This window comes from Cheilinus undulatus, linkage group 7, assembly GCF_018320785.1.
Source record: "Cheilinus undulatus linkage group 7, ASM1832078v1, whole genome shotgun sequence".
Classification (NCBI taxonomy): Eukaryota; Metazoa; Chordata; class Actinopteri; order Labriformes; family Labridae; genus Cheilinus; species Cheilinus undulatus.
In genome coordinates, this window is record NC_054871.1 from 5,822,102 (window position 1) to 6,110,459 (window position 288,358).

A 288,358-nucleotide genomic window follows, 5' to 3' on the forward strand; every position below is an offset into this window, starting at 1 on the left:
GTATGAGCCACAATCTAAACGGTGAAAAGTGGGTGAAAGTGGCAATGAAAATAAGTTAAAGCTGGCAAAAAATGTGACAAACCTGAAAAAAACTGGGCAAAAATGGGTGTATCGGGGTAAAATAGGCAGAAAATGGCAAAAACTGTGTAAAAAAGTGACAAAAATGTGAAGAAAAAGTGGCAGATATGGGTGACGTGACAAAACTTGAAATGACTTTACCTTTGACAATAATGGTTAAAAAAAAAAAAAGAAAAGTGGCAAAAGAGTGTAAAGCGACTAAAACTGGCAACAAACAACAGAAAAAGTGATGGAAAATAAGCAAAAAATAACTAAAACTGGCAAAAAAAGAAAGAAAGAAAAAACAGCAAAAAGGTGGTGGAACGACAGTGAAAAATAACTAAAATTGGACAAAAGCAGCAAATACATGTGGGAAAATGTATGAAAAGTGACTAAAATTGGCAAAAAGCGGCAAAATGGTGGAGGGAAATGAACGAAAAGTGACTAAAATTGGCAAAAAGCAGCAAAACGGTGGGGGAAAATGAGTGAAAAGTGGCTAAAATTGGCAAAAAGTAGCAAAAGGTGGGGGGAAATAAGTGAAAAGTAACTAAAATTGGCAAAAAGGTGGCGGTAAATGAGTGAAAAGTAACTAAAATTGGCAAAAAGGTGGCGGAAGGTGACGAACAACTAAAATTGGCAAAAACCAGCAAAGGGTGGGGGAACATGAGTAAAAAGTAACCAAAATTGGCAAAAAGGTAGGTGAAAATGAATGAAAAGTGACTAAAATTGGCAAAAAAAAAAAAAAAAATGTGGGGAAAATGAGTGAAAAATAACTTGAATCCGGGGAAAAAAACAGCAAAAAGTGGGGGGAAATGGGTGAAAAATAACTAAAATTGGCAAAAAGCAGCAAAAAGATAGGTGAAAATGAATGAAAAGTGACCAAAATTGGCAAAAAAACAGCAAAAAGGTGAGAGAAATGAGTGAAAAATAACTAAAATTATGAAAAAAAGGACAATTAAAAATGAGTGAAAAATAACTAAAATTATGAAAAAAAGGACAATTAAAAATGAGTGAAAAATAACTAAAATTATGAAAAAAAGGACAATTAAAAATGAGTGAAAAATAACTAAAATAGGCAAAAAGCAGCAAAACGGTGGGGGAAAATGAGTGAAAAATAACTAAAGTTGCAAAAAGCAGCAAAACGGTGGGGGGGTAAGTATAAAATAACTAAAATTGGCAAAAAGCAGACAAAAGGTGTGTAAAAATGAGCGAAAAATAACTAAAATGGGCAAAAAGCAGCAAAAAGGTGGGGAAAAATGAGTGAAAAATAAGTAAAATTGGCAAAAGGTGGGAGAAAATTGGAAAAAAGTGACATGCAATGGCAGGATGCACCTTAAATGGACAAAAAAAAAGCAATTTTTGAAAAGTAGGTTAAAAGGCAAAAACTGGTGAAAAAAGGCAAAAATGGGCAAAAAGGGTAATAGAGGGCATAAAATTGCAAATGAGGCCAATTAGAAATTTACAGACAAAAAATAAAGGTTGGCAATTAAGTTTGACAAGTTAAGCCTACTGTATAAGTGTGGGGAAAAAATTGCAATGGATAATTCTGAGGTCAAAGTTTCCCTTTTTTTATGGTTTTCTGGGGAATAATATTTCAAATTTAGACATAAAAGAGCCACAAATCCTCACAAAAGAGCCACATGTGGCTCTAGAGCCACGCATTGTGTATGACTGTTTTAGAGTGAACTGCATGTGCAGAGCTTGCCAATTCTTTTTGGAGTGTCCCAGCGCATACAGCTTTTTATTTATTAATTTATTTAGCTTATTTGTTTAAAAAAAGACAAACAAACGAACAAAAGAATACCAACCTAGCATAGGGAGCATGGCACAAAGCAGATCGTGGCTCGTTTTGTGCATAATGTTCTATTGTGTTGATTGAAAACGGGAGTCTGAGACAAACCTCCTTTTTGACAGCTAAGTGTTTGTTGTTTATTACTTAATCCCAGGGGTGGAGCTACACTCTCCACACAAAGAGGGCGGAGCATTCTCAGGGGGCCCTGAAGCCGGTTACCTGCACATTCACCACGCTATGAAATAATCATGGAACATTACGAGACGGAGATATTTTAAAGTTAAATGCAAAGCCAGAACTACACTCCAGACATGGCTGCTGCACTGTGTCACTCCGCCCAGTGGTTTACTCAAGAAATAGTTCCGAGTATTTGCTTCACGTGTTGAAATGTTACATAAGTATACGTTATTATTTCATAGCGTGGTGAATGTGCAGGTCACAGCTTGTCCCCGAAAGCGTATTGGGGTTGTTGGATTGTGTATTTGATGAGTTTGATGAGGGAAAGCCGGAATACCGTCTGCTTACATTGAGTTGGCACAGCAGGTCCGAACTCGGCAGCGGCGATCTAAAAATAGCTTGCACCGACAACTAAAAGTAACGAACCTATTACTAAGACTATAGGAATTATGACAATGGACAAATTTGCCAAAATGCTGAAGTATCCCTTTAAGCATTAGAGTGTGAAGCAGCAAAAAAAAAAAAAAAAAAAAAAATCTCTCCCCTGCCACTCTAAATACTCCATTCCTCCACCCTGAGTGCTAACCCCACCCAGGTGTGCTGCAGCCACACAAGTAGAGGGAGGAGGGAGACCAGGGAGAGCAGGGAGAGGAGAAATGCAACATTTTGCAAATTTAACATGAAAATTAATTGACAAATGGGATAATTGAAAACTCTTATCATTTTTGAGTAAAAAATGCATACACATTGTGAAAATGTAATGGCATTTCTAATAATAATAATTATATGAGTTATGAGAGCTATTTAGCGGATCATTTTCTGAAAATTAAAAAGAAAACATCTTTTTGTTTTTCAGTTGAATTATGTCACTGTCACTCCCATCTCATCTGGAAAACCCCATCCTTCTCCCCTCCCTCCTCTCAGTACCAAACTGCTCACTTTCTGTGCATTTTTTGAATTACGGGGGGGCGGGGGTTAGCTCTGGGCCAGGGGTTCATTCAAAGTTTTACTGAGAGCTGTATTGTAGGCTGTTTTGGTTTTATTTTCAAGTACTTCCACTTACTAAGCATATATTTTGGTTACTGCTTGGTTTTAGAGATGTTACAAACATTTTTTATATATTGTGCTACTGGTGTTTTTTTCTGTGCTCCATGATTATCAGTTAACGTACAACCCATAGACTGTAGAAAGAATTGGACAAACCCCGTGTGACATCAGTCGTCTGCTTATAACAGGCGGACTCAAACGGCTTTTGAGATCTGTTTTTCACCTCTTTCTTGTAATAATAACAGACATTCACGTGCTTTATTTCAGAAAGATGTTGTTTCTATTTCACATGTAATATCATATTGGAATCGCTTTGTGAATGACATTGACTGGAATAAGGTTTGGACAATTCCACATAAGTACCTCATCACTAACAAGGTGAAGGAAGTATCCTTCAGAATTATTCATAAATACTATCCTGCTAATCACTATATGGTAAAATTCAAAAGAGACATAAATACGGACTGCTCTTTCTGTGAGGACCACCCAGAGACTGTGTTGCATCTTTTTTTGGCATTGTCCACACACCAAAAAACTATGGAAGGACTTCAGCAGATTTATCATTGATTATGTTTTCAAGGGCTTTGCTTTTTCATGGGAAAACGTTGTATTCTGTTTTAACAAAAGGTCAAAGAAAGAAAAAAAAAACATTTTTTTCTTATAAACTTGTTATTTTGGCCAAATTTTTAATTCACAAATGCAAATACAGTAACAAGAAACCCAACTTTATCTTTATACTCAAAGATATTGGACAATACACACAATTTATTAGGGCTGTCAACAGATTAAAATTTTTAATCGCGATTAATCTCACAAATTCCATAGTTAACGTGATTAATTGCATATTAATCACACTTTTTTGTCTATTCTAAATGTACTTTACAGTACTATTTCTCAAGATTTAAATACCCTTATCAACACAAGTGGACAAAAATGCTTTCTTTATGCAAATATATGTTTATGTCAACAACCCAAAACAACAACAGATAAAGTCCAGAAAACTCTCTAGTCTGATATAACAAATGTATTTGACCACCTGTCATATTTGTCTCAAAGACCATCCAGCATCATGAAGTGCTTTAATGCAGACTCTTTCATTTTCAGTCATCTCTCCACGTTTTACCATTTTGAACAGGAATGAGGAATTTCAACTTGAATTCACACAAACTTGAGCTGGCTCACTGGGCTTCTCTGAGAAGTCAGAAATGAATCAAGCATAACATTCAACCACTAAAACTCATTTTTCTGTTCAGGAATGCAAGTAAATAACTGTAATTTGACAAAAATAATCAAGAAATTTTTGCTTTACTGTTTTTCAGTTACTTGGCTAGGGTTAGGGTGGTCTAAAAAATTTGTTAAGCACTGTATATATGTTAAATTACAAATATTTATATTAAATATAAATATATATATTTTTTAACATATTTAAACATTTTTAAAAACATATTAAAACAGGCAACTCTTCACTTTTCTTTTTTTTTTTTTTTTGTTTAAAGATGAAGTTTTGAATACGACTTCAGACATAAAACTGCCACTGTGTGAAGTCTTAACCAATCAATTCAGGCAATTTTACTCTCCCCAGACTCTGGTATAGGTGCCAGTCAGTATGGTTGTATCAAAGACTAAAACTAAGGATATTTTGTCTCTATATTTACTTTATTTTAGTTAGTTTTGTAAGCGCACCATACAGTTTTAGTTAGTTTTTGTTTTTTCAATAAAGCTTGGTTTTGATTTAGTTTCAGTTAACTAAAATGATTTTTGAATTCAAGTTTTAGTTATTTAGTTAGTTATTTAGTTGTAGTTCTATTTTGTGTATCAAGAAGGACCAAAATGTATTCTTAGTCTAAATGTTTTGTTGTTAACATTTTGTGTATGTTTTTGAGTATGAACTTTAAATAGAGAAAGAATACAGGTCAACAATAGTCGGAATATACTGTTTAGATGCAGTTTTGAGCTTATTAGTGACAATTAATGGGTTGTAAAATACAGTAGAGACGACATATTCCTAAGTATTTCTTATGTTGTATTTTTGAAGGCAAGAGACACATGTTAATGCCAAAAATATGTTGTTGGAGTGATTGTGAACAGAAAATGACATGAATTTTGTATTAAGAAATGGAAAGTATTTTGTCCTCATTTTCCTGTCCTTTAACAGGACACACACATCAACAGTATATCTGCTACAGGTCTTAGCTGTTAGGCCTGTAACATATGTGCAAAACCCATCAATCCACTGGGACACCTTCCTAAGAAAACCAAAATGTGTTCAGTATGTCTGGGCAATTATCTCCCTTGTAAATTGTACCTTTGAATTTGAGTTATTTTTCTATGTACTTGCTATCCACTGAGGCTTCATTGTGTTAGCATTAGCCTGTCTCAGCTAATTAATGTCCAAACTGCATGCATACCTATTAGTTTATTTATAATAGCCATATTCAGAAAATGAATAACTTAAGTAACTAAATACCCAATACCCAAAAAATCAGTGAAATGATGTCTGAATATGTCATAAAATAAAGAATGTGTACTGGTTGCAAAACTGAACCAAGACAGAAATCTAGCTCAGCCAGAGTTTGTTTTTGTCCTTAGATTTCATGTAATTTCAAATTAACCAAAGAGTAAAAGTATATTTCCAGCAGTATCATATTTAATGACACACTTTATTAATTGTACCTTTATTAACATTAATTGAAACATATAGAAGACTGACCACCATCATAGTTGTTGGACTGTTTATAAGCTGGCTTACATCCATAGTATTTTAGGTGTTGTAATCAAAAGTCTTGTCATACGCCATTGGAATATAAAGAAAAGTCAAGAATCAATATGAGCAAAAGACTCTTTTATTTTGATATATTCAGAAACTGTTACAAAACCAGTAGCACTTATCAGCAAGAACCCAATGATTATGACTGAGTAAAAAACTAGTGTCAGTATTTGTAACCCCAGTTTGCATTCCCCGCCCCTCACAAAATAGGCATTTATTAATTGTCAAATAAAACCATTATAACACCAATGCAAAGCTTTAAAGGAATTACTCAAAAAGATAGGAAATATTTGTGTCAGTTATATGCATGCAGAAATATGGCAGTCATTGCTAAGCCTTTATGATAGAAAACGATATATATTTAATCAGAATTCATTTGGTTTTTATTCCAAATACGTTAAGCGTTATGTAACTGATAATCCAAATTATTATTAAAATATTGTGCCAGAATTGTGCAGATCTTTACATTTTTAAGAGAATAGCAACACCAAAGCTTTAACCAATGCAGAAAGCTAAATTATCATTTCAGACTTTTCAGCAACAGTGTTGTTGTCTTGTTAGTTGAAATACTCTTTATTACTGGAGGTGGAGCCGTAGGAAGAGAAGGTGTAGCGAGTAGTTGTTGAGATAGGTGAGCCTAAGTCAAGACTACTTCTTCGGGAGCCCCTTCGAGAGCCACTCCTGGAGCCATGGGCTGATCCAGGGGCAGAGGACACGTTGTAAGGACTGCTGATTCCACTGGAAGATATAGACGATGCAGGAAGCATTCGAACTCCAGTGCTTTCCTCTGACATGCAATTATCCAGAGCCTCCTTGTATGAGATCTTAAGTTTGGTCTTGGGACATGTCAGGTTCTTGGTGTGCCTCTTGAAGTCTTGAAGCTTCTGAGCTGATTTCTCATTCAGCCAGCCCATTTGCAAAGCGTCTTGCACAGATCTTCTACAGCCAACTTCTGGGTCATGAAACCCTCCGGTTACATACTGGAACTCCAGGAACCTGTGCCCTGCCTCATAAGGAAGCCATGTCTCCTTCATTGCCTCAGCAGCTGACATCTTCCTCCTGGTTTTCAAATCCTCAAAACCAACGTAAGCTTTCTGGGCAGGCTTGAGCTTGGTGGCCATGTCATCATCTATAATGCCCAGACGTGAAGCCTCAATTATACCAAGCCTTCGACCATTTGCAGGATTGATGATTCCTCCGGTGCATGCCTGGGCCTCTAGCAGTCTCTGGGCTGTGATAGTATCCACCAAACCACGATTTAGGGCCTCTGTTATGGATATCTTCTCCAAAGTTTCAGTGTCAAAAACTGCACCTACAGGTTCCTGTTCACCTATAGTTACAACAGGGGAGGCCAGAGAGATCGAGACACTGGCTATATTTCTGGGAGAATCAGTTATATCATGAGGGATGCTGCTTGATGAGGAGCTTCGTTCTGTGACAGTAGTAGTTCTTGTTGTGGTCATCTTGGTAAGGGTTGGTGATAGGGGTCTGGTTTGGACTGATGAGGAAGAGGAGGAAGAAGATGTCAATGTTGGTTGTGCTGAGGTTCCTGATCTCAGGGTTGACGATGTCACTGACGACGTGGTTGGGGAAGCCGATGTTCTAGAAGAAGTAGATGATGATATGGTCAATGAGGATGAACCTGGGGAAGCTGATGTTCGGGAAGAAGAAGATGACAAAGATGTCACTGAGGATGTACCTGAGGTTGCTGATGATCTTGAAGTTGATGATGATAATCCACCACCTCTGGTCCTGTTTGTTATGATGTCAGCAAACTGAGTGAGGTTGATGGTACGTGATTTGTACTTGTCTAGATCTGACTGACTTATAACTCCCTTCTCAAGCAACTCAGTTATATCATACTGTCTTCCTGTCTTCTTGTCAACTATCTGAAACGTTGTGGAACCATCTGAAGCAGTGATGGTGATCTCCTCCCACTCACACTCCTGCTGAGACAGCTCCAAGAATGTGTCGTGATCAATCAATCCTTTGTCATATGCTTCACGTACTGTCATCTCCCTGTTGGTCTCTGGGTCAACAATGATCACTCTCCGCTTTCGCAGAGTTGACTCTTGCTTTGACTTGTCCATGATGGGCAGAAGGATGAGGCCAGTCTTTCTATCTGTGGTACAGCGCTGCTTAAGCTCCTTGTAGGTCAGGTTTTCCTCTGTATTAGGGTCAAAGAAACCTTTGGTATCAGCATTTGGATTACTCAGGATCCTGTTCATTTTCTCATCCAAGTAACCCTTCTTGTAGGCTACGTTTACATCTATACGATGGCTGTGTTCAGGGTCAATGATACCACCGCTGGCTATCTGTGCCTCTAGCAGACGGATGCCATGACCTTTCTCCACTAGACCTCTTTCAATGGCCTGAAAGAGTGAGATGACTTTGTCTGTGCCAGGAAGATTGTAACCAGTCACGGCCCTCTCTGCTGATAGAAGCTTATCCTTATACTCTGGTCCAAATAGTCTCCTATTGTAGGCATCATTAACACTCAGGTACTGGTTGTTGACAGGATCAACTATAAACCCAGAGGCAGCCTGGGCCTCAAGCAGTTCCAAAGTGGTCCCAGGACGCAACAATCCATCTTTCATGGCCTGATAGATGGGCACCACCTTATCCTGGGCCTCATCATAAATTCCTGCAATGCAGGTAGAACCTCTTAGGTAGGGGCGCAGGCGGTCTTCAATGTCCTTGCTTGTCAATCTGCCCTCCCTCAATTGGTCCATATCGGAATATTTCAGCAGATTTGCATCCACTAGATCCATAACAGACACTTGGTCCCGAAGACCCTGGACTGTTACTGGCTTTTTAGGTTCAGGGAGTAGCAGAAACCCTGTTCTTGGATCTACTTTGCATTTTTTCTTCAGAGAAATATAGGAAGTTCCTTGTTGGGTATCTGGGTCAAGGTAGCACTCAGGCTTCTTGTTTAAGGCCTGGCAGAGGTCTTCATCCAAAATGTTGCGCTTTATAGCCGTATCTCTGGGGAGGAACACACTAAGATTTGGATCTAGAATGCCACCTGTTGACTCCTGAGCCTGCAACAGACGTAGACCAGTCTTCTTGTCAATCAGTCCCTTCTTCATTGCTTCATACAATGATAGTGGCTTAGCTGTGCGGGGATCTCTGAAGCCCACAGCTGCAGCTTCTGCTGATAAGAGTCTATCTCGATCCTTATTGTCAACCACTCCCATGGTACTTGCCTCCTCTACTGTAAGCTTTTCATTGGTTTTTGGGTCAATAATGTGGCCTGTGGCTGCCTGGGCCTCTAGAAGCAAATCTGCACATTCTGCAGACATGACCTTCTGTTTCTTGGCTTCTGTTAAAGACATTTTCCCTAATGGTCCAGCTGCCACCCCAGCAATTGATCCAGTCCCTTTTAGATACACCTTTTTATCCAAAGCCACTTCTGGAACAGATTTCTTCCCCTTCTCTAAATCTTTCAGCGTTTGCTTGTCAAGCACATCACAATCAGCCAGCTCCTTGGCTGTGACAGGTTTGCGAACACCATCAAAGACAAGTTTAGAGGAATCTACCCTCTCAGTGACAGAAAGAAGCAGGAGGCCAGTGTTCAGCTCCGCCTTGCATTTCCTCTTCAGTGCCATGTATGTCTCACCCTCTTCAGTCTCTGGGTCAATATAAAGCTTTGGCTTCTGATTCAGAGCACGAAGTGTGTTATCATCAATGAGGTTACGCTCAACAGCCGTGTCTTTGGGGAGGAACACACTGTATGCTGGATCTAGGATGCCTCCTGTGGCCTCTTGGGCTTGAAGGAGGCGCAGTGCTGTGTTCTTGTCAGTTAATCCTTTCTTCATGGCCTCAAATACTGAAAGTGGTTTGTTTGAGGAGGGACTTCTGTATCCCACAGCTGCTTCTTCTGCTGCTCTCAACCTGTCCCTGTCCTTTATGTCAACCACACCTTGACTGCATGCCTCTTCAACAGTTAGCTTCTGATTAGTCCTGGGATTGATTATGTAGCCTGTGGCAGCCTGGGCCTCTAGAAGCAAATCTGCACATTCTGCAGAGATGAGCTTCTGTTTCTTGGCTTCTGTTAAAGACATTTTCTCTAAAGGTCCAACTGCCACCCCAGCAATTGATCCATTTCCCTTTAGATACACCTTTTTATCTGAAGCCACTTCTGGAACAGATTTCTTTCCCTCCTCTAGATCTTTCAGCGTTTGCTTGTCAAGCACATCACAATCAGCCAGCTCCTTGGCTGTGACAGGTTTGCGAACACCATCAAAGACAAGTTTAGAGGAATCTACCTTCTCAGTGACAGGAAGGAGCAGGAGGCCTGTGTTCAGCTCCGCCTTGCATTTCCTCTTCAGTGCCATGTATGTCTCACCCTCTTCAGTCTCTGGGTCAATATAAAGCTTTGGCTTCTGATTCAGAGCACGAAGTGTGTTATCATCAATGAGGTTACGCTCAACAGCCGTGTCTTTGGGGAGGAACACACTGTATGCTGGATCTAGGATGCCTCCTGTGGCCTCTTGGGCTTGAAGGAGGCGCAGTGCTGTGTTCTTGTCAGTTAATCCTTTCTTCATGGCCTCAAATACTGAAAGTGGTTTGTTTGAGGAGGGACCTCTGTATCCCACAGCTGCTTCTTCTGCTGCTCTCAGCCTGTCCCTGTCCTCTTCGTCAACCACACCTTGATCGCATGCCTCATCAACAGTTAGCTTCTGATTAGTAATGGGATTGATTATGTGGCCTGTGGCAGCCTGGGCCTCTAGAAGCAAATCTGCACATTCTGCAGAGATGAGCTTCTGTTTCTTGGCTTCTGTTAAAGACATTTTCTCTAAAGGTCCAACAGCCACCCCAGCAATTGATCCATTTCCCTTTAGATACACCTTTTTATCTGAAGCCACCTCTGGGACAGATTTCTTTCCCTCCTCTAGATCTTTCAGCATTTGTTTGTCAAGCACATCACAATTAGCCAGCTGCTTGGCTGTGACAGGTTTGCGAACACCATCAAAGACAAGTTCTACCTTCTCATTGACAGGAAGGAGCAGGAGGCTAGTGTTCAGCTCCACCTTGCATTTCCTCTTCAGTGCCATGTATGTCTCACCCTCTTCAGTCTCTGGGTCAATATAAAGCTTTGGCTTCTGATTCAGAGCACGAAGTGTGTTATCATCAATGAGGTTACGCTCAACAGCCGTGTCTTCGGGGAGGAACACACTGTATGCTGGATCTAGGATGCCTCCTGTGGCCTCTTGGGCTTGAAGGAGGCGCAGTGCTGTGTTCTTGTCAGTTAATCCTTTCTTCATGGCCTCAAATACTGAAAGTGGTTTGTTTGAGGAGGGACTGCTGAACCCCACAGCTGCTTCTTCTGCTGCTCTCAGCCTGTCCCTGTCCTTTATGTCAACCACACCTTGATAGCATGCCTCATCAACAGTTAGCTTCTGATTAGTTCTGGGATTGATTATGTGGCCTGTGGCAGCCTGGGCCTCTAGAAGCAAATCTGCACATTCTGCAGAGATGAGCTTTTGTTTCTTGGCTTCTGTTAAAGACATTTTCTCTAAAGGTCCAACTGCCACCCCAGCAATTGGTCCAGTCCCCTTAAGATACACCTTTTTATCCAAAGCCACTTCTGGAACAGTTTTCTTTCCCTCCTCTAGATCTTTCAGCGTTTGCTTGTCAAGCACATCACAATCAGCCAGCTCCTTGGCTGTGACCGGTTTGCGAACACCATCAAAGACAAGTTTAGAGGAATCTACCTTCTCAGTGACAGGAAGAAGCAGGAGGCCAGTATTTAGCTCCACCTTGCATTTCCTCTTCAGTGCCATGTATGTCTCACCCTCTTCAGTCTCTGGGTCCATATAAAGTTTAGGCCTCTGATTTAAAGCACGTAGTGTGTTATCATCAATGAGGTTACGCTCAACAGCCGTGTCTTTGGGGAGGAACACACTGTATGCTGGATCTAGGATGCCTCCTGTGGCCTCTTGGGCTTGAAGGAGGCGCAGTGCTGTGTTCTTGTCAGTTAATCCTTTCTTCATGGCCTCAAATACTGAAAGTGGTTTGTTTGAGGAGGGACTCCTGAACCCCACAGCTGCTGCTTCTGCTGCTCTCAGCCTGTCCCTGTCCTTTTCGTCAACCACACCTTGATCACACGCTTCTTCAACTGTAAACTTCTGATTAGTTCTGGGATCGACTATGTGGCCTGTGGCAGCCTGAGCATCCAGTAACAGGTCGATGCTGTCAGGTGGCAGAAGTTTCTGTTTCTTGGCTTCTGCAAACGTCATTTTGAACTGCAGTCTGTTTGCAGAGCCTGGACCTTTCTGACCTTCAACCAAAACCCCAGCTATTGGGCCTGTACCTTTCAGGTTAATCTTTTTGTCAGCAGACACCTCAGGGACAGTCTTGTGCCCCTTTGCAAGCTGGCTAAATGTTGGTTTGTCCAAAACATCACAGTCAAGCAGCTGGTCTGCTGTGACTTTTTTGCGGACTCCATCAAAAATCACACTGGAGGCATCCAAGGGTGGAGGCTCTTTAGATTTCTTCAGCTCAGCTTCCAAGTTTAGTCTAAGAGTGGTCATGTCTTTCAGTTCCTTCTGGATGGAAGACAGCTTAATTTTATACGTATCTTCGAGCTCCCTGAGCTCTCTCATCAGCCTTTCTATCTCGCTTTTCAGTGAATTCTTGTCCCTCTCCAGACGGTCCTTGTCTGTCTCATACTGCTTGACCAGCTCCTGCTTACTTTCATACTGGTCCTTCCAGTGGCCCAAATCTCTCTTTAACCTGTCACTATCGTCTTGTAGACGCTGCTTATTGCGAAGCTCAGACTCAAGGGATAGTTTGAGGCGACTGAGTTCATCTTCTAGCCTTTGGAGGCTGTCTCTGTCCTTATCGGATACTTTCAGTTTTCGCAGTAGTTCATCTCTCTCAAACACTATGTCATTATACTTGGACTCGAGTGACTGCATCGTGATTGTTATCTACAGAGAATAGGGAAAAGAGAGAGAAGAGATATAAAGTTAGTATACACAAAACATGAGAAATTAACTGCATAACAAAAACATACATTTCTTTTGTATTGTACACCATGCCATCATTAAAATCACTGAAAGATAAACAGTGTTTAACCTGTAACAGTTTATGAATTTCAGAAATAATTAGTGTAAACTGAATATCGAGGAGGACAGCACAGGTGCTTGATCTTTTCAATTTAACTGGCTTCAAGATTACCAGAGAACATCTCTGCTTCATTAGATGCAACAGTGATGTATCAAACTGAATATTTCTGTTGCTGCCTTTGAATCCTGAAATTTGTTAAATTATAAAATTAAATTATAGGGGTGCGACAAGACACTTATTTCACGAGACAAAACAAGATTCGGGCCCACAAGACAAAGACAAGACAAGATTTTACACTTTTCTTTTAATTTTGGAAAAAAAATACATGGGTGGAATATATGTCATTATAGAACTGAAAGTCATAATCGCAAAGCATTCAGGTCTATTCAAAAATGTTAATGTTTAAACTCCTCTTGTACTAAAAAGGCTTTCAATGCTTGCAGACAGTTTGTCTGGTCTAACTTTGACTCAAACGGTACATTTTAATACTCTTCACATCAAACCTTTCATTTTAATATTCTACCACATCTTTATTTTACTACACTATGCACTCACTGCTACAATTACAATTATTGTATTCAATATTATATCTGTAATTATACATAATAAAAGCATTTAGATTTTTTTGAAAGAGCTGCATCAGTAAAATCAAACTATTTCTCATCCTCTTTAAGTAAATCCATATTTAAACTCACAAGAAATCTTTCTGTCAATAACATGTTTGCTGTAATTTGGAGAAATAGATTATTTTATGGTTTTGTAATCTTTTTTTGTTATAAGAACTTTGGTAGAGTTGGACACGATACACAGAGAAGCGTGTGTGATGACGTGTGTGTGTTGGTGAGCGAGTGTGTCTCTGCTCTGCCGGCTGTCAGACAACCAACAGGGCGCGTTTAACTAGAGCTAGAACTTTGCTTTTTGGCGCTAACAGTGGACTCTATGGCGTTCAAACAAAGTTTGTTTTGCTAAGTTTGTCCATTGTGCTACTCATATAAAGCTTTTGATTGAAAGCAGCTGATGTGTGACTGACAGACGTTGAGATGGGAAGGAGACATGACGAAGCAGGGACTTAGTCAAAGTTATAATGTCACAGATACCAGCACTACGAGCGTGTCTGCGCAGCATTGCATCATTTCACACAGTTATGATGATCTTATTATGCATAGGCAGATCATGTGTGGCCCTGAGTAGCGCACATGGGGGGGTGGGGGGTTGTAGAGGTGATCTTAATGTGTAATGGAACAGCTTTGTTACTTCATTAGCTCTCTCACCTACAATTATAAAGTGTCCAGGGCATCTTTGTAATCTTTTATAATTTACCGTTTGGTATTGTTTTCAGTAAGGAGCGCTGCTGCTCCGAGTGTCTGCGCAATATTGATCTTCCACACCGAGAAATCTTGTGCCATTTTGATCTCACGAGATCTCGTGGCATGAGATCTTGTCACACCTCTACTAAATTATGAAAAAGTAGACTAAATAAGAGATAGCAAAGAGTTTATGCAAAAGATACAGTAATAACCAAGTCTCTGTGCATTGCTCCAGCATATCAACATACAGCACTAACTCATCTTTGCCTTCAGTAAACATTAAATCAAGGCAGTGTCTAGCAAGACTGGAAGGTAAAAGCTAACAGTGGAGTATTACAGTGGAGACTGCAGTGCTTCATTCAAATATTTCTTTGTGTATTGCACATTGTGTATTCTAGAAGGAATTATTTTTAAAATACTTGAACTAAACTTTCCCAGTCCTGCAGACAAACTTAATTGACACTTCATGGTCTATGGTGAATACCAGAGATGGGCAAAAGCCATTTTTTGCAAGTTCAATTTATTGCTTCAAGGGGCACCTCATCACCTCATTGATCATAATTGGCCAGTATTGATTAAAAATGCATGATCAGAACAATTGGGGAAAATGCTTGGCGTTACTGATCTGGTACACTCTGGCATTCACAGCCTCTGCTGCAGTTTTTCAGTCCTCAGTGTGAAGCAGTGTGTTCAAATCCCCAAAACGTAGTTTTCAGTCTGATTTACAAAATATTAATTCTAGCAGATTAAAGCCTGGATCAGGATTATCATATTGTATAATTCAGTTGCTTGTTGCATTGCTTCTTGGCAGGTTTTTGTTCTGCTGGGTTGAACAAAGGAAGCAAACGCGTGTTGTGGACAAAAAAGGATGACCTCTGTGCTGTTTTTACCGGGTTAGTCTTCAGCTTGTAGGTCTTGGAATACTGTAAGGCTAAGCAGACTGATCACTGAAATGCATAATACATGATCGGTTTTTCTATTAGCAGTCGACAGATCTCACACACAGTTGATTTGCAAACTTGATGTTTTTTTTTATTAATGTTGGGTCTTTGGAAATGATGTAACAAGGGAATGGCCTAGACCTGCCCTCTTTGTAAAGTGTCTTCAAATATCATTTGTTATGGATTGGTGCGATGGATGGATGGGAGGGAGTGTCATTGAGCTTATTTTGATAATGTGCCAGAAAGAAAAAAAAAAAAGATTGGGCATAAGTCTCAAACCTGAAGTCTAAGCCAAGTCCGAATTCTTTCAGGGGTAAATCCAAATCAGAATTAACATTGGTGTGCAACTAAAGTGCAAATTCAATTTGAGTCCCCATCTCTGGTAACCACAACTAGTAAATTATTGAAACAACTATTTCACTATAAATTTGTTCAGACTAAACAAGTTTTGACCAACATTCTGCAAATTTGCAAAACAGCATAACTGACATTGCCAAGTCATGGGTGTCAATCTTGACAAATTTGTCTTAATCTGCCTCCGATACATATAAATTTGTTGCATTTGATATGCTGTATCCACAAGGTTGCAAAATGTTTCTAGCAGAACAATAAGATGCAGCCAAAACATAAGGAACAATAATTAACTGTACATGACCAGAAGACAGGCAGTAATTACATCCTGGTATCACTGATCATTCATGGTTAAAGAAACAATGGCAAAAAAGCTTGCAGCGAAAACAGAGCAGGCAGCAAGCAGAGAGGTATTTTGCATGCAGGTCTATTCAAACACATACTGACGTATGTGTTCAAATCAGAGTAACCCAGTGGAGGGCATCTATTGGGGATCTAGGGGTTTTCCTGCATGCAAGCATGTTTTTGCCTAGAGACAGTAATAGCTACTTGATTGATCCACATTAGGACTCTGATTTGGAAAGATGAGACCACTCCATGACTAAGTGCCAAACTCCCATGTACCTCGGACGCCTGCTTCTGTATTTTCTCAGTCTCCAGCATGAGTTTCTCCCTCTCAGAGGAGAGCTCTGAGACCAGGTTGCGGTAATCTACATTACTGCGCTCACTGGTCTGAAGCTGCAGCTGCAGGGCGGTAATCTGAGAGGAGAGCTTGTCATCGTGGCCTTTTTTGGATTTCAGGAGTTCCTCTTTATCATGTTTGGCTACCCTCAACTCCTCCTCCAGCCTCAGCCTCTCTTTTGTTTGGCTCTCTATCATCTTCTTCAGCTTCTGAAGCTCTGCAGAGCTCTCACTCATCGCTTTACTCTTCTCCTCTATGGTTTTGTACAGACTTCCATTCTTGAGGTTTGCCTCTTTGACTCTGGCCTGCTCCTGGAGGAGTTGTTGCTGCAGAGCCTTGAGCTCGGCCTCAAGCTGTGACATGCGCTCTGCAGAGGTTTTGTTTTGTCTCAAGCTTTCCTCCAGCTCCCCTTGCAACCTAAGGCGCTGTTCTTCACCTCTTTTCTCTGACATGCTGGCATTTTCTTGGCCTTGGCGAAGTGTTGTAATGGTGCGGCTGTACTCTGTAATTGCTGTGGTGGTCTTCTCCAGCTCTGTTTCTACCTGCTTTCTTCTAGCTATCTCCTCTTGGTTAGCCTGCCTCAGGTTCTCCACTTGGCTCTCAAGCCCATCTCTCACAGCCTGAAGGTCTTTCATGCGGCCCTGTAGTCTGCTCATGTTGTGTTCTACTCTGCTTCTCTCTCTGCTCTCCCTCTCTAGCTCCAAACGCAACTTCTCAAGCTCATCCTTGCACTCTCGAAGCTGGGCCGCAGTCATCGATGAAGCACTCAGCTTTGATTGCATCTGGGACAAAGTCTGCTCCAGTACACCCTGCCCTTCCTCTATAGTCTTCCTCCTGCGGGTCTCCTCCTCTAAATTATGTGTAATGTAGGTCAGCTCTTCAGTCTTTTCCTGCAGGCGCTTCATGACTTCAGCCAGCTCCTCTTCATACTGACTGCTCTGCTCATCCCTCTGCCTCATCAGACCGTCCACCTTATTCTCTAGTTCTCTCCTCCTGCGCCCTTCCTCTGTGATAATTGCACGCTGACTTTGAGCTTCCTCTTCAGCCCTCTTTCTTTGTTCCTCAGCCTGGTTCAGAGATAACCTGATCCTCCTGAGATCCTCCTCCAGTTCCCTCCTCTCCACCTCAATCCTGTCATACTGTAGTCGAAGCTCAGATGTATCCTCATCCCTCTGGGCTGCCAGTCTCTGTACGTCTGTGCGGCTAACTTGGATCTGGGATTCGAAGTTGAGTTTTAGATTATTGATCTCCGTACTGCATTGGCTCCTTACCTTTGAAATCTCCCTCTGAAGCTCCTTCACCCTCGCTGCCTCATCAGCCAGCTGCCGCCGCAGCTGCTCAATCTCCTGCTCCTTATTCACAACACTCTTCTCTAACTCCACCTTGGACCAGCTAACCGTCTCCAGCTCTTTCTGCCTCCTACCCAGCACTGATTCATACTCCTCTTGCTGTTGAGTGTAGCGCTCCTCTGCCAGCCTCTTCTTCCTCTTTTCCTCCTCAAGTAAGTATGTAAGACGGGCCACCTGGTCTCTGAGGTCAGCCATCTGGCTCTGGGTGCTGTTCAGGCTGTCCTTGGTGGCATTAACCTCAAATGCTGTGCTTGCCTTCACCGCCTCCATAGACAACAGCTGGTCTTTGGACGCAGAGAGCTCCAGCCGAGAGCTAGCAAGAGCATCCTCCAAGGATTTGTACTTGAAAGTTTGATCTTGCATGCTTTCTCTTAGCAGGCGAAGTTCTTCTTCTAACAGATCGATCCTGGTGTTACGAATCTGAAAGCAAGACAAAGAACATAAATACCAGTGTAGCATACACAGCTTTGGGGTTGAATGCTTCAAATGGCTCATCTTAAAACTGATTGAGCCATAACAGTTCCTCAATAATTGTCCTATTTCAGACACTCCTGTAAGATTATTTTTTGGGCTTTATTTTGATAGGGTAGCTGAAGAGAGTGGGGGAAGGCATGCACTAAATAATGCAGGCCAGGAATTTATCCCGCAACCAGTGCATTTTGGACTATAGACTCTGTGTACGGGCACCTGGTCTACCTACTTGGCTAGCCGGTGCCATCAATCTTTAAATCTGGCTGACAATCTATACTTTTATTCTAGAGCTATAAAGGATCCACATTCATCATGGTCTGACATATCCCAAGATTCAGTTCTTGCCAATTCAAATGACATATTGAACTAGATGGCAAACCTCAAGCTGGCAAATCATGCACTTTTAAAATAAAGTTATGGGTGTCAACTCAAGTGATATGCTGAGAGCAACTGCTATATTCACAAGGCATCTTAAGCTTGAGCGAAGCTTAAACCATTATCTTGTATGCATCATGCCACTGTTACATGACTAGGATGTCACCTACATCAGTGGTTCTCAACCTTTTTAGACTCCAACCCCCAAAATAAAGGTGCCAGAGACCGGGGCTCACCACTGTATCTGAAAGTGGTGGAACACAGCAATGCACAATCAAGAATAGTCATGTGCAGACACAGCTGCCCATAAGGGGGGAATAAGGGGAGAGCTTTCTGGGCCCCAGCCAAACTGGGGGCCCATGGAGGTGAGGAAAATCATGGTCCACTGTAACATTAAGTTTTGGTATCCATATTTTGTATTTAACCTGAAAATAACCACTTTTATCCAAGAGACATATATATCTTTTTATTCATTTCTTAACTATAAATGCCTTTTTTAAAAAACAGAATTAAAGTGGGTTAAACACTGCTACAATGGGTTAATAATGGCAAAATATGATGGGGACGGTGATGAAATTAGATTTAAAAAGTAGCAGAAATCGGTTAGAAGTACTTAAATTTTCATAGAAGTGCCAAAAATAAAGTGGCAAAAATTTGCAGAAATAGTGGTAGAAGGGGATTGAAAAGTGACTAAACTGGCTTTAATTTGGCAAAACAGGAAGAAATTTGGTGAAATGGGAGGAAGAATTGTTATAAAGTGGCAAAAAAGGCTAACTGATAAGAGAATAATAGGCAGAAATTGGCAAAAAATGGGTTAAACTGGCCAAAATTGGCATATCAACTAGTTTGTGGTTAAAATGGATGTTAAAAGTGGTACAAAGTGGGAATAATTGGCTAACAGAGGCAACATTAGGTTCAAAGTGGCAAGAATTGGTTAAAAAGTGGCAAAACAGGCAGTGGTGGAAAGGGTTTAGAAGTGACCATAACAGCTTTTGAGTGGCAAAAAAATTTGTTTGAATTGGCCATATTGGTGGGCAAAGTGATGAAAACAGGTTAAATTTGGACAAAATTGGTGTAAATTGTCAAAATTGCAATTTAAAAAAATTCCTAATTCTTTTTAGGGAATCTGGAGACCCCCTCTCAGCATCTTGCAACCCCACCAACGTTGAGAACCACTGACCTACATGATAGGTATATAGGCCTCTTGCTGAAAAGCTCTCAGTCACACGTGTACACAAGCATTATCTTACTTTCAGTGATTTAAAAACTTAACATACGAAAACTGTACCGTTTGATGGTCATTGAGAGCCCAATGCTAACGGCTAATGAGTGATGCATAAAAAATTCTGACTTTTCTGAACAAGTATTGGCATAATAATAAACATATTATTTTAAAAACCCCCAAAGATATTCACAAGCAATTGCTGACTCAAACTCCAGTCCAAATTTAACCCCTCTACTTATTTCTAGTTTCAGCCAAAGCCACAGAGCTTTTCTTTTACACTCATTTGTCACCTAGGAAAAAAACTACATAGCGCCATTCAGTCTATGGACTTGTTTTCAACCAAATGGGAGCGTGGTCACTGTGGAGAGGAGGTACTGATGGTAGAATGCGTTTATCAATCATATGAATCATTAAATTAAAGTACCCATACTTTTTCTTATTAGATTAGTATTTAATTAGCTCTAGGTACACATGTTCAGTTGGACACACTGTAAGTACAACTTAAAACATAGAATGCAACAGAAGATATCTGAGAGACTTAAAATGCAACAGTGGTACCTTAAGCTCCTCCATGTTTTTGAGCAGCTCTCCCAGGAATCTGTAGTAATCCCCAGACTGAGTGAGCAGCTCCATGTAACGAGTCTGCAGTTGTGTAGCCTGAAAGAAAGACATTATACTCGTCAAACTTGACTGATTCAAAGAAATATCATTGACCAATCCACTCCCTTAAATTACAGGAAAAGGCTGGAAGGTTTGTCGATTTTAGTCGGTCTCTAAATGCTTAAATAGTATTTGTCCTTAAACAGAGCCAAATGTTTTTCATTTTGTGTCATCACCTCTTGATTAAGATCCATAGATGGTGACTTCAGCATCGTCCTCTTGATAGGGATGTTGAGCAAAGTCTCCAAACCAGAGGTGTAAGAGTTAAGGTCGGTTTCATAGTCCTGTAAACAAACAAAACCATGAAATCTCTAGATAAACTATTTTAGTCTGATGTCTGCAATGTGGGGCTGCTAACCTTGATGGACATCACACAGGCATCATTGTCCTTTAGCACACTGTCGACCGTCTCTCTCCTGGATTTGATTTCTGTGTTCAGTGTCTTCAAAGGACAATAACAAAAAAAGTAATGCATCAGACTACTTAACAAACAAGGTCACAGACTGACAAATACTTATTGAAACATATGATGAGAGGGCTGAGGATGAGACCTTCTGGCTGTTGATGTGGTCTTTTAGAGTATCGATGCTGGTAATTTTGGTGGCCTGCAGGGCGTCTTGTTTTTGCTTTGTGGCACCAATCCAGTCGCTGAGGGAGGAGCTGGTTTCTTTGTAGTGCTGCAGCTGAGGCTGATAGCACTGCAGATCATTGACCCTGAGCAAGAGGAAGAAATATTTTATCATGTAGCAACAATTATCGCATTTCATTTAAGACTAGAGATGCACTGATTGTGAAAATTAGGGCTGTTACAGGTACGATGTGTGATATAACAATTTAGCCAAGTGTCAACAGCCATGTTATACCTGGAACACACATTACGTAGACCCTCTACTTTGACTTGGTATTACATTTATTAGCCTTTAGAATTACTTTACCTGAGGGAGAGAGGAACATACCTGGTGTCGATCTGTGCCAGGATTCGTCTCCAGCGGTCTGACAGCAGGTTCACCTGCTCAGTGTATTTGGACAGCATCATGTCACACCTGTGGAATGGCGCTCCCACCTGTCCATTCCAGTAACCTGCCTTGGACAACTCTGCCTCCATGGAGGTCAGAATGTCTCTCTTCTGATCCAGCTCTGATTTCATGGTCTGTGAGTCAGTAAAACACCAGATGGATGAGCCAGCTCTGACAAGTTATCAGGATATTTTTAGAGAGAAGACAGATAATCATGGCATACATCTAAAAAAGGGAGTTTCTCTAACCTTTGAAGGGAAGTTTTCTTTCTTATAAAAAACAGATAACAGACTAATATGCAAAGCATTAACATCCCTTGTATTCCAATAGTATTCTACTCCTGCTATCCTGCTGGCTATGATGCTGTTTGGTGCAGAAAAAGTGCTGAAAAACTTTCACCATCTCTTGATTCTTTTTACTTGTGTAATAAATTTTATCAGTGAACTGAGAGTCTATTATCCTGCTAATAAAGTGCAGGGATTTTGGCAGTAAATGTATTGTATTACAACGGTAAAATGTGATGTACTTCATAAAATACCTTCAGGGCCAATATATACTCCTCCACTTCACTAGGACTCAGTGAGGTGGTTTCTTTCTCGGTCAGCCTCGCCTCATAAACTTTCACAATGTCTTCAGCTCGCGCCACACTCTCCAGCATGTCCCTTAGAGCCCGAAGCCTGATGTAGAGGAAGAAATTATTAAGAAGCAAAGGAAGCCATTGCAGAAGAAATAGGCAGGTACATATATTTTCTAGAACATCTCAGTTTGTTAGAAAAATATTATTTATATTCAGTGGTTTAGTAATCATTCTTTAATATAAATATAGAAACACTTTGATGAGGGAAAAGTTTACCTATATGTCTTGTTTCTGCATTAATATTGATATCACAGGCTGGACTGGCATCATTTTTAGGAGTATTTAAAGTAAAAATGACCTGAAAATTTAGTTTCATTTTGTTGCACACTCCTACTGGTGCAGTGTAATATTCAGGACACATTCTAGTCTTAGACCATTCTGAAGTTTTTTTTCACCAAAAAGAGACTTAGTGTTACAGATACACAATTTCTCACAACAAGGGAGAAAAGCTGTTAAAAGTTGTTTAGAATGCTCTGCTACTGGCTCGCAGTGAGACAGAGGGGCACAACTGCTTTTCACCCTCATTATGAGGAATTTATCAATGAAACCACAACATTGGTTTACTGTTTAGTAAATACACCATATGGAGTGGAGTTTTGTTGAACAATTCAACACATGTTATAAATAGTGGAGATGTATGGAGTCAAGCAACAGTGGTCCCATGATTTACCGTAATAACTGGTATTTAAGTTATCCTGGTAAATACGTTTTTTTAATCTACTGAAGTGGATATAAGGTTTAGCTCATCCTCCCGCATGATGGTTTAAATCTAATTTGGTAAAGTCAACAACATGCAGTTTCTGTGCAGCTCTCTTTAAGTAGCGTCTGTTTACGGGATATGAAATCTGTGCGTCTACATGGTGTGATGTAGTGGTTAAGCTCTCAGCCTGCATTGATGAGACGGACTCAAAGCCCGTGAGTCCCTCTGCCCTCCTTCTCCTGTCACCTGTTGTCCTTACTGAGGAGTGTCCTCAGTCAAACCAGCGCTCCACATGGTTTATTTACTCAGCAGTTTACCCCCAATTTTCTTTGAATGCATAGTTAGGAAATTATGAGGAGGGATAGTAGTTAAAAAGTGGCTGCCAGTGTTCTTTGTCCATTCATCCATTTTCTATACAGCTTATCCCTTTGGGGGTCACGGGGGCTGGACGTATCCCAGCTGTCATTGGGCGAGAGGCACCAGTTGCCAGTCAATCACAGGGCTGAAACAGAAAAACGGACAACCAGACACTCTCACTTTCATAGGTGTGAACGCTCACATTCACACCTGCGACCAATTTAGAGTCACCAATTAACTTAACGAGCATGTCTTTGGTGGTGGGAGAGAACCCACGCATGCATGGCTTTGCATGCAAACAAAGACCCTTCTTGCTGTGAGGCAGCAGCGCTAACCCCTGCGCCGCTGTGCAGTGTTCTTTGTGTTGTTATGTATTCCAGGGCATTCTTAGCAAGTCGAAGGAGTTGCTTTGATACACTAGAATGGGAACATAGGTGGAGAGAAAGGGTGGTATATGGGGCTCATGCCCCAAATGTTTTCTTAAAAGCCCCGAATCTTTCAGGTTGGTTAAAAGTATGCTGCTTATGGATGTTATGATAGAAATAAACAATAAACAACTGGGACTTGTTTATTACAACATGGATATTTAATTCTTAAACCCAAACTAAATTAAAAATAAGTTAAGCTCTCTTTTACCAATCAGAACTTATGAATTCAGTGAGAACTTTTAACATTTTTCTACAAAACTATAATCAGAATTTTACGAATAAATCATTAAGTGTAACTCCATATCTTGTTTTTTAAAGTCTTTGCTTGAAAATACATAGTTCCAATTTTAAACTTTTACACCAAATTCCTACCAGTCCTATGCTTAGAAAAATAAACATCAGACATTTTTAGGAGGTAGAAGTGAAAATCAATTAACTTCAGCATGGTGTTTGAGGATTTTAGAATTATATAGATTTTTTTATTTTAGGTTTAGCATCATTTCTACCAGAAGGGTAAATTTGTTTAAGATTTTGTTGAGAAAGTGCTTAATAAGCAAAATTTTTTGGAATAAGCAGCTGTTGGGCTTAGCCCCGGATATCAACACGTCTGGCTCTGCCCCTAAACGGGAATGAATTTTCATTCATGTAAGGCCTTGCGCAGTGTGCGACAGTGGCAGCTGCACCCACTTGCAGTAACGACATACCATGTCTTAGCACTTTGTACTGGTTGTATAAAATCTTCCTTTGTAGATAATAAAATAGGTATCAGAAGTACAGGTCAAACACCAGAGTTCAAAATATTGATATTGTTTGGAAAGTGGCAGAAAAATTTGCTTGATCCCATTTAACACTGAGTTCTGACAGCATGCCAATGTCAGATGTCACATCACATCGCATGGCATTGCACGCTTGCTGTCCACACTGCATACCACATTAAAAATGTGATTCTCTGCCCTGTTAATTTCTGTTTCCCTTGTTAAAATATAACGACTGAATGCAGACAAATGGAAGTGTGGCGCAGATGAGTGTTTGACAGATGGGAGCTGTGTGTTGACACAAGTCAGAGCACAACTTTCAATCATGGATGAGGATATTGTTAATTCACAGTCATCTCCACTTTGTAAAGAAGTACTGAGTGAGTTAAATAAAAGCATTGCATTGCTTGTCAAGAGACTACAATAGGAATCAATGTTATTAGGCTGATTTCGTCACTGGTGGTTGCTCGCATCACGAACAGTTATGGCACACCTACAGGCTCAAACAGGGTCAGGTTCTTTTTCTTTTAAAAACAACAGCTGTATCAGGAGGAAAAAGGAAAGACACTTGTGCTGGGTACCACAATGCTTTGCTATGAGCATACTGTAAGGCCCTAATCTTACTCTGAAAGACTTTCTAAGTAATCAAAGTGTAAAAATCAGCACATTTGTGTGTTTTATGAGTGCTCACCGCTGTAGGTAAGCTGATGAGCTGCCCTCCAGACTGCCCAGTCTTTGATTGATGACTCCAAGCTCGCTGTGGAGAAACTGGGCTTTATCTGCATCATTCATACCCTCCAGCTCTTTCGTGATACGTTCCTTCAGACGCAAGTACTCCTCACGCATCGAGTCAACATCACGCTGCACCGTCTGCAGGAAAACAAGCACACACAGATAGTTAGGGTAAATAATACTGGGAAATAAGAAATATGAGGGAATGTTTTCAATGCCACACAGTATTTTTGTCTACCTCTAACTGAGAGATCTTGAGGCCACAGTCATAGACCCCATCTTCCCCCAGACAAATGTGAACATGCTGACTCAACAGGTCCTCAGCACCATCCAGCCTCAGTCTGAGCGCGTGCAGCTCTGATAAGCTGTAGGACGAGGACACCACCACCTTCTTCTTTGGCGGCTCTGTCGTTATCACGTGCACCTCCTTTCTAATCACTTGCTCTTTTCTCTTCGCTGCCTCTGCTTTCTTCTTCGCCTGCCTTTCTAACTCCAGTCTCTGTCGTTCTTCCTCCAATCTCCGGGCTTCCTCGAGCCTCCTGGCTTCCTCGAGCCTCCTGGCTTCCTCGAGTCTCCTGGCTTCCTCTTCGGCTTGTTGCTGTTGAAGCAAAAGCCATTCCTGTTGCTTTTGTAGCTCAATGGCGTTTAATTCTTGCCGTTCTTGAATAACTGTGTTGAAAAGGTACATTTTGTCAAAGCTGGTCATAGAAAAATGTTACAATGAGAAATTAGTAACCCACTTCTCTGATCAGATGTGTAGGCTCTCCTTATCAAGGTTAATGGAGTTTGTTTCATAATGCACTCTAATAGACCACCAGCAGTTTTCAAGCCCTTGAGACAGCCATAGAAACACCATGGGGTCGGCCGTACTACTTGTCCTGATAAGGCCATTCTAACTTACCACATCCACCCCAGAGGTGTGGACTTTGTTAATTTTTCAACCGATTATTTCCCCATGCCCCTGGTAATATGCAAAGACATCCATAGCATGGCTGGGGTTGTGTCAACTCTCCTTCTGCCCAAACTTTTGGCCAAAACATGCTTAAAATATCTGCACACGGTACTGAGTTTCATCAGCTTTAATGCAGATTGATTATTAAACGGAGTCCTGCACTGTTGATATGCAGGGGTGCATGTACAAAATGACTCATTGAAGTTCAATAATCCCCTATTAATGTGATTTTTGTTATGGTTTGATTTTGGGATTTGCAATGTTTGAAGGTAAGTGTATTCATCGGCAGTTTAACCATCAGGTAATGTTAGGCAATCGCCTGGGGTCTCGTTTATCAAGGGGCCTCTGGGTATAGGCAAAATTAGTGTGTAACAAATGTAAGATACATCAGACATTGTTACAATGACTTAATGAGTATTTAGAATGTATACAAAAGTTCCCTATGGTGCATAAAATGCAATAAAATAAAATTTGATGGGTCTCTTACTTAAACTTACCTTCAGCATACCCTCCTTTCTGTTTGGGAGGAAAAACATGCTTCTAGTAATCTGTCTTTAAACAAGAGTAACTATGGGTTGAAAAGTAAATGGAAATAACTAAATAGAGATTATTAAAGTTATTTGACAGTGATAAACCATGCAGTGTAAGTTTAACTCTTTAAAGATGTGTTTTAGATGTTGCCTGTTGTACAGCAATCACTGTTTGAATGTTTCAGTTGGATTGTTGTTTATGCACCAAATTGTGTTATTTGCCTCAAAGTGAAAGGCAATAACACAACGTTGTTTAAAAAGCATAGTTTAAGGTGTAAAATAACAACACTGTGAGTGTTAAAACTTAACACTATATAATAGCACTTTCCAAAGCATAAATTAAACTCATAACCAGCAAGAATGATATTGAAAAAGTGTTAAATTTAACTCTATGAGAGTTGAATTAACACTGATGATTTTGCTGTACAATCAGGCCAAACCCTGGCCGTGTTTATGTAGTCTGGTCAGACCTTTACAGTTGCTTAGACCAGGGGTTCTCAACCTTTTCAGCCTGCGACCCCCAGAATAAAGGTACCATGACCAGGGACCCCCACTGTATCTGAGGCTGGTTGAACACAGCCATATACATTCAAAAACAGTCATGTTCAGACAAGGCCGCCCATAAAGAGGGATAAAGGGGAAGGCTTCTGATACCTAGCCAAACTGGGGGCCCATGGAGGTCAGGAAAATCATGATTTATTGTGAAGTTAAGCTGTGAAAACCATATTTCATATTTGACCTAAATAATGACCACTCTTAACAAGGAAAAACAAATATCTCTATCTATTCATGTGTAGTAAATAGCCTTCTTAAAATGAAAAGAACTTCTGTTAAAAAACCTACTTAAAATGGGTGAAAAATTGCTTAATTTAGTTAATAATGGCAAAAATGGTAGAAGAGCAAAATTTGATTTTTAAGAACATAGATGTGTTAAAAGTGGAAAAAAATAACCTGAAACGCATTAAATCACCATTAACAGGCACAAAAAGTGGTAGAAGGGGATTTAAAAAAAAGAGGCTGAAATGGCTTTAAAGTGCAAAAATTGGGGAAAATTTGGTGGACTGGGATGAGAAATTGATATAAACCAGGGAAATTGGGATAACTATGGTTAATTTGGCAAAAAAGGGTGTGAAAAGTGGTTAATAGTGACAATAGTGAGGCAACAATAGGCAGAAAATGGCATGAATTGGTTTAGAAGTGTCAAAAACAGGCGTAAAAAAGTGGTGGAAAGGGTATAAAAATGACACAAATGGGTTTTAAGTGGCAAAAATGTGGTAAAATTGGCAAAAATTTGTGTTACGAGTGATCAAAAGTGATTAAATTTTGTAAAATTGGTGTAAAGTGGTAACAGTGTAACTTAAAAAAAAAATCCCTTTTTTAAGGCGTCTGGTGACCCCATCTCAGTGTCTCGCGACTCCAAATGGGGTCCCGACCCCAAGGTTGGGAACCACTGGCCTAGACTATATGCTCAAAAATGATGTAGCAGAAGAAATTAATATGCTGACCAAGTTAGTTTTAGTGTTAGATTACTTTTACCACTAGGCAAGAATATGCAATTACTTAGGTTTTGGGCCTAAAGGCATATGCCAAATCAGTGTGCATCAAATATGACATACATCAGACATTGTTACAATGATTTAAATGAATTTAAAATGTAAAAAAAGGTTCCTAGAGAGCATAAATTGTAATAAAATACAGTTTGGTAAGTCTCCAAATGACTTTAAATAACCCTGAGTATACCTTTCTCCCTGTTTAGGAGGAAAAACTTTCTTTCTTTTTTTGTTTTTTTTTAAGGAACTACAGGTGAATTCAAAGTGAAATTATAACTGAAATTATGGATTGAAAATAAAATACCTAAAGAGAGTGATAAAGGATTTTTTTTGATATGACAACTGTCAAGTCATTCTAAAAGTGGAGTGAGATATTTAAACCCCACCAGTGGCCTTGTTTACACCACTGAGTGAGCAAGAAGATGAACAGAATCCCTCTAGTACAGGGGTCATCAATTACATTTGTACAAGGGCCAGTTTTTTTTTTTCTGAACAGGCACTTTGGGGGCTGAACTCGCAAATAAACTAAAGACATTTTCAATTAACATATTTTTGTATGTATATTCTTATTTTCTTTCAAATGCACACATTTTTTGGCTCCAACACTGAGATCAGTTCCTATATTACAGCCAGCCACAAGGGGGCGACTGAGATATTTTAGCCAAATATAAATGTGGCTGTCATTTTGTCTGTCATTTGGTGTGATGCTAATGTACTGTGTAGTGATAAGTGAAAAACCTAAGCAGGAAAACTGTCCTCCAAAACACTTTAAGCTGAAAGTTCCCACAGAAAACTGTATTTTTTTTTACAAGAATGAACTAATACATGTTTACCAAGCATTATATTTGCTGATAATGGCTTACAGTTAGATTTCTAAAAATTGGATGAAACATAAAGTCATTCCTGATTAAATTGTTTCAATCTCAGTTGTTTTTGGAGTTGTCTACTAGTGGTAGGGAGTTAATTAAAAAAATCCAATGGAAAAAAAAAAACATTCCCAAAATACCGCACCACTTTTCCTTCAGAACTTTTCCTCTGAACATATTTTGAATTTGATCATGTTCTAGAAGCTGGATGAGAAGATATGGGGGTCCTGATGTGGCCCCCGGCCGACAGTTGATGATCCTATGCTTATTTAGTTTAACTATGGAGCAACTAAAAAGACAAAATATACCCAATTTTGAACTTTGAATTAGTGATACTGGACTTTAATCAGATCACAATTAGCTCTTTAATACTAACAGTCCTAAGAGTAACACAAGTAAACATCCATCAATGAGCCAACCTATAAAATAATTGTTATTTTGAGTCTTGATTATGACTGCAGGATTTCTGTAATACTGACTGTATGTGGGCAGCTGGACCACCAGCTGCTCGTAGTGGTTCTGGGCTCCGTTGACCTGGCTCTCGATGCTTCTTTTGTCCTCTTCTGCAAACATCTCCGAGCCCACACAGCTGACTTTGAACTCTGCAAAGTGAGTCTCCAGACTGTTGATGATCTGTCGGTACTCCTCAGGACGCATCTTAGCCAGCTGAGCACACAAACACTCAGTTATCATGGCTGTCTGAACTCTCTTCTCAACTAAACACAAAACTTTAATTAGTTTCAAATAGCAGAGTTTATTCTTGACTAACCATGGAGATGGTAAGTGAGTTGATGTGTTTGATATCATGGAGACAGTACTGCCAGGCGGCCAGACTCTTCACGTTGATGTAAAGCTGATTCCAGATTGACAGGATGGCCTCGTAGTACTGCTCGTTCCTGTGAACCACAGCAATATTTCAGACTTAATGCACAAAAACAAGGTGTGTTATATCTTCCTGTCCTACAAACATTTATCGTCTTACTTGTTGGCCAGACTGATGCTGATTGGGTTAGGAGGCGGTACGATCAGGCACACAGAGGGCACCATCATGTCCAGTCCTCCGGGACCTGTGACGTTCCACTTGCTGCGCTGACTGTTGTCCTTCAGGATTGCCTCATCATTCTTACAGATCACTTTCTGTTAAACCAGATATCAAAACATTCTATCCTTTAATAACTGAGTCCAATCAAATCTCACTGCAAATGATAAGTTGCTAGAGGGCAAAATGTGTAGCCAACTTCAGTTGCTTATTAAAGGGGACATATTTTACCCTTTTAAGCCAAGTTTATATTGTTCTCAGAGGTCCCCAAAACATGCCTGTGAAGTTTGTTGCTGACAAAACACTCCAGTATTGGATTTTTGTGTGTCTAAAAACCCCTCTGTTTCAGTCCTGCTCAGAACGAGCTGTTTCTGTGACTGTGGCTTTAAATGTTACTAAGCTGTCTGACTCCGCCCCTGACTCCACCCCTCTCAGGAAATGGATGTGACTTAATGGATGTGGCTATCCTGATCTTCCTCTCATATCAGGAGAGGAGGACAGAATTTTCTTCAAAGTGGTGAGGGCCAACCGAAGCTGGGTGTGGGGCTAACTCCCCACATGACATCATGAGGGGAAAATCTGGGTACGGCTTGTTTCAGCACACATTTTTTGAAAGGTGGAAAAAGAGAGGGGGGAGGGAATGGATTTTCCTAATTCTTGGGGGGATTGTGGACAGGCCAGGGGCACATATTTTTGCTAGAAAAGCCTGAAAAATGTATTTTGCATAATATGCGACCTTTAAAGGCTTTTGATACAGATTCTCCAATCTATTTTGTAGAGAATCTACTTGATGTTTTGGCTTCTAATTTGTTAAACAAATATTTGACTAACAAGACAAAAAGTTATCACTAATAATGTAAAGTCACCCTCATGGTAATCTAAACAAGGGTACCCCAGGGATCCATCTTGGGGCCATTTCTGTTTTCATTGTATTTTAATGGCTTAACCGAGCCATTAGTCGTCAGCTAAGAGAGTCAGTGTGAGAGAAGTCACCTGGTCTTGTTTGAAGTCACACAGAGCCTTAACGATGACCGGGCTGCTGCTCTTTTCCTCTGGGTTTCTGGGTTTCAGCCTCACAATGCTCTTAGACCGGTTGACCAGATGTTGAACCAGCCTCTTGTTGTCCTGAATCTTCTCCTTCTCCCTCTGGATGAATCAACAAAATTCAAAATAACATCCCATTTACATACTTTTGTGGCCTTAAAAAGAGAAAAAAAATGATTTTAAAGTCTTAAATAAAAATACAAAAAATAGGGATGCCTTTATCATGCTTTTCTATGCATACATGTTTTGATATATGGATCACTTTCAGATCTGTCTGTGCTTTCTGCTTTACCTCCAGTCCTCTGAGGAGCTCCAGCAGTCCCTCCAATGGTGTGTTCTTGTCACAGACGAACTTTTTACGGACCGTCTCGTGTTCGTTCTGCAGGGCGTTGTACGTTTCATTGGCCTCCTTAAAGAACTGTTAAAAACACATAATTTCACGTTAGTTTCAGATACATGAAAAATAGGTGGGCGTTTGGGTATTTCCCTGCTTTTTTTTGTATTTTTGGTTGGTAAAGAATAAAAAGGAATACTCTGTAATATGATACAAAACAAAACAGGGTCTCTAAACCCTTAGTTCCCCACCTGGGGTCCAAGGACCCGCTTAGGGGGGCACGAGGGCCTGTCTGTTCTGAGGTTGTTAAAATACACTAGCACATCTTCATACTACAGCTACTACTTTAAGATGAAAAAGTTAAGTATTAGTGCTTCAATAGTGAAGCCAAAGTAAAAGATTAAAATGCAAACCAAGCTGATTTTAGCATTAGCGGATGGCGTAGTTCCTTTCCCAATGCCTCTCTTCTCTCAGTTCCCTTCTTCCTCATATGGTAACTTAATCCTTTGCCAGCCTTACACCAGAGGACTTTAAAAAGACTCTAAAAAGACTGTTGAGTTTTTAATCTCAGACTAACATTTGCAAAGACTGGTGGTTGCTAATTACAGGACTAGAAAACAATTCTTTCTGAGATTATGTCCCATCATTCATCTGGTGAAAATTCATGACAATTTTTGGGCAGAGAACAAGATGTAGAAGGAGATGGAGATCGCATTGGGTTAATATCTCTTAAAATCCAGTGTTTTGAAATCATTTACATTGAGTATAAACTAAAGGAAAGTTAAACACTGAAGCAACTTTGCATGTCACAGCAACAAATGTGGAACTATCCTGGAAACCCTTCAGAATAAAAGTACCGTATGAAAACGCAAGTTGTCTCACCACAGAAACAAACTGATTGGGCTTTTACTTTGAATATCTCAATGGTGGTTTACCGTACCTGTCATGCCAGCCTGGAATTAATTGACAGACCAGGCACACAAACACAAGGGTGCAGAGATCCGACTGTAGCTCTGAGCAGAAACATTTTTTATCTCTTGAGTTCTGAGTGGACATTCAGCGGCTCTAGATTGATCTACGCTTACGTTCATATTTTGAAGAATGAAGTGAATCAATGTGCTTACACACAACACTGGCTACTATTGGTCGTGGATGACAGTCGTGTCACTGAAAAATAAAATTTGCATACAACCAGACCTAAGACAACATCAAACACGTTTGATATTATCGTAACGCCAAGACTGAGGAAAGATCACCTTAAAGTGGCTAAAATCGAGTCTTATGGCCACCTTACACCTAACAACTGAGACAAAGGGAACGAGCTGTGACTTTAGCAAGACTCCCATGATTTTACTCCGACTTTGGAATCTGTCTGCAACTTTGAAATCGGAGGAAAAGTCGTTAGGTGTAAGGCTGGTCTTAGTTCAAAAATCCAAGATGGCATTGATAATAACTTCACACTAGACCCTTTAAATGAGAGTCAACCCAAAGAAAGTTTGCATCACAGATACTACGTCTACATTTTGTGGTTGCGACATTTACACCCTGTAAATACAGTCTTACCTAAGGTGTCCATATAAAAAGAATACTGTCTCCTGTTACCTGACTGTAAGCTGAGTTCTCCTTCAGATGGGTATCAATGCACTTTGTAATCTGAAGGAGCCAGCTCCACTGAGTCTGCAGAGTGTCCTGATAAGCCTGAATGAAAACAAACAATGACAAATGAAGCTCCTGGCTGCAGCCTAAAAAATGCTTCTGCTGGTACTTTCACATGATGATCGGTTAGCTCCTCACCTCGATCTTGTCTGCAGCAGGATGGTTGTTCTTCAGGAGGTTGTCCACTTTGCCTTTCAGTTTGTTCAGGTCCTTTTCTTTGTCCTCCAGGGAGCTCATCAGTTGCTGTTGAACAAGAAAAGGTTCAGAAAATCTCAGGGAAGAAACACTGTGGCTTCGCTCTCAGTGGATGGCTGACTACAGCTGCCAAAAATGGATCTATCACAGATGATTACTCCCTTATGAGATGCAGATTAACTTCATAAAGAGGCATTAGTGTCATTTAAACCTGCAGCATTGCCAAGAATGTTAATCAGCTAGAATCAAGATGCAAACGCTGTAATTAAACATGGATGTCTGCAGCATAGAGGTGTTAAAATAAACCTCTGTCTCTTGATCCTCTGTGAACTTCTGACCCTTTACTCACCGAGTAGCTCTCCTGTTTCTTGGGGATGTACTGGTTGATGTTTTTGTCTCCCCAGTCAAACACCAGCTCCTGCTCCTCTTTGTCGTTCACCCACATGATCTCTCTAGACATCTCCTGAATGACCTGCTGAAGCTCCTGGAGCTGCTCAGTCCGACCAAATGACATTTTCTACAATAGAAGGAAAGTGCCAGTTCAAACATGTATGACAAATTAAAGATCATTGAGTTTTGAGTATTTCTTATATTTTTACCTGCAGACTGTCCCATTCTTGGTCCAGAGCATGAAGACTGGCTTTGTCCCCTTTCTTTAACTGTGGGTAGAAACCAAAAAGATAAAAAGTAGGATGTTTTCTTAAGAACATGAGAAATAAAAAGTAATTTGGAACAAAAACAGATACATTGACCCTAACTAGCACTGTGGACATTATTGCATTAATCTTGATTGATTAAGATCAATATTTAATACATGTCTATTTTCTTAGCATAATTAAATGCATGCTTTATTGCCCTGCAGTGTCTTCCTGCAGCCACAGTGAGGTAGAATACGTCGAGCACCACCTCTTAATGTCTCATTTAACCTATAGAACAAGTCAAAAGTCATCTGTAAAGCATCTACCTTTATACAGTTCCCTTAATCCCTTTTTAAGCCATGACAAGATACTTTTTCTGTGGCTTAATCACGATGGAGTCTAACTGCAAAGACTTTGTCTGTTTATTTCATTAAAATTTGCAAAATAAATGTTTTTTTTTTTAATCTCCTATGATGTCTCTCCTGATTGAAGTAAAGTTCTCAGTTTTTGATGGCTTGTTCACATCCTTTCTTCATGTGGGTGAAAGTGCAATTTACTTGAAGGTATTATCATAACACAGAAAGTGAGTTAAATTGCATCGACCATCATTTTAGCTCTAAATTAATTACCAAAATATGCATGTGCTGATTTTTTCTTTATCTGACAACACTTTTTTCTAGCAGGACATTTCAAAATCTTCAATTTAATAAAATAAATCAATGTATTTGTACAAATTGTGCTGTGAGCCTACCAGTTCGTCTCTGGCTCGCATCACCTCTGGGCTCCTTTGAATGGAGCTGTGAAACCTCTGGTGGCTGCTCAGCTGCTGGTCAATGGTTGCAGCATCTTCCCCCCAGGGAGCCGTTTCAATCAGACGCTGAAGCATCAGACAAACAGAAAGTTGTTTTTTTAGTTCTGAATGAAAGGCACACAGCAGAAAATCATCCTGATTATGCTTTTTCGGATAATAAAATGTTTGAAACAAAACAGACTGGTAGATTTATTTCTTTTTCTGATAATTGCTGAGTGTCCCCCAGCAGGTGGAGGCAGAGAAACAAGCTGGATCAGGGAACTTTTTTGTGAGCCTCTTCCCTGAAAGCATGTCTGGAATCTAGCAGAAGAAAATTGGACTGAGCATTAAAAACCAACAAAAGTTTCTTTTAATGTCTGCTCCCTGCAGCACTTTTTCCAAAAAAACTTCACTGTGTCTCCTTGTGTGTTCTTCTTTTGTTTCCTCATGAATTCATTGTTGTTAATGTCAGAGATAATTGCTGCGATTGTGGCCACTTCCATGCCGTGTCTCTGACAGCCCACAGCAGAGGAATGCTTTCATGTCTGAACTAAACTTCGTGTTCACAGTGCTCTGGTCTAATGAGATCTGTCACTCACTTCACTTAAACTCTTTGAACACTTTGTCTTAAAGGCATAGGCCACTAATTTTTCAGCTTTGACCATTAATATGTTTTGAATGGTTTTATTCATTCGCCAGGCTGCAATGTTCCAGCTCTGTTTTATTTCTTTGCAGGATGTCTGTTTTTGAACATTTTTGGAGTTTGATGCAGAATTTAATAAAAAAAATGATTTGATATCTTAATAGATAATTAAGATATAAAGAGATATTTGGGAGTCTGTTTAAATGCCTTTTTACTGATATTTTAAATAAGTTCATAAATAACAAAAAAAGTAGGCAGATGATACAACAGTCATAAATCACTGCAGTTCTAGCCTCTGACAGAACATTAGTCACCACTCAATCATATCTCTCCCTCTTCCCGCTCAGGTGATCAGCTGACTATGGGCGTTCACTCTCTGAAGTACAAGACTTTTCTGTCAAAACCTTGTTTGACCAATCATCATGCACCTGTTATATTTTAAATCTGTCATTCTCTCTTTCACAGTCAGCCTGTTGTTTCCAACCCTCCCCCACCCCAGCCACCTCCATTCAGTTTATTAGCAATCTAGTCAGGATGTTCACAGGTCTTTTGCTCATCTCTTTCTGCATTTTCCAGTCTTGGGCTGATACAAACAATGAGTTCAATCATCAATTCATCAGATGGTTATTTTCTCAATTCATCAATGAATCAAATGATTTTTTCTGTTGGGGGTAAATCCCTTATTTAAAAATTGAACCTATTAATAATACATTTTATTCATAAGCACCTTTCTCAACACTCAAGGTCACTTTGCAGATAAAAACAAGTACAATAAAACAAAAGATAAAAGCTAACACAACATAAAATGGGACAAAGAATAGGCTATCCTGAACAGGTGGGTTTTGAGTCTAGATTTGAAGAGAGGGAGAGAGTCAATGTTCTGGATATCTGGTAGGAGTGAGTTCCAGAGTTGGGTAGCAGAGGGGCATGGATATTCAAGCTGTCAAAATAATGTTAGTTTAAATGTCTGTATTCTTTAAACTAAAAGAAAACTACATTTTTATGAGTTCTATTAAATTAAATAACTTGAACATGCCACAGAATAAACACAAAAAACTAATGATTAAAAAAAAAAAGAAAATTACATTTTTATTTTTTTTACTTTGCCCCCCTCCTAGGGCTGAGCAATTAATCACAAAATAGATTAAATTGCAATATGGCATGCTGCAATTTTTATATCGCAGACAGTGCAATATTACTTTAACCTTAAATGTGTCAAACCACCAGTTTAATATTTTCTTTTTTTTTTTTGCTCTACACATTATGTCTCCATTATGTGACACTCAAGTATCTTTTTTTCTTGCTTACTTTTTCTTTTCTTTTTAAAAAAAAATCCTACTTTTCAATCATGTACAGTGCTTAACAAATTTATTAGACCACCCTAACCCTAACCAAAGTAACGTTTATGCCACATACCACAATAACCAAAATCATTTTTTTATGTTCCTGCAATGGTTAATACACCAATATTTAGAAGCTCTTTAACCCACATGATATTTTTAACGCTAAAATATAACAATTATTGTTATCCATGAATTTTCAAATTTACTGATTCACAAAAAACCTGAAAAAATAGTAAAGCACATTATTATTTCTTGATTAATATGTCAAATTATAGTTATTTACTTGCATTCCTGAACAGAAAAATGAGTTTTAGTGGTTGAATGTTATGCTTGATTCATTTCTGACTTCTCAGAGAAGCCCAGTGAGCTGGCTCAAATTTGGGTGAATTCAGTTTGAAATCTCTCATTCCTGTTCAAAATGGTAAAACGTGGAGAGCTGACTGAAAATGAAAGAGTCCGCATTAAAGCACTTCATGATGCTGGATGGTCTTTGAGACAAATATGACAGGTGGTCTAATAAATTGTTAAGCACTGTATGTTAAGCACTGTAAGTTTTTCTTAATCAATTGAGAATAATTTAAAGGGGATAGGAGGATGATCCCCTCCAATACAGCAATTGATATAAAACTGTCTATGTTAGAAAAATTGCAAATAAATCTTTTTTCTTAATAATTTATCCTTAGTTTAACTTTTCTATTATTGTGCTTGTTATAATACAGAATGATTTCTTGCCTATGCAAGATGACATGAGGAACCTAATAAAATCGCATATTAAACTGGAATCGCAATATTGGGGAAAAAATTGCAATTAGATATTTTTGCAAATCGTTCAGCCCTACTCCCTCCTTACAAACATACACTTTAAGATTACACTAATGACAACAGCCTGGGGATAAGATTTGAAAGAAAGAGAAGTCCACTGATCCTGCGTCTCTCATCAGCACCACCACTGTCTAGACTCCACATGGGGGGGATCCTATTCCTGCCGTTTGCCTCACTACCCTTTCAAGTGCATGAAGTCATCACGATGGAGTCTAACTGCAAAGACTTTGTCTGTTTATTTCATTAAAATTTGCAAAATAAATGTTTTTTTTTAATCTCCTATGATGTCTCTCCTGATTGAAGTAAAGTTCTCAGTTTTTGATGGCTTGTTCACATCCTTTCTTCATGTGGGTGAAAGTGCAATTTACTTGAAGGTATTATCATAACACAGAAAGTGAGTTAAATTGCATCGACCATCATTTTAGCTCTAAATTAATTACCAAAATATGCATGTGCTGATTTTTTCTTTATCTGACAACACTTTTTTCTAGCAGGACATTTCAAATCTGAAATCTTTCTTTTTCAATCTGCAACAGAAGAACACAGAATCCCTATTGAGATAAAAGGTGGGCAACTATACTGAATTTGTGCTTTGAAATTCATAAACGTTCACTTGCAATTATTTTATACTGTGCAGACATTCTTTGGCATGAGTGCACAAGTGCAACCCAATAAATACATCAATAGAAATTAAGATATACTTTTTGAAGAGGAAACACTGCAGAACTGCAGACTCTGTCAATGCATAGGTGCATGTTTCTGTTCTTTTATGTAAAGTTGTGTGTGCCAGTGTGTCCTCACACCTTTTGCTGTCCAATCCAGCCCATGGCGTCCTGGAAGCTTCTCGGTGGCTCCTCCCAGCCTCCAGAGCTCCCTCTGTCGCTCCTCCTCCTCTTAATGGTGCCTGAGATTGCCATGTGGACTCCCTTAAACTGGTCTTTACATATCTCTAGGCTAAACATTTGAGAAAGGCAGAGGAACTTTTTCAAGATCATTTCTGGGTTAATTGCAGTTTTAATCTGATATTTTAAGGTAAGATATTTCTGAAGTGTTCTTAAGTTTTGTGTGATTCTTTTATTTCATTCTATACTCCTGAAATAAAGAACAAAACTGATCAGCCATATTTCCAACAACAAAAAGTGTGTTCCTTACGTTCTGACCACGTTGTCATTAGATTGTCCCATCTGTTTCAGGTCCATCGCACAGCCTTTCAGCTGCTCGATAGTCTCTTTAGCCATCACCATGTTGCGCTCTGCCTCAGCCGGGTTATTACCCTGCAGAGCACAAAGACAGCATTCACAGAAGTTTGAGACATGAGTAATTCAAAACATCTTTATATCATAATGTGGAAAGTTGCAATGTGCAAAATTGTGAATAGTTGAATTGGAAATGAAACAAATTGTCTTGCAAAATGTCTATCTTCCCAAATTCATCTTATCTATAGTAACCTGACACACAGATTCTCCAAGCATGTCTTTTGGCTGTGAAGAAAGCAGGAGTATTTGGAAAGAACATGGGAGGAACATGCAAACTCTAAACAGAAAGACCCTGCCTGACCAGGATTCCACCAGGAACCTTCTTTGATGAGGAACCAACGTTGACCCCTATTCTGCCGTTCAGCCCCCAATTGTTTTTGTGTTGTTTTTAATCATTAGTATGCACCTATATTCCTTTATTTTCAGACTACATACAAGTACAAGTACTTATATTTGGGTACTCCCAAATACTCCCAACATTGAGAAATGCCTTCAGAGTTCTTAAAATTATTTGGAAAGTTCATTTTGTTGTTTTAATGTGAGTCAGACATCTGTTTGAAGGTTGAGGTTTGAGCTTTTAATCAAAGTTAATTTTCTGTCATGACAAAATAGATGAAGTTGTCTTGAATCTTGAATTTATTTTCATCAGACATTCCTCACTTCTCTTCCAGACACTTCAGCAGTGCACAGTTTTCAGTCAGCTTTTTTGTGACTGCAGACATTGCTCCAACTTCACCTTCCTATTTGAATAATAAGAGGCTGATATGCTGCAAAATAACAACATCAATATGAGTGTGAGTACTTGAGCTTCATCTGCACCAATACATGGTACTGATATCCATGCATTCCTATTTTTTCCTGTCAAAAATGCTCAAATTTGGAATTACAGTGAATGTGCTACAAACATAAGACTTGCCAGTATAACCGGAAACTTGGCACATATTCTCAAGAAATGTAAACCCAACTAGTCAGATAGTGGAGCTGTAAATGGGCAAAGAAGAAAATGCTTTTTGTAATTTTGTAAGGCCATACTCTTCACGTTGTAAGTCAGACTGGCTCGAAATTTGTCACAAGTCAGGATCAATGTGCTACACAGAACAGAAAGCCTCCTGAATCATTATCACCCATTAGAATGCATTCTTACCATTTTGAAGATCATTTTTCTTAAATTGCATCTTACAGAGTAGATCTGATTTCAACCAATTTTATATAGGGGTTTTATAGTTGGGCTTCATGCCTTTTATATCAAGATAGGACAGTGGATAAAGGCAGAAAAAAGGACAAGAGTGCAGTGAGTGACATGCAGTGAGGGAGCCGTAGGTCTGCATCTATGCCCTATTTCAACCATCCTTGCTGTGGATACTCACTGGTCAAAGCTCATTGGAAGTAGGGCTGGGGATTAACCAAAAATTAGATTAAAACGCAATATGGCCTGCTGCAACTTTCAAGTTGCAGAAGGTGTAATATTTCTTTGACCTGAAATTTGTGTCAGAATAGCAGTTTTAAACTTTATTTTGCAGCAGAGATGCTATGCATGACATACCATTCAAGTGCCAATTATTTGAGAATAGTCTATAAAATCCTACTTTCATTTTTGGACTTTTTTCTTAATAAATATGAGAATGAAAAAAAACCTTTAATGCAAAAATTCATATCTAATTTGCAATATGAGTCAAAATAATCAGAATTAGACATTTTAAGAGAATTTTTCAGCCCTTGTTTAGGAATAAAAGATTTAAGGAATAATCTCATATCAAATCGCAATATTGGAAAAAAACAAATGCAGTTAGATTATTTTCCAAAATTGTTCAGCCCTACTTAGAAGCTGCATAGAAAGAGTGGTGTCTTTTTGATTCTCAAGATACTGGCCAGAATAAATATTGAGTAGGGCTGTGATTACTGTTAAAATGGTCCTAACTTGTTCCCAATTCATCCTATCATCATTAACCTTAGTGCAAATCTTCATACTTTCACTGAAAACCAAATGACTTCAAACCAAGGGTGGCATGGCAGTACAGGGGTAAGTGCTGTAACATCACAGCAAGAGGGTTCATGGTTTAAATCCTGGTTAGGTTGTATGCGTGGGTTCTCTCCGAGTACTATGGCTTCCTCCCACAGACTAAAAACATGCTTTTTAGGTTAACAGGTGACTCTAAATTGCCCCATAAGTATGAGTAAGCCTTGTTGTCTGTCTCCATAAGACAGCCCAAGATTGACTGGCGGTCAGTCCAAGGGATAGGCTCCAGCCTCCTGTGACCCTGAATGGGATAAGTGGAGTAGAAATGGATGGATGGACTTTAATCCTAACCCACAAGGGGCAACAATAATAACAAAAAGATTTTCCTCAACATTGCATGGACTGAATTAACCCAAAGTTCTGTGACTGAGCCTCCTGAAACTTACTCCTGCATTCTTTAAAGTAGGCTGTTTGAATCTGATGAAGCCTGACTCTAGAGTGCTTCAGGCTTTGTGATAATGATATTATTGTTTGATTGTTCTAAGTCTGTCTTAAAGCAGCATAGATCTTCTGAAAGTGATGTTTTCTAAACAAACCCCATTAGTCGCTGTTTCTTGTAACTTGTAGCGACAAACTGCCGCTTAAAGGAAAAGCCTTGAAATCAATGTTTTAATGACTTCAGGAGGAAATTAGTAGAAATTATATTTGGAATTCCAAACATGTCATTCAACTGGAGGCAAACAGGCATGAAGAGAGGTTACTTGTAAACAAACTCATAAATCACACGGAGGCATCATTCCTGTGTAAAACTGAATGTTTGGCACTTTTGCTGAACTTCACAGAAAAACAAGTACTGCAGTTTAAGTTGCACAACACAAAGCTGCTGGGGCGTGCATGTGTGCCGTAACCTAAATGTTTGCAGAACTCACTCTGACAACATGAAGCCATTGGTGGATTCATCTCCAGTTGAAATATAGCTCAGGAGGATTTGACTCCAAAACAGATCCAATATGGAGATAAACAGAATGCTTTCAGCCTGGTTCTAATTACATTTTCTTACCACTGCATTAAAAAAACATTAAGTTACTCATTTCTAACCCAGACTTCTCTTTCTTGCCTCCTTCTTTTAACAGATGCAAAGTTGAGTTTTTGCTTCGCAGACTGAGCGCTGACACAGACTGGTTTTTATTTGCACACCTGGAGGAAAAGAGTCAATAAGAAGGACAAGAAAACACATCATGACTCACAGACTGGAGGGCGTATTCGGCTTGCCTCAGATAATCCTGGCACTGGTTCTGCAGGATCATAGCTCTCTGGTGGATGGCACCGAGGCTGGAGGCACTGCAGGGGGCAGCAGAGTAAACTCATCAGCATCTTTATTATTAGGACAAACTAGTAAATTGCATAATTTTGAAAAGACACCTATCAGAAAAGCACTGGTTTGCATCTGGGTTTTCCATTCTGTTTACTACTTTTTCACTTAAAAAAAAACTACATGTCTACTTGCTGAATGCTCAAAAAACACAGACAGTATATAGACTGTTGCACCAATAATATGTCTTTGCGATTATTTTGATTAAGTTTGTCTCCTAGACAAAAGAGATACCCAGACATGTTTTTTTCTGCGGAAAATACTGAAAGTGATCATACTGAGCTGGTTTAGGCATGGGTCAGTCTACTTAACTTTGTAGTGTACTGAGGCTGCCTACAGGTGGCAGCATAGCCCGATAGAAGCAGCACAAGAGTCCTCCTTATTCAGTGAACAACATGCTTTTACTTCCTTCCTTCAACAGAGCAGTGCAAAAAGGAGCAATGCAACAAGTGTCCTATAGTAAGGACTACTGAATTATACAATACTAACAAAAAATTCAAAACATTTCTAACTTAAGATTCCCTTTATACTTAACAGAGAAGGTTGGATCTACCTGCCGACGATAACTGGGGAAAAATAAGCTAATATTTCCTTTGCAATTTTTTAAATTTAATTTGACAAACATTTAAGCTAGTATTTACCAACTTCAGTCCATCAAAATGATAAATACAAAGAAAAACATAATGTTAGGATTTAAATTTTAACCCTACTCTTATTAAATGTACAGTAAATGTTGGTACAAACAAAGGAGTTTTTGAAAGGAATCTTTTAGAATTTTTTTTAAAAGAAAAATGTAAAATTCAGATTTAAACACCAGAATAAGGTTGGAACTGTGCATGGCAACGAAGGATAGTCAGTCATATCATACATTTAAAATGCATGGATCTATTTTTGTACGTACATAGAGCATAAAAGAGCCTTATGGGTAATGAAAATCAGCTATGAGTTAAACCTAATGCACATCCAGTGTCAAATATGCACTTTAAATGCATCAAATATCTACCAGTAGACTGGTACTAGACAACACTGGGTTTCATCATATGTACACGCAAACAAAATGCATCCACTGTTACGTCATTCCCAGAGGTCCAATGATTCATGTCAAAAATTAATCTTTATATACCGTTGTTTCACATTTTCTGCAGCTTCCTGCTGCTGATATTATTCTGCATTTGTTTTAAAGGTTAGTGATGACATTAGAGTGTCTTTATACAATGCACTGTTGATAAATACTCTTATCAACAATAGCTAAATAAAAGGGTTAACCCAAGAATAACATAATACATTGTCTTTCACACAGATCATAAATAGTTTATCTTTGCCTAATAGTCATTTTACCAACCCAACATTAAACTAACTGGCTTTATCCTGCTGGTTTCAACACAAATTTTGACAGTAAATGACTGTTTTTAACTAACATGAACTATCACATGTGCTGAGGATTTTGAGTGGAAGAGGAGGAAGAGGAGGGTTACTGTCCTGCAGCAATGGCAACAGATCAGGCCACAGTTTTGCCAAGCTGACAGTTAAAAGTGCTTCATTCAGTTTAATTCAATACACAATGCTTTACGCTTGATGCTAATTGGGTGGCTATTTGATTAGCCAATATGACACTTGACTCCACCCACAGTGCTTCTCTCAGCCAATGTTTAGAAAACAAATAAAGTGATGATAATAAAGCTCTCATCAATCCAGGCATCTCTATTTCATAGACATAAAATTGTTAGGCTTCTGAAACGCACATATTTCTGTAAAGCTAAGCTTTAAGAATGATTAAAAATAAAGATTATGACTTTGCATTAATTTTTCTGTGGTCAAATTCATGTCAGAATTTTTAAATGCCCCTATTTTTTTCAAAATAAAAGCATCTCTGCATCCAAACAAGGAGTCAATTATTCTTGCTCTAAAACAGTAAAAAAAAAAGAAATTATACAAACAATTTATGATGTAAAATGTTGGAAATTCAAAATGCAACAAAAGGGAGATCAATCACAATCAACAACAGAAATTCTGAGATTACTCATAAATATAAATTTTTAACTGTTTGACAGCTTGACTTAAAATAAAAATGAACGTATTCTCACCCCTGCTCTTCCTCGGTGTACTGCCATGAGTAAACTTTCGCAGGTCCTTGGCTACTCGTAATCTTGTATCCGGTATTTGTAATGCTGCAGGAGGTAACACAAAGGTCCAACATTAGAGACAGACAGAGAGCATTTTCCTTTACTGAACATGCTAACGCTGCTAAACTTTCTGATGAATGAAACAACACAATGCTAACTTTTTGTTCTGTGAATGCTGACATCCTCAAAACTAATGTTAATTTTCATATTTGACAGAAACAGGGTCACAGCTATCTAGTCCAATTTCATCTTTACACAAACTTTTTTCTTGAATGGGAACCATTCATGAAAAAATCTCTTATCAGTCAAACTGAATATACGGAAGAGGATTAGGACCACTGAAAAAAATATTTTTGGGGCACACATTTTTTCACTCACAAGTCCGACTTCAATCTCAGAATTCTTACATTTTTTAAAAATCTTTAAAACACGTTAATATTTCAGAATAAAGAAAGATAAAGAATTCACTTGATGAAGGTCCGTTGATCCAGCCTGAAACTTGTAACAGTCAGAATTCCATTGTGGTACCTAATTATGCCACATGGTGGAGCCCTCGCTATGTTTATGTTCTATGAACCAGAAAGTAGCTAGTGTGTGACTCTCTCTGCCATTCTTGCATGTGTGCACAACAGTGAAGAGGACTCCCAAAAACTACGTGATGAGTTGGTTACGGTTATGTCTATATTTTACTTCTCATGTATGAGTAGTCCATATATAGCGCCGTGGAGACCTGGCATTGTATGGTCTGTTTTCAGTTGTAGAATAAAGCATCGTGTGGAAATCCCCATACTGTCCTCTTGCTTGTCTGAGCTAACCTGCTATCCTGGAGCTTCTCCTAATGCTGCTAGCCTCTCCACCTGAAACCACCAACCAACCATTACAAACTCCACAGACTTACTTATACATGTGGCTTATATTTACAAATAATATATCAGCAGAAAAAATCAGCCATTTTTTAAAATATCTGCTGACACTGAGAGTGGCATTTATGTTAACATCTGCTAACACTGATATAATGCTAATAATATTGTGCATCCCATCTAATGTAAATGTTGTAAATGGGTTTATAATATTCGGTCTACAAAATTACAACCCTTTAGTGCATTTTAGGGCAAAAATAGCCTCTCTCTGGGGTAAATATTGAAGTTCTGATCAGGACTCAAGTTGATTAAACCCCAAAAGTTGCCAACAAAGATTTACCGTAAATGCATGTTTATTATGAGCATTTCTGGAGGCGCACATTCTCGTCCTCGTTGGCCCTAATGTAAGGAAAGTTGGAAGGATGTAAGAGGGTCAATCATTTCAAACAACAGGCCTTGCTACAAAGTTTTGGAGCACTTTTCACTGCTGACCTGAGCAGATGAGGAGGATGACTGTTGCTTAAGTCAGTGTTAGCGAATGTGACTCCCAGTAGATCCATAGATTTCTGTACAAGACAACAATCAGTACTTTGGTTTAATTTGATGGTCTGAGTGTATGGTCCCATTAGGGCTGCACAATTTGGGAAAATAATCTAATTGCAAGTCCCCCCCCCCCAGTATTGTGATTTGATGCGATTATTCCGCATTTAATGTATTTTCCAACAAACATAAGCAAAAAATTATTCTATATTATAACCCACACAACAGTAGATGAAACGAAGGCTGAACAATTAAAAAACAAAACAATTCAGATGATTTTGGCTCATATTGCAAAGTGGATATGAATTGTTGTGTTGAAGGGAATTAATTTTTTTTGCCTCCTTGTATTTGATAAGTAAAAAGTACAAAAATGAAAGTAAGATTTTTTTGTAGACTATTCTAAAAAATGTAGTTGAATGAGTGGATGATATGTAATGTGTAACATCTCTGCTACAAAAAAATGTTTAAAACTGGTATTTTGACACAAATTTCAGGTCAAAGAAATATTGCACCTTCTGCGATGTGAAAATTTAATCAAATTTTCGATTAATTCCCCAGCCCTAGTTCCCTTTTGTTAGAACTGATGTTGGTCCTTGCAGCAGTGATATGCTAAAATGATGCCACAGAGTTTTTATTGTATGTATCTGGTGTTTTGGTGTATGGTGCATGTAGAAAATAGAAAGCTGTATTGCTTTGTCAGTTTGTGGGAGGCATGCCCCAGGTGAGCTGCAGAGTGCAGCACTGTGTACAAAATCCACGTATTGATGTTTGGCCTGCAAATATACTTTAGTTTATGTAAATGTGATGCACACCAAGTGATTTACCATGACAACAGTGAGCTAAAATGTCCAAATGACAACATTATACAAATATTAGCCAAGGGGCTAACTTCTGTGCTAAATTCAAATGCTACTCTTTTTAGTGTGCTACATGTAAATTGCCAATAAGAACCAACTGCATAACTGACTGGTACTTACTCTGTCCCTACACGGGAACAGATCTGTATTTGTTTTGCTTAAATTATAACCTGCATATTAAGCCAGATGCCTGAGTGTGCTCTATGTGAACTATTAATACAAGCCGAATGCATGACTAACCATTACTTACTCTGTATACACAAAATACACAAAGCTGATTTGCTGCAAGTTTATATTCCTACTTGCAAGAACTGATGTATGTTGTTGCACCACTGATATGATAAAATGATGATAGTCACAGAACCCACAAGACTCCATAACAGTATTGATGAGCTAAAACATCACTGATTTGGAGGTTTGAAAACTGCAAACCTGGGTCCTTACCAGAACCAGGTTTTAGTCTCCATTTCTATTTGCAGCTGTGCTAAAAAGGCTGAAATACTGGTATATCTGTCTACTTATGACCTTTCATACTACAGTTAAGCTGCTTCAGACAAAAATGACTAACGCTGCTACTGCTTAATACCAGAATTCAACAGTTCAGAATTCTGAGGAAATATTTGGACGAAGACTCATCTCAATCTCATATAAACAACAGTTCTTTGTCAAATATTTTGAAACAACACTTTACAATAAAGTACACAAAAACTGGCACAGTTTCCCAGTAAAGAATGAGTAAATAACAGCAAGATAACAGCAACTACTCAGTGCAACGCTCCACTTTACAACAGAAAACACAAAAAAGGTAACTAACGAACAGAATGTCTTTATGATATGATTCAGTATGGAGTAGCTAGCATGATAATCACCTGAAAGCTATCGGTTAATTTCTAAAGCATGATGGGGAATTACATCTACCTACTAAAAACAGCAAATTAGCAGTTAGGTCTTCATTCATTCGCCGTAACTAAACATTATGAGTGATTTATTTAACAGTCATTGCCTGAGAAGTTATCATTACATACCCAGCACATTTAAGAGGATTTAATCAACATCAACACATCAACTCACAGTTAAATGTCTGTTAATTCATTGTTGGTTTACTGGTTAACTTGCAATTCCTCCCTCATTCTTCACTGATGCATAATGCCAAGCAGTAAGTCACTCTTTTTTAAATCTTGTCACTAAGGCATATGTTGTGTACCTTAAAGTGTTACCTATTTCACAGTCATGTCGCTCAGATGCCCTCTCTGCCCTGCTCTAAAATCCCCACAGTGACATGTTTTCCCTGAGGCTGACGATGTGAAAGGTCTAAAAATGACACACATGTTTCAGCACTGACTGAGTGTTAAAGTGTTGCAGCTGAGGGAACTTCACAGTTCAATGTGAACAATAAATCAAACTCAGCTCTTGTCTCCAGGGAGGAAAGCTGCTGTGCAGACAAGAAGCTGAGTTATATCTTACAGGATCAGTACAGCAACTTTAATTCCACATTCATTACAGTGCAGCCCTCCTCTATAATTACTTTGCATTCTCAATTATGTAACCTAACAATGAGATAAAATGTTAACTCCTTTAACAAACAAATCATGAATGCACACTAGGTCACGTCTGTGTTAACTGTAACTGCATGGAGACAGCGCTCCGGGGAACAGTGGGGGTTTTGTGAAATGTGAGAGCTTTGGAGTTTGCAGAAGTAAAAGTATCACTCTGTAATTATGCTTCCTGAAAATATGATCATTCATGTGTGTTAGCAAGTTGGCTGTTTAAGCTGCAAATGTCAGAGCATTTTGGCTCCAGGAGAACTACTGAGGGTGTGCAGAGGAGAAACAAATACTGGGATATAAGCAGCTGTCAGAATTAATATTTAATATGCAGCTTTCTAAACCGACTACAGTGAGGGGGAGACTGGTAACAGGTGACATCTAGGCTGGCAGATATATAGTTTTTAAGATGTGTAAATATATTTTCAAATGAGACAATATTGTTTGATCTAGTTTGAGCTGATAAGAAAACAGATGGCAGGGCTAACACTCCAATAATATAATAATAATACACAATAATACATACAAAATAATCTATTTGCAATTTTTAGTCTATATAGGAAATATATAGCATTCTTTTTTTCCCCCTTTACCAAGACAAGTTGATATTTTTAGGAAATTTGGTGATTTATTGTTTTGTTGACTCTCCAAAATTACATAAAAACTACAAAGTCACAAATATGTTGGCAATATTTTGAAAAGTGGATGGACCCTCACTCCTCACCAGTTCCTACCGCTTTATCTAAAGATTCTAGCTGAACTAAACAAGTTCCTGTAGTTTTTGACACCACTTATCATTAAAATGTGTAGACTTATCATTCTGAAAACACTTTAACACTACTCTATACTATGTTATACTGAATATGTGATGTTGTATAAATAGATCTCAACAGATCCTACCAACATTTTTAGCAGCTCTGGATCCAGAAGTAAATTTGCTATAATTCAACTCCTCCATCAGTGTTTTGAAAAATCCTATCAAAACTTTGTCAACATGAACCAAGCTAATCAGCGACCTACCTACTCATGATTACAGTACATTTGATTCAGCGCAAAAACGGCATTTAAAAAAATGGAGAAAAAGCAAAGCTACAAAGCTTTGTACATTTTTTTACAAGGATAAAGGAACTGCATAATCCATTGCACTCCCTCTTTAAGACAATTTTCTTACCTTTCAAACTACACATGTACCTTAATTCTACACGTATCTTTGATGTAATGTTTATGATTAAATGATTATGCTATATATTGTCGTTTGTATACATAATGCTTCAACCCCACCAATGATAGACGTTGCCTGGACACTCTAGGATTGTGGGTACTGTAGTATTTTTAGTAAAGATCACAAATATATATTTTTTTAAAACAGAGGACATTAACTTATGAATGAATATCGTTTCACACTCAGGTAGTGTGTGATAAGTCTATTTTTGATAATATGCTAATAATTAAAACAGTAATTGAAAAAATGAATCAGATGTTTGCTTGCAGAACCACACTGTTTTTGTTTTGTTTTTATTCCTAAAGTATTTTTGGACTTTTTGCCTTTATTTGATAGTACAGCTGAAAAGAGAAAGGAAATATGAGACAAAAGAATGGGGTAAGACATGCACCAAAAATGCGCCAAGACCAGGAACTGATCCCGCAACTTGTGTGATGAGGACTAGCCTGGGCACCTGCGTTGCTAACTTAGCTAAACTGGCACTCTGTAACCACGCTATTGAGCTCTATCGTTGGTGTGCAGTTTTATGAATGCTAGACATCCATGGATGTACACCAGATTGTCCAGAATTGTTAAGTCAACTGCACCAAAATACTTTCCGTCCATCAGACCGAGTAGCAAAGCTTACACGCAAACCAATAAGCAGCATCAAATATAACTGTTCAATGATTTCACTGTAGCTAAATGAAATCCAATACCATGCAACTATAACAATAACTAGAACTAACATTATAAGAACATAGTAATTATAATAAAAATGTTTTTTTTAATTCTATCCACTCATTAATGGTTGCACTAGCGTGTTGCTAGCCAATGAAACCCGGACTGCAAACAGCTTACATGAATAATGATATCGTGTAACATGGAGCTGAGATGCTTATAAGTGAGCTAACCATTAGCTTAGTTAGATGTAGGATGTTACAATATTTACTATGGCTATGAATGCTAACCCGCCAACGCTTGGTGATTAATCTGGAAACCTTAGCACGTTAAAACATAATAAAATCAAATTAATTAATCATACACCCAAGTTTGGCCACAACTTCCTCAAATGTGAATGTTTAGGTGCCTGGTGGTGAAGAGGTGAAAGTGGTTATGAGTGAGGAGACACACCCAGGTTTGCTAATGGCACATTTTTATTTAAAAAGCTGAAGAATGGAAGTTTTGATAAAACCAAGGTTGTGTGTTAGCAAAAATGCAAACATAAACACAATCAATGTAAGTTGCAAAAACAAGAAAAAAAACTAAGATGTTAAATAAAGCTAAAAACTCCAATTTGTTAGATATTTTTCATTCAAACTCCATACCTGCTTCTTTTATCTCAAACCAGAATGCAAGTAGATGGTAGTATTTCAAATGTACGAATAATCATGAGTAATTGCATGTGATTAACATGATTAATTCTTAAAATCAATTAGTATTTACCTTATAAACACGGGGTTCGTGCTTCCCAATTATCTTCTGACTCAGTTAGAAGTTTTAACTTTAACTTTGACTTTGCGCAAAAAATATATTGACATATAATTATCTCCAAGCAAGATTTTATCCAATATCCATTACGTCAATTATGTTGTTTTGGTGGAGGATGCCACAATAACTAGAGAAAAAGAGGCTGGAGTGGAAGTCAAAGGATAATTGCAATGCGTCCAGTGGGCAGAGCTAGATAAAGTTAATGCTGTCTGATAGCAGTATTTTTAGTACAACCATGATATTTAAAAGTAGCTTTATGGATATGCTGGAAAGGTTTTTGATCAGTTTTGATCTTTTTGGTGTACAAAGTGTAAATATATTGCACTGCCATTCGGCTAAAAAGAATATAACTTTGGTCCATGTCGCCCAACCCTAGGTGGCACTGAGGAGCTCATGTTGAATTTTGGTAAAGTTATTGAATTAATACCTCATTCCTGCAGGCATTCCTCCGCCGACCATCATTCCTCCACCGCCGCTCATCATTCCTCCACCGCCGCTCATCATTCCTCCACCGCCGCTCATCATTCCTCCACCGCCGCCCATCATTCCTCCACCGCCGCTCATCATTCCTCCACCGCCGCCCATCATTCCTCCACCGCCGCTCATCATCGACGTGCTGACCATACCGCCCCCCGGAACTCCTCCACCCAGGGAGGACTTTGAGAAGGTGTAGGTGTTGTATCCCTCCATGTAAGGGTCGTATCCATTACCGCCTCCGTGCACCACATCACTCCGCGCGTATTGTTGTGCCATCCCGCCGGTTAAGTCGCCTCTTGAGCCGCTCCTACGACTCATGTGAAGATTCTTCTGAGAGCCGTACAGACTCATAGTAACGCGTTAACGGCAGCCGCAGCGGCACCCTGGGAAACGACCGGAGGTGCAGTTACGTGCAACTCTTGTCTGTCTCCACCGGTCAGCCCCGGAGCCTCCGACCCTCCGCTGCAGACTGCAACCAAACTAGAGGGGAGGATCGCTTTTGGAGCATGGAGACCACACCCCGCTGCCCCTCCCTGAACCTGCTCTGCCAAAAAGTTTGTCTTCTCAGTGACACTCCCTCCAAACTTAGCTGGAGGCAGGGTGTGTGTGGGAGGGAGGACCAAAGGCGGTGTGTGTGTGTGTGTGTATGTGGGTGGGTGGGGGGGTGGGGGTGGGGGTGTGGGGTGTGTGTGTGTGTGGGGGTTGGAAGTTGTACTATCTCAAGGGGGGCCGTTTTCATAGTGATCGCTTTTTTCATGAATTACTTAGCCTGTGACAGATCCTTCCAGAAAACTATGGTAATTTATGCCACGTGACACTAAGGGTGGGCGATATGGAAAATAAATAAGATTTTTTTTTTTTAATGGCCACATCAACATACTGATAATTTCACGATTCTTTCTTCCAATTTTCAAGACAAAGCTGTAAGTAAATGACTTCAAAAAATAATAATAATTCCCCACATATATTTTCTTTAATGCACAGATATTGTCATTCTTTTGTTTCTTTTTTGAGGAAGAAACACAAAAATAATAGTCGGAATAAGAAGACAAAATTAATTTGCTGGATTTTTTTTTTTTACACACAGATATTGTGTTTTCTATGGAAGCCCATTTCTGCCGCCGGTCTGGTATTAGTTAAGTGGTATTAATTGTGTAGGTATTTGTACAATTCAAAAGTATAGAAAACCACAAGTCAGCATACATGGAGGTTAGATGTGGAGTTCCTCAAAGGTCAATATTGGGACCAAAATTGTTCCAACTTTACATAAATAACATTTGCAGGGTATCAAAAATAGAAATAGAATAGAAATTATCATTAAACCTAAATAAAAAGTTTATGGTGTTTGGAAATCTGATCATTTTGAACGATTTGCTCAATTTGTTGAATGTTTTTAGAAGTTTTTGATGTGCATGGGCCCCCAGAACATTCATGGTCTTGGTCATCTTCTCTGCCTTCACAAAATCCTTAGTGTTGGGGTGCAGGTGGCATAGTGGTTTAAGGCGCGCCCCATTTAAAGGCAGCCCAGGTTCAAATCCAGTCTATATCTCTCCTCGCTCTCTTTTCCCTGATTCCAACTCTATCCACTGTCTTCCTCTATCAATAAAGGCACAAAAAGCCCAAAAATAAACCTTCAGAAAAAAAATCCATAGTGCCATTCAAACACATGTGCATGTGACATGTAGTGTTCCCCATACATTGAGATAATATAGGAAAAGATTGGGCTTCTGTTTTGTTCAGTTTTAACAACATTTCAAGCTAAAGCATTGTTCTCTTTTAAATTAATCATTTTTTGATGCCTTAGTAAAAACATGTGCACTTCAGTCACAAGCTAGCAGTGAACTTAAAATGTAATTTATTGGAAACTTGCAGCAAAATACCCAAACTTTTAAATATAACCCTCAGTGTGACTGCGAACCACCGGGTTTTATCATCACAATCACAGTCTCATTATTTAATAGCCATACCTCGTATGTATTCAATCTCTGCTATGATGCCTGTAGGCCGTGGATAAATGGCTTCATTGGATAGACTAAAAGTCCCTGAAGACGAACTGCTGCTTCAACAGGTGATGATGGAGCCACCTGACCAGGTGATGCATCCAGTGGAGAAACCAATCACAGGCAGCAGCACCTTGTCAAATTTTAACCGTGACCCAGCATGCCCTTTCCATTCAACACCGCTTACACATCGAAAAAAGTAAAACCCAAGCACTTCTTAACCCTCTCTACTTAACACTCGCCGCCAGCTAAAGGGTGTGACCTGCAGGAAAAACGGGTTTGACTGCTGCACTTAGATGACAAGAACGGGGACATTTACCATCACAGGCTGAGGACTGTTCAAATAGGATCAATGAAATAAATAAACGTATCAGAGCTGTTACGGCTGATTGCAGATTAATGGTTTATCCAGACACGCTCATGTTTTTGCACTCCCAGTTTATTATTTTCTGTATGTTTGAATTAAAAGTGCAGTAGAGTAGGCTTAGATGCTCTGTGCAGTTACTGAATTATTTTACAGTCACTTCTGCAGAGATAGCATGATGTTTCTAGCAATATCATCTATTCCCAAAAGCGAAGCATCACAGGTCACATGCCAGCTAAGATTTACTAGAATTCATGCACTGGGTAAAAATGTAAAAGGCTTTACATATTTATCTCACTAATAGTACATTGAAATAATCTGCTATAAGGTAGTTAAAGGTCTGTGGCCTGCTGCATGAGCTATGCATGTTATGTCTCTATAGTTATGGTGCCAAGTCAACACTAAAACCGATAATGAAGTTGGTTAAGTTGTCACTCGAGTCATTGTTTGTTGTCGTAAGTTTGAACTTACCCAGCAAAGTTTAATGTCCAGACCAACCAAAATGATTTCTGGATGTGATGCACAAATTGAAAAGCATTTTCAATGCAGTTTTATGTTATAGTGCTGCCTCTTGTGCTGCAATGTCTGTGAAAAAAATTTAAAAATAACCTCTGCTTACTGCTGTTAATCCTTACACTGCAATGAGAGCAAATAAAAGTATATCAAAGCATTGACAAAAAATATATATAAATTAGAGAAAAACTCTTTGATGGCAAATTTAAAACAAATATCTACAAAGTAATTTCAATTAAACAAAAATGCAATGTTAAGTAAGTGATTGCATAGATATTCACCCCTTCAAATCAGTATTTAGTAGAGTCACCTTGGCTGCAATCACAGCACTGGTTTTCTTTATTTTCTTTCACTTTTCTCAATCAACAGGACCCGTTGGCTTGTTTAAAAAAGTGTGCATTTATAATATATGCATCTATGTTTGCAATGTTATGCTCTAGCTTTTACTAACACAGGCAACTCTATGTGGCTCGCTGCCATGAAAGGCTTGTCAGTACAAAAAACACATTTCCATTCATCCACATTCCACATAAAAGTGGTAGACATCCATTTCTTACAAGAAGAAAACTGAAATTTACAGGGTGGAAAATTCTGTAAATTTATGGATGCAGTAAGTGTCCAATATGCAATGCAAGACAATGTCTGACTTGTGCATGCTGCAAAAAAAAATTTCAAAGCATCTCTACTTTGATGCTTTTTGATGACACAATTGTTAAAAAACACCAAGCATTTTTCAATAGTGCTGAAGTATTAGATATGTGAAAACTGATGTACAGTCATAGCTGCCACTAGATGAGCCAGAGAGCATGCAGCGGTGGGTGCTTAAGGAGAGACGGCAAGTGAAATAAGATGCCTTTATTCCCCTACAGAAAGATATCAGTATGCACTATGTTTCTGTAAATCTGCATGAGTTGACATTTTGCCTTTCCTGCTTTAAAGATGTCTTTGCTTTATAAAAGTGCATGCTGGAAATCTTGTTGTCTCTCTACCAAAGTGCACAGCTGCAGCTCTGACAGATTTTCATTGTCTTGATTTCAGTTAACCTTTTTTTACCTTTTTTCCCACCAGGATCTTCTCTTACAGAAGAAGAGCCAAGATTGTAAGCTAGACTGAAAAAAAAGGGTGCACAGAAATGTTGTATTGGCAGTTTTTGAGTCAAGACTGATCATGCCTTGCACTTTACAAGCTTGACTTGGCTCTGCAGAGTTAACCATCGAGCCAGGATTTCACTCTGACTTTTTGACTTTGTCATATGCCCCATTAGCACATATAAAATAACAGAAATATCAACGTAAAACATATCCATGCAAGATTTAACCCTACTGTACAGGGACAAAGACTTTCTGTGTCATCTAATAAAACTCAGCAGCTTCTGAGGAATGTAACGTGTGATTGTGAGCCTGTGAGATTGTGAGTTATGTTTACGAGGATATAGGACTGAGAGGACAAGACAAGAGAAGCAGGAGAGAGAGTATGAATCAGTGTTTGTTTGCTATGTGTGATTTATTACCGTACCAACAGCTGGTTTCATTTAGTGTGAGTGTAATTGCAGACTTAGTGTGGATGAGTGGGTGCAGGAGAATTTTCAACCATATTTTGGGATATGACAGTGGATCCAGCAGCTCTCCTGCATGGATTTAGCTGTTTTATTATTGCTGACTTAGTACAGGAGCTTTTAATGCACACTCAGAGTGATTCATAACTGCTCTAACATTTTTCTCAGGATAAAAACGTCCCACCTTACAATCATGTTATTCCCTGTGGCAAATGACATTCAAGAACACGCCTTTGCCTGTGCATAAACTCACTGGATAACACACCTTTGGCCAAAACAGCATTCCAGCGCTGCTCTTCTCTTTCTAAAAGCTACACTTTGTGTCCTAGTTTGGAGCTCTGACAGCTCCAGTGTCACAAAATGATGAAGGGCTTAGCTTGAACTCTGCTTAAGCATGTTTCAAAGTAAAATAAACATACTTTAGAATTTAAAAAAAGGATTTTTCTTGTCTTTTGCATGTCTAGTGCACACAGTGTTGTCATTTCCTTCATGCACATTTATGTCTTTTTTTGTCTTCTATCTGAATGAGTTGAATAATTTTAGGGTGTGTAAATGTGGGGTGTAGTCCCAGTGTTCCCACCCTTTCTCTTCTCCTTTCATTCCTGATAACCTGAAACAGGATGAGACTTGCACATTTTAATGGGTTTTGAAGTTTCTCTGACATATTTAAAGAGTGTGACAGCTTGAATGTGCACAGGCTTTCTCGTTTTACATGGCACAACAGGGAAAAGCACCGAGGACACCTGCCAAAAATCTACCAATTGTGTGACTCTGAAGCATCAATCAGACACTCCCTGACCTGGGAAAGTCATTCAAATCCTGCAGTATAAAAACCTGCAAATCAATTGCTGTCAACCCAAATTTTTTAATGCTAGTTTTTTTTCTTAAACTCTGCAACCCAAGAATATAATTAAGAAAAATGACAGTTTATTTAAATCTACTTTTAACTCAAAAAGTCTGTGATAGTCCTGCAAATGATCAAAACTCTGACTAAAAAAGTGGAAGAACTCCTTACCTAGCCTTGAGGAATACAGTGTCCTTGTAAGTAACTTTGAACGCCAAAGACGTTAGATTGTCTTCATTAAACAGCAATATATATACAGTGTGAGGAGTTGGCAGGAGGGGATTTTTATGGAGATCATTTGAGGTAAGCTTCAAGGTTGTGTGCAAATCACATTAGCAGATTTTCAACTCCTAAAGTTTCTGTAAGGACAATGGCAGTTGTTTCAGGGCAAATGGGCACGACAATATGCCTGGTTTAAAGTGCCATAAAAATCTTGAAGACAAGTCTGGTTTTAACCCTTTAAAACCTATCATTGTGCAAGTCCACCAGTGAGCATTTCCCAAATTTCCAAGTCTTTCCTTGTCTCTGTCCCAACTTTAAATCTGGACAGAGACAAGGAAATTAGGTGCATTGATTCACAGATGAAGACCTTGTTTTTTCGTGGTGGATGATAAGAAGCAGGTCCATTTCAAATACAAATGTCCTTGGGACTTTATGAACTGGCTAGGACATATTCTTACATTTTTACATACTGTGGTGCAATTTTTGGGAGTATTTTTATTTGCTTTACATCAATATAACCCCTACATCCCAAGTTTTAAAAATATGTATTAACTTATGTCTTCACTACTACAATAAATTGCTTAAAAGTGCAATAAACCTAAAAGAAAAATGAAAATAGTTTTTTTTTTCACATATATTTCAAAATACAGAAACTGCACAGCTGTATCCCTCAAATTTGTAAATTTGAAAAAGTTGCACAATATCTTTTGGAACCACTGTAAATTTATTTGGAGTCTGCATATAACTTGCTTTCTGAGATATAGTCAGTTTTGTAACCTTGAAAAAAAAAATGAGCCAGATGAGTAGTTAGACTCTTCATCTGATGCTGTAAGTAGTTCAAAAGCTTCGCACCTGCTGTAAAATCGTTCGGCGTGACCAGATTTTTGCGGCTCCATAACTACATATGTGTGGAAGTGTGTCAGAGGTGTGTGTGATGGATGTCTGGTGTGTGTGGGTTGTGTGTCTGAGTGTTTTTGTAAAAATGTAGGGGGGAAACGAGAGCGAGAGTGAGTATGTGTGCAGGCTAAGTTCTTCGGTGTATTATGCGAGAAAAAAAAACTACAACTCCTGGGAAAATACGCCACTTCTCATTGTGGGGGTGGGGGGGCTATTGGGCAGGGACACGTAAAAATCATGTGACAGGTCATGCCCACAATGTGATGACGTTTATTTCAACGTAAGAAGTGTAGGAAGTGCTGCAAGTACCCGTGGTCTCGTTTATAAAGATTTTTGTTATGTGCGCTTTATTGTGTATTTTTACAAACCCATCACTGCAACAAAAAAGCCCTCTGAAACATGGTGAATGTGTGAAATGTTAGTGTAACTCCCTAGATTTTATATGCAAAAAGAATGATCGATCTATCTTATCTGGTTTCAAATCTACCACCAATCAAAAATTAATGTGCTCATTATAGTGCCAGCGTTATGATGGGTTCTATAGGGTTATAGGCTCCCCAGATGGAAAAAGGTTTATACCATCTGTCTTCCACATGTGAGGTTTGTAATCCTGCTAACTTCCTGTACAGTGGTTGAGCTCTAAGAATAATGTGATAGTCGTGAAGTACAGACTCACAGCTTGCTAGTTGCTCTTTCCAGTTTCCACTCGTTGACTGTTGTCTGTAATTACAGACTCTGGTTAACCAATCCTCAACTCAACAATGTTTAATTACTTAACAGTTTAACACAATTTCTTTAAATGCAGGATTATAACAATGACAGTGATAGCCTTTAGCATTTACACTGTCAATTGTTTCCTTAATGTTTTGTAATGAGGCCTTTTCACTTTTTAGTTAATCTGCAGTTGGGGTGGGATCATCCCCATATCCCTCCCTAGCCCTCTATTCTTTAGATTCTCTGCATGTAAGCATTGTATATCAGGTGCATGAGACATGCTGCCTGCCTGATCTGGCAGTCCACAAGCTCTGACTTGGTAGAGGAGATGCAGCTAAGCAAAGCTAAGGCCAATGCTGCTAATAAGTGGGCTTTGCTGACATGGATCCACAAGCTGTGAAAGCAAAGCTTAACAAAATGAATGATATTAAGAAATACAACTTGTGCTTGTGTTGTAGCCGTTATAACAACTCAGCTTCATGTTTACACCCACAACGCCCTGCAGCCAACTCCACCTTGGCTCTGCCTCACAGGTGAGCCGAAGGAACCTCCTGGGCCTACACCCATGAACACACCCATCATCTGCTGGAATGAAGGGAGGAGTACTCCTTTAATAATCCTACGATCAAGTGAAACCCCCTTCTTTCCAGCTCACTTGCACTGACACAGCTATCTCCTGTAACCGTGCCGTGCTGACTCAGACCACATATGCATGTACAGACATCTCATCTGTCTTCACTCTCTAAGAGGAGGAGCCTTTTAATAGTTTTGTTTTGTGTTTTTACTTGTCTGAGGGGCTGTCTCATCTTGTCAGATCTTTGGCAGGTTGAATGCAGGTGTGTTTGTGTGTAAAAGGAAAGTTTCAGTCATTAATTGAAAGGATTTAACACGAGTAATGATGATGATGACTGTTAATCAGGGAGTGGCTGCTTATTCTTGTATTGTTCTCAGGATTCAACTCATACTTGAAACCAAGCATGAAGGAAATCACCTTACGATGATACTTCCTGGTTGATGTCCATCTTTTTAGCAGTGTTAGAAAGTCTGAAGTGTGACTCCTGCCCTGAGTTAGACTGTAATCAAGACAGATAGACATGGTTGTCGTAGTTCACACGCTTAGGCTAAAAATCTGTCAAGCTTATTACTACAAACTTGATGTATGAGTTTACACCATAGAGGAAAAGCAGAGTCGGTTGTGCACTTATGCAAGGGTGCGGCCTCTGCAGCGTCTCCACCATTCGTAATCCCCTCAAGGCAGATGGCACGTAGATGTAACATCCATGCCTGCACCTGTAAGAGCAGGTTGTGCAGAGAGGACAAATGTCAAAGTAATTATGCACATGAATAATGGAATAAGAAATATCAATCAACAGGCTTATTTACTTTGAAGCATTATCAAATTGGTTTTAAGATGTTCAAATTAGCAACCAAAGAAGAAAGTAAGAGTTATCTGTTTAAAAAAAGAATAAATGAATAAAAATATGAATGAAAAAAATATGAATGAATAAAAATATGATCCCTTTAAGGATCTCCATTCTTCTATCATTAAATCTGTAAATATAATTGCCCATGATACGCCCTTTTAATAAGTTTTATGGAAATTGGCGAGCAGTTTCTCCTACTCTTTACTCCTGTTAACAGAAAGACAATCAAACTGCACCCAAAAGCATCACCTCACCAGCCAAGTTAAAAAGAGTTCGGCATTTAGAGGCGTAATTCTGCAGGATGGGGCAAAGTACACAAGATTGTTAAATACAAACACTGTGATGCTAAGCGTCTTATCCATGTGTACACATGTTGGTATCTGTTTTCTTCAAGTTTCCTTTTGGTTTCACATGGGGATAAAACCTGAAACATCGGCCAAAAAGAAAGATGCACTTTCAACAATGATCTAAAATGTTCAGGAGCTGTTGGAGCTCTTTTTTGGAGTGGCCCACAGGATCCATAGCTTGCTCCCTCCTGGTTTTCTTGCCTTGTTCTTGGACATCCAGGAATAGCTGGTTGGCAGACCTCAGCACTCTGGCGGGAGGGTGATAAGGAGGTGCCAAACTGTGAAGTGTTTTAAAGGCTTACAGGAAGATCTTAAATTCAGTCCAACAGGAAGCCAATAAAGGGAGAGCAACATGGGGGTTAATATGGCCCCTCTGAGAGGAGCTAGGCAGTCATATGTTGAACCAGCTGTCGACACTGGATGAATCAAAATGTCATCAAAGGCTACCTTCACATTGCAGGCCTTAATGCACAGCTCTGATCTTTTCTCAGATCTGATTTTTTTTTTGTTTGTTGGCTGTTCACACTGCAGTCAACTTCCAATATATGAGATACGTATCTGATTTAGAATCACATATGAAAGCGGCTTATCCTTGCAGAGCAGATGGATACGCCTGTTTCTCACTGGCAAATCCATCTTGCAAAGCTCCCGTCTGAACCGTTTGGGCCCGGTTAGAAAGTGACGGGACCGTAGCGTTGAGAGGCAGTACTTTCAGGCGCTGCGGAGATGTGACATAAGCAAGCAGCAACAAGAGGCCGGTGCTGCTAAGTGTTAAGAGCAATTATGCACAGTGCCGTGGCACACACGCTCATGCAAATAAACCATGTGAAGATCTCTGTCAGGATGGAGGGACCTGGAACACTGAGCCATGGTTCTCTCACAAAAAGTAGTACGACTGTGTCTTAAAACACAGATATATCATCAAACTGACGTAGACTACTTCCTCCACATGATCATGTTAAACCTTGTATTAACTCCCTGATAGCTTTAGATGTTACTTAACAATATGTTGTTTTAAAACTTAATATAAGTGCTGATGATTTCTGAACTTGCCCACGTCGTTTGGGTTTGTTTTGTATACACCAACATTATTTGCACACACTTTAAATGTTCTGACTGTGGTGGAGGTTAGGGTGGAGCCGGTGCGAAGAAACCAAACCAGCAGACACACACTAGCACTCATACGCTCAATGCAGCAGTAGAGGGGAGGGGTCAGGACTTGGTTCATGCTGGTTTGACTGTAATTTTTAAGACTGTAAACTGAATCATAGAGAAGGAGAGAAAGGAAAGGTGAATCCTTGCTGTTGTGTCTGCACCTGTGCAGGTGTGTGTGTGAGAACAAGACAGAGTGAGCGAGTGAGTACATAAGGGAGGATAAGAGAATCACATGACTCATTGATTGCCTGAGGGAGTTTGCATAAACGCTGAAAGAGATGACTGTGCAGGCAAGAACTGAGAGGAACACTGTGCTCTGTTTCAACATGGCTGCCTGCATCTCTCTGCCTTTTATTATGGCTATTAGTTATTTGCCAGAGTTGCACAGAAGCAGTCAGTATATTTACATGCACAGTTAGGTTAAGCTACAGTAATAGACTGATTATGAGATCTAATCAGCCTTCACTTTTGGTATACATATGATACATTTTATCCCTCTAGCTCAGAGGTTCCTGAACCGTTCCATGACTAGGACCCCCATACAGCATTAACCCCTGGTGAAGACCCTACCCTAACAAAATTTGCTAAAACCTTAACCTTTACAAAAAGCTTTTCTGCTGTTATCTGGACCAGGGTCAAAACCATTTTCTGGTTCTTTCTGGTCTAAGTCAAAAGCCTTTTCTGGTGCTTTCTGGTCTGGGGTCAAAAGCCTTTTCTGATGCTTTCTGGTCTAGGGTCAAAAACTGTCTCTGGTGTTTTCTAGTCTGGGGGCAAAAGCCTTTTCTGGTGCTTTCTAGTCTGGGGTCAAAAACCTTTTCTGGTGCTCTCTGGTCCAGGGTCAAAAGCCTTTTCTAGTGCTTTCTGGACTAGGGTCAAAAACTGTCTCTGGTGCTTTCCGGTCTTGGGTGAAAACCTTTTCTAGTGCTTTCTGGTCTGGGGTCAAAAACCTTTTCTTGCTTCTGATTAGTTATTTTGGCCTATGTTTTAAAAAGATTAGCATGAGAAGAAAAAAAACTTAGTATTAAAAAAGGAATACACATTGTTTTAATTTTTTATTGAATTTCCACCCAACACGTTCACCTCCAAGTTTCCATGAACTCCCCCAGGGTGTCACACTGAAAACACTGAAGAACTGAATTCAAATTTTAGCCACCCAAACAAAATGATTCAACTTCTTATGTGAGTGTATGAGTGTATGGATGTCTATAGTTAGAGGACGTGTCACACATTAGACTGCAGTGTTGTCTGTGCCATTGTAGAGGAGAGCAGTCAGGCTGTTGTAGCTCACCGATCGTGTGACAGAGGTGTACCTGTGCAGCACGGTGACATGGATATGCCTCCTGGGGTTATAGAGACAGAGCCAGGTAGGTGAGGAGGGGGTGAATGGGAGGGAGGGGCTGTTACAGAGCTGTCACATGACACCTGAACCAATGTGGGTCAATGGTCTCATGGAGACAAACGATGCTGCTCCACCTCCTACTATACAGAGGATGTCTTTCAGTTTGGGCCCGTCAGTGGAGGAGGAAGACATAAAGGAGTAAAGTGGTTTTCTGTGACAAGGCAAGCACCTTTATATAGCAACTTTAAAACACTTGGAAATTTAAATTGACAGAAAACATCCAAATAAGGTTATGTAATCAATGCATAGCCAGTTTATACAAATTAGATGTGTTCAAGCAAATATGTGAATATATACATATGCAAATATGTGGGGTCATATGTGTAATATCATTTAACTACTTTAAGAGGATTACAGGACATTGGTGATGTTTGTGCATTTTTTATGTGATTCGTCCTGCTACTTTAATATTATTTTACATTATTTGATCAGAAACCTTACCTTTGAAAGTCCTCTGAAGAATTTTAAAGCTATAGTCTGCCTTCCACACAGAGAGAGAGAAAGGGGAACAGGAACCGCCTTCTTTCTACACTTTACCTTTTACAAGGTAACAAATACTAGTGATTTATTTATTTAATAATGTCAAAGTTTAAGTGACAGCTAATTACTTCCTAATGTAATGAACAACATAAATCTTTGGAGCGGCAACATCACTGATAAATCACTGCAATGATGATTTAGTAAATAAGTCATTTCCCATAGCTAATTAAATGTTTGCATGGAGGGAAATTTGTGTTTAATTTAGCCTTAATTAATGTGATTATATTCAAGTAGCTCAGCTGCTATTGGTAAACTAGGCAAATGTACATCTGCATTGTTGATGTTGGGTGGTTGGTTGGTGGGTCTGTGCCCAAGCTAGCTCTGGTATGTCTTCTAACATGGGTGTGGTTGGCAGACATTAACAGATGACACAGAGGCAAACACAGCCTCCTCCACCCTCCTCCTGGATCTTAAATCTTAATAAGTCTCTGAAGAAGAGGAGGAGGAGGAGGATGAGCAGGGTGGGGTGAGGACGAAGGTGTGACATGATCACAAGTTGTCACTTCCCTGTTACACCGTCAGCCGCACCCTGAATACCAGCTCAATGCCAGCCTGAGACATCAGGAGTAAACTGTGAGGCTGCTATCAGGTTTATACACACAAGAGAGCTTTTCATTGTCTGAGAGGCCGTTTCTCTCTCTGAGCCAAACAGACACACTGATGCATGCTTTTATTACTAACAGGCTAGCCAACTATCACACTCTCCCCTCTGGTCTTCCTAAGAATACAATAAATCAGCTACAGAATTACATGTAAAGTAGCCAAAAACACCTATCCAGGAATAACAGAATTAACTGAAATGCTGTGTTTGAACCATTTGGAGCACAAGTACAAACAAGGTGTGTTTAGAAAGGTAACACTCTGAGGTTTCTTCCCAAACTGTCAGACTCACTGTAGCTGCTACTGGTATTGAGTGATACAACAAAAAAAAAAAGATTTTCCCCCAGTCTGAATTTGTATGGTGAAAGAGAAGCCTGTAAATGCATGTAGCTGTGAGATAGCTAGAAAAATTACACCCTAATCCTAACCCTGCACTAAAGCATAAAGCGTTTGCTAGTTTAGGTTCAAAGCTGACAACAATAGAATAGAAAATGAGGATCTTACTCCTGTTTTTACGAGGAAAAGTCCCGGCTTTTGCAGAGGTGCACCCTCATAGATCTTTAGCTTGCGGATGCTCCAAAGGTTCTCAGTAGGGTTGAGGTCAGGAGGAGAGGATGGGGGCCTCACCATGAATTTCTCTCCTTTTATGCCCATAGCAGCCAATGACACAGAGGGATTCTTTGCAGCATGAGATGGAGCATTGTCATGAATGAAGATAATTTTGCTACAGAAGGCACTGCTCTTCTTTTTGTACCATGGAAGAAAGTGGTCAGTCAGAAACTCTGTATACTTTGCCGAGGTCATTTTCACACCTTCAGGGGTCCTAAAGAGGCCTACCAGCTCTCTCCTCATGATTCCAGCCCAAAACATGACTCCGCCCCCTCCTTGCTGATGTTGCAGCCTTGTTGAGCCCTGAGACACATAACCATCCATGAGTTTAACTGAAAAATAAAAAAAAATTGAATGTTTATGACACTATAATCCAATTTGAATAATAATTTGGAACATGGTGCACATTTGGATTTTAATTTCTTTTCTTCTTTTATATTGCGCTACATGGCCTTGCACCAGGCTACCTCTCAGTGGTGGCCTTCCCACCCAGCAAAAAATAGTTGAAAAGAAAAAAACGTCTCCACCTACATCTAAACAACATCTAGATTTAGACAACATTTAGATTTAGCCCAGAAAAAAATGTCTAAATGATGTGGGGTGTTTAGTGGGTTGCACCAGGCAGGTCCCTTGGGTTCTCTGGTTTCTCTTAGGTTGTGTTCACAAAACAGAACAGGGACATTTGTTGCTGCTTTTAGATGTTACACTTCAAGACACTGGACAGCCTACAGAGGATCTAACATGAGCTTAAAATATATTTAGCAGAGTTTATAATGTATGTCACTCCACTTGCCTATTGAATTTCTGTTACATTTTATATTCATGGCTCAAGGGCACCCTCCCTCAGGTGCAGAACATACAGTCAATAGGCCACTGTAATGCTATAGCAGGTTGTGAGACGTGCCTGAGGTGGGTTGCAGAGTGCATACATGACTTTACCTTTAGGCAATGATAAGTAGATCCCCACAGACAAGTTAAAGCAAAGACCTGGTGGATTACTGTGTGGTAAGTTGGAATGCAATACACAAAAATGTATGAATTGTGGCAGAATTATTATAACTGTCATGATTCCATTCTACTTCTAAAGTCACATTTTAAAATGTTTACGCTGTTTTTGTATTTATTGTAGAAGGATTACGTGTCTTATTATTTCTAGGAGTTTTGTTTACATGTTTATTTTAATGAATATGGCCACTAGGTGGTGATAACATGTGGGTTCACTGGTCAGGTGGTAGGGTCAGGTGTTATAAGGTCACAGGTAAACAGGAAGTCAGGTTGCACAGGTGCTAGAAACATGATTCCTCCATACACGCATCAAATCAAGCCACAGCGCTGAAGAGTTTGGATTTATATCATTTCATGTCATCATTAAGGTCAAATTTACAACAGGGGCATCAGCCACAGGTAATTCATTTAGGACATTTCTTTTATTTGGAGAATGCAGGTGGCTAAAAATATGTTTGGCCCTTTGGACATTGAATTTATTAATCTCCTGTTATTCTGTCTTCTCCCCTACTCCCCCTCATGAAAATGACAGAGTAGTGGGAGTTAGAGCAGGAGTATGATCTGGCAGGGATGAGGACCTCCAATCTCTGTCTCTCCATCTTCTCTTGTTTTCTGTAAGGGTCGATAGCAGCCTAGGTACTACCAACATAGTCACCACCATGTACTTGCATGTATGCGGTGATTGTTGAAACTCATAAACCCATATTTAATTACAGCAGCTTATAAACAACGTATCAGATGTTGAAACTGAGACATTTTATCATTTCATGAAAATATTACCTCATTTGGAATTTGATGGCAGCAACACATCTCAAAAAAGTCGGGACAGGGCCATGTTTACTCCAGTGTTAATTTTGTCAACTAAAACTATGACAAACTATTTGTCGACAGACTTTTCTTCCATGAAAAAAACTAGACTAAAACTAACAAAAATAGATCTGTGATGACTAAAACTGACAAAAACTAAGTAGAGTGTTTGTCAAGATGACTAAAACTAGACTAAAATGTGATGTAGTTTTCATCAGACATTCAAAATCCATGATATCTCTCCACTGTGGGTAAATCTGTTAAAATGCAGTGTAGCTGTATCTTTTCTGCCTCTCAGCTGTAAAAGCAGGGGCCCCAGGTTTAGCAGGGTGCAGAGAACACACTACCATGATTTGGTACCAGATTTAGGTAAGAGAATAACTGCTTGGACTAAAAGTAAAGACTAAAATGTGAGGATTGTTTATGGACTAAAACTAGACTAAAATGTTTTGAGTTACCATCGACTAAAACTAGACTAAAACTAAAAAGGATAGAAATGACTAAACTGTGATTAAAACTGAAATGCATTTCATTTAAAGACTAAAACTAAGACTAAAATTAAAAATAGCTGCCAAAAGTAACACTGGTTTACAATTGTGTAGCATCCTCTCTTCTTTTAACAACAGTCTGCAAATGTCTGGGAAGTGAAGAGACCAGTTGCCAGATTTTCCGTTATCTGATGCTCTAAATCATGAAAGTTCTGGACTGCAGGCAGGCCGGTTCAGCATCTGGACTCTTCTATTCTGAAGCCATGCTGTTGTGATGGATGTGGTGCAATAGTAAAGGCCTTCCCTTCCCCATATATGTTGCTCTGAAACCTCTGTCTACTTTTCAGCATTGATGGTGCCTTTCCAGATGTGGATCAGAGACACAGGCTTTTGAACTGTGCACTGACAACAAGCTGGACTGTCCCTCTCCTCTTTAGCCTGAGGACATGAAATCTGTGGTTTCCAAAGAGTTTTCCATTTCACCTTGGTCCATTTTAAGTGAGCTTTGGCCCAGAGAGGACCGGATCGTGTTCACATATGGCTTCTTCTTTGCATGATACAGCCTTAAATTACATTTCTGGATGGCGTGGTGAAATGTGTTGACGGACAAGGATTTCTGGAAGTGTTCTTGAGAGCATGCAGTAATTTCCAGTACAGAATCATGCCTGTTTTTAATGCAGTGACCTACACATTGACCTTTGACCTTTTCCCTTGCTCAGAGATTTCTCCAGATTCTCAGAATCTTTTGATTATATTGTGGACTGCAGATGGTGGGATATTCATAGTCTAATGTTGAGGAATTTTTTTTTTTCTGAAATTGTTCTTGACATTTTTTGATGCCCATCTTTACTTCTGAGAGACTCTGCGTCTCTAAAACGCTTCTTTAATAACCAGGCATGTTACTGATGTGTTGCCAGTGAACCTAGTTAGTTGCAAAATTCTCCTCCAGCTGTTTTTTCATTAGTGCCACTTGTCCAGTCTTCTGTTGCCCCGTTCCTAAATGACTGCATTCTGTTTTTATTTACATTTTACACAGCGCCCCAACTTTTTTGGAACTGGGGTTGTAGTATGTGCACTGTCACTGCCGGGAGAGTTCATGTATGAAGCCTGGGTCTGTTGAACATTACAATGCTGTTGCAGCTAAGAGTCATGTAATAGGTTACATAACTTATCAGCAGCACATGGGGGCATAATTGAGATTAGGGGTTCTTCACTGAGCGCTTATGCTGTCGTTAAAACAATTATCTTGCGCTTGCTAAATCATTTCAGAAAAAAAACATGCTTACATAACTCGTTTCCTTATTAATTCACATCTTTCTACCTTTGTTTCATTTCTTGTCTCCTTTCCTCAGCTACGTCCCACTCTCTTTCAGAGCACTTAGGGCTGCATTTAAATGAGTCTGAAAGGTGCCTTATGAAGTAAAGTTTGATGGATTGAAGACTAAATCTACACACACAGACACCTACACAGAGCCTGTCACATTATCTCAGTTGCAGGCCTCTGAGGGAAAATGTACCACTCACTTGAGTCTCAAGGTCACCCACTCTGAGATCAGCTGCACCCACACCAACACCTCCAGCATGCGTGTCCGTTTATCTAAATCTCACCTCTTTGCTTCGCTGCCCTCTGATCGTGCAGCATGTGTTCACTGTTGTTTATTTCCTCCATTATCATCATCCTGATAACCTCTTTAAATTTGACTAACTGCTGCAAGGACGCCTAATGTGATCGTTTGGCTCCCCCTCGCGGCTGACAGGCTGTAAATCATCCCAAATCCCTCACATCCTTCTTTTGTCTCCTCAGACCAGCAGTGTCTACTACTGCCTATTTATATGACGGGTTTGGAAAAAAAACTGTATGACGCAAAACAGCCCCAGTGGGACGTTCCGCGAGCGCACCAAACAACCTTTAATAAACCTGCAGCAGCATCCTCACCTCATCATTTCAGTCTAAATCAAATGAAATCAATGGAAAGGTGATTGATAACAAGCTTTACGTTCATTGGAGAGGGCAGATACTGCACAAAGGGGATCATTGTTGCCTGCAGATGCCCGTCAGTAGTGCAGTCGTCCTTTGAAGGATCTCCAATCGCAGCGCATAGCGCGACCAAGAGAGGGCGGGGCTTGCACCCCCCCCCCCCCATCTCTGCTCCAAACCTCGCTTTGGCACCGTGTCCCATTGACTAGACGGCGACAAACCAAGCACCATCACGCCTGTGAAGCAAACACGTCCAAAGTGGAGCGGGGACGACCGGGAGCGCTGGTTTTCGGGATTTAAGAAGCTGAGTGATGCACACCTCTAGGGGGTCACAGTCTGGACAGGTATGAGACCTGTGGCGCTCATGGATGAAGGACCAGCAGATGTTTAGAGGATCCGTGCGTGGATGCAGCTCCATATTCCACTCTTTCTCCACCAGCAGGCCTGGCCCAGTTCAGCTTCACATGGATGGATCCTTCTGTAGCAGCTGTACTCATGGAATACAAAGCTCGTGTTGGTGAGCATGTCTGCCTGTCCGAGTCCAGGGAGCCTCTCCTCCTGACACAGCCTCTCCATACGGACATCCCCTGGTCGCTCCGAGCCCCCTCGCTATGAGGACGGCTGCTCGGTGATTCGGTGCCTCTGCACGCCTGCACGGACTGGAGAGCGCGTATTTTTGGATCGGGCTTTGTTGGCTACACAGGATTTATCTGCGCCGTGGGCTTTCTTTGTGTCAAAGGGCTTAACGCAGACAGAGCGGGGGCTTTGCTTCACCCTCTGTAGCGCCCAGCTGCTCTCTTTGTGGCCGGGCCGTGATGGCAGGCGGCCGGCCGGAGGCGCAGGACCACCCGCCTGAGAACGGCTTCACCCCGCTGGAGCACCCGGTGCCCCGGCTGCTGCCGCACATCGACGGCTCGGTTCTGCCGTCTCTGGGGGGCTTTGGGAAGCACCAGAAGCAGCTCGTGGTCCTGACCTGGATACCGGCATTGTTTATCGGCTTTAGCCAGTTTTCGGATTATTTCCTCCTGGCTCAGCCAAATGGCACGTGCGTTCAGCCGCTGGTCAACCAGAGTAACTGGACCAACTCGTCACTGCCGGTCACCGTCAGCTCACAGATCACTGACAATGTCAGCACCGGGGAGGGATACGGCGACGGCAGCGGTCTGCTGTGCGCGTGTAAGGAGTGGAGGCTCGAGCTGCAGACGGGACTTAGTCAGAATGTGGTTACCAAGGTAACGAGTGATAGACCTACAGTGTTATCTTTGTGATAGAGGAGAAATGTGTCTGTCCATCACCATCATCATCATCCTCAGCATCTTCATCCTCACTGCCAGCATCAGCTCAGAGCAGAGCCGCATGCAGCAGCACAGCTGATTGACAAGTTACCCACTGACCTCAATATGAGAGGATGTGCGTGCGCGAGAGCGAGAGAAAACAGCAGTGGATGACTAAACTCTGCTGCTGTAGGATGCATAGTGTGTGGTTGTGTGCATGATTGTGAGTGTGTATGTGTTACTAAAATGACTATTTTTAGACATTTACGCATCACAATGGCAGATTAACGTCAGTCACATGTACAAGAGTCAGACTGGAGCTTAAATAAGACCACTGTGATCAGCTTTAACATTTTAAATCAAACTAAACACTGAACTTGTGTAAGGCTAGACAACGTGGGCGGTTTAAACATCAGGCACTGGTGGGCTACCGCCTACAGGCAGAGCCAAATGTGTCAAATATGATATGCATCAGACATGATTTCAGTGAATAATATGTCTATTTTAAATCTAAATAAGGTGCAGAGAAAGCTGAAAATAGCGCCATAATAGAGTTTAACTGTCAAAAAACTCCTGGGTAGGACCTCTGGACCCCCTACTGAGTTTAAAACCATCAAAAATCTCCACCATGTCTTCATATCAAGAGTGTTGTAGCAGGATTAATCCATATAGCATTATCAAATCAGACAAAAATGGCATCAAATAATAAAAAAAAACAATTTGGGTCAAAAGAGCTGATAAAGCACCTCAAGTGTACATAAATCATAGAGATGCAGTGATTTTTTTCTTTGGTGCTATACTGAAACAATTCCAATATTGTCTCCCATGTTTGATCATGAAAACAGATCAGTTTGTTTCAGTCTTCTACACCCGGGGTTCTCGTTTGGGTCGCGAGACACTAAGAAGGGGTCTCCAGATGCCTTAAAAAGCCAAGAACATTTTTGAATTACACTGTTGCCACTTTACACCAATTTTGCCAACAAATTTCTGCAACTTAGATCCCTTTTTTGATAGTTTTAAATCCTTTTCACCACTTTTTTTCTGCCTGTTTTTACCACTTCCAAACTAAATCTTGCAGCTCTGCCTATTGTTGGCTCTGTGGACACATTATTGCCACTGTTAACCCCTTTGACCACTTTTTAAGTCACATTTCACAATTTGATATGCCAATTTTTGCCAGTTTCTGACTATTTCTGCCTCAGGTAACCCTTTTATTGCCAGTTTATATCAATTTCATCTCATTTCACCAAATTTCCACCCATTTTTACCACTTTAACGCCATTTCAGCCACTTTTGAATCCCATTTTACCACCTTATATTCCCATTTTTGCCACTTCAATCAATTTTTGCCATTTTTTGATTATTTTTTGCCACTTTTATCTAATTCTTGGAATTTCTAACCCATTCCTGCTACTTTTAAAATCTAATTTCACCACCTTTCTCACCATTTTTGGCCATTATTAACCCATTTTGAATATATATATAATTTTTTTTTTTTTTTTTTAGATTTTTTGGGGGAATTTTTGTGCCTTATTTGATAGAGGAGGACAGTGGATAGAGCTGGAAACAGGGACGAGAGTGGGGTGAGAGACATGCAGTGAAGGGCCTCAGGCCTGATTCGAACCTGGGCTGTCCACGTACATGGGGTGGATCTTTAACCACTAGGCCACCTGCGCCCCAATTTTAACTATTTTTAACATATTTTAATTCTGCTTTTAACAAAAGGATTAATGTTTTAAGAGGGCTACTTGCTACACAAATGAATTAAAATTTGTTTATTTGATAAGAGTGGTTATTATTCAGGTTGAATATAAAATACCACAGTTTAACTTTACAATGGACCATGATTTTGCCGGCCCAGAGTTTGGCTGGGCCCCAGAAAGCTCTCCCATTTTTCCCCCCTAATGGGCGACCTTGTCTGCACATGACTATTCTTGATTGTGCATCGCTGTGTTCAACCACCTTCAGGTACAGTGGGGGTCCCTGGTCTTTGGCACTTTTATTTTGGGGGTCGTGGGCTGAAAAGGTTGAGAACCACTGTCCTACACGATGATAAATCTCTCTAAATCAGATGTTAGGTGTGCTAAAAGCCTCCTGCCTCCAGGAGCCTGTGTTTTACACATAATCAACAGTCCTTTACTCTGTAGGAGGAGTTTTTGACTTATGAAAAGGGTCTCTCTAATCATTTATTTTCAGTCAAACTGAATATAGTTTATGATTATTGTTATTTCAACATGTATAGCCAACATTTACCAATTTGCCTTTTAAGTTTCTATAGATAATATTGTCATTCTTGTAGCATTTAACAGTAGAGCTACATCCATTTCTGATAGAGGTTATAGTACATTTAGTACAACATTTATCCATGGGACCCATAAGTGAGTTGTGGAGCAGTTTTCAGTGGGTCACAGCTGGTGTCTGAACAAAATAAAAGGTGGCAAAAGTCCTGAAGTCCCTATTGGACATGCATCAATACCTTTTAGTTTACCCTGTTTTACTGCTAAATTTGGTTAATTTAAATTTGTGGGTCTCCTCTTCTTGCAATAAACTGCTGCTTTTCCTGAGTTTTCCAGAAAATTGGCAAAATTTACACATTATCATGGGGACAAAGGTATAAAATTTGTCAGTTTTGTCCCTTTCCTTTTTTTGTATATCAGGTGTTTTGGACCAATCATGCACCAAACTAACCTTGCAAAGCAGATGGATTCTCCCGTTTCCATGTTTCTCACTGGCGAACCCATCTTGGAAAGCTCCTGTCTGAACTGTTTGGGCCCGGTTAGAAAGTGACAGAACCAATCAGCATTGAGGGGCAGTTTTTTCAGGCACGGCGGAGTCGTGATGTAAGCAAGCAGCAACAAGAGGCCGGTGCAATTATGGCGAAAGACATTAGTGTGGATGCTGTTAAAGCACCAGTTTTATCTGAACTTAATGCCATTTCTCCGTTAAAAGAAGAACAAAGAACAGCAGTGAGTTGTTTTCTTTTCATAAACGACAAAAGTCGTGTACTGACATGTCTACAGTCACCATTGTTTGCGTTATTCCTCAGTAGCTGTGCACTCGCACCTTGGTTGTGGCTATGTCACGTGATTTGTTGCTCTGATTGGCCCGTAAAGATGTGATGTTCATCGAATCACACTCTTGAGTTTTTTCAAACCCCCTGCCCTTTCCCAGACACTTAGTATTGAAGGTTTTTCCAGATGGATGTTTCTGGCATGTCAGGTTAGCTCCAAACATATTTAATTAACTAAACATGGGTTGTTGAAAGTTTTGGGGAAGTTTGGTTCACGATCTGTTGTAAGACAGATTGAGGGGTCCTGAGGCTGAACCACTGCTCTACATGACTGAAGCCGCCCATGTAGGCAATGATTAGTCAACAGTCTCTGAGACAGAGAACCACACAGCGGCATCTTTACACCTTCTTCCTTTCCTGATATCTGAACTCAGTGATGCTGCTTGTGTTAATGATATCAAGTCCTGATCCCAAAACTAAACAGGTTGTATGCATGAGCATGTATTAACCCAGATATCATCTTAAGTTAGATAACCTGAAATGACTGGTGAGACCAGGTGAAGGGGAGGGGATTAGTTTTAGAAACCATTTACTGCAATTACCACACTCATAGCAATCATGTTTTTCCAAATCCTCGCCAAAAAGCTGTAATTACACTTATTATAAGCCCAATTAACCCAACAAGTCAAGATTAACATCTTATCTCAGGATATAAAAAATCCTCAATTGCTTGTAATGAGGGATAGTGACAGGCAGTACAGCTTGTCAGGTGTCTTTAATTATACCTAAGGTCTCATTATGCATGTAGATTGATGCATTACAGGGTTGTTAAAGTTGATAGTTTTACAATGCAAAGTGATGGGGATGTCTCTGCATCAGTGCAGTGGCAGAGCATTATGGATTATTGTGTACTGACGGTTGGCCATTTCTAGATCTTTATGATTTATTTCCTTGGTTTGCATTTTGCTGACATTGATTTCTAAAGCACTTTATAATAAACAAAAAGGAGTGCATATTTATCAAACTTTTTGTCCTTTATGAAAACAGTGTGTAGTAACAGAGGAAACTGGGAATGACAAGAACTATGATTTTGAACTGAATTGTTGACATGATATTTGTAATTGAATTGTGAGACTAGTAAAGACGCTTATCCCTAGAGCACTGCCTTCCAAATTTACTCTTTTTTTGGCCTTTCTTTTTTAAAGACTATTTTTGGGGTTTTTGCCTTTATTTTGACATAACAGTTGAAGGGAGACAGGAATTTAGGGGGGAGAGTGGGGGAAGACATGCACCAGTTATGCAACAGGATTGTGGTTTAAACCTGCAACCAGTGCATTGAAGACTGGCCTCTACAGGGTACTTACAGGGTACAAGCTTCCTTAGACAGGAAATTTAAGTTATGATAAAGTATCCAAACAGGCTGGGTGAACAGCATTTCTGTACCTTATTTATAATTTCCTCTAAGTGCTGTTGTGACACATTTTTATTCACTCTGTTAAGATCCATGGCTCTACCTGTATGGGTTCTATGCACGCCAGGGGGTGGCGTATTTCCGGTGGAAAATAAGGCCGCTTCACAACTTCTGCCCAACGATATGTGCTAAACCAAAACTGAATCTAAACCGGCCTGTACTGCCTTAATTTGTCCGTTTCATTATTTTTTTTTTTTGTTTCGATTGTTGTTTGTGTTTACTCTACCATCATCGCTTGGCATCCGAACATGCTAAAATGATGTTTCAAAAACAGGTTAAAAGCACTTCTGGACATCATTGCTGCGTGCTGCAATGTACATCTTCAGCTAAATTTAACTCGTCATTGACAGTCAGCTCAGGCAACTCATGCAAACAGCAAGTAAACTGCAACGAATTTGCCATCAAACACCATTGTCTTCTCCCGACTGGAAGTGTGAGAGCGGTCTAATGTCAAATGTGGAAGCAGTTCATGCATAGAGCCCATTGTAAGGCTCTGAAAAAAACACTTCCTGTTTCATGGCGAAACAACAAAAAAAGGCCAAGGCTGCAAATGCAATACTTATGTTTGTAGGAAATGTGTTTTATGTTTTCAGTAACCTCGATTACATTTGTAGGAAATGTATTGCATTTGTGGGATTATTCTGTTGAAAGCTGCACATTCTGCGTCAGTTTTTACATTTGCACAACTGTCATGGCTGCACATCCATGATGCAACCCGTTCCAACACATTAAAGCGAGCTCTGTCAAATCTAGTGTGAGTACAGCGATCTTCTTTCCAAGTTGAAAAGTCCAGTTTGAGGTGATTTGAGCTTTGTGACATGGCAAGTTACCCTGGTGGAAGTAGCCATCAGAGGATGGGTGCACAGTGGTCATAAGGGGATCAACTTGGTCAGAAATAATACTCAGGAAGGACTTGGTGGTGAAACTACCCTTTTTAATCCATAGAGTAAACCAACTTCTAAATCCTCTTAGATGCACATCATTTAATAGTATGCTGCATGTTTTGGTCCTTGGATGTCAAAGGCATGACCTGCTTTACTCTGCCTCTAATTAAATAACCCTCAAGGTTGACTTAATTGTTTGGCTGGCTAAAATATCATCATCAGATAATTATGAGGAGAGTAGGTCATACATTGCAGTTCTCTGAGATATCCAACTGTGCAAACAAAGCTGATGACGCTACTCTCTGTCAGCTTGCTTCCCTCTTCATGGTTTCATAACTATCTTTACTAGCTGATGCCAAGCAGCAGAGGCTAAGTGTCAAGTGCAGAACAAAAAGTTACATTTTAGGTGTATCAGATATACTAGAGCACAAAAACACAGTGCATAAATTAAGAGTACACCTACTTCTGAAGACACCACTACACCACCGACCAAAGGGCCCTAAGTCTGCCAAGAAAATTCCCCCAGCATGATTACACTATTAAGAGAAGCCTGAACTGTTAATACAAGGCAGGATGGATTCGTATTGTCATGTTGTATACATCAAATTCTGACCCTATCATTTGAATCCTGCAACATAAATCGAGACTCATAACCAGGCGTTATTTTTACCACCTTTTCTTGAACAATTTTGGTGAGCCTGTATGAATCCTAGCCTCAGTTGGCTGTTCTTAGCTGAACACCTGGTGCAGTCTTCTACTGCTGCAGCCCATCTGCTCCAAGGTGTGACATGCGTGTTCAGAGATGCTCCTCATTTGCAATGAGTGGTTATTTGTTGCCTTTCTATCATCTTGAACCAGTCTGATTCTCCATTTCGACCTGGAGAACTGCAGCTCGTTGGATAGTTTCTCTTTTCTAATTTTTCCTTGTAAGCTCTTGAAATGATTGTGCATGATTGTGCATGAAAATCTGCACCAGCAATCATTGCTACAATCAATTTAATCACATTTCCTCTTCACTCTGATGCTCAGTTTGAACTTGTGTTGACCACATCTACAGGCCTAAATGCATCGGTTGCTACCATGTGATTAGATATGTGCGTTGAGTAGCCAGTCAGTGTGTTTTACTTTGATTATTTGAGTTGTGTTCCACTAAATCACAGCCATAATTAGACTTTTATGCGCCTTTTGACTGAGTAACAATGGTGCTTAAAATTGACCTTCTTTCACTCCGCTTTGTGCTTGAATCCATAACAGTGCTGTGGCAGAATTAGAGCCCCAAAGACTGCTGCAAATTAATCGAAACATTCACTTTTAAATATAAAAGACTACTAACATTTATGTGGTTAGAAATGTAATGAAATGTCAAAATTGCATGGTCATATCACATAAAGCTCCTCTTTAACTGCTGTCCTGGTGCAGTGTGTGTGAATGGTATCTCAGGCCTAATAGCCCATACATGATAAACGCTCACTGACTGAGCTCTCCGGCCATTTAACAACCAAAACCATCATTCATAAGCAATAATCAGCTCCTCTATTGTCTCCTCTTCACAGTCTGGGGCTCAGCAGAGAGTTCAGTAAATCACAGTTAAATGAAACACTACTTTAAATCTCACCCTGAGCCGGTCTGCTGGGCTCTTCTCTTCAGGGTTGAGCCTGAGTGCAGACCAAACACCCACATATGTCCTTGGCTTACTTTCAGACGCTGAGAGCTGCAGCGGTGTGTTCACTGACCCATGTGCTCAGAGGAAAGCTATTGATTTGTGTTATTGCAGACATGCTGCCACTTTCACACACATGCTGCTCTTTTCTCTCACGTACTGTACTTTCACCCGACATGATGCACATTTGAATATTTCAGAAGTGTTGGTAGCATGTTTGCACACTCATCAACCCTCATGAATTATCAAACCGTGAGTCAGAGAGTGGAAGAGTTTGATGGACTGGTTTCTGTACAGCTGATGTGGTTGATGTTTATTTCCCGTTCATCTCTCTGTGGGAGGTTTTCTCTGAATAAATATTGACTGGTTTCCCTCTGTCTTGTTTTAGTGGAACCTGGTGTGTGACTCTGCCTGGAAGGTGCACATTGCAAAGTTTTCCCTGCTGGTGGGCTCCATATTTGGCTACCTAGTAATGGGTGTCATGGCCGACTGGTAAGATGCCTCTTTTTTTGTATGTTTTAATCTTTTACTCTGTCATTTACAACCCCAATTTCAAAAAAGTTGGGCCACTGTAAAATGTACATAGATACAGAATGCAATGATTTGCAAAGCTCTTATGTCATCATAATAGAACATAATTAACATATCAGATGTTGGAACTGAGACATTTTACCATTTCATGAAAACTATAAGCATGTTTTCAATCTGACAGCAGCAACACATCTCAAAAAAGTTGGGAGAGGGCAACAGAAAGCCAGAAAATTAAGTGGTACTAATAAACAGCCGGAGGAGCATTTTGCAATATTTTAGGATAATTTGCAACAGGGTAGTAACATGACTGGGCATAAAAGGAGCATTTTTGAGAGTCTCTCAGAAGTAAGGATGGACAGAGCTTCGCCAATCTGGAAAAAAACGTCTAAAAAGAAGGGGAACAATTTCAGAAAAATGTTCCTCAACATTAAACTGCAACGACTTTGGATATCCCAACATCTAAAGTGCATAATACCATCAAAAGATCTAGAGAATCAGGAGAAATCTATGTGACAAGGCTGAAGGCAGCACTGCATTAAAAACAGGCATGATTCTGTATTGGAAATCACTACACTGGCTCAAGAACACTTCCAGAAATCACTGCCAGTTAACACTGTTCACCATGCCATCCACAACGCAATTTAAGATGTATCATGCAAAGAAGAAGCCATGTGTGAACATGATCCAGAAATGCTGACACCTTCTCAGCGCCAAAGCTATTTTAAAATGGTCTGAGCCAACATGGAAAACTGTTCTGGGGTCAGATAAACTGCATTGCTTGGCAGTTGAAGAGTCTGGGTGCTGAACTGGACCGCCTGCAGTCCAGACCTTGCACCAGTAGAAAACATGTGGGGCATCATAAAACAAAATATCTGGCAAAGAAGACCCAGGACATTTGAGCAGCTAGAATCATACATCAGACAAGAATGGGACAACATTCCTCTCCCAAAACTTCAGCAGCTGGTCTTCTCACATCCCAGACATTTACTGACTGTTGTTACAAGAAGAGGGGATACTACACAATGGTAAACATGGCCATGCCCCTACTTTTTCAGATGTGTTGCTGCCATCAAATTCAAAATGGACACAATGAAGTACACATTGTGGGGATTGGGGTTGTAATAAAGGCCCTCCTCAGATCTATTTTAATAATACAAACATTTGGATCAGCAATGTTAATGCTAATATCCTGGCTAGCATTCATCTCCAAGACCAGACTCTGATCAGCTTTGAAGCTCACCTTTAAAGTTTCATGAGTCACTGCGGGGGTCGTATACTTCCTTTTTTCATGTTCTTTCCTTTCCAGTATCCAAACTATTGTTCAGGTCTGGGCATGGCTGTGAGAAGCCAAAAAAGGATCCCTCTTAATGGGCAGCCTTAAGGCAATGAATACATAATTGTTTTCTCTGTTACATATAATGCTAACAAAGCAGAAAGTTCATGCTACATCTCCAAGGTTTGGTGTAGGGGAGTCAAATAATTACATTTGTAATCAAAATTAATCACTGGAATTTTATAATCAATCATAATTATCCAGCAAAAGCTAACTGGTTGAGGTCCCAGATGCAGAATGTAAACACTGTATCAGGTTGCAGAAGCAATAAAATGTAACAAGTGTAGGGAGTGAGCTGGGCTCCAGGGAACAGGGCAGAGCAGATCAGAGGAGTTTGCATCAGGGAAAGGCTGGCTAACCTGAGTCCAATGATCCAAGGATGAGAAATCATCCAAGTCCATGAGACCCAGGGATGAGTGCAGATCTAGGAGCATCAAAAGAAGATTCAAGTGTGGACTGGAGACTGGATTTCAGCAAATTTCAATGAGTTAAAATCTGGAAGAGTGGTGGAATTAAATCCCAGTGTTTGTAGTAGAGTTAATTGAAGATGGTTTGCAGCTGCAGCCAAATTCCTGCTCACCTCATCCCACTCCTGCAATCAGGCACAAAACTTGGGGCAATGACGTCATCGCCATCTCACATTTAAAACGTTAAGCAACAACGGTTCATAGATTTCCGTGACAAAGGCTGAGGATTGAAATTAACGGTAGAATTTCACTGAAAACTGATGCTTGACAGAACGTATTTTCACCAAAAAATTAAAAAATACCAGTAGATAAAAGTTTTGTGACTGTAGTGGCAAAATAGGATACATTTTTGTGTTTATTATCACTTATTTTTGAATAAAGATGATGGTCCCGTGTCTTGTAATCATCACAGGGAAAAAGTTTCTCCGTTATGAATCCTTAACATTTTCTTACAGATTAAATACTGTGGTTGAAACCAAACAAACTAAAAAGCATAAAAAATGTTTTAATATGTGTTTCTGTGCTCCTCTCGTTCATCCGTCATGTTTGAGAGCAGCGACCGCGATGCATGACGGTAAATATTGCTGGAGCAGTGATCATTGGTTGTTCACTAGTTTTCATAATGCACTGTGGGATAGGATGAATGCCCTATATAATAGGGAGTTATTTTGGACACATCCAACTAAGGAGCCTGCTGCTAGGATGAAGCAGGGAGCAAATCTCATTTTTATGCCTAAAAAAACCCTGCTTTTATTTTGAAAGAAAATAAGAAACTCCTGATAGATTATAGCATACGCTACAGGTAGAAAATAAAATGAAATAGTTGAAGCAAAAATCAGATCAATGTACAGATGACTCTTGACTTGACTTGTCCACTGAGCTGTCTGACTTTTTAAAGTGAAACGAGACATTGAGGAACAGTGGTGGACTTATGCTGCGTTCCATTTGTCATCGTATCTCGTATTCCGACTTGTTTTTCCGACTTGCAACCAGAAGTGGCAAATGGAACGTCTCTGCAAGTCGTATTTACAACTTGTGAACTTGGTCTTGCACAGAGCACCCCGACCTCGACGTCACAACATGGTGGTACAAAGTATTAAGTGTAGTAAAAACTTTGATTTTGACCTGTTTTCAGAACCGTTTGCTGTTTCTCAGTGAATTTTTAGAAATTGTAAACACAGCTACCCTGTGGTTGTATGTTGTGTGCAGCAACAGTCTTTTCATACATGAAATACTGCGCAATGTGTTGTTTTAAAGGTTTATCAGCCAGCAACTGATCAATGATGTTAAAAACAATGACAGGCTAACGGAAAAACAAAATCTGTCATTTTCCCAACTTTTTTTTATTGATTTATGTGAAGCACATACACGCATACTTACAAAGTCAATTTACACTTATGGATATAATATTTATCAAACAATACCAGTAAATTCAAAATATAAAGCTTTTGACAATTTTCATTTCCACTGTCACAATAAAAAATTGCATCCTTTTCTTTTAACCGAACTTTGGAGCCGGTTTGTACATTATTGAGTTGCTCTACAGCCAACCAAAATAAGCGACTATGGAGACTCATTATTTCCCAACTCATCGTGGTTATAACAAATGGAACGCAAACAACTGGGAAATCGGTTCATGCAGATGAATGTGACGTCATTCCTAGTTCCAACTTCCGACCTCCGAGGTAAATGGAATGCAGGATTATTCTACATCACTGTAGGAGCAGCTAGAAAATAAGGTGACTGATATCCAACCACAGCAGCGTAACTACGGTTCACCTGAAGGGACAAAAAAGCACATGACTGTTGCAATTTTAAAGATTTATCATGCTAATGCTGGGATTTCATTCTCATTGTGACTCCAGTCTTAACGCCGACAGCCCTATCTTTGACATCTAGAATTATTACTTTTCTCTGGGGGCAGTCAGGTGTTTTTATGGGCTTTCAAAGTTTGTAAAGTTACATATAAGCAAGCTTTAAAGTTTACAACCTTCCTAATCCTTTAATGAGACTCTAATTTTGGACGTTGGTATATAGAGTTGTAGGCAAATATCAGCATGCTTATAACAACTCTTACGAGTTTCAGCAAGTTTATCATAGTACTGTTAGTTATGCAGATATTTGGTCTCGAACCAAATTATTTTACAAATTGATACCTCTGGAATAAAAGGCAGGCAACCATCAGTTTCTTAATTTCTTCCTGTGGCAGACATGGGTTTTTGTAGCACTTCCACTTCATCCAATAGTTTAGTTTTAATCAAAAAAGTCTAGTTAAAAGTCAAGCTGCTTCCTCTGAGGACTGTAAATAGCTGAACCTCACTTATAGCGACAAGCCAGCTGATAATTGCTGACATTTAAATTGCAGAGACCGATGCTCCATTTGCTACAGCTCCTTAAATGTGTCATACAAGCCAGCCCCCACAAGTTTCATTCAATAAAATGTTACCTAAGAGTAAACAGAGCACTTCCCCACTGATCCTACGTGCTGTTGTCAGAGAGCAGAAATGAAAAAGACTGAAAGTTTAGCAGCGTCAGCTGTCGTGTTGGATGAAGCAAAACTTTTAGGAACTATTAATAGCAGCACTGTCAGAGAAATGTCAGTAGAGCAGAGTTATTCCCTGACAGAGATGAAGATTTGAGATGAGAGAAAAACTTTATTTTTGAAGTAAATCGGTCTGACTAATGCAGGTGGAGGTCAGGGGCATGTGAAAGTCACAGAGATGAAAAATAAGAAAGCTAATCTTCACTGCCTTTACTCGACAAATGGTTTAACTTTTAAACAGAATATTGAAGTGGTTGACATTTTCAACTGTCTTATTGATCAGTGGACTTATTTTTGCAGCTCAGGGGAGCAGGTAGACTATCAAGACACGTTTAGAGCACTGTAGAAAAAGATTTGAATATGAAAAATGAGTGCATTCTTTGTTATTGTACATGCATGAGGCCCTGTATCCCAATTATTTTGTCACACCCAAAGACTTGCTTGTCAACAGGGACAATTAGCTCCATGGATGTGGGTCATATAGAACCATCTATTGTGTAAAGCATGCTGTTGACCGTTGCATTCACTGTAGTCACGTCTGCAGCCCCTGAGCCACCTGAGCAGCGTGGGAAAAACATCCATGCATTGTGTTTGGGATCAGTAACTATGGCAACAATGTAAAGACATGCATGGGCCATACAGGCCTCAGCTCTGGCCTGACCCATTGACCTGCAGACCCCCTCCTTAGACCAGGAAGTCCTCAGTGTCAGAGGGGCACAAAGACTGAGATGTCCTGTGTCACCAGCCTGCCTGCCCCGCTCCTCACTTTGTGACACTTTCTCTCTCTCTGTCTCGAAGGTTTGGCCGGCACCCGGTGTTGATTCTGTCGGTTCTTTTCATGCTGGTGTTTGGTCTGAGTGTTGCCTTCTCTGTAAACGTCACCATGTTCAGCACCTTGCGCTTCTTTGAGGGTTTCTGCTTGGCGGGCCTCGCTCTCTCCCTCTACGTGCTCAGTAAGTACATGCTTCCACCTCCTCCTGCATGCATGCTTTTTTATTTCTGCTTCCTCACTGCTGTGGTCCCTCATTCCTGCTTTGTTTCCTCCCTTTTGTTGTGATTATTTAAACCATTCATTAATGCTGGGGTAATTTGGATCCGTGGAGAACTAGGAGCCAGTGATTGTCCCAGTTTCAAGATTAAAACTGTCCTGATTTACCACACAATTACATCAAGACTTAGATTATTACACTCTCTAGAGCACTAACATCAGTTCTATCCTTCAGCTTATTACCTTACTCCTTATAAACAGACAATATTAGACATGCCTGTTCATGTGTCAGTGACTCAAAGGCATGCATGAGTTCATTGGAGTGCTAACAGTCAGCTGTCATATGAAAAATTGAGCTTATCTTATCAAAGAAATCCAGGAGCTGAAGCCTGTCCTACAGTGAGGCTACCATTGCAGTTTGTGATGATGATGATGTTATAAATTGCCTTGTTAAGATGTGCTAAGTACTAAAATAATTATCCCCCATCCTAATCAAAATGCCTTTGGTGTGTGCATAATCCCATCAATGTGTGCATGAATGTGTAAGTGTGCTGCTTTTTGGGGGTTTGAAAATATGGTCACGCTATTGACCTACTTTTGAGTTTTCTCACAAAACTTGAGAGAAATATTCTGCCTTGATCCATCTGTAAGCAAGAATCTTCCCTGCAAAATGACCAGAAATCCTAACATCTTCAATGTTATCCCATTTTTACATTAATGACTGCATTCTTTCTCATGAACGGATTTTTTGACTCCTTCTTCTTAAGAGGACATGGTGTTTTTAGCTGGTTATGCAATAGACTTAAATCAATAATTACGTCTCTGTGTGACCTAAAAAAAAGCAACCACTAGGCCTATAGTGTTGTGGTTATGTCTCTGTACTGCGTGTATGAAGGCTGTGGGATTCTGGCTGGACGGTCTGGGTTTGGGCCCAGCCAGTGGCTCCTCTCCTGCATGTCACTCCCTGCTTTCTCTCTCCCTGAGCACCAACTTTGTCCACTGTCCTTGTGAGATAGGAGTATAAGAACTAAAAAAAATCCAAAAAAGAAAAAGAAAAGCAAAGAGATTATCAGTGAGAAGATTTATTATTTCTGTATAGTTGGGGTAAAATGAGGAGATTAACAGCAAACTGTGGAAACACTGGTTCAGGATTTTTTCAAAGCAAAGTTTTGGAAAATGTGATGTTTGCACTTATTTATTCCATATATATCTATATATTAGGGCTGTAAAAAATTACATTTTTTTAATCAATTGATATAAGAATTTCTAGCAGTCGTGGTGTAACCAAAGTGTACTGAAAGGAAAAATAAATAAAGCAATAAATTGCATCCATCCATTTCCTACACTGCTTATCCTGTTTGGGGTGACGGGGGGCTGGAGCCTATCCCAGCTGTCACTGGCTGCTATTCAATCACAGGGCTGACATACTCTGTATGTCACCAGGTCACTTAATGAGCATGCCCAGATAGCAAAATCTGACAGGACCAGACACGGGCCGGACCGGAAATACTCCAATTTCCAGTCCAAACTGGGAAACAGGTCCACCCCAGTGTCCTTTTGCACTATGGGCCTTATCTGGTGTGTAGTCATATGATGGCTCTGGGCCAGAACAGGTCCAGATAAATGGAAACCAGGTTAAATTTTGGCCCAAATCTGGTGCAAACTGGCCCAATCTGTGCCAGCTTTGAGCCAGATCTGGGCCATGTGTCTTTGCTATAGCCTTGATAGGAAAGACATTTGGCCTGATCAAGTGCAACTTTTGAGCCAGATCTGGGCCACATGTGTTTGTGTGTTATCTAAAACTACATAAACATCAGCACTGGACCAGATGTGGTCCTGATTTGTCCCATAGCTGTTTTCAGATAGACATAGCAGGCATGAACTATAGAGCCCACGTGGCACGGATCAGTGCACACCCCTTTGTAAATTGCTTGGTAACTTCTGAACCGTAAGTCGTAGACACTAACTTGTTTTTTTTCCAGTGAAAGCTCTGTGTTGTGCCTTTCTAAATATGTCCATCATGCATTTGTAGCTCTCAGAGAACATTTTCTAGGGAGCCTGAAACTTGGCTGACTTTCCGGGGTCCCAGAGGACTGAGGTTGTCGTATACAACAAGAAGCGTCACTGTTTATAAAAACGTTGATAACTTTTGAACCATAAGTCCTAGACACTTACTCTGTAAATATTGCACTGAGCAATTATTAAACCATAAGTATTGTTATTTAAGTGTAACAACCTGGGGCTTGACAGGGTGTGGACAGCTAGAGTTTGACACATGACGACACACGTGTGTCGCTCAGCAGCCAAGGTCAAGCTCGATGGCATTATTTTTTCTGGCCTTTTCACCCCTGGTGATATGCTCAGACACCGCCAGCGATTTTTGGGCCCTTGGAACATCCACAGCACAACCACGTGCTTTGGTGGTACCCAAGTCCTTGCTGACTCACCACACCTGCCCTAGGACATCCAGAGCACAGCCAGGGTTGTGTCAATCATCCTTCCTGCCCAGTGGTGCCCTCAGGCTGCTTACTCACCACATCTACGCCTTATATCATTCTGAATTTTGTCCCAAAAATGCCTTAAGGTTCTGCACAGTATTGTGTTTAGATTTTTTGAGGTCTTACATTACATCAGGGTAGAGTCAGGATGAAAACTCTGCTTTTGCTTCAGATAATTTTCAGGGTTTTTTGCAAATATCAAAAGAGCAGATAGTGATTGCTAACATTCATGCAGTATCTTGCTTGACAAAGTTGGCTTTCTTCAGGTGTCTTTATTGTAGCGTGTTTGGTTGGTGACATTAGACACTGGGCTATTTTCATTTTAAACTTTTTACCCTGAGGGTTTGTGGGAAGATGACAGATCTTTAGAGACAGAATGAAAAGTATGTCTGTTTTTCCCCCTTCCCATGTGAAAGTGTTCCTCTATGTCTCTTCTGTAAGCCTCTATAACAGCCTACAGCCAAGGTGTTCCTAATAATGCTGCCAAACAGGCTGAGAAGAATTCCCTCTCCCTCCTCTGCATTCCCCTCTGTCCCCTCTCCCCGCTGCTGTCGCCCTCTTTCTCACCCTCTGCAGGCCTCCTCTCTTTCAGCGGATTAGTCATAACATTATGCGTGTCAGAGGGCAGACTTTGAGCTTCGGTGGTGGGGCGGCTTTTTGTCCCCCTCAGCAGGGGTTCCAGATAAATCTCAGCTGAACCGCTTCTCAAAACAAACAAACAAAATGGACGCCTCCGAGCCGTCTGCCGGGAGGCTATTTAATCTGTGATGTATACGATGGCAAACGCAGCACAAACAGAGCTGTGATATGTGGCTGTTTAACTCATGGGGGGCTGTAAATGTGAGATATGGTTAGGATTCATAGCCGTGTTATATCATGGGTGTGAGATAAGACAGCTGAATCACAGGACGGAAAGAAATATTATAATAGCCTCTTGAATAGTGAGTTAAGGCTGTTTAATATGTGGCATATGCCCCAGTTTCAAACCACAACACCTTTTTTAAACAGTGTAATCAGAAGCCAGTGATATATATTCAATCAATCAGAACAGGAGTGTCAAACTCAATCCGGCCCATGGTACAATTACACCCGGCCAACCTGATCATATCATATTTTTATTAAAACTGGCCCACTGGTTTAAGGTCTGCAGATTTCCTTCAGTTTAAAAATGTAAACTGTGAGGATTTAAAATATCCTTGTTAAGTCATTAGAAAAAGTAAAAAGTTAAAATAAGTAGATAAAAAGTCAGGATTGTGGTAAAATATATTTATGTTTTCATTTCATATTCTTAATTTTGCATCTCACAGATATGAAGTTATGTTTTTGACTTTTTATTTCATATGGTAACCTTTTCAATTCACAATTTTTACTTTTTATCTTGTTTTTTGACCCTTTAGATTCTCAATTTTAAAATTTTAAGTAATATTTTGACCTTTTAAACTCGCGATTATGAACTTTTTCTCACGTTTTGAACTTTTTAGCTCTTAACTTTGACTTTTATCTCATAGTTTGACCTTTGAGCGCATTAATTTTAAATTTTGTCATATTTTGACCTTTAAAACTCAAAATTTAAATGTTTTTCTATGCTTTGAAATTTTAAACTGATGATTTTGAATTTATCTCATATTTTGACTCTTAGGAATAATGGTTTCAACTTTCTATCTCATATATTTGCCTTTTTAAAACATTATTTTGACTTTAAATGCCATGTTTTGAAACTTTTGAGCTATAAGTTTGAATTTTTATCTCAGATTTTGAGCCTCATTTGACCTTTTCCAATGTCAAAATCCTTTATCATCAGTGCTAAGGCTTTTTCCCCCATAATCCATTGCTGGTGAAAATGAGGTTGACAGTTTATGGTTAAATGTTGACCCTGCTTGGCCCTTAGGTTGGACCCAAATTCAGAATTGGGCCCCTGCTGTGATTGAGTTTGACATCCCTGAATTATAACATTCAGTTGCTTACCACAATCTCCAAAGACTGATGACCCCCATTTTGATGGACAACAGTGAATCTTGAATGCACATCTTTATTTGTTGCCCTAAATTCTGCCAACATTCAACATCTTTAGACTGAATCATGATTGAATTTAGCCTTCAGATACCATGTATTTGCACTGAATAAAAATGAATGTCAATAGCTTGTCCTTTTCTTCATTAGTTGATTACAGCTGTATTTCTCTCATTTTGGCTGTAGTGACCAAAAAGCAGACCACAAACTGCATCAATAAATGCTAAAAATGGCAACAGGAACACAAATACTTCCTAGAATTAGCAGCATTGGATCTAGTGTAACTAAAGGACAGCTGTCCTGATAAGAGCACAGTCATATCTATTGCCTGGCCAGTAATGTTGTGTTATTAAACCACTAAAAGACACTAAAAAATCTCTTTAATGGTCAATTTAGCACCACAGTTTGTACCTTTAACTCATGTTTTATTTTAATCCAATCCCTCCTCCCTCTCTTTCTCCACCTTTCAGAAATAAGCTGTTCTCAGATTTTCTCCTCTTGATGTCATGTAGGGAGTTAGCCCCGCCCCCAGGTTCAATTGACTCAAGTTAAAATATTTAATTGACATGTTTCTCATCTGTTTTCCCTTATGTCTTTTACATATTTTAATTTTAAACCATCATGGCTACCAAAGTAAGCTAATTTGAAGTAGTAGTAAAGTAAAGTAAAGTACACTCCCGCATAGTTCCGTATGTCATCCTTGCAATGATGAAGTTCATTCAGGACGTCTCTAGTTCAGCGGGCAACTTCACTCATGGTGTAAAAGTTTCTAATGCCCAAAGGCATTCTGGGAAAACTATGCAGATTAGGGGATGATAGTCAAATAATTTGAAAAACCTTTTACTTTTCAATCTTGCAGTGTACTTTTAGTTGCTCTGACTTTATGAGCCACAGCTGCCTCCTGCAGCTGCATGATGAAATAACTCATATTAACGAATCCCTGCCAGTGTTAATTCTGGCAGCTGATTTAAATTTATTCTTAGCCTTTGGATTTGCACTTTTTTTTAACTTTTACTTTTAGACAAAACATTTATTCTTTTGGACCTAATTTAATGAGCCATATATAAAATAAATATAAATGTAAAACACTCATATTTATGCACTAAGAACACTTCAATTAACTGAAGAAAATACTGACATACCTTGAATGCTCTTTACTCAATCTTTCTATGTGCTTTTACTGATCATGTACATGGTGGATAACAATCCTGCTCTATCATGTTTGCAACATTTTCCCCTGAATCCAAAATAAATTTTTGAATATATATATTTTTCCTCTGCTACATTGGCACCAGAGGTCAGCTGTTAGTTAACTTGTGCTTCATCTGGCAGCATCAAACTCTACACTGTGAGCCTAAATACAAAGCCTGACATGCACCTCCTCAAAACTGTGGCTACACAAGCACTGTGATTGGTCAGCTGGGTAGCATCAGGTGACTGCTAGTCTCTGAGATTGTCTACAGTATAGTGTGTTTACTTTGAGTTATTGAGGTAGAGATGTTCCAATACCATTTTGCCTTCCCAGTACCTGAGTGTTGGGTACTGGCTAATATCGAGTACTGATCCGATACTGGTGTAAATTTTCTGGATGTACTGTGCTGTGGAAGACTAGCAAATTATTTAAGCCCTACATTTGACCCAGAACATGAATCAACTGATAGATTCATAAGGTTCTGATTCTTCTTTGCTGCATTGAAAATGGTAGCTTGCTGTGTTTTCTGGTTTAAAATACTAACATTTAGCATGGCTAAATGAAGCAAAATATAACGTTAATAAAAAAACGGTATAGGATCAGTGCAAACATGTAATTGCTGTATCCAATGCCTGCATTTTAAGTAGTACTGGACATATTTCCGATATCGGAATCAGAACAACTTTACTTTAAAGTGAGATAAACGGCTGCAGATGATGAGCTACTTGAGCATTGCAGTAAAGAGTCTTTCGCACATTTGGTGCCTTTGTCTTGAACATTTTTTAAACAGTATTCAGTGAGATTTCTGTAGTCAAGTCTGTGGCAAACTCAAACTTAACCCTCGCTCCCTTGTAATTTTTAGCTCTATCTGTCCTTATTGTGGACATACAGAAAACTGTTAATAAAATAATCTTTTTTCAATTCTTTTTTTAACTTTCACTGACTCAGATCTCTTCAACAACTTCAACCCTGACCACTAAAAAAATAATAATTGTAAAATTCAATGTTACACCCTTTTTATGCCAGTAACTGTACACTATGCCTATGACTTGGATCCAGTGAGATAGCATCCATGCTAAACAGATGAGTCTATCGGAGTGTAAAACATGGCAGTTTTACCATCCTTTTCTTGAGCCTCCTCCTCTACCAAATCATATGCGAGTGAATGCATTTGTTCATGTTAGATTTGTTTTCTGTACAGGCATAAAAAAATCAGAGGATATATGTAGAATATGAATCACTAACACGAGCATTTCACCTCTAACCAAAATGTGACCACGGTTACACTCATTACGCGCATTACGCGCATATATAAATTTACTGCATATTTGAGATATGATATATTCTTACCTATTGATTGAAAGGGCCTGTGCATCCTCATGCATGTCCATCCACTTGCTATGAAGTGAGGGCAAAGTTGAAATTGTCCAAATATCCCCCTTTCTTAGTCCCAGACTGCAGAACTCGGAAGTAGCATTTTCGACTGTGAACACTCCACTTATGGCATGTCCGGTTGTAAACACAGATGCAGATTCTCACCCGAACAAACACGTAGGAGCACACAAACTTTTCCTCACACATGTACCCCACTCTCAGACATCCACATCTAGTGGCAGGAATTGGTTCATTTAATTCTGATGATGTTTAGTGGATGACATAGCGCTTCAAATACTCTGAGTCCATGGAAGAAATCCTGCATGTGCATTGCTGAAGGGGTTAAAATGGTGCGCTGGATCACTGTGGAATGGTGAAATTTAGATCCCTGGTGATTGAGTGACTGCATAGAAAAGGTTGTTGTATGTTGTTTTGGTGCCATAGACACACAATGTCAAAAAACACGTTTTTAATGGAAGTCTATTGTCCAGATTTCGGACAAACAAGGATGGATGGGGCTATTAGGCATCAATAGAGTTCTATGGGCAACACTTTTTTTTTTTTAATATGAAGAAAAATAATAAATTTGGCCAAATTTGATGCCTCAATCTATAAAAATGTGACTATCAACTCAAAATAATGATAATAAAAATGATGAATGTCCTCAAAATGGACATAGAAGGATTCAAGGGTTAAGAGATTTTATCCTTTTTTCTTAAAACTACTCTAGACTCAAACTTTGTATTAGTTGTTTCCTCTGTAAGAAAGTCTCTAACTGAATAGGTATGAGTAAGAAATAAAATCTGGAAGCTTAGCTGTGCTGATGTTGACGTCAGTCGAGTGTTTTTAGTTCCTTCGTAGCCTGACATTAGCTCTTTACTTCTATGGAATGTGAAAATTATGAAGCACTTTTCATTTGTGCAAATGTCATAAATGTGCCTGCCACAAAGCTTATTATCAACATTAATCCAAAAACCCCCAAGGCTTTTTGTCGATGGAGCCTGCACAGTGCTGACTCCCAGGTTGGCCTACAAAAATATGTTGTCACTGCAGTGCCTCATCAGATCTGCTTGCCGACTTCCTGAAATTTCTTAGAAATTGTCAGGAGTGCTACACAGTGAGGGAAAGTCTCCTGCTGTGAGGGGAAAGTGTGAACAGGCCTGTCAGGAGGATCTCAGGGGCGGCCTGTGCTGAAATCTTCAGCAGTGCATGTGTGAAAACGGCTCCACACTTTGTTCATTTGAGTCACACACAAACCGTCTCGCTCACTCGCACTTATTTTCTGTTATGACGGGCTGTTTGCCAAACTAAAATACCTGTAATGGGAGCCCATTTTTATACATTTAAGTTGTTTGTGTGCTCGGCGTCGACTGGGACGGGCTGTGCAGCTCTGTCGTGTGTTTTTTTGTGTGTTTTTGCTGGTGTGAGAGAACAGATTGTATGCCTGCACTTTGAAGTGCAACAAAAAAGGTGTTGGTGTGAGTCTGTGTGAGGTGCAGATGAATACAGTAGGAGGAACAGGCGGCTCGCTGCCACAGAATGACTCGCTTTGAAGTAAACTCACATTATAACAGCAGATAATAGACGCTGCCTTCTCATTCACTGTAATAAAACACGTGAAGAAGAAGAGAACACAGTGTATTGTGAGGAGAAGCTTTAATAAGCTTCAAAAGCTCGAAGCATGAGCTGTATAGAAATGCAGCAGAGTTTGCACAGATCGGACTCCGAATATGAAAATTCTCATTACTGTATCTGCTTTTGCTCGTTTGTTTGTGGAGAGGTGCATCAGTCACCCTGCAGGACGGAGAGAGAGCAGTCCATCAGTAATTTGGCAGAGACACACAGCATCCTTGGGGCGCCTCTGTAGAGCAATACATCAAATATGAAATGAAAAAATGCCTAAGAGAGGAAGAGTGGACCTGCTGATTTAATATAAAGGTGTTCACTTGCTTTTTTTGTGGATACTGATCCTTTTTTTTTTTTTTTTAACAAAATCCCCCAATATTAACAGTAACCTTGAGTAGGAATATGACTGAAAGGCTATGTACACCCACAGCAAAATCATCAGTGTCAATTCACCTCCCATGGTGTTAAATTTAACACCTTTTCCCAGTTTATATAATTCTTATAGGTTCCAAGTTAAATTTGCACTCTGGAGAGAGTTCATTTTTAAATCCCTTGTGGTGTTATTTTAGAACTCTCATAGGGTTAGGTTTTTTTTTTTTTTACATAAGTGTACTTTTAACTCAATATGTGTTATTTCCTTTGATTGTGGGTAAAAATTAGAAGTAGTTGCAATTTTAACTATTGACACATGCACTCAAAGACTGCCACCTTTTGTTGACCAACGATTACAAAGCCACATTTATGAAAATCAGTGCACTTCTCTTTACTGCAGACCCTTTGCCACAGGTGAGAAGTGGCTGACTCAGAGGATAACTTCACTCATGGTGCAGAAGTGTCTAACATTAAAAAACAACAATAATGCAGTGATCACTGTACAATAGGCAACAGCTTCACACATCTAAACACAAATAAATACATCAAGAACCCATCGAAAACACTCCGCCAAAGGGCATGATGGGAAAATTCCGCTCCAATTTGAAATGGCAGTGGGCAGAGTTTAGACCAGTTGACTCTATGGAATTGGACCAACACTGATAATTAACACTATTAAATAACTCCAGCACTGAAGGCCATTTCACTCCAAATGGAGTTAAAATTACTCTGAAATGATGAGCACTGAGAATCTGACGCTCCCGCTTTTGCTGTGCAGGCTGGTAATAATCTTCTTGATCACAATGAGTCTGCTTATCAGTTTCCGGTACCGGACTAAGGTATTTAACCCCAACAGGAAGTGTGTCCTTTTATAAATCCTTACGAAGGAAGAATACTAAGAATGTATTAGTTGAAGTGATCCTCTTTCAGAGAGATGATTCATGTTGCAATAATTAATAATATGAAGTTTGATAACTGGTAGGCATAAGAAGAATGCAACTTTTTATTTTGACAGATACGTCATGCACGTCTTGTAAAGATTAACAAACCCGCAATCCTTTAATGACATGTAAAACAATCCACATGGTGCTATTTTTCATTTACTTTGGTGAAATACAAGCATAACTGCACTCTTCTACTTCAATGAATGCATGCACACCCCTGCAGCCAAAGGGCACACTTCCTTGGCATAACACCCGATTATGTCTCATCTCTGTCCACATCGATGTAGGAATGTAAAGTTTTTTTACATCACCTAACAAACAAAATTTTACACTTCTGTACTGGACAGAAATCCCTTGTAAATATTTGTATCTTCATGAGAATCCTCTGGGTAAAATAAGGGTTGGATACACATGTGGACAAAATTGTTTGAAACATTAACTTAATATTGTGATGCACAAAATTTAGAGGCAATCATTGCAATCAAGTCATTTCTGTAACTCTCACTTTTGCACCTGTTCCAGGTATTTTGACCCACTCCTCATGAAAAAACAAGCTCCAGCTGCCTCAGGTTTGAAGGCTGCCTTCCCCAGACTGCATGTTTGGGGTCAGCTCCTTCCACAGGTGTAAATAGGATTTACATTAGGGCCATGTCAGAATAGTCCAGTGTTTTGTTCTTAGCCATTCTTGGCTGTTTTTAGTTGTGTTTTAGGTCATTATCCTGTTGGAGGACCCATGACCTGCGGCTGAGACCAAGTTTCTAACACTGGGTGTCACATTTGGCTCCAGAATGCCTTGATGGTCTTGAGATTTCATTCAACCCTGTGCCAAATGCAGCAAAGAACCCCAGAACACAACGGAGCCTCCTTCTTGTTTCATAGTAGCTACAGTATTCTTTTCTTTGGATGCTTCATTTTTACATCTGTGAACATAGAGCTGATGTGACTTTCCAAAAAGCTCCAGTTATGTCTCATCTGTCCAATGGACATTTGTGGCTTGTCAAAATGCATTTTTGCTAATTCCAGGTTGCCTTTTATATGATTAGCTTTCAACAGTGGAGTCTTCCTCGCTTGTCTTCCATTAAGTGTACTTTTGCTCAAACAGTGATGGATGGTACCTTCTTTCACTGATATACCTTGACCTTGGAGTTCACCTCTAATCTCTTTGGAAGTTGATCTGGACTCTTCGGTTACCATTTGTCTTATCTGTATCTTCAATTTGTCATCAATTTTCCTCTTGCAGCCACCTTCAGGGAGGATGGCTAGAGTCCCGTGGACCTAAAACCTCTAAATATTATGTCTAACTGTAGTCACTGAAACGTCAAGGTGTTGGAGATGCTCTTATAGCCTTTACCTTTAACATGGTCATCTTTAATGTCCTTCCTAATCTCCTGGGACAACTGTCTCCTTAGCTTTCTGTGGTCCATGTTCAGTGTGGTACACATCATGATACCAAACAGCACAGTTCAACCTTTAAACAGGCAGACTGACTGATTACAGGTTTGAAGACACCTGTGATGATCATAACAGGACAAGGGCCAGCTTTAGTCATGACAGAGACTCTCGGGGCTGATCTTTCTAACAAACAAAACTCAAATAAATATTTCTGCCTAGTTAACATATTATTGTATTGGTTATTGTATTTTCTTTCAAATCCCAGAGAATGGGGCCCTCCCCAATTGTTATAAAGCACCAATATTAACTCATCTTTGACTCTTTTTAACCTCTTTTCACTACTTCATCTGACTATTTCTGAAACATTTTTTGCCACTCCTAACACATTTTGAGAATTTTTGCCACTTTTTGCCCATGCGTGCCACTTTTTAACCCCTTTTCACTACTTTGCCAGGATATTTTTGCTTTGTTTTGCCATCTTTAACCCATTTTTGATACTTTTTGTCCCTTTCTTGCCATTCTTTTACTGCTTTTTACCCCTTTCCCTTCATGTTTTATCCCCTTTGTGCCACCAATTTTGCCACTTTTAACCCATTTTGGATACTTTTTTGCCCTTTTTCCTCTTTTACCATTTTAACCTATTTTTTATTTATTTATTTATTTTTAATTATTTTATTTTTTTTTTATTTCCAATTTTCCTTCCAATTTTTGTCCCCTTGTGCCACTTTTTAACTCCTTAGAAAGTGGTACACTTCATCTGGCAGCATTTCCACCAGCCTTAACCCATTTTTACAAGTATATTTTTAAAATATTTACTTATAATGGCTGACAATGTTTTATTTTATTTTCATTTTTTTAAAAGAAAAAGAGATCAAATGTCAAGTCATTTTAAAACTTTTTAGATATTAATTGTTTTTGGTGGATTGAACAGCTGCTGAGACTTAAAGCCAAAAGACACTCTTAAAACCACAACATCTTCTTTTCCTCTATTTCTGAATTTAATGATCATCTGGGGACTGGTGAGGAAGCTTTGGGGGGCCTGATGTGGCCCTCAGGCTGCTAGTTGATGATCAGTGGTCAAAATATTTTCATCATTAACAGGGGCGCCATCATTTTAGTCCAGTCCTGTTACTTTGATTTTAATAATTCCATTGAACCACAATTCAAAAGCAATGCCTGATTTTCTTTAATTCATTTTCAGTAATTTTTTAATTCATTAGTACTTTTGTCAATTTCAAGTTGCCTCAGTGATTATTGCCGGTTTAACTTTCGTTAATGGAAGGGTACCAACTCTGTTGTCCCTGGGTGTAAATTGGAATTTCTTTTGCAACTTTTCAAAACTTGATTTAAAATTGTCTGAAAGGTTGAATGGGAACTGTAGAAAGGAGTGTATCATAGACTCAAAAAGAATTTATATGAGAAGAGATGCATGGGATTCAGGTATTCTGGCATGGTCGCAAAGACCTTATAAACACACTTTGATTTGTTTTGGCATCAAACCTTCATCAGAAGTCAAACAAACAGGAGCTAGGAAGATCTGTGGTCTCTTGAGTGAGATAGGTGTTATATAAGTGAATGTATTCAAAGGAACTTCAGTTCACAAAGTTCACAGATTGTGCTGTTCTGAGTCTCCCATCAAGGCACCAACCTTTTAGCTTGCAAGATCAGATAAAACCCAGCGTCCTTGGGGGATTGTACGGCTGTAAGATCGGGTTTTAGATCTGAGAAATAAATGACATCACACCTACAGGACGAGAAACAAAAGCAGACAGGAGATCCTGTAGTGGACGAGGCAACAGTTTAGCAGTCATTTTATTTGGGAACAAAAATCCACTTTTACTAATCAGCTGTCTTTGTTAAACCTTGCACTTATCATTTGGCATGCTGAGACAGCTTTCTTGTTAAAATGAGAGTTTTTTTTTGGTCTGTACTTCAGCTGGTTTCTGGGGTTTAATTGCCCTCAGAGAGAAAAATGTTATTTTACTAACTGGTTTAAAAACATCATAATTTCCTGTGTTATTATCGTGCTGTGCTGCTCTAAAACTAAGGAACTGTGCAATAAAAAGAGAGAGATTTTCACACCTGATATGCTTTTATGGAAGCCCCTTAATACTGTGGTCAATGTGGCGCTTCAACTCCAATATGCAAACAGCCAACATTATGATAGTATGTCCTGAAAGTGTCCTCTAATGTGCTGCGGTCTTTAAACAGATCATTACTGTAGAGTCTGTCTGACTTCTGAAGCTGCAGCAGGGAGCAGATCAGACAGAAAGGCAGAAAAATATGCATGCATCCTGCATATATAATGTATTATGGATGATTGCACGATTAGTATTTATGTATTTGTGCTGCGGCTGCACTGTAGCATCATCCCTATCCTCCACAAAACGCTCTTTCTGCTTGCCTGTTTCTTTCCCTCTGTGCACACTCTGTCACTTTAAATGCTGTGCTGAATCTCTGTTTCTAAATCCAGAAGCTCTCTGGCCCTTTCCATTTTCCCCTCTATGCTTCCCTCGACTCTCCTCTGCCCCATTCATCCCATCCTCCTCCCCCCTCTTCATCCCTCTCTCTTCCATTTTATTACTGCCCTCACTTTCTCATTTTCTTGAGGCTCATTTAAAATCTCATCGTTTGGTTATCTCCCTGCAGCATGCAGCACATAATAAACTCCAGCAGAGATGTCAGCAGAGGCTTTAGTTCGCTTTGCTAATTTTAACGTCTTGATATGTGTGTGTTGTGCACATATTTGGTTGTTACACCAATTCTGCACAGGCTTATTAGTTTGTAATGTAGCACCTCGCTCAGGGCCATCCTCTGGGAGCCGTAAGGAGATAGTGTCGGCTTCCTTGCAGCTTATTCCTTGTTTTCTTTACATTTCAGAAACGTACACAGAGTGTAATGCCATCTGCATCATCCGGAAAGATCTGAAAAGGTTGTCGCATCAATGCAATCGCTGTTCAGGCATGAAGATCTTAAATACAAACCTCTCTGTTAGCTGCAAAATCCTGTCTTTGACAGCATATGTAGTCAGCTCAGATTTACTGCAGTTAAAGTTAATGAAGTCCAATGACAGCCCAAAGTCACAGCAAGAGAAGAAGCTTCAAACATCCAGTGAAACTTTTAAATCACTGCTGCGGCATGATTCACGTATTTTTCATTGATCCACAGGCTCAGTATGTTCCCAACAATCCCCGCTTCAACAGCAGTTTACAAACCATGCTGCCTGTTCTAGGGAGCATACTAGAGACGTGATTTTAGTCTTAGTGTTTGGAAATATTATTGATTTGGACTCATGCAGTGATAGCCTGATAGGCTGAGAAAAGCTTGATAAATGCTGCAGTGAAAAGCGTGCTGTTTCAGGTATCTTTGGCTCATTGAAATATGATCAGGAAGTCAGATTTATCCCTGAGTCTGTGGCTGCTGATACCAAATGTCTGCAGGAATGGATATGTTATATTCAGAAAAATAGCTCTTGTTTTACTTTCTGATGATCATTAGATAAAGAAGACAAGTATGGACCTCATGTTATCCCTCATGCCATGCTTTGCTGGAAGGTGCTGCATTCGGCGTCTGGTGTCAGGTTGGTTTAAAATGAATGCAAGCTGAGTGGAAAGATACAGTAAAAGAAGCCTTCAAGGTCTAGTCCACACGTAGGTGGCTATTTTTGAAAACTGTGCATTTTGACCCTTTGCACACAAGCAAACGGCATTTAAGGTCACTGGAAACGCAACCTCCGAAGCTCCTCAGAGTGAAGATTTTAGCTACAGTTTTAGCGTTTATGTGTAGACAAAACAGAGTTTTGGGCCTGTAATGTCACACTGTTTTCAATGAGGGGCTGAGCAAGACATTCTAGACATTTCACATACAAGTACTCATCTCTCAAATATATATCAAGAGGATGCATGTGTATGAATTTTGTCTTTTACAGTTACTCATAGTTTGCATTATTGTAGCCTCTGCTTACATGCCATTGGTGAACATAGCTAAACCTGTGCTGGTGTTAATGTTACTAACTGGACTTTTGACATGCTTAAACATACACACACAGTTGCTCTCTCACCATGTTGATGAACAGAGATGCCTGAGTGGACTACATAAACCCCGTCATCAATGCTGACAGTTTTCTATGAGACCCAGTTCTGGCTGGTGGGACAACGTTGAAAATAAAATAGTCATTGTAGTGGAACCATGAGGAAATCTCACTATGTCAGGGACATTGCTGCTGTCTGAGTGAGCTGCTTCACCCACACAGCGAAGGACAGAAAAGTGCTGACATGGCATGATCTTTACAGCATGCGTTTTCAGTAGGGATGCACAAATGCATGGGTTTAATGTGCAGTCAGGTCAGGTAAGGGAGCATATGTCGCTTCAGCACTTCACCGCATCAACCTTGTTCTGTTCTGCTCTGGCCTCCTGATGGCCATCCTGCAGGCCTGCTCCAGGGCCCATGCACCATCGCTCCAGCTGACACCTCTACAATGCACGCAGATGCCCCCAGTGTCCAGACCAGTGAATTAGGTCCTGGGAACCCAGTATCCATTTAGCTGATCTGGCCTTGGACAGCACGTCAGGTCCTCGTAAAAGTACAGATGGCATTCCTGTATTGAGCAGTTGACCCGTCCCTTCCCTGCTCTCCTGAGCATGTCAGCATTAAAGATACGGTATTGCAAACAACACCCAAAAATGCATTGAGGAGAAGTCGTCACAACGGTGCCTTTGGACAAACACTGGTCATTAGCAAATAATGTTGACATGAACCGATGGCTGATTCTGAAAAGAGATTTATTGATGTGCAGAAGATGCAGCTCTGATTTGAACTGTGGTCAAAGATGTGAAAAATGTTGCCGTTGTGGAAGAGTCACACCAAAAGAACGCTGCATGCATGGACGGGATTTTTTTCTAAAATGGAGGAGGAACATCTCTGTTTCCCAAAAGACATATGTACTAGAGGTAACTATGCTCAGGCATGGAGCAATGTGAGAGCAGGCCTGCGTGGGCAGAACACCTAAGGGCACCGTCACATTAGGTCCAGTTGCCTCTTACCACACTGAAGCACTACGGTTGAAGGTCATCATTAGGATGATATCAGTATCGCTTAAAAACTTAAATATCCATATCAACAGATAAGAAAAATATAAAAGTCTTCCATCAGGTATAGGTCCTAGGCAGCTACACACTCAAAGAGATCCATAGTAAGCCCTCAGCTCCTTGACTCAGCCTCTCTTTGCACAGAAACAGTGTTTTATGCAATGAAGAATAGTGTGTGTACCAGTGTCGGCATTGGCTGAAATGAGTTTGGAAATATCTGCAAAAATCCAATATCCTGCATCCTTATGAAGCATGCTTGCTCTCTCTCCCAGGTATCTAACTGAGCCTGCACTCACACTGTTCCAGACAATTGGAGCAACAGGGAAGTTTGCAAATCGAGACATACATACAGATAGACAGACAGTAGTAAGATGAGGAACTTGAAAATAATTGCATATTAAATCGGGATTGCAATATTGGGAAAAAAATTGTAATTTGATTATTTTTGCAAATCATTCAGCCCTAGTGTTCATGCAAGCAATCACCCTGTGCAGAAGCCTATCTCTCCCATCTATACTAGGGTGAAGGAGGTGCACCATGCCATGTCTCTACCTGGTCAAACAAACTGGACTTCAAGGCTTGAGCATGCACATGCATGGCATAGATTGCCTTGTGAGTGCACCCTAAGATTCAACTTCCACTGAACTTGACGTAAAGCAAAAACAAGTTTAAAAATCTAAAATCTGGCTATAATGATGAATCAGGCCAATATCGTCATAACTGTCACATTCATAAACAGCTCTGACTTCAATTCTAACAACTTTCTCACATCAAATCTTGTCATTCAGTTTAGGTTTCCCCTCAGGGGACTTGAAGACTTGCACATATTTGACTTGAGTTTACCACAGCAGACAGACTAGAGAACAGATCCGAGTTAGAACCAACAACAGCAGGGGAGCAAATTATGCTGCAGGAGTTATTTTAAAAAGTTTATACTAATGTTTTTTTGTATTCTGCTTCCCCTCAAAATGATGCCAACACTTGAATCCATTGTTCATGAAGTGAATCCCAGCAGAGGAGAGTTTGTGTAGTGAGCTGAAAATGTTCAAGGCCTTCAGGGAGAGAGCAGTCGGTACTCAAAAGATCAATTTTCAGAGAATGAGGCTTTTATAGACCCAGAGGAATCAGGCTGCAGTTGTTTTACACCAAGGAGACAAGGTTAATACAGGTGCCTTTTTCACTCCATCACTGCTCCATGGAGACCTCATGATAATGAAGAAAAACATCCAGTATATGTGAAGTGTCTGTGTGTTTGAGGGTGTGTTTTTATGACTACTGCTGACTCAGCAGGAGGAAAAGTACTGCCCCGTCACGCTGTGCCCTTGTCAGCACGCTGGATCTGTTTCCTCCCCTGCATCTCTATGAGGTCATCCACTTAGAGCTGTCCAAACCTCAAAGGAACTCAATTTATGATGATGTGAAGCAGACAAAAGAAGAAACTCCTCACATAGGAGAAGCTGGGGGAGATGTTGACTGGCAGTTTTACTCTTGTTAGCACAGGGGTTCTAGTGATGGCCGTGTCTGTCTGTAAGACTGTTGGTCAGTCCTAGACTTTGGTCTGGAGGGACATATGTAACAAGTGTAATTAAGTCCAGACCATAGAGTAACATGGTGCAGTGTTTCACTCTTTTTTAGATATTTTAATGGTCATTTAACCCTAAAAAGCCCGTTGCAAGCTCAGTGTCTCAAAGTCTTAATATTAGGTTGAGATTTTTTTGTTTTCAGTGAATTAGCTGAAGCATTTACAGCTTGCACAAATATTTTTTAGAACCGTTACTGATTTTGAAAATGCAGAAAACGACCAACCCCCCACACCACACTTTCAAATTCCACTGTCTGCACAGTGATCAGCATGCAAAATGCACTATGTCTGTTGGGCTTCATCCTCTGTCAGCTTGCTTCCTGATTGGCTATTGTTCTGTTAAATGTGTTAATCCACAGTTCCTCTGAGTGTTTCCTCCACACAGCAGGATTTCGGATCCTGAAAATGTTTAATATTTCCTGTTTCAATGAGTTCTGATCATCTTCTGAGACAATCAGGAGGGTAAAATTACTCTTATCACACCTCACACTACGGGAAAAACTGCCTAGATAATCTTAAACGCTAGAACCACTAAAGGGTAAAATTTACCGGAGGCTGTTCTTTAATTGTAACTATGTATTGATGAATTTTGAAGTCTGTCTGTTATTGACTTTTCCTCAGTGTTTGTTTTGTTTGGTGTCATTAAAAATGTTTTCATAACTCCAAATTTTATAGACGGCTATTTATGCCTATGAATGCCATGTGGGTAAAACTTACCTTATGAGAAACCATTCATTTACCCTGTGTTTTATTTCTTTTTCTACTATTTATAATTTTTAAATTTGTAAATTACATTTTTATTACCTCCGCCAAGGAGGTTATGTAATCGGGTGGGTTTGTTTGTTTGTTTTTTTGTTTTGATTTTGGGAGTGATCCGGATCACTGTTTGGATCCAAGAATTTTTTACAGGATTCTGTACTATTGGGAGATAGGGCTAATGGTGGAAGTCTGCACTGTTACCACTTTACACCAGGAGATGGCAGACATGAGTAACGTAAATCCCAGCAGCTTTTTTTGGTTTGTTTCTATTCAAACTTTCGGAGTTTATAGAGTTTGAAAGATGCATGCCCGGTCAAGGAGACGAGTTGGAGCGCAACAGAGAGAAAGACAGCGAATTGTCGCAAGAATATTCACAATGCTGGGAGGAACAGAGGAATATTCACCCTCTGCCATGACTTCCAGTCATCCAGTGAGACTGTCAGTGCATCTGTTGGCACCTGCAAGCCTTGGCTTTCGCCATGACAGTCCGACCATAGCGACGCCAATGCTTTGCCTCACTGTGTTTCCACCCCACCGGGGAGGGAGTAATCGGCGAATGCTGTGGTGGGGGCACATGGGGACGGATCCAGGAATTTCTTAAAGGATTCTTCAGTATTGGGAGATAGGGCTAATGGCGGAGGTCTGCACTTTCTAGCTGCGCTTTTCTAGCTTTTTTTTTTTATCAAATAGGGGGTGCTATTATGACAAAAATGGCATAAAAATGAATTCAAAAATCAATGAAAACATGATAGATCTGATTAGGAGTGAAGATGATTTAAAAGATAAGCTTTGAAAGTGGCAGAAATATTATATATATGATTTTTTAGCACTTTTTCTGAAGGGACCCATTTTGGTTCCGAGGGTCCTAAGTGTGAGTTTTTCTGGGGGGACCCTGAAGGGTTAACAGACCTCACATCACAGGAAAATCTGTCAAGATAACCGCTAGAACAGTGTTTCCAAACCATTTTTCCTTGGAGCCCCCCCTTCATGTATCAAAGAAAAGCGGAGCCCCCACAGGACCCAAGAGGGAAGAAAAAGTGACACACTTCCACCAAAAGTCAAGATAGATTTAAATTGTTTCACTGTTTAAAGTCTAAAAAAAAAAAAAGCCTATGCATGATTTTCTTATCAGAGGACCTTCATATAAACTACTTAATAACTGCTTTATCGTGATTTTAGTCAATATTTGCAAATCTAATTCTGGCATTCTGAGAGCAGACAAAGCCTTGCGCCCTCCTTAAGATCTTTGGCGCTCCCCTGGGGGGTCCTGGACCCCAGGTTGGGAACCAATGCTCTAGAACCATCAGATAATCAGGCTATTACTATGGTCAGAATCAGGTGCAGAATCAGCATGATTAGTGTGTATGCGGCTTAAGTCTTAATTGGCACCAGCTTTTGTAAAACTACAGCGATGAAGCTCAACACGTCAACATGTTTGAGCCATTGTTCGATGGGTCATGTGATTGGGCAACAGGTATGACTAAGAAGCCAAGGCTTCACTGTCTAGACTGTTTTTGTGGTTGTTGACAGAATTTTTCAGACATTATCAGTGGAACAAGCAGGAACAAGACACTATCTCAAACAAGGACTGAGTGAAAATCAGCCTGTTTTGATTGGATTAAACTGAACCTCTGTCCTCCTATTCCTGCGATGGATGCCTTTTTGCCTTAACATCAAGTGTAGATGTACTGAATAACAGGTATTTTACTGTTCTAATTCAGGGACGTTCAAGTGTCACAGCAGCCCAAAGGTCAAGGAGAAGTTAGGTTTGAGTAAATGTGATCAGACTAAGTAGCTGTCATGGCGGTAGCAGATGATGGTGAAGGATAAATCAATAAATCGTCCTAGCCCCTCATTTCTGCCTCTTCCTCACCAGCAGCAGCCTCCTCATCCATCCACATCACCAACACTCTCAGGCTGGTTCTCACTCTGAACTCACGCTGCTGTTAGGGAGCCAATTGTCTCTCCACTTTGCTCTCACGCCTCAGGCAAGGTTAGCGAGGGAGCAGCAGACAACAGAGAGAGAGAGTAGTGGTGCTGTCAGCCGTTTGTCATCAAAGATTACTTTGGTCATTAGATCAGCTGCTTTTTGTTGCCTTCTCTTTTGTTTCCTCACTCCCTTTTCTTCCATTCTTGGTTTTGTTTTCCTTCAGACTCTGCAACTGTTGGCTCTAAAGACAGCGGAGAAGCTGCTCTGTGAAAGGGAGGGAGGGGGGAAAAAGAGGGTGGGGGATGGTGGCGTTACAAAGGGTGAGGGAGCCACTTCAGCCCTGATGAGCGAGAGGAAAGAGTGGGCATGAAGGGGTGAAGGAGGAGGAGGAGGGGGACCAGCCCATGGGGGGTGGGGGGTAAATCAGCACAAGGAGGGCCATTCTCCCACTCAGCTGGAACAAAAGGCCCTTACCAGTGTGAGTGTTAATGTCCCAGTGGAGTCAGTGGGATCAGAAACCTCCCAGGAGGGTTGGGAGTGGTTTTTGTTAGTGTGGCAGGTTTAGAGATGCATTACCACTGCCAAGGTACAGTTGATGTCTCTCCACTGTACATGTGACTGTGTCTAATCCATGCGATCGACTGCTGAGGATGGTGGTAAGACACGGCTGCTGCGTTTGTCACATCAGGCACACAGGAGAGCAGCAGTGGTGGTGTAGTGACTAAATACAGTAAAAATACCCTGTTTAAGAACTTTATCTTTAAATACGTACTGGAAAATTCTGGATGCTTACTTGGCAAGTTGCACCAATCCCTTTATTTTTGACCTCCAGAATCCCATTTAGCTGTGTCTATTTTGCATTTAAGAGATGCAACAATATTAAAATTTCATATCATGATAATTAAGACCTCAGATGTCACGGTTTCAGGTTTTGGTATAAGTTGCTGAAAATGCTGAAAAAGTACTGATTGATAGTGATTGCATCTAAACAAATGAGCAGCACAGAGCATCAAAGGCTACACTCTGTCTATAAAAACATGAAAATATTAAAAGTTAACCTAACAACCTTATCAAATGGTAGTAGTGTAAAGATAAATCAATCTGGATCGGTTAACCGATCTTTATGTCACAGATCCGAGATTATAATTTTTTAAAATTTTAGTTTAGTTTAGTATTCTTTAGTTTGATTTGGTTTTGATCCTTATGGTCCACTTAAGAGCGTACAAAAAGTCATACTAAAATCTGAACATTTTCAATATTTTTTTAAAAAACATTTTTTAGTCTATATGAACGACTTATGTTACAGAAAGGCACACAGTTGACAAGGTGAGTGAGAGACTGAGGCTTTGTGAGTCAAATGCAGTGATTCATTTTAGTGCAGGAATTTATTTTAGACAAAGAAAAGTTTATATATGCATCCCAGCGGTGGCTTCGCGGCACTATTAATTTGTGGTCTGGATGCTCTGGGATGAGGGGAGGGGCCAGCGGCACCACCTGCTGCTTGTTTGGAAGAGTGAGAAAGATACGTGCATTCATGTCAGAGTCTCCAGAAGTCTTTGACAACCCAGAAGAGGGTGCTAGATGCTTAGGGGGGTCTGAACACTCGCTACATAAGTGATATTTACACTAATACACTAAGTTGGCAGAACTAGTGTCAAGATATTAATGGGTTCTGATGTTCAAATTTTTTATTCATGCACTTTTCACCCCATTTTATCCCTGTTTCTAAACATTTTGCCATGTTCTTTCACTTTTAACCCATTTTTGCATCTTCAAACCAATTTTTGTCACTTTTTTTCCCACTTTAAACCAATTTTTTGCCTTTATTTGCTTTTTAGTTTTTATTTCAGTTGCTCTGCCTCATCGTCTCTGACTCGCACTGACCTTTTACCTTTACAGTAGCGTTATGATAGTGGTAGGTGCTTTCTAAGTAGCTGCACTGAGCATCACCGAAACGTCTTACAGTTACCAGGTATGAAATGCCCAGTGAATGGGCCCAGTAGTTGTCTTACTGATATTTATGCATGTGTGTTGGATCAGCAGCATTGGTGATAGCATCCTGGCTAACAGTTACTTCATTTTGGAGACGTGTGTCAAGCTATTATTAGGTTTTGATGTCCAAATTATTTTATTTGTGCCACTTTTTTGCGCCTTTTCTTCACTTTTTCGGCCCATTTTGCCGTATTTTTTCACTTTAAAGTCATTTTGCCTTGTCACTTTTTAAACTGCTTTTCACCATTCTTTCACCCTTTTGCCGCTTTTTTGCCACTCTGTGACAACTTTACACCATTTTTTCCCCTACCATTTTTTGTTTTTGCATTTTTTTCATGATTTCCCCCTTAAATTTATTCCAGTTCCTTCTAGTCTCTCTGGTATCCTGAGGTTTTTGCAGATTATGGTTCAGCCATTAAGTCTGACAATACTTTTCAAATGTTTTAATCAATGAGCCCATCCACATTGTTAACATTAGCTGAAAAGAAAAGAAGTTAATTCTGTTTTTATGATAAAAAAGCTATGTTGTACTACAGCATAAATACATAAAACACATCTTGGCCAGACCCCAGAAAACTTTCTCCTTTTTCTTTCTTTTTCTCCTTTTCAGTATCAGCTGAATGGATTTGTAATCATCAGCATACTGGATATCAGCAAAAATTCAAAATCATGCATCCTTTTTGGCCTGATTCTAACAAAATGTAATCTTATTTTGACACTGAGATATTACTTCTATTTCTCAGCTAAAGCCTACATACATTTACATTTCCACACCGCTGGCTGACAGGCTGTGATGCAGACAGACAGGCTGAACAGTGAGAGAAGGAGACAGGCAGGTGGAGGATTACGGGTCAGTGCAATTTCCTTTATCTGTCTTGGTTCCTGTGGGGAAGGTTTTAGGAGACATTAACTGTAAAACTGTCCGTCTGGGGCTGAAGGGAACAGAGATGAAGGGATTTCCAGTAATACCTTCATTTTGTCTTTCTCAGCCTTCCTGCCGTGTGTACAAACCGAATCAGTCTTATCTCTGTCATCTCTCTCTCCGTCTCTTTCTTTGCTTTTCTCTGTCCTCCTCCGTCGACTTCTCTGTCTCTCTGCCTGCTTTCTTCCACTCTTTATTATCTGTCCTAGTGATACCACAGCTGAATGGAGGGACTATTTTTTGTCCTTTGAGAGGAAAAGTAATTTGTATTCTGCCCATCTCTCCCTCCTCTCCCTCCCCCCTCTCTCTCCTCCTCTCCACAATAAGCAGTAATGCCACATGAGGCCAGGTTAGTGAGTTTCCCTCCTCCCTCCCTCCCTCTCCTGCATCCACCAACAATGGTCACCTTCAAAAGGACCTTGCCATATGGGCCAGACCATCTGGACTGTACCATGTTACAAGCAGTAGGGGAGGGATCGGGAGCCCAGAAACTCTCACTGAGCAGATGAAGCGTCTTAAAAGCCATGGCGTGCAGTCCACCCTGAGTTCATAAAGACGTCTGTTGGTGTTAAACTCGTTCATTCTCGGGGGAAGGATCAGTGATAGTGCCCTCAATAATTCAAAGAGGAAATTCAATGCTGGCTCCATCATTAAACAAACACTCACAGGCCATTAGGGCAGCTGTTTAGTTCATGATGGTAATCACATCTACAGACACATCCAGCTAATACATAATTCACTTGTCTCCTCTGGTGGGACACAAGAATCCATATTTTATGTGTAACTAAATCTCTCTCTCCTCTCTGTGCCTCTTTATTTTAGGGATCGAGCTTTGTTTGCCAGGCTGGCGTTTCTCCATGACCATGGTGGCCAGTTTTCTGATGGTAGGCGGCCAGCTCCTGATGCCAGGGGTGGCCGCTCTGTGCCGTAATTGGCCCGACCGGGATGACTGGCAGGTCCTGCAGATCGTCATAATCAGCCCTTTCGTTTTGATGCTTCCGTACGTCTGGTGAGTCCCACCCTCGGAGGAATTCCTCAGCAGGGAGAGAGGGAGGCAGATTCTTCCCGCGCTGAGCCAGGCGATGGCTTGTACTGTACACACTGCACAAACACAGAGCCCAGCTTCTGCTTTCAAACAATACTGCCTTTCTTCTTTTGTTCTTCTCTCTTCATCTGTCTGTTTTCTTCTTCTTGCTTTGACAAATCTGTTCTCTTCTTTCTTTGTCTTCTCTGTAAATGTCCTTCCTATTCCTCTCCTTGCTGTTGCTCTCTGCAGGATTTTTCCTGAGTCTTTGCGCTGGTTGCTGGCAACCCAGCACTACAGGCGATCGAAGGCCATGATGCTGCGCATCGCCAGAAAGAACCAGGTTGACATGACAACCGAGCCGAGTGGAGTTCTCTCAGGTGAGGGAGATTTCCACAGAGACATTAAAGAAATCAGAGACTCTAAATCTGTTGTGATGCACCATTTAAACTCTCCTACCATGTTTGAGTCCATCCTTATTCCCAAACCATCGACTCTCGACAGTCGTGAAGGTGCGATGTAATCTGCAGTGTCTGCATGGCATGCAAAGAGCCTTTAACAGTCTCTGAACCCATGCAGAGTAGTGCTGGGTGATTAATTGAGTTTCAATTATGTTCTGCTTCTAGCTTCCCACAATCATAAAACAAGATAATCAACAGCAAATGATGACTGCCCACATGCTGAGATGCACTTCCTGGGTAATGTGTGGTGAACAGAGCGCATGCACCCTCGCTTCAGCGCCCTGAGACCTGAGCTTTTGTTTTAAAGCCTTTTTAGTTTCCCCCACTCATTTGGGATCAGTAGGACCGGGTAAATGTAAAAGCCCAGCCATGCCTTTGAACAGGAAGTAGTTGTGACCTTAACTCTTCTAAGGAACCTGTTTCTGCAGGAAATAAAGCACTAAATAGAACTTATAGCAGGCGTTTTGGCTGTGTGTCGACCAGTTGGTCAGTTGTTGGGGCCTTCAGTCAGAGAGAGGTATGGTTGAGGCATTTTCCTTGTTGTTTTGATGATGGACACAGGGGTTTGTCAAGGCAAAGCATGAGCAAAATTTTCACTAAAAGTTCTGAAATTGTTAGAGAATTTACTTTTCCAAAATCCACAAAAAAATCCCTAAAATTTCAAAGAGAATCCCTAAAATTTCCTTCAATTATTTCTAAAGTGTCCTAGAAAAAGTATTCCAGAATTTCTTCAAATATTCCCCAAATGTTTCAGAGAAACCTTATCATAAAGTGTAAATATTTTAATGAAAATTTCCCCAGAAATAATGAGTAAATTTCAAACATTTTACAAACTCAAAATCAAATTTTCAAACACGTACACATAAATTTCCAAAGCTTATGTGAAAAATTTCAAAGCAAATTACCCCAAAATATTTAAATGAATTTCATACTAAATTTCCCCTAAAATAATGAAAATTTCCAAAACATATGAACATATCTAAAAAAGTTTCCATGAAAATATTTGAAAATTTCCAGACAAAATCCCCCTACTTATCCATGAAAAATCAGGAAAATTCAATTGCAAATCCTCCCAATATTACAAGAAAAAAGTTATCTCAAACATTCTAATAGCAGAAATAATAATCATGTTGTAGGAAAGCCAAATATAAGAAGAGATTAAAATCAGCCTGAATACACCAACTGTTCATGTTTTTGGTTAATGGTGAATTAAGCTGTTCATGAGCGGTAACGTCACTCTGAATAACTGAAGGCACTCGTGTTCTGTGAGTCACAGAAGGATGAAAACCAGCGTGTGCTGAAGCAGATTTACTGTCTGCATCCTGACTGTCAATATGTTCGTAGTAAGAGAATGGTAAGGGTCAGGGAAAAATATCAAATTAAAAGCTCTGTCAATTTTCCCAATGATAAAACAAACAGCAGTTTTATTATAAAGTTGTTTTTAGGGAAGTATTTTTTTTTTTTTATTGAACTCCACCTAACGCTACAATGATATAAAATCACAGAGCAGTTCATCTCAGTACAGTCTGTTGTTAGCTGATGTTACTGCTTTAATTCAAAGTTAACATCCAGCTACATGCTGTGTTTCTGTTCACTGTGAGGTAAACTTCCCAAATCTATCAGCCACGGCGCATTTAAAGTATCATAATGTAAAGATTTGTGCCAGAAAACAGTAAATTTAATCCAAACATCAGTCTCTCTGCTCAGGCAGCTGAGCTCTGATCAGAAGCATTTTTTAACCCTCGCTCCTTTGTAATTTTTAGCTCCATCTGTCCTTGATTGTCCATATTCTGGATATACAGAAAACTTTTAATAAAATAATCATTTTTCAACATTTTTTTTTACTTTCACTGCTGCAAATCTCTTCAACAACTTCAACCCTTACCACTAAAAAAAAAGTGACACCCTTTTTATTGTACACCATGTCACTGTTATTTTTTTATCGTAAAAAACACAAAAACACCATATTTTCCATATAAAATGATCTAGATAAAAACTTTTTTTAGTAAAATTGATTTTGATGCATTGAATTTTTTTTTAATAGTGCCAAATGCCATATTTTAGCTCCATCTGTCCTTGTCCGTCCAGATGATGAGCTAACTGAGCATTGCAGTAAAGAGTCTTTCGCACATTTGGTGCCTTTGTCTTGAACATTTTTTAAACAGTCTTCAGTGAGATTTCTGTAGTCAAGTCTGTGGCAAACTCAAACTTAACCCTCGCTCCCTTGTAATTTTTCGCTCTATCTGTCCTTATTGTGGACATATAGAAAACTGTTAATAAAATAATCTTTTTTCAATTTTTTTTTAACTTTCACTGACTCAAATCTCTTCCACAACTTCAACCCTGACCACTAAAAAAAACCCAAAATAAATAAATTTCAATGTTACACCCTTTTTATGCCAGTTATTGTCCACTATGCCCATGACTTGGATCCAGTGAGATAGCGTCTATGCTAAACAGATGAGTCTATCGGAGCGTAAAACAAGCCAGTTTTACCATCCTTTTCTTGAGCCTCCTCCTCTACCAAATCATATGTGAGCGAATGCATTTGTTCATGTTAGGTTTATTTTCCGTACAGGTATAAAAATCAGAAGATATATGTAGGATATGAATCATGAACACACGCATTTCCACCTCTAACCAAAATGTGACCACATTTATGCTCATTACGCGCATATATAAATTTACTGCATATTTGAGATATGATATATTCTTACCTATTGATTGAAAGGACCCATGCATCCTCATGCATGTCCATCCACTTGCTATGAAGTGAGGGCAAAGTTGAAATTGTCCAAATGACCCCCTTTCTTAGTCCCAGACTGCAGAACCCTGAAATAGCATTTTCAACTGTAAACACTCTACTTACGGCATGTCCTGTTGTAAACATAGACGCAGATTCACACCCGAGCACACATATAGGAGCATACAAACTTTTCCTTACACATGTAGCCCACTCTCAGACATCCATATCTAGTGGCAGAAATCGGTTCATTTAATTCTGATGATGTTTAGTGGATGAAATAGCGCTCCAAACACTCTGAGTCCATGGAAGAAATCCTGCATTCGTGTTGCTGAAGGGGTTAAAATGATGCGCTGGCACGATCTACTGGATCACTGTGGAATGGTGAAATTTAGATCCCTGGTGATCGAGTGACTGCAAAGAAACAGTTGCTGTAAGTTGTTTTGTTGCCATAGACACACAGTCAAAAAACGTGTTCTTAATGGAAATCTATTGTCCAGATTTTGGACAAACAAGGATGGATGGAACTATTATAGAGTTCTATGGGCAACACATTTTTTTTAATATGAAGAAAAATAATAACTTTGGCAAAATTTGATACCTCAGTCTATAAAAATGTGACTATCAACTCAAAATAATGATGATAAAATGATGAATGTCCTCAAAATGGACATAGTAGGATCTGAGGGTTAAATCAGAGAGGACTGTATTTCTTGTAAGTGGGCGTGGCTTCAGCTAATTCAACAGACACGCCCACACTGTCCTACAGTGAATTTACTGCCTCATTTTTTGATTTTGAAGTTTAACTTTATAAACTTAGTGCTGTTGCTCATGACTGACATGTGGCCACACACTAGCCTGTCATACAACAAACATAAAATGTTTTTTTTTTTTTTTTCACCTTACAGGGGCTTTAAGTCCTGTCTTAAAGGGTTGTCTGTGAACATTTTGTATCATAATTTAGTTGAAGAAATCAAAGCTTTAACAGGCTCTTTTTTGCAGCCTAAATAGTTTTTAGAGAGTTAAATCTACCCCATGATATTTCTCTACTTGTGCCTGAAGGTAAACTACACAAACACTTTAATGGGCCTCAAACCAAAGCACCCATGTGGAGCTGTCACAGCTCGTAAGATCTTTTGCATCTGATAAAAGGTTTGACAACCTAGAATGAGAAATCATTGCCACCTTATATTGCAACTGCTCTTTGCTGTATGATGAAATGAACATGCAACAAACACTTAGACACCGATTTGCATTCACAGAATCAAAGATTTTGTCTCCATGAATACTAACATGTAGTTTTCATCGAGTCTTTTCGGTCTTTATATGATGAAATGTAATCGCAATGAATCAAATACATACAGTAGTTTCTCTTTTAGAGCTGCTGCTGGAAGATGATTTAACTCAGATATCTGCATTAGAGTGCCACATACGATGATTAATGACTAATCTCAGTTGCTTTTTTGAGTCATCATTTTGTTTTGAAATGTCAGAATTCATAAAACACTCCCTTAAAGATCAATGTCACATATTCTGCTGGCTGTCTTTTGTTAATTAACACAACAAAACCCAACTGATATTGAATTTACATAAGAAAGGCACTAAAAACCTTCTATTTTGCAGCATTTTTCCTCAATAAACGGCATGAATGATCTAAAAGTTGATAGTTATTTGCCTTGCAAGTCTTTAAAAAGTGATTTGCTCCACTTAGATCTCTCCCTCTCTCTTCCTCCTCTGCCGCCCTTATGATTGATTCACTGCGTCTTCCTCTCCCAGAGGCCGAGCAGACGGAGAGATGATGAGTGAGCAAAGAGATGTCCTCTATCAGTCCAAAGGCCCCATGGCACATTAGCTTGTCCGTCCTAAAGGTCCCTCAGCGGCCGGTTTCTCATTACCTCCTGAAAGGAAAGGTCTAAAGGTGTGCGTTTCATGTTTCCTTGCAGAGCTGGAGCAGGAGCTGCACAAGAAACCCCAGAGGACCTGCATTGTGAAGATGATGAGCACCCGGAACCTGTGGAAAAACATCGTGGTGCTATGTGTCAACTCGTAAGTGTGTCGTGGTTACGGGTGGGCGTTCACAGATCCTGCTCTAATCAAAGACAGTGGTGTTTAAAGAGCATGAATTTCACATGAGCTAACCCTCTAGAGAGACTTACAGACACGTATGTGAGTGTAAAGCTCGCTCGCCCTGTGGCTGACACGTGTTTCAGGTAGTTGTCTTGTTATTTCTTTTTGTGTTTTTTATGCAGGCTGACAGGTTATGGGATCCACCACTGCTTCGCTCGCAGCATGATGGACCCCGAGGCCCAGCCAACTGCTCTGTGCCATGCTGACTACTACACCATGGCTGGCATCGCAGTAGCGACCTGCCTGGCTCTTTGTCCTGCTGTGGGGTTGATGGGTCGGAGAGGAGGGCTGCTCACCTTCATGATCATAACAGCCCTAGCATCACTCCTCCAGCTGGGTCTGCTCAACTGTGAGTTATCAAACACAAACTACTGCACAAGACTTATTCTGACTGACTTATCTTATTTTTGCATCCACAAGTTGGACCAACATCCTGATGATTAACAAGAAAAGAAATTCAAATTTTGGTGTAAAGACGATTAAAAACACAACTTATTTTTTTTCCAAAATCAATCCGCAATGAGCTCAGCACTAAGCAACATTTAGCAAAGCTACAATGCCAAGGAAAACTTCCCTTTACTGGACAGAAACCCCGAGCAGAATCAGACTTATGTTAAACAACCATCTACTGAACCTGTGTTGGAGTTATAAAGGGATTAGAGGAAAATGCAGGGAGAATGAAAGAGCAGGATGCAGGAAGAGAAAAATGCAGGAAAACAAGAGGAAGATACAGAATGAAAGAGGAGGATACAGGAAAGAAAGGGACAGAAGAGAGATGCACAAACAAGAGGAAAGTAAGGAAAGAGAAAAGAGGGATAGGCTAAAAGAGATGCAGGAAGATAGAAAGGGGTGATGCAATAAAAAAAGATAGATTTAGAAAAAGACTGAAGAGGGAGATGCAGAAAGAGGGAAGAGGGAGAGGCAAGACGCAATAATAAGAAAAGGGAGAGGCAGGAAGAGATAAAGGAGGTAACAAAGGAAGAGAGGAGAGGGAGATGCAGGAAAAGATATGAGAGACATGCAAAAAACGAGGGGGATGATGCAAAAAATAGATGAGCAAGATACATGAACGAAGAAGAGGGAGATGCAGAAAAAAGGGAGATGCACGTGGAAGGAAGAGGGAGATGCAGGAAAAGAGAAAAGGGTTTTGCACAAAAGACCATGATGAAGGAAGAGAGAAGATGAAGATGCAGGAAGAAAGGGAGAGAGAGATGCAAAGAAAGAGAACGATGAAGGACAACGAATGAAAGAGATGCAGAAAAAGGGATGAGGGTGATGCACAAAAGTAGAAGATTGTGATGCAAAAAGAGAAGAGGGAGATGCAGAGAAAAGGGAGATGCACGAGGAGAAAAAAGGAGATGAAGAAAGAGGGTGGTGCAAAAATAGACAACAGCAAGATGCTGGAATAAGAAGAGGGAGATGAAAGCACAGAGAAGGGGGAGATGCAGAAAATATAAAAGCAAGATTCAGTAAGAAGGAGAGCGGGGTGCAGGAAAAAGAAGATGCAGAACGAGAGAAGAGGGACCTGTAGGAAAAAAAGGGGTGCAATGCAATAAGTGGGAAAATAAGCAAAGCAACCACAATGGCTAAAGTTGTAAAGTTGGTAAAGTCCCAAACTCTCCATTAACTTTTTTCTTAAACATGCACATAGCCGACATTATCTCCATGTTTAAAATGCATCAAAGTTTAAACAGATCCTCGGGATTAAGTTATGATGTTGAGCTAATTGTTTGCAGAAAGATTTATGAAATACTTTGACATGAATGGCAGAAGATAAAGTTGAAATTCAGCTGTGAATTGAGTTGCACTTGCACATTTCCCATGCCATCCCATGGTTCATTAAAACGGCACAGACTGCAGCTCTGAGTCAAGCAGCAGCTTCCCCCGTTCTCCCTGTTTTGACCTACATATGCAGTACAGAAGTCATTATTTCAGGCTCCAGTGATAAACTGCTTTGACTTCTCCTGAAGGCTTTCTCATTCTGCTCGTCTTGAGTCAGCACTGTGCTGCCCTTTGTGCTTCCTAATGACATGTTCTCCTCTTTATGCTCCCCTGCCCACTGATGGGAACCAGTGATTGGGAAGTACAGCCTTCGTCATGACACAGGTACAGCCACAGTCGAACGACCTTAGATAGAAAATGATTCATTCTAACTAGAAATCATACATCAGGGGAAAGCTTTACAGTAGTCAGATTTTTAGGTTACAATGTCTGTGCCCCTGGCTGTTTTTGTTTCCTGTTTCTGGTACACTTACTGTTCTCGTCCTTCTCTGCACAGTTCTACGAGACACTCTGAACAGGAAATTCTCGGTGGCTTTCTCCATCATCGGCATGTTCTCGTCTCATGCAGTCAGCACACTCAGCATATTCTTTTGTGCTGAAATCACTCCCACTGTCATCAGGTGAGCCTGGGTGGTCATAAACACACAATACAGCACGAAGGGGAGCTGTCTAACTTTTCATTACACCCACACAAACCGCTGCTGATGAAGCACACTGGGGACACAATAACTCCTATTTACAGCCTGTAGTGGACTTTATTTATTATGTGCACCCTCGTGTCCACATGAACAATAATTACTTAAAGAGGAATTAAGAATTAATGGAGAATTATCTGAGATATACACAAACTACGAGGATGTAGTGCTGTCTCTGAGGTCAATTTTGATCTCAAAGTCACAATTTTCCCGAAGCCCTTTGAGGACATTCATCTTTAATGGTCCTGTACTTCTAACAGGTGTAAACTTTAACCCAAAAAATGCAAAAAATTAAATAATAATAATAATAATAATAATAATAATAATAATAATAATTCAGCTACTGTTGGTTAGCCCTTTATGGGGTAAGGTCACTACAGAAATGTAATGTGATCTGAATTATTATTAAATTATCTTAATAACAGTGCTTCTGTTCCAGTCATAATAAGCTGATTTTAGTTTTTTTTTTTTTTTTTTTTAAGATCTTGAGAAATAAACCTGCTAATGAGATACCAATGCTGTTACCCAGATAAACAAGTCAGGATCTTGAGGAAACAACCAAAATGTCCTCAATATCATGGGCACATTTAGAAACATAAAAGCATGGATTTATTTCCACTTGGGTTTTTTTGGTACATTTTAGCTTAATTTTCTCACATTTTACCCAAAAGACAAAAAACTTTCTACAAATACTCACTGTGTCCAAAAAAGAAAGGAAATCCTTACATGACTGCTAAACAGTTCTGTGTTTTACTAAAGCTCTTATTTTCCCTCTGCTGCTTAGCTCCACCTAGTGGTGTAGTCTTGACTGACAGGTGACTTTGGCCTCTCCTCACATAAAGGGTTCGGTGGTCTCCAAATGGAATAGTTTAAATAGAGTTTTGTCAAAGGGTGCTTTAAAGGAGAAAGGTGTTTACAGCTGTTGTTTGTCTACATGTGAAGGACATGATAAAGGATGAGAGGACCACATGAATCAACACATGGGTGTTGAAGTTCACACTTTTAAAAGACTGGCCCTGTTAAAGCTCCTGTCAGGGAGCTTTGTTTTTGTGTTGATCTTAGCGACTGTATGGGCAAAGTTTAACCTCTAATCTCTTTTCTTTTTTGCTCTCTACATGTGTTAGTGTTCTAAGGTGAAAAGAAAATCACCCTGTTCTCTTTTTTCAGACATATTCTGAGTTTTATGGGGAAAAAGTGTAAACAAAACGCTTCCTTCTCTGCATACAGTAAATCTACCCTGCAGCAGCCTTTACCAGTGATGAAAATAATAGAATAGAATTAATAGCCTTCTGGTATAAGGTTTTATTTTTGTAGATCCTGAAGAAAACTATCATTTCAGTCCAGTTGATAAACAACTAAAACCCTTCAGAGGAGCTCCAGAATAAAGATAATCACACAAAAATGTGTCTGCAGTTGTAGGAGGACTATAAAACAATAGCTTAAGATCAAAGTTTGGTTTGGACTGTGACTTAGTTCAATGGAAATGTGTGTTAGTCTTTGGTTTTAAAAAATTAGAAAATCCCCAGGCACAGCTGCTCAATTATTGGGCTGTCTATATTTCTAATACTTTTATACTACCACGTGCATTAATTGATACCACGTCAGTTATTTTTTATGCTCAGTAGAACAGCAAAGGTTACCTTTGTATGCATTAAAACAGATTTATTTCCAAAATGCTGAGAGCAGAGAGAGCAGAGACAAATAAAAATAAAAATGGAGACAAATATCTTTAGTTTTAGTCTTTGGCACATGCATACTGACTGGCACCAACACCCACATCTGGGAGTGTAAAACTGCCTGATCTGACTGGTTAAGACTTTACATAGTGGTAGTTTTATGTCTGGAGTTGTATTCAAACATCAACTTTAAATAAATAAATGATAAGTGAAGAGTAGCCCATTTTAATGTTATTAAAAATGTATGATGCTCACTCAGCCTATATCTATCTGTAAAAAACTAAAACCAACATTAAAACTAATAAAAAATAAACTAAAATGAAGCATTTTTGCAAAATAAAAACTAAACTAAACAAACAAACCAGCAGTCAAAACTACTTCAAACTAAACTGAAATAGAACACAGAAAGTGAAAATGAAAAAAAGAAACTCCAGAAAAATCCAAAACTATCATAACCTTGGAGCAGACAGGCTCCCACACCCCTCTAAAATCTCTGGTGTCCCCCTGGGGGGACCCCTGGGTGGGAACCACTGCTGTAAAGATCTTAAAAACACGTCAACACCTCCTCACAAACGTGCAGGAAAGTGCATGCTTCTAATTGTTGCTGGCGTAGCACTTCTTTCTGCTTCTTCTTAGGACCCTTTACTCTCATAGAGTTTTGGTGTCATGCACCTTGAATGAAACATCATCCTTGACTTTATATTCAGTATCACAGAGAAGTAAGAATTAATGAAGAAAAGTAGTCTTATTTTTAACCAAAGGCTGCCTTTAGTGGAGAGAGAGCACAGTGGTGGGCGATCAAGCAGAACGAGCATGAGCTGGAGGTGACAAAGCAATGATACAGAGAAACAGGAAGTTATATGATGTAACTGATCTCTCTACTACTAAACAATAGAAGCTTTTGCAGACAGATGGAGAGCAGGCAACTCTATAATTTCATATTTTCTGGAATCCTGTTGAGATTCATCATTGTGATACCCCAAAGACTCTCCCATTACTGACATTAAGAGCTCTTAATCTGAAGCATGCAGCTACTTTAGGAGTCATTGTCATCTGCTAATCTTAATTTCTTCCCTTTTTTTAGGGGAGGAGGTCTAGGCCTGGTCCTGGCCAGTGCTGGATTCGGCATGCTCACTGCACCCATCATGGAGCTCCACAACCAGAAGGGCTACTTCCTCCATCACGTGATCTTCGCCTGCTGCACCCTGCTGTGCATCATCTGCCTGCTGCTGCTGCCCGAGCCGCGGGGCCAGCCTCTGCCTGAGAGCCTGGCGGACGGAGAGACCTTCACCCGTCAGACTCTGCTCCATCCGGGAGAGCAGCACCTTCTTCTCGCCAAGACTGACGGGGACTACTCTAGGGTCCACGACACACCGTTACACCTCTCGGCCACTGGGGGCGCTACAGTGGCAGCGGCCACCGCTCTGGCAGCGGTACCTGCCTCGTACGCCCTTGCAACTGGAGGGGAGATAATCGGAAACCGTGCCATAGCCAACGGGGTGTGAGCATCTTAGCAATAGTCTTCTACTGTGCTGTTAATCACTCCAGCATTAACGCGACTGAATGGGCTTTGAACTCTGAAAAAGAAAAACCTTTAAAGGAGGAAATGAAATGTTCGGATGAACCAAATGAACTCTTAAATGTTGAGCTTTGAGATGGTGACGATAGTAAATCTGTGTCGTTTTTAGTGACTATGATTCATTCAGGAGTTGCCAAAAATATTGTACTGGACTACGTTTGTCTAAAGTCGGTGTGCATTCATAATATGAAAGTGTTCAGTGGTGATTTTCTTGCACTGCAGGCCGCTCTGTCGAGAATGATTCACGGGAAAAAGAAGCAGATGCAAAGTAGAGCAGCTTTCAATGACGAGTGCTCTTTGAGTTTTCTGTTTGTAGTTTTGACTCGTTGAGGGACGGTTCCACTGCATCTTCTAACTCTTTATAAGTTCTTTTGCACTAAAACGTCAGAGACACAATCAAGTGTTTGTGATTTTCAGCCAACACATTGGAGATGCAGGGATTGGCTAAACCACTACCACTCTTTTTTGCATGAAAGGGCACAAACAGTTTTACATGTTTTTTCTTGTTACTTGTGGTCCCTCTTCTAGAAGTCCGATGTGGCACTTTATCCTCAGAGGAGAGGTCCGTAAAGACTGGTGTTTAAAGGGAGCATTACTGCTGTTGGTGTGGGTGTATGATGGTTGTCTGAAGTTGAAGAACAGCCGGAGACCTTGGCAGACTTTATGTGTAGCCTATGAAGACTGTGAGTAATGCAAAGAGAATCTGAGAGTTGAACGGACATTAGAGTGTACTGCTGTATGTCTTATGACGCGTCTCAGCATTTTAAGGCTTTATTACGGTGGCCCAGAAGGTCAACTGGATCAAAGATTCATGATTGGAAAAGAAAATCATCAGATGGCAAAAATATTTCATGAAACGAAAATATTTTATCAGACAGAACAATAACATTTTTCTTTCTGTGAAAACAATTTCACTTTCTCCAAAAAAGATTCACGGTCTACAGAAGAAGATTAAGGCTACTGAAAAATAAGAATTAGAGATGCAATTATTTTTTTACTTGTGAGAAAAAAGTCTGATTTCTGAGATTAAAGTTAGAATTCTGACTTTTTTCAGGAGTCAAAATTCTGACTCTAATCTGAGAATTCTGACTTTAATCTCAGGATTCTGACACTAATGTCAGAATTCTGACTTTTACAGGAGTCAAAATTCTGACCCTTATCTCCGTATTATGACTTTTCATCGGAATTCTGATTTTAATCTCAAAATTCTCACTTTATTCTGGGAATTCTAACTTTTTGTTGGAATTCTGACTTTTCCTCAGAATTCTGACTTTAATCTCAAAATTCTAACTTCAATCTCAGAATTCTGACTTTTTTTCCTCAGAATTCTGACTTTAAACTCAGAATTTTGACTTTTTCTCACTAGTAAAAGAAAAAAAAATCCTGAATTCTTTTTCCAGTGGCCCTAATCTTTTTCGTAAAGGTCCAACATGGTTGGAACCCTTTAAAATATTGGTTTTGACAACACATACATTATTTGGATAATTGATAATTTACAGAAAGCTTCAACTCAGGACAAAAGCCCCTGATTATCAGAGGGGACAAATCTAACCTAAAGCCAGGCTTAAAATCTCACCATCTATATTCAATCTTTTGTGAAAAATATTCTACCTTCTGGGGAGATCATTTTTAACCTGACACACAAGATAGACTGTTTCATATTTCCATTGAATGGATGTATTTCACATTCATCTTGGAAAGCTCCCTTACAAAGCGTTTAAGAGGAGCAGATTCCCTTTGCTGAAAATATTTTACCTCCTAGGTTTTATCTTTTCATTGCAGTATGTAAAGAAAAAAATATTTGTTTTTACATTTACTTCATGAAGTATTTTTGCATTCCCTCAATTTTTTTTTCGAGTCTAGTGAGTTTTTTTTTTTTTTTTTTTTAATCATGAAATGTTTGGACTGTTACCTTTCAAGGCCACCGTACCTTATCGTGATGGCTCTGTTCTTTTCACAAACAGAGAATGTAATTTAAGAAAACCAGTATTTATTTTGTCATGCTGCCAAGGGCAATTTTGTTGCTTGAAATACCTCCTTAATTAGCAAATATTTCCACTCCAACTTCTCACTCCTCGTCCTCTGTACTGTGGTTAATGTCGTAATCCTTCTCCTAGGACGTGTTAACTCTAGCCAGAAAGCACAATATTTTACAGTTTTTTGAAATTTGTGAAGATTAGAATAGAGCAGCCTCGTCTGCGTAGCCCTGGACTAGTTGTGATTAGTGTACATTTATACACTTTACTATGTAAGTATCCTTTAGGACTGCAAAAAATATGTAAGGTGCGTATACATGTGCCATCCATTCATAATGTATGGACCATACTTTTATAGGATATAAGCACATTGAATAGATCAGCCATCCCATGAACCATGAAATGTACCTGAATCTACTGGTCCAATCATTGTCCATTTTTAAACCCATGTTTAGTACGCAGCACGTATTTCAAACACCCTGTATGGTTTGCTAGTTTGTATGTTTTCAACAGTTAATCACTCTGAGAGAAAAGAAGAACTCAACCACTAATGCTGTTTTCTAAGTGTTATTTTTTTAATATGATGCATTTGTACAAAAAGCCATAGGCCTACATGTTTTGATAATAAACCACTTAATTTATTATGTCAATAAAAGAACACTTGATGTGACTGGTTGTGGTTATTGTGTTGAGATCTGATTACAGTACTGAGGAGTAAACAAGCAAAAGTTCTTCCTTAAAAAAGACACACAGCAAACAATCAGAAGTGTTCAGAAATGTTGCGGGTGAAGCTCCAGCTCCTTTTTGATTCTGTTCTCCACCAAAAGACTGAGGTTGGAGTCCGTCACAGGAATACTGTAACTCACAAAAACTTGCTTGTTGGTCTTCTTTGCTGCAAAACAGACAAGAAATGGGGCGATTATTTTCTCACATTTTAGTCAAGAAAGCAAAGTGACCAGGGCTTGACATTTACACCCACCAACTAGCCAAATGCGGGTGGATTTTGGCCATGGCGGGTAGCAGCATGACTCTAACTAGCCACGATGGCGGGTTGAATTTATTAGTGTCACAACTAATGCTTCACTCTGAAAGTGCTTGTCTGTTAGCCATTATGATTTAGACTGGTTACAGAGAGGCTGTTCGGCACATAAAAGCTCAAATTTCCCTCCAAAATAGCTGAAAAGTGGCTGGTCTCTTCATCCACTCATGCGTTTTTACGCAGCGTCAAGGGCTTTGATGCTTTAGTATGACACACACAAACGCAACACTCACAGACATATACGGACACGCACTCGCACTGACGTGTTGTTTAGACTGAAGGCTTCTATCTGTTTAGGGACAATGTTTCAGAATTTGCAGGATAAACTCTGTCGCTCGTGCGAGTCAGGGCGGGCGGTGTGTCTAAATATTGCTTAATACTCCATCTATATTCTTTGTTTGTTGAAGGCGATCTAAATGATAAAAACCTCTGCAAAGGGGCGCATACTTTAAATGTTATTGAAACTTTTAAACGTTTGTATATTCAGGGTTAATTATAAATTTGCCATAATTGATAATCAACGGTTATAAAAGACGAGAGAAACTGAAACTTTAAATCAGTTCACTGAGGCAGTAAGAAACAGAGGCAGAAGGATAAAAGTCTGTAACTGATCACTTAGGAGTCCAAGGGAATTCAATTAAACGGTGATTTTATATATATATATAAATAGAGCTCTATATATAGAGCAGAGGACAGAAGAAGTTGGACACTTAGGCTAATATTCCCTGGTGGAGATTTGTCAGAGTGAAAATTAGAGATGTTCTTTTAATCTGCTGTAGTTTTTTCTAATAAACAGCTGATAAACAATATTTTAATTTTAGCATAAACTTGATATCCATTAAGAAAATAAAAATCTGAGAGTTTCGACTCTTACATGACTGTCTCTAACAGTCTGACCCATATCTCAGTAGTGTGCTGTTTCATATGAACAGGGAGAAGTCCTTTATTAAGAGGAGAGCTAATATTGATCATACTGGTGAGGGAAACTACAGCATGTGTGCCATATCATACCCTTTGTACCAAATTTGGCATATAGCTCAGGGTTTCCACACACCAAAGTTGTGGCTAGTGGAAATACTGAGTGGCTAGTAAGTTTGTAGAACCACTAGCCACTGTGGCTGGTCAGCAAAAAAGTTAATGTCAAGCCCTGAAAGTGACTGTAAGGCTGGGCCATATATCAAGTTATTAAGATATACCCATGCACTTAAACATGAGAAATAGGGCAAGATAATAGCATTAAACACTGAATAAGAATCATCCACTTTTAAAAACGTATGATTTTCTACAATAGAAGCAATGTAAAGCAACATAAACTCATGCACACTGATCACGCATCATTACCTAATCTCTGTGCCAGGGAATTTGGAGCAGTATTTGATGGGTCTCCCATGACTAATGTGGATAAAGGCATTGAATCCTGCAGACAGAAAGAAGAAGTGTGTTAGTCCCTCCACAAAGACATGAAAATGATCTCTAATGTCCAGGAGGATTTCCTACTTTTTAAACGCAGTGTGTGTAAACTTCCATCACCAGAGGCTTTCTATCTAAACAGAAACCATTAATATGACAAGTATGGACCAGCACTACCCTGCTCCACCCATCTATGCTGTTAAATTGTTGTTATAAACTGAGGACTCATTTCAATTTTAAAGGGGACATATTATGCAAAAATCACTTTTTGAGGCTTTTCTAACAAAAATATGTGCACCTGGCCTGTCCACAATCCCCTCAAGTACCAGAAAAATCTATTCCCTCTTCTCCTCTCTTTCTCCACCTTTCAGAAAATGTGTGCTGAAACAAGCAGTTCTCCGATTTTCCCCTTATGACCTCATGTGGGGAGTTAGCACCGCACCCAGGTTTGATTGGCCCTCCCAGCTTGGAAGAAAGTTCCACCCTCCTCTCCTGAATGTCCCCTCAGCAACCAGCTGAGATGCTGGATAGCTCAGTGGGTTATCCTGCTGACTTTGGTCTGAGAGATTGATGGTTCAAACCCCAGTCCTGGTCCAAAAAGTGTTTATCATTGTAACATCTGGAGTGCCACATCCATTTCCTGAGAGGGGAGTGGTCAGGGCCGGAGTCAGACAGCTAATTAACATTTAAAGCCACAGACACAGAAACAGCTTGTTCTGAGCTGGGCTGAAACAGAGGGGTTTTTAGACATACAAAAATCCAATACTAGAGTGTTTTCTCAGCAATAAACTTCACAGGTATGTTTTGGGGACCTCTGAGCCCAATATAAACTTGTCTTAAAAGGGCAAAATATGTCCCCTTTAAAGGCACCTCATTAGGCAGAAATATGAAGCAGTAAACCAACATGTGCTTACAACTGCACTTCTGCATTCATGCTTGAAACAGTACCAGGATGCAGATGCTCTCGAGTGTCACTTTCAGTACACAGCATGTGCATTCTGGTACTGCTTCCAGCTAGAGAAATTTATGAATGAAAACAAAATGGTGGTTTACTTAAACATCAGGGCAGAAGACAGTCTGGGAGTTTTTATGTTTGGGGCTTCAATAAAAATATTCAGGTCTCACAGTGGACCTCCTCTAGTGTTTAGTGCTCTGCACAACCACCTTTACCTGACGGTACAGTTGTATATTTTACCATTATTATTATTATTATTATTATTATTATTATTATTATTACCATTATTACTGATATAGAATTTGTACTGTTTATGTATGACCTAAAGAGGTGCAGCTTAAAGAATTAGAATATCATGAAAAAGTTTGTTTTTTTTTGCCTTAATTTAATTCAAAAAGTTAAACCTCAACATATTCTAGATAATCATTACGAAGTGAAATATTTCAAGATGTTTTTGTTTCAATCTTGATAATTACAGCAGGCAGCAAAGGAAAATTAAAAATCCACTATTTAAAAAAATTTGAATGTTTTTGGAAAGTCCAATTTGCAAAGGATTCCCAAACCTTCATTCTCTCATTCTGGTTCAGTACACACAACCGCAATCACGGGGAAGACTGCTGACTTGAAAAATGTCCAGAAGAGAATCACTGAAGCCCTTCATGATGAGGGTAAGCTACAGAAAGTCCCTGCTGAAAGGGCCGGCTGTTCACAGAGGCTGTATCAAAGCATATTCATGGAAGCTGACTGGAAGGGAAAAGCATGGTTAAGAAAAGACTCACAACTAACAGGGATGAGCTCAGTCTTCAGAGGATTGTCAAAGAAAGCAGAGTCAAGGCGAAATTATTGAATTATTTCACTTTGTATGAGATGAAACTAAAACATATTGAAGTTTTACTTAAAAAAAAAAACAAAACAAAACAAAAAAAACATGGTATTTTTTATCTTTTATTTTATTCATAATAACCAGGAATTAACAAATGTACATTAAAGACTGTAAAACCAAACGGGATCTGATTTCACTGCTCATTTGAAAATCACTTACATTTTAAAACTTGGTTTCAGTGCAGCAGTATTTCCTTATTTTATACTATATTAACCAAGACTACCAATTAACCTGCATCTTAAGTTAGTCCCTGTCGGTTACGTTCTAATTTGGTCAATCAATTTACTAAATGTCTCTGCTTTTCAGTCACTTATGAACTGCTTGCAGGACCCTGTGACTGCTTAAAATATTGAATGTTTGTATCTTTATAGACAGGACACCATTGATACATAAACACGTGCATATTGCTGCTCATTGCTAAACGATTACTTACATATTTGCGGCTTATTGATACATGATTACTTATATTTGCTGCTCATTGATACATGATTACTTACATATTTGCTGCTCATTGAGACAGCCAAGTTGGACAGGACTGGACTCGGTCCGACCCACAGGAAGAATCCTCCGTTAAACTTCATGACGTGAAAATGAAAAACCTGCTCCAGAATCTTCTCAGAGAAATTATGAACAGTAAGAGCGTCAAACGCTGTCCCGTTCAGTGTTTCAGTCATTTTGTTAAACTCCCCTTAGCTGCAGCCAACAACCATAAACTCGTGCTAGCTCACTGTCAACAGAAACGGCCACTTCCTGGTTTTGAAAATGTGCAGTCAAAAGCAAACGATCACCGATTTTCAGACCAGACAGCGGCATTGGAAAAACGGATCACCGACAACGTCACAGTTACCGTATGGATTTAAAATATTATTAGACAAAAATATATCAAACAATATAAAATATTACCTAATAAATACTTAATTAAAACCGGAAAGGGCTTATTATCTTTTGAAAATAAAATATAGTATTATTTACGTTGTTACTTTTCATCCACAATAATTTATTTGTAGGAAAATACACAAGGAAAATATTAAAAATATACACATCTTTTAATATTACTTGATCAACAAAGCTTGCTACCTAAATAAAAGTGAAATAACAGCCAAAATTACTTTTATTTGTGTCAATATGTGCAGAAAAGTATTGATTACTATTTCTTCCATCACTTACCATTTGGGGATTAACAGATAAAGTATTCTATATTATGATTTCTAACTCATTTCCCCTGGTTCGTCTCTACAAAATGATCTGTCACTAGTTAAGTGTATTTTATAAATCACTCATTCTTCCAGAAAGTCTTCAGCCAGCTTGTTGAATTCATCAGCGTACCTCAGGTGGAGGTTGTGTTTACCTTCTGGCATCAGGTGCAGTCTTGATTTGGAGACAAAAAAAAATGTGGAATAAACACATATCATACAGTATATGCTTTTAAAATTCAAGGTGATTTAAACATAGTTAATTTTTTAAATATTTGTTTCAAGCCGCACCGTGATCCTTTGACGTGTTTGGAGATGTAGTGTGCGTGAGAGGTGGGCACCACAGGATCTTTCTCTCCGTGGATGATGAGGGTGGGACAGCTGATCAGAGGTAGATGCTCCATGCAGACACTACCTGTCCAGAGGAAAGTAACAGCTCTAAGCTACAGTAGGTTAGTTATGTCATAAATGTAAATATTTTATATGTAAAACTTTTCTCACATTAGCTCACCAAATCTGATTTTATACGTAAAATTGAATTGCTCTCTAGCAAGAAAAACTGGGTTTATTTCCCACTACCTCCAACATTAAGATGTCTGTACACAGTTGAATAACTGCAAACCATTTCCTCTTTCTTTCATTATTTGTTTGAGTTGAAGCTTTTTCATCTGTATATTGAGTCTGCATTAAAATGTCATCAGTACCTTCGGGTCTCTTTGCAAACTGTGCGATTCCATCCACCCAGGCACTCCAGTTTTTAGCGAATGCTTCTGCTCCGTACACCTTCTCCAGAGGCTGCCTCATCCTCACACTCCACTTGGAGACATCACGGACCCCTACATGGGTTTTATGTTACACTTTTGCATGGATCATACAGTTCAAGACTCTTCTGGCAGTAACCCATGAAAGCAAGAGTAGAGGAAAAAGATTACCTTCATAAAGCTGAAGGTCATGCTGAGTTACAAAGGCGTTGGCTCCCCAAACAACAATCTTGTTGATTAGGTCGGGGTACCTTGCTGCTGCAATCAGAGCCGTCATTCCTCCATCACTCCAGCCCAGCAGAGAAAACTTTCCAAAGCCCAATGTCTGCAGATCAGATGAAAAGATTCCAAACTTCACTTAAAAGACCGTGTTTTTTATGATGCAACCAAAGCACTAAATAATGAGCATGCAGAGCTGAATTACCATATTTAAAATGCAAAATAAGGAGATCGTTTTTTGCACTGAGGTGAATGACATATTTTGAATTAAATTACGAGTCACAGAGTTCAAAGGTGGTAAGTTACAACACAGCTAGGGCTGTCAAACAATCATGATTAACCTCGTGGTTAATCTTGCTGTGGTGAATTGTGATTTATCACTTTTTTTAATTGCATTTAAAAACTCCACTAGTTTGCATACTTTACAAACTCTTTCGCATCATTTTGTATTTTTTCTGTCTCATAATAATGGTAATTGACTTCCTGGTTGGGTACAGACCTGCTTTTATAGGTAAACTGAAGATTATAACATGAACTTAACAACTAAAAAGGTGCTTGTAGTGGACTAAAAAAGAAATAATGGCACAGTAGAAAGGTAAATGTTCCATAACACAAGATACAGATGAGTTTTTACTTGCCCACTGAGCTAGTCTGAGACATTATGCAGCAGTGGTGGACTTATTTTATATCACTGTGGCTGCAGGGAGATACTGACGTGGCTTAACCAAAGTGTGCTGAGACATAAAGCATGAGATTGATTATGGTTTGAAAAAAATTAATTCACCCATAGTTGATCTTAGTTATTTGCAATTAATGTGATTAATCTTGACAGATCTTATTTCAGCACATATTTCATATTGATGTCGCTTTACCATTATATCACTTTGACAGATATTTGTTAACTGTATACATCTGTTAAAATCAGTTACCTATAATTTATACCCACACACACCCCAGTATAAATGTACATAGTATAGTAATTTGTTTGCAGTCATGTGATCCTGATGATGTACAAATATCAGATGGACAGCAGGAAGTGAAGGGCACAAAGGAATCAATTAGAATGGAGCAAAGTTAGTACCTAAAAGCTCTGGTTGGACCTGTATGCTGTAGTTATCATCAGAAAATTTCTACATACATTAGCTATGGTCCTTACACTTTACAAACAAGTGACCTTTCCCACAGGTTAACTGATTTTCCTGGCATGGAGGGGTCGATATCACAAAAAACTTCACCCAGTTGAAGGGAGACAAGAGTCTTGAGGAGTCTGATACTGAGCTACGAGGCTAGCTGCACCTTTTTAACAGCTTTTCTCCCTTGTATTGTCATAAACTGGCTTTCAATGGAATCGCTTTAGTACTATTAACCAAATAACCAACTCTGATTACTGAGCTGAGCCAAATGATGTGGAGAAAAGAGATGGTCATAAAAAAGAGACTGGACAGACATCAGCTGTGCAAATACAAGTAGGATCAGGGTTAACGTGACAAACTGCACTGAGCCAAACCAGACTGCTTGGTGAAAACGGACCATACACGAGTGCTGTCTGACTCTGCTCCTCCTCATGTCTGTTTATGTTACTCTGTGAGCTTTTTAAACTTTTTTCTTTAATGTGTCACTACTTTTGAGACAAAAAAGGAGTTTGGGATTATTTTCACAGTTTGAATGGTTGGCACAGGTATAAACTTTGGCATTTTGATAGTGCTTCCCAGTACAGAATCCCTTCCTGCCCCCCGTCTGGAGTTCTTTGTTGGGATGCGACATTGTGTGCTAACAACCTAAATTCAACAGCTGAAAAAGTTCACATTCAAATTTCTTTATCACCTTTGGCACATAAAACACATATCAGACCTTCATCAGATCAACAGCGTCCTTTGCATCCCTCTCGAAGAAGTCCAGGGGGAAGTCTCTGTCTGGGGGACGGGACTGTCCATATCCACGGGGATCCCAGCCAACCACAGTGAAGTGTTCCTTATTCAGTGACTTCAGCTGAGGGCCAAAATCAGTACGAGTGCTTCCTAAATGATGTAAGACAGAGATGCTGTATGAGTGTGGAGAGATTTAAAGAAGTAGTGTGTTGTTTTAGTGTTGTAATTACCAATAGCACCAGGAAGTAACAGCACAGCGTGCTTCCCTTTGCCTGTCTGCTCGTAGTACAGATCCACTCCGTTAACATGCTGCTTCCCTGAGGCCACAGCAGAGCTGCAGAGAGACAAAGAGAAGGAAAAAAGACACATCTATGATTTTTTCACCAAGAGCCACATGCAGAAAAATACAAGGATGACAGAGCCACTTTGATACACTTCACCTTTAGCAAAACCAATCTAAGTGAGGTTAAGGTGTTTTAGTTGAATATTCCTAAAGAAAAATCACAGTCTAAATCACAAGGTGACAAGACAAACAGCTAATCACTCTTAAGGATTGTTAGGTGGTTGGTCAGATTTCAGGGGGCCCCTGATCAGCCCTGACTACCACTGGATCCACTTCTGGTCAGGATGAGAAGATGCTGACGGCTCATCTCAACATTCAGTGAAGAACCATAAACAAACTCAACAAAGCTGTTCAACTTTACAGGAGTGTTGGCGCTTCAAGGTGATTAGTCTGATATGCATCAAACATTATTTAAGACATTTTTCTGGATTCTACCGCAACTTTAATGCCATGTGTCCTTTTTCCTCCAACTTCCAGCCTGCGTTTGTACACAGTTTGAGAGTTTTGGTCACTGTGACCTGCCATTCTGCATGAGCAGCGCTGTGAGCACAGACTCTGACCAGAAACATTTCAGCCAGGGCCCTTTATTTAAACATTAATCCACATTATAAAGGCAGGATCTTTGGTGTCACAATACCTGATTTTTAAACTGTGATATGATACTGGTAAAATAATACTATATTAATACATTAACAGATACTGCAGTAGCATAAAGGGACCAAATACAGGGTGATTTCTTGTTTCAGATATCAAATATCAGTGAAGGCAAAATCCATTATACTGTCTAAATGGAACAAATTTGAGGGGCAGATGGCCTCGTGGTTAGGTCATGCCCCATGTATGCACATGGCCCAAATTCAAGACTGGCCTGTGGCTCATTAACCACTCACTCTCTGATCCTTGGTCCTGGCTCTCTCTGCTGTCCTTCTCTCTCAATAAAGGCAGAAAAATCACATGATTAAAACTTTATTGCATACATTTCTGCTCTCTTTAACTAACCTGAATATGACTACACTTATGAAGTCAATTCAAAGTCTTTGCAGATATGAAAATTGCTGCAGACATTTACAACAAATGGATTGGCCTTGCAACAACGAAGTAATTTCTCTAATCTCTGAAATATTTGCAAAATAATTATTCATTATCATGGGGGAAAGTGGGTGCAAGACATCAGTTATGTCCGATCTATATTTCTTGTCACATATTTTGTTCTATTCAAGATCCAAAGTGCAACCTTTTTAAATGAACTAAACATGCATTGTTTAAAATTTTGGGAAATTTGAAGCGTGATTTCTCATTAAAGAGAATAGTGGGTCCTGAGGCTAAACCAGCTGAGAACCACTGAATTAGAATACAAGAACATTTACCCTTTTTGTATTAAATTACAGGAAATAAGTAAACTTAACCATGATAACAGCTTTTCTAATATGTGAGGGGTCCTTTTCATGGCTTTTTGGTCGCTGATTAAAGGCTACTGAGAGCTTTTTTCTATACTTGGTTTCAAATAATCCCTGAAATGAAAATTTCATTGATTATGTTTTTTGAGGTAAGGCAAGACAACTACATTTAATTATATGTATTTTATGAAGTGTTTTTCAAGTAAGCATCAGGAAAAGGGCATAACTTCAGCAAAATTCACGACTGATGTGCATTTTAAGAAAATGAATTAGAAGAATAACCTATTAAGCTGAATCATCTTGTTACCAGGGGGCTGATGAGAAGTCTGCATGCATGCAGGATGTTGGGACCCCTTTACTGTATTTGGAGCATACAGTGAGTGAAGAAGGTCATTGACTTCGTCCATATTTCAAGCCTCTTTAGTAGCATGCTGTTCCATAAACCTAAACCCTCTTTGAGGGGATGGGAAAGCACACAAATAACATAAAAATCATAAAATTGAATAGCTATACCAAAGCTGCCACTTCCCCGCCTGATGGTCAAACTCTTGTTAGAAATAAACCACAAAACAACCAAATCAAATCAGAATTACTGACTCCAATCGTCGATCAAAATGCGTTTTATCACCTCCACTTTTATCATATAATTTTTGCCGGTTTAATCCTTCACAGCATCTCAGCTTGAATACAGGAAATAAAGTTTTTTCCTCATTCCTCTAATGACAAAATAAATCCCGTTTTAGTTGAACTACCCCGGTCGACCTCATGTCAGTCACCCGGAGCTGACCCCATAATGCACCGCGTGGCATGCAGCGCCATCTCGTGGAATTAAATACAACACACTTTCAAATTAAAAATATCAGATGGGGGCTGACACGTTTCTAACAGCAGGTCAGTGGTTTACTGTTTCACAACTGCAGCATGATGAGGTAAAAGTCTATCAATGTGCAAATAAACATGCAAACATGACATATAAACATGCTAGATACCTGTACGCTGTCATGGCTCGTTTAATGTTGAATTTGAGGAAACGGCCTCCGTTAACGAGCAACGCCATGACTTACAGGCTCACACAGACTGGGAGCAACTCCTCTGCAGAGTTTGTTAAGTTAGTAAAAGTTTTAGAGAGACTCGTGTAATCCGGCCATGCAACCTCCTGCAGGAGGGAGATCCAGGAAGCTGCAGGCTGATAGGGAGAGTCCACCTCCTCATGGTCTGGAGTCCAACGAAGGATTTAAAGAGAAAGTCCGAGAAATTACATTCACTTAAAAGGTATTACACCAGCTCACACGGGTAAATTTTTCTTTATTTACAGGTTTCTTGATTTCCTTTATTTTTCGAGGATATTTCCTTCCCCTATAATTCAAAACTGGGAAAACAACAGTGAGATTGTGACAGGTGTAGCTCTCCAGGATTTTAACTTCAGGCAGCCATGGACAACTTTGTTACTCACGGCCATATACTTTATTTTCACTGTTAAAAGGCCAGATTGCTAAAAAATTATAGGATACTGGCGACTACAGCAACTCTCAAGCTGAAATGCAATAAAATTGCTCAATTTAATGAGCAACACAGAGGTAGCTGGCCTCTGAAAGTAAATGGGCCCAATGACTAGCAGAGTTAAATCAGCAGTGTTGGCACTGTAGCCTTCTTGCATACGTTTGAAACTTTAGCCAGGACGCCCAGCCAGCTTTGGAGCTTGTAATTTACCTCAGGTGGACTCCAGTCAAGGTGTAGAAACATCTCAGCAACGATTAGGAGAAATGGGAGGAACCTGAGTTAAATTTCAAATTATGTTGCAAAGGGTCTGAATATTTATGTGATATTTCAGTTTTGCAATACAATCTAAAATCCTGTTCTCACTGCGTCATGATGGAGCACTGAGAGTAAAAAAAAATGATTTAATAAACTATAGCATCAGGCTGCACAGATCAAAATTGAAAAAAAAAATACAGGGGGTCTGAATACTTTCTGAATGCACCTTTGAACCTGACCAATGCTGTACTAATGAGGAGTGGAGGCTGCATGTAGACTCCAGTGGCCCACCTCTGCCTGAGGGTAAAGTTAGGCCAACAGCTCTTCTAGTAATTATGTAATACTGGAAATATCTGTTAAAAAGCTGACATTTTACATACCTGTACTGAAGCAGCTATAGTGAAGTCTGTTCTACTGTACTGGAAGAAAGTCAATGGGAACTGGATAAAATTAATTGACTAAAATTGTTCAAATTTACAACACAACACATTTATTTTCCCCATAGGACAGGGGTGTCAAACTCATGGCCCAGGGGCAAAATCCAGCCTGTGGTAAAACTTAGCATTTAAATGTATTTAAACATTACAATATCCTTGTGAATTCATAGGAATAAAAAGTAAAGAGAAAAAAAAAAAATTAGTAAGAAATCAGGAATGCAGGAATGTGGGAAAGGAATCAATTTGTGTTTTCATCTCATATTTTCAATTTTGCATCTCACAATTATGACTTAAAGTTATGATTTTGACTTTTTATTTCATATTTTGACCTTTAGATTCATAATTATTACTATTTATTTCATTTTTTCACCTTTTAGATTAATAATTTTGACTTTTTATCTCATATTTTTACCCCTTGTTTGACTAATTTTCACTATTTATTTCATTTTGTGTCATTTTAGATTCATAATACTCACTTTTTATCTTATATTTTGACCTTTTAGATTCACACTTTTTGCTGTTTATTTAATTTATTGACCATTTAGGATTCATAATTTTTGATTTAACCTCATATTTTGACTTTTTAGGTTAATAAAAATGAGTTTCTATCTCATATTTTGACCTTGTAGACCCACAATTTAAAATGTAAAGTATTATTTTGACCTTTTAACTAATTATTTTGAATTTTATCTCATATTTTGACTTTTTGTTTCATAATTTTCAGTATTTCATTTTTTTTACCTTTTAGATTCATAATTTTGACTTTTTATCTAATATTTTGACCTTTATATTAATAATTTTTACTATTTATTTCATTTTTGACCTTTAAGATTAACAACTTTCCCTACTTATTTAATTTATTGACATATTGGATTCATAATTTTAAATTTAACCTCATATTTTGACCTTTTAGATTAATAATACTGATTTTGTATCTCATTTTGACCTTGTAGACCAACAATTTAAAATTTAAAATCACAATTTGACCTTTTAACTCATTATTTTGAATTTTATCTCATATTTTGACCTTTATATTCATAATTTCTCTATTTCATTTTTTACCTTTTACATTCAGTTCTGACTTTTGTCTAATTTTTGACTTTTTAGACTCATAATATTTTACTATTTCACTTTTTGACCTTTTAGATTCATATTATTGGATTTTCTTCTCTGATTTTGACCTTTAGATTCCTAATTTTTACTATTTATTTCATTTTTGACTTTTTTGATTCATACTTTTCCGTAACTAAAAAAAACTAATAAAGATTTATGAAAATAAAATGATTATAACATGAGGTAGTCAAATTTTATATCATTGTAAACATTCACATAATGTATATTTACAAAACTGATATGTTGAAAAATTACGACAGTACCTGTGTGATTTATCAGCAGTTGAATAAAAGAAGGTTACCTGTAGGCTAGTCCTAGAACAGACATCCAAATAACTTTGCACAGTGTTTATGCTTTGTCGTAGCAGACCTACGTGCTCTGGTGAAGGGTAGTTGTGGTGAAACAAAGAAACTACATCAGACCTTGAAAGTGACACTGAAGTACATTTTGAAAGAAGAGTTTAATCATCAACACCACAGATCTCTGAATATGACACAACACAGCCCCCACCCACTGATCCCACACACTCCCACATGGTCTGAGACTCAGACAGAGGTGTTTCTGTGCACCTCTGAATCCAAAAGGCCCCGTCTGCGGTGGTGTGGTGTGTCTTTTTATCAATGGCTTTGACCCAGTGCTGGTGAGCCATGATGAGCTGTGCAGACCTAGTTCTCAGAGCCACACTGCTTTTTGTAAACGCCTCCACTCTCCTCTGCCTGTCAGTGCGTCTGAGCTGTGCCACACTGTGAACCACGCACAGGAACACAAACACAAGACGACAAAGCCGGGCTAAAAATATCTCAATCGCCTCAGAGCGCTTTGTTGAAGATGAGGCAGTATTTACTGGAAATGCAGCGACTGAGGTGGATTCAGGTGGATGTCCACCGAGAAAAACAACTAATCTGAAATAGACGAGGACAGTTTTTTAATCAATTCTTATTAAATCACTCCTAAAGTAGCTCTTTAAACAATACAGAATAGGAAATTTTGTTCCTGCCCAGTTATGTGCTGTATTTAAGCTCATTATAATGTTCACCTTCTGACTTTGTAACTGAAATAAATGGGCAGTCATTGAATGGAGAGCTGCTAAGCTTAGTTCAGTCAGTCATGGTCCCCTGAGGAAGCCTTTGACTTATTTTGAAAATTTTCTGGCATTTCAGGTAGGACTCTCAGCTGGTCAAACTTTTTTATTTAAATTTTTTTTGGTGAAATTCGGCTTCAACTGTTGGAATAACTGCCATAAAACTCAACACAGACATTCATGGTTTCCAGAGGATAAATCTTACTTGAAAAAGGTAGATCTTTTTTGTCATAGAGCAAAATACCTTGAAATCTATGTGGCTAATTGACATGAAGGTTGATGCTGATATTCATGATTCCCAGAGGATGAACCCTACAAGATGCACTGTAAACTGGATCCGGGGGGGGGGGGGAGATATTCATGATTTCTGGTGGAAATATCCATTAAGGTTACCAGTTTCTTTATTGCCACAACCATGTTTTTTGTTATGAGAGAAAAAATAACTTTAACAGCTTTTAGACATTTGCCATGATATTTAGTTTAACATTCGTGGTTCTCAGAGGATAAACCTGACTGACTTTGTTGGTTGCGTGACGTTACTTTCAAGACAAATATGGATTTAATGTTTGTTCCACTGAGTGAAACCCTTTTTCAATTGATTGCCATGATTTTTAGTGTTGACATTCATTGTTTCCAGAGGAAAAACCCAAGGATGTTCTTTTGTGACTTTTTTCTTACTGCCTTGAGTAGGTTGATTTTACTGTTTTGGACTGAAGTTTCATGAGAGCTGTTGCAATATTTGAAAATGATATAATTCAGATATTCATGGTTATCAGCAGATACAACCACTGAGGTTTGTAGTTTCTTTATAGCCACAACTATGGGGATAATTTTGTTCTGAGAGAAAAGTGACTTTCACAGCTTTTAGATAATTACCATACCTGGTTTAGACATTCATGGTTCCCAGAGGATAAAACTTACTTTGATAATTCCTTGATGTTCAATTCAGCAAAAACTTGGATTTAAGTTTTTCTTGGTTCCATTGAGTGAAACCCCTTTTTGGGTGGTTGCCATATGATTTGGTGATATTTGACACTGATATTCATGGTTTCCAGAGAATGAGCCCAACAAGATGCTCTTTTATAAGGGACTTTTTATGCTAGCTTCAGGAGATTTACTCTTTCATTTTGGACTGAGGTTTCATGAGAGCTGTTGCAATAGCCCAAATTTAATTTGATGCAGATATTCATAGTTTCCAGGGGATACATCCATCAGGGTTGGTACTAGTTTGTTTACTGCCACGACCATGTTAATATGTTAGTTTTTAGGGAAATAACTTTCACGGCTTTCAGGTATTTGCCATTACATTTGGTTTAGACATTCATGGTTTCCAGAGGGTAAACCTAACTGACTTTGGTAGCGGCCTGATTATTCAGGGAAATTGTGGATTTAAGGGTTTCGTTTTTTTCGTCCATTAAGTAAAACCCCTTTATGGTTTATTGCCATGATACTTGGTGCTGATATTCATGGTTTCCAGGGGATGAACCCTACATGATGCATTTTCATTAGTGATCCTCTGACATACTTTGATACTTTTATATGGGACTGAGGTTTCATAAGAGCGGTTTAGTTGAGTGGAACACAATTGGATTCAGACATTCATGGTTTCCAGAGGATTAACTCACTGGCGTTGGTGGTTTATTAATTGCCACGGATGGACTGATATTATGTTATGAGGGAAGAATTTTTGCAACTTTCAGATGAATCATCATGATAACTGTTACAGTCATGGTTCATGGTTTCCAGAGGATAAAACTGACTGACTTTAGTAGTTTTTTTAAATTCATGTTTATTGGTCCCCGAAGATGAATCAGCTGACTTTATTGAGCATTAATTTTGTCTGTGAAGGCAGGGTTACTTCATACAGTGAGGGCAAACATCTTGAGTTCTATCAGCTAGATTCTACAGTTTTTCAATGATATTCATGGTTTCCAGAGGATAAAACTGACTGACTTTAGTAGTTGCCTGATGTATTTTAGTTTATATCCAGTGAATTAGCTCCCATTTTGGTTGATTCCCATCATATTTGGTGCTGATATTCAATGGTTACCAGAGGATGAACCTTCCCAGATAATGTGATACAGATATTCATTGTTCCAAGAGGATAACTCTGACTTAATAAGCTGGTCTTTTTCCTGAGCACCACCAGCAGGCTGATACTTTACTTTTAAATTGAGATTCAGTAAGAGCTTCAGGGTTGATTGTATTATAATGTCAAACATATATTCATGGTTCCCGGTGGATAGGTCTCACAGAGTTTTTTTGTTTTTGTTTTTTTAAATCCATGTTTATTGGTCCCCGAAGATGAATCAGCTGACTTTACTTAGCCCTAATTTTGTCTGTGAAGGTGTTTTTGCACTGGTATTCATGGTTTCCAGAGGATAAATCGTTACTGACTTCATGATTCATTGACTTTTCTTTTAGAGCCACCATCAGAATTAAAGTACATGATTTACAATATTCAGAAATACTCATTTTTGTTAAGAAAATTCTGACATCACCTGTGCCTGGTGCACTCTAAAGCCATAAGTGTATTTGAATAAAATATAAAATTTTATGAATTTTTATATGAGCTTAAGTTTTAAACCTTCCCCTCCTGATCACATCTGCCTCCACACTATCATCTCCTTTCAGGTTTATTGTTAGTCTTATATATTTTCAGCTTCATTGAGAAGTGCTCCTTGTATGGTCTAACATCTCAGCAAATAGCGATAGCCAGGCATGGCCCACTGTTGGATCCTCTCTCCTCTGCCCTCTGCCCCCTTAACCATCTTTGTCTGGCTGGTATGTGCCTATCCACAGTCCCATGACCCTCTCTGAGTCTAAATATAAATACCCAAGGAGGGTGCTCCACTGTTAAGGTCACATTACATCATCCTGAGCAGGCTATTCTCATTCAAGTAGTGCGCTGGGTATGAGTTGCGAATGCGTTGAAGGCTTTATGATACTTTGGGTCACAGAAAAAGTTGTCAAGGGTGGGCTGAAAACGATGGGACGGCATAACAGCAAGTAAACAATAGTTTCACAGAGGAGAGGGCTTGACCGACGCTGAAAACTAAGAACGATAGACTTCAGGATCTCTGAAAGATAAACAACTTAAAGAGATTTTAAAACCAGCTGGAAAGAATCAAGATTGTGCTAAAGATTTGCTGCTTTTCTTGATATTTTTGGTGAAAATGGGTAATGGAATAAACAAGGTAAAGTATCAAATCTACACTTTAAAGATCTTAAACTTCAGCATCCTTTTACTTCGACTACTTCTGCACTGACTTGTGACTCCCTTTCTAACTCCCCTAAGGTCCTGCCTGATCTGTATCTTGGAAATCTCAAAGGTAAGATGTGCTGCTGTTTGTAATTTAAGTAAACTATTGATTTATTTTCAGGATAATGCAGATTATGTTTCAGTTCCTCATACGGGGTGCATGTGGTGAGATGCTACACTGAGCTCAGTTTCTATAGAGTAGAGAGGCAGAGCAGGATGTTTGAAGAAGAGTATTTTCATGTTTTAAAAAACAGTTCAGTGAGCGTTTTTGGCTGTTTTGTGTGAATGGGTTTGCCTGCAAGTTTCAGCAGCTGGAGGGAGGTTTCTTCAGGGTTAGTGTGGGAGGGAAGTCCCCAAAAGAGCGGGGGTATCCCTGAGGTAAGACACTTTATTCCAAATTATTTAATACATGTGCAGAAGTAGTCAGTTATGCATTGGATGCGTGATAGTCAACGCCTGGCTCTCGAGCCACATATGGCTCTTTTGTGACAATTTGTGGCTCTTTTGTATCTTAAAATGAAATATTATTCCCACAAAAAAAACCTTAAAAAAATTGAAATTTGGCCTCAGAAATGATCCATTGTGAGTCACATCAGTAAATTTGTTTCCCACACTTGTAGTTTGCTTTTAAAGTCAGTATAAAATTTCAACCTTTGTTTTTGTCTGTATGTTTCCATTGTCCTAATTTGCATTTTTTGCCCCCTTTTTTTTTCCACTTTTAATCAATTTATACTGCTTTTAGCCCATGCTTCTTTTTGCCACAGTTATCCTGCCTTATGCTATTTGCAATTTTTTGCCCCTATTTGGCAATTTTTGCCCCTTTTTGCCCACTTAGGCTGCCTTTTGCCATTTAATGCAAATTTTTTTTGACATTTTGCCACTCTTTGCTTCTCTTTGCTGTTTTTTTGCCCATTTTTCACACATTTTTTCGGATTTTTGTCCATTTTAGTCACCTTTAATACATTTTCCCCGTGTTTTTGCTACTTTTTGACCATTTTTGCCAACTACTAATTTTTTTTTACTAATTTTTTTTGTCACTTCTCACCCATTTTTGCCATCTTTTCAATTTCCTCCCAATTTTCCCCAAATTTTCACCCATTTTACACCTATTTTACACCTATTTTACCCTTTTTTTGGACCATTTTTGCCACCTTAAACACATTTTTATTGCCACTGTAACCCATTTTTACCATTTTCACCACTTAGATTGTGCCTCTTGTGAAGGTATTTTTCAACATTTTGGCTCTTTGGTTGAGCAGGGTTGAGTAACACTGCATTAGATTATGGCTAAACAGGAAATGGATTAAATCACGAATTACCAGAGTTACCAAGACATGTGAAAAACTATTGACTTGAATCTTTAAATTTCAAATACTTTTATTACAATTTGAAAATTACGAGGGCATTAGGGCCACTGTAAAATAAAAAAAAAATCCTTGTAAAATCAAAATTTTGCAAAATCGAAAATTTCAAGTTCACAAAGTCCGAAATTTACTGCATTATCAAGTCATACATGGGAAATGAGACTCAAACACTAATTGTTTCCTGGATGCTGTCTGTTGTTTTCTTCTAAAGTTTATAGCAACATCCCAGAAGTCTGGATGTTCATAATGTGATGGTTCAGGGCTAAAATCATAAGCATTTCCTGCTCACTCAACTACATTTTCATTAGACTAAACTGTAGTACATGTGCAAGGCACATTTCCTCATCTGGTGTGATTTTCTTCCATGCAATAGGCAATTTCAGTTATATTCTCTAAAATTCAAAGTTTTCATTCTTGTAAATGTGCAGATTTTTAAACTCGGCAATTTCAAGTGTCTTATTCCAGTAAATGCCCATCTTTTTCACCCATCTAGACCTAGCTGACCTTACAAAGCAGTTGGACTGACCAGATTCTATCTGTCTTTAGGCAAATCCATCTTGCAAAGCTCCAATCTGAAACGACTGTGCCATGTCTGAGAACGGACCAGACCAATCAGGATCATTTAGGGCAAATGAGGTGGTTTCTTTGGGCGGGGTTTAGTTGTACAGGAAGCTGTTAGCAATGGCTGCCACCACTGTAGCAATTAGCTCAGACATAGCTATAGTATAGCGTAAATCATAACTGGACCAAATTTCTTTATGAAAACAAAAACAGAGAACTGCACTGTAAGTTTTCCTTGGTGAAAGGATGTTTTCTCTTTTCTCCCAACTTTGCCTCAGCATGAGTTTGCGAGAGTTACGGGTGGGGTTTAGCTATATTGCAAACCATTGAATCTCTTAGCTCAGATTAAACTTTAGCAACTGTTTTTATCAGATCTGGATGGCATTTCTTTATTGAAAGAGGAGCAAAGAACCACTATGGAAGCCTGCGTTGGCTGAGACTCTTGGGGCTTTTTCATGACACGGCGTGGCTCGGCGTGACTTTGCATGGCAGCCCAGTGCAGCAGGGGGTTTGCTTTTCCACCACAACCAAGCTACCCGTTTGAGGGCGTGTCCAGAGCTGATGACGCAGTGTTCTGAGCCCTCCTCGATCTCTCTGCTGTGTCTGATCTGAATGACTTTATATCGTTTTAAAGCAAGCTGCTCTTCTCACTTTTACCCCATCTCTCTTTTCCTCTCTCTCTCTAGCCGCGTTTAGTAAGCAAACAATAATTTACGCTTATCATCAAAAGGGGAGGATTTTCCTGCATACAAATTAAAGAACAGTCTCCTTTAGTGATTTGTGGACATGACAGACTCCGTCATGGGCAAAATTTTTCAAACATCTCCAGCATTTTATCTTTTAAAAGTATAAAATTGTCTATAAGAAGGGGACAGGGTCAGACTTTCCTGGATTTGTGCCTGGTCCTTCCTGATTTCACTCATAAGTGTGAGAAGTCATGCGCAACTATCTGACCATACAAAAATCTCAAGTTTTGGTCTTGTGTCATAAATATTTAAGTCAAACAGTGAATGCTGACACCAGAGGCAGGGATAAAACGTTTCTCCCCCGTCTCCCCGTGGGGTGAAAACTGATCACGGAGGGGTTATCAGTAGCAGAGGGGGGAAATCCCCCCAGCAAACCAGACCCCGTGAAGTGCTTCGACGTCAGCGTGACACGCTTGAAGGTGAGGCTGGCCTGCTTTGGCCTTTTGAGCGTGGCCCGGCGCGGCTAAACTGGTGATGGAAATGCAAATCAGCACGGCTTGGTTTGGCTCAACACGGCCAAAAGCCATGGTGGAAAAGCCCCAAATGCTTCCGCGCTTTTCACGGGTCAACATGGGTCCCACTGTAGACTGCAAGGCCATCTGCTCACTCCCTAATCCTATTCTGTATTAGTATGTATTAGTATGAGTTTTATCCACTAACAAGCTCCAGTATTTGATTTGCCTGTAATGAATGTAACAGTTCGCCTTCTGAGGATTGTTTGAAAAGTCCTGCCATTCCCAAACACTTAGTAAGGAAGGTTTCCCAGATGAAAGTGAAAAATTTAACAGATTATCTGGTGTGTCAGGTTAAGAGCCAAGGCTACCTGAAAATACAGCCTCTAAAACCAAACTTATATTTGATAATAAAGACTAAAAGTTTTTCTGAAAAACTACACAGATTTTCAACCTTTCCTAAAATCTTTATTCCTCAGCCTCAGTAGTGGATAGAGACATGAAACATGTGGCTTTAACTGGCTTTGCCCTGATGTTGACCTTTTTTGACATATCCATTGAATTAGAATATCTACATCCTCTTCTTCTGAGCCTTGGCACGCAGGGCTCCAGTAAACAGCACAGCATGGGTTGCGGATAAAATCACTGTTGTCTAAAGCAGTGATTCTCAACTTTTTCAGCCTGCGACCCCAAAATAAAGGTGCCAGAGACCGGGGACCCCCACTGTACCTGAAGGTGGTTGAACACAGCCATGCACAATCAAGAATAGTCATGTGCAGACAAGGCTGCCCATAAGGGGGATAAATGGGAAAGCCTTCTGGGGCCCAGCCAAACTGGGGGACCATGGAGGTCAGCAAAATCATGGTCCATTGTAAAGTTAAGCTGTGATATCCATATTTTTTTATTTAACCTGAATGATAACCACTCATCAAAAAAAAAAAAAAAACAGATATCCTTTTTTATTCATTTGTGTAGTAAATAACCTTCTTAAAAATGCAAAAAAAATCCCTTTTGTTAAAAACAGAAAAAAATGTGTTAGAAATAGCTAGAATCGGTCAATAATGGCAAAAATTGGTGGAAAAAGTGGTGAAACTGGATTTTAAAAGTAGCATAAATGGGGCAGAAGAGGCAAAAATTAGGTAAAGGTGCCAAAAATACTAAAAATTCATTAAAGTGGCAAAATGGACATAAATAATGGTAAAAGGGGATTTACAAGTGATTGGAATGGCTTTAAAGTGCTAAAAATGGGTGGAAATTTGGTGAAATTGATGAAAAATTGATATAAACGGGCAAGGAAGGGTTTACTAAGGCAGAAAAAAATCGGTAGAATTTGGCAAAAATGGGCTGAACCGGCAAAAATAGGCATATCAAAAAAATTAACTGTGGTTAAAACTAATTAAAATGAGCAAAAATAGGCATTACAAGTGGTTAATAGTGTCAATATTGGGTCACAAGATTCAGCAGTGGAAAGTGGCAAGAACTGGTTTAGAAGTGGCAAAAACAGGCAGAAAAAAGAGTGATGGAAAGGGTTTCAATTGGACAAAAATGGGATTTAAGTAGCAAAACTGTGTTGAAATTGCCAAAATTGATAGGAAAAACTTATGAAAACTGGTTAAAATTGAGCAAAATTGGTATGAAGTGGCAATAGTGTAATTTAAATATATTCTTATTTTTTAAAGGTATCTGGAGGCCCCCTCAGTGTCTCGCAACTCCAAAGGGGGTCCCGACCCCAACGTTGAGAACCACTGGTCTAAAGTACTGTTGTAGTCTACCCAATGTTACCAACATTACTCAGATTGTCACTGCACAACTTTAAAACTTCTTCATCTATCATCATCATATTTATCCAATCTGCTTTTCACATGAACATTTCAGTGAGTCATGTTGCAGGTCATCAGTCACATGTCTTAAAATCAATGATATCATCCAAAAATCCCTGAGATCACATCAGGTCTTAAAGGTGCACACAAAGGAGCGCTGCTTCCAGTCTAAACTTGAAAATGCAGATATTTTTTTGTCTGCATAGATTTTTGGCTTTTTAAAGTTGAATAAGCTCAAAAATTCAAAATTTGGTTTCTTTGACATTCAAGACTTTATAATCTCAAAAATGTTGTCCCCCCCCAAAAGTTGATAAATCATATTTATTCTAATCTTTAGAGTGAGCTTAAAACCCACTGAAGACTAGACACAACATGATACAGTAACACATTAAGAGATAAAACACACTCAGAGGGATTTTCAGTGACTCACAAACTTAGCTGCCTCCAATCTACCATCCATCTAAGAAAAAAACAAAAGATATTTAGAAACAAAGCAGAACTATAAAAGTGGCAACAGAAGTGTTAAAATCTGACATAGAAGAGTTAAGTTTAAAGAAACTCCAGTCTTAGAAGCTTCGTAAAATCAAAAGAAGCCTTAGCAGTCTTCAGGGACCGGAGGAGGAAATGATCAGGCACAAAATGTCTCAGCGTTCTTGAGAATTTTTTAAAAGGGTGTGTGAAAATATGTGGATAGGACATATTAAAATCAATTGCAGTTTCATAGATTTTATAGCAGCATTTGCATTTGAAATTGTATTTGCATTAAAACCGCAGCTCGCAGAGGTGCATGGGTTTCACTGGAAATTAAGCATTATTCTGATTTTATTCTGCTAAATGGATGGATTTGAGCAAACACTTCATTATGCTGCAATTAATGACACTGAATTACCAATAGCTATGTCTTCATTTTAATATTTACTGATATTAACCACAGAAATATTTATAATTAAATTTGAGGGATATAAGAATGCACAACAGCATCTAATGCATTTTATACAGTCTGTTTTTAATAGTAACAAAGCTTTATGTTCATTTTTGAGAATTAAAACAGTGCTGTAACAACCTGACACACAGTGAGCTCTGCAGAGCATTAAATAAAAAAGTGACCTTTTAATTTAGGTCATATATTATGACTGATATCTCAACTGCAGAGCAAAGTGGTGGCTTACAGAGGAGGATGAGGCTCTAAATGCTTCCTCCAAAGCCCTGAAACTTTAGGGTTGGTAAAATTTCTGATGCTGCTAGGTGTTGAGATATAAATGCAAAAAGTAATAGAGGATCATAAAAATACGGACCCTGCTGATCACAACATGGAAATTTGATTCCTGTACCTCCAACATCTTAAATAAAAGACTCTCTGCAGTATGAAAACACTTTTAAGACTGATCAGTAGCACACATAAACATGAAAAAACACAGTCTTTACCTAGGAAGTGGACCGCCTGTGACCGGCTCTTACCTAAAAAAGTGGCGCTATAGATGACAGAGTCAAGAAATGCAAGATCATCCAAGCTCTCATGATCGAAATATAACACATTGCCACCTTGTATCTGAGTGTGTGCAGTTTCAGACCCTGCTGTGGGTAAAAACCTGCAGAAAAGCAGGTGGGGGAACATCCAGGCTCTCATGATTGAAATTTAACATTTGTTTCTAGGGGTCCAGCTGGACCAACCACTGCCTCAGCTGGGGCAGGTAAGAGGAAGAGGTGTCAGTTCTGCCCACTGTAGAAGGGCTGCAACGCCTCCTACAGGCTGTGCAATCTTAAGTTTCTGGCATGCACTGTGCGACATTAATCTCTGCGGCTAGGCTATTAAAGCAGGCCCCCAAGGTCCTTTTTGTGGCCTCTCAAGGATACAGTATGTACAATTAAGAGTTATAACTGTTCAGTGCCCTCCACTTCTTAAGCCTCCTGCTCTATACTAGCACTCGCTTAGAAATGAGGACTCTGTTTAATAAAAACCTCATCTCATTTGAGATCCTGTGGTATGATCTCAAAAAGACTGCTTATGATGGAAGCAGTGTTAAAAAATGTTTGTCAGCAGCTTTTTTTCCATGACAGAAACTAGACTAAGACTAACAAAAATAGATCTGTGATGACTAAAACTGACAAAAACTAAGTTTAGTTTTCATCAAGATGACTAAAACTAGACTAAAATGTAATGTAGTTTTCATAGGGCATTCAAAATCTATGATTTTTCTCAACTATGTGTAAATCTGTCAACAAAAAAAAACAATACACTTATTGTAATTATTCTGCCTCTCAGCTGTAGAAAGCAGGGACCCCAGGTTTGGCAGAGTGCAGAGAACACACTACCATAATTTCGTACCAGATTTAAGCAAGAAAATAAATGCTTGGACTAAAAGTAAAGACTAAAATGTAAGGACTTTTTATGGACTAAAACTTTACTAAAACTAAAAAGGATAGAAATGACTAAAATGTGACTAAAATGCATTTCATTTAAAGACAAAAACTAAGACTAAAATTAAAGATAGCTGCCAAAATTAACACTGGATGGAAAAACCTTCAATGTGGCTGAATTCTGCAAAAAAGAGTGAGCCAAAATTCCACAACAGCATTGTGAAAGATTCTTTACCAGTTATCAGAAATGCTTGCTTGCAGTTCTTACCAAGGGTGGAACAACCAGTTATTAGGTTTAGGCGACAGTGACTTTTTCACATGGGCCAGATCGGTTTGGATGGCTAATTTTTTTTGGAAGGCCCTCAAACTAAAGAGTAGCCCTGTCATACGATATCAAGATTGAATTGTGCAGACTGTATGATGACAACTTCCACCAAACTTCTGCGACTTGGCATTGGCTCCATTCCATTCTAATGCAAACTTGTTTGTAAGCACCAGTGTCATACTTTTCATAATGCCATTCCTTTCTGCATTTCTGTATGTTGGTTAGTCGACGTAGGTTGTAGCAGCACTCACACTGTGAGATGGTCATCCTAAATTTCTGACACCGTCAGAATTTTATCCCAGGATATCTTTGGTCTCAACCAGCCATCTGTCAACCTGTCTCACAGTGTGACATAAGACCACAGTTTTAAAGCCATGATTTGTCGTCTTCATCTCGGACAGCCTCTAGCATATGCCAGGTTTGAGACACATACAGTAAGCTGCAGGTGTAAAAAGTAGATCTGCAAATGCTACGTATTTGCATATAGCCCTATATGTGCAAACTAGATGACCAAATTATGTTGTTTGGTTCACATGTTCTTATTTTTGCTTTGTGTGTTTTATTTCATTGGTCACTGGCAAAGTTAGTCATGGGATGAATGAAAATAAATTTAAAACTACTGTTTGTACTTTCTGCTGCTTTCCTGTGCTGTAATATTACAAAAATACTGCAGCAAAAAATGGTGAAACAGGGCAAAAATGAGATAAAAGTGGAAAGAATAGGGAAATGGTGGCAAAAAAAAGTTGCAAAATGGCAAAAAAAATAGGAAAAGGGTGTATTTAACGGTAAAAGTAGCTTAAATGGGCGAAAAGTGGCAAAAATGGTGAAGATGGCAAACAGTTTCTCCTTTTCAAGGTTTTCTGGGTGAATAATATTTAAAATTAAGAAATTAAAAGCCACAGATCATCACAAAAGAGACACATGGGGGTACAGAGCCACACATTGAGTACCACTGCCCTAGACCCTCCTAGATTTGGGCTGAGCCCCAGATATTGAACACTTTTGGCTCCCACCTGTCAGCCAGAACTGTTTTTATCTACTGTTACAATCATGAACTTTTGAAGCAATTATCTGCTAAAACTGACAGGCTTTTTGGCTTTAAATGGTACATCCCTATTTAATTTTATTCCAGCTTTTATTGAGGCTATCTCAGTATCTAGTGTGAGCTTTCCCTTGGTTGCAGGATTGCTCAGGTTGAGTGCAGTTATGATTTAAGCTGCTACTAATTTTATCTGCTGTGACATTAGATTATCACACAGTTAAAAAGTTCAATAAAAAATTGATTCTGGGCTGGTATAATAAACAAATAGTTATGGAATGGGGTCTGTGATCTGTGCTCGACATAGGAACAGACTGTTTCCAGCTTCAATGTCACATCAACACCATAACACCCCATAGAAATATCTGTTTCATGACAAACACTCTCCGAGCCTCTTTCACTTCATGACCTTCAAGTCCCTGGCTGCAAGTGAAAGTTACACAATCATCTCTGCAAGGATCTTAATGTTCATATTGTATTACTGTGTATTTATCTATTTATATTGTAAGTGTCTGCATGCTACAGACTCCAGTGATGTAGTTGGGGTTAGATGAACATCTCTGGCTGTCACAGGGTTCAGCACAGAGCCATCGTGGTCTCATAAAGGTGTACCAGCATCCTGCAAACTTGCAAAGCATGAGAAAAAAAGAGCAGAAGACACATCTGTCTAAACTAGAAAACATTTGGCTTCCTTTTACAGACTAAAATTTGATTAGAAGAATTACAGTTTCTTGCTTTTGGCCAAGCTGTCGGACTGTTTTAGAAACATTTGGTTTTCCGGTTTTTCTTTCAGTTCAGAACAAGAACAGAACTTTTAAACCTTAGGGCCACATATGCTTGGAACACCTTAGAGGAGGGGGGCTGTTGTTGGGCAGAAATTGCTTTATTTAGGTTTGACATTTGAGGACATTTGTGATTGGATGAGAGGAATATCTAAGATTTTCATTTTCTTTGTGATCCACAGATGCACGAGACAGGGAGCTGCTGGCAAAGCACAACATCACTCACATCCTGTCCATCCATGACACGGCTGCACCTATCCTGGAGGTGAGCAGTCTCCTCTGTGTCTTATATCAGCCCGTGGGACCTTTTTATACCAACAATAATACAACAATGATGTGCACAAACCTCCATGAACTTAACCAGTAAACGGTTTTCCCCTTGGTGTCCCTGCTGCTTTGCACTTATTCTGAAAGAGCACAATGTTGGCATCAGGCCTGCAATGCGACTCTGACTTACATATTTCAAACAGGCCTTCTAACAAACCCCTCTCATGATAACTAATCTTAAGATGTATTTCCTCACCAATAAGTTTTTGAAAAGAGCGACAAAAGGAGTGCTGCTGATATCCTGCAAACCGCTGGTGCTCATGGTGGAGTATATTTCAAATAAGGAGGGAAAACTACAGACCGAACAATACACTGGATTAAAAAGATCCAGATTCAGGCCCTCGAGGCTTGTGTAGAAATATGAATCATAATATTTTAAGAGTTTTTAGCCCTATAAATTAATGACCTTTTATATTTTCCACCATCCTGATGTCTGCACCTGGACCTTTTATTCCAGTTTTTGCTCATGCCCCCTCAGTGCAGCCTTTCTTGGCATGAATAAGTACATGGCATTTACAGAAAGCCTTTCTACAACATAAAGTGCAGTCTAGGATATGAAAAATACCCTGTTAGATTAAATATTATGCATTAGCCAGGACTGACTCTGTATCTCAGTTTTCCTCCCCATTCTTCCTGTTTGCACATAAAAATCCAATAATTTTATCACCTTATTCCTGCACCGTAGGACACCTTGGGTTCTTCCAGTTTTGCAGTTGAGTCATGCAGCAGTAAATTCTAGTTTTAAATGCTCAGTATGTATATTTTGTTGCTCTCAATCAAAACAATGAAAGATGACAAGTAGAGACACATTGCTCAGCTCAGCTGAGACCCGGGTCACTCTTTAGTGCTCCCACCTCTGTGGCTTACTTCTTATTTCTAACTGTGGACTCTGTTCATTGAAAAATGCACTCCATTAGGTGTCTTTACTAAACAGTAAACCACTGTTTTGGTTTCATGGATGAATTCCACACAATGAGGAAGAAAAGCTGTTAAAAGTGGCTGTCATGATTGATGCTAAAGCTACTTGCAATGCATTCATGGATTTCTTGTGAACCAGGAGGGCCACTTTTAACAGCTTTTCTCCCTCACTGAGTGAAATCCATCCAACAAAAATGTGGGTTTGTGGTTTAGTAAATGCACCTAAAGGAAAACACTTTATAATAAACGCAGACCTGGATTCAAAACGAGGGGTAAGCTACAGATGTGGGCATGCTGAGTGTGCAATGTCTCTACTCAACCTGGCAATGTCTACTGGGACCGCAATGACACAAGGATGGGGGTTGAAGTTCAACTTAACAGGGGTGAGCGTGGCCTATTGAACTCACAACAGACCGACTGTCAGGAGCACAATCATTGTACAACACAAGTAAGCAGCACAAAACAGGAATGATATGGAGCAATACAACAGCAGCTTCTAGTAGCAGTTCCCCCTCTGCATTATGGAGCAGTCAACCAGTGTTTCCATGGCATTAAGTTGTCATTGGTAAATGCATCTTGTATTTCAACATTTATGATGAATATGGATGTTTTAACTGATAATTTTTGTAGTTAGGACAGGTCTTACAGATAGTGCATGCATTTGTGAATGTTTGATTTCTGCTGCCAGGTGCCTCTTGTCATGACAGCCACTGACAAGAAATGCCCTATCACAAAAAGTTATCTGGTTTTGAAAACTGTCGGAAATTTTCTAGGTAATTCATGAGCCCAACTCAAATATATACAATGCTTAACAAATTTATTAGACCACTTGTCATATTTGTCTCAGAGACCATCCAGCATTATGAACTGCTTTAATGTGGACTCTTTCATTTTCAGTGAGCTCTCCAGGTTTTACCATTTTGAACAGGAATGAGGGATTTCAAACTGAATTCACCCAAATTTGAGCCGGCTCACTGGGCTTCTCTGAGAAGTCAGAAATTAATCAAGCATAACATTCAACCACTAGAACTAATTTTTCTGTTCAGGAATGCAAGTAAATAACTATAATTTGACATAGTTATCAAGAAATAATAATGTGCTTTACTATTTTTCAGTTTTTTGTAAATTTGAAAATTCATGGATAATAATAATTCTATTTTAGCATTAAAAATATCATTTGGATTAAAGAGCATCTACATATTGGTGTATTAACCATTGCAGAAACTTAAAAAATGATTTTGGTAATTACCAATGCTGTTAATTTAGGGCAGCTGTGGCATAAACCTTACTTTGGTTAGGGTGGTCTAATGAATTTGTTAAGCACTGTATATATATTTACCTAAAGAGTAGTCATCTTTTAGGAAAAGACATTTCTGTACAAAAAAATAAACTTACTGGACACCATTGTCCTGTCACCAGTAAGACACAGCAGAATGAATAAACAAGTTGATACAAAGCCAACCTCCTATTATCTCAAAAACTGTACTCCATAATGAATGCACCATGATGTTATCAAAGTGCACTTCAAAGATTTGAGAACTGGAACCAGTGAATTCTGAACACTAATAAAAAAATTGATTTTCAGTTGTTTAACTTTTGATGTTTCATACCTAAACTCCTCTTGAAAAGAATCGGTGTGAATTAATTTTGTTTGAATTTTGACAGATAAAAAGCAGAAAACGCTTGTCTTTGTAAAGACTGCTGATGAAACACTTCAAATGATGTGAAAGTCAGATGTTCTTTATTTCAATTTTGCATGGAAAGTCCTCCAGTCTTCTGTCAGTCACGACCTGGAATTCACCTGGCGTTACTAAATATGACGCCGTCTCATGACTGTGATTCTTGTGTAAAATGGTAAAATCTAAACATTTGACTGATGCTTAAAGTCTGTGCTGCAGCTGTGATACAGATGTGCATCATGAAACCTAGACATCCATATTTATATTTTTAATGAAGGTACTTTTAGCTTTGCAGCCTACAGTCTATAACGTCTTGAAAGTGCAGCTGCATTAAAATGTTTCTGGCTTTTCACAGCTGAATTTAGACATGGAGATGAGTGTGAAAGAGTGACAAAGATTTTATGAGAACCAGGTAGGCTAGGAGAAATTTGGCTCATTTGATTATTTCATGGTTGACCTTTTTCAACAGTAAGTGATGTTTGATGAAACAGAGACTTGAACAGATAAAAATATCTCGGCAGCCATCTTTGAAATTTGACATTTTATATGACATTTATGATTTTTTACGAGATTAGGGGTGACAGCATCTTAGCCTGTTAGAGCTGAACTGTTCACAACCTGACTGGTTCAAGTCATGGTAAGGCCAAGGCGCAATACACCACTGATTCCTTCCTGTATGTTTTTGCACTTTTAGGGGTCAGATGTCCTCATTCTTAGTGCTTCAAACAGTTTTTCAAGAAGCACAACCCAAACCATGTTCAGGAAAATTTCTCAGAATTTCCTGCAAATCACCTGAACCACTGAAAATCCCATCAATATGATTTAATGTTGCTTCAGTGCATTATAGTCGTTTTGATTTTAAATAAGGGCTGCATGGTGGTGCAAGGGTTAGTGCTGTTGCCTTACATCAAAAAGGTTCCTGGTTCCTGGTTCCTGTTGGACCAGTCCTTTCAGGGTGGGGTTTGCATGTTCGTCCTATGCATGCCTAGGTTCCCTCCAGGTACCTTGGCTTCCCCCAAAGACCAAAGACATGCTTGTTAGGTTTACTGGTAACTCTAAATTGCCCATAGATATGAGTATGAGCACAGCTGCTTGTGTGGCTCTACAGTGGGGCTGTTTTTCTTCAACTGGAACTTGGGTTTTAGTTAAGATGGAAGGAATTATGAACCAAGTACCAGCAGGGGTTTTTTAAGATTTATTTTTGGCATTTTTGTGCCTTTATTTGATAGAAGAGGACAGTGGATAGAGTACGGATTCGTACGTGGAGCACGCCTTAAACCACTAGGCCACCTGCGCCCCCCCCATACCAGTCAGTTTTGGCAAGAAAACCTCCTGTATCTACTGGATAACTAATTTTACCTTTGCAACATGTCAGTGAACCAAAGCATACATCCAAATGTACAAAAGAATGTCTTTACCATTAGAGGAGAAACGTTTTGGACTGGCCCTGCTAGAGCCTGGACCTGAACCCTGCTAAGAAATCTGCTGGGTGACCTGAGAAGGGTTGTGCACAGGAAATGATCACTGATTTTGAGCACTTTTCAAAGAAAATTTGGCATATTTTGCCAAGTCAAGTTAGATTATACTGAAAGACTCCAAGACTGCTGTGATGCAATATCAGGAGTGTGCAGCCAAGTACCTTCTCATAGTTTTTTTTTTCATCAATTCCTCCTAAGAGATTTTGGTTATTTTTCAATTGAATTTTATATGAAAAAAGTTCTTAAATTAAATATTTGTGTGTTATTCTTTATAACACAAAAAGGTGGCCTTTTTACAGGGCTGTGTAAACTTTCTGTTTATGTAAGCCTCCTGCAACCCTGATCAGGAAAGGTGATGTAGAAAAAGGACGGATGGATGATTTTGAATGAGCAATTTTAAAAATGATTGAAATAGAAAAGTCCAGCATTGCCCTTTTAAAGAAATGCTGTCAATGACTACTGGTGACATACAGTGCTTAACAAATTTATTAGACCACCCTAACCCTAACCAAAGTAAGGTTTATGCCACAGCTGCCCTAAATTAACAGCATTGGTAATTACCAAAATCATTTTTTTATGTTTCTGCAATGGTTAATACACCAATATGTAGACGCTCTTTAACCGAAATGATATTTTTAATACTAGAATATAGTTATTGTTATTATCCATAAATTTACAAATTTACTGATTTACAAAAAAACTGAAAAAATAGTAAAGCACATTATTATTTCTTGATTAATATGTCAAGTTATAGTTATTTACTTGCATTCCTGAACAGAAAAATTAGTTCTAGTGGTTGAATGTTATGCTTGGTTCATTTCTAACTTCTCAGAGAAGCCCAGTGGGCAGGCTCAAATTTGGGTGAATTCAGTTTGAAATCCCTCATTCCTGTTCAAAATGTTAAAATGTGGAGAGCTCACTGAAAATGAAAGAGTCCACATTAAAGCAGTTCATGATGCTGGATGATCTCTGAGACAAATATGACAGGTGGTCTAATAAATTTGTTAAGCACTGTATCAGGATTGTAAAAGGTCATCCCATAGGGAAGATTTTACCTCTACCCCTTGTAGCTCTGATTCAGGGGGCAAGAAGACACTCAGAATCGAGGCCTATAGTGTGTCTGGGAATTGGTATGGTAGCTGAGAGGAGCCAGTTTACTTCAGGAGTGCCACTGAGGTGCAGCAAACCCCCCAAGGCATCCATTGGATCCTGTTTGCATGTGCATATTCCAGCCTACAGATGTAGCATGTTCAATAACAGAGTATAAAAATTGAATTTCCCCTTGAGGAAGTAATAAAGGTCATCTCTCCTTTTTTGTGCGTTCTTGAAGGTTTTCTTCTTCGCTGTTTGACTGGCTTTTGAAAATCCTGATCTCATGTGTCCGCTTTCGTAACTTTCATCTTTTCTTGTTGAAAGCGAGCATGAAAAGTGCTCAGAGATTCCCGCACACTTTCTCTGTCCATTGTAAGCATGTTTCCTTGAATGTAGAAGAGAAACAGCAACTTGTATTAGAGTATCACTACCCAAACTGGTCAACCACCAAAACTTTATCTCAGGTTTTGGGCCTGAGTCTGACTGTCTGAATTTCACTGGCCTTTATAAATCCTATATCTTGATCTGATGATTTTCACATGCATGTTTGATGCAGCTTTTCACGTCCTGTGGTGTAAAGGATGACTCAGGACTGTTGGCTCAAATGGCCAGATGGGACGGTTTTATTTGCATACCTAACAGTCAAACTGCTGACTGATTGATTTCTTGGAAGACAGCTTGTTAGTTTCTGAGGGAGGAAGGTCAAATTTGCAACTGCCAAATCTCCAAGGTCCAATATACCATCTACTGTACTGGCTATGCTCTGATTAGCATCACTGCACTAATGCTTAGACACTGTGTAGGTGGAATAACACCTCAAAATACAAGCATTATCTTCTGCAGTTACCCAGATTTTTCTGAAATGTTTGATTTCACAAAGCCGTGTTTTTCTCTAGTTATATGAGAAAATATGCACAGATATAAAACAAATATAAGCATGCACATTTTAACCACTGATTGCAATATTCTCCTCTGGTACGATGCTGTTTTTTGCATGTGCTCATAAATACTTTGTCTGTGGTTTTGTGTGCGTGCAAGTTGACCTGACCAGAGTACATCCAGAACTTGCTGTGTCCCAGAGGGCTGTGGGGTTTTTGCAGCAGTGCAGTCATAACGGGACGAGGTAGTTTCTGTCCACTGCTGGTAGCATCAGCTGCCAGGTGCACAGTACACAAACACACACTCTCTCATACACACATAGGCAAACATCTTTAAGACATGACCTACCCCACCAGCAGGGTCAGAGGGGCGAGGTTTCAGGGGCAGTCCCATCCTGCCAGAAACAGGAAGTATGGGGCTTGAACGGATGACCTGAAAGGGTGAAAACTATCTTCATAGTTTCTGAAACTGATGTATGTTTCTAAAATCTATAGGTTGGCATGCAGAAGTCACACGATTGTGTTTAGTAAGTCTACATTTCTCCTTTTTCCCCCGTCAGGACATGACGTATCTGTGTATATCTGCTGCTGACCACTCCAAGCAAAACCTGTGAGTACTTAATGAGAAGAATACTCTAAATATATCGAAAATATAAATATGTGAAGCCCATAGTTTGAAATTTGTCTTTTTAAGATGTCTTCAAAACAATCGATTTATCAATGAAACCTTCAGAAAAGCTGGGACACTGAATAAAGACAGAAAACTATGATTTGTAAATCTGTTTCAGCCTGTATTTGGTTGACTACAGCAGAAAGACAAAACATTTAATGTTCAAACTGATAGACTTTATAGTTTGTTGGAAATAATACATTTTTGATTTGATGCCCTCAGCATGTTACAAAAAGTTGGGACAGGAGACTCAAAATGCTCAGAAAACACCTGGAACATTCGATAGGTATGTAGGTTATTTGTTACAGGTGATTGGGTATAAAAGGAGTCTTGAAAGACTCGGGTAGCACATGGTTCTCCACTTTGTGAAAGAATGCATGTACAAAAAGTCCATCAGTTTATGAACAACCTTCCTCCACATGCAACTACAAAAAATTGGAGGTTCTACTTTCTACAGCCCAAAATGTTATTAAGAGAATCTGGAGAAGTCTTTGCACATAAGGAGCACGACTGAAATTCCAGCACTGAATGCCCGTAACCTTTGTCCACTCAGGTGGCACTGCACTATAAACGAGTTCACTGTGTGACAGATATTACAACGTAGGCTCAGGAACACTTCAGAAAACCATTTTCAGTGAACTTGGTATGTTGCTGCATCTGTAAATGTGAGTTAAGACTCAAGCATGTAAAGCAAAAAGCATGTATCAGCAACATCCAGGGATTATCGCCAACTTCTCAGAACCTGAGCTCCTCTGAGATGGACTGACCTAAAGTGGAAAAGAGTGCTGCAGTCTGATGAGCCAACATTTCAAATTGTTTTTGGAGAGGAGTCCTCTGGGCTAAAGAGGAAAACGACTATCCTGATCGTTATCAACATAAAATAAAATGAAAAGTCTGTGATGGCACCATTAACACTGATAAATACAAGGTTTGGATTAGCTTATGCTTCCATCAAGATGATGTCTTTTTCAGGGAAGTCTGCTATTTCAGCAAGATGTGGTCAGGGCACATTGTGCATGAGTTACAACAGCATGGCTTCACAGTGAAGGAGGGCAGGACCTAGACTGTCCTGCATGCTGTCCAGCTCTGCAGTGTTAATTGTGGCAGCTATTTTTAATTTTAGTCTTAGTCTTTCGATAAAATTTCTTTTTGTTTTGGTCACATTTTCATAATTTCCACCCTTGATAGTTTTCTAGTTTTAGTCCATAAAAATTCCTCACATTTTAATCTTTACTTTTAGTCCAAGCATTTATTTTCTTGCCTAAATCTGGTACCAAATCATGGTAGTGTGTTCCCTGCTTTCTACAGCTGAGAGACAGAAGAAATACAGCTGCATTGTTTTAGACAGATTTACCTCCAGTAGAGAAACATCACAGATTTTGAATGTCAGATGAAAACTACATTACATTTTAGTCTAATTTTAGTCATCTTGATGAAAACTTAACTTTCTTTTTGTCAGTTTTAGTCATCACAGATCTATTTTTGTGGGTCTTAGTCTAGTCCTTGTCATTGAAAAAAAGGCTGTCGACGAACATTTTTAGTCATAGTTTTAGTTGACGAAATCAACACTGCAGCTCTGTCTTTCATTGAAAATGTATGGTGCATCATAAAACACAGAATACAACTGAAACCCTGCACTGTTGAGAGACTGATGTACATCCGGCAAGGATGGAGGGACGAAATCCACTTTTAACTTTGTTAGTTCTGTGATGCTTACCAAGTATTCTGTAAAAAATACTATTTTGGAATCAGGGATGGTAAAAGAAACAGAAGGAAAAATCACAGTTATGTCCTATTATAAAAGTTTCTTCAATCTTTACAATTCAGAATAATCGTAGATTTTAAAAATGATTTATGGTTGGAGAGCGGGTTGAGGAGTCAGTATTTTAAGACTGTGTTCACCAAAGAAACCTCGTTATTAAAAAAATACAGGAAATAATGTGGAAACATAAGAAATAAAGCTGTACAGATACCTGATAGTTGGTGTTTGAAAATGTGGTCTCAGATCTGGTTCATTAAGATGCTTGAAACTTAAATTTGCCCCCCAGGATTCAGTTCTTCAGAGATAGCATCATGTTCATTCACGAGTCCCGCCTGAAAGGAGAGGGCTGTCTCGTCCACTGGTGAGTCAAAACTAATCCGAAAAATACTACTGCTCTGTGTGTGGTAATGCATATTAAACATGGGCTTGGTCATAATCACAGGCATGAATTTTAGAGGTGATATGTGTGAGCAACTTAAATCTAAACATCTTTTATGCATTTTTGTTATTGTGCATTTCTTTACATGTTTTTCTGCCCTTTATAACTCAGTGCATCATCTATTTAATCGGCAAAAACAGAAATTAGAAATAATTTACTTTAACCCTCAAGGTCCGAAACTGTCAATATTTGCATTTGAGGATGTTGAAAGAAGAAAAATGAATATTCAGTCTGAATTTTGTTTATAAAGTCCATTATTTGCCTCACTGTGATTACTGACTGGAAATCCTCATATTCAGTTAATTCAGTTTTCATTTTCAACCACATCAATCTGAGCCACAGGAGCAGACTTTGTTGAAGCTTTCATTGTTAATCACATCACCTTTAATCCTTCCTCATATCAAACAAAGAAAAATCAAGCATTAAACCACAGTTTCATGAGAAAAGAGCTTTGTGCACTAAAGCAGAGCCTCTGAATATGTGCCGTTTAGCCTCATGCTGTCTGCTCTCTTAGTGTTGCAGGCGTGTCCCGCAGTGTGACTCTGGTGGTGGCTTACATTATGACGGTGACAGGGCGGGGCTGGGTGGACTCCCTGGCGGCGGTGAGGGCGGCTCGGCCATGTGCGGGACCAAACCTGGGCTTCCTGCGTCAGCTGGAGGAGTTTGAAAACACAGAACTGACAGACGTGAGTCAAGAGTCAGGGATCAGTGACAGTTACACTGCAAAACCTCTCATTTCATCATTTAAAACTACTGACAAAAATCCTCCTGTGTGATGTAAAATCTAAGCCTGTATTGATCGTTGTAATAGTATTGGTATCAAATATGATTTGTTGGGTGTCTTGAATGAAGATGCGTAATCTAATTTTTTAAACAGTTATTACTGTGGCTCAGAGCCAGTTTATTCTCACCTGGAAGGTCAGGGGTTCGATTCCCAGCTCCTGCAGTCCACATCAAACAGTCATGTGCCCAGTTAAATTTTGTAACTTAAATTTTGACTGAAAATGTTCATCTACTACCTTTTTCCCACGAGGAAGACAAGACCAAGTCTAGCTATAAATAGGTCAAATAAACTAAAACAAAGCAACCTACAGTAGTTTTTCACAGGCACCAAAGAGAACTGGACTTTGAGGTCTGATCCAGGCCCAGGATCTAGAGTCCACTCCATAAATGCAGTTGAATAAACTACACACAGAGACGACTTTAATCCATTTGACTCACTTTGCTCTCCCTCTGGCATATCTAATATGCACAGAGGAGAATCATCATGGATCTTTTATGTCTAACAGTCCAGCACTAACGTTTAATTTAGGTTTAGTCTCCTTGTCATACACTTTATTTTCATCTGACATTTTTTCATTAAAAATCCATGTTTTTAATGGTGACTCATTTCTGTGACTTAAAAAAAAAGGAAAAATGTTTGGTAAATTGTTTTTTACAATCTTATATCGAAATAATGATAATAATAATAACAATAATGATAATAATAACTGTATATATTTAGCACCTTTAAAAAATTGTTTACAAAGTGTTTGGACAATAAGCAGAATCACGAATAATAAAAAGTATCTTAACACAAGCAGAAGAGCACAACAAGACAGAGAAAATCCCATGAACAGAATTACCAATGAAAAACTCAGCCAGCATTGTAACTCCAACATCATAATAACCATGGGGGCACATTGTAAAAACAAAGAAAGACATAATTAAAATACAGTAACAAAAATCTGGAATAAAAATATATTTGTAAAATAAAACCCAGAGTAACCTAGATGAATCTAGGCAACGCAGGAACCCAACTACATAAAAAAGACCCAAGGACCAGAAATTTAAGAGCGTTTAAAATATAAGGAAGGGACAGAAAAGAATATGAATAGATAAAAACAAATTAAAATGCTCAAGGATCATTAGAGTACAACAACAACAACGGTAGAGACTCCAGGGTAAAAATAATAGTAATAAGAATAATCAGATAAAACAGGAGTAGAATCAAAGGAGGCAATAGGAGTCAGATCAAGGCATCAAATACAGAATAGAGCAGACATAAAAACTTTAAGATAAAATAAGAAACCTAAGGAAAAATAAAGGTAGAAAAAGGGTGGATACTGTAAAAGACAGAAGATGACATCACATAAATGCAAGTCTATGAAAATGAGTTTTAAGAAGCAATTCAAGAGATGTTACTGATTCAGCATGCCTTACCTCCTCGGGCAGGTTGTTCCAAAGTCAAGAGGCTCTGACGGAAAATGCCCTGCCCCCTTTAGTTTTGAGTCTCGACTTTGGAACCACTGACTGGCTCATAGGGAGTTAAAAGTTTTGTTTAGTAGGACTGAATCAAACATTACTCCAAGATTTCTGTCTGTGGGACCAATGGTTTCTGAAAGAGCAGCACTGGACTGTATGAGGTTGGTGGAGTCCTGAGTGTTAAAAAGTATTATTTCAGATTTTGAGTTATTGAGTTGTAGAAGTTCTGAGCCATCCAGCAGGTAACATCGCTAAGACAGCCTGTAACACCAGACAGGTCTATCAATGTGTTGTCTGTGTAGCAGAGAAAGGAGACTTCATGATTCTGAATTATTTGGCCAAGGGGCAGCATATGAATAGAAAATAAAGTCGGACCTAAAACTGAACCTTGCAGTACACCACAGGTAAGGGTAGAGGTAAAGGAGGATTACCTATGATGACCGCAAAGGTAGTCTCTAAAACAGGGGCGCCCAAATTCTTTTCAGTGAAGGGCCAAAAATGAATCGGGGTGGAAGGTCGCGGGCCAAAACTAAAAGTTCATGTTGCAGTGCATGAAATTAAATATGCCTATAGCATAACTGTGCAAAATAACTCATACAAAGTAATTTAAAAATGAATAACACTATTCTTTATTGTGTTACACAGCATAAAATTACTGAACATCCATATGGCACAAACACTAATTAGGTCTATTGCCTTGAAATCAATTTCAGTAAAAAAGTAATCATGTTCCCAACTATTTTTAAACTTTCTCTTATCACCACCCTACCCCCAATGCAACACAATGTTAATTTGTGGTCAGGAGAGGAAGTGCAACAATAAATAAATATTGAAGGAAATATTTAGAATGCTGGCAGTGGGAAATAATAATTAAAAAAAATTAAAAATTAAAAATTTGAACATGGGCAGCGGGCCAAAAATAATCGCTCGTGGGCCAAAGTTGGCCTGTGGGCCCCAAATTGGACAGCCCTGCTCTAAAAGATAACAATAAAAGCAGCTAAGAGCTGTGTCCCTGATGCACACCCACTTTTTAAGAAGTTCAATTAAAATAGCATGATCAACAGTATCAAAATAAGATAAAACATCACTATTATTAAATAGAATGTAAAAAAAAAAGTATGATAACTCAAACATATTATATAAGTCAAAATGATCACTTTTTATCTTGTAATGTTAAAATCCATTTCATAACTTTTACCTCATAATCATAACTTTTTATCTGTTTATCTTAAAAGTATGACTTTTAAATGCATAATTTGTACTCTCTTTTTCATAATTATGAGTTTTTACCAAAGGGCAATGCCTTGTGTCTCATGATAATGACTTACCTTCTAATGGCTTTGCTTTTTCTATCATAATAATGACTGACCTTCTCATAGTTTGACTTTTTCTATCATAATAATGACCTACCTTCTCATCTCATAGTTTGACTTTTTCTATCATAATAATGACTTACCTTCTCATCTCATAGTTTGACTTTTTCTATCATAATAATGACTTACCTTCTCATCTCATAGTTTGACTTTTTCTATCATAATAATGACTTACCTTCTCATAGTTGGACTTTTTCTATCATAATAATGACTTACCTTCTCATCTCATAGTTTGACTTTTTCTATCATAATAATGACTTACCTTCTCATAGTTTGACTTTTTCTATCATAATAATGACTTACCTTCTTGTAGTTTGACTTTTTCTATCATAATAATGACTTACCTTCTCATAGTTTGACTTTTTCTATCATAATAATGATTTACCTTCTCATCTCATAGTTTGACTTTTTCTATCATAATAATGACTTACCTTCTCATCTCATAGTTTGACTTTTTCTATCATAATAATGACTTACCTTCTCATCTCATAGTTTGACTTTTTCTATCATAATAATGACTTACCTTCTCATCTCATAGTTGGACTTTTTCTATCATAATAATGACTTACCTTCTCATCTCATAGTTGGACTTTTTCTATCATAATAATGACTTACCTTTTCATCTCATAGTTTGACTTTTTCTATCATAATAATGACTTACCTTCTCATCTCATAGTTTGACTTTTTCTATCAAAATAATGACTTACCTTCTCATAGTTTGACTTTTCTATCATAATAATGACTTACCTTCTCATAGTTTGACTTTTCTATCATAATAATGACTTACCTTCTCATAGTTTGACTTTTTCTATCATAATAATGATTTACCTTCTCATCTCATAGTTTGACTTTTTCTATCATAATAATGACTTACCTTCTCATCTCATAGTTTGACTTTTTCTATCATAATAATGACTTACCTTCTCATCTCATAGTTGGACTTTTTCTATCATAATAATGACTTACCTTTTCATCTCATAGTTTGACTTTTTCTATCATAATAATGACTTACCTTCTCATAGTTGGACTTTTTCTATCATAATAATGACTTACCTTCTCATAGTTTGACTTTTTCTATCATAATAATGACTTACCTTCTCATCTCATAGTTTGACTTTTTCTATCATAATAATGACTTACCTTCTCATAGTTGGAATTTTTCTATCATAATAATGAATTACCTTCACATAGTTTGAGTTTTTCTATCATAATAATGACTTACATTCTCAGAGTTTTACTTTTCATAACATAATATTCACTTACCCTCTCATAGTTTGACTTTTACTATCATAATAATGACTTACCTTCTCATCTCATAGTTTGACTTTTTCTATCATAATAATGACTTACCTTCTCATAGTTTGACTTTTTCTATCATAATAATGACTTACCTTCTCATAGTTTGACTTTTTCTATCATAATAATGACTTACCTTCTCATAGTTTGACTTTTTCTATCATAATAATGACTTACCTTCTCATCTCATAGTTTGACTTTTTCTATCATAATAATGACTTACCTTCTCATAGTTTGACTTTTTCTATCATAATAATGACTTACCTTCTCATAGTTTGACTTTTTCTATCATAATAATGACTTACCTTCTCATCTCATAGTTTGACTTTTTCTATCATAATAATGACTTACCTTCTCATCTCATAGTTTGACTTTTTCTATCATAATAATGACTTACCTTCTCATAGTTTGACTTTTTCTATCATAATAATGACTTACCTTCTCATAGTTTGACTTTTTCTATCATAATAATGACTTACCTTCTCATAGTTTGACTTTTTCTATCATAATAATGACTTACCTTCTCATAGTTAGACTTTTTCTATCATAATAATGACTTACCTTCTCATCTCATAGTTTGACTTTTTCTATCATAATAATGACTTACCTTCTCATCTCATAGTTTGACTTTTTCTATCATAATAATGACTTACCTTCTCATAGTTTGACTTTTTCTATCATAATAATGACTTACCTTCTCATAGTTTGACTTTTTCTATCATAATAATGACCTACCTTCTCATCTCATAGTTTGACTTTTTCTATCATAATAATGACTTACCTTCTCATAGTTTGACTTTTTCTATCATAATAATGACTTACCTTCTCATCTCATAGTTTGACTTTTTCTATCATAATAATGACTTACCTTCTCATAGTTTGACTTTTTCTATCATAATAATGACTTACCTTCTCATAGTTGGACTTTTTCTATCATAATAATGACTTACCTTCTCATCTCATAGTTTGACTTTTTCTATCATAATAATGACTTACCTTCTCATAGTTTGACTTTTTCTATCATAATAATGACCTACCTTCTCGTAGTTTGACTTTTTCTATCATAATAATGACTTACCTTCTCATAGTTTGACTTTTTCTATCATAATAATGACTTACCTTCTCATAGTTTGACTTTTTCTATCATAATAATGACTTACCTTCTCATCTCATAGTTTGACTTTTTCTATCATAATAATGACTTACCTTCTCATAGTTTGACTTTTTCTATCATAATAATGACTTACCTTCTCATCTCATAGTTTGACTTTTTCTATCATAATAATGACTTACCTTCTCATCTCATAGTTTGACTTTTTCTATCATAATAATGACTTACCTTCTCATAGTTTGACTTTTTCTATCATAATAATGACTTACCTTCTCATCTCATAGTTTGACTTTTTCTATCATAATAATGACTTACCTTCTCATCTCATAGTTTGACTTTTTCTATCATAATAATGACTGACCTTCTCATCTCATAGTTTGACTTTTTCTATCATAATAATGACTTACCTTCTCATAGTTAGACTTTTTCTATCAAAATCTAATTCTATTGATTCTACTTCTGCTCCATGTTTCAGTACCGAGCCTGGTGGAAGGATCGATACGGGAAGACCTCGTTCAACGATGACGAGGAGGTGAAAAACCTTCTGACAAAGAAATCTGAAAACAGCGTAACGACAAACAGCATCACGCCTCCACTGAGCACAAGAAGCACCTGAGAGAAAAAAAAGGTCATTTTTCTGCCGTTTTTTTTTATAAACTGAAAGAGAAAAGGACTGCGGGCTTCTTGTCAGACTCTAAAACCCTCCAAACTTTTGTGGATTTTCACCCTTTTCGCTGATCTTTCAGAGAAACACTTCATTAGCACCGCCGCCTGTATCTATAAGATGTAATATATCTCTTATTTGCAGGACAGTCATGTGAGTGCAGGGGATTTTATGTCATTGTCTCTGTCCCCCCATCGTAGTAACTGTCAAAACAACATGCAAGGGCAGCCAAGCCTGACAACAGAGACACATGAACATACAGTCTGTACTGGAGACATTCAGCAGTCTACACTCCCCCTTTAGTTCTGTTATGCTGTGTCCTCTACTCAAAGAATGAGTCGGACTTTCTATTGACGCCTAAGAAGTACAGTAAGCAACATCAGTTTTATTTCTTTATGACACTTTATTTTAGAATGGATTTAACAAATAAGACCTCCAAATAAAAAGAGAATCGGTTAGAGATGTGTCTTCATTACAATGCTAACAGACTGTAAAGGTAAAAAAAGGGCTGATTATTTCCATTTGTCTGATGAAATCTCAGAGAGTTATTATTCCATTTAGAGCAGAAGCTTCACCTGCTGCCAGGGATCTCAAATATGATCAGACATAAATGGTAAATGCTCCAACAAGAGGGACATTTGAGGCATTTTGGGTTGATTTTATTTCATACAACTGTTTTGTTTAACTGGTTTAGGACATTTTAAATGCAGGTTTTGAGTAACTGACTCTATGTAAAAGTATCTGTGACTTTTTGTGATTTTTCTTGAAAAGAATCCTGCATATTAAGACATGCTGACTTTATTAGATTAACAGAAGTGTCTTATTATATTAATGTTGTGCTATGCACCCAGTTTGCCTTCCTTAAAACCTTTTTTAAATTTCAGCAATGAAGAAAAAGTGACTGTAATATAGACTGGGATGAGTACAATCAAAAACATATGAAAGGATCAATAATGCAGCCATATGACGTTACTACTGAGACCGATTGTTCTCAACTGGTCTGTGCTCAAAATGCACCACAACTTCCTTAAAAACCATGGCCCACATTTTTGGAATATTTCTGCTACTTTTATTTATTTAATGAAAAATGTTGTAGTTTGGATGATGGATGGAACAAAGCAAAACACTGAACGAGACAGAAGCCTTGAGAGAACATGCATGCATTTTGTTTTACTCTTTCTTGTTGTAAAATGTCAATTTAGGATCTTGCAAAATGAACACATCCTGGGAAACAAGATTTGTTATCCCAAAATAATGAGATACATACGTCTGTGGTGATTCTGGGCAATATTCACTTATTTTGAAAGATTGACTTCCGGTTATTCTCTGCTGCTGCTGTCTAACTTTGCTTTTCCTAAGGCCACCCTTTCCCCCTCCCTACGGTGCCGAGACGGATTCCCCACACCTGTGGCTAATTACCTCGTCAAGCGGTCTACTTCACTGCTGCAGACTTGCCTCCCTGCGCCAGTGTACTGTCTGCCATGCTCAGAGGTAACAGTCTCCTGAATTACTTCAGTGAAACAATCTTTTTGCAAGATTGCAAGATTCTGCAGCGCCATTTGTGACTTTGTGCCTAACTTCTCCTGTATCTCCTTTTTTCCAGTGCCTCCCTCCGCGCCTCTCACATTCCTGAAAACCCAGCACCCTCCACGCAGCAGCACTCTCACTCTCCCCCTCCTACAGATCGATTCACTCATCTGGACCTCTGGATTTCCCCCTCCCTTTGCACTATCAATAAATCTGTTAAACCTTTTTCCGGTTTGCATTTTGAGTCCTCCACACCATCACCACAACATCAGGATTTAAGAAAATAACTTAAATTTAAAATGAAAAAAGTATTATCAGCTTGGGGCTACCATACATCATAGGACTTTTAAGGTACACATTTGTGACCCACTGATGTTTGCAGACCCATCAGATACAAACCACTGATCCAGACTGCAGTGGTTTACAAATCAACATTTTTAATCAGTTTTCTCAGAAAGGTAGAAATGCAGAAATGCTATGTGTTCCTTTGTACAACATTTTAACATGGAATACACTGATGTTAATCTGGTTAGGCAAATATGTCTTAACTGCAGTTTTCCTTTTAATCCTCCAGTTATTGTTCTGTAACATATTTTCATTTTTTAGCCTTTTTTTTCCAGACTTATTTGCTCATTCATTACAGAGTTGACAGTACATATTAAATTATGTGACAGAGATTTTGTCTTGATTTTTTTTTTTATCACATCTACATCAGTGGTCCCTACTCTGGGCTCTGAAAACCCCCATGAGGGGCACCAAAGATATCAGGGGTGTGAGGTTCTGTCTGCTCTGAGGCCAAAATCAGATTTAAAACTATGAACAAAAATTATGAAAAAATATTTTTAAATAAGTTACACAAAGATGGAAGACAAGCATGTAGACTTTTTTCTTGTTTTGTGAATGAAATAATTAAGTTTTTAATGCCATGTATAACCTTTTTACATGTGGGTAATGGGGACTCAGCTTTTCTTAGCTCCACCACTGACCTACATCAACTCACTAAAGTTATCAGGGTTACCAATGAACATATTTGTAGCAGTGCTAATGGTTCCACTTTACACCATGTATTATCATTTCCCCTCAAGTTTCACATTTCTCTTATAAATATTGTTTATAACAAGATTTTAAGAGTTTCCTGGTACTTTTTGTAACATGGGCGCCCTCTGCTGGTACCCTGCAGACTTGCGTGTTAAACCGCTTAGCTTGTGGTCAGTCTGCATTTCGCTGATGAGTCAGTTAAAAACTCAAAACCACATTTGTTCAGTAAAAAATCCCGATATCAATTAAAAAGAATTCAAAAAAGGCCTTATATTTTTGTCTTTACTTTAAATCACAATGTTTATTCTTTTATTAATTCAATCAGCCATGTTGTATCAATAACATAAATGTAAAACACTTAAATTTATGTCTAACAATCCAGCATGAACTTTTTGTCTTTATAGTGTCCATGAATTAAATTTAAACTACCAAAGGTCAGATTTTTATGCAAATTTATTTCCATCATAAAAAATAGGAAAAAGTTAGGTCATAAAGAAATGTAAATGTTACTTGGAAATTATAAGACAAAAAAGCTGTAATTATTTTTTAAAAAGTGAAGACAGGGTAATCATGATTGTAGTCAAAATTCTACATTTTTATCTCATCATTTCAACTCTTAACTGTAACTTTTATCTTACAGTATTTAATTTTTAGCTCATGATCTCATGATTTCATTTCAAATTTACAGCTTTATGTCAACTTTTTTCTCTTTATTTATCTCTTTATGTATTATTCACTCTTTTATCATAATATTAACTTATAAAAATAAAGATATTTTATCTCATTATTTTGACCTCATCATAACGTATTTTAAGATTATGATTTGATCTCTTCATTTCAACTTATCTCTTTATCTATTTAATTGATATTTACTTTTGATATGATGATATCAATATAGACATTTAATTTCACAGTCATAACATACTGTCTGATATTTTTGACTTCTGTCTCAAATCATAACTTTCATCTCATAATATTGATCTTTAAATGTCATGATTTCAATTTTGCATCTCAAATTATGACTTTTATTTTCTTATGTCAACTTTTATCCCATGATATTGACTTTTTGTATCATAGATTTGAATTTTAACATCATAATGAAGACTTTTTATGTTTTGACTTTTATAAATATAATAGGGCTGTCACAAGATTGATGAAGTCAATAGTGATTAAACTAGTTCCACAATTAGTGCACTATTTTTTTTATCGGGATTAATCTTACGCTTAATTTTCACCTGGGCAAGTCAAAAGTCATCTAAACCTTTTAAATGTTCTCTTATTTCATTTTCAATCCATAACAAGTTCTTTTCTCTGCAGTTAAGATCTTGTTAAAATCTATGATCTACCAGTAAAAGCAGGTCTATATCTAAACAGGAAGTCAATTACTCTTAGTTTAATACATTAGAAAAATAAAAAATGATACAACGGTTTAAAATGCAAAATAGGGGAATTATAAAATGCTATAAAAAGGTGGGAATAATCACGATTAGCTACAGAAATTCTGAGAATAATCGCAATTGAAAAATTTAATCTTTTGACAGCCCTAATATATAATCATGACTTACCATCTGATAATTTTGCATTTTTTATAATAGAATTTCAACTGCTGTCTCATTATCATAACTTGTCTTAAATTAAATTATTTTATCTCTTGATTTCAACTTTTATCACATAATATTGACTTTTTAATCTCATGATTTCAACTTTTATCTCTCAAAATCATTTTTTATCTCATAATACTGCCTTTCTCTATCATAGTAATGAATTTTCATTATATCTTAGTTTTGAACTTTTAACATTATAATAAAGATTTTTTTTATCAAATGGTTTTGACATTTTTTGATCTTAAAATCATGACTTACCGTCTGATCATTTTGCATTTTTATATAACATTCCAACTGCTGTTTCATAATCATAACTTGTCTTAAAATTATGATTTTATCTCTTAAGTTCAACTTTTATCTCATAAAATTGAATTTTTATCCATGATTATTTCATAACTTACTTTGTCATCATCTTGACCTTTATATATCATAATTCAAACTTTTATCTCATAATTTTGACTTTTTTTCTTATAATTCTGATTATTTTATGTCATTACTGCAGCTTACTATCTCATAGTTTTTATTTAAGATTGAAACTTCGTTTTAAATAACATATAGTTACCCAACTATATTTATTACAGTTTTATTTGACTAAATTAACACTGTTAGGTTTTCTCTCTCACACACACACACTCTTACATACTATGACTAGAATGACCCGTGCTGGGGTCAAAGGTTAAAGTTAACGCCTGGTTCATCAGGCAGTTTCAGCTTCATTCCTGTGAATAAATCGTTTATATTTTTAATATAACTCCCTCAAAACTGGAGTAAATAAACTTGAAATCATCTTACCGCTGTAGCTGGGGACAGAGATACACTGGAAGGCAGAACTGATCTGACTTTCTGAGTTTAATATTGTAGCTACGGCATTGTTGAAAAGGCCGATGTTTTCTAAATAAAAGGCTCGGGGTTTATAATCTAATCTGCTAATCTGCGGTGTTATCGCTCACGTAAGTTCCACTGAATCTTCCATAAACAAAGAGACAGAAATGTTGAGCATCACTTCTGCAGCAGGATGACCACTCTGTTAGTTTTCGTCTAACTTTATCATTTCAAAGAATTGTTTTCGTCTCCGTTTCACGACTTTCCACATGTGCGGGTGTGACTGACAGCAGGGTTTCCCCTCAGTGTCTTACTGGAGATCTGCCGCTGCGTGCGCAATGATAAGCTTCACCAGAGAGAGAGAGAGAGAGAGAGAGAGAGAAAGAGCAGGTGCGTCCTCCTCTTTAGCATCCCCTCCGCTCTGTCCCCGCCCACCTGCTGCGCGCTGTTTGGTGGAGGATTTAAGCGCTCCCGCTGTGAAGATGAAGCTCTCTGAGACTGATTGATTTCAAAAGTGATCCAGTTTCAGGTAAGAGCAGCTCCACTAAGTCACTCTGCGTGGGTTTAGAAAGTTTCTGACGAGTTTCTGAGCAGAACTTTCGCCGCGGCTCATTGAAACGTCTCGTTTGTGACACTCCGGGTGTTTCAGGGTGTTTCAGGGCTGACGTTGGACGAGTTCGAGGCGCAGACATGAACGCAGATCTGGATTACGGAGGATCCGGGAGCAGCGGCAACGGAAAGCTGCGCCAGTGGCTGATCGATCAGGTGGATTGTGGGAAATATCCCGGGCTGGTGTGGGAGAACGAGGAGAAGAGCATCTTCAGGATACCCTGGAAACACGCCGGGAAACAGGACTACAACCGGGATGAGGATGCCGCGCTTTTTAAGGTGAGACACCCAGCCTCCTCACATGGCCATCCACTCACCATGAAATTACGCGTTAAAACTGACAAAACTCATTACTATGAGAGTTTTTAGTGGGTAAAATACATTGTACTATATTATAACCGTTTTAATATTATACCTTAGTGAATATTAACAACTTTCTCATTGCAAACATGACCAAAATCTCTACTGTCATGCATTTTAATATCTACAAGAATGCATTTTATAGTAGGCTTAACAAATAAAAGTGTGTTTTAAACACAACCTGCATCATAAATCAAGCTGCAAAAAGTTGTTTTTATTATCTTCAGCCCTCCTGACTCTGCTGGTTCATGCTTTCACCATTTACTTTATAAAAATGCTCCTTAGTGTCTTTAGTCTTGACCCTAAAAGTAACAGAACTTGAAGGAATTTCACCTAAGTCTGGTTACCTTTTGGATCAAACCTTAATCTGCCATGACCGGGATAGATGAGATCCTTCACTGATGTGCTTTTATGAATTTTGATCCAAGTTTCCTCAACGAAGACGTTTTAAATTTCTTAAAAATGCATTTTTTGGTCCATATACATCTCCAAACAAGCAGAATTTTACATGAAAGATAAGAAAAATGCAGTTACACACATCTGAGACTCTGAAATGTTTGCAAAAAAGTTTGCTGTTTAGGGTGAATTCAGAGATATTAAGCCAAATTTTGAATTTCTGTTCTCTTTTATGGCTTTCTTATCAAACACATGATGCATTTCTGCAACACCGTAAGGAAGGAAAGGGTTCACAAAAGAACAGATGAAACTTTTGTATTAAAGGGGTCCAAAACCACTTTTCCTTGCAGCATTCGGGTCATAAGGACAGGACAATTAATTGCTGATTAAGGCTACAGCGTGCATTTATTCTCATATAATCCTTTAATTGAGTTCAGCTGATGCTTGAAATGAAAATTTCACATCAAAGCAAAGCACAGGACTGTACAAGGTTTTTCTGCAAGCTACTTGCTAGAAAAGGCAAACACTTTATAAAATGTCCAAACATGTTTGTGCTTGATTATGGTCTGGACACGTCAAGAAAAAGGATACCACATATTTGCTGCATGAGGAATATATATGAAAGGTTTCTATAGCAAGTTTTGTCTTTCTGCATAGTTAAAGCCTTTTAATTCTGTCCCAGTCACCTAGAATGATGCTAGATTGGCATGAAAGTAACCTAACTTGTAAGAATACAAACAAAATAGCACTGGTTTTACTCTGGTTTTGTTGAAGTTGTGCATCACTTTAAAGTTCAAGCCAAAATTTAAGCAAAAACTGTCATTTCCTCACCTCATGAATGACACAGTCAACCTCGTGTTAGGTGCTTACCCTGCCGGGCTACGTGATGTCACACCAGTGAGGGCAAGCAATATTCACGCCGAGGTCTCTCAGCCTGGGCTCAGAAAAAAGCTGTTCTCTTGTTTAATTGTCCCATTCAATCTGAATTCACTCTGTATTTTTGACCTTGAAATGATACTTTTTGGAACTTCTACAAGCTCTTTAATAGTGTGTTCATGTGCTAAAGTGCATGCATTTGCGGCATACACACTGGCTGGCTCATTATCTAAGGTATAAGGCACATAGGTTAAATTTCCCCTGTGATTTGTCTGCAGGCCTGGGCGCTGTTTAAAGGCAAGTTTCGGGAGGGCATCGACAAGCCAGACCCCCCGACCTGGAAGACCCGACTCCGCTGTGCCCTCAACAAGAGCAATGACTTTGAGGAGCTGGTGGATAGGAGCCAGCTGGACATCTCAGACCCTTACAAAGTGTACCGCATCATCCCTGAGGGTGCTAAGAAAAGTAGGTCCCATTTCAGACACAACTTTTTTTTCTGTTAAAATGTCAGAGAAGCATGTAAAATTGTGGGGCAATGTCTTTTTTTTGTTTTTGCTTCTTGAACTGGTAGATAAAGTTGGAAATTCCCTGTAAAAGCCTTTACTGATTGATAAAATGTCACTGACTGCACACTCCTGCAGTGAGAAACCACCAGTGAAGGTCAACAGATTCAGACTTTTCCTCTGCATCTGATTGCCTTTCTTCTTTTCTTCGTTGTGTCCAGGACCCCGGCAGGAGGACAGCCCTCTGAGCCCAATGAGCTACCAGATGCACCCCTCCTACCCTACCCTGCAGCCTCAGGTGATTTACATACAGGGAAATAAGAGGGGTGGGCTTAAGAGATAGAGAGAGAGAGGGAGGGAGACTGAATGTGTAACAGAGACTGTGGATGAGAAAGCATGCACGAGCTGAGCATGTATGAATGACTTAAGATAAACATGCAGTGTGGAGGTCACAGGCTGTTAGTTGCATCCTGAAATTCTTGCAGATTTTGACTTTAAATGCTGGAAAAACTTGCAGGAAAGTCACCAGACAAGAAAATAAGACAGTGATTTGTCACAGTAACATGCTTGTGACATTTTAGGTGGTGCAATAACATTGAGAAGGATGTTTGTTCATCAGCAGGATTTTAGAAACAAATACCCCAGTGAAGTGCCTTTATCAATAATTTGATAGGGCATCAAATTAGTTTTAATGGTGCAACAATATTATAATAATAATATTAATATAATATATTTACGCACACTGCCAGCACTATGACATTTATTACAAAGGGCCAATGATGAAGTATATATTATTAATTATATCCTGAAAAAATAATCAAATTTAACCACATTTTCAGATCAGAAATTTTAGTATGGCACACTGAGAGCGTGTATTTTTATACTGTGATGGGTATATTTGTTGTTTAAATTCCATACATGGTGTTAACTGTGGTTTCATACTACTTAAAACATATTTAAAATGAACAGTATTTAAATTCTGCCAAGGGGAGCTCTCAATCAAAACTAGGGCTGGGCAATTAATCGCAAATTAGATTAAATCGCAATAAGGCCTGCTGCAATTTAGAATTGAATGTGTCAAAATACCAGTTTAATACATTCATTTTTTGCAGCAGCAGAGATTTTATGCTCAGAATGGTTTGCAAAAATCACCCTTTTTGTGTTTTATGTACGTTTTTCTTAATCAAAACAAGAGACATAAAAATGATAATCTCCTTCAATAAAGTGATTGATTACAAATTTGCAATATGAGCAAAAAAAATGCAATCAGATGTTTTTTTTATCGTTCTACTCTAGTTCATTCTATCCTATACTGATGCAGCTTAGTATTAGCCCACAGAAATCATACATCTAGCCACAATCAGCTGATAGCCAATTGATCCCGATTATTGTCTCCCAGGTCCCACAGCCAATCAAAGTTCTTTCTCACAACACAGCGGTCCATTTAAATATGACGTACTTCTCACTAATCCCTGCTTGCATTAATGTTGATGCACCATGCAGTTGCTGTTGCTGCTGGCAAAGTTTAGCCTCCTCCACCCCAGCTGCCTCCTTTATAGCTTAAAGCTTGTTGCACTCCCATATTCGTGCTACTATGGATTAAGTGCTTCAAAAATAATTTCATTGTTTTCAATATCCATTGTCATAAATGTACAGTGCTTAAAAATTTATTAGACCACCCTTACCCTAACCAAAGTAAGGTTTATGCCACAGCTGCCCTAAATTAACAGCATAATTACCAAAAAAAATTACCAAAATCATTTTTTATGTTTCTGCAATGGTTAATACACCAATATGTAGAAGCTCTTTAACTCAAATGATATTTTTAATGCTAAAATATAATTATTATTGTTATCCATGAATTTTCAAATTTACTGATTTACAAAAAAACCTGAAAAAATAGTAAAGCATATTAATATTTCTTGATTAATATGTCAAATTATAGTTATTTACTTGCATCCCTGAACAGAAAAATGAGTTTTAGAGCTTGAATGTTATGCTTGATTAATTTCTGACTTCTCAGAGAAGCCCAGTGGGCCGGATCAAATTTGGGTGAATTCAGTTTGAAATTCCTTATTCCTGTTCAAAATGGTAAAACCTGGAGAGCTCACTGAAAATGAAAGAGTCCGCATTAAAGCACTTCATGATGCTGGATGGTCTCTGAGACAAATATGACAGGTGGTCTAATAAATTTGTTAAGCACTGTATCTGCTTGACAAACCCAAGGGGCTTCTTTTGAGCAGAGCCTTCTCTGGCAAGTAAAACTATATAGAATGATTTATTGCTTGAATTTGTTAAGAACTAAATAAGATGAGGAACCTAACAATAATCACATATTTAATCGCAATATTGGAAAAAAATATTGCAATTAGATTATTTTTGCAAATTGTTCAGCCCTCATCAAAACAACAGCAAAAGATGAGCAGTAGAGATGTGCTGCTTGGCTCTGCCTTCCTCCTCCGTTACTTCTTTTCTTGAATCACAGCAGTGGCTTTAAAATTTTCTTGCCCTAGGTATCCCTAAAATCCTGCCAAAATACGCAGGCACACTATATTCATGTCCATGTAAAAAAGCCTCTTTAACACACCTTACAGTATCTTTAGCTGTTGCATACTTACAGTAGTGTTAATTTAGAAGCAATTATCAAATGTAGTCTTTGTCTTTAGATTAAAGTTCCTTTTCATTTCAGTCACATTTTAGTCATTTTTATCTTTGTTACTGTTAGTCTGGAGCAGTGGTTCTCAACCTTTTTTTCCATTGAGCCCCCCCTTCACATATTTAAGAAAAACTTGCAGGACCCACATGTAAAAAAGTGACATATTGCTGTTAAATATACACCTAAGTTTGAATTGTTTTCATCGTTTAAAGCCAAACACAATAGCCCAATCCACATGTGTTATTAGCAAAAGACTGAAACATTCATAAGGGTTCTATCCTGATTTTAGGTAGTTTGAGTGAACATAATTTTTACAACCTTAGAGCAGACAGGCCACCCCCCCAACCCGAAATCTGTGGCGCACCCCCAAGAGGGTCCCGGACCCCAGGTTGGGAACCAAAGGTTTTCAACTGGTTGGGCATCAGGACCCACCGCTACATGTCAGAAATCACAACCCAATTTAAAAAAAATTTTTTTTTTCAATTGCTTCAATTTATTTATAACAATGTAGCAGTTTGGACCTTAAATGGAACAAGAAAAAACCAAACAAAGAGACAGGACAACTCAAACATTTAAAAAAGTACATAAAGACAAAAAGCATGCATGCATACATTTTATTTTTCCTTTCCTTTCCCTGGACAGCATGCAATTTTAGTGGATTAGTGAGGAATTACCTTGTTATCTTGGGAAAAGCAGCTTTGCTATCCCAAGAAAATGAAATAGATAAGTTGAAATTTTAAGAAAATGAGAATGGAGACTGACATGTACTTGTTGTCACAGAAAAAGTAAGTATGGATGTGCGTCCACTTAGGGCGTCCATACATTATAGACTTTTTGCCACTATTTTTGGGTCCCAACCCACCACTTGAGAGCCACTGGTCTAGACTTCATTGACAAAAACTCAAAAACATTTTAGTCCAGTTTTAGCCCATAAAGAGATCACATTTGTGTTTACTTTTAGTCACAGTTTTGAACAAATTTAATCAGCCAAATTGTGAAAGTAATATAAATGTAAATCACTAATATTAATGCACTGTCAATACTTTAATTGATTTAAAACACACTGATGAAAATACTGACACATCGTTTACACACAGTGGGGAAATATCATGACTTTTGAACATCCAGAGGTCCAGCACACAACATTTTAGTCTCCTTGACAAAAACAAAACTTAGATTTTGACACAACTTTATCACCAAAAATCTGTTTTTAGCTAGACTCTACTTTTCCTCATAAAGGTACGTAACTAACTTTTTTAGTCATAGTTTTAGTCAATTAAATTAACACTGCATTATAGTAATAGCATATGGCTGTACAAGTTCCCACAGCACACCTAGACTTGCTCAAAGGTGCACCATTCAGGAACCACTGCCATGAATTTACTAAAAACCAACATTTTGGTTTCATGGATGAATTTCTCCTAATGAGGGAGAAAGGCTGTTAAAAGGGCCCCTCCTTATTAATGCGTTACAAGCTACTCACAAAGCTTTCTGAGATAGCATGAACAAGGAAGGGCACTTTTAACAGCTTTTCTCCCTCATTATGTGAAATTTATCCATGAAACCCAAACAGCAGTTTACTGTTTAGTGCATGCACTGCATGGAGGACAGTTTTTCATGAACAGTCCTCAGTTTTTGAAACAAGAAGTAATCCGTGGAGGTGGGCAGAGCTGACCATCACATGACGTCTCTGCTTAACGTGGAAATTCCTCGTGATACCACACCGTTACCAGAGTTCCACATTACAGCAAATTAACTCATCCTATGACAGAGATTATACGTGTTCCATCACAAGTTAAAACATGAATGAGATACAGATGCGTTACATTTTGCAGTAGAATACACACCTGTGTCTGCATGTTGACCTGACTGTGTGCTTGTCTTCAGGTTCCTCAGTACATGCCCTCAGCAGAGTGTGGTTGGAGGGATTACTGTCAGGAGCCGCCCGCCCTGTCTGAGCTTCCCTACACTCAGTGTCCCTGTCCCCCTCGCAGTCTGCCGTGGCAGGGCCCGTCCATGGACAACGGTACAGAACCAGACAAGAGTTAGCATCCCTCACAGTTTAAGTGTCTGTGTGCTTGTGCTGAGCTGTTGTTTCTGGTGTCTGTGTGCAGGATACCAGCTCAGAGCGTCCATCTACTCGTACAATCCTGCAGACAGCCAGCCATCTCCTTTCACTCTGGATGCTGGAATCAGATCAGCAGAAGCTCTTTCAGGTAAACAAACACTTTCACTTCTCTTTTCTTGTCTGGACACTCTGGAATCTGAAGAGAAAGGTTATTATTGGTCTGAGAAATTCTCTATACTAAGAGGTGCAGACTGGAAAAAGGTTTCATCTTTATCTTTTTAAGTTAGAGACACTGGAACATTCAGTAATAATAAAACTTTTAACCCTGAGAGGTCCACTGGCTATTTTTCCATTTTGTTAATTGTCTTTTGACAAAATAAACCACTCAGAAAATGCAGACCATGCTCATGTTTGGTATAATCTTTTTCAGCACTACCTCAACTTTATAATGTGAGAACTATATTTTTTAAAGTTTAATTTAGTGTATCAGATATGGGGCCTCCAAAAAACACAACACCCCACAAAAACTGATTTCCAAAATTTGTCATTTAAACAATAAATTGTCATTTTTAAAAAGAAAATTGTGAAAAAATACCAGTGCCAGATCTGTACAGCATGGTCCACTGTCCCCTCTGTGTAACATTAAGTTTTTTATCAAATTAAAATGATCATATTTCCTGTTTTACTTGGCCTATTGACATCAGACAAAAACGGAAAGAAAGCTTAAAGATCATGCTTTACACAGGAAGTGATTGCAATGCAAAATGTGGCTTTGTTTTCATACTGTCATGTGACAAAAGTAGCGCATGATGAAATCATGGCAGTGTGATTGTGGACCTCTAAGAGCTAATCCAGTCAGTTCTGACAACAGACTTATAATCATTCTGATTTTTATCTATTACTATTCAACCAGTAAACTTTATTTTAAGACCAAAGTCCTGAGCGACGTTATAGGGACTTTTTGAATGCAAACATCAGTGTCTCAGCTGTTGGAGGCAGATGGCTGCCACCAATAACCCTGCTTCATCTAGAGCAGCTGTCCTCAACCTCGCCCTAATTAAGGAGCATAACTGATAAAAAATATTTTTACAAGGGTCCTTCTCCAAAAACATCTCTGCATTTGAGAATAGAGACAACATGGCTAAAGTTAGGGTTGTAGTTTGTTTTATGTATCATGTAATCAGTGATGGAGTTTGTTAATTTTTATTGTTTTTATACACTCATCCATAATCCCTCATGATCAGAGTCCTTATCAATGCCATCATGGCTATTTCTCAGTTATTAAATAGGTCATACTGCCATTTTCTTTCAACTAATTGAACACTGAGAGTGTTTCTCACAGCTGCTTTGAAAGCAGGGAGATTTCTGTTCCGCAGCAGCAGCAGCAGTAAGAGTTAAAGGTTTTTTTTGATAGTTGGTTTTATTTGACTCACAATGCAAATGATCCTAGAGGTTGGGTTCCCCCTTGCAAGAACAGCAGAATTTCTGCACAACATTTTCAAGGTGTTAAAAAATGTGAATTAGCAAAAAGCATGAGATTTGGGAGTGACTGTGATTGGTTTGCTGATTCAGCGTTTAATAATTTCTGCTGATAATGCTCCATTTTAAGTAAATTCTCACATTTTTTTGTTCATGTAGGACTTAAAACAGACACAACTAGTCATAAAAGAGCCACAGGTTGAATATCACAAAGCTAGAGGTTTCTGCCTGTGAAAGAGAGTTTTTTTCATCATTTAAACTTCCTAATGCAGTCCAGACCTGTTAGGGCTGAACTATTTGAGAAAATAATCTAATTGAAATTTTTTCCCCTCAATATTGCAATTGCCATTTGATAGGTGATTATTTCTGAAGTTCCTCATCTTACGTTACTTCCAGCAGATAACTTATTGTGCTGATCTTGACTCGTCCTGCAAATTGGATATGAACTTTTGAAATTAAGGAAGTGTTAATTTTGTATCATTCTCCTATTCAATAAGAAAAATGTATAAACATGAAGAAAGTAGGATTTTTTGCAGACTGTTCAAAAAATAATGTCACGTGAATAATTGCATGATTTATAATGCACAACATCTCTGCGGCAAAAAAAAAGAGGAGTAAACTGTTTTTTTGGCACAAATTTCAGGTTAAAGAAATATTGCACCTTCTGCGATTTGAAAATTGCAGCAGGCCATGTTGTGATTTAAACTTGATTGCCATCAATTTCCCAGCCCTACCTGCCATGACACTTTGACGTTTAAAAAAAGAGCAATTGAATCTGCTGATACTGTAAATAATTTCACAATTACAGCCTGACTCAGCCCAGCTTTATATGAATAGCACCTTTCATACATAAAAACAGCCCAAAGAGCTACATACAGAAGGAGTGGACAGTAAACAATGCTGGAAGTGGAATAAAGCCAAAATTATCAAAATAAATTGATTAATAAATAAATAAAATGAGTGAAATCAATACAATAAAAGACACTAAAATACCAAAAAACAATAAAATAAACTGATATAAGGACATTTGAAAGGGGAGCATCCAAGGACGTAAGCATTCTCACAGGAACCTAAAAATAATAACAAAAAAACTTTAACTTAAGAAACTTGAAATTAATTTAAAAAACACACAATTTACTGCTCAAAACTGTTCTGCACTGCATAGTGAATTACATCCCTTCAAAACTGATGACAAGAGAGGTGCTGATGGCCCAGTAGTTAGGTGGTAGTCCTCCAAGATGGTCCAAGTCCAACCTGCTGCTTCTTTTCTGTCTCTCTCTTCTGATTTCCTGTTCCATCTTTTGTTCTATCAAATAATGCTTTGAAAACTTCAATTGCGATAAAAACATCTCACTGACCTGTCCCTGTGTGCTCTGTCCCATCAGACCTCCGCCTGCACGTGTCCGTATATTTCCGGGACACTCTGGTGAGGGAGGTGACCGTCTCCAGTCCCGAGGGCTGCCACATCACTCCATGTTCCCCTGAGGAGAAGCACTTCATGCAGTCTGGAGGTCGTGAGGTGGTCCCCCTGCCTGTGGACAGTCTGTCCGCCCAGAGGAGGACGGACGAGTGTCCCCCGAGCCCCCCGTATGACCTGGAGAGGGGAGTGTTACTGTGGATGGGCCCAGATGGACTCTACGCCCGGCGTCTGTGCCAGAGCAGAGTGTACTGGCAGGGAGGACTGTCCCAGTACGGAGACAAACCCAACAAACTGGAGAGAGAGGTCACCTGTAAACTGCTGCACACACAGGACTACCTGACAGGTGAGTAGGCACCAAAAATTTCAGAAATGAACATCTTATAACCTTTAAATCTGAGGTAAAGGGAAGCATTTAAAGTATGACATGAAAACTTGAATTCAACATATTCTCAGTTTGGCCGCTGGAACTAAAAAATGTAAAGCTATGGTTTTATCCATGTATGTTTAATGCCACACAAGTATATGTGTTGATACTTTCTTTTGAAAATTAAATTTATAGTCACTATTTGCACGAAACAATTGTGGTGCAATGTGTCATTTAGAAAAATTAAGTTTCATATGCTGTCATTTCAACATTTTCTGCAGCTTCTTGCTACTGATACCTTCCTGCACTCTTGGATGTGACAATTAGTCATCACACGTGCAGCTCTGCTACAGAATATCATAACTAGGAATGCATGCAATCAGTCAGCTAAACAGTTAAATTTGGATCCCTTTGTCATTGCCACCAGAATGCATGTCTGTTAAAGGTCACATATTATGCAAAAATTACCTTTCTAACAAAAAATATGTGCCCCTGGCCTGTCCACAATCCCCCCAAGAATCAGAAAAATCCATTCCTTCCCTCTCTTCCTCCACCTTTCAGAAAATGTGTGCAGAAGTAAGCCATTCGCAGATTTCCCCTCATGATGTCATGAAGAGAGTTAGCCCCGCCCCCAGGTTCAGTTGACCTGCTCCACTTGGAAGAAAGCTCTGCCCTCCTCTACTGATCCTCAGCCTCCTCTAGCTAAGAGAAGGCTCAGGAGAACCACATCCATTTAGCCATTTCCGATTCCTGAGAAGGGCGGAGTCAGGGGCGGAGTCATACAGCGCATTAAGATTTAAAGCCACAGACACAGAAACAGCTCGTTCTGAGCAGGGCTGAAACTCAGGGGGTTTTTAGACACGCAGTAATCTAAAACTGGAGTGTTTTTTTCAGCAACAGACTTTACAGGCATGTTTTGGGGACCTCTGAGACCAATATAAAAATGTCTTAAAAGGGTAAAATATGTGACCTTTAAACTAATTTTAGATTTTTTTCACAGTTTAGGCCCATAGTCCTTGCCAAGCGCTCCGTCTAAACTGTAATGCTACTGCCTGCCACCAGTAGCCACTGTAAATGTTTGTAATGACCACTACCTTGCTGTCACAAAGCTCTTTATTCCAATGTAGCCAACAGCCAATAGCTATAGCATTGATAGCATGCCGTAGAAGAAGTGTGGTTTAGCATTATTTAATCTATAAAATGGTGATAAAGTCATCCAGAGGCTGTGTCAGGTTATACTCAGATATAGCTGAAGTGAGGGAGGTGACCGACTGTGTGACAATATTCAGCTCAGGAATGTTGACGTTAACCTGCAAAGAAGATCGAATGCCTGTGGTGCTAGCACTGCTAATGTTAGCCTTGTCTGCAAATCAACTTTGGATCACTACAGTGTGATATTAGTATACAGAATGTATTTACTTGGCTTAAGACTAGTCATCTCAAGGCTGTTATATTTTTTATTTACCAGATGGTTTATTATACGCCTGGGAATGTCACTAATAATATTACGAAAAGCAAGAGGTGTTTTTTGAGCATCTTTATACAACACACTGGGGATGAATACAGTCAGAAGAGCAGAAACATAAAATTAAACTGAAAGATGCGGGATGGGCATTATCTGCTATAAATTACCACAAGTTTGTTGAAAAGTATTCTCCATTACTAAAGCATGTTGTACAACTCTTTTTCAGTACATATAGTGGCCTGTAGAGGTAAATTTGAAAGTTTTTTTTAATATTATCTTTTAGGGCTTTTCTGCTCTAATTAGACAGGACAGTTGAAGAGAGACAGGAAATATGAGGAGACAAGAGGGGAAAAAACAAGACTTGTGCATCCAGGATTATAGCCTCTGTATATGGGTGCTTTCACTATTCGCTGAGTTTAACCAGAAAATTTAGATCATGATAACCTTTGATTTAAGCTTGCACATTTAGAAGAAAACATTTTCCTGACAATCCAGAACACTGGCCCAAAACTTTCAGAACAAATGGTGATATGAAGCCTGAATTTTGCTGCTGTACCAAAATCATACAGGTGCATTCCAAAAAAACAATACTACAGAAAAGTTATTTTATTCATCATTTCATTTAAAAATTAAAACTTGAATAGCTTCTAGATTAATTATGCAAAAGCTGAAATGTTTCAGCTCCTCCTTATGCTTTAATGTTTCATCTTGGAGGTCATGAAAATAAAAAATCTAGTAAAACAGGCTACTACACCCTGACGAGGTGCAAGCATTTGTGTATTTCCAGACCAATCCCTTTCATCAAGACATATCCCACAGTTCACAAGCAGCTTTAAAAATGACAAAATTTATGTTAGCAAGCCAAAATTTTTAAATTTACCCCAGAACATTTGCGACAATAAATGAAGAGGTCCATCACATCATTATAGCCAAATACTGGTGTATTCATTCATATGTATGGAAGTAGTCAGAACTTAAACTTAAGCCTCTAGAGCACACTCTTAAGTTTAAAGGATGGGGAACTGTATGCCAAACAATTACGTCATGTTCTGCTCATCGTCTTAAATGGATGTCAGTTCAATCCATCCTGTGGCTCTTTTCCTGCATGTCATTCCCCACTCTTTGTCCCTGATTTCCGACACTTCCACTCTTCTATACTCTGAAAATGAAGGTGAAAAAGTCCAGGAATAAATCTTAAAATGTAAAGAATAGAGCAAAAGAGAAAAACAGATGGATTAAAACCACATCATTGCAGTAGCTCTTGGAGGATACACATGCATACATTTGCTATTACACTTGTCCTAAGCTTTGCAACCAATCTGCTATGGCTGAAAGGACTTAGATTAGGAGAAATGCAGATACAAATGAGACTAAGATGCATACACCAACTAAAACGCGCTGATCTTGCATAGCCAATGGATTGACCAGACTCCATGTCTGTCATCAGGCGGATCCATCTTGCAAAGCTTTAAGCTGATTGGCTTGTTCCCCGTCAGAGAATAAGGCACCAATCAGTGCTAGCACTGGAGCTCATAGATACTGAGCAGCAGTTAAATAAGCTGCAATTATTGTCAAGAAAAAAAGAGGAGACATTGGAGGAAATGGAAAGTACAGCTGCTGAATCAGTTGGGATTTGTTTAACCACTGAGAGAGACACGGAGATGGACATGCACTGGTAGATGCCTTGCTTGCACTCTGTCATCCCAACATGCAGTTGCAGTTTGGAGGAGGTGCATGTCAGACAGCACATAGGCTTCAGTACAGGTACAGGGCTATGTGGACCTACTGTGTATGCTATGTAGAGTCAATGCAGACGTATGAAGAAGGCTTAAATGTTCCAGGCCTGTAGGGGGCGCTAAATGGATCAAAGAAAGTGAGGGAGATGAAACAGTAAATTTGTTTTTACAGGGGAAAGTCACATGGTTTGATGACAGAGAATAACATCAACTTACAGCAACTAAGAGATTCAGTGCAAGCAAGACCTTATTTTAAGAAAAAGTCCTGACTCTTTAAGAGTATGAATGGGTTTTTTGGGGGGGCTGCCAGAGTTATAAATTTTGATCTGGATTGGTTAAAAGGATCCTGGAAGAACCGTCAGAAAGACCAAAATGCTCTAAATCAACTCTCAGGATGTCCCTCACGTCTACTATGTACTTATCTTTATGAGGAAAGACACTTATCTGTCATCTGAATGCTATTTTGGTGCACAGACTGTGGTTGCACTTACAGTAAGTCTGCAGTCCAAGTTAGAATCAAAGGATGAAATTTGTTTACGACTTAACTGTCTTTAAAATCAACAGCTTATTTACTGTAAGTCCTTTTGGGATGAGCTCTATGTAAAAACCAAACCCACGAGAGAAACAAACCCACGGACGCTATTATCAGCTTAAAACTGAAGCTGACAAACTCTTTAAAGTCATACTTTATGATGAGGCAATGGTCACATGACTTCTTCTCAGCCACATCATCCCCACCCACATACTTCTGCATCCAGCTGTGTAAAACTCTGAGTTGAATTTGCATACATGCTGTGATCAGGACTTTCCATTCAAACTCATAAAGGTCAATCTCAAGTGAAATTCTTCTGAAATCATTTGTGTTTAAAAGTTCAGATAATTTTGGATGACTCAAGTTTCTTCATCTTTGTGGCAATCAGAGATCCAGAGTTATGGGCTCCACGGTCGTCCCCCGCCTCGGTTCCAGGTCCTGCTGAGCTTTGGAGATGAGTGTTTGGACCCACAGAGACAAAGACGCACCCTCACAGTCCAGGTGATCATAATTTACATCATTACAGTAGTTTGATGCATGCTTAGATACTTTTGTTGTATTGTTTTGCACTTCAATGAAACACAAATTTACTGAATACATCTGAAGTCACTAATTCAGTATCAAAATCAATAAATCCTTTAGACCTAAAAGGTTGAAAGGTGAGTCCTGAAAGTTTAAATCCAGGTTTAAAAAGTGAAAATTTAAAAGACTGAGAAGTTTTTCACAGTCATAATGATTAAATTCAGTTTCTAATTGAGTCCTTCAGTACACCTGAACTTTCACTTTGAATAACTGCAGTATGCTAGTTCAACTTTAGATAGTGGGATTTTTCTGATACCGTTTCTTTGAAGGAAGAATTGAAACCCAGATAAAGAGGGGTGCCAATGACCTAGTTCAGGGGTCATCAACATTTATACAGGGGCAAGATTTTGTTTTGGCAGACGCTGAGGGGGCCTGACTTTCAAAAGAACTAAATTAAATACATATTTTCTTCAAATTAACATATTATTGTTATTAGTATTCCCCTTAATTATCAGGCATTAACAATGAGATCAGCCCCTGCCTACAATACTGCACTCAGCCACAGGATGAGATATTTTAGCTCCATATTTCTGAGGTTGCCATGTTGTTCATCACAGGGTTTTCTCAGGCAAGGAGAACTGCACTCTGAGAGCCTGAAGTGGTGGGTAAACACAAAACCTGCAGATTTAGCTGTTAAGTGTGTGGTTATAACGCGTAGTGGTTACTAATAATGGCGGGGGGGTGGGGGTGGGGGGGTAAAACTGTTTCAATATTGATCGTTTTTGGGGTTGATTTAATAGCTTTAGGGATATAAAGACAAAAGATTCCCTAAAAATTGGACGTTTTTAAAAAAATGTAATCGTCTTTTTGGGGCCGCATTGGAAGCGTTGGGGGGCCTGATATGGTGCTCGGGCCACCAGTTGATGATCACTGACCCAGTGGTTTGGTCATGTACAGAAGCTATAGTCCAAGCAGGCCACCTGGGCTCAAGTCCAACTTGTGGCTCCTCTCCCTCCCCAGTTTCTAACACTATCCACTGTCCTGTCATTTCCAAATAAAGGCAAAAAGCCCCAAATAAACCTAGATAAAAACAGTGCAAGAGATAGGACCCGATCAAAGAAAACACAGGGATTACACAAGAATTTCTTGGCTTTCAGTGTTACTCTTACAGCCTGATAATCAGCATGAGTTTGATTTCGCTTTGTTATTTAGACATTTGCTGTTTCCGCTAAAAACACCTGGTATGTTAGTCCAAGGAAGTGGATATGTGTGAAAGGAGTTAACTGAGTGATTAAAAATCGTCAACCTTGCGAATCAGCACAAGATTTGCAAGACTGCCATTTCAAAAAAACAAAAAAAAAAACAAAGCAGCGGCCCAGTTTAAAATAGAAAAATCTGAAATCCAAATCTTTATGCAACCATAACATGACACTGAAAGTATTCACCTCTAGTATTTAGAGAATTGAAATATGAATGTATGTGTGCTTAAAATGTGTTTAAAACTTTAGTGTTATCAGAGAAGTTTAGCAGAGTCAGAAAGTTTGATGAGCAAGTCATATCTGGTTATTTGGATTTGATCTAGCATCTGCAAAGTCACCTGTGTTTTCCTTTCATATAGTAGTTTCTTTACTTTGTGATCCTGCAAACTCTTTCTTCGAAATGTAATGTCTCTAAAGGCCAAATTATTTTTAATCATGAAGAGAGACTCATAGTAGAATGCTCACCAGTTAATTTTACACCATTTAAACCTTAACACCAGTTCTGTACATAAGTAAGACGTAAATGATTAAAAGGTGACATGTGAATCCTCTGAGTGGGGGTTTTCTCTTTTTAGGTCTAGGACAATATATTAACGTTCAATGAAGCATTCTGGATCATTTAAAGTATGATTTTGATTTTAAAGGTTATGCTAACCTTAACCCTTTGATTGACGGCTACTGCCATAAGGCTCTACTACATGATATAAACCAGCCAGGCGAATACTGGCTTGTAGAGCAGTATGGAGGCAGTATTTCGATGAGGAAAATAGGGATGAAGTTTTATGTAAACTAGGTGAGATTAAACTGGAATATCGACTGGAGCAGTGCAAACAACATTTAGCACAGGAATGTGGATGCTAAGTTGCATGAAGGACCAAAGGGTGGTGGCACTAGCTCTGCTAAACTAAGCCTTACCGACAAAAAAGCCAGTCGTTAAGAAGATCACTACCATTGAAGTTAATGATTTCTCCAGCTGGCTGCAGTCTAAATTTCCATAAATACTTGTGTATAACCCTCTGACATATCTTCTGCATCTGAGCAACCACTTCTCCATTTATAGCTATGCAGATGCATTATTTTTCTTAAAATGTAACAATAGAAAGAGTAAAGTAGAATCAACTGTTGATTTTGAGTGGTGGATCTTCAAATGGGGTCACTGAGTCAGTCCTAGAAAAGAAATGAGCGGTAGTAGATAGAGCTGATTCAAACCACTCCCAAGGCTGGACTTGCATAACACATGATTGTAAGGGATTTTTTTTTTTTTAAACTGACCGTGAGAAAAAGTGTGCTGCTATGAGTATAAACTGTTAAAAGATGTTCAGTGTGGCAAGCCACACCCAGGCCTTACTTTTGGGAAGTACCAAACTTTGAATAATGCCGTCAGAAATTAATGTTGTTTAAGACTTCGGCCACACTCACACGAGGCAATTTGTCGTGTGCTCAAGCATGTTTTACTCCCAGACGCGTTCCTTAACATGCTCAAGCATGCTACACTTCTGGCCCTGGCAAGATTTGAAGAGGTAGGTCTTAGCATGGTATGGTCATTCATGCACAAGCATTGGTGCACAATGTGGACATGACATACAATCAATGTGATCATCTGTGCTGTGCCTAAGCATGGCTGAACTCCAAAGTCCAGTTTGTTTCAGTAGTGTGAGTGGTCTGTACTGCACTAAATCATAGTTTACTTACTTGGCCCTCGAGATAGAATAAGTGAGCTTTAGCACAATGCAGTTGCCCAAACGGGTGTGCAACCTGCATGTGGTGCAAGTATTTCACCTAACGATAATTTCAAATAATGGTAGAGTGTTAGAGAGCCGTACAAAACCAGAGTGACTCAAAATAAGTCACAAAGCAAGTAAAGCTACTGTGCAACTCGTAAACTGCATGTCATACGACAACGTGATGAATTATCCAAGACTTAAGCAGTGAGAGTAGAGGCCAGCAGGGGGCTGGGGAAGGGGTACAATCATGATTTGGCATGGGATGGGGCAACTGGGTTTGGTGTGAGTCTGCCCTTAGAATAACAATAAAAGGTCTTAATTAGTTCACTAATCTTTGACAAAAGATGAAACAGTGCTTTGACATAACATTCTTACTTAAAGTCCACTTCACTCTGATATGGATTGAGTTTTTCTCCAAAATTCCTTCTGTCCTAAATGGGTTCAAAGTTTTGTCACACTGCCTCTTTTACAAGTAAGAAGACTCCATGAAGTTGAAGGCTTGGGAAATCTCAATACTGGACCTTTGAATGTAGATTTTTTTTTCACTTTGTTCATCTGAAAGTTATGTGTTCCTTATAAAAATAAAAGAAATTAGCATTTTTGCAATCTTGCAGACTTTCAAGAGTGACTTTTAGACTTGAAACTACTCTTTAAGATAGTTTAACCTCTAAAATATCACTTAAAAGCTTAATGCAGATATATTACCTATATTTAAAGACTGATGCTGACAGTTTAATAGCCTGAAACTCACATGTCTGACTCTCCGTATCTCTCAGGTTGAGCCACTGTTCGCCCGCCAGCTCCTCTACTACGCCCAGCAGATGGGCGGCCACTACTATCGCAGCTTCGAGCACCCGGGAGTCACAGAGCACGTAAACCCATCTGAGGAATACCAGAGAGCCATCCAGCACCACCACAGCAGCAGCCTGCAGGAGTGAGCCCAGCAGGAGTGAGAGACTATAGAAAGCTCTGAGAACCCAAGAGCCTTTAAACAAAGACGAGAGGGCATACATGAACTTTGAAACATGACGTTTATGTTTGTTTTTACTGTTTGTCTCTGAAATCAAAGCTGTAGTGTAATTTTTAGTAATTGTATTATTTTCTAGATATTTTTCTACTGACTATGCAAAGAAAACTGACAGCTCTGGTGATTGTAATGTAAGATGTGTGGTGAATTTAAGTGCCTTAACACAACATGTAAACTTTTTTATACATATGCAAGCTTATTATCTTTCTTCCTTTGACTTAATTAAGAATTTTAACACCAGTCTTAAAGCGCTAAGTTAATGTAGCACAATGACTGCAATTAAGAGAAAGATGGACAGATAAGCTTCAAAGTTTACTCTAAAAGATTTAAAGATTTAGTTGTTAAATCCATGCAAAAACTACAGCCCTCAAAAAACATTTCTTTGCTTTATCAGGGTAATAAGTCAGACGATTTACTGGCCATAGCATTTGTTATTAGCTAGGAGACTGGACATTACTCAGAGCCAAATGGGTCATAAGTCAATAAGCATAGGACTAAGGAAGTCATTCTCTAAACTTCAACTGTTGCTGGTACTTTCTGTTTCCACATCGGACGAATATGTCAGCCATACTGGACATGTGCCACAGCTGCACACAGCAAACATGCACCCATTCTGAAACAATCTTGAAATTTGTGCTGTTTGGTGATTCTGCTTGACTATAGAGGGGGTAGAAGAGTTCAGATTTCAGATTTTTGTCTGTGGAGGAAAAACAAGCTCGAAGAAACCTCTGGGTTCAGGGTTTGAGAACAGGACTTCAAAAGATTAAGGCCAGAGTCCTTTATCGCCCACAGTCACAATTTTAGAGCGCACCTTAGCATTTGCTAAATTATGAAACTGACTTTCAATTTTCCCTGTAGTATGCACTTGGTCTTTAATTTATTGCGTGGACTCAATGTTTTCCTGTATTTAAAGAAATGTTGCTAAAAGCAATGGAAAAGAATCCTGTTCTGCATTTGCAGCTCTAGACCTTGGATTTATTCCCTCAGAAAGATGAGACCGGACCAGTTTCTGTTCTGCCATTGTTGTTGTTGACAAAGCTGATATCAGAGGTCCCGTCCATTCTTGCGTTTAATTGGCCAGTAAGGGTTGAGAGACAGGGACAAGTGTAGTGTTGTTCCACAAAATGAAGTACTTTCAACTGAAGCATCAAAAAGCAGCTGATGCAAAGGGAGCTTTTATGTTTAGGGTGCTGATTGGTTTTGTTCTGAATTTGGTAGATACCACTGGCAAAAATAGTGGCAATGGACAGGCCCCCAATGCAACTTGATGTCAAACACAACACTATATGCAGCAATCTAAATTAATGTTGAAAGCATTTTCTGAAACAGAGTCTCAGTGATTTTAGATCAGTCCTTTCTGTATTAAACAACAGGTCAGTATGATGGCTACTGGCAGTCCTTAGAAGCTGAAGATTGGGTTTGAGTACTTTACTCACTTTTAGTTCATTGATAAAAGCAATCCATCTTGGTACTTTGCCCAAAGAATGCCAGCCCTGCCGCTTCTGGTCAAAAGTGTCCCATCTAAGTCAGGGGTGTCCAAAATTTTTTGACTCAGGGCCACATACCGAAAATTATAAGGATGGTGGGATCACTTTCACTGACCTCTTTATGATACTGAAGCCCCTAAGTCCAGTCTAATTTAGGCTAAGATGTGCTTAGTGATTGGATATTCTTACATGGCTAGTTAATACCTGACAAGCCACATAGCCAGACATTTCAAGGATTTTAGGGAGGCCAGTCAGGTTTCAGGGCCTGTTTGGCCCTTGTTATCATCGCCTATCCTTCCTGGTCAGAGCGAGAATGGCGCTCCATGTACCAGAGACTTTACTATGGTGTCTCAGTTTAAGTCACAAAAAAGCACATCAATTTGAAGATTGTCCTGTCAAAATGTTTGTTTACAGAATTAAGGAACTAGAAACTAGGTAACACACTGATCCAAACAAACTCATACCATCTTTACAAACTAATTTTTTCTGTGTTTTTTTTATTGACAGATGTGTTTAGTTTTGTGTTACCTCCCCAGATGAGCCCCCAAGGTAAAATAAAACTATAATCACCTGTCAATAAGAAAACATGGATAAGATACACTGTCAAGCACAAGCTTCATGTTCTAATGTGGGCCATTTTCCATTCTTGTTGTAGAATTTGCTATGGACTAAAGGCCCCATTTGGACATCCCTGATCTAAATGAATGGTGGCAAATGGGGAGAAACTAGCCTTGCAAGGCAGATGGATATGCCCGTTTCCTTGTTTCTCACTGGCAAATCCATCTTGCAAAGCTCCCATCTGAACTTTTTGGGCCCAGTTAGAAAGTGACAGGACCAATCAGCGACGAGGGGCAGTACTTTCGGGCGCGGCAGAGTCGTGACGAAAGCAAGCAGCAACAAGAGGGCAGTGACGTTATGGAAGGAGACATTAGCGTGGATGCTGCTAAAGCAGAACTTGATGAACAAAGACCAGCAGTGAGATGTTTTCTTTTCAAAAACGACAAAAGTTGTGTACTGACATGTCTATAGTCGCCATGTTTCACGCTATGCAGTTTTCTATGGAGTTTATTCCTCAGTAGCTGCGCACGCGCACTCGGCAGCGGCTATGACATCACGTGTTTTGTTGCTCTGATTGGCCTGTAAAGATGTGACGGACAGAACATTCATCCAGTCACCCTCCCAAACTTCCCAAACGCTGTATATCGAAGGTTTTCCAGATGGATATGTGAATCCATCTGGCGTGTCAGGTTAGGGAGAAACAGGTTCTTTAACAACTAATAGCAAAAAAATACTAAAATCACACAGTTTAACCCAGTGTCCAGTGAGTTAAAGATAAAAAATGATGACTTGAGCATTGCATTTCCTTGCTATGATGTGCTTTGTTCTTGCCAGAAGAGACCTGCCTTACTACAGATTCTCCAGAGTAACTGCAGCTCTGATAAACTGTTAAACATTTAACACTTTCAAAAGTGTGATCTAACTATATGCAGTGTGGACTAGTATAAACACCTTTGAAGTGTTGAATTTAACTCTATATGGGTCCAGTTAATTCTGTCAATTCTGCTGTGTATTTTACTTTCTTATAGAGGTGTGACCTAAAGATATTTTACTGTACAACTCCCCAGTATCCACTCAGTACTTAAAGCAAACTTTAGAATAAATACAAGTTACTTTCACTTAAGTAGATATATAGGATAGTGCTTTTACTTCTACTTAAGCAGAGTAACTGTACTTTTTCACTTCTGGATTTAATCTAGATTTCAATCATTTGTCCAGCCCTAGTCAGAACACAACAGCCAACATTTGACCTCTTTACTCCTCTAGTTTCAGCCTGAAGACACAGCACTCTTCTCTTACTCTGCTTTGTCAACTGAGGATAAAAGAGTTGTTTTAAATCATGGTTTTTATAATGCTAGAAACATGAAATGCAACACAGTAGTGTTTTATCAAGATGCTTCTACTATGCTCTAGCCCACTGCCATTCAGTCTCATGGTTTGTTTTCAACTAAATTGGGGCATGGCCACTCTGGAAAGCAGGAAGTGACATCAGTCTGCTCTTATCAGCTGAAGATGTTAGTGAAAAAACAGAGGTTATGAAAATTATACATTTTTTGGTGATAGTTGGTCCAAAAAGAGGTAATCTGCAGTTCTTTAAACGTTACAGTCTTGACTGTAAAAGTCAACAGCAATTAAAAGAGTCCCTACATTCACATAGACTGAATACTTATTTTCAATAGTTTTTACCGCAGAGTAAATTTTGCTTTTATTTTGACATTTGTCACTATGATTTAACACCAAAAAAGGAGGTAACCTACAAAACTCCTGCAGATAAACCACTGTAAATATTGTTCTGTTTATATCTTTAGAATGTGCTAATTTAAAATGGCCATCCTCTGATATAATAGTTGTTTGATGTATGAATGATGTGGATTTTCTCGGTTAAACTCCATCTCTAACAAATTTGAACCCTGTTTGTGAGGAGACACTATCACCACCTGTACATAAAAAAAATGCCTGGCTGTTTGTGTGAGAAACTTTCAGGAAGCCGATTTTAAATCTACTTTTTTTACTTAGTTTGTATCAAATGTTTGAATTACATCATATATTTTTAAAATGTGAATGTCAATCTGAGAACAAGTTGAAGTGAATGTCTTATTCCTTTGTTTATTTTGTAAATAGAGAATAAATACTAAAGGTAAAGATTGGCATCCTCTTCGTGTGTGAGCTCTTTGGTTACTGTGAATGCGTGTGTGAACAGGAAGTGTGGTTCAGATGCAGGATGAGGCTGGTTAATCGAACACTTCATTATCACAAACAATGTGATGACATCACGAGGGGAGGGGAAAAGGAGAGGAAGAGGTTGGCCGCGTTTTCCACAGCTCGCTGAACATGCCTTCCTGCATTCTGCTCACAGATTACAGTCTGTTTCCACTTCCATGGAAAACAATCAACAACAAGCCACAAATACATGATTTACAAGAAGAGCAGGGAGGATACAATAACATGATAAAGACTGATTATAAGAAACATTATAGATGCTTTACTTTGAAATCCACAGCCTAAAGTCTTCTCTGCAGGAACAGTCAGTGTAATCAACATCTGAGCAGAAGCTAACCACTATTTTATCAATGCATGTGATCATTATTTAAATTTGTGGAATAAAGAGAACTGTTAGAGATGATTACAGCCAAACAAGAGGCTAGGTAGCCTCTTAAGATCACTTCATTTTTTTCTCAAGTCAACGGTGAAGTTGGAAAGTAAAGCGGGGTACACACACGATAATCATGCTTTCAGCAAAGACCAGATTATCTGATGGTTCTAAAGATTATCTTCACAAACTTTCATGTGGTTTGAGGTGTGTTAAGGGTGATCTTTCCCTCTTAATCTGCTCAGGAAGATGATCAGAGCTGCTCCAGTTCAAAATACTGAACATGTGCAATATTTCAGATATACTGGTGTGTGTGGAAAACACCAAGGATAGCCGAGCAGTTGTGAGCAACTTAAATGATAGAAAAAAATGCCAATCAGGGAGTGAGATAACCAAAGGAGGAAGCACAACGAACACAGCCATGACGACCACTGTAAATGTGAAGCATAAAGTTAGACAGATGTCATAAATGGGGAAGCACTTGATTTGTAGCAACAACACAAGCAACGGCATCAGGAACACAAAAGATTTATGTTTTCTAGACAGGTTGTGTGGTTTCATTAAAATCCTGTGATTTTCCTCCTAAAAATTGAACTTCATCCATGGCATTGTGCTACCTCTGTGACCCTCTTATTGACTGCTGAGCTGTGGCTCATGCCACAGCATGAGACCTAATGTTGATTTAGTGATAAGATTCACAGTTGAGAGTCTGTGCATTGTGTTGTATTTTCAAACTGTCTGGATGCTTGTACATTTTCCTTCCTGTTAGGGATGATTTGGTGTATGTGGATTGACCCATTTCAGCCGCAACCTCCACGACAAATACACCTGACACGTATCTCAAGTGGATTAGAGCGGTGTGGACCTTCTGGCGAGCACCAGAGACAGACCAGTGCACATGCTGTTGACCTTCAAAGACCGACCAAAAAAGGGCGATTTGCGATGAAATATGCTTTGCATGTAAATCACAGCACAGGTGGAGTATGTGGACTTTGAGGGTGAACTGTCCTGCAATACAATCCCTAAAAGTATTTACCCCCTCGGATGTTTTACCCTTTTATTGCTTTTATAAATCAATCACAGTCATAAATTTGACTTTTTTAGCAAATAAAATTGCAAAAAAAAAAACAATTTGATGTCTGAGTGGAAGCAGATTTCTAGGAAGTAAAGTCAATTAAACAACAACATGTTATATGAAATAAGTGACTGCATAAATATTCACCTCCTTTAAAGTGACTGACCTAATTCAGCCAAGGTCTAGCCAGCTGGTGCTAATAGTCCCCCACAGTTGGCTGGACCTTGGCTGAAATAGGTCAGTCACTTTAAAGGAGGTGAATATTTATGCAGTCACTTATTTCGTATAACAGTTGTTTGTCATATAACAGTATTTCATATAGTAAAATGGGGATCACCTGAGTGCAGTCAATGTGTCTCAAGTGATATAGACAACTATGTCTAGACGGTCCAGTCACTGGTTAATCAGTACTCCTGGCTACCACTACACCATGAAGACAAAAGAACACTCCAAGCAACTCACAGAAAAGGTTATTGAAAAGTATAAGTCAGGGGATGGTGACAAAAAAATTCCAAGGCTCTGAACATCCCCTGAAGTTCAGCAAGATCCATCATCAAGAAATGGAAGGAATACAGCACGTGTAAATCTGCTTAGATCAGACCGTCCTCACAAACTGAATAAGCGGGCAGGAAGGAGCCTAATGAGAGAGACCACCAAGACACCTATGACTACTCTGAAAGAAAGCTTTAGGGGAGAGTGGCAAAGAGAAAGCTACTGTTGAAGCAAAGTCAGATTCAATCCGGACTAGAGTTCACCAAAAGGCATGTGGGAGACTCCATGGTCAGGTGGAAGAAAGTTCTTTGGTCTGAAGTGACCAAAATTGTGTTTTTGGCCATCAGACAAGATGCTATCTTTGGAGGACACCAAACACCGCACATCACCACAACAAAACATCCCCACTGTGAAGCACTCTGGTGGCAGCATCATGCTGTGGGGATGCTTCTCAGCAGTTGGCTCTAGAAGGCTTGTAAAGGTAGACAACAAGGGGAATGTTTTGGAGTGGCAGAGTCAAAGCCCAGTCCTCAAACCAAGAGAGAATTTGTGGCTGGACTTGAAAGGGCTGTTCACGCTCTGTACAACTTTCAGAGCTTGAGCAGTTTTGCACAGAATAAAGGAGTCATATTGCAGTGTCCAGATGTTTGAGCTTGATTGAGACCTATCCACACAGACAAGGGGTGGATATTACGACTGATTTATAAAATCACTAAAGGGTTAAACATCTGAGGGATGAATACTTTTTTATAGGCTCTGTAGTAATCCAGTCCAAGTATTCGTTTTGAACAAGGATTGGCCTCCAAAGCGCTCATTGCCCAGAGGCTAAGTGATACTAAGGCATATTTGCACACATGATAAGAACAAAACAGAGTTATGGAGATACACAAGACAGTTCTGTCACATACCAGTAACATTTTCCACGGTAAATTCTTGATCATTTTAGTGTTTTTATAGTTAAGCTGTATTACTAAAGTGTTTTTCTAAAAAGTGGAGCTTTCTTCTCTCAGTGAACAATCAGGTTATCTCTGATGTGTCACGGCTCTCCATCCTTTAATTTACCCACACAGTGACGCTGATCAAAGTCTACATGTGTTTGATAGGTGTTCTCATCTTTTCTCCTGAATGGAACAGAGTTCTGAGGTATTAACAAATAAAATAAAAAAGTCCCCATTCTCACCTCTGTTACTGTAAACAGAGAGCGGCAGTGAACGGATAAAGGTTTGACTCTTTGATCTTATTTTGTGAATGAATCTGTGGGAGGACACAGAGCTAAATTTAGAGCACAGAGAATCAAAACAACTGCTGCCTGCACTGCATGGCTTTCCCCTAAACCTAGACGGGAAACCAAGACTGAAGAGACGAGTGTGGACAAAAACAAAGCCGGGAGATAACTGAAATGTGCCGTTTTAACACTCAAAAGTGGAGTCTGAATCAATGCCGTCCCCAGATAACCCTACAAGTCAAACTTTCTCATGTGATCTGTGGGTGTGCCGCTGTCTGTGATGCTCGCAGTGGAAGTCACCTCCACCCACAAACAGTCTCACTCTTTCTGTTGTGAACATCTTTCTCTGGATCCATTCACGGCTAAATAACGGCCAAGAGAGACCCACCCTGCATTCACACGCCCTGTACACGCCCCGGTCCTCCTCCCAGAGGTCTAGACGCTAATGTGGCAGACAATATGAAAGCTGATGAGCTGGAACTCCACAGATGAATGGTTAAGGATGTTGGATCAAACTACAATGCACACAGACCAACTGAACTCTAATATGCATGTATGCAAAGAGGTTTACTGGGGTGTGGCAGAAAGATCTTAGATAAGTTGTAAAACTCATCATATGGTATTATTTTGAGTCACAGCACTGAGTCTGTGTGGATAGGTCTCAATCAGGCTTGCACATCTGGACTCTGCAATTTCACTCCACTCTTCTTTGCAAATCTGCTTAAGCTGTCAGGTTGCACAGGGATCAGGCATGAACAGCCCTCTTCAAGTCCAGCCACAAATTCTCTCTTGGATCGAGCTCTGGGCTCTGACTCTGCCACTCCAGAACATTCACCTTGTTGTCTTTAAACCATATCTGTGTAACTTTGGCTGTACACTTCAGGAAATTGTCTTACTGGAAATAAATCTTCTCCCAAGCCATAATTCTTTCACAGACTGGATATAAATGTCCAGCATTTTCCTCAATTTTGCTGCATTCATTTTCCCCTCTACATTTGCAAGCCTTAGAGGGCTGGCTGCTGAGAAGCATCCCCACAGCATGATGCTTCCACCACCATACTTCACAAGGGTGATGGTGCATTTGAGGTGATGTGCAGTTTTTGCCGTCATGTCTGATGGCCAAGAAGCTCCATTTTGGTCTCATCAGACCAAAGGACTTTCTTCACTTGACCACGAAGTCTCAGATTTAATCTGAGTTTTCTTCAACCGTCCACGTATGGCACACATAAGTCATCACTGCGACGCACTCGTAACTCATATGCAGAAGCATAACAAACATGGTGGAAGGCGGAGTTGAAACAGAGGATGAGTTTGTTGCTGAACGAGGAGCTACCTCCATTATCTGGAAATGGTTTGGTTACAGGAAATCAGACATGGAGTCTTTTAGGTGTATAGGTGTCTGTCTATAGTAAGGCTGTCAATATTTATCTACAGTCAGATTCGAATTTCATTTAATATTTTTTACAGATTTCTAATTATATTTGAATATTTAAGCACATGTTTATTAAAATATATGTAAAACGTTCAGTAGCTGTAATCACTATGTAGTTACACATTTGTCCACTAGAGGACCCTCCAATATTACATTACAGATTGCGATCACAGACTGTAGAAAGAATTGGACAAACCCCGTGTGACGTCAGTCATTTGCTTACAATAGGCGGATTCAAACGGCTTTTGAAGCCCATTCGTGGAGGCTTCCATATTGAAATTGCGGTCTCAACTGAACTTTAGATCAACCTAACGGCCCGCCCACTAAGCGTGACTTCCTGTCAGACTGCTAGCTAGCATTCTGGTTGACAGAAACGGAGCCTCTGTCTGCCGAGCTATCTGTCAATCAAATGAGACGTGCCAATCACCGTGAAGTGAGATTTTTCCTAAATATAATCCAAACGATCGTGGTACAAAAAATTCACCCCCTGTACAGTGGGAGCACAAAAGGACACTAGCTAATGAGACACGTTTGGTGTTTTGAACCAGGCTGTAAACCAGTTTATTTTGTGTGTCAAAACCGGCTGTTTAACATGTGTGCAGACGTACCTTCCGTTTTTTTTTTGCAGCCAGCCTCAAGTGGACACTCGCCATATAGCAATTTTTTGCACTTCAGCATTGGCTTCATTTTTTTTCAACCCCTAACCCTAACCCTAACCCTAACCGGAGGTTGCCGTTTGATTGCAATGAAGAAATAATGAGCTAAAAGCAAAAGTAGTTAATGTTAACTTTTATCTACTTTTTAGTTCAAACACAGCCACCGGCACCATTTAGAGGCCTTTAACGGGTATTTTTGGTCCTGATAGTCAACTTTAAAACAAACATAGGGGTTAGAAATTAAATGTCAAACAAAAATAAATTAAATTGCGCCGCTTTTGGCAGTGATGACATCATGTTTATAATGAACAAAACACTTTAAAAATGTTGGTACTATCTTGTCCCTACATGTTTTTACCTTAAAACACAAGGCGATCTTCTGAATCAAGAACAGAGCGTTTTCTGTTCACTATAGTCCCAGCAACAAAAGTTTCCACTTGGAGTACTTGCAGTAAGTGACTTATCTCTGTTAAAACAAACATGTTTGGAGGCTGGCAGCTCTGCTCCACTGAAGGAACCTCCAGACTTAAGAGAGGATATCAGACTGCATTTTGAATTAAAACACTACAAAGATGGAGGCAAACTGGACAAAAAAGGCCATATGCAGGACGAGCCACATGGAGGTAAAACAGTGATGTAAATACTTCTGGTTTAGGGTCAATTTTTAATGCAAAGCCTGATATTTTTAATAATGTGCCAAGTTGGAGCATTCTTTTTACTATTTCAAACTACATTTCTCTTTGAGTCTCTTAAATTTAGGAGCAATACAGGTTTGGTTCCTAAAATATCCCTACATGAATCGATATTGAATGGAATTGAATTGGGGCCTTGAGAATTGGAACTGAATTGATCCAGGCAATCAGTGGCAGTACCGAGCACTAATTTATATGTAGCTGGTGTATTTAAGCAGCCCGTTTGATACACTTTACCTAGCCAAAAAGGTTGTGTTGAATGGTGTTGTCTTTTTATCATGATTTTTATCATTATGGCAATAAATACAGCAAAATATTGTGATAAATTTTTAGTCCATATCGCCCATCCCTATCACTCAGTATTTTTGTTTAATTGACATTACTGTTGGGATTTCTTTAACTGTTGTGAAGCACCTTGTGACATTCTGTGAAAGGTGCTATACAAATAAAATGTACTGACCTACTTTGTAGAAATCTGTTTCTACTTTGACATTAGAGAGTTTTTTTCTACAAAAAAAAAAAAAAAAAAAAAAAAAGCGAAGTTACACTGACTTAACCTGACACGCCAGATGGATGTGTTTCACACATCCATCTGGAAAACCTTCAACACTAAGCGTTTGGATTGTGACTGGATGAACGTTTTGTCTGTCATATCTTTACGGGCTAATCAGAGCAAAACACGTGACGTAGCTGCAACCGAGGTGTGCGTGTGCAGCTACCGAGGACCATGTCAACTGTAGACATGTCAGTACACGAATTTTGTCTTTTTGAAAAGAAAACAACTCACTGCTATTCTTTGTTCTTCTTTTAACAAAGAACTGTCGACAAATTCTGATAAAACTGGCACTTTAGCAGCATCCACACTAATCTCTTCCGCCTTATCTGCAATGGCCTCTTGTTGCTGCTTGCTTCATGACTCCGCCGCGCCTGTTAAAGTACTGCCCCTCATCGCTGATTGGTCCTGTCACTTTCAAACCGGTGGTGACCATGGTGTTACTGTGTTTGATTCTGACCTGAACCGCATAGAGAATCTATGGGATATTGTCAAGAGGAAGATGATAGACACCAGACCCAACAATGCAGATGACCTGAAGGCCGCTATCAAAGCAACCTGGGATTCCATTACACCTGAGCAGTGCCACAGGCTGATCGCCTCTATGCCACGCCGCATTGATGTAGTAATTCATGCAAAAGGAGGCCCAACCAAGTATTGAAGGCTAAGAAATGAACATACTTCTCAGAAGCCTGACATTTCTGTTGAAAATATCCTTTTTTTTAATTGATCTTATGTAATATTCTAATTTTTTGAGATACTGAATGTTGGGTTTTCTTATCTGTAAGCCAAAATCATCAACATTTCAAGAAATAAAGGCTTGAAATATTTCACTCTGTGTGTAATGAGTCTATATAATATATGGATTTACCTTTCAGAAAAGAGTGACAAAAAATATTGACCTTTTTCATGATATTCTAATTTTTTGAGATGCACTAGTATATTCACAGACAGGTCTTTGGTAAATAAAATAAATTCTTTAAGTAATCACTAGAGAATGTCTTCCCGAGTATTGTCACTTAAATGCTGCTCTGTGTGTGAAAAGTAACAGCTCATGTTGGCACAGACTTTCAGGCATGCCCTGCACATCACAACCCTCACCAATTTAAAGAGCAGCTTGGTTTGTCCTTCTGCAGCAAGTATCACTTGCCAAAATTGTTTTGGACCTTATTCTCTCTACCCACAGTCCTTAAATTACTTTAAAAATCTTTGCAGCAACTTTAAGAAACTTTTGGTATGATTTGAGCTTTCAACCTAAGTTAATGTTCTCCCACTATATGATAGATTAAAAAGTTATCTTGAATTTAGATTTTCTTCCTTTTTGAAAATGTAAACAAAATATAAAACCATCTATTTTGGTGTGCTGCAGTAAATCACAGTTGTCACAACCTGCACTGCACAAAAGGAGCCTGGGTCTGTTAAAGTTGCCAATGCTGTTGTGGCCACATAGCAGGTTAGGAAGGTATTAGTGTTCCAGAACAACTGGACCGAACAATTGCACCTACTTATTAAGGCACATGCTTCTAGCGTTAATTTTAAATCAAAATATCAGGTCCCAAAAGTCAAGGACACATAATTTCATGATGGAGGATGTGTTATCAGAAAAATGAGAAATTAAACTTTAAGTAAAGTCATCATGGTTTTATGTCATTGAAAACACAGTTTGACATTAACTGAGGTATTCTCACTTTATTTGGTGATGAGAATGGAGTGCAAAACATGAACAGAAACTTAAAATCTTCAGCACATTCTCTCAGTAATATTAGGATATTTTAGGACATGCTGATCAGTCTAAGCAGAAACAGTTGAGACTAAATCATAATGCAGAGCCACAACTTCCTTTGAAAAAGCCTCTAAGTTATTAATAAACTATCACATGTGATTAGCATAACCACCTTGACTGGGACTGTCCTCCACAGTAACAATGAAATCCACTCATTTAGTGTCTTTAGATTAGATAAGCAGACAAACATGTGAAAGCCAGTGAAGCAGAAACTGAGAGTGGCACTGAAAACGTGAAAATAAAGTGATGACAGATAAAGATGAAGATTTCACAGACATAAGAGAAAGAGCAGTTCAGTTGGAGATAGAAAAGTTGGTTTATCTTTTCACAGGCTGGACACAGGATGGCTGGAAGCAGGTGAGCTGGAGCTGCATGCTGCTTTTAAACTTGTTCAGCAGCTCTTCCAACAACCTGGAGGATTAAACAAACAGGACATTAACCCACGAGCAGAATCATGATATTTTCGAACCTGAGTTCTATTTGTTTTATTTAGATCTAAATATCTATCAGATCTAAAAAGTTTGAGAACTTCTGCAAAAGACTGATTAAGTTTGCAGACATGAGACATGCAGTGATGTCCTCTACTTCATGCCTACATGCAAAAGCCCCAACTTCTTGCCTTTCTCACCGGGGCCTTGTGTAATTATAAAGAGCAATGATAGCTATGTATGATGTCAAAGATGCATCTGAGGCTGGAGATTAAGTACTTTACAGGTGATATAGGCTAAATTCACAGCTGATATAAGCTGATATTGCAACTGATAAAAGAGGCAAAATACGCTGATTTTCTAGGTGATGCAGGAACATTTTTACAGGCCAATTTTACAGCTGATTAAAAAGGCTAAATAATAATTTTACAGACCATATAGGCTGATTTAACAAGCAATGTAGGGCAACTTTACGGGTGGCTGATATTGGTGCTGAATTTGAAGGAAAAAATGGACAGATTTAACAGATGATATAGAAACATTTCACAAGTTATGTCAGCTGATTTTTATAATTGACACAGTCAGATTTAAAAGGCAAAATCATCTGATTTACAGACAATTTAAAGCCAATTTTACTGGCAAAATTGGCAGATCTCTTTGGGGGCATTAAAGGCAGATTTTACAGCTGGTTTTACAGCTTATATTCACCAATTTTACAGCCAGTATAGGCTGATATTTACAGCAAATATAGTCTGTCATTACAGCAGATTTTTACAGGTGATATAGGTGGGGTTTACATGCAAGATAAGCTGATGTTACAGGCAATATGAGGCGATATTAACAGCTGATAAAGGCAAACATCTACAGGTTATATAAGATGATATTTAAAGCTGACACAGGCCAACATTTACAGGTTATATAGGATGATATTTACAGCTGAAACAGGCCAACGTATACAGGTTATATAGGATGATATTTATAGCTGATACAGGCCAACATTTACAGGTTATATAGGATGATATTTACAGCTGAAACAGGCCAACATTTACAGGTTATATAGGATGATATTTATAGCTGATACAGGCCAACATTTACAGGTTATATAAAATAATATATATAGCTGAAACAGGCCAACATTTACAGGTTAAATAGGATGATATTTACAGCTGATACAGGCCAACATTTACAGGTTATATAAAATAAGATGATATTTATAGCTGAAACAGGCCAACATTTACAGGTTATATAGGATGATATTTATAGCTGATACAGGCCAACATTTACAGGTTATATAAAATAATATATATAGCTGATACAGGCCAACATTTACAGGTTATATAGCATGATATTTATAGCTGATACAGGCCAACATTTACAGGTTATATAAGATGATATTTATAGCTGATACAGGCCAACATTTACAGGTTATATAGCATGATATTTATAGCTGATACAGGCCAACATTTACAGGTTATATAAGATTATATTTACAGCTGATACAGGCCAACATTTACAGGTTATATAGGATGATATTTACAGCTGACACAGGCCAACATTTACAGGTTACATAGGATGATATTTTTTATCTGATATAGGCCTAAATTTACAAGTAATATAGGACAATATTTACAGCTGATATAGACAAACATTTACAGGCAATATAGGCTAATATTTACGGCAGATATGAGCAGTTATTTACAGTCAATTTATTGGTTGTAAATATCATTAGGTATTCTATATTTAAAAACTGCTGTTACCAATAATTCACTTTTTAAGCTAATGTCTGCAAATACTTACATACTGATAACAACATAAACATACTATCGGGTTGATGCAGCAGTAGACATCTTTTATATTTTGAAAGATAAAACAACAGTTTTATAAAATGGGGTGTGGTGCATTTAAAAGAATGATGTAACAGCTAACTCTTGTTTTAAAAGACGCATCTTAATTTCAGACACAAGTTCTGTCTTGGTAATGATTCTTTTAATAATGTGATCAGAATTTGGGATTAGGGATTACACTGACATCCACCACAGCCCGGCTCATGTTTGCAGACTAAAACAACCAACTCAAAACTTTTGGTATGAATTTGACATTGAGTCCCTGAGACATCTCAAGATAGTGAACAGGCCTAAAACTAACCGAATTACCCTTAAGAGAAGGATAAATAGAAATGGCAGTCACTATTTTTGATAGCATAGCCAGTGAGACTCACTTTTTATCAGCTCCACTGTGCAGCTGAGGAAGGCCCTCCAGAGCTAGTTTGAAGCTGGCACTGAAAAATAAGATATTTAAAAACTTGACTTTGACAGATCAATTGATGCTTAAATACAGAAAATACAGTTTAGTTTGCATGCATATCTGCTAAACATGAACTATGACCTCTACATGAACACACAAACACCACGGTGCATGTACACAGCAGAACCAGATTACTTTCACTTCCTTTCCAGGACCACCAAGTAACATAAATAGGGATTGTTGTAGGGATGTGTGACTGTTAAGATTTATGTCAGTGACACTTGCTGTCATAAATCACTAGGCATATACACTATGCCAGTTTCTGTGTGATTGTGCGTGTTACACTTACTTGCTTTCAGTGTTCAGGAATGCGGCTACGGCGTCCCGCAGAGCACATAGTTCAAGTCGAGCCTGAAGATGAGATAGGGGAAAAATTTGTTGCAGTGAAGATGAAATCAGCTTGAGATCATCAACTGTCATCAGTTGTCAGTTTGGGCAGAAATCTGGTGTTATCAGAAACAAAGGTAAAACCCCGACCAGTGTGGCGGTTGGTATGAGTCAGGGTCCTATTATGAGTGAGTGTTCGTGTGAGTGTTTACCTGCAGGGCTCCATTTTTACTGAAGGACGACACACATTGCATAAGGCGACACATTTCATCCGCAACCGACTCAATGATTCTGGATAAAACCCGAGGAACCAGGTCCTTGGAGACGGTGAAGACCTGAGACAGAGAATATTAGTGATAAAACAGTAAATTTAAAAAGAGGCTGGCAGAACAAAGGAGAAAAAAACTGACACTGCAAGTTGGAAATTTAGGAAAATTAGAGCTTATATTTGTACCTCAGCATGAACTGTGATGATGTTGACCAGAGCTTCCTTCAGGTAGTTCCTTACACCTAAAGGGAGAGACAGCACATGAACTACAGTCCAGGTACACAAACGATGAGATGCTTAAAAGGAAGCAAGTATTTCAAATTCAGATTATCTTTATTGTCTCAAGAGGGGAAATCAATTTTGCAGCAGGAGCTCACAAAAGACAAAATACACAAGGAAAATATCAGAAGTACAAGACTCAACTAAAAGTAAAAAAAAAAAAGACACAATGTAAAGAACAATGTACACAAAATCAACAATAAAATCATAGCAGGGCTCATACTGAAAATGGAATTTACTACCAAGTAATGCAAAGTGCCATGTGAGGATGTGTAAAAGCAATAAGAGTGAAAAAAGACAAAGAGCAACCTAAGGGCAAAATGCCATTAGGCAAATGAGTTGCACTGAAATGACAGGCTGAGTACAAACTCACTCTGAAGTGGATGATCTGCACTCCCACCTCTCTAAATAATAAAAATTTATGACAAACCTCTTACATCCCACTTCTACTGGATAACCCCTAACTTTCCATCCTCATTGTTCAATGTCTTCCAATAGATCTGAATGTCTAACCTTGACTACTGCCATTTCCGCTAGACAGGCGACTTCGAGAAAACAGTTCATTCATGACAAGCTGCAGCATCCAAAACTGCAGATAATGCAAGTGTTATTAAGTGAGACTTTTCCTTTTCCATTGCAAATACTTTTAATGATGGAATGATTTTCTTTCAAGAGAAAAAAAGACTGTGATAAATGTAAATCCTGGAAGTACTGCTGAATGGTATCTCACCTTTTAGTCGTGATGTGCACAAGCACAGCAGTCACATACCAGGATGTGCAATGATAGTTACGTGACTTAAAGCATAGCATGCTTACACTTGTGTTTTGTTTGATGAAAATCATCAGTTTTTCTCATTTCCTTGACTGAGCTACAATATCACCATCAGTAGTCAGAGAACTGACCTATGTGTATGCAAAGCCTGTGCTCTTGCATGTAACATTAACACTTCAGGCGATGCTGCAGCCGTCACAGATACACCAGCATGACACTCAGAATCATGAATCAGAATCATTTCCTCTCGCTGCACCTTGTCCTGGTGCTTGTAAATGTTGTGGGCACAATCTGTTAATAACAAGAATATGCCACTAGTTGTTTACGTTCCAGCTCTAGGTGTGTATTGCATTGTGTGAAAGTCACAGCAGTTTAACACAGTGAACTTCTGTCTAATTAGAAGTTACACTCAGGGGGAGAGCATGTAGAAAACTAGGTTTGAACATTGTTAGAAATGGCTGCGGATGTTTAAGTAACACAATAACAAGCAACAAGCTTATTTGTAAAGTTTACAAAGAAATGCACCGCTCCATGGAGAGAGAAGGTGGATTTTATCTATCTATCTATCTATCTATCTATCTATCTATCTATCTATCTATCTATAGATATAGATATATATGTATATGTACACCTCTTTAATAGTAAAGAACACCAGGTTTCTCTTGCAAAAAGAGAGGCTGAGTAGACAGTCTGGTAGGTATTGAACTTTTGAAACTTCATTCAAAATATTCAGGGCTCACAGTGGGCCTCCGCAAGTCTGTGGTGCCCTAGGCAACCACCTGTAGCTGATGGAACACTTCTTGAATTCAATATTATTTAAGGCTGATCCGTAGTTTATACAGCTGAAAGGTATTTTCAATAACATTTATTTTTTATCTAACCTTCATTTAACCAGGATTTATTCCCTTTGAGTTTTTTGTTTCGACAGAAGAAACCCAGTTTCACCTTCAGTTTCTTTGCAAGACAATCAGTATGATAGTTAAAAGACAGATTTTCTTCTAACAAAAAGACGAGGTACTTACAGTTGAAACCAGAAGTTTACATACACTATATAAAAAGGCACATAAACTTTTTTTTCTCACTGTCTAACATTAAATCAGATTAAACTTTTCCTGTTTGTGGTCAATTAGGATTACCAAAATTATTTCTATTTGCTAAATGCCAGAATACTGAGAAAATAAATTTTTTTAGACAATTTTTATTACGTTCTTCAAAGTCAGAAGTTTACATACAGTAAGATTACTATGCCTTTAAACACTTTGGGAAAGCCCAGATGATAATGTCATGTCTTTGGAAGCCTCTGATAGGTTTATTGACAACATTTGTGTTGTGAGTGTGTGTGTGTGGAGTGGGTGTCTTTGTGTTTAAATGTTTCTGCATTGTGTTTTGGATTTATCTCTAATTATGATTTTGTGTTACTGATGATTGTATTTATGTTTTGTAAGGACCCCCTTGAAAATGAGATGATGCATCTCAAGGGGCTATCCTTGAAACAAACAAACAAACAAACAAACAAACAAACAAACAAACAAACAAACAAACAAATAGTTTGAGTTAATTAGAGGGACACCTGTGGATGTATTTTAAGGCACACCTGGAATACACTGCTTCTTTGTGTAACATCATGGGAAAATCAAAAGAAATCAGCCAAGATATCAGGAAGAAAATTGTGGACTTGCACAAGTCTGGTTCATCCTTGGGTGCAATTTCCAGATGCCTGAAGGTGCCACGGTCATCTGTTCAAACAATTATATGCAAGTATAAACATCATGGAAATGTCCAGCCATCATACCGTTCAGGAAGGAGACAGGTTCTGTGTCTAGAGATGAACGTGCTTTGGTCCGAAAAGTGCATCTCAACCCAAAAACAAAAGCAAAAGACCTTGTGAAGATGCTGGCTGAAGCTGGTAAGAGTGTGTCATTATCAACGGTCAAACGAGTCCTGTACCAACATGGGCTGAAAGGCCACTCTTCCAGGAAAAAGCCATTACTCCAAAAGAAACATAAAAAAGCCAGATTACAGTTTGCAAATGCACACAGGGACAAAGACCTTAATTTTTGGAGACATGTTCTGTGGTCTGACGAAACTAAAATTAAACTTTTTGGCCATAATGACCATCGTTAGATTTGGAGAAAAAAGGGGGAAGCTTGCAAGCCTGAGAACACCATCCCAACTGTGAAACATGGGGGTGGCAGCATCATGTTGTGGGGTTGTTTTGCTGCAGGAGGGACTGGTGCACTTCACAAAATAGATGGCATCATGAGGAAAGAACATTATGTGGAAATACTGAAGCAACATCTCAAGACATCAGCCAGAAAGTTAAAGCTTGGGCGCAAATGGGTTTTCCAAATGGACAATGACCCTAAGCATACTGCCAAACTGGTTACAAAGTGGCTTAAGGATAACAAAGTCAATGTTTTGGAGTGGCCATCACAAAGCCCTGATCTCAATCCCACTGAAAATTTATGGGCAGAGCTGAAAAGGCATGTGCGAGCAAGGCGACCTACAAACTTGGCTCAGTTACACCAGTTCTGCCAGGAGAAATGGGCCAAAATTCCTGCAAACTATTGCGAGAAGCTTGTGGAAGCATATCCAAAACGTTTGACCCAAGTCATACAGTTTAAAGGCAATGCTACCAAATACTAATGAAATGTATGTAAACTTCTGACTCTCAAGAAAACAATAAAAAACTGTCTAAAAAATGATCTCTCATTATTCTGGCATTTAGCAAATAGAAATAATTTTGGTAATCCTAATTGACCACAAACAGGAAAAGTTTAATCTGATTTAATGTTAGACGGTGAGAAAAAAAAAGTTTATGTGCCTTTTTATATAGTGTATGTAAACTTCCGGTTTCAACTGTATATGTTTGAACACATTTAATTGCCTCATTATTTAAGACAAAAATCTGAGCACTGCCTTGAACTTGTGATTTAGACCTTGAGAAGCGCATCATTTTGGTCTTGTTGGCATTAAGTATGAGTCTTAAAATCACAGAGGTTTCTCTGGACAACATTACAGGCTGCCTGTAGTTTGTTTGTTGCACTTTCAAAGGAAGGGGAAGATGCATACATCGCTGTATCGTCCACATTGAAATGAAACTGTGTGTCAGTAACATTTCTAAAAAGCTAGATAACTGACCATCAACTTTAACACTTTGCCGTCTGCCACTTAAATATTTAACAAACTACTGTAGTGCTGTTGGGGAAAACCCGATATCAGCCAGCTTCTGTAATAGGACAGAGTGGTTAACAATATCGCTGGCCTTTGATAAATCTAGAAAAAGTACAACACAATATTCTTTAGAGTCAATGGCATGTATGATACCCTTTATAACCTTGTTAGCAGCAGTGACTGTACTATGTTTCTTTCTGAATCCAGACTGCAGCTCAACTCAACTCAACTTTATTTATTTGTATAGCACCTTTCATACATAAGGCATGTGGGCCAAAGTGCTTTACAAAGGAATAGATAGACAACAATGATCAATAAAAACAAAAGACAGCAAAAGACAGTAAGGAACAGAATAAGACAAACTGAAGAAATAGAGAAAGGAAAAACTAGAAAAGAAAAATTAAACAGTCATTAAAATGCAGCCATAGATTTAAGAAAACAAACAAACAAACAAAAAAAAGCTGGTTTAAAATGCCATTTTGTAAAAAAAAAATCCCTGTAACTGGTTATAGATCAACGCTTTCAACAGTTTTGCCAAGACAGAGTTTGGATATTGGCCTATAGTTATTTGGGCTAGAGCAGGGGTGTCACACTCAATCACAGCAGGGGCCGGATTCTGAAATTGGGTCTAACCTGAGAGCCTAACAGAGTCAATGTTTAACCATAAAATGACAACCTTATGTTCACCAGAAATGAACTATGAGGGTAAAAAACGTGGCACTGATGATAAATAATTAAAAAAAAAAAAAAAAAAGAAAGTGATATGATGATGATAAATGAAAGGTGAACATGATAAGTTAAAAACTCAAAATCTGAGATAAAAAGTAAAACTTATAAGTTTAAATGGTAAAAACCTGACGTTTAAAGTCAAAATAGGCTAATGTTTTCAAAAGGCAAAATATGAAATAGAATACTGAAACCGTTAATTTTAAAAGTCAAAAACTGAGATAAAATTCAAAATCATTATTTTTAAAAGTGAAGATATGAGGTAAACATCGAAATCATGAGTTTCAAACATCAAAATATGAAATAAAATTAAAAAATCATAAAACTTTAAGGTTAAAAAATGATATAAAAGTGAAATTTAGGAGTTGAAAAAGGTCAAATCATGTGATAAAAGTCAAAATCATGATTTTAAAAGGTCCAAAAACTGAGATAAAATTGAAAATAGTGATTTTAAATGGTAAAAAAGTTTAGATTAAAAGTCAAAGTTAGGAGTCGAAAAAAGGCCCAAGCATGAAATGAAAGTCAAAATCATGACTTTAAAAGGTCAAGATAGGATTTAAATTTTAAAATTATTAATCCAAAAGGTAAAAAATATGAGATAAAAAGCAAAATTCATGAGATGTAGGCCTAAAGGTTAACATATGAAATAAAAAGTCAAAACCATAACTTTTGGTCACAACTGGGAGATGCAAAATTGAAAATATATAATATCATTGAAAACATGAATTTCTTTCCCATGTTCCTGGCTTTTTTTTATTAAATTATTTTTACTGTTTACTTAATCTAATTTTTATGACTCAACAAGGATATTTTAAATCATCAAGGTTAAGTTTACATTTTTATACTGGAGGAAATCTGCAGACCTCATACTGGTGGGCCAGTTATAATAAAAATACCTTATGATCTGGTGGGCTGGGCTTAACTGTACCATGGGCTGGATTTGGCCCCTGGGCCTTGAGTTTGACACCCGGGGGCTAGAGGGATTACCAGCTTTCAAAACAGGGGTGACAAAAGCAGCTTTCCAAATCTTTAGTATTGTACCATTTTCCAATGTCAGGTTGAAAATACATGTCAAAGACTTGGCTACAATTTCAGCAGCAATTCTTAAAAAGGATGGGTCTAGGCCATCAGGACCAGCTGATTTCTTAACATCAAAGATTTACAATTTATCATAAACTTCACATTGTGCATCCACTGCATTTATCAGGTGAAATATCTTTTCTTTAATTAAAAATTATATAGCAGAAAGAAAAAAAATCCCAAAGACAGCTTTTTAAAATATCATTTAGCCCTAACAGAAGGTTTAAAGATTTAAAATATGTGAAACAACCAAAGGCCTACTAGCGAAAGTAGTGAAACTGGATCTTTAATGTCTTACTGCGCCCACACATCAACTACAAGCACAACAAGTGAAAGTATCAGATCCTGGATCTGTGGTTTACTGTCCAAAATGTTCCTGTTTCACATGTGGCCCAAACACACAAAGTCACAGCGGCAGGAACTAACCAGAAGAACTTTCGATCAGTACAGCCTTTAAAAAAACAGGTAATAACATGCATTCACCCAGGGCTCTCACACACATGCTGACATTTTGCTTTACATCCTGTGCTAAGGAAAACCACAAAAACGCACACAAGTTTCACCTGGGTCTGCATATGGTGAGCAAAAAGTCAAACATTAGACGTGAAGACACAATGCTGCTGCTGCTGCTGTACACCCACAGCTGAACATAAAGGCCAGGACACTTTTAGGGGATCAAACTCTGTGGTGTTTACAGTAAGTCTGCAAAGATCTGTACTTCACACGCAGACAAGAGAACCACAACAACACAGATCACAGCAATCACATCGAGTTCACTCCCCACACGACTTAGACCCATTTCTGATATTACACAGGTCAGTTTTTGGTTGCTGCTGGTAATTTCCCCCCTAATCTCACACAAACATCACATCTTTTTTTCAATCCTGACACAGAAAAATTGAATAAAACTTTGGACTGAGCATGCTCAGAGTGACACTACTGTACCTGTAGGTGTCTGACAGTCCCTCCAGTCAAAGTATCCTGCATAGATCCCGGGCTCCAGAGAGCCTGCGATGGGGTCAGCTCGTTGCTCAATGTAGGCATCAAACAGATTTCTGTCTAGCTCTCGTACGGCATCCACGCTCACCTGGTAGAGTAAATACACATGATGTTAACATTCAGTATCCAGTTTTATTCCTTAATAACACAGCTCTTCCATTCCAGAGATAAAACACATACCAAACACTTATTTGTTTCATAGTCTACTGTGTTTTTAATCCTAACTTCCTGTTTACTAAATTGCTGTACATATTCAATTTCTTTAGTTTCATTTAATTTGCACCTTTACACCAAGACAAACTCATCATACAGGATCCAAACCTACAATTCTAACTCTTTTTAGTCTTAGAATGGGAAAAAGTTCATTTTTAAGCTGCAGAAAAGAACAAAAACATGCCAAAAAAGAAAGAAAGCAAATAATCATATACCTAAAAACCAGTTAAAGTATTGCACTGTTGCATAGACAGTTTTGTGCATTCCTAGAAAAAAGCGCATGCCTGCGACGTCATATATTTTGTTACTCTGATTGGCCTGTAATAAATGTGACAGACACAGCATTGGTCCAGTCACCCTCCTAGTTCTTCTGCCCTTCCCAAACATCGTCTATGGATCGTTGTCCAGATGGGTGTGAAATACATCCCACACTATTGTTATGTGAAACAGTCTATCTGGTGTGTCGGTTTAAAATGACTGTATGACTGGTTAATACCGGATCAAAACAAACTAGAAATTCATATTTATTAGGGTAGTCTCAACAACTGAATCTTAATCGTTGATTATGTTAGTAGCTTGTATTCAATAGATATTGAGTTTTTAGTTCATAGTAATGTATGATGGAAGGGTTCACTAAACCAAGAGCTTTTTTTCTTTTTTTTTAAAGGCTTATTTTTGGGCATTTTGTGCCTTTATTTGATACAGGAGAGGATAGTGGATAGAGTTTGAAACAGGGAAGAGAGCGGGGAGAGACATGCAGTGAAGGGCCTCAGGCCGGATTCGAGCCCGGGCCGCCTGCGTACATGGGGCGCGCGTCTTATCCATTCTGCCACCTACGCCCCAACAGCTTCTGAAAATGATTTCAATAATACATAAATTTTACATTAACACTGTTTGTCCCTGGCTGTTTAATGTAACTTATTAATAAATCAAATCATAGGAACACAAGTTTTCTGCAGCGGTGGCCGAAAATGACAATGGCTCATGCTTGTGTGTCTGGGATCAGCAAATAAATATAGAAGAGGACCAGTCATGGCTAAGCAGCTGAAATCAGCTGATTCTGGTCTCAAGTCAGCATGTGTGTGCATATCAATAATGAAGCCTGCCAGATGTGAAATCACAGCAACATCCAACTGTCTTCCTGAACTAGTTAAAAACAAGAACAACAAACAACCATGACCTTCATAAGTAGCAGAGGATCTATACATATAAAATTATAGGACAAATTATAGAGTATTGATATTGATATTTTCTCTTTGCAACAGTCAGACTGGATGATTGAGCCCTGGGTTATCTTAAATTAGAACAAGAAATGCTTTGTACTCAAAAGAAGTGTTAACTGGGACATCATGACTTAACATGGTTGACTTTTAACCTTTAGAGTCAAAAATGTCATAGCTTCATTTTTTTTAAATTTATCTTTGTGATAGGTCATGATAATCACATGAAATCTTGAGTTATACAATTTTACAAGGTCACAGCGAGCATGAAACTTGACCTTTGAGTGTCAAGTCAAACCACTGTGTTTAGTCTAAGTGTGCATTTGTTTCTAAAGTTTTAAAATAAACTATAACACCATTTTTTGACATGATAATATAGACAACAGGATTTTAAGGTGTTATTATGACTCCATAAGAACAATATTTTTCAAATATACAACAGGAGACTAATAACTTCAATGGTAAATTGTCTATTTAAGCAATAAATGGCTTAAATGCTGCCATCATCAGAGAAAGAAAATAGACTTTGCATTCTTTTACAGCTAACTGCAGTAGGAACAAACACCTTTACTATTTTAAATCTTTGCAGTTAGCTTAATAAACAAAGATTAAAATCTAGACTTACTCTCCCCACACGTTTCCTTTTAAAACACAAACAAGAAAAATAAAAGTCTTGATTAATCCTTTAAAGGAAATGACTTGTTTTTACTGGAAAATCAACCAAGCACTTCTTTGCTTTGTGATTCAGCCGTTAGTCATTGTGCGCATTTGTGTGTCAGTGTCTGTGAAGAAGAGAAAGGAGTGAAAATGTGGAACCGAGCATCTAAGACAATGACCTTTACGTTAGACGAGTCATATCTCTGCTCAGAAGAGAGCAGAGACCTTCAGCGTCTCTCATTGACTTTGTTTTAATGACAGCACCTTTCTCAGCAACTGCTTCTTCCCATCTAAACTTCTAGCTATTCTTTCTTACTGTTTGTTCTTATGGTAAGAAATAGAGTGTTATGCTGACCCGTGTGATCTTCTCTGTGCCCGTGAGGCCGTGTTTCTCAAAGTGATCGGCCAAGTTTAGGAAGGTGTGTCTCTCCAGGTATTGGCAGTTACTGAGGATGATGAGTAAACGCTGCTCCTGTGAACACAAAAGTACAAGTTTACTCTTGGGGAGGACTGCAAAAGACATATTGCATTCCTAGCACATGTATTCAATAATTACTGGTGATTAGTTGGTCAAATTTGCCGGCATATAACCTGTTTAAATCATTTTTTTACTCTTTCACCCAAACTTTCCACTACTTTTTGCAAAAACTGTGTTCATGTTTCTTAATTGTCTAATCATGCAATCTTTTTGACTTTCACACAAATATTCTGACTTTGAAAAACTGCAGATTAACTTCAGTTAACTAACCTTAATTTGTATCAAACATTTTTTATTACCAACTGCCATACTGTTGTAAAACAGTTAAGTTCCTGAAAAGCAGCACGTTATCATTAATTGGCGGTAGAGAAACTTGTTTCATATTTTCAGTATCCTTAAACAGGCAAGTCTGAAGTTTGTATCTATTAAATCACATAACACAGTATCTCTGAAAAGTAAAACTGTCTACATCAGACCACCCACCCTGCAAAGTAAGGCATGCTGTCTATATCATTAGGAGGATCAGACCCTACCAGACAGAGCACGCCACACAGCTCCTGGTTCCAGCTCTTGTAATACTGTGCATCGACTACTGCAGTCCTTTACTGGCAGGCCTTCCTTCATGCACATTTAAAACCTCTGCAGAATGCAGCAGCATGTCTGGTCTCACTGTTCATCTCGCTACCCTGGCTTCCAGTTGCACCTCAGCTCAAATTCAGTACCCTACTTCATAATTACAAAACAGGAACAAAAACTGCTCCAGAACACCTGGAATCTCTCATCCAGGTCTACACTCCCTTCACGCTACGCTCTGCCAGTGAGAGGCATCTAGTGCTACCATCACAACAGGGCCCTGAATCACAAGCTAGACTCTTTCCCTGGTGGTTTGATCTGCAGAGTGCCTGCAGAGTCCACCTTTAAGAAAAGCTAAAGACCCAGCCCCATTCTCCAGTGGTGGAATGAGTTATCTAACCCTTAAGTCCTTACCCCTCTGAGAAAGTTTTAGATTTAGATCCTTGTGAAGAACTCCACACTTCATAATTTGGTGCTAAAAATGATAGTGATGACGGTGATACTATTATGCTCTCATGTTTTTGATTTGCTGTTTTATTGCTTTGGTGACAAGGATTTGAACAACTTAAAAGAAACAGAAAAAAGGGGAAAACCCTCATTCTATACATGCTGTGCTTGCTTTGCTAATATCTACGCAGTTTCCTATATTGTTTTCCACATGACTCCCATGTCTAAAATGTTCCCCCTTTCTTTGTGTCTTCACTTTTCAAATTCGCTCAAATTTTTAAAGTCTTCTTAAAAGTTCTTCTCTTCTTCTTTTTTTTTTTTTTTTTAAAGAGTCTATAAAATTCCATAAAACACTCAAAAGATTTGACCAGTCATTTTCCTTAGGGTTGCAGAGCTCAGACCCAAAACTTTAGTGCTTAAAACAGAAAATTTAAAAACTGAAGATAAACAGATGAAGAGATTTTGGTCCTTAAAGCAGACTTTAAAGTTTAAGGAATGATGATGAATAAAGAAAGACTTCAGCTGACATCTATGTGTCGGTCCAGACTAAAACTCTACTAACTTATTTGTTATTTATTTGGCCAATATTAACAGCAAATACAGGAAGAATTCCATCTATTTATTTTAACTACCCATATTAATTATCTGCAGAGATTTTAATATCTGACAATACAGTACCGATCATATTGTTCATCCCTAATTTTTCCTCTAAGACACTTAACTTAGGGATGCAAAAAGCTGGATATTTGCTCATATCTGATATGCTGATATTTACTAACTCATTTTAGTCAATACTGATATTGATACTGATATATTAACATGTTGTTCTTTCATTGCAAAACGGCAAGCTGCACCTGTACTAGAGCTTAGCTGTTCCTCCTATTTTGACTTTTTTTGTAGTATTTTCCAACTATAGATACTCAGACATTCAAACAACTGAAATTATTTTCTTGGGATTGTTTGTATATTTTATGTAAAATGTATTTTAAAATCAAGAGTCAAACAAAGCTTCGTTTGCCTTTTTAGAGCTACAAACAGCACTGTGAGCAACTTCAGATCACTTCATAAAATGTGAACCTTTTTAAAGTAGCTTATAATTTTAAGTTAAAGCAAATTCTCCTAAATGAAAAACAGGTTTGACAGCATTGCAACCACTGCATCATCAATTTCTAACCAATTATATTAATGACAGTTCTGTGCATGTTTTGTGCAGATTGTAAAACAAAAATGTGACATCATCAGTGTTGGGGGTAACGCGTTACAAAGTTATCCATTGGAGTACTCAGATTATTTTTTTGGAGTAATGAGTAACGTAACGCGTTAGTTTTATAATTCAAGTAATCCAGTTATTAGTTACATTGTCATAAAAGTAATCCTTTACTGAAAGAAAAATCCCACATTTTCTCTCTCCTCCATGGCTTCAAAAAGAGCGAAAGAAAAAAGGAAGCTCCTTGAAGCATCTGCTCTCTTTGTCCTTCTCTCTTCCTGTAGTCACCTTGGCACATAATGCCATGCCAGTGGAAGGTAAACATTCTGTGCCATTACGCGCAGATTGTTAGCTTGTTGAACCAGAGAGATGACAGAGAGGACAGCATGACACTGTGGAATTATCCACAGTATAATGAATTTTTGGATAAAAGAGACAAGAACAGCATCCTGGTGAAATGTAAGTTTAAAAGCTCTGTTTGCTTTCATTCAATCAGCTGTGCAGTCATTTCAATTACGCACCGTTATTACGCACAGTGTTTGAGTGATTCTGTCTGCCTCTGCTCAGCTTGTTGTCAGATTGTGAGCATGTTAAAGAGCTGTAAAGGTTTTCCTGTCTGTAAGCGGTGTTCTCAGGCTGCAGAGATACAGATTATGGGCTGTAAATGACGCTGTACATTGACATTAGAGTCTGCACATTCAAATGCGGATGTGAGGTCTTTATCTGTTGTTTTAAAACTGATAAGTGGAACGAGTGGCTAAAGGGTTTTAATATTTAGTAACGTGAAAGTACTCTACGGTGTTAGTTTTAAAAGTAGGTAACACAGTAAAGTAACAAGTTACTTTTCTCAGTATGTAACGCAGTAATCTAACGAGTTAGTTTCAAAAGTAATGCGACCCAACACTGGACATCATAGTCAAAAAGATGCAGAAATTATTTGTTATTGATTGCTAATAGAGTCATCTTTAAGATGAACATATTTGAAAATACTCAAATGTATTTTTCTGTTGTTTAATTCTGTACATATTAGACATTACTGATGTCAAAATATCCCTTCAGAAAGTGCCATTGAAAGTTACTTCTTGCCAGGGTAACAGTTAAAATCTGACTCATTGTAGCAACAGATCAGATCAATTTTATCGTACAGAATACACAGTTATTCTCAGAAAATTTTTACAAGACAACTTACACATTCTTATTCCAACCAACACCATTTTCAATGTTAAGTGTACACAGCATTGTTATTTTTTTAACTTTTAAAAATACTTCTAAGTACCACAGTATGACAATTTGTGACACACCTTTGATGACTAAAGCACAAGGCAAATTATTTCCAAGATGTTGGAGGCCATTGGCCTGGTTGAAACTGCTAGATGCTAGCAGTTTTAAAATTAACCCCTTAAAGCCTGTGGTATCATATCTGATACATACTTTTATGATACCTCTTTCTAATCAATATGATCATAAATTACTAAAAAAACTTCTGAATACAATCTTAAAATGATAAAAATGCCCTCAAGTGGATTATCAGTTACCAAAAACACCTAATGTATCAAATGAGATACAAAAAATATATATGTTAAATTTTATGGAAATTTGGATACTTTTGGATTTCAGTAGAAAGTGAAATAAACATTTCAGTTCCAAAAAGTTAGAAATTTCTGGCAATAATTTGTGTTTTCAGGCTTTAAGGGGTTAACACATTCTGTTCTAGTTTAACAATGGGCTAAACCTTCCCTGAAAAGCTGCTTTTTTATTTGCAAAATCCTGAAAATGTTAACAAGTATCGGCCCCAGCCTTAGCTTAAGCACCTTCTCCTCCAACCACTTCTCAGAAAATGTCCATTTCCCTATCATTTACATGCACACATACTAGATCACATATTTGGCGTAAGAGCTGCAGACAGCAGGGCTTTCAGGATGCACTGAAAGCTCAACAGGCCAGAATGTCAGCAAGCAAGACTGGTGTCAGATCTGGTGGAGTTCAATCAGAGTCTCACTTATTAAAATGAAGGATACAAACAAAAGCAGAAAAATTAGGCTACAACCTTTGTGACAAATATAAAAATTGAAAAAAGCTACAGACCAGCTAACTTTAAAACACCTTAAATATTGCTTGATTGATTTATCAGCCTTTAATAGTTTTTAGACCCTGCAGACACCCTGCTATAGTTCAGACCTAAAACTTAAGTCCTTGGGAAACACATGAAGGAATAAGGATGCTAAGTAGGAATAAGGATGCTAAGTAGTATGGCTGTTGATTTGACTAAAAACTCTTCAGTTTTCACATCTTGCTCGGATTTACTGCTGATACAATGGTTGTAAATCCTGGCAGAAATTGTTCATATCTGCTAATACCGATATCATGCTTATAATGTTGTCGACTTCCTTAAATATCCTAAATACTACTTTCATAAATTAGACATTTTCACCCTCAAATAACTGGCTTCAGGTTTCTATCATTACATTTCTCTCAGATCACTTTTTAAACGCCCTTATTTGAAAAAGAAACTCTCATGTTGTGAATGTGAGAAACGTCCTCACTTCTTGAAATCGCTCTCTGATCCACATACTGTAAATGGTATCACTTTGTGGGATATTGTCTTATTACAGCCCCACCGGCATAAATGTTCCACATCTCTTTATTTGAAAGAATAATACACTTGAATTTACGCTCACATTGATGTGTTTTATTGTACTTGAGCGACACAAGCCCATAAACACTGACCGACATGATGACAGAAAAGTTAGCCTATATTTGATGACCACAAATGATATCGTTGTTGTCAGTAATTTGTTTTTCACATTGAAAAGAACATACAGACAAGATATGAGCCTTCAGTGGGTTGATGCACACCGATATCTATCTAGTTATGCCAGTCAGCTACAGCTTCTTTGTATTCTGTGGTTTGAGCTACAAGTTGCCCAACATTTGAGTAAATACCAGCCTTAACTCTGGTCATTTGCTCTCCGCAGCATCTGTCTGCTTCAACCCTGCTTCACATATTCGAGCTGGGGAAACCCCGTCTGCACCTTGCTCCATTTCCCTTTACCAGAATCACTCTACACCCTGCTTTTCCTCCTCCTCGTCCTCCTCTTCCTCCTCCCCTGCACTTAGCCTCCTTCATGAGTATCTCGAACAAGTTACAGGAAATGAGGACGTATCTGCGTCTCGTCCACAACCAGGAAACAGCCTGATAACATTCGGTGGTTTGTGAGTGACACATGTGTTTGTGTGGTTGTGTAGAGGAGAGAGCCCACGCTCTGGTGACGCTGGTCGTAGCCAGATGTGGGACTTCAGGTGTATTAACCCCAAACTGATTCAAGGAAATACTAAAAAAAATATATATATCACACTCACAGATGTTGGAGTGAAGCTTTCTTGAACCCCAGGAAACCGATCTGGAGAAGACAGATCCACTGACATGTTGCTGCACACAGAAGAGAGAATTTAGAGGTTTACAGTGAAGATTACCATGATCAAAGATGAAAAACTACCAAAAAAAAAAATACTCTAAAACTTACAGAGAGGTATCACCGTCTCTATCAGTCTTAGTGCGCAGCTGCTCCAAGCAGTTTATGAAAACCTGAGGTGAAGGAACACACAATAGAGTAAGTCATGATGTAAAAATAAATCACTGATTTCGTCCTAAAGGTGAGCATTCGTTGCAATTTAATTTGGTAACAGTGACTGAATAACAACAGTTAATGGTGCAGTGTTAAGAAGGAAAAACAAAGGCAGCAGACACAACAAACAAAACTTCTGCCATGTTCAAGCATCTTCTTAAAAATGATCTGTAAACACTGAGTTAGCACATTAGCCATAAAAAATTAATTATGAAGCGCGTGGACTTGTTGTGGCCAGAGAAAATTAAACAAGGTGGCCTGCTCATTCTGTGAAGTTTGACATAAAATATTTTTAGCAGCAGTTATTTCATGAGAGAGAGAATTTCCGAGTGGCTTGTCTTTTGTTTTTAAACTTCTAAAAAGGCTGTAATAATTAAGTATTAGTGTATTTATCTTATTTAAATCATTCTAACACATAAAACCTTAAAACACTGGTAAACCAATAAAAAAATAAACAAGTTACACTTTCCTAACACAATAATTTAAACAGCTCAGTGTAGGTTTAGGGAAAAGCCCTAGCCTTTTTAGTGTTTATACAGAAAATTTGCCATGAAATTAAATACTTTTTATGACCTTTTTCAAGACCATCTTGCTAATTTTTAAGACTCTATTGCATCTTGAATTTCTAACCAGTTACATTGGTGACAGTTCTGTGCATGTTTTGTGGAGATTGTAAGATAAAAATGTGACAACATAGTCAAGAAAATGCAGAAATTATTTGCTATTGTTTGCAAAAAAAAGCTTAATTTGAGATGCTAGCAGTGTTTACATTAATAGACTCTGTGCTGGTATTAGATGTGGCAAAAGCTTCACTGAAAATGGTGATTTTTATATGCAAAATCCTGTAAAATGTTAACAAGTATCTGCCCAAATCTTAGCCCCTACACGCTCTCTTCCAGTCACTCCTCAGAAAACGTCCATTTACCTATCATTTAATCGATGTTAGTATAGTGCCAGTCAATAACCAAAGTTATCTCAAGACACTTTACAAAAAGGGCAGGTCTGGAGCATACTCTCTGTTGTGGCCTATCATAACAGATCAGTGATATTAACAGACCATTAATATTATAATAAGACTATGCCCTATTATAATAAATACAAGCGTTTATTTATTATTAATAAATATTGCAGTGAAGTAGTGTTGCTCTTGGACTCAATGAATCTGTGTTAGTGAGTTGACCAAATGTTACCTTCATGATGCCGACGCTGAGCTCTGCAGCCTGGTCCTGGACCTGGTCCAACTGCAGCACCTGAGGAAGACACAGTGACATGTAACATGAAGGAAAGCTGTATGGTCCTTTTAAGGCTGTGTCTTATGATGTTTTCTGTTCAATCATCAATCAAACTTTATTTATATAGCACATTTCATACAAAGAAATGTAGCACTAAGTGCTTTAGAAACAGACAATAAATAAAAAGAAATAAAAGGACCCTACATCCCACCCAACCCTCTAACCAACCATCCCACAATCCATACACAATGTTAGCAAAAGACAAAGCTTGTGTACCGAGTACGTACTGAGGAAATGCCATCTTAAAGACTTATATTGAGGAAACACTGGAGGTGAGGTTAAAATGTGGAATAAAATATCATTAAATGAGATAAAAAAAATACAATCTAAATAAAAACATGCTCAAATAAAAATAAAAAACACTAAAAGGTAACTCAGAGAAATATGCTCAAATAAGAAAATAAAACACTTTAGGAGAACTTGGTGAACTATGACTAACAAGAGAATAAACTACTAAAAAATCATTCTGATGTTAAAGCAGAATAAGATAAAACTTTAATCACTAAAAAAGAATTAAGATGAGGATAATTACATTCAGGTAAAAGCCAGATTCAAAAGGTAGGTCTTGAGTTTGCTTTTAAAAACATTAAAATCAGGTGCTGCTCTCAGGTCTTCAGGTAAGCTGTTCCACAGACAGGGCTGTAGTAAAAAAAAAAAAAAAAAAAAAAAAAAAAAAAAAACAAGATGCCTCACCGTAAGTTTTAGTTCTAACTTTGGGGACTGTTAACAGAGAACTTCCTGAAGACCTGAGGGCTATACTGGGCTCGTAAGGTAAAAGCAAATCAGATAAATAAGAAGGACCAAGACCATTTAAAGGTTTGAAAAACAGTAAAACAATTTTAAAATCTATTCTAAAACAAACGGGTAACCAATGCAGAGACCTTAAAATCAGTGTGCTCTCTTCTGGTCTTTGTCAGCACTCGTGCAGCTGAGTTCTGGAGCAGCTGCAGATGTGAAATAATCTTTTTAGGGTGACCATAAAATGGTCATATTGAGGAGTTTTGTTTCTGTGTTCCACTTTCTTACTTTGACTTTCCTAGAAAGGATGAAGACTGGACATAAACTCATCAACAAAACCAGCAGCACTGTAAATTTTCCCTCTTGCTGAGCAAATTCTTCTCAGTTTCTTCTATAGATCACTGAAAAGAGGCTAATGACAATTTCAGGACTGCAATAAAAACAATTATTTTGATAATACTTAACCCTTTAGGTGCTTCATTTTACCTTAAGTTTAGTTTAATTATTATCCTAATCTGAAAAATCAAAAAGGGGCAGTGTGCAAGTTTTAATGATGTTGGTGTTTGCTCGAGCAGATTACTGATACAACATTTGCATAAAAACAGTTGACAGCAACGAAAACGTGTTTCTGAATGAACCAAAGTTCCCGATCATAGCAGGATAACTGTTTTAGTATTTCCTTACATTTATTTCTCCTGGTTTGATCTCCAGTGGCTCTTTGAGCGACTGAAGCATCTGGACCATGCATTGTTCAAACTGTGCAGGCTATAAGGAAGAGACAAAGAGAGCAAAACACAGAGATAGTTAACACTGCATCCTGAAAACTGTCCTTTAATTTTTGATTGCATCATATGGAGAAAGCATGCAACCTCAAAAGAATATTAAAACAAAAAAATATAATCAGATTTCTTGCATTTTTGTTACTTGGCGGGAAATCACCACTTGGTAGAAAGAATAAAAGTATAACATGCCATTTACTGTCATGCTTTTTGGCAGAAACAAAGGTCAAACAACACTGATGATAAGAAAGTGAGAATGGTAATCAGTAGTGCCAAACTGATACAGATTTGTATCTTTGGGCCTGCATATGTGACGTGAGTGACCATTTGCGATGTCTATCATTTCTCTTTGCTGATTGATGCAATAACACATCCTTACCAGGCTAGTGATGCCTTCATTATCTACAACCCAGTCCTCCTTCTCTGCCAGCCGCTTCACATCTAAGAGGAAGAAAAAAAAAACAATAAGACAAACAACAACACCTGAACAAGCCCTACAGTTTATTGAACTCTAAGGAAAACCTTTATTTCTAATGAAAGTATTTAACCGAATTAAAGGTTTCTGAAGGAAAACCACAACAAAATATATAATCGTAGCTCCACCAATGTGAGTGTGAGGGAAGTTAAGTGAAAACCAGTCACTCTTCTCAAAATGACCATGGTTACCACAAGTGAAACTGAATATGTCTGGTTTTAGTCTCATTACACTTTCCTCATTTGTACCCTGGAAGCTGTGTGAGCTAAAAGGTGACAGTTAAAGACAGTCATTGTCAAAAACTCAAAGAGATGGCAGGAAAGCTGATAAGTGTCTTTTACTATTCAAGCTGCAAAAAAAGAAATTACTGTGTTACAAGTCCTTACAACTTGCATGCATGAAATATGCAGTTATCTGCCCTATAGATGAACTTTTCATGCTGTTTGCATCATGTTGTATATCTTTCTTCTTTTAGATATCTGACTGTTTTATATTTTAATGACTGAATGTTGCTGAATGTCATATCTCTCTGTAAATGTTCTTAATGTAAAATTTCTAACTCCACACAGCACTTTGAGTTGTAATTTTTGTACATAAAATTGGAATGTTGTATCTTAATGACGGCTTAAAAATTCTTTTATCTGCAATGGCAACACCCATTTTCAATCATCATGCAATCCTGTGGTCATGACTTAAGTGCAAAATGCTCTCAGCATCAGCTTTTTTTGTCACTGTACTGAGTGTTTTTAAAAAGGATACATTTTTAATAGCATATACAGGGATGATGCACAATTTTAAACATTTAATTTAAGACTTTGAGACCCGAACTGATTAAAAAATTAACACATGGTGTGAGACTTCTCTGAACAGCAAACCAGGACTGAATTTTCTATTTCAGAACTGTTTCTGAAACACTAAAAGGTATAGGACAAAGAAGTCCTTTGGTCATAAACGCCCAAGTGTGATGATTCCATGATTCCAGCACATTTAAAGCCTCTTTTCTCTGAATAAACTCTACACTGATACACAGCAGTACAAGAATCTTTAATCACAGTGATTAATATTTAATGGGGGGGGGGGGTGTCTACCTGTAATTGCAACAAGGCAATTCAAAATGCTTCACACAGGACATTAAAATACAATGACAAAGAAACAGAATAGAAACATGTTAAAAGAAAAATTCAAAAAATGATAAAAACAGCAAATAAAAACCACAAAAAGATAAAAACAGAGATATTAAAGTACAAGTTACAGTGCAGAGTTGGAGTGAAAATAGAAATATTAAAAGTGATAGTGTTTTAGTCAAAGGCAGCAGTGAACAGGTGTGTCTTCAACCTTGGTTTAAAAGGGCTAAGACTCTCAGCAGATCTCATATTTACTCGGAGTTTGTTCCAGATATACGGAGCATAGAAAGTGAACGCTGATTCTCCATGTTTAGTTCTGACTCTAGGGACACAGAGCAGACCTCCACCAGATGACCTGAGTGGTGTGGATGGTTCATGCTGGACTAGAAGTTCTCTGATGTATTTTTGGGCCTAAACCATTCAGGGCTTTATAAGCTAACAGGAGAATTTAAAGTCTATTTATTTATGAAAAAAAAAAAAAATGTAGAAATTCAATAACAAATCCAAGGTCATTGATTATCGTTATTTTGTTTATTATCATTATCATCATTATTATCATTATTTTGATAATAAAAGATTAGTACTTCCTCCACAAAGCTTTTAGTCCAAGTAAGCTTGAATGTGTTATTTTTCCACATGGTCATTTTAAAATGTGAAGTTTCATATAAAATACAAATCACATTGAAGAAGCCTGTTAACTGCGTAAACACATATAAAAATAAAGACTATCTAAAGCTAACCTGACAATAAGTCAAACATAATTTACAGATTTCTTTAAAATAAGGAGACAATGTTGATAATGATGCAAAAGATGACTTTTAATACACTTTTTTATTGACACACTTTCAAGTTTGAAAACCTGAAAAGCCCTGGCTGTATGCCAACTCTACCCATCTCTCTTGCTGCATCATTGACTGATTTTAAAGCTTTTCAGATGATTAGCCTTGTTTTTGCTGTTCAGTTATCGGTTTCCGTGTTCATTAATTGCACGTGGTGACGGGTCTTGCAGCATGTCGGACCTATGCTATAAATTTTAAACATAAGACTGCAATTATTTTCTCTTAAATGTAATAAACCATGTCAACGTATTACATATCAAGGCACACTGGTTGACAGTGAGTGGGAAAGAGATGCAGACATGAGGCAGAGTATGAACATATGTAGAGGGAACTTTTAACCCTTACTGTATATCTGTTGTGTGTTTTTTCGCTGTTTTTCGCTCAATGAGTGCCAGCCCTTTCATAAAATTGAAAGTGGTTTGTGCCAGCGTTTTTGGCCATTTTGAGTCATCTTTCAAGACCCACAGAATATTTTGTACTATGATTCTGAAAACACCAAGTAGCTCAGATGAAAGAAGAAACTCTCTATTTCATCATGTAAAAAAAAACGTTTGTTTGTAGCTTGTTCCGTTCTTGATTTATCTTAAGTTGAATAGAGGCTAGTTTCACCAAAAAGACCACTTTTTTCTAGAAAGCTGAAAAAAATGCTTTTTTGTGAAAGAGAGTCTGCCGAGCAGAACAGTGATTTAAATGTTATAATTTTGCCTTCAACAACATAAAATACATCTGAAAATTGTATTACAAATGTTATTTTATTATAAAATAAATAACAAGCGTTGGTTTTTAAATGACATATATATATATATATATATATATATATATATATATATATATATATATATATATATATATATACGTCAATGGCACTCAGTGAGTTAAAGGCAAGTTTTTCTTGCTGAATGCTGCTTAGTGCTGAGCTCACAGATTGATGTTGGGACTTTAAAAATAATGTAACAAAAAGTACAGTCTAGTCATCCCCTCTTTGTGAAGTGGTGCACTTTAACACTGGTTTTGAATTGGCACTATACAAATAAAGAGTAATTGATATGATTTGTATGTTACTTGTAATCTAAGATCTAAATGCTGTATTGCTGCATTATTACAATATCAGTAGAGCTGAGGATGATATCTAAAAAGGATTCTATGTCATCTATAAACACAACTATAAATGGTTTGTTGTTAAATTTGGTAAAGTATTTATAACCTCAGCCCTGAATGCCTTTGCAGTCTGTTACTTTCAGGCGTGTTTTTCAGATCTGTAATCTGGTGAAAACATCATGCTCTCAAACCTTACACAAAGTCTTGTGTTTATTTTTTTGTTCAGTGCAGTAATTTTCAGTGTAAGGCGAAATGGTCTCACTATGCACTAAAAAAGCTTGTGAGCTTGGGTCACAGTGCTTTGCTAAATTAAAAGAGTGCGATGTTTCAACACAGTCTTTCATGTTAGATGATTTTATGTTCAATTCAGTCTTCAATACAGGCTGCAACCATAAATTTTGACCTTTATATTTAAGGGTTGATATCCACATATTGCACAGGCAAATGAAAAGTGAAGTTATAGTGTAAAGGAGAGAGAGAGAAAGGGAGCTGCAGCTGCTGCTCTTAACAGTCAGGAACCCGTTTAAATGACTTGGATTGATGCTAAAAAATGCAAAAAAAAAAAAAAAAAAAAAAAAAAATCTATGTTAAAAAAACATGGTAGACAAAAGTTTCACAGTCAATGTGCAAACATAAACAACACAGACTGTGATTAACCTATTGACATGAAGCAAAAGACTCAACTGCACCTCTTTACTAATGCATCAATAAAGCCTTTATAGCTGTGCTTATAAATGGCATGTAATGTTGTATATATATGTATATATATATATATGGTAAATCATTTACTTGTGCTTCTTTAATGCCTTACTGATGCTTAATAGTGATGTTGTTATAAAAAGTTTAACTCTTCACCTCCCATCCCTGACAGAAGAAAAGAGAGGGACGGGACCTCTAGAATCAGCTTTGTCAACAACAATGGCTGAGGGAGGCTCAAGTGTTTTCATTTTGAAGGGACAAGTTCCAGGCCCAGATATGGTGGGAATACACAGGACAGCATTCCTGTGCACAGTTTAAGTATTTTCCTGGTGAAATTTCCCTGATCAAAGGAAAATATGAAGAACGCAGAGCAATGAAAAGACCTGTTACTACTGAGGGGCAACTAATGGAGACTGATGAGTTCATGAGTTCATATCTGAATTTTTCAAAAATGATAAAATTGTCAGCAACTATTCAATAGTGGAAATTTACAGCTAACAATAAAAATGCCGAAGATTGGTGCAAGAGTTCCTTCAATGTTCTCTCTGTTGGTGCTCACCTTCTGTGGTGTGCAGCAGAGTCACCATGAGGCAGTGAACTCTCAGATCCAGCAGCAGATCCTGGATCACCTGCAGCAAATCATTTGGGATCTCCAGAGCAGACAGGGCATCGTGACAAGCCCTGAATGAGAGACAGGAGAGGAGAACAAGAGCAAAACAGAAAAGAGGCTGTTAGATTTTATGTAAAACTCCTAAATGTAAACATGTTGGTACTAGATGAATAAAAACAGCCATTTTCAATAAATCAGCGAGACAACCTGACGGTGTGGATGATCTGTGTTAGCCAGGTTCCAGTGAGCTCCGTCTTGTTCTCCCAGCCGCCATACAGATTCACTTCCCCCTTTGGCAGGGTGGAGGGCAGGAGAGCACCACGGATCAGCTTCACCAGCCGATTGGTCATCTCCTCAATCATTTTCTAAAAATCACACAAAAAACAGTTTTACAGGAGGTGGCATGTATTCCAAAAACAACTGTGGAGAGAAGGTATCTCAAAATAAAGCTTTAGTGTAAACAATGTCAGTGACGCATACTTTAAAGTCGTTCTGTCTCTGTCGGGCATTCTTCTTGGATTTTTCCACCTGCCCTGATTTCTCTCCAGTCTGCAGGGGGGAAAAAGCAAACAGTATTGTTTAGTATCATCTCCCAGCTGTGGCGAGCCTTAAAGGTGCATTTTTATTGGTTTGGATAAAAATTAAGATCTTTTTTTCTCTGCAAGCTGACAGTGCAGAGGTAGTCAAAGAAACAGAAGCTTTACTTAGACGAAGAGTAACGAAACTGCAAAACTTGAGAAATGAAATGCACCCAAATTTAAAGCTTGTATTCATAACTGCTATAGAAAGTGGTTGTTTATCATAATGACATGATCCTGATGAAAAGCTGCAAGCCAAAACACATCCGTCTAAGCTATTAGAGAGCAAATATACAGGATATGCTTTGCTCTTTGTATGTTCTTTATGTCAAAGTGCTGTATGAAGCTCTGTTTTTAAAAGTGCTATTCAAATTAATTTATTGTTTTAAGCCCTGGGAGGACATGCATGCACATTTTGTCTGTCTGCTAGAGATCATAAGAATTAAATGTACAACCTTTGTCTTTCAACCCACCAGCAAAGAACCGCTGATCTAGAACTTAAGAAAATTCTTATCTATTTACAGAAAACTTGTGTTTCCACTGATGGTATCCTGATCAACTGGCAGTGAATCATTATTGGCCGAAACATTGAAAAAAATACATGATCAGAAGGATTGGTAATAACCACCATTACATCACCTGGTCAATACCCTGCTTCTGTGTCTTCTGCTGTTGTTGCTGTTCCTCAGTCCTCCAATAGTAGCAGCTGTGTAATAATCCCCAAGCTAATTCTTCTTATCATTAAGGACCAAGCACTAAATGTATGCAAGAGCCCTATTGTTTTGTTTTCCACACACTCTCACATGCACCATGAAAATGAAAATTGGCACACAACTAAAACTCTGAAAAAAAAAAGAACATAAAAGTTGATATAGGTTTCAAAATGGTCTCCAAGAATTGCCTCAATAAAACCTTTTGTGCTTTTATGGAACCCTGGTAAAGGCAGTTTTGCCGAGATAGATGAAATGTGGTGTGTAGATGTGGCTTGAGGAGATCTAAAAAATCCCAGTTAGACCATGACTCAATCTCTAACAGGAAATCTGCCACTTAAAAAAAATCTTGGGGGATTTTAAGGGTTCATACTTGATTTAATTAGTAATTAGTTATTTCATTATTAAGCTGAAGTAACATTAGTGGTAAAAAGTGTAATTCGTTTAAGGTCCACTCATTAAAATTACTTTTGAGAGAAGGTAAAGTCACATACTGTATCCAAAAGGCTTTTAGAAGGCAGAATTTGTTTTTGTTGTTGTTTTTTTTGTTTTTTCTTTGTTTTTATAGAATTATTACATCAGTTGCTTAATATTTTGAGACGTTTGCCTTTTATGTGTTAGATTATTTGCACTGTTTAGCCCAGCCAATAGGCTTAAAGGTCACATATTTTACCCTTTCAGGACAAGTTTATTGGTCTCAAAGGTCCCCAAAACATGCCTGTGAAGTTTGTTGCTGAAGAAGCATTCACAGGTGGCATCCTGTCACAGTACAACGCTGGAATCCATTAAGCTCCTGAGAGTGACCCATTTTTCACAAATGTTTGTAGAAGCAGTCTGCATGCCTAGGTGCTCGTTTTTATACACCTGTGGACATGGAAGTGATTGGAACACCTGATTTCAATCATTTGGATAGGTGAATGAATACTTTTGGCAATAAAGTGTATGTTGTGAATGAACCATCACATTGTGGAAACTTAGTTGGTCTTCCTGTCAGATACTTGTTGCATTGTTCCTTGAGAGATTTTTGAACTGATGTTTTGAACAAATTTAGTAAAAGCATTTTATTGATTGAAAAAGATGGTTTTTGTGCTTCAATTATCAGGTTACTCTTCCATTTGCAGGATGTGTTAGTGCACTATAAAGCTGACTGACCACTAAACAAGCTAATGTATTGAAATGCAAAACATGACTGGTATCGTATCGGTGATGGTCCAATCTCTCATTTCTCAAGAACTGTACCTGGGGCATCCCTAGTTTCCATGACAGTCACATTTCTTTGAGATTTACCTGCACTGTTCTGTGTGTGTTCATTTTTCTCAGGTCTTTACCTCACTAAAAAGGCTCCCATTAACATAAGAGATCCAGAGCTTCCAGAAGTTTGGCAGCTGACCGATCACCACGTCGGACAGCTTCTCCACGAACTGCACCTGTTGTGGAGTTTCAAAGCCCCATGCTGGAAAGAAACACACAAACAAACACATTAAAAAGGCCCAGAGGCAAACACTCATATATCTGCTTTACTAGAAAGACACAAGAGACTTCTGTAATTCAAGGAATCCTAAATATAGAAGTGTATGTTTAACTTCCAGGCACTGCCTCTGGCAGATGTTTGGACTTTTACCAGTGCAGTTCTGTTATGCCTGACTCTTAAGTACAGTGATTCCTGTAAGTGCTGCATCTTTCAGAAAGTGTTACACACAAACAAACAATACCACAGACAGAGAGGGAAGCCCCTCCGCAGCACCAAGCATGTGGGTGTGTTGTAATATGATTGTTGTGCTCACTGCTGGGTCGTGGTGTTCGCAGGCTGCCCCCTCTCTTCAGAGACGTTGTATGGCTGAGCCTGCCGAGGGCCGACGGACGGGTATCTCCCTCTAGGCCAGAGGCTCCGACACCTTCTGACAGACAGTAAGAAAGGGTGAGGGGAGAAATGAACTCAGCAGAAAGAGAAACACATACTTCAGATATCAAATAATCAAATGAGCCATTTTCATAATTCCACATTCCTCAATAAGCTCAGCGGGCTTTCACACCAAACAATCCCCGCTCGCCCCTCTTGGCTTTTGATTTATTTATGTTCTGATCCATCTCTGCCGTGGCCCACAGCTGAGAGAATGTCCCGTTGTTTCCAGGGTGAGGAAACAGAGCGGTGGGCTTTGTGAGCAGTAGGGTGAAGTGGGTTTACGTCGGCCACACTGGGCTCAGTCACGTCTGATCATCAAGGGAAGACAAAGAGCTCCACTAGATGGCAACAGAAAGCTTTGCAAACGAGAAAGTCCCTCTGCACACCCTCACTCCTACAGTATCTCGGCCGGTGAGATAACTTTAGTGCTGCAAATCTATGAGATAACTGTAGGATAAAAGAAGAATGAGTGAAAGTTGACAAAAAGGAATGAAAGTGAAACATCCTGATGCTAAAAGCAAACTTACTACAATGAAAATGAAACTTAAAAAGACAAGTCTGTGCATTGCTGAATACGCCTACATGTAGTTAGTCTAAACGAAGGGAAATGGATGGCCACATTTCCAAAACATGTGTCTGACACACACGGAGAAAAGCGTACTGGTGAGTCACAGTAATGTGTAAGCAAGTATTGAGAAATCCCCAAGCAAAAGGAACACATGCGGTTGAGCTGGCCACGCACACAACAAAAGCATCAAGTCTAGAAAATGTAAGGAAATTCTCAATTGAGTCAGATTAAATGTAAACACTTCAAGCTTTCTCACACAGAGCTTATACAGCTCTTGAATCTGCACAGATTCAGATTCCTCTTTTTACAGAGATGCTGTTGATCCAGGTGTCACCTGTCATTGATGCACATAAGACAGTCTGGGTTTTACTGTGTATATGTGCTGTTTTTCTTCTGTTGAAAGTTTAAGGGTTAAAATATAGGAACCATCGTGTATGTGTGCTTGAGACAGTCAAACAATTTGTGTCACCTCTGCTCACTTCCTCCTTGGGTCTGGAGCTTCTCTGCAGCTATGATGAGTTCCTGTTCCCTGAGAGGTCGCCGACCCCGACCACACACACGCCTGCTTTCTCTCCAAACACACGCACACACCCTACGGACTCCTGTTTAAATGGAGTGAGGGTGTAACAAAATATTGATGCTGCTGAACACAGTGATATCAGGATTTACACTCAGTTCTCAGCAAAGGATATGTTTTTCAAATTAAAGTTGCATCGCTTTTTTTGTTTATAGTCAGATTTACAATCAAATAGTAAAGTGATGTTAGATTCTAGGGACTGGGATACCACAACCGTTAATCAAATTTTTTTTTTCATTCAAAATATCCCTCCAGTTTCTTAGTAACATGAGCAATAATTCTGACCTTTGAGGTTGTACAGGTGCTACTGTCATTGAACAAGAGAAGCCAAAAGCAGACAGCACCCTCTGCTGGCTTGAAAGAGAACTGGAAGATATATTTTTGTAAAACAATTTAAATTATGTATATTAGTACTGATTTGTAATTGGTATTTTTTAATTACAAATAGAGATAGTGATTCCTGCAAAAGACCCACTACCGTGTGGTATGGAGGAAAAAAGGGGGAAAACAAGTTTTTTAAAAAGATTGAACATGGCCTGCTACTGAAAGCTGCTGTTTTGTTGCTGTATCTCATTCACATTTGGTGCTGATTATTTGTGAAGGACCATGATTACTCTCAAGGATCAAGGATATCTTTACCATCCCAGAAGAGCTTCTTGCTTCACAGATACTTGTACCAGACAAACCATTTAAAAAAACCATTGAATCTTTTTTTTTAAGTTCTGACACATTAACAACAAAAATTACAGATAAATAAACATTACATTCTTACTATGGATGCCTGATATTGCAGTTTTTTTTTAATATCAGCTGGTATTTACAAATCGATTTTAGCCAAAACCAACACTAACACAGATATATAAATGTAGTTAAGACTGAGGAATCTCAGTCCTTAAAATGCACACTTTAAAGTGTGAAGATTAACATGTTAACATACTGAAGCCCATGAAAACACACTTTAAAGTGTAAGGAATGATGATGAATAAAGAAAAAGACTTTGGCTGTTGTTGGTCCAGTCTAAAACTTCACTAACTTGTTTGTTTATAATATTTCAAACTGATATAGGCAGATTTTAAGAGCCAAAATATCACTTTTAAATATCAGCTGACATTTTCATATCTGCTGATACAGATATTTTATATTTTAAGCTAATATTTGTTGATATCGATATGATGCCGATAATATTGTGCATCCCTAATTCTTCCATCTCTGCTGTTAGCTGTGAGCTTAGTTGCCCATGCTCTCCCTTGTTTGCCTTGACTATGGTCCATTCAGAGTTCCTTTTCATCTGAAAGTGCTGGAGGTAGAGAAGGAGAAAATGCCTATGATGCTTGCTACCCAACTTGCTACTCTCTACTTAACCTAAAGGTCACATATTATGCAAAACACACTTTTTCAGGCTCCCAGCAAAAAGATATGCCCCTGGCCTGGCCAAATGCCCCCCCCCCCCCCCCCCCCAAGAATCAGAAAAATCCACTCCATGCTCTCTTTTTCCACCTTTCAGAAAACTTGTGCTGAAACAAGCTGTTCTCAGATTTTCCCCTCATGATGTCATGTGGGAGATAGCCCCGCCCCCAGATTCAGTTGGCCCTTCCTGCTTGAAAGAAAGCTTGGCCCTCCTCTCGTGATCCTCCTCTCAGCTGCCAGCTAAGAGGAAGATCAGTAGAGCTCAACTCCATTAATCGAAAAGGGTCTAGCTGCAGCCGCTCCGTACAAAACACGCCAACCCCAATGAGCTACCCCTAAACCTAACCAGACAAGTGGGTGTGTTTTGTAGGGGGGCATATTTTGTAGGGGGCGTGGTTTGTACCGTACCCATAGAAGTGGCCGTATTTTGCAGGTAGCATGCATAGCATGTTTTGTAGGGGGCGTGTTTTGTACGGTGGCTGCGGCTGCAGATGGGTATCATTGCATTAATCCACCTCCATTTCCTGAGAGGGGCGACGTCATACAGCTCATTAACATTTAAAGCCACAGACACAGAAACAGGTCGTTCTGAGCAGGGCTGAAATAGAGGGGTTTTTAGACATGCAAAAATCCTATTGTGGTGTGTTTTTCAGCAACAGACTTCACAGGCATGTTTTGGGGACCTCTGAGACCAAAACAAACTTGTCTTAAAGGAGTAAAATATGTCCTCTTTAATATTTTGTGAAAGATTTGATTGAGATCCCACTGATTTCTGAAGTTACATACTGTACATTTAAAGCTCAGTCAGTCAAAGATTTGTGAAGCAAAAAGTCCATTTTAGAGCATTGCTGTCTGAACCAGTGTTAATTTCGTTAACTAAAAGTACCATAAAAAAGGCTAGTTAACTACCCTTTTTCCATGAAGAAAACTAGACTAGCTAAAAATAGATCTTTGATGATAAAAACTTTAATAAAAATAAGTTTAGTTTTCATCTCAGCGACTAAAACGTTAGTGCTAGAGGTCTAAAATCTGGTTGCAACAAAATATTTCTCCACTGTGCATATAACTGGTAAAAACAAAATGAGAGACCGAATAGAGAGCATTTAAGATAGGTCAACATTTTTATTCAGTTCATTTCAAAGTAGTTTGAGTATTGATGATTATGACAATCTGGTCAATAAATTGGCTCAAGGAAAAAAAATTGCTTTGATTACAAGTAAACACTAAAGTATAGGACCTTTTCATTGACTAAAACTTGACTACAATGTTTTTAATTATTGTCAACTAAAGCTAGACCGAAAGTTTTGGAAGTGTAAATTACTACAATGTGAGTAAAATTAGGGTCATTTCAATCTGAAGACTAAGCCTAAATTCAAAATAGCTACCAAAATGAACACTTTTCTCATCGAAGCTGCTGCAGCTAGAATCAGGCTGTTTATTCAAAGTTGAAAATATCCTCAGATAAAATCATGAGGTTTTTTCCTATCTTTTCTTTTCAGCTTTCACAGAAACTTCTTTTCTCTGTCTCCTTCATCAGCTGAGGATATAAAGCAAGAGACAAATTGATTGCTCCCTTGAAATTGATGGACTGTCGGAGTTGTTGCTTTGATAATGACGCAGTCTCCTCGCAGCAGCAGCAGTGTGAACTCTGCAAAATGTTGCAGAGCAGTCCGTCACAAGCAGCTGGGAGTTTTAGCTCATCTCATTGCAAATCTTTTGTCTTTTTGTGTTTTTTCCCTTTATTTGAGTGTATTGGAAGTTCTTTCAAAAGTGTCCCCAGATGTAAAAGAAAATAAACAAAAAAGACAACTTCCAGTTTGAGGGTAAAAGTAAAGAGTAATGAAATACCAACAAATGGTTAAGTGTAGATGTAGTCTAATAATTCACACCTTTCTCCCGGTTACTCCTACTGTTACAGGCTGAGCCTAAAATCACAACCGCATGTTTCCCAGACAAATGCTCACTGACAAACCTATTTTCCTACGAACAAAATTTCCTGCTAATTGTATTGGTATTGGCAGAAGAAGCGCTGTGCAGGAAGTAAAGAGTTACTGCACTTCATAATTGAAACGGGCAGAGTCAGATTGCAGCGCTAGGGAACGATGGGAGTGTTTAGACATACGGAAGCAACTTTGACTGCTTTGCTTCCTCACAAGAAAATAGGCTATTTAAACAGGGATAGATGGGTCTATTTAACATTTAGGGCAATTTACAGGATAATTAGGAGAATCATAACACACCAGAACAGTCTCTGGTGTCATATTGTGGAGTGAGAAACACAAGAGACGGAGGAGATGACATCAGTTACTGCAGACATGGCACAGAGAGAATAATCCCTGCCACGTGTGATGCTGACAACGGCATAAAAGATGGATTATAAACACTGGGCTGGTAGATGTGATACTAGGAGGCAGAAGAAGCGGCAGGCAGAGGGGTCTGCTGTGAGGCACCAGAGAGGGGATTCTGGCAATTTGAGAAGTGGGTGAGGGTGGGAGGAAGAGCAGGGTGAGGGGAATGTAGTGGATGTGGTTTTGTGATGGTGGTTGTTCAAGGGTGGAGGGATGTTTCAAGAAGAACGGGTTTCAAACTTTGGTGAGAGGTGAGCAACAAAGGGTGGGGATGGTAAATAGCTACCAGGTGTGTGTGAATGTGAGGAAGATGTGGGGGGAGAGGGGCATGAAAGAGGGGACAGGAGACAGCTGCTGTGACAGAAAAACAGAAGGACTTGGCACATTTTGTACATGCCTATTAACCTGACGTGCCAGATAGATGGTTTCAGTCACCCTTGACATGGAAAATATTTCATTTCAGCATCTTTATTTTTCTAAATCATTAATGATACAGAGGCAGCTTTATTCACCTGCTGACTTTAAACACTCTTTATTTCTCTTAAAAATTTTCATTCATGCACCGTTGTAAGACATAGGAACCGAGATTTATTTAGTACCAATACAGAAAAAAAACGAAAAAAATCTAACAACCCCCATAGGCATGCCTCACCCTGTAATGCCAGCTTGATAGGAAACCATTGTCAGTGTTCACTGTCACTGGAATCAGTAGGTAAATCAAACTCCTGCCAATATAGCTTTCAGTGCAGTTGTTTGCTCTCCATTTAAAGATGAAATTTTGTCTGGTTCTGAAAAAATGAATGAATGAATGACTAAAAAAAGAAACTTTAAAACTCCAAAGCTACACCTAGGAAAAATGTTTCAAGCTAAGCTAAATCAGCCATGCAAAAGATGTTACATCCAAGTGTATCTACATTTTTCATCATTATTGTTTTATTACACTTTTAATTATGTTATTTTTTGTCATAATTGTTTTTATAACAAACCAATTTTTGTTAGCCCTGTTTTCATGTTTAGTTGGACTTCTCTGGACTAAAAAAAAGAGCTTTAATTTGTTAACTATGAGCAAGGCTGCCCATAAGGGGGGATTAAGGGGAGAGCTTTCTGGGGCCAGCCAAATGGGGGACCAAAGAGGTCAGCAAAGTCATGGTTCAATGTAAAGTTAAGCTGTGATTACCAAATTTTATTTTTTTTAACCTAAATAATACCAACTATTATCAAAAGAACACACACACACATATATATATATATATATATATATATATATATATGTATATACACACAAATATACATACATAAGATGTATTTATACCATATAAACTTCTTCAAAATGTACATCCCTTTTCTTAAAACAGAATAAAATTGGGAAATAAGGGGATAGTTGGTTTAAAGTTTCAAAAAAGAGGCAAAAAATAGGTGGAAAGTTGAAAAAATGGGTTAAAATTGGTAAAACCAGTAGGAAAAGTGATGAGGGGTAACAAGTGGAAAAAAGGGATTTAAATGGTGAAAATGGGAATCAAAATAGTGACATGGTCAAAATTGGCAAAGACTGGCATAAAAAGTAGAGAAAAGAGGTTAACAGTGGCCTAAATGGGTTAACAGTAGGGGTGGGAGAAAAAATGGTTACAGCATAGTATTGCAATATTTTGTCTGGTGATGTATTGTATCGTATCGTCCACCAAATATTTTTAAAATTAATTGCTGATATGAACTGAAGTCTACGATAATGGAAAAATAAAATAAATTGTTTGGACAATCGTTTATCCAGTGAGGTCGGCAGACAACAAACATGGCAGCACCAGGGGAAGGACATAAGGGATACAAGCAGAGCACAAATGAGATGGACATAACACAAGAAGTTTGTAAGAAGAAAAAGAAATACAACAAACATGCGGGCACGACTAATGCTAAATCAGCTAAACAGTTGAAAAAATGGTACAGATCGCAATATATTCCAATATATGGTATTGCAATACTTACTGTATTGCAAAATGTTTAAAATCGTAATAATATTGAATCGTGACCCAAGTATTGTGATAATATTGTATTGTGGGGCCACTAGTGATTCCCACCCCTAGTTAACAGAGGCAACAATAGGTGGAAAGTGGAACCTCTTTTCTTAAAACAGAATTAAAATTAGTAATAAAAGGCAGAATGTGTAAAAATGGGCAAGAATGGATTAAAATGGCCAAAAGTGGGTTAAAATAAGCTAAAAAAGGCAGATGAAGTGGTAACAAAGTGGTGAAGGGGGGTAAGAAGTGGCAAAACAAGATTTAAAATGTCAAAAATGGGCATAAAATAGTGAAATGTGGTTGGAATTGGCAACATTTGGTACATAAACTGGTAAAAAGTGGTTTCTAATGGCCAAAATGGTTTAACAGAGGTAGCAATAGGTGGAAAGTGGCACTCCTTTCTTAGATAAGAATTACAATGGGTTCTTAAGGGAAAAAATGTGTTAACAGTGGCAAAAGCAGAAAAAAAAGTTGTGGAAAGGTTTAAAATGTGGCTATATGTGAAATAGCTTAAAATTTTCAAAAGTGATGAGGAAGGTTTAAAATGTAGCCAAAATGGGTAAAAAGTGAAAAAATAACGAAAAAGGAAACCAAGACTATCACTTATGCTACTGATCCAACATACGTACATTGATACTATCAATACGTCACATTCTGGGAGGGCCCATCCTCCGGGTTTTTCAGGGTCCAGTCAACTCTGTGGGCAGGCGTCACTGTAAGGTACATTTGTTTTACCACACTGTGATGAAAATGTTTTGATTTCAGCCTTAACAGGGTTTGCTGATGTGTCTCTCCATAACAGCTGGATAGAGGGGATTTCATAGAACTGTGATACTGTCATCCACACCTGCCTTTGATCAGCACTACAGAGTGTCACATTTATCCTGACTAAAAACAGCCTTAAACCTCCTCAGCCCAGGATAATTCAACTACCACACATCTAAAATTGGTCTAATCAGCAGCTTACTCTGTAGAAAACAGGGAATGTTGTGAAACAACCAAGATGTAGCTGCCACAAAAACAAACTGTATCAGTTTAAGTGCAGCAAAATTTGTGCAGTCAAAATGACTGCCTGTGGTTTTTCTAGGTAAAAGTGATCATATTTTCTTTGTTTGTTTGCAACTTGTAAAAAAACACTCCTTGAATTAAAAGACAGACCCTTTTAGGAAAAGTCAAGGACCAGCAGTGTTGTAAACTTAAATTCAGCAAAGATAAAAGTAACAGAAAACAGTCAGAATGACTGCCATGGTCTTTCTAGTGTTAAAAACAGGAGAAAACAATGTTGGTCAGACTTACAAAATAGAACAACATTATGCTTTCCTCACTTGTAAGAAGAAGCTTTAGCTTTCTAAACTTAAATAAAGCTTAAATATAGAAGAAGCAGATCAGGGAACACTCAAGAGTCTTATTTAGAAATGTCTCATGGGTCGCTTTGGACAGTGACAAATGAGCAGTTATGTGTCTTAAGTACACAGTGCTGTAAATTGTTTTTTTTTGCAGTGTCAGCGTTGCATTGTGTGTTGAAAATTGCTTGGGTCTTATGTGTTTTTCTGCATCACAAAGTTGTATTTATGTCTTGCATTGTTATATTTAAAGCAGTAATATTTTCTCAAAGTCCCCTTTTGTGTGCAAAAAAGCAGTAGCTGGCTGGCATGTTATTTTCATGCCATTTTGCGCCTCTCTTCCACATGTTGCACTGCTGAGGAATGCATGTGTGGACTGTGAGGGGGCCATCCCTGACATGATGAACAAGATGATATTTAACTGAGGGGAGGCAGGGAGCAGACTGACCTCCTAGATCCATCATGTCTGAGCCCCGGAAACCACTGTTAGCCTTAGCATTAGACATGTTTATGTTCCAGCTGCACTATGTGAAGCAGCCACCCACTCACATTGTGTTTGTATGGGTGTCTTTGTGCGAGTATGGACGTAGGAGCGTGTGTGGTTAGTGAATGCTGTTCTTCCTGAGCGGACGGTTTCACGTTCACATATTTTCTGTCGGCTGATTTAACAGAGGAATGGCTTAATTGGGGTTAATTGTTCCAATCCATCTGTGAAGCCATGTGTGAGAGAGAGAGGTTGTATGTGTGCGTGTGCAGTAACACGTCAAGCTCCAGAAACCTAAATCCAAAGCCAATGCTCCCTCACTTTCATCTTATTCATACATTCATGAAAAAATAAACACGTAGGCCTCAAGGCGAGCAGGCAGAGGGAGGGTGGTGACGGAGCGGGGAATGCAGGAAGAGAGCTGGTGTGACGGCGAGGTAGCCAGGCTTCTCTGTGGCATCCACCAGCAGCTCGCTTAATTTAACACTACATCACAGCTTTCAGTTCATGCGTAAAATCTCCTGACATGTGTGTGCCTTTGTTACCTCTCTGGCCACTGATGAACTCTTCTCTGCAGTTTTGCATGAGCTGCAGGATCCACTTGTGCTGTGCGTAGATGCACTGCCATGCCGGGTCGCCTGGAGCATGCAGGTCAGACAGGTACCTACAGACAAATCAAATCAAATCATCTTTATTTATATAGCACTTTATACACAACACGGTTGATCCAAAGTGCTTTACAGAAAACAACATTAAAGGAGTGAAAAGTAGCAGAAAGAAATGAGTCAAATTTAAAAGCGATAGAAGTAACAACTGCTCATAACAGTAATTGTTATGAAAACCAACAATTATGAACACAATACAAAACATTTTTTGGGAGAAAAACCAGGGAATGACACAGTTAGGGACAGCTAAAAGCCAATGAGTAAAAATGAGTTTTCAGATTGCTCTTGAAAATCTCAATATTTGAAGAGAATCGGGGCGGGGGGGGGGTTCCAAAGCTTTGGGGCACAAATAGAAAAGGCCCTGTCACCATATCTTTTTGTATTAGTTCTCTGAACGGACAGGAGTTGTTTGTTGGATAAACAAATGGGATTTTTACATTTAAAGAAGACAAAAAGCAGGACAACTTTCAACTAAAGTCTGGAACACATTACAGTACAAGATATTTAAAGCCCTAAATGATTTTGAAAATGTGAGAGGCCCCACATATGCTGATACCACAATCTCCCTGCACAAAACCCCAAGTTTGTCTGGAGTCAATGCAACTCGAAGGTAGTTAGCTAAATGTGGGTAGCTGTTAGCTACCTGTTACATTCATAGCAGTAACTTTTTCCATTCCGCTCCTATCCCTGTCAGTTGTATTGTGGAATGTTTCACAGGGAGTGTTAAATAAAACCTTGTGTTGTTGCCACAATTTCTAATGTCTATCTAACTTAATGCTTTGAGTTTCTATCATTGCCATGGTTGTGTTTGTTGTGCTTCCTCCTTCATTAAGTTTCCTTTCTATATGGTCATTGTTCCTTTCCACCTGACAATCCTACACCTCTGTTCAGCTGTCTTCAGAGTTCCCCCCATGCCACAGCAATTCTGATCGTAAATATTGAACATGTTTAATATTTCCTATCTTAAATCAAAGCAGCTCCGATCATCTTCCAAGCAGACTGGAGAGGGTAAAATCATTCTTAGCACACCTCACATCACAAGAAAATCTAGCAAGATTATCTTTAGAACCATCCAATGATTGAGTCTTTGCTCGCTTGGTTGGAAGGGGTGAATCTGACCCAAAATCAGCATGATTGATTTGTAGTGTGACTGAGGCTTAAAGCATTACAGTGTAATCCATTGCATCCATGCATCTTGTTCATGTATCTTACACATGCATCTTGTTCATTATGTTCTGTAATAGTTAATTTTGGTTAGAAGTAATCTGTAACTGGATAAAAATGGTCCTATTTTCCTTTACCTCTGGTGCAACGAAAAAGAAATTCTCTGATGCATGTGCACAGTTTCTGTTTCTCTCCAATTAAAGATCCCAGTTGAAAATTCTTGTGATTTGGTAAAAAGTGCTGTATGGTCAAGCATCTTTTTACAGCCAATCCAATCCACTTCATTTATATAGAACATGTTAAAAATACTGATGTTTACTAAAGTGCTACACAGTAAAAACAAAAAAACAGAACATAAACGGAAGAAAAAAAAAAGCAGAGACTGATGCTCCTAACATTTGGAAAGGGTCTCCCAGTGGAATTGAAAACTTTGGAAACTGTGGTTATTTTTAAGAAACACTTCAAGACACAGCTGTGTAGGTGTGCTTTGTCTAGTGTGTGAACCTGTTTTTGTTCATTTGTCTGTATTAAATCTCCCCTGAACTATCCCTGTTACTTGTTTTTTTTAAGATTATTTTGGAGCGTTCTTCCTTTATTCACATAGGACAGCTGAAGAGAGAAAGGAAATATGAGGAGAGGGAGCGGGGGAAGACATGCACCAAACAGCACAGAAACTGGGAATCAATTTTGCAACCAAGGACTACAGCCTCTGCATAAGGGCGCCTGCTAAACCAACTTAGCTAAACAGGCACCCAGCTATCCCTGTTTTTACTCTGTTATTCTGTTATTATAAAGCACTTAAAATACCATGTTGAAGATGCTTTTTCAATAAACTTTACTTATTTACTTATATTAGAATGACTATTAAAACTGCTCCTCATACAGCTGTTGGCAACTCCCATTTGGAAAGTTGACAGTTAAATCAGATCTTGCAGGGCACATGAGGGAGCAAACTTAGCTGAAACTGTCAGCTAAAGACCAAAGGATGCATAGAGATGTGAATATTTAATGCTGCACTTTACATTGCATTCTCTGCCTTCTGTGTGAATGATTTGATGATTGTGACATGTAATACAGTTAAGTTTAATTAGCTTATGATTTAGTTACACTGAAGTGTCTGCTACTTTCCTATTTACTTAACCCAGTTTTCATGGGAGAGGCTGACAAAAGACTTAAGCAAATATAACATTTCTTAGAGTGTGGTAAACATCCATGTTGTAAAAAAGTACATTAAATTTAAAACACTCAATCGAAAACCATAACTGCTACAGAAAGAACATTTGATATTTCTGTCTGCATAACAATACAGAACACGTCTGACTTCTAAAACAGACATAAAATCTCCCACAAAAGCTTTGCAATCTCCTTCATCTCTGTACCCACAACCATCTCTCTCCCAGGAGTTTACTTTGTGGGCATCGTTCAGAGACCTGCGGCCCGTCAGATGACTCACTCTCTGAGCTGTGGCCTGGCTCCCTCTGCTGTCATCCTGTGAACCAACTGCTCAGTTGTTTCTCATTAGGTGGCATCTTTCAAAACTTACAGCGCAAGCACAAAACACGCATGGCTCCCACCGTCCATGGCAAGAGTAAACAGGAGCTGAGTGGGCGTTCAGAGCCGTGCCTAATGCAGCAGGATGAAAGATGTTGCCGTGTGGTCGAGAACTGGTCTCTGTGATCCTGACAGGTTGGTCTTAACAACAATAAATCGGGAGAGACCACAAGTATGGGATGGACAGAATGATGAAGGGGGGAAAGGGGGAAGAAAAGGGGGAAAATAGAAACAGAAACAAAGAGAACAAGACAACAAAAAGCTGACAAGAGCATTGAATGTTCAAAGAAAAGGACTGAGAGAAGAAAGTGGTTGGAGATGAAGTTCTGGTAAACGATGACACAGGCAGACTTCAAAGAAACCAAAGGAAGGTAATGAATAAGAACAAGATAGATGCCATGACTTTACAGTTACACAGGCTGTTTGCAATGTGGAGGGATTGAGTGACACGTATAAGGGCTTGGACCTAAAAACTGTAGAGGATCTGAAGAAGATAATGAGCCAATTACACAAAAACAAATGAGATGTCAGAATAAGACCACAGCTTGATGATGTGGAGGGAAACATAGGACTGACTTAGCATAAAACACAGAACAATACCTGATGTATCTCTTCTGGTCATGCAGCGTTGACGGTGTCTGCAGAAGTTTGTCCAATAAGAGACTTCTCAGAGCAGCAATCCTCGTCTCAACCTCAGCATACACTGAAAAAGAGAACAGGGAGATGTATTTATTCTGGATCTATTTACTCAAATCACAAAGAAAAAGACATCTTTGCAGATTACAGAGTACTCACACAAATACTGTTTTAAGTCTGAAATTAACTCTTTAAATGGTGTTAAAAATCTTCATCCTTAAAGGAGTGTTCCTAAAGTGTACTGAGTCTACAGGACAACAGAGTTTTGGGCTAGTATCGTCACACTGTGTGTGGACTTTTCTTATGTTAGATGTCCCTGGTGTGCAACATATCTCTTTCTTTACATGGTAACAGAGGATGCCAAACTTTTCTGGTGTTAACACTGCTGACTTCCCTTTCTCTACACTTAAACATACACATACAGTTGCTCCTCTTCTATGTTGATGAAGAGAGACGCGTGAATGGACAACAGAGGTCACTGCTTCACGCAGCACTCCTAAGATATAAACCTGATCGGGTTGATGGGAAAACTTTGAAAATCAAATGGTCATTACATGTCAACTGCTGCTAACATCATTTGCTTTTTACGGCATGCAACAGTACGTTTTTGCCTATTTTATGAAAAAAAAAAAAAAACCCAAGAGGAAACCCACAGTTTTTAATACATGTCTATGTGTGGTCATGGTGAGAAAGGCTCATTGCAGCTCATACAATGCAAAGACATTAAGAGAGACAGGAGATAACTACAAATATAAAAAACTTGTGCAGAATAGGGCTGCATGACAAAACCTAAATCTTATCATTATTGCAAAATAAGCTTTTGAAGTAAACACAGTCAAAAGGTGCAGCACTGTTGCAGTAAATGGTAGTTATTTTCTGTAAAAACCATGCTTTCTTACTCAGCTTGTAAACCAGTGTTAATTTTGGCAGCTATTTTTAATTTTAGTCTCAGTCTTAGTCTTAGTCTTATGATTACGTCTTTTAGTTTTAGTCACATTTTAGTCATTTCAACCCTTTTCAGTTTTAGTCAATGAAAACTCCAAAACATTTTAGTCTAGTTTTAGTCCATAAAATGTCCTCACATTTTAGTCTTTACTTTTAGTCCAAGCTTTTATTCTCTTGCCTAAATCTGGTACCTAGTCATGGTAGAGTGTTCTATGCACCCTGCCAAACCTGCGGGTCCCTGGTTTCTACAGCTGAGAGGCAGAAGAGATACGGATGTATTGTATTTTGACAGATTTACCCACAATGGAGAAATTATGGATTCTTAAAGTCCGACAAAAACTAAATCATATTTTAGTCTAGTTTTAGTCATCTTGACAAAAACTAAACTTACTTTTAGTCAGTTTTAGTCATCAAAGATCTATTTTTGTTAGTCTTATTCTAGTTTTCGTCATGGAAAAAAAGGCCGTCGACAAACATTTTTAGTCAAAGTTTTAGTCGACAAAATTAATGCTGTTGTAAACATTTTAAATGCATACCATTTTGTTGCATTCTGTTAAAACTCAAGCTTTTGATCAGCTCACCTTCGAGTAACTGTTACAAGTTAGTTGTCAGAAAATGTTTGTTAATTCACTTGGCACATGCTGCACATAGCTATAGCCTAGTTTATACAGATTCTGTAGAATTTCTTTTTTAAATTTAAATATGATGCATAGCATCAAAAGATAGTATTATGTATCATTTTTACATTGTATCGCCCAGGCCTAATATAAAAATAAAGTGCAAAATAGTTTTGACTGTAAGGTTTAAATGTTATTTGGCCATATTTCAGCCTTTAGTGACCCCATGCAATTATTTGGGAAAGTCTTCCTTTGATTTTTCATATCTAAAAAATATATATTGCAGGAAGAAAATATATTCTAATGACACTTTCTTCTAATATTGTTCAGCCCTACTGCAGAACTATGCTCAATTTAAAGCAGCAGGGTGTTTGTGAAAGATGTATTTTAAAGACAAGGGATGATATTTTTTATTAGTTTAATTCATTTGCTGATGCAGAAAAAGAAAGGAGAAAAATGTGCTTACCTTTTTTGAAAACAGGGACCTCAGTGTTTCCAAAGAGAGATTTTGCTTTCTCGTAGTCATTGATCACCACATCATAATCACCCTGAGGGAGAAAAGTTAAAGACAAAACCAAACATGTAACTGGATTTAGCAGACAGGACATATTTGGAGATTTTTAGCCTCCTTATGCTTGAGCCTGACCCTGGAGATGATGCAAATCCACTTAAGCTTTAAACAAAATGATGACAGACGCCTGCAGACATTGAAACTGTATAAAAAGGTGTAGTCGTTCTGCTGCGATGGCAACACAGCTGTCCACTGATAATTTCCACTTATTAAAAAAATGTGGGCTCAATGCAGAGTAAGAACGCAGGGTTGCTTTATCGCTGAATGTCGTCGCACTGCAGCTGAAGACAATGTGAATGGTCTTTTAAAAGACTATTTACTTGCTTTTAATAAATCATAAAAGATGTGTATTTTATCTGTGAGTAAACATTTCCAAAAATAACAAAAATTTGCCAATCCATTCGGTTAGTATGGACAGCATAACTAACATGACATATTTAGAGTGCTTCATGCCTACATGAGTTACATTAGGTGTTATGATTGCTTATCTACCTTATATATTAATCTTAAAACACAAAATTTAAAACTTTTTCTTTCTTTCCAGTTTGAAAGATGACAAGTTTTAAACTACAGTGCTAAACGCGTAATGGAAACTTCTTTTGCAGACTGTAACAGATTTCCATCACCTCCATCTACCAAATATGCTCCATAACTGACAGCATTAAAAGTGCACTGATTTGGTGGCAAAGGGAAGCTTCATCCATTTTTATATGGTATTCATCGTGTATAAAGATCATGTGTTTGTGGCCAGTACCTTTTGAATATTGCGCTCAATATTGAGCGGCAGGTTGAAGAGAAACTTGAAACGTTGCAGGACGTTGAGTGCATTGCGTGTGGAGTCAGCTTTGTCTTTCCTCCCCAGAACCTCCTGGAAAAGAGTATCTGCCGTATCACTCGCTCCTACGAGAAACACAGAGCGAGAAAGAGAGTGAGACGGAGTGGAAGAGGCGGGAGAAAATGAGAAACTGGGATACTATAAAAATAAATGCTGATACCACATTTCCCTTCTAATGTCGGCCTCTGGTTTTCTTCCTGCTCTGTACGCTCTTTGACACAGCAGGCTGAGCTTTGAGAAGAAAGTGACAGCTATCTCTTGGTCTGACAGCTTGCTGCAACCTTTGCACGACTAGCTGGCTTCGTGGGTGGCCTTGGATGTGCCGGCAAACAGAAAAAAATCTTCTAATCAAAACAGAACCCCTCCCCCCAAAACAAATCCCTGAAGAAAAAATAGCCTGGGACAGAGCAGAGGAATATTTCACATTTTTCACTCGCCTGTCTGTGTTGTCATGAAGCTAACGTCCTTAAATGTGATTGGCTGATTGGTGCTGTGTGTCTGACGCATGCATCTTTGTGGGTGAACGGTGGCCTGGCCCCACTGGGTAACAAGCCCACGAGTGTGGGCTGTGGGGATGAAAGCTATGTCCGGCTGTGGGGTTTATTTATTCTGGACTCCGGGAAAAGGACCTGCTTATTGACCCTCCATTAGAGGAGGCACATTATCATGTATGAGACGAGAGGGTGGGAACATGGGACATAGTGAAATATTTCCCGGTAAAACATGGAGGAGATGTACAAACACTGTGTATGTGTTCAGTTACTGGATGATGTATCTGAGTTTGTTGACTGGTGGAGGGTGAAACAAGGCAACAGAGCACCAGTCTGCTCTGATACTAACTTTTGTAAAGTCAGTTTTTTAACGTGCTTGACCCAACACTGTGACATACTAGCTTAATGTAATTCTCCCAGGAAGAAAACATCAATTCTGCTTATATGACATGAAATATAAAAATGTTAGTGTCTTTTTTTATTTAAAGAAAGACAGAAATAAAGAAGGCAACTTAACAAATGCAATATAGCTTAAAGAGTCTTTAACTGCAATAAGAAAACCTTACAAGGAATGTTAGTGACAGGATTATCTTAACTAAACATTCAAGACATTTATAATCTGATATACAAGTAAAACTGAGAGAATTCTTGAGCTGACAGGCTCTGCTTTTATGTGTGAATATTAGGGGTGTAAAGGTGTTTGCATTTGTTCCAAACTGTGACAATTTGGGGGGTTGGTTGGGTGCATGTAGTCACACAATAAATGTATCTGAACAGTTAGAAAACGGGGAGAAAGAAAACAAATATGACATTATTTACCACCAATCTAGGCAGCAGTAATTTTAAACAATCATCAAAGAAGACGAAGAAGCCAGCAAAACAAAACACAAGAAAAGTTTGCCCCATAGATAGAGCTGCAGAGCAACAGGACCTGTCAGGCTGTTTTCTCCCCCTCCTCATCTCTGTGCTGTTTTTGAAAAGCTTCTGGATGTGAGAGCAGAAAAGGTCGAAGGTATTATCATTGCTAATACATTTTAAAGTCATGCATGGATTCCAACCATGACCTCTGTGAACCACACCCCTAGTAAATATAAAATAAAGTTTAGGGCTGTCTGAATTGATGCATCAGTAGCGATGTGATCAACATCCATAATTGGTGCATTCTTTTTAAGACCTGCATTATTTGCATGCTTTATCGTCTCTTCAGTATACTTTGGCTGAGCCACTCCAGTGTCTCCCTGCTGCCAACAGTGATGTAAAATAAGACCGTCACTGCTCCTGAAGGTCTCATTTTACTTTAAAAAAAATTATGGGCTGCAGAGCAGCTTTCTGAAGGTCACAACTGTCTGCCTGGGAAAAATTTGAGGCAAAAATTTAATGACGTACAAACGCCCTAAGTGGGCATATAGTCATACATTTTTTGAAGTCTGTTTGACAACTATGATGAGTACATTTTGGTTGTTTTTGAGATTCCCCCTTTATATCTCTTTATTTTGGGATATAAAAACTGTTTTCCCCAGGTGATGTATCATAGCTAGAACACGCCGTATGTTAAAGTCATCAAAGGAAACAGTAAAATAAAATGTGTGTATACATGTTGTCTCTGGGCCTCTGTATTGATGTATTTTTACCTCTGCCAAGGAGGTTATGTGATCGGCAGGGTTTGTTAGTTTGTTAGTTTTTGTTTGTTAGTTAGTTTGGTTGTTACTTTGTTAGCAACATAACTCAAAAAGTCATGGACGGATTTTCATGAAATTTTCAAATTTTCAAATGTCAGAAATGGCATAAGGAAGAACTGATTAGATTTTGGGAGTGATCTGGATCACCGTCTGGATCCAGGAATTTTTCAAAGGATTTGTTACTATTGGGAGATAGGGCTAATGGCGGAGGTCTTTGCTCTCTGAGTGCTTTTCTAGTTCAAATATTCAATTTGGTCCTCTTTTTTGGTTGAATCAGGTTTTGTTTTATCTGAGGTCTAAACTGCTGAGGCTAGGCCAGCTGAGAACCGAGTCTGATGGCTTGTTGGATTTTTCACAATGACTGATTAAAGGCACTCACTTCTAAAACAAGACACAACTTTCTATATCAGTGTTTCTAAACCATTTTTCCTTGAGGCCCCCCTACATCTACCAAAGTGAAGCGAAGCCCCCCCCCAGGACTCAGGAGAGAAGAAAAAGTGATACACTACCTTCAACAATCAACATAGATTTGAATTGTTTCATTGATAAAACCCTTGAAAAGACCTATGCCTGCTTTTTCTTATCAAAAGACATTTGTATAAACTACTCCATAAATGCTTTACCATGTTTTTTTGTCAATATTTGCAAACATAATTTTGGCAGCTTCAGAGCAGACAAAGCCTTGCACCCCCCCTAAGATCCTAGAACCCTAGTACCATTTTTGTTGTGTTTTATTTTAATCAACAATTTAAGTTAAAAAAAAAAACAAAGTTTAAAGTATTTAGCATTTCTGCTGAGCCCATGCTGGGTTTTTGAGTTTGTTTTTAATAAATACATTGTAATTCTATTCATTCTATTAGTCATTTTTGAGAAAATTGTCAATAAAATCAATCAGCTACAGTAGTTACTGGCTCAAATGCAATGCATTTAAACAAATAACTACTAATGTTAAGAAAATGTGTTATTATCTGTATATGCCTAGTTTCTATTTGTTTTATCACAAAAGTCGTACAGGAGTTCTTGAGTTTTCCTTTTCCGCACTTGTATTCTGTTAGTCAGTATATCATGCTGAGCTATCCGACTTTTGTTAGTTATATATTTGAAGTTATTGCAGCTGTGGGGTTATATTATTAACCAAGCCAAATTAGACCCAGAGGACATAGATGGAAGATTTTATGTTGGCTTATCAAACCATGAACACTCATTCATTGGCTTTCAGTAAAGGATCAGATGTTTTTGTGCAGAGGGATTATACATTTTTAGGGGGGTTAATCCTGTAAAAACTGAACCTGTGAAATAAGCAGCTGAGAGCAAAAAATAAACACGATCTGCAATGAATCTTTGGGCTATTTGATGAAAAGATGCTTACTGTTGAGGATGTTTTCCAGTCGCTGGGTCATTGATCCCTCCACTCTCTCCGTCCCGTCAGACTCCAGCCTCTGGTGGATTGCTGCAACAAAAATGTTTTATTTATTTGTTTTATAGCACATTATGAGGGAAAAAATACAGTGAAATCCACTGAATTGAATCAGGGAAATAATAAATATTGGCAGGAAAAGAGCGGGAAATGGTCTGCTGCACTGCATGACCAATGTGCGATCCCCTGAGACAGGAACATTTTCAATTTCAGGAACTGAAGGTAAAACAATAAACAGGCCCTACCCCAGTGGTAGATGGCAGATAACCTCACCAATCTCCACCCGCAGATGCTGCCACTGACCCCCCTCCTTCCCTTTGTGCCTGTTCCCACGCAACAGGCCCCGACCTTGTTCCACTGCTGACTGTACTGGATCAATTCACCTCAGCAGAGTCATTAACGACACCGCTCTGTGGTCTTGGGACATTTGGGGCCCTCTGACCTGGAGGTAATGTGAATCTAAAATGTTTCAAGTCTTTAAAAAATAACATTTGAGAGAAGCAGAGCTGGAGGTCAGGAGAGGCAGTGCCATGGCTTGAAGCCATCACTTAGCATGTAGCGCTCTACGCGGGAGAGAGAGTCTGAAAAGAGGGAAGAAAGAGAGGAGAAAACAGAGAGCGAGAGAGACAGAGGCAGAGTGAGTGGTGTGGCTGCTCCAGTGGATAAATAAATGGTGAGCTGTAGTGGGCAGCCTTGTGCTGAGAGCTGCAGTGTGGGTTTATTGACAGAGTGGAGAAGAGTTGGAGAAGGCTTAGCAGACCTTCTCATACATAGATGTGGAGCATTTCAACTATGTGACAAGCAGACATCTCAAGAATGAAGTACAGAGACAGAAAACAAGAAAGAACAAGGATGGAGAGCCACAAAATTCTCCTCAATTTGCTTCCCGTCCTTCCTGTTGCTTCTATAAAGTGATCATTTTAAATCAAATCAATACAGGTCAATATATGAGTATTCTGACACTTGATTACTTTGTACACAAAAACTGGCTAAACCTGCCTACCTAGTTAGGTAGCTAATGGGTAACTTGTTGCTAGCTAACCTGGAAAGGTGACAGTTAAGTACTAGGTTACTATCCAGTGTGAAGCTCCACTTAGGGATCACAAAATGAGTAATTAAAGAAAAGTAATCAATAAGTAATGATTAAGTACTGAGTGACTACTCAGTGCTAAGATCATCTATATCTGCAGTTCCTAACTATCTGTAACAGGGCTTTTCAATTATAAATTCAACTTGGCCAAATTTTAAAATCAAGAAACGTAGCTGGGCCGGATATGTTCATTGCCCAGTAAGCAGCTGTTATGTCAAATTTGGAACCAATACAGATCAATCTGCTGAAAAATATTCACTTTTTATACATAGTCTCCCTTTAAAATTTGGCAACATGACAAAAGCACATCAAAAAGTGCCTAAAAACAGAAAAAAGAGCTGTATTTGAACATAACCTGGGGTAGTATAAATGTCTTTTTTCCACTTAAATAAAAATAAAATAAATAGAATGAATACATAAAAAATAATAATTTTGGTCACATCTTACTTAGACATAAACTGCATAAAAACTAAATTTGCACAGTTGTAGCTACAGTTGAAAAGGACATGTTTTATACCCGGTACTTTGGGGTCACTTCTGACGACCTGAAATATCGTGGGAATTTATGAAAACTTGCAAAACAGGTTGCCCTCTGCATCTCTGGCATGACCACAGGCTGGGCCACTTGGGGGTTGGTTCTGGGCCGCATGTGGCACCCAGGTCTCTTACTGAATAGGCCTGATCTATAACCTTGCAAAGCAGATGGATACGCCCGTTTCCCTGTTTCCCACTGCTGAATCCATCTTGCAAAGCTCCTGTCTGAACTGTTTGGGCCCGGTTAGAAAGTGACAGTGCCAATCAGCGACGAGGGGCAGTGCTTTTGGGCGTGGCAGAGTCGTGACATAAGCAAGCAGCAACAAGAGGCCGGTGCAATTATGGCGGAAGACATTAAAGTGGATGCTGCTAAAGCGCCAGTTTTATCAGAACTTGACAACAATTCTTCGTTAAAAGAAGAATAAAGAACAGCAGTGAGTTGTTTTCTTTTCAAAAACAAAAGCCGTGTATTGACATGTCTACAGTCACCATGGTTAGTGTTATGCAGTTCTCTATAGAGTTGTACGCCTACGACGTCACGTTTTGTTGCTCTGAATGGCCCATAAAGATGTGACAGGCAGAACATTCATCCAATCACCCTCCTAGTGTCTTTTCAAAGCCTCTGCCCTTTCCTAAACACCGTCTATGGAAGATTTTTTTTAGATGGATGTGTGGCATCTCAGGTTAAACTATCTACCAGTTAACTAAATGTTAGCTAGCAGTTAGGTCCTCATATGACCTCTAATAATAACACAAAATGTCAAACGCTTTATCTGACCGCCATTATCTATTACTTAAGTTTCTCCAAATAAGAGCAAAAGCACAAAGAAGATATCTTTAAGAAATCTGCCCACAAAGTAAAGAGGACTTACCTAACATTTCATGTTAATAAATGGTTAACTAGCAGTTGATGACCCATTTGTTACCTAGCAACAATGCAAACGTTAGTGGGTCTCATTGCAAAAAAAGGAGAATTGTTGGCTAATTCAGTCTACAGCAAGAACAGCGTTAAAATTAAAATAAAATAAAATAAACAGCTGCAAAATATTACACACATAACCACATATGCAATAATTATTTTGAGGCTTTATGCGTTTTTTTTTTTTGTTTTTTTTGAGAGAACAGAAGATAGTATAAAAATGTAACAAAACAAGGCATCAATTGCCAAGCAGGTTAGTTGACCTGTTAATTTATGGAGTCTGTGGTCCTCCAAGATGGTAGCGCAGAAATCTAGTCTCAACTGCAGCTTCCTAATGGTATCTCATGTCTCCAATATTTACTACTCTAACCACGGTCCTATTTAAATGAAGTCATAAATAACCAGATGTAAAAAGAACCAAAGCTTTGAATTATCTGCTGTACTCAAAACAGAACAATATCTAAATTGCACAGATAAAATAATATGTGCAATCAAGGTCACGTGCAGTTTGCCTCCATATTTTGATAAGTTAAAGCAAGAAATAAACAACATTGTTTTCCTAGAATTTATATTTTTTGAGTCTTTGTATTGAGACAAGATTTTACATTAATTTCAAAAATCAAAATTCAGAAGGGTCAGTGCGACAATCAGGATGCAATTGAGGTAATTTCATTTAATTTTGCTTAAAAAAATAATCACATGCTAATTTGTGTTTCCTTTTGTCCACCTTAAGTCACTTCAGCATCTAACTGTAGCCACAATGATGGAAAATAATGACACCAATGTACCTTGAATATCTAATTTTACTTTGTTATTTGGAAAGTCAAAATTGATATTTACTCTGTTGAACATTTAACTGTTTAATAATTCCCCTTTGGCTAGTTTCATTATCTTTTGACCTAAAAACAACTTCTTTTTTCCATTTTTAGACTAATTTCACAACCTTCTATCTACTAGAAGTTCCTTATTTTAATTTAAAATGAAAGCAAGTTTGTATCCAAACAGGAAGTACAGCATTATTAACTGAAGAAAATTTATAAATCAAGAATAAAATGTACCAAAAACTGATTTAAATGCAAAACCTTTTATTTTCAAATGTGACCAAAAATGGAATAATCATATTTTTTAAAAATGTACAGTTTGACAGCCCTACAAAAGAGTAAGTATAAATAAGAGATCCTGAAAGACACTGTGAGCCAGTTAAGGTTATCTAAAACTGAGGTGATAGGTTTTTTCATTCATGTTCTGGTTAAAAGTTACTGATACTGGCTGTTAGCAGAGGCTGGAGACGTCCAGCGGTTGGAAGGGGAGGCAAAGTGAAGGGGGAGAGTTCTGTAAATAAATATGTGGGTCCACTCTGACAGACAGAAGCCTCAAGGCAGGGACTGAGGTATTCCTAGAGCATGCTGTTCAAACATGCCACTGCCTAATCAGTTTGGACGTCTCTGGCCCTTTCCCGGACCTCTCGCTGCTCGCTAAATGGCAGCAACTGCAGCTGGAAAATGCAGCTTCGCACAGAGGCGTGTAGACCAGGGGAGAACAGGATGGAAGACACACAGGCTGCAGATCTGGTTTACGTCTCCAAGCTCCCCTCCTGCCCCGCTGCCAGCTGTGTGTCCTCTGCATCTGTCACACACTGAAGTGCTCCTGACGTCACGGCTAACCTAAACATCAGGTCAGAGTCCGGATAACACATGAAGCCAGGACCTGAGGAAGAGCCACAGCTCCTGCTTCACTTCCTGGAACCGCCGAGGGAAAAAAAAGAAATGAATAAGAATAAAAATACAGCGTCCCTGGATTCTAAAGCTGGAAGATGTTTTGACTCCTGCCGGGGCCGAGGGCTCGGGGAATAGGCCCTGGGAATCTGGCTTTTTTGGAACACGGTAGCTGTTCCGTTTCCTGCATCACTGGGAGACTTCCTTTTCACACAACAATGAAAAACCTCAAATTTCAACATTTTAGAAGAAACAACCCCTAGACTCCCCGACAGTCTGTCAGTCCGGTCAATCAGCCCGAGCAGCTCCAGCTCAGAAACATGGCTCTGTTTGTCGCTGAGGCTCCATGAACAAACAGTCACAATCCCTAAAAAATCTTCCATTTCTTTCAGCAGTCTGTGGTGGTTCACATGCAGTGTTTACAGGACCACTTGTTTTCTCACTGCAAAAAATTCCCTTCTGCAAACAAGTTAAATATTATATCAAACAAAATGTCTGCAGTTACTGTAAGCAAAAATGACTTGATGAGATTTCTGGAAACTGGCAAAAAAATTAGGTCACTACAAACACAATCTGAGCTCCAAACAAGCACAAATGTCTGGATGTAAACTGTAACACAAAGGTGCTAGAAACACTATTATTTTGATTAAATGCCTATTAGGACCAGTGGAGCTGAAATGATGGATTGGCAATCATTTTGATTAACCATGAATTGTTTTGGTGATGTTTCACACAAAAATGTCAAACACTTTCTGCATTATGGATTTAAAATGTATCATTTGCTTCTTTTTGTGACTGGGTCACACCAAACCTCAGGTTTCAAGGGTTTGCAGAGATGTTTATTTGGGCTAGTGTTATTATTAAGTTTTAGAGACTTTATCAGGCAATAGTGGTGACATTAGGTCTGTGATAAAGAATAAATACAAAAATATATCGTCACATGCTCCTTGCAGATATATGCATCAAAACAAATGATATAGCACTGATATGGCCATAAATGCCGCAACACACACACTCTACAGTACAGTTAAAAAAATCCAACTTGTGGCAGCGATGCTAAGCTACATGAGGGAATATAGATATTGATCCCAAGCATGGATGAGAAAGCCTATCTGTTGCCAGCTAAACTGAAAGCAAATATAATCTTTTTTTTTCAGGTTTTTCAAACATCGGATAGTCAATAGCTGGACACAAGTCATGCAATATGCAATTTGTGCAAAAACAAGGTAAAAAAAAAACTGCAGCAACACCAATTTCATCTCCACATGACAACACACACCAGCAGTCAGTAGCAACAACTTAATATAGTAGTTTAGCCAATAACGTGGTTCACACCAAAAACTTCAACCTTTAAACACTTTAAAGTTTAATGAATGAAGAAGAACGAGGTATAAGACTTTAGCTGACGTAGGTCTGCTGGTTTTACAGTGGATAAAGGCAGACATTTAGAGCCAATATTGGCCGAAATTTACAGCTTGATATTGTCAAAATTTTCAGCTGATATAACAGCTGCAATTTTGAGAAGAAATGTACACGTCTACCGTCTAATAATACTGTATCATATTGATAACACTGTGCTCTCAGGAAATACAAATAAGCTGTGTGTTTTCTGAATGAAAAGCACTGATGTTGACATTAGACTGATTATAATGACGTGTTTTACATTCAAAAGTTTCAGCTTATCTCGGTATTAATAATGACAGTCGTTGGGAATAAAAATGTGAAATGTGAAATAATAATATAATAATAACTTTATTTGTATAGCACTTTTAAAAACATGGGTTTACAAAGTGCTTTGACAAGTGCAGAAGCAAGTACAAAAACAAAGCAACAACCCAGACAAAAGACAGAAACAGAACGTGACAGATAATAATAATAGACAGATAATAGACAGATAATAATTCATCTACATCGATAAAGAGCGACAATATAGAACCAAACCTAGATGACCTGTGATGCCATGCAAACTAAGACATCACAGACGTCAATCAGAGTGCAGACATGAACTGCACAGCTAAGACATCATGAACATCAGGATGCAGGCAAGACACAGACATCAGTACCATAAAATGATAGGAACCCAGGCAAAGCATAAAATGATAGGAACCCAGGCAAAGCAGGAACCCAGCTACACAGGCTGAGACCGAGAGGACCAAAATTAAAGACATAAGAAATTAAAAGAGAAACAGTAAAATGTAAATAAGAGGGCAAAACAGATATTAAAACAGGGTGAAACCAGCTCTAAAACTGTAAAAGCAGTAAAACTGATAAGTATTATAACAGAGGTAAACATAAGGGGAAGCAGTAAAGGAGAGATTAAGAGGAAATTAAACTAGAAAATGTAAGAATCTGTGAGAAGATAAAAATTATAAAAATTAAATAAGAAGATGAGACGACATCACATAAAAGCCAGTCTATAAAAATTAGTTTTAAGAAGTGATTTAAAAGATGTCAATGATTCTGCATGCCTTATCTCCTCGGGCAGGTCGTTCCAAAGTAGAGGGGTTCTGATGGAGAAGGCCCTGTCACCCTTAGATTTGAGTCTCGACTTTGGAACGACCAGGAGGTTCCCACCCGAGGATCTGAGGCTGCGGGCTGGGACATAGGGGAATAAAAGTTCTGTAATATATTCTGGAGCCAGACCCTTCAGTGCTTTAAAAGTAATAAGTAAAATCTTAAAATCAATTCTAAAAGTAATAGGTAGCCAGTGTAAAGATGCTAAAATCGGGGTGATGTGATGTCGTCTGTTAAAACCAGTTAGAAGCCTAGCTGCTGCATTTTGAACCAGTTGAAGGCGAGAGAGGGATTTTTGGCAGAGACCTGACAGGAGAGAGTTGCAATAGTCCAGACGGGAAAAAATGAGAGCGTGGATTACCTTTTCCAAATCTGTCTGGTGGAGAATTGGTTTTATTTTGGCAATTTTGCGTAAATGAAAAAAGCATGACTGTGTAACTTTATTGATGTGTGTTGTGAAGGTGAGGTTGGAGTCAAATTCTACTCCTAGATTTCGAGCTGTTGATTTAATGTTTGTGGACAAAGGACCAAGGCTGTTTGTGATTGTATCGGGAGAGTTTGGAATATTGAAAAGAATGATTTCGGATTTAGAATTATTGAGTTGTAGAAACTTTTGTGCCATCCAGCAGTTAATATCATTTAGACAGTCAATGACAGTAGCTAGGCTTCTAGGATCCTCAGGTCTCAGGGGCAGGTATATCTGTGTGTCGTTTGTGTAGCAGTGAAAGGAGACTTTATAATTCTTAATGATTTGACCAAGGGGCAGCATATAAATAGAAAATAAAATGGGGCCTAAAACCAAACCTTGCGGTACACCACAGGTAAGGGTAGAGGTAGAGGAGGAGTGGTTACCTATGGTGACCGCATAGGTTTGCTCTAAAAGATAAGAATAAAACCAGCTAAGTGCAGTGTCCCTGATGCCGACCCAGTCTCTAAGACGTTCTATTAAAATAATGTGATCAATGGTATCAAAAGCTGCACTGAGATCTAAAAGAATTAAAATGGCTCCCTCCCCTCTATCTGCTGCTAAAAACAAATCATTGGTGACCTTGAGGAGGGCCGTAACATGAAACATACAGACTTCACCATAGAACATTACAGAACATCCTAATTAATGCATCCACATATGGTGTCGCTAGTAAATGTGGCATCAACTTAAAATAATGTCTACAATTTTTTATATCTGCACCTAATAATCATTTTACTGACTTGACCTTAAATGCGTGTAACGTTGCCTAATTTAGCTAAGTTATCTAGCTCTTAACTTGCAGGTGTCAACACTGATTTTGACACTACTAATATTCTTGACAAACAAAACCTATTATAAACTTTGGGGGATCTTGTCATGGATATTCAAAGAGGAGGAGAGCTGCTGATACTCAGCAGCAGCAAAGTTCACATTGTTTACAATCCAACCCAACAGTCAAAGATGCTAATTTCAGTAATGTGCTTACTACTTATTGGCATAGAGTTTCTCTTAGCTGCAGTATTTTCAATCGTATAATTAATACCAAAAAACTGTCAATTTTATGCACACTAGCCTGAAGGATATCACCTTCTTTGGTGCTAAAGCCGCTGAATCAATGAAATAGGAATGCCACATGATATAAATTATTCCATAAAAAAATATAGTGTGTTTAATGTGGACTGGTCAACTTGTTCAAAGATATCTGCACATGCTTTATGTGCTTAGTACCAGCCTAATACTAATCTAGCCAATGGGATGGGTGTACTTAGGCCATGAAAATCCTGTGAGGGTGTAAAACTCAATAATGCATTGTTGTATCTGCCCATCAGTAGCTCCAGGAATAAGAAGAACCAAGAACCTCATGGGTGTCTTGGGCTTTAATACTCATTTCTCCATTTGCCAGAAGCTACCATTAGCATAGCAACCAAAACAACAGTGTATTTAACATGTTTTGTGGTTTCCAGATGCAAAAGGCTAAACTGTGTGCTTAAGCAGAAAGTTCAGAGTTCATTTACATGAGATTTGAGACTTTGTTTTTCTGTTTCTGTTGGAGACCATCAGCTTTACAGGTGAGCAATTAAAATGCGATTAGAGGAGATGAGAAAAAAGCGAGGCAGGGGCAAACTGCTATGGATATCAAGTCATAGTCCAGCTGTTTTCTCTAAATATTTTCTATCTGCCTCATTTCTTCTCCCAGAGTTGGCGTCTTCTGCTTGTTTCCACCTTGCTGGCAGCAGGACGCTCACATTATAAAATAACTCCAGACTTCTATTATGATCATCAATAAAAATCTCACATGCAAGCAGAACTGAAAATAAACAGCCGAGGAGACAGAAATGACTTGATGGTGATTGAGAGGGCTGGAAGCACCACGGCAACTTCTCACACAGCAAACTCTGAACAAGGAGAGCACACAAGTACCCTGTCAGTTTCTCATCTTGTTTTTTTACATTTTCACTTCTACATCTAACATACGATTCATTCTGAGTGACTCAGATCGACAGAGATGTGCCAAATGCTGCCTGGAGACAAAGAAAGGATTCACAGTCACTCAGACAGCTGTGTTAACGAGGCCTGGCAGTGAGCTGCTACAGAGCCGTCTCGAGCTGGCTGACTGCTGAGAGCGTGCAGGCTGGTATGTCGGTTTGGCTGACCGTACACAGTATACAGAATATCTCCACTAAAGTTATCCATTCTGCGCCACCACTTCATTTTATATGACTGAGAGCCAAACCTTGGCAGAGAGAGGATGTTTTAGTGCCGTAATGAGTCAGGGGGAGAAGGAACGAGTCAGGAAGTTTAAAAATTATCCTTAAAGTCTAATTAATTCTCTGAATATGAGACAACTTTTTTTCCATGATTCACACATGAAAAATGGGAGCTAAACGCACAGTACGTTAATTTCCTGACACGAGGCTCTCAATCAAAACAAAAGCAAGAGATGATGTCAGGGTAGCAGGGAATCATGGGAGTTCACCAGTATGTTTGCACGTAACTGGGGGAGCTTGGAAGACAGGACCCACAGTCGAGCATAACCATAGTTCATCACAAGTATGCAGAAAATAAGAATGAGGTACAGCAACAGGGCGGCAGCTTCAAGTAGCACTACCTCATGCGGTAGTTAATCATGTAATGCAACAAAATAAATATAGTGTCTTATGTTGGCTGCCATAACAAGACACATATTGCTTTAACTATAAAAAGAAAGGATTTCTCCGGCTTTGAAAATGGGTGGAAATATTTGTAAGCACTCAACGAATAATATATAACATAGATGTAGTCATTTTTTATTAATCTAGGTCTTTTAAAAAAATCTACATATTGTACCTTTAAATATCATCCAAGGTTCATTCATCCACTCATTGACAGCTCTCTAAATGAGTACAGGCTCTCAGGTCCAAGACTGATCCTGTGTCTCATTCAGAGTACACCTACTGATACGCCTCCATGTAATACACTATGTTTCCAATGAGCTTGCATTGTGCCTGAATTTTGTGAGTGTGTGGTTGTGCATCTGCTAGAATAATAAGCTCAAAGCTGTTTTTTTTTTCCTTCTTTTTGGCCAATCACAACTTGGCAGAACTTTACCAGCAACATGGGGCCTCATTCACAAACCAGTCTAAAGAGGAACTTTGTTCTTAAAACCCACTAATGCAGTTTTTCAGAAGTTTCTGACATTGTTTTCTTCATACGTTTTCTTATCCAGAGTTTTTTTCTGTTCACTCACCTATATTTGAGAACTACCGTGACAGTGCAGGGTGGAATGATTAATGTTGTATTTATCAGCTCTCAAATATGCTAAGTCAATAAAAACAAAATTTTAATACAATTGATAAATGCATGGTTTAAATATGGTCAACCTTTATTTCATGCGCGCATTGTTTGATCTTGACAGCAAATTATACATATGCACTCAGTATCTTATTTTGTTTTTTATTATTATACAAACACTGTTACACATATCACAGTAATCATGGCCTTAATTATCACAGTTGTCATGGTATCAGGATATTACTCCTTAAAATCTAAAAAAGTACTGATTTATCACTTCTAATTATTTCATAAGTTTAATTTAAAAAACACTCTCAATCAAATTATTAGCACAAGGACAATACACTTTATGTCTGAAAATATTAAAAGTGAACATGAAAATTTAATCAAATGTGCATTAATCAAATGGTTTTTAAAATGTTTGATATTCTCATGCTGTTTTGATACCACATGCCTTAAACGGCATTATCCATTTTTCAAAATGTGATAGGACAGAAGAGTCCCAAAGTTACCAAAGAAAAACAGATATACAAGTCATATTTTCAATCCAAAGCTGCAACTAAATCTGAGGTCTCACTAGATTTAATACTTATCTGTTGTTAAGTGGAAGACAAATAGCAATCCATTTGTAACAAAAGTGTATAAGATGAGATGATTTTGAGTTATAAAGTTAAAAAGACCACAATCCCATTTTTTATCAGTTATATATTGCTGACAAAACAAACACATTTCTCATCCCCACAGCTTGATTTATTACAGTTTCTCATCAAAAACAGAATTGTATTATTTTTTTTCTGTGACATTTGAATGCAACATGACATTTTATTTAACCTGCAGTCACATAATCCTGTTTTTTTTTTTACAGTCCTTGAATGTATAGTGAATATAACCATTGGTGAGCTTGTTAAGTCATTAAGTCTTCTTAAGCAGAGGAACAGCAGGTAAAATCAGTGAGTGCATATGCTTCTACTCCTATAGTCAGAGTCTTTTTTTTTGTGAATCCCAACAGGCTTGAGTAGGCTTCTGCATTTTGGTTTAATTTGATTCATAATGCTGATGTGTTTTGAGCTTGTGAACTGATTTGCCTATGGCTAAAGTTCACCTTCAGGCCATCTTGTCCATCCGTGTCACTGCTCTGAACCCTGACAGTTACAGAGAGCGATGCAGACAAGAGCAGAGGAGAGACACAGCGATGCCTCCTCCTAACTGATGTGTTTTACATCTTTGGTTACCTGTTTCTGTCCCATCCACCTTAGTTTACAAACCTAAGTAGCAGGGTGGGAAATGCACCCTCCATCAGCCAAATGCAGGTATTTTTAAACAGTGTGTGGTGAATTTGCTCAACCTACCAGTCACTGGGGCAGGTACATAAAAGTCAGATAACAGACAGATTTTGTATCAGTAATCAGTACAAATGGAGTCCCGGTTTAATCACTTATTGACCGAAGCGTGCTTGGATGATTTTACTTTGTATCATTTGAGTAGCGCTGCAACTGGTCGACCTATCAGAGGTCTTTAAACCAATCTTTCATTCTTCTTAAGTCCAAGATACCTGAACAAGGCCTGGATTCAAACATGGGATTGCAGAAATTGTGCATAAAATATCCAATAATCCCAAACCCCACACTCATAATGCAGGTACAGAAGGCATGAATTTCCAGTGCCCCGTAGGTCATGCAGCAAACATTTGCATGATTGAGTAAGGGACAACATGGTCAAAAACACTCACACTTTACAGCAAAACCTTGATGGTTGTGATAACTCTCCTAATATGAGCTCACAACAAACTGATTATCTTGCCTCTCAGTTGAGGCCTAGCTGCATTGGAGACTCAAACCAGCCTCAAAATAATATAAATAAGACGGGGCACAAGCCAGTATTTTCATAAATAGTTGTAAAATTTCCCTTCATTAAATATCCTATAACTTTAATACTTTTAATACTTGATTTGTATATTTCACCTCAATTCATTATGCTGCTTGTTAAAATATAGTGGCTGGTAAAATAATCAGTGGCTGGTTCATTTTTAAACCCACCAGTCAAAGCAGCAGGTAGCTCAAAGTTAATTTAATTTCCATCCCTGCTACGTAACACACTATCTGGAAAATTTTACCCTGATATTAAAGCATTATTATCACTAACAGTGATCATAATATCATAATAATTTACATGTGAATGGTATGGCAACTGTGGGGGAATTTTATCAGTTATCATTAATTTGTAGTTTTCCATTAAATCATATCGGTTGAAAAAATAAGAGACGTGGCTAGTGTCTACCTTACGTTTTCATTTCTTTACCAACCACGTTTCTAGATTTTACTTCACTGGGTGCGCGGCATTTCCTGTTTACCTCATGATGTACATTGTTTCAGATGGTACCATTGCCTGAAGAAGTGATATAATCAGAGTTTTCTGTTTGTGGTGTAAATTTCTGACCAAATACGTTACTAATTATCAGGTCACTATATCAGCCTGTTGGGGTTTCATTATGAGCAGCACTACATCTACCATTGAAATTGTTTATCATTTGCACCTTGGCATCCTGTGTGATCATTTAGACACTATAACTTTGCATCTCAAATGACACCTTTCTACTTCATTTTCAATCCTGTGTGACTTATGTCTGTGTGCCACGTGCACAGTGCACACAGCCCTGCAGCCTCATGCCCGTATAAGGGCATGAAAGAGGCATTACTCTGTGCTAATTAGCAAAAACATGCACAAGACCCCAGCTTTTCAAAGCATGGCATTCCTATGATTAAGAACTCTGCTGCAGCAGTTTATGGACAGCTTCAGGACTGTCCTCAATATCTAATACCTATCTTTGTAACATTAACATTATATTGTTCATATAGTCAGTGCATTGTTGTTGTTAAGACTCTTTCTGCTATTTGTTGCAGAAAAGTACTGTAGAGGAGAGCTTCAAGAGCTTTCATACCAAAAATGTGTGCTTAATCTACATTTTTCTGTAATCTAATCATCAAAACCTTAAATGAATATGGTGGTTTTTCTTTTGGCTGTTCTGTATTCAAACACTAAATTGCCTGTTTATGAACCCTGGGAGATCAATTGCTGCCTTGCTAGTCTTCCTAAGTTTTTTTTAATTTTTACGTCTTGTAGAAGTGTTAGCGTTTTGGCAGTTTCAACTAACAAAACTTGAGACTCAAAGAAAAACAGCAGGGTATACTGTACAGATTTCACAGTGCCTGCAGGCATATTCTAATTTACTTTTCGTGATCGTCTCAGCTTACAGAAGAAAAGTTGACATGAAAACAGCTGCCTGCTGCTGCAGATGGAGGCGATAACTCGTTACCACCACTGACACCTTTAATTAATGCAATCTGAGCTGTTTACATTGTAAAAATGTATTATTTTAGCTTTATTGGAAATCTGTCCCAGATAATTCCTCATGCAACAGAGCCATTATCAAGGTAAAATCTTTAAGAATCTCTAGAAGCGTTGTTCTAAATGATAAAACAGACCTAAGAGAAACTCTTGACAATCCTTTGCTGTCTTCCAAAAATTCACTCCTTAATTTTACTTTGCAGAGTCTGTCTTCCATAATTAATTCAAAGGTTTCCTTAGCTCTATTAATCCTCATGTAATCAGTCATTAGGACAACTACAGTAACATCCTGTCCCAGAGGCCATTAAGCAGCATGAAATCCTCACGGTTCACAGGTCAGTTGAGTCCATCTATGCTGTACTGTTTCCTCCATCAGTACATTTCCCATTGGGGCAGTGGGCACACAGTAGGCACGCTCAGTTCGAACGTGAGAATGACTTTGCATTGTTCACATTGGTCATATTGGGTCTGTTATCGGCACTATCAGTCCTAATACTCTGGCCTGCATTGTGTTGAGCTGCTCCGTTTATTTAGATTCAGCCACTAACAATGAAAACATTGCCTCTCTCCCGACCAAGGCACAAACATTCGGAAAGCAATAATAATAATGATGGAGGCAGAAAAGTGTACATATAAATAGTAAGGGGAAGTAACTGAGCGGCTATGGCGGGAGGAGAGAATAAACAGACAAAAGTATGAATGATGAAGCAAACAATTGATGTGGGATACCTGGCAGAGCGACAGCAGTCAGTCTCTGCTACCTTGAAATCTTTCTGACAACTAAAGATGAATGTACAGTATGTGCGAGCAAAAGCGTGAGTATGTGTCCACTTCCAGGCTCCAGAGAGACTCAAGTGAGACCGTGTGTGACAGGTGAGAGCTGATCTCATTTTGATGAAGGTGAATTAGCTGTGTTGTGGTTGGCTGGTGTAACTGTAGCAGAGAGCGGAGGGTTTTCACACGGCGGCCAAATGAGTCTCTTTAATCAACCGCTGCAAAAACCGCATTTGAGGGTGGAAAAAAATCCCAAGACACGACAAGACTTGCACTCTTTCCAAAAAAATAAAGAGCTCTTTTTCTGAGCAGAGATGGAGAGTGATGGTTTGGAAGTTTTTGTATTAACTATAGACCGTTTGGTGTTGCTCCACCGTGCACAAAAAAAAGTGTTAATCCCTCTCACCTGCCAGAGCGTCCTGGGCCTCGAAGAACGTACTGAGACCTCCTTTCACGTAGGCAAGACTCCCTTCATTCTTCTTTGTGGCCTGTTTCTTCAGATTACTGGCTGCAAACTTCAGCTGTTCAAAACTGAGGAAACAAAAACAGAAGACAGCATGCGGTTAAATAAAGCCTGCAATTTGTTCTTATTTCATCGATTCTTATTATATGTCTAGGATGCAAACCATTTGTCATGCAAAGCTCAGAAAGCAGCAAATGTCTGAAATATTAATTTGATGACAATAATAGCTACATTAATAAATACGAGTAAGTGTTTCTGATTCTGTTTAAGTTGTTTATACAATATTAGCAGATTTTAAAACCACAATTCCAAGAAAGATGGGGAGCCTTAGAAAAAAATAAATAAAAACAGAATGTAATGATTTGCAAATCTCACAAACCAAATTTCATCCACAATAGAGCATAAACAACAATGTTCAAGGCTTATTTAAAAAGAACAAAGGCAAAATGGAAAACTGTTCTGTGGTCAGATGAGTCAAACTTTGAAATTCTTTTGGGAAACCACTGACACTGTGTCCTAAGGACTAAGGGGAGAGGGATCATCCAGCGTGTTATCGGCACATTGTTCAAAACCCTGCAACTCTGATGGTATGAGGTTGCATTAATGCCTATGGCGTGGACAGCTTACACATCTGGAAAGGAACTATCAACGCTGGAAAATAGATAAAGGTTTTAGGGCAACATATGCTCCCATCCAGACAAAGTCTCTTTCAGGGAAGGCCTTGACTATAGCAAGACAATGCTAAACCACATCCATCACAACAGCATGGCTTCACAGTAGAACACTCCTGGTGCTGAACTGGTCTGCCTGCAGTCCAGACTTTTCCCCAACAGAAAACATTTGGTGCATAATAAAATGAAAAAAAAAAAAAAAAAAAACAGCAAAGAAGACCTGGGACTATTGAGCAGCTAGAATCTTACATCAGTCAAGAATGGGACAACATTCCTCTCCCAAAACTCCTGCAAATGGTCAAAATAAGCCAGTATTTTTCAATATGTGGTAAAATGTTTCAGTTTTAACATCATATTTTGCTTCAGTTCTATTGTAAATAAAATATGGGTTTATGAGATGTGCAAATCATATCATACTGTTTTTATTTTCATTTAACACAGCGCCCCAGCTTTTTTAAATTTCGGCTGTATCTTAGCCATTAAAGTTAGATGAGGACTGTTTTCCAAAGCTCTTCAGATATGCCTTTTCGTCCTCTGTAATCAAATTCCAGACATCAGGTGACATCAAATCTATGAATAAAGGAAATAGAAAACAATACGCTGTCATTTTGTTGAGACATGCTCTGGATCAGCTCTCTTATAAGCATGTATCCCACAGACTTAATCTCACACTCATTTTGGGCTGATGTGCGTACGTGTGTCAGCGCCCTGAGTGAGGTTTCCTCCGCAGGAAGAAACAGTCACCCAGCGAAGTCCAAACAGAGGCCCCTGGTCGTGCTGGATCCTGGGGGTCTGGGTTACTGGAAGGCTAAGCAAGAGGGAAAGGAAGCCAGGAGAGTCAAAAAATAACTCTCCTCTGCCCTGACATGACAGTCGACGGAGCTGAGGGCTTCTGGGTCAGCTGGCTGCCTCGTCTACGAACCAAACAGTTCCTGAAGCGCCAGATGATCAAGGAAAAACCTGGCCAAGACACTTGATCCTCAATATGCAAGTCTTTTTTTCTTCATACTGTATATCAGACACATCTCCTTTTTAATTCCATCATTACTCTGCCCTACATGAATAGGAGCAGCAATGACTACTACTAAAAATTAATCTAGTGATTGTAAGATTTTGGGGCCCACTGGCCCCAAAAATCTGTGGTTTCATCTTGTGTAGTGTGTTATGATGAAGGACAATCAAGAGCACATCTGATACAAATCACGACCTCTGCAGAGAAAGTCTAGCATGTTTGATTTTTGTCCTGCCTTCTTTGATTTGTTCTGTGACAAAGGCTGAGCAATCAATCAAAATTTAGATTAAATCGCATCATGGCCTGCTGCAATTCTCAAACCACAGAAGGTGCAATATCTCTTTAACCTGAAATGTATGTCAAAACACCAGTTTAACACATTTTTGATGCAAACATTTAAGTGTCAATCTTTTCTAGCATAGTTTGCAAAAATCCTACCCTCCTTATTTTTGTATATGATTTCTTATTAAAAACAAGAATGACATAAAAATAGATCAATTCTTTCAACAGAACAACTCATTTCCTTTTGTAATATAAATCAAAATAATCACAATCAGATTATTTTTTCAAATCATTCAGCCCTATCTGTGACATTACTGACACTGACCAATGACAGCCCAGAGTGCATAGCAGTCACAAATGTAAAATAAATGGTTAAAGCTAAAGAAAAATGAATAGTACAGCATATACAGTATGTTTGTTTACAGTCTTCTTTCGGGTTGCAGTCCTGCAAACCCTTAATCCACCCAAAATCACTGCACTGGTTGCAACGATGATTGCATACCTCCATGTAGTCTTTTCATGCCTGTCAGTCAAGTCATTGCACAAATTTATTGCTGACATAGTAATTCTGTAACAGACTAAGAAATTTTGTAGTCTGATGGACCCAGTTCCAAGTAAACTTTACCTCAAAGTATGGTTATGAACACAAATGTACTTGATTCGGTATCCGTTTCAAGAGATGGTCTCTCAAAGTCCGTGGGAGATGTGGACACAACCTCACTTGAGTACAGAGTACTCAACAGCAAGAGGATTTGCAAGAGGCAACTCTACATCATTTTTTCTTCTAAAGTTGTTGTATCAGTGCATGACAAGGCTAAGTCATCATCTGAGCTGCACAGTAGATGTGGAAATAAGAAGCAGGTGGTTTTTGGTGTCTTAAAAATAAGAAAAAAAATCAGGATGGTCTCTAGTGTCACAGAGAGTAGACAAAAATCTACGAGTGGTTGTCATAGGTGTCTTTTTTTCTTCTTCCTGACAGATTTGCAAACCATACACCAAATATCTAAAATATTTCAATCGAACAAAATCAGAAGAGCAAAGTAACGATGGGTGTATCATTGTTAGTTATCCACAAATTGTATTTCCTGAAACCAGAACTGTTGCCGCTATGTTGGTGTCTCTTATATAAAAGCGATGACTCTTTGGTAACCTATGGGTGCTAAGAACTGAACTTATTTGCCAGCAGGGAGTGAAACTTGAAGAATGCTGGTCCTGCAATACTGAAATGCACCTCCATTAAAAATGGGAATTTCTATCGAAGACACAGGACATGCCAAAGCCCCTTTATTGTTTTGAAGTTGCCAGTTACTCCTGCATACCACTCTGTAGACCTCCTGTATTTTCTCTTCTCTGGTCAAATTTATGTGCAAAAGTAACTTTTCATGTATCTGTGGTTAATAAAACCTGCACTGCTGCTTAAAAAACATGCATTGAGGAGCCAAGAAGTTAGACTGTTGGATTGTCATTTGTGATTCTACATTTGCAGGAATAGAAGTCAAGAAAAGTGATAAAAAAAAGCACTAACCTGGAGCCTGCATGGTTTTCTATGAGGTACCAGGTAGCAGAGAAGTTCTCACTGGTGAAGTCTCCACTCATGCCAGGGAATGTCAGCTCCATGTCTTTCTGTGGGATTTTACCTCTGAAAGGAGAAAGATTAACAACGATGAGCAAAAAAGAGATGAAGGGCTGAGGAGAAACAAACTGTGTGTACAAATCAGATATTAGAGCACGGTTAATAAACAGTAGGAAATAAACTAGTGGTACAAACAATGACTCTAAAATAAAGATATAATAATGCACACATATGTAAATAATAAACTGTGTCTGATTGCCATTCTTGGCAAAGTAACTACTGATGTGAGGTCAGGCTGACATTTTCCAGCAGGGGGCAGTGTGCAGCCAAAAGTAGCCAGGCTGAGAGAGCTTGGCGTGGGAAGTGCAGTGTGTGACGCCTGGGTTCCCCTGGAGGACCCAGCACTCATTAGGAAAGCTTGATCTCTACTAATGACCCATGGCCTACGCAAACCAAACCCCCCCTCCACCTCCTCCACCACCACCCACTGTGCAGTTACACACAGAGAAAAACTAACACAGCAACAGTGCAGTACTATGGTGTACAACTTTAAAAAATAAAATGAGTTATGACGTATGATGCTCCAAAACAAAGCAATCATTAATCATATATTCCTGCAAAGCTGCTAAATGGTTCATAGTTACTGTATGTCATACAGAGTGGCAGTGTAAAATTCTTTATTAATTGCGTAAAGGTAAGAAGAAATTCCCACTGGATATGAACATATAAAATTATAGGCACAAGTCGGCACATATAGCAACTGTAAGTAAGGTAAAGCCAGAATAATGTTTTTTTATTTTGGTGTTTTCTTTAGTGTTTAAAGTTTAATTAAAGTTTAGTGTTTAAAACCTTGTTTTGGGGCGAACGAAGAAAATACTAAACTATACGATACAACAGTGCTGTAGGGTTTGCAGGATTCAATAAATTAGGGATTCAAGAAGTAAAGCTCTAGTATCAATATTTTAACTTTGGTGACGTGTGTTTAGTTTGTAGAAAACACTGATTAGAAAGACTATTTGCTCCCATTAGTTAAGCATGGCAATGCAGCGGATTACGGCAAAAATCCTAAATATGATTATTTTGTCAGATATTGAGATCATGATTATTAAAGATGACTACTATTTGCTTTTACAGCATCTGCACAATGCTGATTCTTTAAACAACACTTAAGCATTTCGAATATGTTGAAAACCAAACAATAAATAAATGTATTAGTGAATCATACTAAAATACAAATAAATAAACACATATTTACTTTATTTTGAGGTAGTGGTGTTGCTCTTTTGTGGCTCAAATATAACAAAAACAGAAACATTTCCCAAACATGACAAATTGACCAAAAAAAAAGCCCAGCATGACATACAGTGATGCAAAAAATAAAATGTTTATAGAGATTATCAGCCAAATGAGAAAATATCAGCATTGATAATAAATATGACAATAACCTTTAATATTTGAAAGTGAATAACTTTTTTCCCCCTAATAAGGCGGATTCCTCAAAAGTCCTTGACATGGTTGTCCTGTCAAACAATTAAAATATTTCATCATTTGTTGTTTCATTTTGGTATTTTTAAAGTTTTACACTTAGGGTAACTGACTTCCTGTTTGGATAAAGTCCTGCTTTTATTCTGAAAAATATGGATCTTTGTTAGATCAAAGATTATGGCATGAACTTAACTGCAGAAAAGGAATTTGTTATGGACTGAATAGGAAATAAGGAAACAATAAAAGGATAAATGTTTGATAAGAGAAAGTGCAGATGACTTTTGACTTGTCCACTGAGCTGTCTGAGTTTGTTAAACTGAATTTAGACATCAAGGAGTGGTGGAGGACTTATTTCACATCACTGTGGCTGCAGTGAGGCTTAACCTTAGTGTTCTGGAGGGGAAAAAAAAGTATGTGATTTATCCCAATTCAAATATTAAATGCACTTATTGTGGACCTTAATTAATTTCAAATAATGCATTAAGTCCAACAGTCCTATTTGATGTCTGTGGGCTTATGCCTTAACTGAGATCAGTGGTTTTCAAATAATGTGGCAAGGCACAACAGAGTGCCTTGAGGTAAGTCTTTGTGTGCTGCGGGAATTTGTACAACCATGCTTGATAACTACAATAATACAAAAACTAAAGATAATTTCACATGTTTTCACAGGTTTTTTGACACTATAAATCACTGTTTTAAACATGTAATATCACATGATATCAAAATATAAAAAACTGGAAAACCTTGTAGAAAACTTTTTTTTTTTCCACTGGATTGCAGGTATTTTCTAACCGTGCTTTTGTTCAAAAATACATACTTTGAATAATTAAGAGCAAAAACGACAAATGAGAGGTACAAAAGGTTTTGAATTTGTTATGGCAGATTGCTTTAATCAACAACTGTTAACTAAGCTGACAGGGCTAAAATGTAAGCTAAAAAATGTTATTTTAGTGTGTATTTGTATAAATTGGTTGTTTCCAAATGGTGCAGTGATGCATGTCTGGGTGTGTGTTGTGAATTTGAACGATTATGCATTATTATCACAACTAAAGAGTACAGATGGCATGTTAAAGAGGTGATGTTGAATGGATATAAGCATGGGGTGCCTTCAGATTTTTGCTTGGTCTTAGGTGTGCCCTTATCAAAAAGGTTTGAAAATCGCTGACTTAGATTGTGAGGATATTTAACTCAGTTTCACTACAATTATTGAATCTGTTAAAATGTTACTGTCTTATAAACTGGATGTGAAACATCTGTAGTGTTGTACTATTACACAGACTGAAAATATGCACAATTGATAACAATGCAAAGTTTTGATAATCTGCAAAACAGTACACTCACTTGCAAAAGTAAATATAAATTGTCTCTGTTTTTGTCAATGTAAACAGGAGAGGGGTGTACTGAGTATGCATAATGTTGAGAACCTCAATTCTTGTCTAGTATTTCTTAAAATAAACCTTTATGTTTATCATTTATCCCCAAATTTTTATTTCTGAGCCACATTTTTCTTTCTCACACATAAATATATCAACATATGTAAGAAAATATGTAAACCCTTCAATCTCAAACTGGGATATTTATCTTGTTTTGGTGCACATGTTAATTTTTTGGGGGGGTTTCAGCCCACCAGGATGGCTGCTTTAAAGTAACATACTGTAGATGAGCATGTGGAAATATTTGTAACAAATAAGCAACATGTTTATATCTTTTTCAACTCTCCTTCCTTTTCACCATAACCGTATAAAGAAGTGCCCAAGAGAGATGGTCTTTTACTAACAAACTGCTCCTCAGATTAATAGCCTAAAGAGGTATTTTATTCTAAAAAATCTTCCTGTATCAAATCAAAACAAACAAACGTGTTTTCATTGAATACGGTCAAAGACAATCATGTAGACTCTGCAGTCTGGATGTTTGGAGCAACCTTGGCAGGCGAGTGAATGGTACGGCCTGTTTATGGGGGTCTCGTCTCTGGCCACGAGCGGTCACTTGCCCCTGGCCCCTCTTAAGCAAACAAACACTAAGCTAGAAATGCCAGAACCTGACAACACAAACTATATATTACAACTTCTGCACTCCCTGCCAGGCGCGTGGGAGTCAGCATCACGCCGCCTGCTCCGAGGCAGCACTCAAACATGTGAGTGAGTCGAAGCTTCACTTCTTTCCAAATCCCTTTCTATCGTCGTCCTCTCTGTTTTATACACAATTATTGTGTTTCCACTCCCCGTGAGCAGCGGTTAGAGGCTGCCCAGCCATTGCTGTGTTGGCATAATATTTCAAACGCCTGCATATGGGGAGAGTTTGTTTCTGTTTGGGGATGTAAACCATGACTCAATAAGAGGAGCGTGTGTGTTTATGGCGGTGTGACTGTGCTGAGCGATTTGTGTGTATTCAAATGTTCTCAGTCCGTACTTGTCTATATCAATGCCCAGTGGATTGCTGGGTCTCAGGGAGAGCGGGGAGATGCCTTTGTTGCGGTCAGTCCTCATGTCGTAGTAGTTCATCTCATCTACCCACACAGCAGACTGGTCCAGGATACCTGCAGGACAGGGTGGGACAGGAGAGGCATGAAACGCGTCACTGAGTTCAGCTACATAGCTCAGACGTGCACCCACACACAGTGACACTCGCACACAAGATCACGCTTTTACTTATTTATTCAAATGTTGCAATATTTCTCTGTACTGATGAAACACTGGTGGTATAATCCGCCTTTTTCTGCCCCGAATATATCAGGTATCTATTTATGAAATGCAAATATAAAGTGAAAACAGCCATTCCGTTTCAGAAGAGAGGCCTACATGGAAGAAAACTTCAACCCACATCTTTTATCTAAATTCCAAATGACAGCAGTAAGAAATTTGATCATACTGAACCAAATTATGGAAAAAATTGCTTCATTTCCCACATTTTATTACCTTAGTAAACACTCTCCAAATGAGTTTATGAACTCTATCGCTTGTTTACAGTTTGTCAGTAAATGATGATGCTCATTTTGTCGATCATTTCCTCAGTAACAGTGAAAAAGATGATTTGGAATGGTTTTAAGTTGGGGTGTGACTACTTTGAGTCTGATAAAGAGTCTAAATAACAACCTGTAAACTAGTTGGAAAACAGCCCAAGCCTACCCGAGTCCGTGCATGTTCTCTCTCTGAGCCCAGTCCGACTCTCCCACTAACTTTATTCAAGAGCCTGAGCCTGATTTAAGCCCATCATTTGAATAAGTTGGCTATTGTATTTAGGTTTTAAAGTACAATTCTGAGTGCTTGAATGGCAGAAATCTGTTCAGATGAATTCTTAATGAGCGTTACATGGAGCCATGTATTAAATTACAAACAGTGTGTTTACTGGGGTACCTAAAAATCACAGTTTAACACTAGAGCTGCAGAAAAAATACACTTTTTAATTCCAAATACTCTCATTTTGTGAAGTTAATCTCCTTTTAAATGTCCACTATTAAAACTTGTTTTGTTGTGTTTTGGATTTTTGTCCTGTTTGAAGGGCAATAAGGGCAAACTTCCTGTTTGCATACAGACCTGCTTTTATTTTGAAAGAAAATAAGGAACTTTAGGTTGATGAAGGATTTTGGCAAAAAGGTAACCACAGAAAAAAGAACATGTTATGGATTGAAAATCAAACAATCAGATTTTGTGTTGCACTTTCCATTCAAATAATAAAGCACAGCGAGCTTTACAAACATTTATTTTAAGAAGGTAAAGGGAATATGGGAACAGTATAAAGAAATGTTTTCTGTAACACAAGGTGCAGATAACTTTTGACTCGTCCACAGATCTGAGTTTTTTAAACTGAAATGAGACATTAAGGAGCAGTGGTAGACTTATTTTATATCACTGTGGCTGCAGGGAGATGCTGGTGGCTTAACCTAAGTGCACTTAAAGGGACAATAAGGCATTAGATAATAGGATTTTAATTCACTACTTATGGAATGTAATACACTGAATAAATGAATCAATCCTGAAATCCCTAATTAAAAACACTTTTAAAATGAAAATGATCTATGACAGATAAAAACAAGTAGGCACCAGTGTAGCTCAATGGGTACAGCAGGTGCCCATGAGCAGAGGCTACAGTCCTCATCACTGGTCGTGGAATTGATTCCCAATCTAGGTGCTTTTTTGGTGCATGTCTTACCCACCCCATGTTTCCTGTTTTTCTTTATCTGTCCCATTAAAATAAAGGCAAACTGCCCAAAACATCATCTTTAAAAGAAATTAATAGCTAAATTAAGAAAAAAAAAAAAAAAATTGTAAACAAGAATTAATTTTGGATGGATTCAGTTTGGTTCAATCTAACAAGAATTAATTGCCTGATATTATAATAATAATAATAATAAAAAACTCTTTTACATTATAATGAAGTAGTGGAAAATACTGAGTCAGGTTTACCTATGAAAAAAGGCAACTAAGAGTAAGGGAATAAATGCATCAAAAGCTCATAGTTTATAACATTATGTAGAATAAACTTTATTCAAAATAAGTTGCAACCAGTGCAAATGCTCACGTTGCTTTAAATAATAAAAAAAACTCCTAAACAAATCAGGCTTTGCATAAAACATTACATTTAAGCTATAATAGAAAACAGAATAAAATGCATTCAAAACAAAAATAATAACACTCAAAACACATGAGCTAAATCAAGAATGTTCAATCTTATATGTCAGGTTACTGGCCACACTTAAACTCTCAGAAGGAGGAGATCATGAGGAGACATGCCATGCACTGTATTGCAATTAACACTGTTATAACTTTATTAAGTATCTTTCAAAATAAAGTTTAGCAATATGCTGTTAATTCTCATCTTTCTGATTATCACACCATAGCTTTCTCTCTACTTCCAACCCCAGAAATTAAAAGCTGATTAAAGAATACATTTATTTTTAACCTCAAGTTAAACTGACGATCTCCAGCTCGGGTAGAGTTTATAACTTTTAATAAGGCTAGTAGAGAAGAAATTTAAGTCTGACAGAGTGGCACTCAAAAATGCTGGGCCCTAGGACAATTGGTGAAATCGTGTAGTTACATTACAAATGTTCGTCACAAATCCCACAGCCAGCTGTCTTTATCAAATTTTGGCAAAAAGGTTCATTGAACAGAATTTTTGTTTGCTGCTCTGTCATCAAAGTTTTCTTTTCATGTTTATGAGTTTCTTTTTCTCTCTCACTCTGTTTTCTTAGCTGTAGACTAAAGGGATTGTTTGCCCATGGATGGATTTCTTGTCTTGCCTATTTCCATCCTGTTTTGGTATATTTTGTTTGTAGTTATTACCTTAATCACCGTAGCTGCATAAAAGATATATGATACAAGACTAAAACAGGTTTTGAAGCCCTCTTTGAAAGAAGCCTAAATGTCTGTTTCAAACTCTTAACTCATGTTTGTGTCTGTTTTATGTCACTGTCAATTCAACACATTTTGGTTTTGAGCTGTGGGTTTGAAATAAACAAACATTAAGACAACCACTTCCTGAATTTTTGAACTTTTGAGTGGACTGTCAGACTTTGTAGCATCAGAAAATAAAGGATAAATAAAACAAATGTTTAATAACCTCCAAAAACCCTCAAGAATCTTACCGATCCTCTCCGGCTTGATGAGTTTGAAAGAGACCGTGGAGGTGCCGAGACCTCCGGACTTTGTGGTGACGATGATTTCTCCCTTGTCGTCTTTGGCGGGACCCACACGGCACACTATCTTACTGGCTGACATCCACTCAGCTGTCAGCAGGCAGTTGTGGCCACAGATCGACAGACCTGAGACGGAAGGGAGAGGGAAAAGGGTGAAAAGGGTGAGCGATACAGCCACACAGTGACAGCACAAATAAACAAAACGTAGCGCCGTCGCACACTCACACAATCTATAACAAGACAAAACTGACTCAAACAGAATCGGCGTTTCTCAGCGGGTTAAGTCAAACTGTCATCAGGGGTTAGAGCTCAAGTTGGGGTCAGGATGGGCGTGGGTGGCCTTGACCTCCCCTCCTCTCATTCAGCTGCTTTAAGCTAACGAGTGTCACTTCAGCACTAAGTGGCCCATTACTGACACAATGTGCACTTTGCCCCAACATCTGCCGTCTTCATTTTAAACCCTCTTTAAATCTATTTGGACACTCGAAGACAGACGCAAGGATTACTCTGACATTTCCAGCTGAGGGGATTCTGAGAGCTTCACGTGTGTGTAATCAAACATCCTCAAAGCCTGTGAAAGCTGATCAACAAATAGCCCATAAAAGCGTGAATAATATGCCTATTAGAGTCCCATTTCCTGCATCTGTTCTCGACTGGCCACTTTGTTTGAACACATAAGCACTCACACACATTTGTGCATATCTAATTGTCTAATAACAGGCCCCAGGGACACTCATGGTCAGAAATAGACACGTATCACAGGCCTGGCATTGCATACCAAGCATGGAGTTCGGCTTAGTCCTCTGGACTGCCCCCCCATATTTCCCCTACCCCCTCTAAAACTGAAGAAGTAGGCAAGAGGTGAAATTGGTGAACGTGAAGGAGAATATTGACAGAGTTAGGGCTGGGAAATAAATTGAGTTTTAAAGGTGTTGATACATTTACAAACGAGAACAGGCTAAGATAATACTGTTCATATCAACATAGATTATGTTGTGTTAATGGATATTATATCAATTTAACTATCAAGGTGCTCTCAGTCAAAACAATAACAGAAGTTGACACGCAGAAACACGCTGCTCAGCTCTACCTATAACTGCTTGGTACTTATTGTTTTGAACTGAGGACTCTGTTCTACAAAAACATCACTCCTTCAGGTGTATTTGCTAATCTGTAAATCAACAAATCTTGGATAACTTTTACATACTGAGGGAGAAAAGCTGTTAAAAATGGCCTTCCTGTTTAAAGTTATGAGCTGCTCGTAAAGCATTATTGGATTTCTTTTGGGAAAGCCAAAACCAGGAAAGCCACTTTTAACAGCTTTTCTACCTCACTATGTAAAATTCATTCTATAATTGAAAATGTTATGTTACTGCATAGCACAGTGGTTCTCAACTGGTGTGTCTTGAAGTTCATTCCAGTGGGTACTAAATGTGAGCCAGGAAAAAAATGTGGGAAGAAGTCTTTGAATGCAAGCTCTCAGTGGACATTTAAATTCATGCATGTATTTTACTGGGTTTTCCCATGATGAAGAGTAAATTTCAGGATTTGTCTTAAGATTTCAACTTATCTATCTCCCTTTCTTTGGATAACTAAACTGGTTTTCCTAAGATAATGAGGAAATTCCTCAAGGACTTACCAAATGTACATGCTATCTTAGGAAAATGGACAAAACAAGATGTACGCATGCATGACTTTCTACTGTGATGCACTTTTAAATCAGGTTTGTTAATCCTGTCTCTGTTCAATTATGCTTTGTTCTATTTTAGGGTCCAAACTACAACATTTTCTATTAAACAAATCTGTGTGGATGAGAATTTTTTAAATTTGTGTTAAGATTTCTCTTATAAAAGAAATGGTGCTGGGTCCTGATGCCTGACTAGTTGAGAACCACATGTTTAAAAAATTCATCTTATGGAGCATTGTTTTTGATGAACAGTCCTCAATTTGAAACAAGAAGCCTTGAAGGCTAGTATAATGAACAGTGCATCTGGTCTCTACTGTACCTGGAAAATCCTTGTGGTGCCACAACATTACAGGAGATAGAGGGGTGGAGTTCAGCGTTACAGGGATGAGCTTGGGTGATCGAACTCACAAATGATTGCAGAAAAGAACTGTGGTTCATCACAAGTAAGCAGCAAAAACATGAATGAGATACAGCAACAGAACGGCAACTTCCAGGTGCAGTTACCACTTTATGATGTAGCAGTCTTTTGCATAACAGCTGGTGTTTCCATGAAAACTAAAAAAGTCCTGTCTGTAATGGTGGCTCTATCACGAGAACCACCTTAACAAAAACTGTTAAAACTGTAAAAATTAAGGATTTTCCAGGCTGTTAAAACTGTTGGGTGTATCTGAAGTCACTTAAGTACTCAACTGAAAATACATAAGTCATGGAAGTTGGCATTTTTTGATTAATATAGATGTTTCAGTACAAAAATTCCTACATATTATAGCTTTCAATAATACTGTATGTTTTTTGAAACCTCATTGAGCTAATGAAAAAAAAGATGCATGATCTAATGTGCAATAAAAAAGGTTGTTGAAGCACTTACAGTAATGCAATTTAAACAACTAAAGGTTAAGGGTGAAAGGGGAATTATAATTGTATTTATTCTATCATATTTAAGATCATTTTTATTTCCATCTTCCCCTACAGAAGGTTATTTTTCAATGTTATATTGTGCTGACATTTTGCAGCTGGCTGTTAATAAAGGGGCTCATGTTGACATAACTTAAAACTGACATTTTTATTATTTTTTTTACATTAAAAAATATCAAGTTGGGCTGCATTATTCAGTGAATTTTAATCACAAACACAGTTTTTCAGGATTGATATTCATGATTTCAATGTTGAGCAAAACCGTCATAATATGATTTTGGCCAAAACTGTTTATCAAGATACATCAAGATAAATATTTTTATCTCGTATCAAGAGAAATATCTTGTTTTTCCATTCAGTTAAGGAATATTGAGATATGATTTTCGGTCTGTATTTCCCAGCCCTAGGCAAAGTCTGACGTTCAAACACATAATGAGAACAAGACGGAGGCAGTCCATCTGTGTGGCTCTGAAAAATCAAAGACACATTAATAAAAAGTCTATTTTCACAATAATGCTTGTTGATAAATTCTTGATTTTCTCAAACAAGGCATACAGTAATGTAAACATTTACTCCAACTGAAAATTGTGTTTGTGTGTTGCAGAGAGAGCTGGCAGAATTAGAACAGAAGAAGAAAAGTGAATGACAAAACAAGAAAATATCAAACAGTTTTATTGGTTGGAGATTTTTCTTTAAGTTTTATTCACCAAAGAGGCTGGAGTGTTGTCACCACAAGCATGTGGGAGTTTTTGGTGTAAGCTTGAAGAGCACTTGAAACTTGCCTACCAGTGTTTGAAAAGGATGTATTAATGCTATCATGGAAAAACTGAAATAAAACAAATAAACATTAAACACTTTCCCTAGCTATTTATCTACACTTTGGTGCTGAAAAACACACCTGCTTCTGTTAAAACAGTTTTAATCCACGTGAGAATCAATGCATTTCTATCTGTAGACAGTTAAAATATTAAGTTAATATTTTCAAGTTGAGGTTTTTGTAAATGTACTTTTTATCTTTAAATTTGTTTATTTTTTAATCTTATTTTTACTCTGTTTTATCAATGAAAGTTAAGCATGAAGAGTCAAAAAGGGAAGAAATTCTTCATGAAGAGGAAAAGATTCAGGCGTCGTCCTGTCCACTTACGTATCATATAAACAAAAATAAACTTTACACCAGCCTGTTTAAAAAGGGGCCGCTGTGGTTTGCTGATGGATACATTAATGAAATCAATTCATATGTCCTAAATTTCCAAATCCTTAACTAACCGGGGGAAAATGAAAGGACAAAAGTTCACTACCGTTACTCTGTTTAACGGAGCCTCTTTTTCAATAACTTAACAAAGATACAAACGACAAAAAATGTCAAGATCATGCAATTAAAATAAATTTTAGAGTCATAATGTGTTGACATATTATTTATTTATGTCTTTATGCTGATGTAAATATATGTCTACAAAATGTTTATTTATTCTTACATGTTCATTTTAGCCTGATCTTTTCAAAAACAAGAAAGAAGGAAACTCCTACAGATGAGGTATGCACGGGATGAGAACTGATGTCTTCATTTCCCTTGGGAGTCGCTTTAGTGAAGCAGAAATTAATAAATGAAATCAAACAAACGTAGAAATGAGACATGTTTTCCAGGACCAAGCTGTTCATGTGAGGTTTATAATTCACTTATAAAAGTATTACCAATGAGGTCGGTCGAGCTTGTGCCCAGGTTTTCTCCACGGATGGTGACTTTGGTCCAGGCCGCGCCCTCTTTGGGCGAGATGCCCGTAACCAGCGGGGGCTGACGGGAGCGAGACATGGTGGCCTGAAGGAGAAGGGAACTCTGGGTCAATCAGCACCTGGACAATGGAAGCAGACACAGAGGACATGGTGAATAAGGCAGGTATCTAAAAAGAAAAGGTTCAGTAACACTTATAGACCACGACTAATAACAATGCTTTTTAAAATGATCAGAACAGAAACAAAACTTTTGAATTTGTGCAGCAGGATAGAGAAAATGTGCCCTACAGCACTTACATTGATATGATGCAGTACATTTTTCAACTGGGGGTAATGATTTTTCTTACTCAACAATTTCACTAAATTTTGCTGTGAATAAAAAAACATAACAAAGACGTTTTCTATCCAAAAATGATTTTACACCTCTAAAAAATCTTTATCACAACAACACTATCCAATGTCTATAAATAAGTGGATAATCTGCCCTCAGTCTCTTCTCCTCCTGCCTCTAGTGAAAAAAAACGAACCACACACATAAAGACACGTCCAAACCACATCTACGTCATACATACAGATGTGATATCTTTTATATCTTATAAAAATCTATGTCCTGTTTCACAAGTTTGTACAAGATTATGAATCCATGCAGAGGTATCTACAAGTGTTTTGTTACCACTATTAAATATGCCTGTGATGGGATTTCTCATATTATTGATAAACAGGATTAATCCATTGAATTATTTGCATGATTATAAGTTTATGGATTACTTAAAAAAAGACTAAACACTAATATCAATATTTTGATTTGTCCTGTAAGACTACTGACTAGTTTTTTATTTTTAATTTAAAGCTAAAATAACAAGGACTGTTAAACTGTTTCTGTGGTTAACGGCATTTAGAAATGATGTTTTTGTGCATTTAAAACTGCTTTTGTTTGATTTTGAGTTTTGGTACTGTCTTGAATGAGGGTTAGTTTCTCTGTTGGATACAGACCTGCTTTCATTCTGGAAGAAAATAAAGAACTTTTGGTAGACTGAAGATTATAGCATGAATTTAAGTATAGAAATAGGATTTTATTTCTTCTTGAAAAGGAAAATAACAGAACTATGAAAACATAAATGTTTGATAACACAAGGTGCAGATAAATTTGACTTGTCCACTGAGCTGTCTGTGGAATTTTTAAAGTGAAATGAGACATAAAGGAGCAATGGGGGATTTATTTCCCATAACTGTGGCTGCAGGGAGACGCTGCAGTGGCTCAACCAAAGTGTTCTGAAAGGGACTATAAATCATGCAATTAATGCAATTTCAAAAATCAATGCACTTTTTATAGAACCTAATATATTGCAATAAATGCATTAATGCTGACAGTCCTAAAAATAAGCCCTGAAAACAAACCTTTGCAACTTAGTGGCTTAAGAACTAGTTAAGTATTTTGGAAATTTTGCCATAAAAAACTTAAAGTTTCAAACTAAACATCAGATTTCCAAAAGCAATAACCAAAATTCTTAGTGTCAAGAAGGAACCATTGCCAGTAAAGCCAAAAACTTCTCAAAATATTAGGTACAGTCCACTCATTTTTAAAGTTCATTGACCTCTTTGTAATCTGAAAGATAAGCAGGATATTCTAGTTTTTAATATTGAGCTGGGGCAGAAAAATACAGGCCACAAGTGGCTGGCAGCGGGTGTTAATTTCCCACCCTGTAGGTCTCCTAACAATGTATGCATTGCAGCAGTTATCTCTGAGATAATAGGAAAAATAGAGAAGGGAGCCAAGAATGAAGGAGCAGACAGAGAGCAGGGAGGAAAGGAAGAATGTAAACCTCACAGCGAAGGATAAATAAACCTGGCCTCCCCAATCATTCCACATAAGCCCACACAATGCAGCACAGATTATGGTACCAACCAAGGAGCACCCATGCAAATCAGTTCATGTTGGGGTTGAGCAAAGGAAGAAAGGGGAAAGGCTCCAAATCAAAAAATGAAAGGATGTATTTCAGCAGCACAGATGTTTGCTAATAAATTACTGCCAGGTCTCAGAAAGACTGACCAATCCAGACTCTCTGAAGCTGCTTCAGCGGGGCTTCCGCCCTTTTGCTCCGCAGCCAAAACACGTTCTCCAAAAACAATGCTGGAGTTCACACGGACCGGACCTGAGACAAGTTCATGGTGGTCACCCTGTGCACAGTTAAACGGACTGTAATAAAGCGTAGGTGTATAAGTGAGGCGAGGAAGGCTTCCAGGGGCCGACAGGGCGAGAATATCATGGGAAATCAAAACTGACAGAGCACTATGATTAGTCTACTTGTTAAAGAGGCTTTCCTGTTGGAGGAGGAAAATCTGAAGTTTGCTCAGTGAAGCAGGAACTGAAAGTGTCAAGGGCTCTGAACCAGGGCTGACTTTCATATCATTTTAATTACCATGCTTTTTATACCAAAATTTATTATTTCTGTTGATTATTAGTCAAATGTGGCAGAAAACAGGACAAATTTCAATAGTTATTCCAGAAAATCTATCCTTGAATCTTGTTTAGTGTAATCAGCAAATTAAAAATCAAACACATTCAATTCAATGACATCAAAAATGTCATCCTTTCCCTACCTATGGGTCAAGCCTCCCTTGTACTAAAACAAGAGTTACATAAACATTTCTGCACAATACTTTCATAGTTGACGTCCAAAAGCATTATAAAATCATAGACATTTTTGAAGGATTCCTTTGTATTATCATTTGTATTGGTCAAATTTTGTGAGTTCTGTTCATCCCCATTATGCCATGAATACAGCAGAAGCAAGTGTAAATCTAAATTATTTTCTAATCACATTAATATTGTGAAAATTGAATAAAACACAAAAGAAATGAATGATTTTAACTGTTAAAAGCAAAAAATTCCCTGTTTTTATTCTTTTTTTTCTTTTTACAGTTAGTGTTTGTAATCTTTCTTGTTTTAATTAATGTAATATATAACTGCTTTGCCTTTTATTTATTTTCTCTGATTTTAATGTTGATTCATCTTTCACTTTGCTGTTGTTTTACTGAATTCATACTGGTGTAAATTAGTCTCCAAATCCTTTTAATAGTCTATCTTTTGTGGATCTTTTTTTCTGCTCTTAGAAAGCAATTTTAGCCATTTCTGAATTATCTAAAAGGTGCTTTAAAAATAAATTTTGATTAAATGATTGATTGATACATTCACATTGATTGTTTGCTTTTTCTTTACTGTTTGTCAAGCTAAAAAATAAGAAATAAGGCTTCAACTATATGGTTTTAAGCCCAATTTTAGGCCAGATTTCTGCCCAATTTGAGGCCTGATGCAAACCAGTATTTGTCCAAACAATTCCTAGGTGTGTGGTGTAAATATGATTACTTTGCAACTCCTAACTGTGACAGAGCATCCCAAATCTGAATATCTGAATATAAAACCTGTTTTATATTTTCCCTTCTAGGTCAGACTTCCTCCCATGGATTCTGTTATGACTGCGAGATGGTGACCCCCAGATGTTTCTCTCGTGCTTTTTTATTTTTTTATTTTTATTTTTTGTGAAGGGAGTCACTTGAAGTTTGTTATATTTTCTTTGTTGCAGATAAATGATAATGCAGATAAATTATTTGATGTAAATGAATGTTCTTGTTCTTTCAGCTATGTCTCCCTGAGGTAATAATTTGTTTATACTAGGAAGAGAAAAGGGTAATTAAATTTTGTTTTTGAGGACTAAAAGTTCATTTTCTGATCCTTTTGTGCTCGATTCATCTTGGGAGTGAGAAGGAGAGGTCACTGTTACGTTACATTTGGTATCTCCTTGGCTAACACTAGCCACAACGACCAATCATCAGTAAACAGAGAAGAAGTGCTGGGAAGTTATTCACACTTCAATTTCAATCAAAATTTTGTCTTCTAACAATTATAAAAACAAGTGAATCATGGTTATATAATAACAACGCTGTGTTATGCTTGTTTCATCCATGGGTTTTGTCATGAGGTAAATGTTTGGGATATTTTGGCCATAAAGAGTGGGCTTATTTTTTCTTCATTATCATAATACAGCATTATTTTTACACACAGACATTTTCCCACTTTATTTTTCATTATTGCTTGTAGCTCTTTTAGAGTGTCCAGGTTAGCATATGCAGGACAACAACCTGAGTACATCAGTCATCCTTCATGTTTGTTTTTCTTATAAAGCTACATTTTATCACGTGAGTTTCTGTGAGATTTTGTGTACAAGCAATCACTACTATTATTCCAAAAGCAGGTGTGTGGTCTCACGGTCTGGCTGGATCATTTAGTGTGTATGTACATTCATAATGCTGAAAATTAGCTGAGTCTGTGGGCTCCCACATTTTCTGTTGCTGTTAAGGTTGCTATGTCATCTAGCAGACGCTTTCTCCCAAAGTGAATTCAACTGGTACAGGTGTTCATGGTGATAAGGATCTTGTCCAAGGACTCACACTGGCTACTCATGCTGCTCTGAACAGGAATCGAACCCCCAAACTCCTGTAACAAAGTCAGTAAACCACTGAGCCATCTAGCTACAATCAAAAGCACAGCCTTTGACAAAAATAGATTAAACCTTATTCTAAAGTTAAACTATTGATTGTTGTAACTCCATTTTAAAGGACTGCAATGAAAAAGTTGACAATATAAAGGGGGTGGTGGGGGGGGTGACTAGGTGTGACCACACCATAAATGTTTGTAAGCCCTGATAAAGACCCACACAGTCAAAAATGTTGGCTGTTTAAATGATTTGTCCATCATAATCGAGGCTTCTTTCCTTTCTTATGTTTTTAATTCCTCATGCTCGTGCCTGGTTTCTCTTTTTATCGTGCAAAGTTGCATTTATAAATTGAAACCTCTAACTTGAGCCAGCAGCAACATGTAAAACAGGGAAGGGCAGTTTCGATTCCTAAGAGGGCCAATTTAATCTTATCCTCACTGCCAGAGGGACAAATTATTGGTTACTTTCAATTTCACAACTATGACATGGTACTTTTAACAAAAGGAGCAATTAAAATGCTTTCATCAGAATTTACGACGCCAGGTTTTATTAGGGCTGGGCAATTAATAGCAAATAAGATTAAATCGCAATTTGGCATGCTGCAGTTTTCAAATCCCAGACATTGTAATATTTCTTCAAACATTCAAGGGTCTTTTTAATCTTTATTTTTTGACAAAAATCCTACTTTTCTTGCTCATGTATTTATTTTTCTTCATCAAAATGAGAGTAATATGAGAATGATCATCCCCTTCAATATAGCGATTGATATCAAATTGGCTATACGAGCCAAAGTTGCTATATCTTTTTTAAAATTGTTTATCTCTACTTTAACTTATTGTGCTTATTATAATACAGACTGACTTCTTGCTTATGTTTGTTGAACAACTTATAAAATGAGGAACCTATAATCGCATATCAAAACACCATCGCAATATAATGGGAAAAATTGCAGTTAGATTTTTTTCACAAATCGTGCAGCCCTAGTATTTATATTTTCAAACACAAGTGCAGACATGCATACTACATATAAATACAACACAGAATTCAAGCTACTTTGTTAGCATAATGGTCATAGTACTTAATGGTTATTTTAGAGCAGTGGTTCTCAAACTTTTCAGCCCACACCCCCAAAATAAAGCTGCCACAGTCCAGGGACCCCCACTGTACCTGAAGGTGGCTGAACACAGCCATGAACAATCAAGGATAGTCATGTGCAGACAAGGCTGTCCATTGGGGGGGGGGGGGGGGGGGGCTTTCTGGGGCCCAGCCAAACTGGGGTCCAGAAAAACATGGCCCATTGTAAAGTTAAGCTGTGGTATATGCTTATCAAACAAACAAGTATCTTTTTAATTCTTTGTGTTAATAGTAGCCCTCTTAAAAATGTAAATCCTTTGGATGAAAACGGAATTAAAATACAGAATAGCTAAAATGGGTTAACAATGGAAATAAATACTGGGGAAAAGTGGTGAAATTGGATATTAAAAGTAGCAGAAATGGGTTAGAAGCACCAAAAATTACATAAAAGTGGCAAAAAAAATGGCAAAATGGGTTGAAGTGGCAAAAACAGGCACATTAAATGGTAAAAGGGGATTAAAAAGTGGCTGAAACAGTGTTAAAGTGCCAAAAATAGGTCGAAATCTGGCAAAAAAAAACAACAAAAAAACTAACAAAAAACAGGCAAAAAAGGGTTAGCTAAGGCAGAAATTGGAAGAAATGGGTGAAACTGGCAAAAAACTGGCATATCAAATTGTGAAAAGTGGCGTGAAAAGTGGCAAAGAGTGGTTAATAGTGACAATAATGGGACAACAGAGCCAGTAAAAGGTGTAGTGTCAAGATCTGGTTTAGCAGTGGAAAAAACAGGCAGAAAAAAAGATTTGGAAAGGGTTTAAAAACTGAGAAAAAATGGGTTTAAATGGCAAAAATGTGTTAAAATTTGGCAAAATTGGTGTAAAGTGGTAACAGTGTAATTTAAAATGTATTCTTAGTTTTTTATGGCATCTGGAGACCCCCTCTCAGTGTCTCGCGACCACCAATAGGGTCCCGACCCCAACGTTGAGAATCACTGTTTTAGAGTATTTTACTTTAATTTCTTTTTTTTTTTTCAACAAATGCATTTATTAAGAAAAAAATATTTTACAGAAACAATCACAGTCAATCATACCTCTAATTTCTTGCTACAAACTAAAGTTACACCTGTAATTTCAGATTACGATGGAAATTTGTGTATTTTCACTGCTTTCGTGGCAGATTTCTTCACATTTTCTTCAAGTTTACAATCTACTGATGTTTGAAATTGACTTGAGGCCCATATTAACAGTGCAAGGGGGCTGCATGAGGCCCCCGATCCTGCTGTTGCCCTCCTCTAATGTAGAAGTACACTTATCACTACAGAGATAGATTACATTAACATTAGTATAGAACCCTGCTTCTCTGTATATAGCATTTCATGCCTAATATATTGGCCGTCTAATTGGGGCACACGTTTACAATCTAATACAACTGTTTCCTGTACAGCATGTCTTTTGATAAACGCTCAACTGCTGCTGATACAGTTTATCTTATCATAATTTTCTCTACAGTATCATGAGGATGTATTGTACTGCTTATATCCAAGAGTACATTGGGCTCAAAACTGCAGAAGATTTCAGGATCTAGTAACTTTTTTCTTGGTTCCCCTTTGCTGCCCTGACATTTCAGAGTTAACAAGAAAACTCCGGTGGGATTTACCTCATGTTGTTGCTGCAGCCCCATACTTGTCAGAGGAAATGGAGGGGCTATGGATCTGACATGCAGAAGATAAGAGGTTAACAGGCCTAAAACAAGAGCTCGGTATATCCTTCATCAATCCCATATGTTTAGAGTGGGAGGGCGAGGGGGCAGAGAACTGGGATCTTTATTTTGTGCAATTCTGATTCCTCTTCCAGGAGTGTTTCTAGACCCCCCCCTCCCCTTTCCCTCCTCTTGGAAATACACGTGCACAAACACAGATAGCCTGCCCACACATACACACTCTCTAACACACTCTTATATACACGCTGGGCAGAATGACAGCTCAGCTAGGTTGCGTGCGAGGGGCCCGAGCTGGTGTTGTGTGGTCTGTGTGTATGTGAGCTTGTGGAAGGATCTGCGGAGAGGTCTGGCCAGTGTGTGTGTGTGTATAAACGTGTGTGTATGTGTGCGTGTGTGGTCTGGGTGTGTGGTCTCTGGCGCGGGCCTGGGGAGAGCCTGCTGACGGCTGGGATGAGAAAAGAGCCGCTGTGTTTACTTTACTCTGGGGGCCGTGCATGGACACGGGAACACTGCCCAGACCCCGCTCTCTAACACCAGCGCGCACACATACACACGAGGCGAGTCACGCAGAAACGGAGGGCCGACTCATGTCACACACCATCACAACGACATTGTAAAGTAGGTAATAGAAACTAGAACTTTAGACACACTAACTGAATGATTTTTTCCTAAAAGTAGCATGAAGAGGGAAACAAAGGAGATGTTTTAAAGCTCCAGCTGGAAACTTAAGAGGTATGAAGCTGTTAACCTCTAGGGGGCGTCAGAGGACATGGTTATAAGAATTAACCCAACTTTCTCACAACATGTGTCAAGCCATGTCATACTGTAAAGGTTAAATTCAATCAATGACAGGTAGGGGTGGGAAATACATCAAGTTTTTAATCAGGTATTAATATATTTTCAAATAGACATATGTTACAAAAATTGTTGACATCTAAATATATATACCACTGTTGAATAAAAAAATAGATGCTATTTACATTTGTTTTGTTTGGTTTATCAGTGAAAATTAGGGCTGTAGTAAAGAAAAAAAACCTGACCAGGAAATAGAACAAGCAAAGAGGCATGGAGGCTGTGAGAGAGCAGAGTGGAGACTAGGGCTGAACGATTTCAGAAAATAATCTAATTGCAATTTTTTTCCCCAACATTGCAATTGCAATTTGATATGCAATTATTCCTTAACTTTCTTTTATTCCTAAACAAGGGCTGAACAATTCTTTAAAATATGTCATTCAGATGATTTTGACTCATATTACAAATTGGATCTGAATTTTTACATTGAAGGGTTTTTGTCATTCGTAAATTTAATAAGAAAAAAAATGCAAAAATGGAGAAGACAGAATTTTTTGTAGATTACATCTAAAAAAAGGAACCTGAATGATCACACGATATGTCATGCATAACATCTCTGCTGCAAAAAAAACCTTCAAAACTGCTATTCTGACTCAAATTTCAGGTTAAAGAAATATTGCATCTTCTGCAATTTGAAAATTGCAGCAGGCCATATTGCAATTTAATCTAATTTTCGATTAATTGCCCAGCCCTAGTGGAGACACTTGCAGCATCACTTCAATACAAACAAAGTTTTGCACCTTTTTCAGACTTAAACTAATCAAAGACCGAGACGGGGCACAGGTGGCCTTGTGGTTTAAGGCGCGGCCCACGTACGCGGACAGCCGGGTTTGAATCCAGCCTGAGGCCCTTTACGGCATGTTTCTCCCCTGCTCTCATCCCTGTTTCCATCTCTATCCACTGTCCTCCTCTATCAAACAAAGACACAAAAATGCTCAAAAATAAATCTTAAAAAAACAAATAAAGACTGACACAGGAATCAACACATACAGGCTTGTGTTGAGATGTAAAACTGAGTTCTTTAGAGCATAACTGCAGAGAAACAATCAGAATATAACATATTATATTCCACAGAATATATAAAATCTTATTTCTCTTCGTCACCACATTGTTTTCAATTACAACTACACAACATTTTAGCCAGGCAAGGGCTCATCGACCGACTGACCAACTGGAGGGTGTCAGCCCAAATAAAAATCAGATGATGTTGATACCTGTTTGATTACTATGGACA

General features: G+C 38.5%; 7 protein-coding genes across 15 annotated transcripts in view; 3 read left to right on the forward strand and 4 right to left on the reverse strand.

Moving 5' to 3' along the window:
* Positions 1 to 5,900: 5,900 nt before the first annotated feature.
* Positions 5,901 to 51,430, reverse strand: wu:fi04e12 (desmoplakin). 3 transcript variants are annotated; one of them, XM_041791430.1, is made up of 26 exons: positions 50,931 to 51,430; positions 43,972 to 44,055; positions 41,763 to 41,856; positions 38,455 to 38,576; positions 38,106 to 38,256; positions 34,456 to 34,581; positions 33,666 to 33,725; positions 33,416 to 33,583; positions 33,010 to 33,114; positions 32,818 to 32,913; positions 31,174 to 31,299; positions 30,831 to 30,983; positions 29,781 to 29,935; positions 29,568 to 29,694; positions 29,278 to 29,464; positions 25,139 to 25,569; positions 24,860 to 25,038; positions 21,830 to 21,968; positions 21,232 to 21,425; positions 20,827 to 20,989; positions 20,634 to 20,717; positions 20,452 to 20,559; positions 20,174 to 20,272; positions 16,138 to 17,964; positions 7,540 to 12,775; positions 7,262 to 7,442 (listed from the first exon to the last, which is right to left on the reverse strand). In XM_041791430.1, the coding sequence occupies exons 1-26, from the start codon at positions 51,329 to 51,331 to the stop codon at positions 7,411 to 7,413; spliced, it is 10,647 nt and encodes a 3,548-aa protein (XP_041647364.1). In that variant the 5' UTR covers positions 51,332 to 51,430; the 3' UTR covers positions 7,262 to 7,410. The 3 variants fall into 3 exon arrangements, with proteins under 3 accessions (XP_041647365.1, XP_041647363.1, XP_041647364.1); XM_041791431.1 differs by having other exon boundaries at positions 5,901 to 12,775; positions 17,467 to 17,964; XM_041791429.1 differs by having other exon boundaries at positions 5,901 to 12,775.
* Positions 51,431 to 65,437: 14,007 nt separating this feature from the next.
* On the forward strand, positions 65,438 to 119,684 carry LOC121512404 (solute carrier family 22 member 23). 2 transcript variants are annotated; one of them, XM_041791664.1, is made up of 10 exons: positions 65,438 to 65,567; positions 77,129 to 77,232; positions 82,412 to 82,566; positions 107,105 to 107,291; positions 107,559 to 107,686; positions 112,454 to 112,556; positions 112,760 to 112,986; positions 114,711 to 114,743; positions 114,916 to 115,039; positions 117,875 to 119,684. In XM_041791664.1, the coding sequence occupies exons 1-10, from the start codon at positions 65,523 to 65,525 to the stop codon at positions 118,293 to 118,295; spliced, it is 1,527 nt and encodes a 508-aa protein (XP_041647598.1). In that variant the 5' UTR covers positions 65,438 to 65,522; the 3' UTR covers positions 118,296 to 119,684. The 2 variants fall into 2 exon arrangements, with proteins under 2 accessions (XP_041647598.1, XP_041647597.1); XM_041791663.1 differs by lacking the exon at positions 65,438 to 65,567 and adding an exon at positions 68,669 to 69,673.
* A 1,214-nt stretch (positions 119,685 to 120,898) lies between these two features.
* Positions 120,899 to 125,408, reverse strand: psmg4 (proteasome (prosome, macropain) assembly chaperone 4). The gene is made up of 3 exons (XM_041791839.1): positions 125,130 to 125,408; positions 122,726 to 122,801; positions 120,899 to 121,237 (listed from the first exon to the last, which is right to left on the reverse strand). The coding sequence occupies exons 1-3, from the start codon at positions 125,304 to 125,306 to the stop codon at positions 121,116 to 121,118; spliced, it is 375 nt and encodes a 124-aa protein (XP_041647773.1). The 5' UTR covers positions 125,307 to 125,408; the 3' UTR covers positions 120,899 to 121,115.
* A 206-nt stretch (positions 125,409 to 125,614) lies between these two features.
* bphl (biphenyl hydrolase like) lies at positions 125,615 to 131,681 on the reverse strand. 3 transcript variants are annotated; one of them, XM_041790528.1, is made up of 8 exons: positions 131,403 to 131,681; positions 130,696 to 130,866; positions 128,904 to 129,007; positions 128,657 to 128,823; positions 126,758 to 126,911; positions 126,530 to 126,661; positions 126,117 to 126,240; positions 125,615 to 126,000 (listed from the first exon to the last, which is right to left on the reverse strand). In XM_041790528.1, exons 2-8 carry the CDS (start codon positions 130,818 to 130,820, stop codon positions 125,910 to 125,912), a joined length of 897 nt encoding a protein of 298 aa, XP_041646462.1. In that variant the 5' UTR covers positions 130,821 to 130,866; positions 131,403 to 131,681; the 3' UTR covers positions 125,615 to 125,909. The 3 variants fall into 3 exon arrangements, with proteins under 3 accessions (XP_041646462.1, XP_041646463.1, XP_041646465.1); XM_041790529.1 differs by lacking the exon at positions 131,403 to 131,681 and adding an exon at positions 131,042 to 131,116; XM_041790531.1 differs by lacking the exon at positions 130,696 to 130,866 and having other exon boundaries at positions 125,618 to 126,000; positions 131,403 to 131,680.
* A 6,018-nt stretch (positions 131,682 to 137,699) lies between these two features.
* Positions 137,700 to 163,895, forward strand: LOC121511758 (dual specificity protein phosphatase 22-B-like). Its single transcript, XM_041790532.1, has 7 exons — positions 137,700 to 137,996; positions 138,098 to 138,131; positions 147,691 to 147,773; positions 154,441 to 154,490; positions 156,599 to 156,673; positions 157,266 to 157,437; positions 163,251 to 163,895. The coding sequence occupies exons 1-7, from the start codon at positions 137,976 to 137,978 to the stop codon at positions 163,389 to 163,391; spliced, it is 576 nt and encodes a 191-aa protein (XP_041646466.1). The 5' UTR covers positions 137,700 to 137,975; the 3' UTR covers positions 163,392 to 163,895.
* Positions 163,896 to 168,902: 5,007 nt separating this feature from the next.
* LOC121512771 (interferon regulatory factor 4-like) lies at positions 168,903 to 189,955 on the forward strand. Of its 3 annotated transcripts, XR_005992137.1 has the most exons (10): positions 168,935 to 169,318; positions 170,950 to 171,136; positions 171,396 to 171,472; positions 175,718 to 175,856; positions 175,945 to 176,046; positions 178,763 to 179,140; positions 183,283 to 183,395; positions 187,176 to 187,348; positions 189,421 to 189,462; positions 189,569 to 189,955. XR_005992137.1 is itself a non-coding variant. In XM_041792208.1 (9 exons), exons 2-9 carry the CDS (start codon positions 169,121 to 169,123, stop codon positions 187,335 to 187,337), a joined length of 1,356 nt encoding a protein of 451 aa, XP_041648142.1. In that variant the 5' UTR covers positions 168,903 to 168,959; positions 169,080 to 169,120; the 3' UTR covers positions 187,338 to 189,955. The 3 variants fall into 3 exon arrangements, 1 of the variants encoding a protein (XP_041648142.1); XM_041792208.1 differs by having other exon boundaries at positions 168,903 to 168,959; positions 169,080 to 169,318; positions 187,176 to 189,955; XR_005992136.1 differs by having other exon boundaries at positions 187,176 to 189,462.
* A 9,905-nt stretch (positions 189,956 to 199,860) lies between these two features.
* Positions 199,861 to 288,358, reverse strand: part of exoc2 (exocyst complex component 2) — a 100,956-nt gene continuing 12,458 nt past the window's right edge. The window contains exons 2-28 of one of the 2 annotated variants that reach the window (XM_041791689.1): positions 278,948 to 279,105; positions 274,603 to 274,779; positions 271,428 to 271,554; positions 267,486 to 267,599; positions 263,939 to 264,063; positions 248,855 to 248,935; positions 245,235 to 245,380; positions 244,376 to 244,457; positions 242,312 to 242,414; positions 238,877 to 238,995; positions 229,474 to 229,584; positions 229,018 to 229,142; positions 226,882 to 226,950; positions 226,609 to 226,766; positions 226,351 to 226,472; positions 221,936 to 221,997; positions 221,462 to 221,542; positions 219,938 to 219,997; positions 218,646 to 218,707; positions 218,482 to 218,551; positions 212,772 to 212,888; positions 210,273 to 210,414; positions 203,483 to 203,538; positions 203,241 to 203,363; positions 202,991 to 203,052; positions 202,616 to 202,675; positions 199,861 to 200,380 (exon numbers count right to left, since the gene is read on the reverse strand). In XM_041791689.1, the coding sequence (XP_041647623.1) occupies positions 200,287 to 200,380; positions 202,616 to 202,675; positions 202,991 to 203,052; positions 203,241 to 203,363; positions 203,483 to 203,538; positions 210,273 to 210,414; positions 212,772 to 212,888; positions 218,482 to 218,551; positions 218,646 to 218,707; positions 219,938 to 219,997; positions 221,462 to 221,542; positions 221,936 to 221,997; positions 226,351 to 226,472; positions 226,609 to 226,766; positions 226,882 to 226,950; positions 229,018 to 229,142; positions 229,474 to 229,584; positions 238,877 to 238,995; positions 242,312 to 242,414; positions 244,376 to 244,457; positions 245,235 to 245,380; positions 248,855 to 248,935; positions 263,939 to 264,063; positions 267,486 to 267,599; positions 271,428 to 271,554; positions 274,603 to 274,779; positions 278,948 to 279,065 (2,766 nt within the window). In that variant the 5' untranslated portion in view covers positions 279,066 to 279,105 and the 3' untranslated portion in view covers positions 199,861 to 200,286. Of the gene's footprint in view, positions 200,381 to 202,615; positions 202,676 to 202,990; positions 203,053 to 203,240; positions 203,364 to 203,482; positions 203,539 to 210,272; positions 210,415 to 212,771; positions 212,889 to 218,481; positions 218,552 to 218,645; positions 218,708 to 219,937; positions 219,998 to 221,461; positions 221,543 to 221,935; positions 221,998 to 226,350; positions 226,473 to 226,608; positions 226,767 to 226,881; positions 226,951 to 229,017; positions 229,143 to 229,473; positions 229,588 to 238,876; positions 238,996 to 242,311; positions 242,415 to 244,375; positions 244,458 to 245,234; positions 245,381 to 248,854; positions 248,936 to 263,938; positions 264,064 to 267,485; positions 267,600 to 271,427; positions 271,555 to 274,602; positions 274,780 to 278,947; positions 279,106 to 288,358 lie in introns of both variants that reach the window. The other variant, XM_041791688.1, reaches the window with a different exon arrangement.

Excerpts from the sequence above, each read along its gene's own strand:
- LOC121511758 (XM_041790532.1), top strand. The coding sequence starts at position 137,976 with ATGGGTAATGGAATAAACAAG. Across the intron at positions 154,491-156,598 it reads GACCACTCCAAGCAAAACCT|GATTCAGTTCTTCAGAGATA; the intron begins GTGAGTACTTAA and ends TTTGCCCCCCAG. Across the intron at positions 156,674-157,265 it reads GAGGGCTGTCTCGTCCACTG|TGTTGCAGGCGTGTCCCGCA; the intron begins GTGAGTCAAAAC and ends CTGCTCTCTTAG.
- psmg4 (XM_041791839.1), bottom strand. The coding sequence starts at position 125,306 with ATGACTGAAACACTGAACGGGACAGCGTTTGACGCTCTTACTGTTCAT. Across the intron at positions 122,802-125,129 it reads TCTCAATGAGCAGCAAATAT|GATTCAATGCCTTTATCCAC; the intron begins GTAAGTAATCAT and ends TTCTGTCTGCAG. Across the intron at positions 121,238-122,725 it reads TTCCCTGGCACAGAGATTAG|CAAAGAAGACCAACAAGCAA; the intron begins GTAATGATGCGT and ends TCTGTTTTGCAG.
- LOC121512771 (XM_041792208.1), top strand. The coding sequence starts at position 169,121 with ATGAACGCAGATCTGGATTACGGAGGATCCGGGAGCAGCGGCAACGGA. Across the intron at positions 175,857-175,944 it reads GGGCCCGTCCATGGACAACG|GATACCAGCTCAGAGCGTCC; the intron begins GTACAGAACCAG and ends GTCTGTGTGCAG. Across the intron at positions 183,396-187,175 it reads GACGCACCCTCACAGTCCAG|GTTGAGCCACTGTTCGCCCG; the intron begins GTGATCATAATT and ends CGTATCTCTCAG.
- wu:fi04e12 (XM_041791429.1), bottom strand. The coding sequence starts at position 51,331 with ATGAGTCTGTACGGCTCTCAGAAGAATCTTCACATGAGTCGTAGGAGC. Across the intron at positions 20,990-21,231 it reads CTGGCACAGATCGACACCAG|GGTCAATGATCTGCAGTGCT; the intron begins GTATGTTCCTCT and ends CCTCTTGCTCAG. Across the intron at positions 12,776-16,137 it reads TACAGAAGCAGGCGTCCGAG|ATAACAATCACGATGCAGTC; the intron begins GTACATGGGAGT and ends TATTCTCTGTAG.
- bphl (XM_041790528.1), bottom strand. The coding sequence starts at position 130,820 with ATGGACGAAGTCAATGACCTTCTTCACTCACTGTATGCTCCAAATACA. Across the intron at positions 126,912-128,656 it reads ACGCTGTTGATCTGATGAAG|ACATTGGGCTTTGGAAAGTT; the intron begins GTCTGATATGTG and ends TCTGATCTGCAG. Across the intron at positions 126,001-126,116 it reads AAACACGTCAAAGGATCACG|ACTGCACCTGATGCCAGAAG; the intron begins GTGCGGCTTGAA and ends CTCCAAATCAAG.
- LOC121512404 (XM_041791663.1), top strand. The coding sequence starts at position 69,257 with ATGGCAGGCGGCCGGCCGGAGGCGCAGGACCACCCGCCTGAGAACGGC. Across the intron at positions 107,292-107,558 it reads TTGATGCTTCCGTACGTCTG|GATTTTTCCTGAGTCTTTGC; the intron begins GTGAGTCCCACC and ends TGCTCTCTGCAG. Across the intron at positions 112,557-112,759 it reads GTGGTGCTATGTGTCAACTC|GCTGACAGGTTATGGGATCC; the intron begins GTAAGTGTGTCG and ends TTTTTTATGCAG.